At 42.1% G+C, this 288,358-nt stretch overlaps 4 protein-coding genes across 8 annotated transcripts; 3 read left to right on the plus strand and 1 right to left on the minus strand.

The window, feature by feature from the left end:
- Positions 1 to 48,369: 48,369 nt before the first annotated feature.
- abcf3 (ATP-binding cassette, sub-family F (GCN20), member 3) lies at positions 48,370 to 143,420 on the plus strand. 2 transcript variants are annotated; one of them, XM_048542552.2, is made up of 22 exons: positions 48,371 to 48,475; positions 62,907 to 63,177; positions 65,448 to 65,592; positions 69,498 to 69,574; positions 73,033 to 73,088; positions 76,544 to 76,641; positions 83,388 to 83,510; positions 92,620 to 92,886; positions 95,595 to 95,675; positions 100,472 to 100,531; positions 103,300 to 103,356; positions 113,051 to 113,073; positions 113,942 to 113,997; positions 117,793 to 117,993; positions 122,913 to 122,989; positions 124,706 to 124,750; positions 125,860 to 125,992; positions 126,800 to 126,888; positions 130,832 to 130,923; positions 131,905 to 132,037; positions 132,960 to 133,047; positions 140,299 to 143,420. In XM_048542552.2, the coding sequence occupies exons 3-22, from the start codon at positions 65,573 to 65,575 to the stop codon at positions 140,455 to 140,457; spliced, it is 1,935 nt and encodes a 644-aa protein (XP_048398509.1). In that variant the 5' UTR covers positions 48,371 to 48,475; positions 62,907 to 63,177; positions 65,448 to 65,572; the 3' UTR covers positions 140,458 to 143,420. The 2 variants fall into 2 exon arrangements, with proteins under 2 accessions (XP_048398508.1, XP_048398509.1); XM_048542551.2 differs by lacking the exon at positions 62,907 to 63,177 and having other exon boundaries at positions 48,370 to 48,475; positions 140,299 to 143,419.
- A 21,337-nt stretch (positions 143,421 to 164,757) lies between these two features.
- Positions 164,758 to 194,288, plus strand: LOC125458015 (PHD finger protein 23A-like). The gene is made up of 6 exons (XM_048542873.2): positions 164,758 to 164,917; positions 165,261 to 165,292; positions 175,035 to 175,127; positions 183,005 to 183,701; positions 189,749 to 189,799; positions 191,031 to 194,288. The coding sequence occupies exons 1-6, from the start codon at positions 164,824 to 164,826 to the stop codon at positions 191,255 to 191,257; spliced, it is 1,194 nt and encodes a 397-aa protein (XP_048398830.1). The 5' UTR covers positions 164,758 to 164,823; the 3' UTR covers positions 191,258 to 194,288.
- Positions 194,289 to 204,176: 9,888 nt separating this feature from the next.
- On the minus strand, positions 204,177 to 214,796 carry LOC125457416 (uncharacterized). 4 transcript variants are annotated; one of them, XM_048541583.2, is made up of 3 exons: positions 214,677 to 214,784; positions 208,235 to 208,296; positions 204,177 to 205,575 (listed from the first exon to the last, which is right to left on the minus strand). In XM_048541583.2, exon 3 carries the CDS (start codon positions 205,553 to 205,555, stop codon positions 204,422 to 204,424), a length of 1,134 nt encoding a protein of 377 aa, XP_048397540.1. In that variant the 5' UTR covers positions 205,556 to 205,575; positions 208,235 to 208,296; positions 214,677 to 214,784; the 3' UTR covers positions 204,177 to 204,421. The 4 variants fall into 4 exon arrangements, with proteins under 4 accessions (XP_048397540.1, XP_048397541.1, XP_048397537.1 ...); XM_048541584.2 differs by having other exon boundaries at positions 214,696 to 214,749; XM_048541580.2 differs by lacking the exon at positions 208,235 to 208,296 and having other exon boundaries at positions 214,677 to 214,796.
- A 58,906-nt stretch (positions 214,797 to 273,702) lies between these two features.
- On the plus strand, positions 273,703 to 280,359 carry LOC132210492 (extracellular calcium-sensing receptor-like). Its single transcript, XM_059650830.1, has 4 exons — positions 273,703 to 273,981; positions 274,950 to 275,780; positions 277,080 to 277,293; positions 279,470 to 280,359. The coding sequence occupies exons 1-4, from the start codon at positions 273,730 to 273,732 to the stop codon at positions 280,357 to 280,359; spliced, it is 2,187 nt and encodes a 728-aa protein (XP_059506813.1). The 5' UTR covers positions 273,703 to 273,729.
- The last annotated feature ends 7,999 nt before the right edge of the window (positions 280,360 to 288,358 follow it).

Here is a 288,358-nt window from a genome sequence, read left to right on the forward strand (position 1 = left end):
GCTTTGGAAAACCCTGAGGGTGTGTAACATACCGTAAGCATATATGTATTTCTTCTTTGTGCGTATACTCTTCTCGGCCACAGACATGTAGTTGAGACTGAAGAACCCTCATGATTTGCTTATCTGGACCCCTTTCTTTGGTCTGGCCCTTCCAGCTTATATTGTCTTGACAAACTCCATCTTAATGAGGACTGCTTCCAGATGGTGTTGCTCATCTCATCCCAAAGTGAGTACTTTAATCCCACAATAATTCTCATAAGTACTATGAAGGGTTCTGCTTACTCAAATGCGGCAGATAGATTATGAGAAGGCACAGTGTGGGGATGTATTAATTTGCAATAATGTGCTCAGTTCAACTAGCAGGAGGGATTAATCAGTCAATATTTTAACTACCTCATGTTCATTCTTGGTTTCCACTTCTTTAGCATCTTTCAGGGATCTCACTTGTCCTCTGAGGAGCAGTCAGAACCTGCAAGAAAGGAAGAAACGTTCTTGCTTCTCAATTTTCACACAACTTTCACAAGCATACCACAAACCTGTAATGAACCTATCAATTTGTCATTAATTTGATATGAACTCCTCATGAATTTACCATGAATCTAACATGAAACAATGAACCTGACAAGGCTCAAGCTTCAGCCTTTACTTGTTGCATTAGGGAAAGCTGAGCTATGCACAATATATAAATTTTCCAACAGGAAATTATTTCTAACCATTGTGAAATTTATTTTGAGCATAGCTGCAAAAAGACACATTTTGTTGAAGCTTTTCATCATGTACTCAATATGACAATTGACAAATACCAATGCAACTGGTAGCAACATTTATACAGTATGAGAGAAGAGTGTTGATTGGTTGACAAGTGCACAATGATTAACAGAGGTGTTGCCATGGAGAACAGTTAACTGTCAGCATTTTACCCTAAGAAATGAACCTACAAATGGCTTACTTCAGTGAATTGAAACAGGTTCAATGTCCTTTCTGTCTGCAAATGTCTATTCTGTCTACTCATATATGCAGCTTTCAATATAAGCAAGTATACCATACTGCAAGGTCAACTGATAATCCTAAATTGGCTGTTAGCATAAATTTTTGTACTCTCTGGTCGATTCAGCAAATGTTGTTCAATTGCAGAATCATGTTGAATGTTGAACACTATATTGTGAGTTTTACAAGCATGGACTGGTTGGGTACAGTCAGTACCTCGTTTGCTGTGAACAGCCAAAGAGGTATGTTGATTGTTTCAAGCCAAGGGAATTATGGTGCATTTCCAGCATTTTGAAATGTACTAAGATCCTGGCGTTGAGATTGTGGGCTGCCATTTATTTGAAGACTTCACCACATCTGATTAAAAATTACTTACATTTCACAAAAACTGATTGTTTTCATTTTTTGAAAAATTTTCTCTAGTGGCTCACTTTCAGCTTCAAGGGGTTGTATTCCTGTTATCATCAAACTTTTCATTCTCTTCAACCCTCTGTGGCTGCAGAGCAGAATATTCCTCACTGCCCTCTCTCCATAGTGTCTAAATAGAGTCCTCAAATTCTGAAATAAGTATCTTTATTACCAGGTGGCTAAATATTTCAAAGGAATCTCAGTAATAGTCAAAAAAAGTAGGACCTCCTTCCTTATGTCAACTTGACCGAAACTAAGCAAACATCTATCCCTAACCTCAACATCCGTCATATCCCTCTCCTTGGTGAATACCGATGCAAAGTACTCGTTAAGAATGTCACCCATTTTCTCTGACTCAGCGCATAACTTTCCTTCTTTGTCCTTAAGTGGGCCAATCCTTTCTCTAGTTACCCTCTTGCTCTTTATGTATGAATAAAAGGCTTTGGGATTTTCCTTAACCATGTTTGCCAGCAATATCTCATGTCCTCTCTTAGCCCTCTTAATCCCTTTTTTCAGATTTGCTCTACATTCCCGATATTCTTGCAAAGCTTCGTCTGTCTTCAGTCACCTAGACCTCATGTATGCTTCCTTTTTTCTCTTGGCTATCTCACAATTTCACCTGTCATCCATGGCTCCCTAAACTTGCCTTTTCTATTCCTCATTTTCACAGGAACATGTCTCTCCTGCACGCTAATCAACCTCTCCTTAAAAGCCTCCCACATATCAAATGTGGATTTACCTTCAAACAGTTTCTCCCAATCTACATTCCTCAGATCCTGCCAAATCTTGGTATAGTCGGCCTTCCCCCAGGTGACCCCTTATTGATATTACGCTGTCTGGTCCTACACTTGCCCACAAGGGGAAACAATCTCTCTGCATCTATCCTGCCAAGGCCCATAAAAATCTTGTGAATTCTGTGGTCAATAACTGACTCTTCTGCCTTTATTGTGCATTGAACTAATTAGCTGCAGTCATGTCGATGGCCTCACTGGGTATCTGCAGACTGCATGACACCAGGATTCCACTCCGATCCTTTACAACATATCAACGAGTAACCTGCTCTTTCTGAGATTTCTGTGAGAAAGTGATGTGTGTGACAGTGCAGCCCTTTTCTAGGCCATCAGTTTGTATTTACGCTTCCATAGGATGTGGGCTTAAAAGGGAGATTTATTTAGGGGGTTTAAAATCTTGATCATTTTTAGAAGAATGAAGAAAGTGAAACAGTGGCAAAAGGGGTTGGTAACCATAGGATACACACTGAAGGCAAATGGGTTAAGAGTAGATTAGATTCCCTACAGTGTGGAAACAGGCCCTTCGGCCCAACAAGTCCACACAGCCCCTTTAAGCATCCCACCCAGACCCATCCCCCTATAACCCACACAGCCCTGAACACTATGGGCAATTTAGCATGGCCAATCCACCTAACCTGCACATCTTTGGACTGTGGGAGGAAACCGGGGCACCCAGAGGAAACCCACGCAGACGCGGGGAGAATGTGCAAACTCCACACAGACAGTCGCCCGAGGCAGGAATTGAACCCGTGTCCCTGGCGCTGTGAGGCTGCAGTGCTAACCACTGAGCCAGCATGCCACCAGGTTAAGATGAAATGGGACAAAATTTACTAATCTAGATGGTAAAGGCTGAAAGGGTGGCAGAAGCAGATTCACCAATAATCTTCACAAAGTGAACTGTATAAATACTTAAAAATCAAAAAACAAAGGGAGCTGAGGAGCTAACTGGATAGGTCTTTTAGAGACCCTGCATCACTGCACTGGTTTGAGAGATTACATTCAATTTTGCACCACACATTGTATGAGTGTGCCTAGTAAACGTACATGAGTGTCAGTACATGTTTGCATATAAAGGAGTGTACGTGTGTATGCGTCTATGTGTACGTGTGAGTGAGCATATGTGTGTGCGCATGTCCATGTGAAAGTGTACATGTTTAAATGTGAACTTTGTGTCAGTATCTGTCAGGGAGTGCTTGATCACGTGTATGTATTGGGTGAAACTGGTCTGAAGGATCAGAAATACTTATTTCCAAGGCTGATGCATGAGTAGAAGTTAGTTGACAATGTATGAGAATGGAATCAAAACCGAGCTATAGTCAGCAGCTTCGGGAAAGCTGGAGAGAAGAAAACAGCCAACACAAAGAGAGAGATCAGTTGGTGGATTGGCACTGCCCTGAGGGTACTGCAAAGCACAAATAACATAGAAGACTGTTGAACTTGGACACCAGTTTAACAGTTGATGTTATGACTGGATCAAAAAATCAAGCTAATCAGAGGAAATGGCAAGTCACTTGTGTACATTGGAAGTGAACATTAAATGAAAACCACAAAAGGAACCTTCAACTAACTGCACCTTCAAATGCACCTCCCAGCTGCCTCTGGGTGTTGTGTTTTCCTTCCATCCACAGTTAAACAGAGTTTTCTTTACTTCTACTCAGCTCGACAACAGCAACTTAGAGAATGGGGAGGCTGGGGACAATGGAACTGAACACCAAATGACCTTCAGCTATGTATTCTATTTCGTGAGACATGGGCAAACCCAAAATAGTTTCCAACAGTCTTGGATCAAACTGCACAGCACAGTGCAACCCTTTTATGGGACAAAGCTACATTTGTATTGAAAATAATTCAACTACAGCAGGAAGGAAGGGTGGGAAAATTTTCAAAAGCGCTTTGGGCACAGACAGAGTGAGAGGACATTCTATTTTGTCCTGAATGCTGGGCTCATCAAAGTAAGGATGCTGATGGCAACTGGAGTACTCTCCAGTTGAAATGAAGATAAGAACTTGCACTTCTACAGTGCTTTTTCATGACGTCTGGATATCCCAAAACTTTTAGCAGGAAATGAAGTGTTTGTTCGAAATGTAGTCATTGCTATAATGTAGAAAACCTAACAGCAAATTTACACACTCATCAAGCTCTCACAAACAGCAATATTATTACAAGATAGTCTGTTCCATCAGTTCTAATTGCAAAATAAATATTGGCCATGGCATTGTGTCTAACTTCTCAAAGCAACACAGCCTCAATTTAACATCTCAGCTTAAAGATGGCATCTTCAACAATGGAGGACTCCCTCAGTGTTGCACAAGGAACATCAGGATAGAACTTGAACAAATGGCCTTCTGCCTAGTGAGATATGTGCTCACCAGGGAACCATGTGGACCTCCCAGTTAAAGGTCAGGTCAAGTTAAGCAGAAAGTCCTTTTCTTTCTGCCCATTTTTGAGTCCGAGCCCCAACATCGGCTGATTCTGTAATGTACGTTCCACATCTCAAGTTGTTTGTAAAAGCCTACATATGTATATTGCTCTTCATAACTTAAGTGTCGCAAAACACTTCAAAGCAAATGATGCACTTTCGCACTCATTGTTGTTCTGTTTGAAATGTGGCAGCCAATTCGAGAATAACAAGTTGCCATGAAAGAATCTCCTATATTTTAAACATTTTATGGTAAAATGACCAAATGTTCCACATCTTTTGACAGTCAAGGATGACACTTCATCACAGGACTGAAGGCACTCACAAAAAATAATATCACTCAAATCAGTTACAATTTTCTTTGTGTATTATGGGCATCACTGACAACTCAGCATTTATTGCCATTCCTACTTGTTCTGAGGAGATACTTGCAGGCTTCCCTCTTCTTCGCTGCAGCCTGTGTGGTGCTGACACTCTCCCAGTACAGATAGGGAGCAATTTTAAGTTTGTAAACCAGAGACAGTGGGGTGTATGTTCAGTTCAGAATCATAATGATCCTTGGAGGATAACCTGATGACGATGATGCTCCAATGAATTGCTGCCATTATCCTCCCAGGTTGTAGAGATAGCAGATGCAGAAGATGTTGTTTAATGAACTTTGGCGAATTGCTGTAATACAGCTTGCACACACTGCACCCATCGTGGTGAGGAGCATAAATATTTCTGGTGTAGGAGGTGTCAATCCAAAAGAAGATTACATTGCCCTGGAAGGTTGTTGAGATTCCTGTACTGTTGTTGGAGCTGCACATACTCAGTTAACAGTAGTCCAATTAAAGCTTGGTCTGTGCCTTCTAGGTGTTGGACAGGCTTCGGGAACACAGGTGGTGAGTCATTTGCTGCAGAATTCCTAGCTCTTCACATGTTCCAGTAGCCACAGCGCTTAGACTTCCCATCTAGATGAGTCTTTGATAATGTGGTAATGGAAACACATTTACCTGCAACATCCGTACCACTTATGTCCACAAAGCTGCCAGCTTTAAAATCAAAGCTTTAAGCTGTGACCCAATAGATATCTCTTGTGTATCAATGTAAAGGAACTTAGGAATGCATAAAGGAAATAGAAAGAGGAGTATGCTTTTTGGCCCTACTGCACCATTCAATTGGACCATGGCTGATCTTCTACATTTGCGCCATTTTCCTGCACTGTCCCACAACTCTTGATTCATTTCATATCCAGAAATCTAAATTGGACACACTTAACAAGACAGCCTCCACAGCCCTCACAGGTCAGGAATTTCAAAGATTCATCACCCTCTGAGTAAAGAAATCCTTCCCAATCTCAATGCTAAATGAACCGTAATGTGAGATGGTGTCTCTTGGTTCAGGATCCTCTAACCAGAAGAAATATCCTTTCTCCGGTGACCATTCGATACCTGTAATGGGTTTTTAAGTTTCCGTGAGATCACCCCACATTCTTCTATATTTCAGAGAATACAGATTCAGTGTTCTTAAACTCTCCCGACAGAACATTTCCACGTACACAGATATCCCAGGTTCACCAGACTTGTTCATGGGATGGTCAGAACTATCTCATGGAAAGAAAGTGGGCAAACTGGACCTATATTCTCTAGAATAAAATAAAGGTCGGTGGAAACAAAGAAACCAAAAAAAACTGTCGATGTTGGAAACACAGAGTCAGAGAAACAGAGATATATAGTACGTAACAAGCCATTCAGCCCAACTCATCCATGTTGACTTCAATTGAACCAGTGCCGTTTGCCTGCATTGGGATCATTTTCCTCTGAACCTTTCCTATCCATGTACTGGTCCAAACGTCTTTTAAATGTTGTTACTGTACCCGCAATAAAGGGGGTGGCCATGGGTACCCGCATGGGCCCAAGCTATGCCTGCCTCTTTGTAGGTTATGTGGAACAGTCCCTCTTTCACACCTACACTGGCCCTAAGCCCCACCTCTTCCTCTGTTACATTGATGACTGTATCGGCGCTGCCTCATACTCCCAAGAGGAGCTCGAACAGTTCATCCACTTCACCAACACCTTGCACCCCAACCTTAAGTTCACCTAGACCATCTCCAACGCATCCCTCACCTCCTGGACCTCTCTGTCTCCATCTTAGGCAACCATCTAGATGTCTATTACAAGCCAACTGAATACCATAGCTACCTGGAATACACGTCCTTCCACCCATCTTCCTGCAAAAATTCCATCCCCTATTCCCAATTCCTTCACCTCCACTGCATCTGCTCCTAGGATGAGGCATTCCACTCCCATACATCCCAGATGTCCTCGTTCTTCAAAGACCGCAACGTCCCCCCCGCAGTGGTCGAGAACACCCTTGACCATGTCTCCCGCATTTCCCGCACCTCATCCCTCACACCCCGCCCCCGCAATAAGCACCAAAAGAGAATCCCCCTAGTCCTCACATACCACCCTACCAACCTCCAGATACAAAGCATCATCCTCCGACGCTTCCACCATCTACAATCCGACCTCACCACTAAAGACACTTTTCCAACTCCACCCTTGTCTGCCTTCCGGAGAGACCACTCTCTCCGGGACTCCCTTGTCCGCTCCACACTCCCCTCCAACCCCACCACACCCGGCACTTTCCCCTGCAACCGCAGGAAGTGCTACACCTGCCCCCACACCTCCTCCGTCATTCCCATCCCAGGCCCCAAGATGACTTTCCACATCAAGCAGATGTTCACCTGCACATCCACCAATGTGGTATACTGTATCCACTGTACCCGGTGTGGCTTCTTTTACATTGGGGAAACCAAGCGGAGGCTTGGGGACGGCTTTGCAGAACACCTACGCTTGGTTTGCAATAAACAACTGCACCTCCCAGTCGCGAACCATTTCAACTCCCCCCTCCCATTCCTTAGACGACATGTCCATCCTGGGCCTCCTGCAGTACCATAATGATGTCACCCGTAGGTTGCAAGAACAGCAACTCATATTCCGCTTGGGAACCCTGCAGCCCGACGGTATCAATGTGGACTTCACAGGCTTCAAAATCTCCCCTCCCCCCACTGCATCCCAAAACCAGCCCAGCTTGTCCCCGCCTCCCTAACCTGTTCTTCCTCTCACCTATCCCCTCCTCCCACCTCAAGCCGCACCTCTATTTCCTACCTACCAACCTCATCCCGCCCCCCTTGACCTGTCCATCCTCCCGAGACTGACCTATCCCCTCCCTACCTCCCCACCCATACTCTACTCCCCTCTATCATCTTCGGTCCGCCTCCCTCTCTCTCCCTATTTATTTCAGAATCCTCTCCCGATCCCAGTTTTCTGATGAAGGGTCTAGGCCTGAAACGTCAGCTTTTGTGCTCCTAAGATGCTGCTTGGCCTGCTGTGTTCATCCAGCTCCACACTTTGTTATCTCGGATTCTCCAGCATCTGCAGTTCCCATTATCTCTGATCGCAACTATCTTTCTTTGTGCTTGATATGACTCTAACGAGCAGGGATTTTTTCCCTGATTCCCATTGATTCCAGTTTTGCAAGAGGTCCTTGATACCACATTTGGTCAAAGGTGGCCTGATAGCAATTATAGTCATTCTCACCTCACCTCTGGAATTCAGCTCTTTTGTCATGTTTGGACCAAAGCTGTAATGAGGTCAGAAGTTGAGTGGCTCTGGCAGAACCCAAACTGAGTGTCAGTGAGTATGTCATTGTGAAGCAAGTGCTGCTAATGACACAATTGATGATGCCTCCCATCACTTTACTTGATGATTGAGAGTAACCTGATGGGTGATAACTGGCCTGGTGGAATTTGTTCTGCTTTTTGCATACAGCACATAATTGAGTAAATTTCTACATTGTAGGGTATTGCCAGGGTTGCGGCTAAAATAAAACAGCTGGACAAAAGCAAGGCAGGTTCTGGATTACATGTTTTCAGTACTATTGCTGAATGTTGCCAGGGTCCATAGTCTTTGCAGTATCCAATGCCTCCAACTATTTCTTCATAACCCAAGGAGCGAGTCCACTTGCTGAAGACTAGCATCAATGATGCTGGAGACCAGTGGAGAAGGCTGAGATGGAACATCCACTTTATACTTCCAGGTGAAGTCAGTTGTAAATGCTTCAGCCTTATCGTTTGTACTGATTTGCTAGGGTACCCGAATATTGAGGATGAAATGGTTCTGGATCGTCCGCCTCCAGTCACTTGTTTAAACTGCCCATGTCCATTCACGACTAGATGTAGCAGGATTGCAGACCAGACTTAGATAATGATCCACTTGTTATGGAATCATTTAGCTCTATCCCTTGTTGCTTGTGCTGTTGGCATGCTAGTAGTTCTGCTTTGTAGCTTTATCAAGTTAACACCTCATTTTTAGCTACGCTTGGTACTGCCTCTCGCTCGTCTTTGACATGCACAAAGGAAAATGGTTGTGGAGATTGGATGTCAGTCATTTCAGCTCCAAACATCTCTGCAGTAGTTCCTTGGGAGAGTATCTTAAGCCCAACCATTGTCAGCTGCTTCAACAACAATCTACCCTCCATCACTGAACCAGATGGTAATGGTGGGAGGTGGGAAATGCCAGGCAATAAGGTTGCAGATTGTAGTGAAGTATAATTTTGCTGCTGCTGAAGCTCTACATGCCAGTCAACAATGCCCAGTCTTGAGTAGCTAGATTTGTTTGAAATCTAGCATGGTGATAGTACCACATGTGATGGAAGGAATTCTTAATGTGAAGACTGAACTTTGTCTACACAAGTCTGTGTGGGGGGTCACTCTTCCTGATACTGACACGGACAAATGCATCTGAGGCAGGGAGATTATTGAGGATGAAGTCAAGAATGCTTTTTCCTCGTGGGTTCCCTCACCACCTGTGACTAACTGAGTCTAGCAGCTATGTTCTTTGAGACTTGATCATCTGTACCAGGTCAGAGCTAGGGATGGTGATGATGTTATCTAGGACACTGTGTGTAAGGCATGATTCTGTGAGCATGACTGTTGATGTGGACTTGTTGGGCTGAAGGGCCTGTTTCTACACTGTGGGGATTCTGTGACTGTATGATAATGTGAGGCTGTTGATAGGCCAGTCTATAAGACAGGTTTATCACAAATAAGAGGATTTCATAGGGTTGACAGGACTGTGTTTTCTTGGTCATTTCCGGCGCCTTAGTCAATGCAAAGTGGTGTGTACGGTTTCATTTCTTTCTTCCTTTCTTGTGGTTGATACAACTGAGTAGCTTACTGCACCATTTCAGAAGACTGTTAAGACTAAACCGCATTGCTGGAGACATGGAGGCACATGTAGGCAGAATTCCTTCTCTAAAGGACATCAGTGAATGAGATGGATTTTTACAACAATTGATTGTGGTTCTGTCGTCATCATTAGGTTTTAATTTTAGATTTTCTAAAAATTCAAATTCCATCATCATCTGCCATGTTTGCATTTGAACCTGGATCCCGAGAACATTATCCGGGTCTTCGTATTACAAGTTCAGTGACAATACCATTTGGCCATGAGTTCCCCTTTCATCCATTTCCTTGGAGATTGTGTGATTTCTGGTGCTCATTCGGATAACTTTTAAATGAGTTGAAGGTTTCTGTTTTGAGCACCCCTTAAGACAGTGAATTTCAGACTCCAATACCCTCAGGATGAAAACATCTATCCTCATCTCCTCTTTAATCTTTCAACCAATTGCTTTAAATCTGCAGCCCCTAGTTAATGAATTCTCTGCTGAACATATAGTTCCAATCATCTCTTATTCTGGGCCCTTCACATTCCTATATACCTTAATCAAATCTCTCCTCAGCCTCCTCTAGTCCAAGGAAAACATCTCCAGCCTATCCAAATTTTCCACTGAGATGCAGTTTTCCACTCCTGGCAACATCCTCGTAAATTTCCTCAGCCCTCTCTAGTGTAATTACATCCTTTCTGTAATGAGGTGACTAGAACTGCACATAATATTCAACATGTGCCATAACTGTGTACTGTTCCAACATAATAACTCTATGACTGACTTTATAAACTCACTGCTCCTCCATGCCTTGATTAATAAAGAAAAAGATATTACACACTTTCTTAACAACCTTAACTATCTGTACAGCTGTCTCCTATGATCTCTGGCTTGCATTCCAAGGTCCCTTGATCCTTCTCCTTGCAGTTATCTTCCCATTTGTTGTCTTTTCTGACCTTCCCAAATGCATCATCTTATATGTTGCTGGGCTGAACTTTATTTGCCATTTTTTCTGCCCATCTAACCAGTCTACTGATATCTTGCTGCAGTTTACAGCTATTCTCTCGTCAACCAAATGACTAATTTTTGTGTTGTCTGCAAACTTCTTGATCATGCCCTGCACATCTATGTCCAAATTGTTAATATAGAACATATTACAAAAAGGGACCTAGTTTGAAGCACTGCAAAATTCCAATCAAAACAGCCTTCTAATCTCAAATTGCCCTGAAGAAGGTGGTGTTGATTTGCTTCCATGAGCTAATGCAGTTTATGTGGTCTGGGTAAACTCACAGTGCTGTCAGGGAGGGAGTTCTGGGATATTGACCTAATGACACTGAAGGAACAGTGATATTGTTTCAACTCAGGATGGTCAGTGATTTAGAGATAAGATTACAGGTGGTGGTGTTCCCAAGCATTTTCTATAACCTCTTGAAAGGGTACAGCTAAGTTTAGGAGGCACTGCAGTACATCTTGGAGATGCTGCCATTGTACAACAGGGGTGGAGGGAGTGAATGTTTAAAATGGTAGATGGGGTGTTGAAGTGATTGACTTTGTCTTGGCTGGTGTTGAACATTTTGTGTGTTTTCAGAGCTGCAGTTATCCTGGCAAATGGAGAGCACTCCACCCTACTTCTAAATTCTGCCTTGTGTGTGGTGGACAAAAAACTCTGAGTCAGGAGGTGGGTTACTTATTGCAGAATTTGTAGTACCTTACATGCTCTTCTAGTCACAGTATTTGTATGGCTGGACCAGTTCAGGCTTTGGTCAATGAGCAATACCTCAGGGTATTGCTTTTTGATGATTAAAGCAGTAATGGTGTTGTTGAATGTAAAACTGAAATTGTTAGATCCTGTCCTGTTGGAGATGGATGTTGCCCAGCTCATGTAGCAAAATTGTCACTTGCTACTTCTGAGCCCTGATCTGAATTTGTCCAAGTCTTGCTGTATGTAAACAAAGACTGTTTCAGTATCTGAGGAAACGCATATGGCCCTAAATACTATATAATCATCAGCAAACATTTTAATCTGTCTGACATTAATACAGAGGGAATTTCATTCATGAAGCAGCTGAAGACAACAGGGCCAGGACACAATCCTGAGGATCTTGGGATGATTGGACTCCAACAATCACAACAATCTTCCTTTGTGTGAGGTACGATTCCAATCAGTGGACAGTTCTTTCCCCCACCGCCCCCCCCCCCCTCCCCACCGCCACCCCTACCACCAATTCCTATTGACTTCCATTTAGCTGAGGCACCTTGCTTGAATACATTGTCAAACATTGCTTTCTCAAGCAGTCAATAGCACTTAAGACTCGTGCTCCAAAATTAACCATATCTCTGGCCAAGCTGTTTCAGTACAGCAACAGCACTGCCATCTAGCCGACAATGTGGAATATTGTCCAGGTATGTTACAAAAAGCAGGACACGTCCAACTCGAACAATCACCACTCCATCAACCTACTCTCGACAATCAGTAAAGTGATGGAAGGTGTCATCAACTATGTTATCAAGCAACATATGCTTAGCAACAACCTGCTCAGTGACACTCAGTGGAGGTTATACCAGCTCCTGACCTCATTACAACCTTAGTTCAAATGTGGATAGGAGAGCTGAATTCCAGAGATGAGCTGAGGGTGACAGCCCTTGAGATCAAGACTGCATTTGACCAGGTGTGATATCAATTAGGTTGAGCAAAATGGGATCAAGGGGATTTGGCCGAAAACTGTCTGAAAACTATTGTCATATCTAGCACAAGGGAAAATGATTGTGGTCAGTAACCTCAGATCCAGAACATCTCTCTTCAGGGTAGTATCTTAGGCCAATCATCTTCAGCTGTTTCAATCACCTTCCTTCCATTATAAGGTTAGGAATGAAGGTATTTGCTGATGATTACATATGGTCAGCAACACTCAACTCTTCAGATACTGAAGTAGTCCATGCCCAAAAGCAACAAACCTTGGACAATATTCAGGTGGCAAGTAACAAATGCCAGGCAAAGGCTATCGTCAATAAGAAACCACCCCTTGAAATAGTGGGTCATTCACTGATGGCGATGCCACACCATCAACGTCACTGGGATTACTATTGAGCAGAAACTCGACTGGACTCGTCGCTGAAAAACAGTGGCTACAAGAGTAAGTCAGACACTAGATACTGCAGCAAGTAACTCATCTCCTGACTCCACAAAACCTGTCCACCATCTAAAAGACATAAGTTTGCAGTGTAATAGAATATGCCTCACAATCCTGGATGAGTGCACCTCTGACAACAGTGCAGAAGTTTGAAATCCTTCAGGACAAAGCAGCGCACTTGATCAGCACCTTATCCACAAATTTCCACTCCTCCAAAACCGACTTTCAGTGGCAGCAGTGTATGCTATCTACATGAGAAATTCACAAGAGATCCTCAGACCACTACCTCCAAACTCATTACAACTCCCATCAAGAAGGACAAGGGCTGCAGATATATGGGAATACCACCACCTACGAGTTTCCCCACCAAGTCACTCACCAACTCGAGTTGGAAGTAATTGGGCAATAATTGTTGGCCAGCCTGTGACATCCCAAGAATGAATAATAAAGAAAAAAATCACTTTGACCCCATTCTTGGAATTTAGGTAAATTGTCCATGCTGAACCAAATACATGCTTAGTAACTGAGTCGTTCTGGTGGAACCCAAACTGACCAGTGTGTAGATTATTGTTAAGGAAGCACTGATTGATAATCCTGTTGACGACACCTGCAATCATCATAAGTGAAATGTAGACAGCTGGAGTGATGATTGGTCATATTGCCCAATGTCAAGGGCAGGTGGTTAGATTTGTCCTGGTTTTTCCTGTGGCTAGAACTTCATTGACTGTTAAGTGCTTTGAAGTCTTGATGTCAAAAGAGATATCACAGAAACACACATTCTTTCTTTTAATGGAGTATCTTGTACTTAATTTGCCTTCTGCCCAAATGAACAAAGCTAGCAGCTGCAGACTTCATTTCACCTCCTTAGCAAACTAAGTGACTGGATGCAAATTGTATGAGAATTAAATTTCCTGTCAAGAAATTACATCTTGCTCCTTTTTTAAAGTTATGTTTTTTGGAATACTTCAATTTTTATAAAATAGCTTCAAGATTTGGAGGGCCAGAAAAAACATTGACTGTCTCAATGAGAGAGGGTCAAGATTTCCCTGGACTTGAAATGCCCCTCTCGGGTAGAGCAGAGTTCCCAGGTTAATTGTTTTGCTTGGGGAGCCTTCAGAACATTAACAGCACAGTCTAGATTGGCCCCAACTCAAAAGAAATTACTTAGAGATTTCTCTCATGGCAACTATTTTTCCAACCTTGATGTTAATGTGTCCTGAGCAGTGCAGATGGAGGTTTCAGCGCCAAGGCACTTGCTATATTTCAAGTTCTTTGATGCACCTTTCTGGTTAACTGTGCCTTTGGTTGAAGCATCATTATATAACACTTAGATAAGTTTTTCCAACAAGGATATTCCAGAGGCTTCTCTTAGTAGCCTGTATAAGTGTATAATTAAACACCCCAGTGGTGTAGCAGGAAGACGATTGCCTCATTGTCTTGCGGTTGCTGGTTTCAGTCTTAGTTGAAAGGAAAATTTCAACTTTCCAGTCAGACTCAGGTTGACTTTGGTTGGCTCAACTCTGCGTAGTAGAGAAGTGGAAGGTAATGTTCCCTTGGAAACAATGTTTTGAGTCCAGCTCAAAAAGCACATTTGGTCCTTTCTGGGCTTTTTAATGGAGAAAGATGGATTACATTATATTAACACATTGATTGCTGGCAGACATATTCCTATCTCTTAGGGCTGATAAATTGTTCATTTTTGTGCCATTGTTCCCTCCCGACCCCAGCTGAAATGGATGTCTTTTGATCTGCATGCCTTTCCTGTCCAATAGTCTTCCACAAACATCACCCAAAAAGTATTGCATCATATTAAGACCATAAGAAATAAGAACAGGAATAGGACATTCATCCCCTCAATCCTCCTCCACCATTCAGTAGGACTGTGGCTGATCCAACATTCCTCACATCAACTTTCCTGCCATTTCCCCAAAACCCTTGATTCCCTGACTGATCATGAAACTGTCTATCTCAGCCTTAAATCTGCACCAGAACTCTGTCACTACAGCTCTCTAAGGCAAGGCATTCTCAAGACTCACCACCCTCTGAAAGTAGAAATTCCTTCCCATCTCAGTCTTAAATTGATACCCATTTATTCTAAGACTATGCCCTCTGATCCGAGACTCTCCTCTGTGGGGAAATATCCTCTCAGCATTTAACCTACCAAGCCCCTTAAGAATCCTATTTGTTTCAATGAGATCCCCGTCATTCTTCTGAACTCCAATGAGGACAGGTACAACCTTTGCTCACAAGATCCATATCTGGGATCATCCTAGCAAACCTTCTCCGAAGTACCTCCAATAAAATGGTATCTTTTCTTAAATAAGGGAACTAAAGCTGCGCACACTACTCGATGTGATCCTCCAGCATCTTCCTTCTCTTGTACTGCAACTCTCTTGAAATAAGTGCCAACATTCCATTGGAGTTCCTGGCTATCTGCTGCATCTGTGGTGCTGGCTTTCAGTGTTTTGTGCATAAATATCTCAAAGTTCCTTTGTGTTGTAGCTTCCCACAGTTTCTCTCCATTTAAATAAAATTCTGTTCTTTTGTTCTCCATTCCAAATTGAACAACTTCATTTTTTCCATTGCATTCCATTCACCAATTTTTTTCACACTTATTTATACATCAGCTGGATGACAATCGATACCTTTGTTACTTTGGGGTTGGGGGGGTGGAGATGGCCGAGTGGTATCATCACTAGATTGTTAATCCAGAGACCCAGATAACATTCTGGGGACCTGGGTTTGAATCCTGCAATGGCAGACAGTGGAATTTGAATTCAATAAATACCTGGAATTAGGAATCTAATGACGATTGTGAATCCATATTGACTCTTATTCCAACAGTACCTTGATTTAAAATTTGCATCCTTGTTTACAAATCCCTCAACAGCCTAGCGTCTCCCCATTTCTGTAAGGTACTCCAATACCATGGCCCTCATGATGGCCCTCAATTTGTTCTAAGCTAATTGAGGCCTACTGATGAGCACAAATTTTAATTGCTCCACCGCTAGTGACTACACTCAGTTACCAAAACTCTAAGAAGCGGAATTTCCTCCCTAAATGTCTCCCTATCCCTTGAACATCCTCCTTAAAACTTACCTTGTTAACAAAGTTTTTGGCCATTCTGCCTAATCATTCAAGGATTGTATGGTCACAGGGCGGAAAGACGCTATTCAGCCCCTTTTGTGTTCTGCTCAGTCCCTACAAGAGCAGTTCAGGGAGTACCACTTCCCCCATGCTTTCCACCTAGCCTGCAATTGTTTTCCCCTTTCAAATGCTTATTCAATTTCTAATGAAAGCCATAATTGTATCTGTCTCTTTCACACTCTGCAGCAATAAAATTCAGATCCCAACAAAATTTTCCTCGCATTGGGAAAAGAACAAAAAAGAATCACTTTAAATCTGTCCCCTCTGATTCTCAATCTTTCCACCAATGGGAACAGTCTCTTCCTATCTACTGTGGTGTAGATCCCTGATGATTTTGAAGCCCTCCATCAACTCCCATCTTGAATCTATTTTCTATCAGCAAAACAACACCAGCTTCTAAAAATCTATCCATGTAACGAAAATCTCTCATTGTTTGGAACATTCTTGTGAATCTTCTGCAACCTTCTTAAAACCTTCACATTTTTCTGCAAGTCTAGTGCATGGAAACAGACTCACTACACTAGAAGAGGCCGAACCAGTGTTTGACACAGTTTCATCATTAAGTTGTTACGAAGTTGTATAGAGTAGTTGTCAATCGGAAGGCAAGAAACTAGAATTTGTTTGTAAAAGCGATGGGGGAAAGAGTGTGTGTCCCTGTAAGAGGTAAAGTGCTTTTCTAAGCTTATAGATTTTCACAGAAAAATATGTATCTGCAAGTAGCTGTGGATGTACACCCAATTCAGAAATTGAAACATGTATCAAATTAGCTGTGTGATTGGAAACCTTAGGCTTGATTTGATGTTTCGGCAACTAGTTGGAATCAGCCAATTACTTTAAACTAAGCACTTAATGACTGAAAGCCAATTGAATTTAATTATGATTATTTTGACAACCTCGGACCAATGGTGCTGTAAGAAAATTGATATGTTATCCAAAGTATATAAGGAGGCATAATTTTAAGGTGATTGCAGGAAGGGAGCGGGGAGGTGTCAGAGGTAGGTTCTTCACACAGAGAATGGTGGGCATGTGGAATGAACTGCTGGCAGCGGCAGCAGAGTTAGATACTTTAGAGACTTTAAAGTGACTCTTCAATAGGCATGTGGAGGACAATAAAATATAGGGTATGCAAGATAGATTGTTCTTAGTAGGAATATCAGCCCACAATGTTGTGCTGAAGGGCCTGTACTATTCTATGTTCTACGAGATGGTTTTTGAAAATTAAGGTGAGAGCAAACTGCCATCTGAGAAATAAGCATCTAGCTCTCACAAGAAATTGCTAAGCTCTCTAAGAATGCACCATCTATCCATAAAAGGTACCACAGCACTTCTAGCTAAGAGTCCTCACAGAAGGCTTCACAGAGAAATTATCCCTGACAGCCAGAGTAGCAGAAGGCAGGCATGGGGCGGCATGGTGGCTCAGTGGTTAGCACTGTAGCCTCACAGCACCAGGGACCCGGGTTCGATTCCAACCTCAGGCAACTGCCTGTGTGGAGTTTGCACATTCTCCCCGTGCCCGTGTGGGTTTCCTCTGGGTGCTCCGGTTTCGTCCCACAGTCCAAAGATGTGCAGGCTAGGTGGATCGGCCATGCTAGGAGTGTGTGGGTTATAGGGGGATGGGTTGGGGTGGGATGCTTCAAGGGGCGGAGTGGACTTGTTGGGCCGAAGCGCCTGTTTCCACACTGTAGGGAATCTGATCATGTCGACTCTAAGAGAAGAAGTTTTAATTTATTTTCTTATTACTTGGATTCATATGAGTGGTACTTATGTTTATCGGAATAACATACCAGTATAATTTAGTTCAGTTAAGGAATAATTTGTACTAAAGGGGGAAATTGTTTGGTTTTGTAGTAATTCTGTTAATTTGTTCATTGTTAGGGTTAAATAAATGAATTTTACTTGTTAGTTATAAAGCGAATATCAGGGATTTTCTTTCATTTAACCACTCTTTTTAATAGGTTATAAAGGTGAGACGAGTATCTTTGGGTGTTTTTTTTGTTTAATTATTAGAAGCCAACCTCCACTCTCTCCATTTCAGTCTGGGGGCTTGGGTTTCAGCTTTAATTATCAGAGGGGTTTGATCTCCCACTTTATAAAAACGTTTCTTGCTTTTGAATTCTTCCTTTACTTATAAAGCTCAGGATTCCGTATGCCATTTTAACAACTTTCTCAACCTGGCTTGTTTTCTTCAATGATGTGGGCACATATGTCCCAGGTCTTTCAGTTAAGACATCTTCTATAGAAACAGATCCTCCTGCTAACATACTGGATCAAGAAGTGAATGCTACTGACATCATAATTGTGCACGTACTGTGAAATGGCACCAGAAATTGTGCACTTGTTGTACCTGCCTCTTTTCCCCAACTTCCACTCTCTGCTTCCTCCTTGCCATACCCCTGCCATTCTTATTCGCCTCTCCAGGCTCTTCTTCATTTTCTCACTGCCCTGCTCTCCACTTCCACCAGGACCTTTTTCTCTGCTCCTCTCTCGTCAGCTGCTTCATTGCCTGTATCCTTCACCATCCCGTTCCCTTCATTGCTCTTCTCCCTAGCTCTCCACCTCCTCACCACCTCTCGTGGCCCTGGTATGTGAACAGTACGAAATCTACGCCATCTCCAGCAGCTAACATTTCTCATTCCTGTTCAGAGTTCTGGCCAAATCTTAAATCCTGCTTAGGTGACAAGTTGCAACATAAACTTTCAGCAAGTCACACTTAACATACCAAATTAGAATGCTCTGTACTTCTTGTCAAATATTTTGTTAAAAAGCATAGCGCTTAGAGAGCCAATAATGCGCTCCATGATAAATCTGTTTGCACTAAAAATGTAATTGTATAAAATGACCAACAATGTTTTAAACAGCAGAGAATACCAGTTGATTGGTTGACTTGAAGTCTTGAAATGAATGCTGAAAACCTGCAAGTTTTTAAAGGAACAGATAAAGTGTTTACATACCAGTTATTGCAAATAATGCAGTGATGTTACCGGCACAGTGACTGCACGTGCAGTATGTGCGCCCCCTGCAGTTGTGTTGCCAGCAGACGCCATCTTATTTTTGTTTTGTTCTTCTTAGCTAAATTCAATGTTTTGCATCTCTCTGCAGTATATTTCATCAGTCACATATTGACCAGTTCACAAGTCTATCCCTTGACTTCTGTCAATATCCTTCTCACATTCCCAAGTTTCATGCCACCTGCAAAATTTGAAATGTGGTTCTGTACACTCAAGTTAAGCTCATTAATTTATATGAAGAATTACTGTTGTTACAGTGCCGAGTACTGGGGAGCCCCACTATAAACTTTTCCTCCAGTTTAAGAAACAACTGATCTCCACTACTCTCTCAAAACTCTGAAAGAACGACGAGTGCTGGAAATCAGATACAAAAACAGAAACTGCTGAAAAAACTCAGCAGGTCTGGCATCATCTGTGGGGAGAAATCAGAGTTAATGTTTCATATCCAGTGCCTCTTTTTCAGAGTCCTCCTGTGCCCCACTACTCTCTGTTTCCCTGTCACACAGGCAACTTCTCATCCAGTCTCTGATTGTGTGAGCTTATATCAAATGCCTTTTGGAACTCCATGTACACTACATCAAGTACATTACCCCCACAAATCTCAGTTAGCCCGTCAAACAAAAATCTGTTAGTTAAAGACAAGTCATCTTCAACAAATTTGTGCTGGCTTTCTTAACTTGATCAGTTAGTGGTTGCTTATATTTGATTTATTATTTCTGAAGGTTTTCCCTGCACGAAGATTAAATTGACTGATCTATATCAACTGGATCTATTTTACATCATTTTGACAACAAGGGTGTTTTTTTTTAAAACAGTGCCTCATTCTGCTCGTGCCAATCGTCTCTCTAAGGAGTGTTAGAAAATAAACATCAATATCTCTGCATTTTTTTAAAAGTAAGCATTCAATGGATATGGGCAATAATGGCTGGACTAGTATATTGCCTGTCTCTATTTGGGCTTGAAAAGGTCAGTAATGCTCTCCCACAACCTCTTCTGTCAGGAAGAAGATACAGAAGCTTGAACTCACACGACAATAACAGCTCCTTACCCGCCTTTATTAGACTGATGAATGGGCTCTCTAGCTTCAAATTTTGATCTGGTTAATGTTGATCTTGCTTCACGCAACTCCTGTGCAGTGCAACCCTTATGCCTCACTCTGTCCAAACAACCTTTGATCTGTATGTCCTTGTTTTTTCTAATCATTTGTTGGATGTGAGTTGTCGCTGGCTGGACAGCTTTTCTTGCCCATCCCTAGTTGCCTTTGTGATGGTGAGCTGCTTTCTTGAACTGCTGCAATCCACCTGCTATAGGTTGACCCACAAATGCGATTAGGGAGAGAATTCCAGGATTTTGACCCAGTGACAGTAAAGAAACAACAACATATTTCCAAGTCAGGATGGCAAGCGGCTTGAAGGGGAACTTGCATGTGGTTGCATTCCCCTGTATCCACTGCCACTGTATTTCTAGATGGTAGTTCTCAGACATCTGGAAGATGTTGTTCAAGCAGTCCTGATGAACTTCTGCAGTGCATTTTGTAAATAATAGTGCTGTTCCTGTCTGTGAATGGTGAAGAAAGTGATTTCTTTGTGGATGTGGGACCTGTCGAGTTGGCTGCTTTGCCCTGCATGGTGTCAAGCTTGAGTATTGTTAGAGATGCATTCTTCCAGGTAAATATTCATTCACAGTACTGACTTCTTCCTTGTAAATGATGGAGAATCTTGGGAGTCGAGAGGTGAGATACTCACAGCAGGATACTCTTGCAGCCAGTGTTTATTTGGCTGGTCCAGTTTAGTTTTTGGTCAATAGCAACTTTCCGAGATGTTGATAATATAGGATTCAGCGATGGTAACATCACTGAATGCAAAGGGGTGATGGTTAGATTCTGCCTTCCAGGAAATGGTCATTGACTAGCACTTCTGTAACACGAATGTTACTTGCCATTTGTCAGCCTCAATATTGTGCAGGTTTTGCTAAAAACAGACATAGACTGCTTCAGTGTCTAAGGTGTTGTGAACACTGCAGTACATTGTGCAAAGTCCCACTTCTGACTTTATAACAGAAAAGGTGAAGCAGTGGAAAATGTTTGAGCTGCAGATATTCCGCTGAGGATCTCCTACAGACATGTCCAGGAGCTGAGATACTGACCTTCAACGACTACAACCATCTTCCTTTGAGTTAAGAGTGACTCCCATCAACGGAGAGCTTTCCCCAAATTCCCATTGCCTGCAGTTTTGCTCAGGCTCTTTGCTGCCACACTCACGCAATATGGTCTTGATACAGTCAGTCAGTCTCATCTCACTGTTTCCACCCTATTACTCTCAGATCCTTGTTGTGATCAATCCGTTATCCATTCTTTGTCTCAATGACTTCTATGTCACTGGCTTTATTATTAACTTCTCCCAATGATAAGTGCAGATGCAAAGTGTTCATTTATTGGCCCCTGATTTCTCACATTGTCTGCATTTTTTAAAAATCTCTATTTGGGCCGATATTTCCCTTTACTATCTTTTTATAATTTATTTGGAGAAAAACTTGGCTTCCTATTAGATCATTTATTTCCTTTTCCACTTCCTCTCTAAGCTCTCTATATTCAGCCAGAATCTCACTTGCATTATCAAACTGAACCCTGCTATAAACACCATTTTTAACTTATATCCTGCTGTGACGGTCACTCCAGAGGGAACATGACTGACAAGCAGCAGGAACCTTGGGAGCATGAAGAAGAGCCTCAACTTCAGTTCGATCAATTGTAATTGGGGATGGTTGTGGACTCTGATACTTCAACTAATTCCAAAATGTCAGGGACGTCAGTGAGGTGGGCCCAGCTTCGAGTGATGGCGCCATAGTCTGATGACTTCGACATTGGTGGATCCAGTGCAGGCAATGGAAGCGGTGGCAGCTGCAGCATTGGTGGGTCTAGTGCAGGCAGCATTGGTAAGCCCACCTCAAGAGTCATTCTGGTGGCGGAGGCAAGTGTGATCTGGACATTTCCTCTTGCTTTTGTTTCTGTTTCTTTAATTTCAGCTCTTGTTTTTAATTCTAAATATTGTATTCTGAGATGACGCTGGAGAGTGGCGACTCTGTACACTTTTCACTGTACTCCTGCACTCAGGTACATGTCAGAATAAAATCTAATCATATCTACTGCAATATTCCACAGAGGTGCGACACCAGTTTGAGAAACATGATCTCATCGTTCTTTCAGACACTTTACAGCCTTCTAGACGCAATATTTGATTGCACCCAATTCACAGAATCACAGGAGTTTTGAGGTGCTGAAGGAGGCTATTCAGCCCATTGTGCCTGCACTGGTTGTACCATCATTGCCTGGTGCGAACATGTGGAAAGGGCTTTGAAGTGAATAGTAGGGGGGTTGGGTTCAGTTGCATGAAAAATCATGGAAAGAGGTAAGAGGTGGAAGGGCTCAGCAGTGGTTATTCAAGTTTCCAGAACAAATGATAGGGCAGAGTATGGAAATGGTCAGGAATCTAACTTCAGGTATGGCAGATAGGGGGGCAACTATGAGAAGCACAGTCAACGCAGAACTGTGGCTGGTGTACTTAAATGAACCAATATATGAAAGAAGGTAAATGAGCTGGTAGTGCAGATTTAAATTAGCAGGTACAATGTTGTTGGGATCAGAGAGATGTGGCTGCAAAGTATCAAGGCTGGGGAATTAAATATCCAAGGATATGTGTCATATCAAAAGGATAGGTGATGGACAGAGAGGGTAAGACGCCTTGGTAGTAAGAAATGAAATTAAATCAATAGCAAGAAGTGATATACAGTTGTAAGGAACAGAATCTGTGTAAATGCAAAGGAGAAAAGACCCTGATGGGAGTTGTATAATGGCCTTCTAGCAGTAGTCAGGATGTGGGACAGAAAATAAATCAGGAGAGAGAAAAGGCATGTAAGAAACGTACTGCAACAATAATTATGGGGAACCGTAATTCAGGTTGGTTGTAGATCTCAAGAAAAGGAATCCGTGGAATGCCTATGGGATATTTTTTGAAGCAGCTTGTGGAAGAGCCCACTAGGGAACAGGCATTTTTGGATTGGTTTTGTATAATGAGACAGATTTGTTTAGGGAGATTAAGGTGAAAGAACCCTAGGGAGCAGTTACTATAATATGATAGAATTCACACTGAAGTTTGAGATTGAGGAGCTAGATTCTGATGTGATGGTATTACAATTGAGTAAAGGTAACTGCAAAGACATGAGGGAGGAACTGGCCCAAGTTGACTGGAAGGAGAGTCTTGCAGGGAAGATGGTGCATTAGCAAAGGCAGGAGTTTCTGGGGGTAATTCAGAAGGCATTGCAGAAATTCATCTGAAGCGAGAAGAAAAATGCTAAGGGGAGAACAAAGTAACCGTGACTGACAAGGGAAGTCAAGGATAACATAAATGCAAAAGAAAAGGCATACAATGTGATGAAGACAAGTGGGAAGCGAGGGTGTGAGAAGCCCTTAAAAAGAAGAGGATAACTAACAAAGCAATAACAGGGGAGAAGATGAAATGTAAGAGTAAGCTACCTAGTAATAGGAAAGAAGAGGACAAGAATTTTCTTTAGATATCTAAAAGGTACAAGACAAGCAAGAGTGGACATTGGACCACTTGAAAATGAGGCTGGAAAGGTGGTGATGGGGAACAAAGGTATGGTAACAGAATTGAACAGGTATTTTGCAATGTTTTCATAGGGGAAGACACCAGAAACACACTGTAACTTCAAGAGGCAGAGGTAAGGGCAGTGGCCTTCACTAAGGAGAAATTGCTTGGACAACCAAAAGGTTTGAAGGTGGATGAAACACCTGGGTCAGATAGACTACAACCCAGAGTTTTGAAGGAGGTAACTATGGGGATTGTACAGTATTGCTGGTGATCTTTCAGCACTCATTGGAGTCAGATAGGGTCCAAAAAGACTGGAAATAGCTGACTTAATAAGCCTGTTTAAGAAGGGAGGGAGGCAGAAGACAGGAAAAAATAGGCCATTAAGCCTCACCTCGGTCATTTTAGACTCTGTTGGGATGCATAGGTTAGGTGGGTTATGGGGGGATGGGTCAGGGTGGAATGCTCCGAGAGTCGTGTGGACCTGTTGGGCCGAAGGGCTTGTTTCCACACTGTAGGGCTTCTAAGATACTCTAAGTTTGCAGACGACACAATGATAAGTGGAGGGACAGGCAGTGTTGAGAAAGCTGGGAGGCTGTACAAGGATGTGGACAGACTAGGAGTGTGGGCACAGAAATGGCAAATGAAATACAATGTGGGAAAGTGTGACCTTATGTAATTTGGTAGGAAGAATGGAAGCATAGATTATTTTGTAAACAGGGAAAGGCTTCAGAAATGTAAATACAAAGGCACTTGGGAATCCTAGTTCAGGATTTTCTTAAGGTTAACATGTACGTTCATTTGTCAGTTAGGAAGGCAAATACAATGTTAGCATTCAATTCAAGAGGGTTAGAATATAGGAGCAGAGACGCACTGCTGAACCTGTGTAAGGCTCTGGTCAGACTGCATTTGGAATATTATGAGCAGTTTTGGCATCAGATTTAAGGAAGTGTGGGGCTGGTGTTGGAAGGGATCCACAGGAGGTTTACAAGAATGACCCTGGATGAAGGGCTTGTCATGTGAGGGGCAGTTAAGGACTCTGGGTATGTAGCTGATGGAGTTTAGAAGGATGAGGGGAGAATTCATGAAATTTACAGAATACTAAGGGGTCTGGATCGAGTGGATGTAGGGAAGACTAGGACTGAAAGGCATAGCCTCAGAGTGAAGAGACAACTGTTTAGAAGTGAGATGAGAAGGAAATTCTTCAGATAGAAGAGGGTTAATCTGTGGAACTCACTGACATAAAGGACTGTGGAGGCCAAGTCATTCAGTGTATTTAAGACTTAGACAGATAGGTTCTTGACTACTCAGGATATGAAAGGTTATGAGGAGAAGGTCGGAGAATGGGGCTTAGAAATATATCAACCTTGGTCAAATGGCCGAGCAGACTCAATGGACTGAATAGCCTAATTCTGTTCCTATATTTTATGATCCTCTTTTGCACATAATATTTATGAAAATCATCCTCCAGTGCCCTCTTAAATACCTCACTTGAACTTCAGGCCCATTTGGATATTTCTTTCTGTGTGCCATTCTGTATCTTACTTCACATTCCTGTGCTTTTGGACACAGCTATTCGTGATCATTCTGGACCAATGTTTTGTTTCTTTACAACAGATTACACTTCCTTAACCCAACTCTCTCCTAACCACAGAGAGTTGGATTAGGGAAGTGCAATCTGTTGTAAAGAAACAAAACATTCGCCCAGAATGATCACGAATAGCTGTGTCCAAAAGCACAGGAATGTAAAGTAAGATACAGAATGGCACACAGGAAGAAATGCCCAAATGGGCTTCAAGTTCAACTGAGGTATTTAAGAGGGCACTGGATGATGATTTGCATGATTTAAGTTCTATTTTTGATCAACATACAGTTGCTGTTTAAGTCCTGAAATCATAGTTTCGGCATGCACATATTATCATCATGTATAACTTTCTGAACTAATTTATTTCAGTGTGGAATAATTCATATCTTCGTCAGTGGACACTTCAATACTCCATTGATCACAGCTGGATGTGGCAGACATAAAGCTTAAATCTTCAATTTAAAAAGGCCTCTGGTGTAGTTAGTACTTATGCAACTTTATCCTTTTCTAAGTTCTATATTTAAGGAGATTTATCATTTCAAAATATGATTCACAGAATGAAAATTTCATTTAATCTAGTAAAGTGCAAAAGTATCATGAACAGCACGTTGCACAGTTCTTTTTAAATGTGTTTTGAAACTCCTGTGTTGACCCTGACACACTATGTTCCAAATGTGACAAATTCTCTGGTTCGGTAAAAGCCCAGTTGCAAGGCTGCTGGATAACAGAGATTTCCCCAATCCTCAACACAGAGGTTGACAGAGCCTTTAAACGTCCCTGATCCATCACCCACACTTCTGCCCTTATTCATTCTCCTCCTTCGCAGAACAACAATAAGGTTCCCCTTATCCTTACTTTCCACAGCATTAGTTTCTGCATGCAAAAGAACATCCTTCGACATTTCTGCCACCTCCACCCGAATGTCACCACCAGATGCATCTTCCTCTTCCCTCCACTGTCAGTATTCTGCAGGGGCCGTTCCCTCAGTGATTCACTAGTCAGTCCTCCATCACTTCAAATACTTCACTGCTCCCCCATGGCACCTTCCCTTGCAATCGCAGAAGGCATAACGCTTGCCCATTCACCTACTGCCTCTTCACTATCCAAGGCCCCAAACACACTTGCCAAGTGAAGCAGCGTTTTACTTTTATTTCTTACAATCTAGTGGACTGCAATCACCACCCACAATGCAGTCTCCTTTATATAGGCGAGACTAAACACAGACTTGGTGACCTTCACGGAAGGCATCCACTCTGTCCACGAAAATGATCCTGTTCTCCTAGTTGCTTGTTATTTCAATAAACCACCTCAGTCTCGTGCCAACACTTCTTTACTGGGCTTGCTGCAATGTTTCAATTAAGCAAAATGGAAACTTGAGGACCAATATCTCACTGTCTGCTCAGACACTTTACAGCCTCAAGGTCACAATATTGAATTCCATAACTTCAGAAACTGACTGCATGGTGTCTATTCTCCATTTTCTTACATACACCCCAATCTCAACTTTATTTCTTTGTATCTTGTTTGCATTGCTCAGTAGAGAGGACCACTCTGTCCCTATCACATCTTAATTTACACATATTTTACATTTCTTTTCTCTTTCGCCACCATTAACATGACTGCTTCACAAAACACCCGTGTTCTGTCCTTATAAAAAAACTTAGCTTCCCACTGCCTGACATTTCAACACACCACCTTGTTCCCCGTCCAACATCTTTATCTTAGGCTTGCAGCAAAGTGCTCCAGCAAAGTTCGACACATGATGGAAGAACAGAATCTCATTTTCCACCTGAGCACTCTACAGCCCCCTTGAATCGATATTGAGTTCAACAATTTTAGGACTTGAAGACCTTCCCCACACTTTCTCCCATTCCCACACACGGCGTTGTTATCCAGCAATTTCTGTATTTGCTTCAAAAAAATACTGTTGGTGGCAAGTTGTATGGGATGTCCTGATGCCTCAAGAGATGGAAATTCAAATGTAGCTTACTGTATTTCTGATTATCTTTTTTTAAACAAATGACATTCACGATGTGATATCACTTACAAAGTGTAAACAAGCAGATTTCAACCATTTTGTTTGTTTGTTGGTCAAATGATCAGAGGAAAAGCAGAGAATGTGAACAAGTAATATATGAAGAAGTAAAAAGAAAATTCCAGAGAAACTCAGTAGGTCGAGTGCATCTTCGGAGAGAGAAACATAATTAATGTTTTATGTATATTTACTCTTCAAAACAGTTACTTCAGACTTGAAATATCTCCACTTTTCTATCCACAAATGCTCCAGCACTTTCAGATTTTATTTTAATTTCCAGCATCTACAATATTTTGCTTTTATGTACCAAGATATGTTGGGACTGATTCTCAGTTCAAACATTATAGTCAAATATAACTAATCTCAGGAAAGGATGACATTTATTATATTTGAACTCTCCATCCTGAGAATTCAGTTTAGGTTAGATAGACCTTAGGTTTAGGGTAAAGGTTTGGCACAACATCATGGGCCGAAGGGTCTGTACTGTTCTATGCACTATGTTCTAATTTCTTTTTCATGGTCTGACTGCTTCACTTCCTTGTTTGTTGCAATTGTAGGAGTTGTTTATGAAGTAGATATCCTGGTGTGAAATACACACTAAAATTAGAGTCTGGACTGGGGCAACACCTGTGGCGTGTCAGTGACTTTTATTTGATAACTGTTTTTCACAAGTGTGTTAGCCATGTCTTGGGAGCATAAGGTTGTAGATTCAAAACCCACTCCATAGACTTCAGTTCAAAATGTCTTCAGACTCTCCAGTATAATGTTGAGGCAACAAACCATTGTTCGACATGCTTTCTTTCAAAACAGCATTTTTCCAGTAATCTGAACTAATTTTTCTTCCCAAACAGTACCAAAAACCAGATTATCTGGGTCATTATCGCTTGTGTACAAATAAAATGTTACATTTCCTACATTATAAAGTTAATTGAGAATGACTGCACATAGCACACTTGTCAAATATTGTTCCAACGTAATAAAGGAACCTAAGCAAAATTGAAATCCATGGAAAATCACTCTATGGTCAGATTTATACCCAGCACAAAGGAAGATGATTGTCGTTGGAGATTAATCATCCCAATACCAGGGAGTTGCTCAGGGTAGTGTCCTAGATATAATCATCTTTAGCTACTTCATAAAAAACTTAGCTTCCATCATATGAGAAATGGGGATGTTCGCTGATGATTGCACAATGTTCAGTACCATCCACAATTTCTCAGATACTGACACCATTGTGTTCTAATGCGGCAAGATGCGGACAATATTTAGGCAGGATCGGTAAAGTGTCAAACAACATTCTGGCTATCCAGCTGCCAAGCTTTGATGATCACCAACAAAACAAAAGCTAACAATCTCCCCTTGGAATTTCCCACTGAATTTCCTTCCATTAACATCCAGGGAGTTAGCATTGAACAGGAACTGAAATGTATCAACCATACAATACTGTGGCTACAGGGACTAGTCAGTGGCTGGGAAGTGTGCCGAGATGAACTCACCTCCTGTTTCCCCAGTGCCTGTACAACATCTGCAAGGCACAGATCAGGAGGGGGACACTTGCCTTGATAAGTGCAGCTCCAACAACACCACATTCGACACCGACACAATACAGGACAAAACAGAATACTTGTTTGACACCTTCTCTATCACCCTCAAGATTTTTCCATAATTGACAAAAAGCGGCAGAGGTGTGTACAATCTAAAAGATGCACTGTGGAAATTCAATTCAGCTTGAACCACTCCACCTTCCATACAAGAGACATCCACCACCAAGACAGACATGGGAGCAGATGCACAGGAACATCCTCCAAGCCACACACCATGCTCAGTTGGAACAATGTCACTGTTCCTTCAAAGGGTCAAAATCCTGCAACTCTCTCCTTACATGCATGGTGAGTGTCCCTAAACAAATGGACGATGGCAGTTCAAAGCAAAGGCAACTCAACAAGGACAACTGGAGATGAGAAAGAAATGTGGGCTGAGCCAGCGATTGTCACATCCCATTAAAGAATGCTAAACAAAAGTGGCTGCACATAAAAAACACACTTCCTGTTGTAAAGATTGTGAAAGTTGTCATGTCATTATAATAAAATGTGAGGCTGGACGAGCACAGCAGGCCAAGCAGCATCTCAGGAGCACAAAAGCTGACGTTTCGGGCCTAGACCCCTCAACAGAGAGGGGGATGGGGAGAGGGAACTGGAATAAATAGGGAGAGAGGGGGAGGCGGACCGAAGATGGAGAGTAAAGAAGATAGGTGGAGAGAGTATAGGTGGGGAGGTAGGGAGGGGATAGGTCAGTCCAGGCAAGACGGACAGGTCAAGGAGGTGGGATGAGGTTAGTAGGTAGATGGGGGTGCGGCTTGGGGTGGGAGGAAGGGATGGGTGAGAGGAAGAACCGGTTAGGGAGGCAGAGACAGGTTGGACTGGTTTTGGGATGCAGTGGGGGGGGGGGGGGGGGGAAGAGCTGGGCTGGTTGTGTGGTGCAGTGGGGGGAGGGGACGAACTGGGCTGGTTTAGGGATGCAGTAGGGGAAGGGGAGATTTTGAAACTGGTGAAGTCCACATTGATACCATTAGACTGCAGGGTTCCCAGGCGGAGTATGAGTTGCTGTTCCTGCAACCTTCGGGTGGCATCATTGTGGCAGTGCAGGAGGCCCATGATGGACATGTCATCTAGAGAATGGGAGGGGGAGTAGAAATGGTTTGCGACTGGGAGGTGCAGTTGTTTGTTGCGAACTGAGCGGAGGTGTTCTGCAAAGCGGTCTCCAAGCCTCCGCTTGGTTTCCCCAATGTAGAGGAAGCCGCACCGGGTACAGTGGATGCAGTATACCATATTGGCAGATGTGCAGGTGAACCTCTGCTTAATGTGGAATGTCATCTTGGGGCCTGGGATAGGGGTGAGGGAGGAGGTGTGGGGGCAACTGTAGCATTTCCTGCGGTTGCAGGGGAAGGTGCCGGGTGCGGTGGGGTTGGAGGGCAGTGTGGAGCGAACAAGGGAGTCACGGAGAGAGTGGTCTCTCCGGAAAGCAGACAGGGGTGGGGATGGAAAAATGTCTTGGGTGGTGGGGTCGGATTGTAAATGGCGAAAGTGTCAGAGGATGATGCGTTGTATCCGGAGGTTGGTAGGGCGGTGTGTGAGAACGAGGGGGATCCTCTTAGGGCGGTTGTGGCGGGGGCGGGGTGTGAGGGATGTGTTGCGGGAAATACGGGAGACGCGGTCAAGGGCGTTCTCGATCACTGTGGGGGGAAAGTTGCGGTCCTTAAAGAACTTGGACATCTGGGATGTGCGGGAGTGGAATGTCTTATCGTGGGAGCAGATGTGGCGGAGGCGGAGGAATTGGGAATAGGGGATGGAATTTTTGCAGGAGGGTGGGTGGGAGGAGGTGTATTCTAGGTAGCTGTGGGAGTCGGTGGGCTTGAAATGGACATCAGTTACAAGCTGGTTGCCTGAGATGGAGACTGAGAGGTCCAGGAAGGTGAGGGATGTGCTGGAGATGGCCCAGGTGAACTGAAGGTTGGGGTGGAAGGTGTTGGTGAAGTGGATGAACTGTTCGAGCTCCTCTGGGGAGCAAGAGGCGGCGCCGATACAGTCATCAATGTACCGGAGGAAGAGGTGGGGTTTGGGGCCTGTGTAGGTGCGGAACAGGGACTGTTCCACGTAACCTACAAAGAGGCAGGCATAGCTGGGGCCCATGCGGGTGCCCATGGCCACCCCCTTAGTCTGTGGGAAGTGGGAGGAGTCAAAAGAGAAGTTGTTGAGTGTGAGGACGAGTTCAGCTAGGCGGATGAGTGTCGGTGGAGGGGGACTGGTCGGGCCTGCGGGACAGGAAGAAGCGGAGGGCCTTGAGGCCATCTGCATGCGGAATGCAGGTGTATAGGGACTGGACGTCCATGGTGAATATGAGGTGTTGGGGGCCAGGGAATTGGAAGTCCTGGAGGAGGTGGAGGGCGTGGGTGGTGTCACGGATGTAGGTGGGGAGTTCCTGGACCAAAGGGGAGAAAATGGAGTCCAGATAGGTGGAGATGAGTTCGGTGGGGCAGGAGCAGGCTGAGACGATAGGTCGACCAGGGCAGGCAGGTTTGTGGATTTTGGGAAGGAGATAGAAACGGGCCGTGTGGGGTTGGGGAACAATGAGGTTGGAGGCTGTGGGTGGGAGGTCCCCTAAGGTGATGAGGTCATGAATGGTGTTGGAGATGATGGTTTGGTGCTCGGGTGTGGGGTCATGATCGAGGGGGTGGTAGGAGGTGGTGTTGGAGAGTTGGCGTCTGGCCTCGGCGATGTAGAGGTCAGTGCGCCATACTACCACTGCGCCACCCTTGTCTGCGGGTTTGATGGTGAGGTTGGGGTTGGAGCGGAGGGAGCAGAGGGCTGCCCATTCTGCGGGGGAGAGGTTGGAGTGGGTGAGATTGTAACTGATTGTAACTGTAGCCAGCTTGTAACTGATGTCCATTTCAAGCCCACCGACTCCCACAGCTACCTAGAATACACCTCCTCCCACCCACCCTCCTGCAAAAATTCCATCCCCTATTCCCAATTCCTCCGCCTCCGCTGCATCTGCTCCCGCACATCCCAGATGTCCAAGTTCTTTAAGGACCGCAACTTTCCCCCCACAGTGATCGAGAACGCCCTTGACCGCGTCTCCCGTATTTCCCGCAACACATCCCTCACACCCCGTCCCCGCCACAACCGCCCTAAGAGGATCCCCCTCGTTCTCACACACCACCCTACCAACCTCCGGATACAACGCATCATCCTCTGACACTTTCGCCATTTACAATCCGACCCCACCACCCAAGGCATTTTTCCATCCCCACCCCTGTCTGCTTTCCGGAGAGACCACTCTCTCCGTGACTCCCTTGTTCGCTCCACACTGTCCTCCAACCCCACCACACCTGGCACCTTCCCCTGCAACCGCAGGAAATGCTACAGTTGCCCCCACACCTCCTCCTTCACCCCTATCCCAGGCCCCAAGATGACATTCCACATTAAGCAGAAGTTCACCTGCACATCTGCCAATGTGGTATACTGCATCCACTGTACCCGGTGCGGCTTCCTCTACATTGAGGAAACCAAGCGAAGGCTTGGAGACCGCTTTGCAGAACACCTCCGCTCAGTTCGCAACAAACAACTGCACCTCCCAGTCGCAAACCATTTCCACTCCCCCTCCCATTCTCTAGATGACATGTCCATCATGGGCCTCCTGCACTGCCACAATGATGCCACCCGAAGGTTGCAGGAACAGCAACTCATATTCCGCCTGGGAACCCTGCAGTCTAATGGTATCAATGTGGACTTCACCAGTTTCAAAATCTCCCCTTCCCCTACTGCATCCCTAAACCAGCCCAGTTCGTCCCCTTCCCCCACTGCCCCACACAACCAGCCCAGCTTTTCCCCCCCACCCACTGCATCCCAAAACCAGTCCAACCTGTCTCTGCCTCCCTAACCGGTTCTTCCTCTCACCCATTCCTTCCTCCCACCCCAAGCCGCACCCCCATCTACCTACTAACCTCATCCCACCTCCTTGACCTGTCCGTCTTCCCTGGACTGACCTATCCCCTCCCTACCTCCCCACCTCTACTCTCTCCACCTATCTTCTTTACTCTCCATCTTCGGTCCGCCTCCCCCTCTCTCCCTATTTATTCCAGTTCCCTCTCCCCATCCCCCTCTCTGATGAAGGGTCTAGGCCTGAAACATCAGCTTTTGTGCTCCTGAGATGCTGCTTGGCCTGCTGTGTTCATCCAGCCTCACATTTTATTATCTTGGAATTCTCCAGCATCCGCAGTTCCCATTATCTCTGATGTCACTATAATGATTTCTGTAGAAGTAGCTTGTACATTATTTTAACTGTAGGATGTAATCCTTAAACCCACTTAAAATCTGACAGGTGTTCTGCTGTGTGATGTCTCCATGCAGATGAGGAGTTGCCAATCCATAAAACCAGAAACCATAGCATGAGAAGTAGGCTGTTTGGCCTATTCAGAGGGCTTCACAGCAGCCCTATAGTTTGGTAGGACAATGGTGACTTTACATTTTGTTGTGATGCAGCATGTTAGCAATGAATAAAGGCTAGATAAGCTTGGATTATTCACTTTGGAGCAGAGAATGCTGAGAAGGGACCTATTTGACATGTATGAGATTAGGAGAGACAAGGATAGTGTGTACATAAAATAGCAGTTGTTCCCCTTGTCAATAACAAGGGGGTCATAATTTTTAAGATGAAAGGCAGGATGATTGGAGGTGATTTGAGGAAAATTCTTTTCACCCAGAGGGTGGTGGGACTGCCTGGGAAGGTAGTTGAGACAGGAAATCTCACAACCTTTTAAAAAAAAAGTACTTGGATGAGCCATAACATTCAGCATTATGGGCCAAGTCCTGCAAAGTGGGACTAATGTAGATTTAGAATTCTTTTGTCAATGCAGGCTCATGGGCTAAAGGCCTGTTCTGTACCATAAGATTGTATCACTCCTTATTTTGAGATTATTTCCTCTGGTCTAACAAGGGAAAGCATCTATCCTGCCTAGCTCCCTAACAATAAGGCTGCTTCTCATTCTTCTAAACACCAAAGCCTGAACAACTTGACTTCTCCTCATTGGACAACTGCCCCGTACACCTGGGGTCGACAGAGTGAACACTGTCTGGATTGTCTGCATTACCAGTATATCTTTCCTCAGATAAGGAGAACAAAACTGATCACAGTATTCTAGCGATGATCTAATTAGTGCCTTGTGTAGTATTAGCAAGAACTCCTTATTTTATACTGCAATCCTTTGAAATAAAGGCCAAAATTTCACTTGCCTTCCCAATTATTCACTGAAATTGAGTGCTAACATTTTGGAATTCCTGCATTACAACATCCAGATCTCTCTGTGCTGTGGTTTTTAACCCCCTGTTTAGATTAGATTAGCTACAGTGTGGAAACAGGCCCTCCGGCCCAACAAGTCAACACCGCCCCTTGAAGCATCCCACCCAGACCCATCCCTGAACACTATGGGCAATTTAGCATGGCCGATTCACCTAGCCTGCACATCTTTGGACTGTGGGAGGAAACCAGAGCACCCAGAGGAAAACTACACAGACACGTTAATTAATATTCAGCTCCTCTATTCTTCCTGCCAAAGTTTACAACCTCACATTTGTCCACATTATATTCCATCCACATTTTTGTCCAATCTCTTAACCTATCTATATCCCTTGGTAGACTTTTTGTACATTCACTTTCATCATCCAAGTCATTAATATATTTCATAAATAATTGTGGCTTCATCACTGATCCCTGTGGCACTCCACTAGTTAAAGATTATCATCTTCATCATGCCCCCTTCATTCAGCTCTCTATCCTTTATTAGTTAGCTTATCTTTTATCCATGCTAATACATTATCCCCAACACCCAGGCTCTTAAATGAATAATCTTATTCATTTATTTATTAAATTTTTTTGGAATCCAAATATATTATATAAATTAGTTCCCCCTTATCCACCCTGCTTGTTACATCCTCAAAAAACGAACACATTTGACAAACATAATTTTCCTTTCATGATGCCATGCTGACTCTGCCTGATTTTATGTTTCTAAATACTCTGTTAATTACATCTTTTATAATAGAGTCTAACATTTTCCCCACTGACAGATATTATTCAATTGCACAATAATTTCTTGAATTTCTATCTCCCTCCCTTTATGAATAAAAATGTTATATTGGCAGTTTTCCAATCCTCTTGAATTTTTTCTGAACCTAAGTATTCTTTGAACTATTACCTGTGCATTCACGATCTCTGGAGTAACTTCCTTTAAAATTCTATGATGTAGCCCATCATGTCCAGGAGACTTATTCACTTTTAGTCCATTCGCTTGCTCAGTATTATTTAATTAATTGTAGATGCTGTGTTTATTTCTTCCTCTGGTTTAGGCCTTTGATTACTTAATATTTTGCACTGCTGTGAACACTGATGCAAAATATTTGTTTAACTCTTCTGCCATTTCCTGGTTTCCCACGATTAATTCCTAAGTCTTGGTCTCTAAAAGGCCTATATGTATGGCGGCCTCTTTCTTCCTTTTCATATATTTAAAGAAGCTCTTCCTGTCTGTTTTTGTGTTATTTGCTAGTTTGCCCTCAGTTTATTTTAACCCTCTCTATTTCTTTTAGTCAACTTTAAAATAGTCCCAATCTTCTGTAGTTCTACCTTTGAGACATTGTACGTTTTTTATTTCAATTTGATATGGTCTTGTGCACAGTCTAGTCCTGTCCTCTGCATTAATGATGCTCTGCCAGAAAAAAAAATTATTGCACTTAACTTTGGCTGGTTTGAAAATGATATCTGCATATAGCTTTCCATAATAAACACTACTCATAAAAAATAATGGGATCCAACTTAGGAACAAAGAATTCAGCTTTCCTCAAAAGAACATAAATTGCAGTCACTCCGATTTTAAACTAGCTACATGCCAATTGGATGGAGGCCAAGACCTGAGGAAAGCATACTATTTTATGGGGATTACTGTTCCTATCTTCTTTGGTTACATCATGACATGTGCAATCAGATAAAGAAATCTGATAAAGGGTCTAGGCCCAAAACGTCAGTTTTTGTGCTCCTGAGATGCTGCTTGGCCTGCTGTGTTCATCCAGCAAGACACTTTGTTATCTTGAATATTTTATAAGCTGTTCCCATGAGTGCCAGATCCTTACATTTCACAAGGGACCAAAGTACCTAAATTCCCTGTTTACACTCTGAGGGTCCTTCATTCTTCCATGGGATGTGAGTATCACTTGAAAGGCCAGCATTTTTGCCTGGCTTTTATTGCTCTGGAACCTAAGATAGTTGAGAGTCAATCACATGGACAGCTGAGAGTCACACGTTGGCCAGACCAGGTAAGAATGGTAGATTTCCTTCCCCAAAGGACATTGATTAATCAATCACATGAAGTTTTGTAACAATCAAATAGTTTCATGGTCACCATCACCGAAACTAGCTTTATGTTCCAGAGTTATTAAGTTCAAATTTCATCTGCGGCCACGGAAAGAATTTAACCAATATCCACAATGATTTAGCCCTGGGCCCCTATTTAAAGATCCCGTGACGTAACAATTGCACCACTGACTCCCTGGCTTCACTTGCTATTGTATAAATGAAATCAATTGCTAGAATTTTTCGGAATAAACATTTAGGATTCCTACCAATGATTGCTTTGTAGTAAATCCCTTTGTTTTTGTGGGCAAACTGGGCTCAGATCTGATACCCCAGTCATAAAGCTAATCAGACTCATGTGTGATAAGCACTTGATTGAGGCACCTCAAAGGATAATACTTCCACCTTGAAATCAGAAGGCTTTGACTTCAGAGACTTGAGTACATAAATCAAATCAACAGTTCAGTCCACTATTGAGAGACTGCTCCACAGTTGGCGATCCAGACTTTTGGATGCTATGTGAAACCAAAATCATGTCTGTCCTGTCAAGTAGCTTTAAAGTAATCACTTGAATCTAGTTTAAAATGAGGCAAGTTCTCCTGTTGGCTTGGGCCAAAATGTATCTCAATAAAACTATCTGACCACTGTGATATTTTGCTGTCTGCAAGGCTGCTGTACTTGGCTTTAAACTAACAAGTACAGCATTGGCTCTGAAGTGTTTCGACATGCCCTGAGGGTGTCAAACCTGGTTGTAAATACATAATTGGTCTTTGAGCCAGGGTCGGTTGAAGAGTTCTTAGCAAGAGTCAGCACTCTTAGAGAAGGGAGAAAATGGGCAAAGGCAACATTTATATGCAGCAATGTCATGAATGAGAATGCATGAGACGTAAAGTTCAAATGCCATTAATATGCTCCTTTCCAGACATTAGTTAAATTTGACACCAATGTTTGACAATAAATTGCAATTTGTCGCAAACATTTAATTACTTACTATGTTAACAAAAAAATCAAAAAAATGTGTCAGTATTTTACTTTGCCACATTGCAAATGGAGTGCCAGTCATTAAATATTTTACTTTCGGCAACATGTGTTATGGGGGAGGGCGGGTTAGTTGACTCAGTTGGCTCAGCAGCTAATGTGTGGCTCAGCCTAATGCCAATAGCACAAGGCTTGATCCCTTTTTAGGTAAACTTGGGCCTTTTTCCTTGCCCTACCTATGGTTTAAACAAAAAAAAATGAGACAGTGCTATGGTTTGTTGTGGCAGAGATCTCAAGGGTAATGGTTTTGTCATTTGGAAAACAAAAGGGGTTCCACCCAGGATCCCAAAACTAAAAGGATGTGAGCCAAGACACAGTTCAATCAGTGAACTGTGTTATTTTCTCAAGTATTGTTGCAATAAAACCAGAAACAGGTCACTGGAAATCAAGTGAAATTTACAATACATGTAAGCTTTTCAGAGATTCATGCCTGCTAATGTAGACAGATTGTAAATGTGCTAGATTAGTGCAACTGATTTGGTACAGATTAGGGATTGAATCAGATTCTCGCTCTTCAACTTTAATCATCCTACTGATGGCCAAGCCCCTTAAACTTCCACTGAAGCTCTTTTACCCACACCCCCCCAACAACCTCTCTGCCATTCTTTAAAGATGCTCATTAAAATTGACTGCTTCGACAAAGCTTGTTGTCATTTCTCTTAGTGGCTCTCTCTCATCGAAATGTTGTACTCTCAGCCCCAGAAGAAAGAAAAACTCTCAACTATGGAGGCAGGTTACACAACCTAGTTGTAAACTTGGAGTTTAGCACATTACAGGTAAAATAATTGAGGTTCTTAGGATTTACGAGTTTGACAGGGTAGATAGAGAAACTACTTCCTTTGGTGCAGGAGCCCAGAACAAGGAGGCATAAATTTAAGTTTAGAGCTAGGCTATTCAGGGATAATTAAGCATTTTATTACACAAAAAGTAGTAAAAATCTGCCAAACTCTCACCCAAAAGCAAGCAGATACAGGGGATCAAATGAAAATTGCAGGAATAGGGTAAATTGTCCTTTATTTGGTAGAAGAATTATGGCAGCAGGGTGGGTAAATTGAGTTAAGGTACATAACGACTCAAAGGGCTGAATGGCATCTGGCCTTTTCATGTTGCTATGCTTCTTTGAACTCATTGATGTCTGACTTAAATTATTTGCTCACAATCAAATCAAGCATAAGATGCGCTTGGCTGGGGTAATGAAAACAAAATCAGCCAGCATTTTCAGATCTGATCTCTCAGCCAATTTGTACTAATATTTTATTTGTATGGACACTGGACAGAAACAAGTCTCAAATATGTATAATGGTTACAACAATGCTTCATCCACAGAATGCGATCTTAATCAGAATCAACAGCAAAAGCACACGACAGCAGAGCGCTGGAGGTGGAGAAGTTATCAAGTACGCAAATTAGAGAGAGAATTCCAGAAGTTATTTCAGGTGGTAAATTCAGCCAGATTCTTCACATTTATGAATCACGCATGCTTAATATAATAGGCCAATTTGGAAGTGTCAACAGCTGGAAAAAGTCTAAGCATAAACCAGATCCAGCTTTCTGTAAAATGGAAACAGATCAAGCAGCAGATGTTGGAGTCTGTCACACTTTTGTTTAAACTTGTCAAAGTGCAAACAAATACGGAACAAATCTTGAAGCAACTCTAATGATCCTTTATAAAATGGGATTCTGATTCATTGATCCAGATTTACCTTTCCCATCCAAGATTGTGGGGAAGTAGGGCTCCTGAGCCAGAGCTTGTCTGCTCCGACCACTTTTCTTTCTTCTTTACTTGCTTTTTGCTTTTCTTTTAGTTTTTTTTTGGCTTTTTCTTCTGTAATTACATTCTGGAGGACATTCGGTCATGGAGGCATTAGTGGCGACTATGGCTGGGCGCCCAGAGCAGGGACTTTGGTGGGCAGCTGCAAGGTAGTTTGTGTACCTAGGCAGAACTCTGGTAGTTGTTGGCATCGTGGAAGTAGCCAGGGCTTGGAGCAGCACCAGTGCTGGACTGTGGCAGCCTGTGGCAAGGCAGCTGGTAAGCCTGGATGGTGGTCGGCAGCAAGATGGCAATGTGGAGGCACAGAAGTTCAGAGATTGACACAGCATGGCAGACAGATCAAGTCCTCTTCGGGAAAGCCCAGCGTACAGCAACTGCAGGCCCGTGTTTAAAAAAGGACTATAATAATCAACTTTCAACTTTATTTCTTATTTACTACTTTATACTGAGATGAACTATAATGTTGAACTTGTAACTTCTTTTTATTCTTGCTACTTTTTACCTTTGATTTTCTACTATATACATTGTAACTAAGAAGAAGGGTGACATTGTGGACTTTACAGTGTATCCTGTATCCCTGTACTTGAGTACATGTGATAATAAAACCTAATTCTGATCTAGATGTTAAGTCATGTGGCTGTGTTCCAATGGGCTTAATGAACCATTGACTTAGTTTGTTGTGATGGCATCTTTTTGCTTTTCCACTGAAGGACAATGTGAAATAGCAGAAGGATTCCTGGGGTGATGAGCAGCAGGGCAAGGTCGGACTCCATCTATAACCACAATCACCCTCATGCCAACTCATTTCAAGAGCTGGGACTGAATGGGGTGGGACTTTTTTTTAAGGCGTTAAGTGCACCATCAAGCACTCCCAAGATTGGGACAGCATTGAATTTCTAACAATCACAGAAGAAGCCATGTCTGATTGTTTCCCACATCATCCACTGTCTCTTCAGTATCCACTGAACATCATTCTGTGTCCACCGTGGAAAAAGCTATCCCCCAATTCACTTATAACTACAGTTTTTGAGAAACTCCTTTTTTTTCCACCTTTTTGGGATAGTAAACTGAAAAGGAAGTTGGACAGCTATGTAGCAGAAATACAGGGAGAATTTTGAAACTTGGAAAAATCAAATGGTACACCATAACCCCGCTTTTTGAAGCAGTGAAGGGGATACTTTGGGACAGAGTCGTACTGAGGGTCTGAGAGTCAAATAAATTCGGATTGATGACACCCTCTGGTTGAATTACAGTTGGTTACATAATGAAAGGTCAGCCAGAGGCATCCAGTGCCTGCAAACTGAAAACATCTCTCTCTCCTTTCTCTGATTTGTAAGGTTGCAAAACCACTAGCCAATGTTGTCAGATGTGTCTCTCTCTCTCTCTCTCTCGTTTGAATCTGCCATCATGCCACATGAGGAGAAAGGATAACTCCACCATCATTAAACCAGCCCTCTCCTAAGTGCTTTTGTTTTCTTCCTTGAAATGTTGGCAGTATTGAAACGGCCAGCTTTTGTGCTCCTGAGATGCTGCTTCGCCTGCTGTGTTCATCCAGCCTCACATTTTATTATCTTTAAAAAGATGGTGATGGCCACTTTCTTGAACTGCACACCCAAAATGCTGCTCAGAAGGAAGCTACGGGATGTGACTTTTAATCTTGTCTTTCCAAACAGTAGAAGTCATGGGTCTTGAGGGTACCGTCTAAGGAGTCTTGGTAAGTCTCTGCAATGCATCTTGCAGATGGTTATACACTACTGTCACTATGTGTCAGTGGTGTGGAAGGCATGAACATTTTAAAATGATGAATGGAGTCTCAATCAAGAGGCTGCTTTCTTCTAGATGGTGTTAACCTTATTGATTATTGTTAAAGCTGCTTCCATCCAGGCAGATTGGAAAGATTCCACCTCATTCCTGAGTTTGCTGTTTGTAGATGGTGGACAGAACAATTACTTGCCTCAGAACTTGTAGCTCCTCTGGCAGAAAGAACTTATATGGTTTGTGCAGTTCTGGTCAGTAGTAACCTTAAGGATATTGGAAAAGCTGTATTCAGTAATGGTGTTGATGTTGAATGTCAAGGGGAGATAGTTAGACTATTATTGTTGCAAAGGGTAATTGCCTGGCACTTTGCGGCTCATATGCTACTTGTCAATTATCAGCCAAAGATTGGATGTTATCCAGGTCTGCTGCATATGGACATGGGCTGCCTTTGTACCTGAGGAGTTGGGAATAGAACTGGACATTGTGCAATCATCAGTGAGTCTCCCCATTTTTGACCTTATGTTGGAAGGACAATCATTGATAAAGCAGCCGAAGATGATTGGATGGAGGAAACTCCCTTGAACTTGTTTGTGTCCCCTAAATCCACTATTTTGCCAGAACTTGATGTTTAAATATTTCAAATCAGATTTCTGTCCATGCTGCAATTGGAACAGTTCTTCCCAAAATCACAAATTATATCATAAGTTGCAGCATAACTCCTTTCAGACAAATCGACCTGACAATCCTGTTGGACAGAAATAGTAGGAACTGCAGATGCTGGAGAATCTGAGATAACAATGTGTAGAGCTGGGTGAACACAGCAGGCCAAGCAGCATCAGAGGAGCAGGAAGGCTGACGTTTCAGGTCTAGACCCTTCTTCAGAAATGAGGGAGGGGAAGGGGGTTCTGATAATAAATAGGGGGAGAGGGGCAGGTGGATAGAAGATGGATAGAGGAGAATATAGGTGGAGAAGATACAGACGGGTCAAAAAGGCAGGGATGGAGCCAGTAAAGGTGAGCGTAGGCGGGAGGAGATAGGTCAATCCGAGGAGGACGGACAGGTCAAGGGGGCAGCATGAAGTTAGTTCCTTCGGAGATTGGGGTGGGGCTTGAGGTGGGAGGAAGGACATGTTCGGGAGGCGAGGACGAGCTGGGCTGGTTTTGCGATGCGGTAGGGTGGAGGGGAGATTTTGAAGCTTGTGAAATCCACATTGATACGATTGGGCTGCAGGGTTCCTAAGCGGAATATGAGGTGCTGTTCCTGCAACCTTTGGTTAACATTGTTGTGGCACTGCAGGAGGCCCAGGATGGACATGTCGTCTGAGGAATGGAACAGGGAGTCGAAATGGTTCGCGACTGGAACACATGGTTTAGTCTGAATAGTACAGGTTGGATATCTTTATCCAAAAACCTAAGGACCAACTGCTTTTCAGATAAAGAATATTTCCAATTTTTTGATACAAGGCAGGAAATAGATTTAACATGATATAGAGCTGGATGAACACAGCAGACCAAGCAGCATCAGAGGAACAGGAAAGCTGACATTTCGGGTCGAGATAATAAAGTGTGAAGCTGGATGAACACAGCAGGCCAAGCAGCATCTCAGGAGCAGAAAAGCTGATGTTTCGGGCCTAGACCCTTCATCAGAGAGGGGGATGGGGTGAGGGTTCTGGAATAAATAGGGAGAGGGGTAGGTGGACTGAAGATGGAGAGAAAAGAAGATAGGTGGAGAGGAGAGTATAGGTTGGGAGGTAGGGAGGTGATAGGTCAGTCCAGGGAGGATGGACAGGTCAAGGAGGCAGGACGAGGTTGGTGGGTAGGAGATGGGAGTGAGGCTTGAGGTTGGAGGAAAAGTTAGGGAGGTGGGGATCAGCTAGGCTGCTTTTGGGATGCGGTAGGGGGAAGGGAGATTTTGATGTTTGTGAAGTCCACATTGATACCCTTAGACTCACCTTCAGACACTTAGACCTGTCCGTCCTCCGTGGACTGACCTATTTGCTCCCTCCCTCCCCACCTACACCCACTTTTACTGGCTCCAACTCCGCCTCTTCGATCTATCTCCTCTCCACGTTTCTTCTCCTCCATCCATCTTCTATCCGCCTCCCCCTCTCTCCCTATTTATTTCAGAATCCCCTTCCCCTCCCCCATTTCTTAAAAAGGGTCTCAACCTGAAACCAGCCCAGCCCGTCTCTGCTTCCCTACCTGTTCTTCCTCTCACCCATCCCTTCCTCCCACCTCAAGCCGCACCTCCATTTCATACCTACCACCTCATCCCGCCTCCTTGACCTGTCCATCTTCCCTGGACTGACCAATCCCCTCCCTACCTTCTCACCTATACTCTCCTCTCTACCTATCTTGTTTTCTCTCCATCTTCGGTCCACCTCCCCCTCTCTCCCTATTTATTCCAGTGCCCTCTCCCCATCCCCCTCTCTGATGAAGGGTCTAGGCCCAAAATGTCAGCTTTTGTGCTCCCGAGATGCTGCTTGGCCTGCTGTGTTCATCCAGCTCCACACTTTGTTATCTCAACCTGAAACGTCAGCTTTCCTGGTCCTCTGATGCTACTCGGCCTGCTGTGTTCAACCAGCTCTACACTGTGTTATCTCAGATCCTCCAGCATTGGCGGTTCCTACTATCTCAGTAAATAGATTTGTTCAGTTTTTATCACCTATTCTAACTCAGTAAATAGAACTAAAATCAAGCTCACAGTATCTGTTCAAATTCCTGAACTTAAACTGCAGTGAATTTTACAAATTTTACATTAAGGAAATGCAAGATACAGAATGTGTGTCAGATTCATTGAGCGAGGTGCCGAAGATTTCCCAACATTGTTGGCGGAACTTAATGAGTCCCAAACACTCTTACAAGATTCAAAATCTGTTTCTTTGATCAATGAGTCTGTTAAATAATTCAGAATGGTTATTTCCTCCTGCAATGGCTGCACACAACTATTCTCAGTTGTGACGTGTATACAGAATCAGGGACAAAAGAATCACAAAAAGACCTACGTTTACACTTAGAACCACCATAGACCCCTTTAGGCCTTTTGAAAAAAAAAACTTTTAAGTATGTTTAGCTAAAGGATGTTTCTTTCCAAGTGGCCCGAACTCAGCACATCTACGGTTCATTCCGGTCTAGTTTCGAAAAGACCTTCTTAGGGTAGTAGGTCTTGATTCTCAGTACATTTCTCCTGTCACAAATGGAAGAATTCTTGGAAATAAAATATAATTGCAGGGCAATGTGGAAAGAGTAAGGGGAATGGGATTCTTGGCTAGTTCTTTCAAAGAACTAGTGCAGACACAATAAGCCAATTGGCCTCCTGAGCTGTACAAATCTATAGTTAGTGAATGGGAAACTAATAAATGAGGGGGAGTCAGCAGCATGAAGACAGAATGCAACATTGAAACTCTGCATGACCATGTTGCTCAAGACTATTACAGATTCAGGTCCAGAGGAGATAGTAACTGGAAATACTAACAAAGGAATGACATCCTGATAGACGCAGCTGAACTGCCAAATTTAAGAACACTAACGATAATGTTTTAAATGCATATTTAACAAAGAGCAACATGATTTTTATCTCTTGCATTTTAATTACTTCGAGGGAATTTAACTTACAGAAATTAACATCGAGCCAGAGGAAACATTAGGAAGATTGTTCAAACAGTTGACTTTAAAGAGATCTTAAAGGAATCATAGGATCATAGAATCCCTATAGTGTGGAAACAGGTCCTTCGGCCCAACAAGTCCACACCACCCCTCAGAGCATCCCAACCAGACCCATACCCCTATAAGCCACCTAATCTACACATCCCTCAGCACTTTAGCATGGCCAATCCACCTAGTCTACAAATCTTTGGACAATGGAAGGAAAGCAGAGCACCCGGAGGAAACCTCGCAGACACGGGGAGAATGTGCAAACTCCACATAGGTAGTCGCCCAGGGGTGGAATTGAGGCCTGGTTCCTGGTGCTGTGAGGCAGCAGTGCTAACCACGGAGTACTGTGGAAAGAATAAGGAAGATTAAGTTTGGGGAAGGAATTCCAGAAGAAAATCCGACAACATGAAGGTATAGGTGACAAAGTTATATCAAGATCAGTATGGTATGTTGAAGAGGCCAGAGTCCGGAGAAGTGTTTTCAGGGACTTGGAAGACAAAAGTGGGTTAACATAGTCTGAACAGCACATTATTTTCCACAAATTAGAGCAGTCTCCATCCTGCATGATAAAACGATTTGAACTCCTCCATTGCTGGGCAAAATAAGCAAAATAAACATCAGCAACTATTACCAGGTTCCTGAAAGGCCCATGTTCCTCATTGTTATCTAACAACTTCTATGGCAAAGTGTGTGAATGAACATGAGGTATAAACAAAATCAGCCACAACTATAATAAATCTTCACTCCCTGAGTACTTGCTCCCTCTTTGGGGCTCTTGCGGCGCAATAACCCTTCCTCTGAGCAAGGAGACACAGGCTCAAATTCCACTTGCACCAGATGTGTCTGAACATGTTGATTAAAAATTGCTTGGTCCCTCTTCCTCTCACTTTTTGATGTTAACATTGCCCTTAACAGGCTTTGATTGTAAATATTCAATTGGCCAGGTGAGTGTTCTTCCTGGTAGTGGAGAAAGAACATAGACTTGCTCCCCTTGGGAACTGTTGTGGTGCCTTTGAACCAGAAAACCTGGGTTCAGGTTCTACTTGCTCTGGACATGTAATAACATCTGTGGGCAGGCTGTTTTGAAAACAAAACTTGCTCCCTCTGTTAATTGGTATCATCCATAGGCCAGGAGGCCTGGTTTAAGTCCCACCTAATCCAGAGGTGTGTAATAGAATCTATTAACAGGTCAGTTAGAAAGTATCTGCTCCCTCCTTGTGGTCAAATCCCTGTTTGCAAACACTAGAAGCAGGAGTAGCTTTCAGTATCTTGAGCCTGTTCTGCCATCAATAGGATCATGGCTGATCTGATAGCAACCTGAAATCCACATTCCAGCTGATCCTCCACCACTGGCCCCCTTCCTTGCCTTACTTAACAAGAACATACCCATCTGCCTTAAAAAAAATCTCTGCTATCACAACATTTTCAGGAAGAATTCCAAAGATTTGTGACTCTCAGAGGTACTGTGATTTTTGAACAGTGACCCATAGTTATAGATTCTCCCACAAAACATCCTCTCCACATCCACTTTTCAGAAGATCTCTCAGGATTTCAGATGTTTCAAAGATGTAACCTCTTAACTCTGCTACAAGATACAAGACCTAGCTTATCTAACTTTTCCCCTCAAGACAAAGCACCCAATCCAGGTATTAGTCTAGTAAACCTTATCTGAACAGCCTCCAACTCATGTACATTATTCTTTTTGAGGTGATCAAAACTGTACAGTCCTCCAGATGTGGTCTCACCAATGCCCTGCATAACTGAAACGCAATCTTGCAACAAATGATAATATTCTACGAGCTTTTCTCGTTACTGGCTGAACTAGCAAAATCCACATTAATAATTTATTCTAACACTTCTAGTGGATTGAGCAAAACGAACAAGTATACTGAGGCCATTGCACAGACATTTACTTGCACTTAGTATTATAAGAGAAACACAGCTAGATTCACTCATCCAATTTAGAACCCTTTAGAACCAAGATGATGAAGAATTTCTTCAGCCAACAAGATGATTAATCAATGAACTCATTGCCGGAGAAGGCTATGGAGGCCAAGTCCTTGAATGTCTTTAAGAAGGAGATTCAAGTTCCAGATTAATAAGGGGTTCAAGGAGACAAAAGAGGAAAATAGGGTTGACAAACCTATTAGCCATGAACAAATGGTGGAGCAAACTCAATGAGCTGAATGGCCTAATATGGACTTAGATTTTATTGTCACATGTACTTGAGCACTGGAATACAGGAGCATAGTAAAAAGTGTTCAAAGTCACCATTCTCCCACACCATCTTACTATACAAAAGACAGGTTTGAAAAACAGCCAAAAGAAAAGGAAACCTCCAGATCACTCCCCCATATGTCTTCACCACCAGAAAAACAAAGCCACAAAGTCCATTCTCTGTCAGAGTACTGAAATGAGTTCAGGGTTTAAGAACAACAATGACTTTTGGCAATCGTGCAGAGCTCACACCTGGTGTAGTGTGTATAGCTTTGGTCTACATTCTTTAGGAAAGATGTAGCTGCCTTAGAGGGAGTGCAACAAAGGCTCACTAGTTGATTCCTGGGATAAAAGGACAGTCTATGAGGAGAGATTGAATAAACAGATTCATATTCTCAGGACATGAGAACAAAAGGACGTCATCTGAACCGACTTGACAGGGTCAATGCTGAGAGGAGATTTCCCCCTAACTGGAGAGTCTTTACAAACAGGACATAGTTTCATAATGTGTAATCAATCATTTCAGATGGAGAAGTTTGTGAATCCGTGAATAATCTAAACCAGAGAGCAGTGAGTCCTTGGTCACTGAAATATTTTCAAAAGAAAAAAAAGAAATCCGGGGTATTGAGGTATAGAGAAGGAAACTGGAGTTGAAATTGAACATCGACTGTGATTTTATTAAATGGTAAGCAGTCTGAAGAGACTGCATGGCGTACTCTGGCTCCCAATTCTTCAGCTCCTATATCGTATAGTTACTGATAGGACTTGTCAATATCTGATCTTTAGCATAATTCTGCTCATATCAATGGTCTAAACAGGTCTGAGGGAGGCAGAGGGAAACCTGCTGTATTTCTTCCCCAACACCTTGAACACCCCCTCCCCCCGACCTTTCCAACACACACTATGTCACATTACTCTGTGAAATTGAAAATACGAGGCTTCCACAAAAACTGAAGAGGAAAATACAAGAGTCCATGAAGAAATGAGTGGAAAATCTGCCCTTTAGGTCAATCAATTGTACAGTCACAGTGATAATGCAAGAAATCAATGCAGCAGTCAACTGGTGCCCAACAAGATCTCACAATTGACAAAGGTGATAATCCCAAACCCAACTTGCAATGAAACTAACCAAACTGACAACAAAGTACTGCTGATGCAGGAACTGTTGGAGACACTCAGCAGGTCTGGCAACAGCTGTGGAGAGAGAAACAGGGTTAACTTTTTGAGGCTGATATGATTTCTTCACAACTGCCCAGGCCTTTTAACAGGCAGAAACAGCAATCTTACCTCATTGGCACCTTTCAAGATTCAAAGATTCTGCCACTCTAGGCACAGAATTGAATGAGTTCCATGTCCCAGATTTTTTTCCCCTCAAATGAAGGATGAAGAACCGAAAGTAAGCTATTCATCTTGATGGAAAGTGACAGAAATTCACTGTAAACAGAATCAGCTTTTGTCTAATGAGAGCAGTAAACATTTGATCAGTCTGCTGCCACGGGCCTTGCACTGTCCCAGCGGCACAACCAGGTCTGTCAATCACAGCATTCCCACCACCTCAATCACCCACCAGGCTTGGGGTTACGTGCCCCACGCATTGTCTCCTGGGGGCTGAAGTCCACTGGCCTTGACGGCCTCACGTTGACCCTCTGCCCCAGAACTACAAGTTCCGGCAGACATCGCGAGTCAGCACCATTGCGCAGGCGCGGTGATGACGAGCCGGCCGGCTGGCGGAGGGAACATGGCGACTTATGTAGAAATCATCCGGCACGAGTTTCCCGATATCGACTCTGAGCTTTTCCAATACGTGACAGGTGAGGAAAGTCTCGTATACGTTCTGCTTTGGTGACTGCTCACAGCGAATTAGGTTTTCCTTCTAGGTAGTCAGTTGTCCTTACAGTCTCCCTTCTGTATTAGTTGGTGAAACCCGGGCCCGGTCTTAGTGAAATAGATTCGGAGAAACTCAGGGTTATGTGGCATTTGCAGGGACAGCAACAAAATTAACGGTTCGAGTGCGAGATGACTCTTTTTGGGAACCTGGTCTGTCCGAAACGTCAGCTTTTGTGCTCCTGAGATGCTGCTTGGCTTGTTGTGTTCATCCAGCTTCATACTTTATTATCCTGGTCTGTCCGTTCTGGTTTGCCTAATTGCGCTATGGACTATCTTGTTCCAAAGGGGAGCCGTAGCTCAGTGATTAACACTGACCTCCGCTTACCCCTAAGACCGAGTCTGAGACCGTGGACTCGATAGATTGGGCCCCACAGTCCAGGCTGATACGACTGGTAAAGGTCGCCATAGTCCCAGAGGACCATGGGGCTGTTTTATCATAAGAGAGAGAGAGAGACACGACTGGCTTCGAGTTTAACCTGAGGGTCAACCGCGCCTCGGGCAAGGGGACATTGATTAGAAGGTAGGACCTTCACCGTAACCTCAGCCAGGAATTGAATAAAACAAAGACCTGTGGACCTTGAAGACGTGAAACAAAATTGTAATTGTTGCAGAAACAGAAGGTCTGGCAGTGTCTGTGGAGAAAAAAAGCAGAGGTGACATTTGAGTCTAATGACCCATTCTCTGAGTTGATAACAGCCAGGAAGATGTCCAGTTTATGATGATGACAGTGTTGGTGAAGGGGGTAGGGAAAGAGGAAGAAAGAGTAAACGGATGGATTGACGGAGGGCTCAGAGCCTGAGAAACCTAGTCACATTATAAAGGATGGCTAATAGTAAGCCAGGGAAGAAGAAAAGCTGATAATGGAGACAATAAGTAGGTGATAAAGGGTTGGCTGTGCTGAAAGCAGGCAATGTTGAGTCAGGGACCAGAGTGTGGGAGTGGGTAAGTGACATAGAGGCAGGTGTTCAGACCCAACATTATTGATACAAAAACAAAGTTACTGGAACACCTCAGCAGGCCTGGTAGCATCTATGAAAGAAAAAAACAATTAATGTTTTGGGTCCTGTGACCCTTCCTCAGAACTTTGGGTCGGTGTTCTGAGGAAGGGTCATGGGACCTGAAATGTTAACACTTTTTCTTCCTTCACAGCTGCTGCCAGACCTGCTGGGCTGTTCCAGCAACTTTGTTTCTGATCCTGATTTATAGCATCTGCAGTTCTTTAGCCTTTTTACCCAACACTATTGAATTTGATATTAAATCCTAAAGACTACTCAGTTCCCAAATGGAAAATGAGATACTGTCCTTCAAGTCTTGTCAATGTCCTGCAGCAAGCCTAAGACTGAAATGTTGACCAAGGAGGACAATGGTGACAGGCAACTGGAAGCTTGCAGGCATTTTTAAGGACAGATGGTAGGTGTTCTGCGAAGTGGTCATGCAGTCTGAGTTTGGTTTTTCCGATGTAGAGAAGGTTACGTTGTGAGTAGCAGGAGTTGAACCTGTGTCTTTTATGTTATTGTACATTGCAGTCCAGGCATCCAGTCAGCTGAACTCATTTGGGGGAATGCTGAACTGTCAGTGGGCTGGCCTTGAGGGTGTGCTGGGTGGCCAGCTGTCATGAGACATTAATTGAAATTTCGATCTGACTTGTCAGATGGACGTTGAAGTGCCCACTATTATTATACTTGAAAAGCGCAGTGTTCAGTGTCCTGGCCATTATTCATCTCTCAATAAGTATATTAAAAATTCTTAATGTTAATGTATTAATATTCATGCAATTTTGCTGTGAGTAAACTGTAGAATTGTCATGCCTGTGTAAGAGCAACTTGGGCTGTCCTGTGCCCTAGCCTTTTCCTTTATTAGAATGTATTTTGCTTCAGATGTTTGTCCAACTCTATTGAAAGGTCCGGTTGAATCTCCCACCACTACTCGATAAGGCAGTAGAGTCAATCGTAAACCAAATTGTAAACCATTCTTGTCTTTCTGTTAAATTAGCTCACTTCACATTTTTTGATACTGAAATGTTCACGTCTTTGCCAAAACTCTGATGCCAAACGCTAGCCTTACAAGCCTTTTCTGCCCTTCCTCCCATTGGCTTGAATTGGCTGCATAGTTTATTCTGCTTGCTTTGCTGATTGCTCTACAATAAAGGGACATTCGATTTTTGTTAGAACTCTGGCGCACCTGAAAATTTTAACTGTTTCAGCTATTCATGGCATCTTGGCCATTGTGGGCTCCTTCTTTAATATCACAGTTGCCATTATATATGTTATTTCACTGATACTTTGTAAGGTAATATTTAACAACTGCTTTTTGCTTATTTACCAAAGAATATCAGTTGAAAATTTCTAACACATGCTATGATTCTCAAATCTGGAAGTAAGTTGTGGAAATGGGCTTTCATAGAAAATGTCTTGCAAAATTCTGGATTGTAGCATCATGGAAACATAACTGGCAAGGTTGAAAATGTAATTGGGTATCTAAGAACATCAATTCCTGATTTTTCTTTTTCCTTGAACTGTTCAGTGTTCAGACATTTTGATTTGCTAAATATGAATTGTAGTCTTGCATATTCTTGGTTTTGTGTTATATGGAGCCAAGATTAAATTCAAATCAGTTGCTGAAGATGGCTTACAGATACTCATGCACAGTATTTTCTTGGTGTTGCAGCATATGAGATTCACCAGAACATTAGTCTCCTTGGTACTTTTGGTTCTGATATTGAAACCGTTGTGTTCCACCATCATCATGTGCTTTGCAAGTCTGTTCCCTCTTAAGATGAGCCTTGCCAAATCTGCTCCTAATTATGTTTAGCAAATTTTTGTTTAATCACTCTTCGCAGCAATTTTTATTTTTCTATCCAACTGATCCTTTCAATTCTCCTTCAAAAAGGCATTTCAAATAAATTTTACAAGTTCACTTTTTTCCATAAGGCCCAAGTCTTTGAAACCATTGCTCCAGATCGAGCCCTGTGCAAGTTGCATCTTGGCAATTGCTTGTACTCCCCAGCTTAATAATTGTCTTGTTGTGAATTACTATAACAGAAAATACATGGGCTCAGGCGCTTAGGATCAGCAGACCTGAAGATTCAACACAAGATAGTGTTGCATCAGGTTTTTGTGTCCAGTTCACTATCACCTAGGACAGAGAAAAATCCCTTGATCAATCATTAACCTTTGCCATAACCGGAACTTAGATTTATACAATACCTTCAATAAACATGTCAAGGTGACAAAATATTGTACTCCAATACAATGTATAATAAAGGTAGTTAACAAAGACTTGATCAAAGAGGTAGGCTTTAAGGAGTCTTTTGAAGTCAGAAAGAGAAGTTTCCGCCGGACCTTAGCGGCTGATGTTATGCTACCAATGGTTGAGCAATTATAATTGAAATATTCAAACGCCAAAATTGGAACAGCGTGATAGTTAGGGTTGTAGAGCTCGGAAATTCAAAGCTGTAGAGGGTTTTGGAAATATGGATGAGAATTGCTAATCTGAGACCCTAATTAGTTGAGGGGTCATTGTAGCACAGTGAGCATATAGAACATGAACCACAGACTTCTAGATGACATCAAATTTAGAGGGTTGAATGTGGGAGAGCAACTGGAAATGCCTTGAAGTAGTTATTCCTAGTGGTACCAAATGAACAGTTGGGGATTTAAGCAGCAGGAAATCTAAGGCAGGGGTGGAGTTGGAGACCATATTCCATAAGAGCAGAAATAGTTCAGTCAACCCATCTGCCCCCAATGACATTTTCTGATAATCCTCAAATCCATTTTTCTGCCTTTTTCCCTATACCCTGTGAAACCCTAATTGATTAAAGAATTTTCTAGCTTAGTCTTAATATGCTAATGACTCAGTCTCTGCAGCCCTCTGTGATGGAGTTCGACGGATTTACTACCCTCTGAGACAAAAATTCCTCTTTGTCTTAAACTGAAGTGGGTGACTCTTTATGTTGAGATTATGACCTCTTGCTGAAAGGATAACAGCATTTCAGCATCTACCCTGTTAAGCCCTCTAATGCTAAAGAGATGAAAATAGATACCAGTTAGCTTAAATATTTCCTCCCTTTATCAGTTGTGTACTGTATACAAATACTCTCAACATTTCCAAACCAATGACTATCATTGCTTAACAGGCAAGGACAGCACATGCATGGGAAATGCACCAGCTCCATAATTTCTTCTAAGTCACGTGCCATTCTACTTGCATGTATCACTGATTCCTTTATGATTGCTTAGACAAAATAATGGACCTCCTGGCCGAACAGCTTTGTGAACGAGCCATCACCTCTCAGTCCACAGTGGTTGGATAAGAAACACTACCATCAAATTAATCTGCGTTAAATTGAGTTCCAGCTTTGCTAGCTGTATCCAAATTCTGAGAATGAATCAAAAAACTTTGAAGATCATCCTTTTGAGAATTGCTGGAGGATGTCTGATCCTGTGAAACCACAGGGCGAGAGTCACACAGTCATAGCATGGAAACAGACTCTTAGGTCCAACTAGTCCATCCTGAATATAATCCCAAACTGAACTAGTTCTACCTGACTGCTCCTGGTCTGTATCACTCCAAACCTTTCGTATTCATGTACTTATGCAAATGTCTTTTTAAGCGTTCTAATTGTACCTACATCCACCACTTCCATATGCAAACCACTGTCTGTGTAAATAAAATTTTCCCCTTTTTTTTATACCTCTCCTCTCACCTTAATGTTCCTCCTAGCCTTGCAATCCTCCATCCTCAGGAAAAGACAACTATCTATATTATTGTGCTCCTGAGATGTTGCTTGGCCTGCTGTGTTCATGCAGCTTCACACTTTATTATCTATACCCTTTATTATTTTATAAACTTCAATAAGGTCTCCTCTTAACATCGTACTGGGGAAAAAGTCCCAGCCTTTCTTTATAACCCAAGCCTTCCACACCTGGCAACATCCCAGTAAATCCCTTCTCATCATGCGCTGTCTCAAGCTTAATAATGTCTGCTCCAAATCTACTCCAAAACCTTAATGTTCTTCATATAACTAGTCAACCAGAACAGGACACCGTATTCCAGAAGAGGCCTCACCAATGTCCTGTACAACCTCACCATGACTTCTCAACTCTTGTACTTAAAGGAATGAACAATGAAGACAAGCATGCTAATGCCTTTTTAACTACCCTGTCTTTGTGGTGCAAACTTCAAAGAATTTTGTATTTGAGTCCCAGGCCCTTCTGTTCTACAGCACTGCCCAAGGCCTGACCATTAATTGTATAAGCCGAACCTTGTTTGTTGTACCAAAGTGCAATGAATGAACCAGCGGAATTTCTTCCCACTACCCTCAACTGGAGACTACTCCAGTAATTGTCACTGCAGAGTTGTTTCTTGACATCCTTCTTTAACTTGCCATTTACATTTTGTTTTACTCTGTTAGGTCCCTTTTCGGTATCCTTGTTCCAAGCTTAAATATTCAGAAGTTTGAGTGAAGGACAAACAAATGGAGATTTAGTTACTCAAAGCATGAGGGTTGTTCTTGTGAGCCTTTGAAGTGACCCATTTAAATGGTTCAGGAAAGCAGCTGTATGAATTTCTGGTGTAAGTGAATGAAGCAAATAATGTGAAGGTGCGTACCAACTTAATTGGTCAAAAGTACTGGCTCCATTTGGTTTGCTGCTTCAGAAGGTTCTTTAAATTCACACACCTTATCAAATCGAGTTGAGTTAGAAACAGAGTTTGGGGCTCAGCCAATCACAGCTGCACACGTGATAAAATGGGACTTAGTACGTCAGACTCTGGGGTGAGTTTCAGGTGGGACGCATCTGCAGAGGAGTTCCAAGAATGTTGTACAGTCAGATCATTGAATGAAATAAATACTTTGAGGCTCCAGTAAGTTTTACTGATAAATGCAAAAGGCCTTTCGGTGTGTTCCAGCTTGTCCAGCTAAAGTGAACCAATGGCCTCTGACACTACATTGTTCAATGTTTCAAGGTTCCTGACAAGCTACTTTTTGTCCAGCTATTGGTGACATCACTTTCCTATGAACTGCAAATGGATAGCTGTACGCAGTTGTGTAGAACATGACAGATTTGAGTTGAACAATTTTTCAGCCCTCCCTTTTTGTAAGGTATTAGTTCACTCTCCGTATTTAATTTACTGTGAACTTAAAACTGCAGCTATAGTTAGTTAACTTTTGAATGTAATTCTTGTGACTTTCACCTGGAATATTCACTCATACAAAAATACTGATGTGAAACCCTTGTGTAAAATGGAGCAAGTGACTAAAGTCAATACATGACTGTGTACAGTAAAGTAATAACTCGTGCTGTAAAATAGCAGTATTATCTCAATGTAAGCAAGGTTCAGTTAAGCACCTGCATCAGATCAAAAAATGAGATACACAAATTCTTGGGCTGACTCCTTAGTTTGTGGTAGGAGTATTGAAATTCCTTGTTATGTCACTTTCTTTATATCCTTCTGGCTGAATTGTAATTGACCAAAAGCTCAGTGCATGTTTGCTGTTCTAAGGTAGGTTGAATGATACATGTGTTTGTGCTGATGAGGTATATGGAAATGGAGTCAGCCATATTTCAGCCTCCTGGCTACTAGTCAGTCTTCCCTTTCTGGAAAAATGGCTGCTTGTTGCTACACTGAATGCCTGGCATACAATCATGGGCAAATTGCAGTTTTGAAGAAGTCAAGTCTTTGGAGCAGGGTTAGGTCATTTGTTCCCTCCAAACTGCCGGCTTTGCATTCACGATGATTATGACTTTGACTCTATTTTCCTGTCAGCTCTCCATAACTCTTGACTGCCCTAATGATTAAATCTCAGTCTTCACTTAGCTTTTAATATATTCAGTTATCTATCCTCCAAAGTAGAAGTCCAAAGGTTAATGACCTACCGAGAGAAGAAAAGATTTTCCTTGTCAGGTTAAATAGAAGACTCCAAATTTTAAACTCTGCCTCTGGTTCTAAATGCCACCCTCATTTCAGCCACATGCACCAATACAAATGTGCAGAAACATTCTCTCAATATCTGTCCCTCAGGATCTTGTGTTTATTTCTTTATTTCATTCCAATGAATATGCGTCCAAAAAACTCCATCTTCCTTCAAGATCAAAACTTGTTGAATCGTTGTGTTCGCCCAATAATTCCACTCGCTCAGTTCACACTGTAACCAACCATTCAGACCTATGCTCCAATTTTTACCTCAGTTTAAACTACTTCATTTCCAGCCTTGGTGTCTTAATGGTGGACCTTTTTTGTCATTTCCATTGTTGCCTACTCCAATTCTGTCCAGAATTGTCTTAGTTGCTTCACTTATCTAACTTCAAAAATCTATTCTCATCGTGTCCTCACATGCTGCTCATCTCTGCCCTAGTCAGTTAAGCAGCCTAATGCCTGAAGTTTGAAGTTGTTGTATTTGTGTTTAACTTTGTTTCCTCGGTTTTCCCTATTTCTGTAATGAGTTTAATTTCTTGCTGTGGTGGCTGTGCCTTTAGTTGTCTGAACTCTCGTGGAATTTCCATCCTTGGAATCTCATTGTCTTATTATCCATTCTTTCCAATGGCCTGTATTGGGTGATTTTCTAGGGGGATTTTTTTCTGTTCGAAGATGTAGCAGGGTGGGTTTGCGGGGGTGGTGGTTGGAAAAGCACAGCAATAATACTATTAAACTTTTACAAGAGCAAAATACTGTAGAAGCTAAAAGTCAATAAGCAAACAAAATGCTGAAAGCACTGTCTCGCCACAGATGCTATCTGACTAGCTGAATATTTCTAGATTTTACTATTTTGATTTACATTTTCTGGGAGAATTTTAATGGATGAGGTGGTCCTCAAAAATCTGCATCATACTTTATGCTAAATGTTATGGACACAGTACTGAAAGGTCAAGTTTCCAAACTCGATCCAGAGCATCAGCAGATTTGGAAATTCAGTAATCTTGCATTCTAGATACTCAATTTTTCCATGGAAAAGTAAAGCTTTTTGTCTGGAGAAGTAGTATCCAATTCATACAATATACCAGTTAAAATAGTTGACCTCCTAATAAGGAGAGAAAACATGGGATAGAGGCAAGAATTTTTGTTTCTGCGGGAGTTCTGTGGTTCTGGACAGCAATCTTAAGAGCTGCTTTGTTCTGTAAGAAAGAGTCAGCCGACCATAAGATAGTGGCTGCATGTTCAGAAGAGATTTCAAATTGACTTATGATTTACCTAAGAGCAACAGTAGTCACTTTTCAGAAATAATTAATTGAGAGATGTTTTATAATGTCCTGAGAATATGGGAAGTTCTATTTAAATAAAAGCCTTTTAATATATATGTACAGAAATGTCCCAAATACCAAGTATTCTCTCTGAAGTCATATTCTTGCCTGAAATGGGGATCAGAACAATTGGCATTTGGAATTTTATCACCTTGACATCATAATGCCAAAGCCATGAATTCACTCCATTCCCTACAGCCTCAGCCCCAGACCACCCATCATCTCAGGTTGTGAGCTCCAAGGAAGTGGCAGCGACTCTCATTGAGGTATTTTTTTTTACTTTTCCCCAAACCATGCCAATGAGACTGGCCAATCAAGACAGTGAAAAACAATTTCTTCAGTACTCCAATTGGTTAATCAAGTATTTTTCCAGACATGGATGTAATGGTACGGAGATACAACAAGGTTGGATAGGACAGCCCTGGGATTGGTGCCGAGGTTTCCTTTTTTAAATTACACACATGTATGGTTCTTAGCGATAAGGCCCAGTTGTAGTTTCATAAATTATTGTGGATATAACCATTTGCCCCTGTTGAGCAACTCCTAGCTCTAAATTTAGATTTTGAAATAGCTTTGTACTGGGAATAAAGTTGAGAGCACTGCAATATCATCTGTCTTAATGAATGGTGTCACAAGACAGCTGCTGTTATTCAATAGTTGGACAAAATTCAGATTTTACTTTTCATTGGCTTGCTTTCAGAGATGTACTTTGTTTTGCAACTCCTAAAACTGGATAGCAAACCATGTTCGGGAAGGGGCAAACGTACCATGCTTTCACAATGCCAATATACATTGCATGTACTCTTCATTGTGGAGGTGCTGATGTTGAACTGGGGTGGACAAAGTCAGAAGTCTCACAAAGTTGTAATCCAACAAGTTTATTTGAAATTGGCAGGCTTTCAGAGCAGTGCTCCTTTTGTTAGGTGAAGTGGAGGGAAGCGCACAGGCACAGAATATATAGGCAGAAATGGGTTCTGAAACGTTGTGATTTCAACTCAACCTGTTGGACTGTAACCTGTTATGTGATTTCTGACTTTGTGCACTTTAAATCATTGAAATAGAATGTTAAGCAAAACCCCTAAAATAGCATCATTTCTATTATGCTGTGCCTAACTCTCATGGATGTATACAAACTGTCACTGATGGTACATAGGTTCATTCATGCGATTTTCTGGTGTGTTAATCTACCAATTTCAACACAGTTATTCACTTTCTTTGGAGATGCACAAGAAGAGAACCTGAGTAACATTGCCAGCTCTATTTTTAACGTGTGAAAGTCTGGATAATACTCACATTCCATTTCTAACTTTTTAAAAATTCACTCCTGGGCTATGGGCATTGTTTATGCAGTGCAACAGGGGTGGGCAGCACTGAATCCCGCAGATCAAAGAAGTGTCTATGGACTGAAAACATTAACTTGCATTCTCGCTCCACACACCTGCCAGACCTGTTGTTTCTGCAGAAGTTTCTGTCTTTACTTCAGACTTCTATCATCTGTAGTATTTTGCTTTTATTTAACTGAATTCTAAAGTCCTGCCGGGTTTGAATAGAGACCAACTAGCGCCAATTGTCGTAAGTGAAAGTGGCTGAATGTGACCTTGGTGTCATTGAGTGCCAGTGTTAACAGTTCATTAGTTTTCAAACTAACGGGCTGTGCTGGGCAAACCCGAACTCTAAGACTGGAGCATTTTTCAAATTCTATATTCTTTCTGTACCTTTGGACTTAATTGTATAATGTTATGGTTTCTCTATTCTGCTAAAGATGCTTTACAGTGCTAGTTCTAATGTATTCTGAGCAGTCATCGATGTCTTCTCTTATCAGGGATTTTTGAAATTGTTAATCTCCATAGACAAAGCTCAGCCACTTTTTAAGTAAAATTATTCAAATATTTGCCAGCCTTGACTGGCTCTTTTTTCACTATGATCCCGATTAGGTTTCCTTTGGAGTTTTTAAGGTCAGTAGAGCTGGTTGTGCCGATGAGTATTGTCAGCTGCCATGAGTAAGTTTGCAGTATGGCACCAATCTTCAGCTTCCCAACTGGGAAAGGTACTTTTAAACCTTTCATCTGAACCCAGGTTGCTTCGCCCAGTTCTCCTCCCCAGTTTTGTAGAACTAGATGCTCTTGAATTTTGTTATAAAAACAAAATACTTGAGAGGAATAATGCTTGATGCTGTCGACCCACATATCAATTTCTCAGTTTCTGCTGTTGAACCCATCTGTGCAACAGTGATCTTCCCTTGTTACCTGTATTACACCCCTCCTCATTAGGTGAATCATCATACTTTGCCTGGGTTGATATGATCAGCAATAAGATCTAATCCTATAACTTAAGTGCCATTTTTAAACTATATTTTGTGTCCTTCTAAACTGCGTTCAGCCCTGAATAATGCCTAGTATATAGGAGATTGAGTCCTGCGGTTGAGATTTTTGATGTTTTTAAGGGATTCAACAGTTTATGTAGAAAGCTTTTCTACCGTAAAATCTACAGGCTATTTAGTAGAAAGATTAGGAAACACTACTTTGGGAAGAGTGATAAACAATATGGAACTCTTTCCCAAAATTGCAGTAGCTGCAGGGACTCTATTGATTTTACGTCTAAAATCAATAGATAATTTTTGTGAGGCAATCACAAAGATAGAAAGCAAGGCAGGTTGGTGGGGTTAGCACATGAAGCAGTTATAGAATCATCGTTACACCACACGGAAACAAAACCTGCTGACCAAAATCCTGAATTAACCTCATTGCATTTGCCAGCATTTATTCCTCTAAACCCTTCCTATTCACGTACCTATTCAGTTCACTTTTAAATGTTAGTATTTTACCCGCTTGCTCCACCACGTCTGGAGCTCATTCCAAATACGCACCAGCTCTCTGTGAAAATAGTGCCCCTCAGGTCCCTTTTTAAAACTTTCTCCTCTCACCTTCAACCTGTGCTGTCTAGTTTTGGATTCCTCCACCCCAGGGAAAAGTCCTTAGTTATTCACCCTATCCATTCCCCTCATGATTTTAATAAACCTCTATAAGGCCACCCCTCAGCCTCCAACACTCCAGGAAGGGAAAAACCCCAGCCTATTCAGCTTTTCCCTATGGTTCAAACCCTTCAATCCCAGCAGCATCCTTTTAAAATCTTTTCTGAACCTTTTCAAGTTTAACAGGGAGACCAGAATCAAATGCGCCATTCTGAAAACCTCGTAGAATGCGACAGGCTCAGTGACCAGATGTCCTGTTTCAATTCCTAGTACATTCATTCATTTTGACAGTCTTTGATCTTTTGGTTTTGGATGGTGCCTTTGAACTTTGCATTTTAAGGCAATATCTGTCAAACTGGCAAAGCAATAAACCAATAAACTGATCACACATAAATGTCAGGACACGGAATATTCTTCAAAGGATCATAATATGGGAGAAACTTAAATGTTCATGATAAAATAGATGGTAACTTGAAGACAGTCAGCATATTTTTATTGTGGCAAGTTATCTTGGGTGGGGGCTATCTATCGGCCTCCACGGTTTGCAGAAATTTAAGGGAAGTGATTAGACCACAATGTAGAGATGCATGCAGTGAGGGTGCCACTGTAATCATGGTGACTTTATACAGATTGAACAAGCCAAATGAGCAATAATACTGTGGAGGAGGATTTCATGGAATGTATTCATGTTCAATACATTGAGGAATCAACTAGACAGCACACTATACAACACTGGGCATTGTACAATGTGAAAACGTTAATGAATAGTCTTTTTTTTATGCGATTCTGTTGGGGAAGAGTGACCAAAAAGAGAATTGTTCTTTTAAGATGGAAAGTAAAGTTGTTAGGAACTAGGATTTTGAATCCAAAAAAAATTGTGAAGGCATAAGGCATAAGTTGGCAATGACTGAGTGAGGAACTTTACGAAAAGGATTGGCAGAGGATAGGCAATGGTTAATATTTAAACCACATATACATGAATTGTCAGCAGTTATTCATTTCTATCGCAAAAAATAAAACAGGAAAGGTGGCTCAACCATGGCTAATTAGAAGAAATTGGGGATCGTATTAGAAATAAGGACAAGGCTATAAAATTGCCCAAAAAAAGCAAACCGAAGGACTGAAAGCAATTTAGAATTTGACAAGAATAAAGAAGCTGATCAAAGGGAAGAATAGGGTATGAAAATAAATTTGCAGGAACAAAAGTGATTGTAAAAGCTTCTATAAATGTGCAGAGAAAATGATTAGTGAAAACAAATGCAAATGGGATAAATTATAGTGGAGAAAAAGAAATGGCAGAAGGCTGAACGTGTATGTTCAGCCTTCATTAAACAGGACACAAATAATTTCCTAGAAATGTTCAAGAACTAAGGGTCTTGTGGGATGGAGGAATTGAAGAAAATTTATTTTTATTTTAAAATAATATGGTTGCTTTAATAGCATTTATGTTCCGGCACTTGGTTAATCTGAATCTCAGAATACTGAATGAAGTACATTAGTGGCCTTTTTGCAGAATAGATTCTGGAACAATTCCGACAGATTTTAGGGTGGCAGATGTTATCCTACTATTTTAAAGGAGGGAGAGAAGAAACATAAGAGAATTGAATATCATGGTTGTGGGGGGAAATGCCAGTGTCTATTTTAAAAGCTGTGCTAACAGAACACTTGGCAAGTTTTAACTGAATTAGACAAAGTCAGCATTGGTTTATTTAAAAGGAAATCATGCTTAACTAATCTACTGAAACTTTGAGTACGTAACTAGCAGATTCGATAGTGGAGAACCAGTAGATATGATTTGGATTTCAAGAAGGTTTTTAAAAGTTCCCACATAGTATATTAATTGGCAGAATCAAGGCATGCATGATTGTAATATACTGGCATGAATTGAGAATAGATTGATAAGCAATATTGGGAATAAGTGTTTTTTTTCTCCCCAAGGTGGCAGGTATTTGTGAGTGGTGCACTGCAAGAATCAATGTTGGTGCACCAGGTGGATATGAATGACTTGAATGATTTTCAAGTTTACTGACAACAAAAAGTTAGGTAAGATCAAGAGTTGTGAGGAGGATGAACTCAATAAGTGAAGTATGTAGGCCACCATGTTGCAGAAGAGACATGAATGGATTAGCATAAAATCACACCTTTGTGTAAAAAACAGAAAGGCAGAGAATTATTTAAATGGTGATAGATTGGTAAATGTTCATGTGTAAAGGGATCTGGGAATCCTTGTACACCAGTACGTGAAGGTAAACAGCCAAGTGCAGCAAGCAGTTAGGATGGGAGTTGGTATGTTGGCCTGTGTTGCAAGAGGATTTGATCGCTGAAGTAAGAATGTCTTACTGCATTTGCACAGAGCCTTAGTGATGCCACCCCTGGAGTAGTGTGCGCAGTTTTGGTCTCCCTACCTTGCAGATAATCTACATGTCATGGAGGAAGTGCAATGAAGATTCACTATTCTGCTGGTGATTGCAGAATTATGATCAGTTGTGGATGTCAGTGGCCATATACCTGGCAAGAACCCTGTGATTCTGGATGTGAGTTTGCTCGCTGAGCTGGAAGGTTAGTTTTCAGACGTTTCGTCACCGTTCTAGGTAACATCAGTGAGCCTCCGACGAAGCGCTGGTATTATGTCCCGCTTTCTATTTATCTGGTTAGGTTTCCTTGGGTTGGTGATGTCATTTCCTGTTCTTTTTCTCAGGCGATGGCTCCAAGTCAATCTACCAATGCGTTTGATGGAGTTCCGGTTGGAATGCCATGCTTCTAGGAATTCTTGTGCGTGTCTCTGTTTGGCTTGTCCTAGGATGGATGTGTTGTCCCAATCAAAGTGGTGTCCTTCCTTATCTGTATGTAAGGATACTAGTGATAGTGGGTTATGTCGTTTTGTGGCTAGTTGATGTTCATGTATCCTGGTGGCTAGCTTTCTGCCAGTTTGTCCAATGCAGTGTTTGTCACAGTTCTTGCAAGGTATTTTGTAGATGACGTTTGTTTTGTTAGTTGTCTGTATAGGGTCTTTTAAGTTCATCAGCTGCTGTTTTAGTATGTTGGTGGGTTTGTGGGCTACCCTGATGCCAAGAGGTCCGAGTAGTCTGGCAGTCATTTCGGGAAAACTTCTCAAAACTCGTTAACCCTGTGATTTTTTTTTAGGTAGCTGAACAGTTTGCGGGTGTGAATGGTATGGTGAGAAAGTGAAAACCTGAAGAAAAAAGTCACATACCTGAAGGACTGAGGGAAACAAAAGGACCGACCGCTGAATCTTGAAGATCTGTGCTATGGAAACTATCCCTGATAGTTTTTTAACACTCCACGCATAACACAATTCCTTTTTTGTCTGTATTCCAAGGGAGGAGATTCAGAAGGGGTTTCGTGTTTTAACTAGCAGAATTATATGTCTGTTCATAGTAGATTCTAACCCCAGGTAAATATCTGTGATACAGAAATCTAGTCCAGGTTTGCTATTGATTTCTCAATCTATCTGTGGTAGACTCAACTTTGTGTACTTTTGAAGTTTTACAGTTTTTGTGGCAACTCTGGGAATGTTGGCGCTAGAATTCCCATTCACTACCCCTTTGAAGCATAACGTTCCACTAACATTCACACTGATTGCACAGATGGTGTTGTTCTGTCTACAAACATCTTCCCCTGCAGCCTGCAAAAAGCAGCAGCTTAAACATCCCGCACAACAAGTTTCAGCAACTTGTTGCAAGTGGTGCAATTCCTTCCATCGTCTTTGGTTTAAAACTGTTCTTTTCTTCCATTTTAGACCACAATCAAAGATAGAGAAAATAAAATAGTAGTGTTTGCAATAGCGTGCATGGTTTTATATAAAAGTGTGTGCACGTAGCTCAGAGAACGTTGCTCCAGAGTCTGTCACCAGTCTGACTGCTGGAGGAGCCCTCTGAGGACATATGCTCAGTAACCTTGTAATTTAGTATTCTCAGTCCACGTATGATGCAGCTTTAGACATAACAGCTGCAATTTTTGTCATGAACTTGTTGATTTCCACATTGAGAGATTGCAATTGTGGAGCCTAAATGTATGAAGTTATCAATAATAAATTACGGAATGGCCATACACTCAAAGATAACATTGTCTCCCTGATGCTGATAGTACATTGCAGCTGGTGTTAATGTAATGTTGAATCTTGAAGCAATGTGCTGCTGTTTGCTGCCAATTACATTACTGTTAGCTTGGCAATCTTACAATTAGGTCATATCATGTAAATGGTTTTGATGAAAAAGTGAATGTCCCTCCAGTCCTTCTCAAATTGAAGTTCATTTTGTTAGGACTGTTGAGACCAGGGATGGTATGCCTTGAACAATTTTCCAGGACTATCTACGAAGCTTTGACAAAATTCTTTGGCAAGTTATAATTTTTGAAACTTCTGTGACTTTTTTCGGCCAAAATTGACTAAACTCAGGGCTCCTTCTTGTGTATTTGGATTAACATGAAATATATTTCTGACTCTAGAAATTTAATCTCCTCAAAAACGATCAAGGATTATATGAAAAAACCTGATGTAATTGATGGATGCACCCAGATCGTGGAAAGACTCTACAATGTTCCTCAGCAAAAGAAAGTTATGGTAGTTTTAAGATAACGAATCATCTCAAGGTGTTTGGAGGCATTTAAAACAAAGTATGACATTCCGGCATATAGTGCTTTGGCCACAATGGCTAACAGCTTTGTTGAAGAGCTTTTAAAGGGCATCTTAAATGAGAAAAGCAACATAGAGAAACCAGTTACGTTGGGACAGCAATCTGGTGTTTGAGGCAGAGGCAGCTGAAAGAGCAGCCACCAGTGTGATGCCTCTAATTTGGGAATTTTGAAGAGGCCTGGCCTAGAGGAATGCAGATCTAATAGAGAATTGTTGGTTGGAGGAGATGAAAAGAATTAGAGGGGCAAGGCCATGGAGGGATTTGAAAACCGACTTTTTAGGTCAATGAGAAATGATAGAAACTGTGACTCTGCAATTTAAAACATGGGTAGCTCACAGGTGTGAGAATGAGTGGGAGACTACCACTAGGAGTGCGCTGGAATAGTTCAGTCAAGAGTTTAAGTCAATTTTTAGCAACATAAGCTGAGACAAGGATGCAGTGAAAGAAGTGAAACAGGTGGAAATAGGCAGTCTTGTTAATGTCAAATATACCAAGTTTAAAAACTTAGACTAAAATGTGATAGTAAGGTTGTGAGTGGACTAGTTTACAGATTGATTCCAGACTGTTGGCATGGTGAAATGGAGTTGGTAACTAGCAATTGGGAATCTTTACAGTTGAACTGAGCAATGAGTATTCAATGCAACACCAAGTGATGTATCTGATGAAGGGTCTAGGCCCAAAACAACATCTTTTGTGCTCCTCTGCTGCTTGGCCTGCTGTGTTCATCCAGCTCTACAACTTATTATCTCGGATTCTCCATCTGCAGTTCCTACTATCTATCACCAAGTGATGTATGTTGACTGTATCACCAATATTTCTTTCAGTCATTTATCCAATATGCATGTCATTTGTTTTTCATTTTGTTGGTCCTAAATGATTGATTCCTCCTGCTTGTACATGTTTATATTTTAAACAAGGAATATTTTAAACATTGCCTCAAATTACTGATGACACATTTGTGTTTATACTTGTTATGCTTTCTGTTCTAACTTCATTAGAACACTTAAGAATGAGATATTGTTTTCCTCAGGTGTTCTGGATAGCAGTGCTGCCGATTTTGAATCGGTTGATGAAATTTTTGAAGCAATTGGTGATGTTCTGCAAGAAGTGTCAGCCTCAAAAAACAAAGATGATGTACGAGAGATTTGTCAAAAAATGTTTAACACCCTTAAACTGTGAGTAAATGTTTTCTTTCATTCTTTTATGTCATGGATGTTTTGTCCTCTAGGAAAACATAGTAAATAGTGGGAAATGAAACTCCTTTAAAACTCCACTGTCAGAAACCATTCCAACTTGTCAACACACAACCTGGTAGATATAACACTTGTGCCCCATTCAATGGGCGTGCATTACCACAGAATGATGTGATAGCTTTTATCCTTTGCAACTACGCAACATTGAGCTCGTACCTACTATAAGCTAATATTTCTGTTACGGAAAGTGGAAAAATCATTAACGTGCAAATTCTATTTATTTATTAAATCAAATTTTTCCATTGTTGCATGTGAGGATATGCATTTCTCCACAATGAGTAAAGAATGAAGTTGGAGATTCCGTGAAATCCGTAAGAAAGGTAGTCGCAGGTGAGGGAGAGAGATTGGGCAGACTAGTAGGTGGTGTTGCAGGCTGGCTGAACGAAGAAACCACTGTTGAAGGCTTGAGCAGAAGGAAAAAATGAGGTAGGTTGGTGCTGGTAAATTAGAAGACATGAACAGGGATCAGAGGCTTGTGGAGGAAATTAAATTGACAAAGTAAAGGGCATTGAGACAGAGGTGGGAGTGGATGGTGTGGATGAGAGTTTGAGATTCCTCTTGGTGACATGTAGTTGTTGAATGTATGAGCAGGGAGCATATTAATTTCTAGCCACAAGATTCTGATCTGAGGTAGTGTTTGGCTGGCAGAGAGTCAGGGAAATGGGCTGATATTGTACTTAGCCTTTCCGCTGTTGGGGTACGGGCAACAGTATACTAAAGGTTTGCAGTTCCTTGAGCTCCTTACTGGGATATTGGGCTGCACATTTTTTTGTGTTTTTAATTCATTCACAGGTTGTGGGCATCGAAGGCCAAACCAGTGTTTATTGCCCATCCCTAACTCCCCACGAGACAGTCAAGAGTCAGGCTTATTGCTTTGCATCAGGAGGCACTTGAAGGCTGGATGAAATATAGATGGCTGACTTTCCCATGAAAGGGCATTGATGTTAAAACTCTCGTCACCATGGGTACTTAGTCGCCGTTAAGTTGGCTTTCAATTTCCTGATTTTATTGTATTCAAATTTCACCATCTGCTGCAGTGGGATTTAAAACCTATATTCCTAAAGCATTAGTTGAGGTCTCTGGATCTACTTCTGTGAAGTTACCACTGAGCCACTACCTCCTAGAAATTGGAAATGTTTTTTCCATTAAAATGAAGGCCCAAGAGGCAATTTGCTTGAGGCCACTTAGATTATGGGAGGTTCATTGAGGTGGCTGTGGAGAAACTGATTCCACCTCTCAGAATTATTGGTACTTCATATATGCCATGAGGCTGTTCAGTCCATTGTTTCTGTGTTGTTGCTTTTGAAAGGATAGTTGTATTTAGGCCCCCTTCCCAGTTTTTCCTTCTCAACTACCTCTACAAATCCCTCTTGAAATTTTGTTCATAATATTAGGATCTGAAATGAAATTAGTAAAAGCTGACAACTCTGAAAGAATTTCTTCTTTCTTCCATTCTAAACCATTGCCAGCAATTTTAAATTTATGTCCAGTTATTGAACAACCTGCCATATCTCTTATCAAAACCTGTCATCTTGTGATAACAGTGTGGAGCTGGAGGAAGACAGTAGGCCAGGCAGCATCAGCAGAGCAGGAAAGTTGATGTTTCAGGGGCCCTTCTTCAGAAATGGGGAGGGGTGAGGCTGGGAAAGGTAGGTGGGACAGTGATAGTGATAGTGAATGCAGGTAGGAAGTAGTGGGGATTGGTCAGTGAGGTGGGAAGGGCAGGATAGGTGGAAGAGAAGATGGACAGAACAGGCCAAGCAGCATCAGAGGAGCAGGAAGCCTTCCTGCTCCTCAGCTCTTTGGCCTGATGTGATCATCCAGCTCTACGCCTTGATATTTCAGATTCTCCAGCATCTGCAGTTCCTGCTATCTCTGAGAAGATGGACAGGTTGTGTCAAGCCAAGGAGGCGGGGATGAGATGGACAGTTGGTCATGGGATGATAAAATGTGGGGCTGGATGAACACAGCAGGCCAAGCAGCATCTCAGGAGCACAAAAGCTGACGTTTCGGGCCTAGACCCTTCATCAGCTCTCTGATGAAGGGTCTAGGCCCGAAACGTCAGCTTTTGTGCTCCTGAGATGCTGCTTGGCCTGCTGTGTTCATCCAGCCCCACATTTTATTATCTTGGAATCTCCAGCATCTGCAGTTCCCATTATCTCTGGTCATGGGATGAGGTGGTGCGACTTTGAAACTGGTAAAATCCACAGCGAGGCCATTGGGCTGTGGGCTGTGGGCTGCCAAGGCAGAATATGAGGTGCTGCTCCTCCATCTTGTGGGTGGTGCCATTGTGACACTGGAGGAGGCCCAGGTTGGACACATCACCCAGGGAGTTGTTGGGGGTTGGGGGGGGGGGGGGGTGGTGGGAGTAGGTTGCGACTGGAAGGTGTTGTCATTTGTTGCAAACAGAGTGCAGGCGCTCTACAAAGTGGCCTCCGAGCCTCTGCTTGGTGTAACTGATATAAAGGAGGCCGCATTAGGAGCAATGGATGCAATAGACCACGTTGATGGATGTGCAGGTTTCTTTGCCTTGAATGGAGGTGAATGGAGAGGTGTAGGGGCAGGCATTGCACTTGGTGCAGTTGCAGGAATGAGGGAGTCATGGGGAGAGCAGTCGCTATGAAAGATGAGTGGTGTGGAGGGAAATGTATCTTTGGTTGCAGGGTCGGATTGTCAGTGGTGGAAGTGGCGGAGAATGATACGTTGGATAAGGAGTTTGCTGGGGTGACGTGAGGACAAGGTGGGGTATTCTGTCTTTGTTTTTGTTGGGGACAGGGGACGTGAGGGCAGAGGTATGGGAAGTGCAAGAGATGCAGTAGAGAGCCCTTTCAACAGTCAAAGGTGGAAGGGAGTTGCAGTCCTTGAAATAAGAGGACATGTGGAATGTTCAGGAGTAGAATGCCCCATCTTGGAAACAGATATGGCGGAGTAGGGGATCACATCCTTACAGGAAGGTGGGTGAGAGGTGGTGTAGTCTAGGTACTTGTGGAAGTTGGTGGGCTTGAAATAGATATCGGTTTCAAGGCGATCACCAGAGATGGAGACACTGGTCCAGGAAGGAGAGGGAGGTTTTGGAGATGGTCCAGGTGAATTTAAGGTTGGGGTGAAAGGTGTTAGTAAAGTTAATGAAATGTTCAAGTACCTTGTGGGAGCACAAGGCAATGCTGATGCAATCATTGATGTAGCAGACCAAGAGGTGGAGGATAGTGCCAGTGTAGCAGCGGAAGAGGGACTGGTCCACATATCCTACAAAGAGGCAGGTGTAGCTGGGACCCATGCGGGTTCCCATGGCCACCCCCTTAATCTGTAGGAAGTGGGAGGAGTTCAATCAAGTTAAAGATAAGACCGAGTTCTGTTAAGCCGACGAGTGTGTTGGTGGAGGGGGACTGGTTGGGCCTGCGGCAGACGAAGAAACAGAGGGCTTTTAATCAAGAATCATTTCAACACCCCCTTTCCACGCCCTGGGCCACCTCCAGTATCATATTGGCGCCACCTGCAAACTGGATAATGGCAGCATCTGTGAAGAAATAAAACAATTAACATTTTGGGTCTAGTGACCCTTCCTCAGAACCCATTAATCATTGATTCTGTAATGGGTGAAGATGTGATTCATGGAAAATGTGCCTCATTAATAAAAGGAACTTCTATGTACAACATTGCAACTTTGTCAAATTTCTGTGATGACATTTTTATGATTTTGTGTAAATTTATTGTTACCTTTTCAAAATCCAATATCTCCGCATATTAATGGTTCGGACCAATGGCATATTACTGTTGTGTCATCCAGACTCATAGCTAACATAACTCGTTTTGCTTTTACTTGGCAGCAATACATCCAACTCGTCAAAATCAAATGTGCTGTTGAAAGCTCCTATACAGCTCTCTCAAATGACTGGGCACGCTGGTGAGCAATTTGTTTTTGAGTCCTGTAATATCATGTGTATTGTGGAACTTTATGACTCGAGAATTTTATATTACCCATTCCTTTTTATTTTCTACCATTACCCTGAACATTGTCCTTCGCTGGGGTTACTCCTTTCCTGAAATCCTGACTTGGTGTTTGTGTGGTTCAGAGTACTGCTACCAGATTGAAGATCTCTACCACTGTTAAGGCTGCATTTCATTCATTGCATAGAAAGGGGATTGAACTCAGGATTTGTGCAGTCTGTATAGATCGACACCACTTTTGGAACTGTAGTTAAACTCAGAAACTGAGGTTTTCAGGATGTACTTCAGGGAAAAAAGGTTTGTGAACTGATCATACACCCCTCACTCTGCTTTTTTTAAAAACACAAAATTTGATAAATCTCAGTGATTTAGGTTTGACACCATTCAGAACCATTTAGTGATTTGCGGCAGAGAAGGAGATCGAGATGATGTGCAGAGAATAACTGCACTCCGGTCCTCTTAAAGCCTGCCACCATCTGCATGGAACAACACATGAGCTTCTGCTCTTTCTTTTGTATGCAAATCAAACAGTACCCCAGTTCAACACTATACAAGGCAAAGCATCCACTGGATTGGTACCCCACTCCACTGTCTTCCACCTTCACTCCCTTCATCGATGCAGTGGCATGAGGTTGTACCATTTATAAGATGCACTGCAGAAACCTGTAAAGGTTCTTTAACAGCACTTTATAAAATCAGGACCTCCACAACGAGAAGGAGAAGAGCAGCAAATGCATTGAAGTGCCACCACCTGCAAGTTTCCTTTCACGCCCCACACTATCCTGACCTGGAACTTTAAATCTATTACTAGGTCCAAATCCTGAACTCTGTTTCTAAAAGTATTTTGAGTATACCTACACCCCAAGAACTATAGCAGTTTGAAAAGGCAGCATGTTACTACTACTCAAGCATTTGAAGATGGACAATAATAAGACATGATTGAATATTAGTCTTTTAGTCCATCAAATCCATGCCAGTTTCCTGTTGAGCAAATCATCTTTAACTGGTCTGGCCTATGTGTGGCTTCAATCCCACAGCCATGTGGTTGACTTTGAACATATGGGGATGGAGAATAAATATTGCCTAGACAATGACACCCACATCCAGGAATGAATGAATGAGGGGGGAAAAAAGGGCAACAGATTTGTGGGAACAACACGGCAAATTCCCTTTCAAGCCATCCTGACTTTGAAATATGTTGCCATTCCTTCATTGTCACTTGGTCAAAATCGTGGAATTGGATCCCGAACGGCATTTTGGACGTAGGATGGCACATAGACTGCAGCAGTTCCAGAAGGCAGTTCATTTACCACCTTAAGGACAATGACGGGTGGGCTATAAATACTGGCCCAGCCAGCAACACCCACGTCCAAGTGAATAAAAGAAGTCTGTCCTATTATTCACTTGATCCCTGTGGACCTGCAAGCCCGTTTATTGACCTTCCAAAATCATTCATTCCCTCTGCTTCCTTTACCTTTATAGGGCAGCAAGTTCTGAGTCATACCCACTTGCCTCATTTAAAAAAAAAACTTTTCCATGTATTCCTTCTGCATTTCTTATCTAAAGGTCCAAATTTTTGTCCCAACTCTTATGCCATCAGAAGCAAAAACAGTTTTTGTTGATATACCCTATTCAAACAAACATTATCAAACAAAATAGATTCTTTCTTTGGACATTGTTAGTGGACAATCTTTTCATTATTATATATCTTCCACGCTCAGTACTGCCCAGCCCAGCACTCCCTTAAAGACTCGGGTTTCCTGAATGCTTTGCAACCTTTAAGCTCTTATTTTTAAACCACACTTTGATTATTGTGATTTTGTTGTGTTCCCATGTGGCAATTGGATCGCAGCTGACCAAACTTACTCCCTAGATAACAAAGCGTGGAGCTGGATGAACACAGCAGGCCAAGCAGCATCTCAGGAGCACAAAAGCTGACGTTTCGGGCCTAGACCCTTCATCAGAGAGGGGGATGGGGAGAGGATTCTGGAATAAATGGGGAGAGAGGGCGAGGCAGACTGAAGATGGGGAGACAAGAAGATAGGTGGAGAGGAGAGTATAGGTGGGGAGGTAGGGAGGGGATAGGTCAGTCCAGGGAAGACGGACAGGTCAAGGGGGTGGGATGAGGTTAGTAGGTAGGAAATGGAGGTGCGGCTTGAGGTGGGAGGAAGGGATGGCTGAGAGGAAGAACAGGTTATGGAGGCAGAGACCATCTGGGCTGTTTTGGGATGCAGTGGGGGGAGGGGATGAACTGGGCTGGTTTTGGAATGCGGTGGGGGAAGGGGAGATTTTGAAGCTGGTGAAGTCCACATTGATACCATTGGGCTGCAGGGTTCCCAAGCGGAATAGGAGTTGCTGTTCCTGCAACCTTCGGGTGGCATTGTTGTGGCACTGCAGGAGGCCCATCATGGACATGTCATCTGAAGAATGGGAGGGGGAGTTAAAATGGTTTGCGACTGGGAGGTGCAGTTGTTTATTGCGAACGGAGCGGAGGTGTTCTGCAAAGCGGTCCCCAGGCCTCCGCTTGGTTTCCCCAATGTAGAGGAAGCCACACCGGGTACAATGGATACAGTATACCACATTGGCAAATGTGCAGGTGAACCTCTGCTTAATGTGGAATGTCATCTTGGGGCCTGGGATGGGTGTGAGGGAGGAGGTGTGGGGGCAAGTGTAGCATTTCCTGCGGTTGCAGGGGAAGGTGCTGGGTGTGGTGGGGTTGGAGGGCAGTGTGGAGCGAACGAAGGAGTCACGGAGAGAGTGGTCTCTCCGGAAGGCAGACAAGGGTGGGGATGGAAAAATGTCTTGGGTGGTGGGGTTGGATTGTAGATGGCAGAAGTGTCGGAGGATGATGCGTTGTATCTGGAGGCTGGTGGAGTGGTGTGTGAGAACGAGGGGGTTCCTCTTTGGGCGGTTGTGGTGGGGGCGGGGTGTGAGGGATGTGTTGCGGGAGATGCGGTCAAGGGCGTTCTTGACCACTGCGGGGGGAAAGTTGTGGTCCTTGAAGAACTTGGACATCTGGGATGTGCGGGAGTGGAATGCCTCATCCTGGGAGCGGATACAGCGGAGGTGGTGGAATTGGGGATAGGGGATGGAAACTTACCCCCTTTTGTGTTTACATGCACATTCTAAATCTGTGGCGGCTGTTGCTACAGCTGAGTGGAGACTTATCATGCAGAAAGTAGGAAAGGGGTGGTTGATTGAAGGAAGCCAGTTGTGCTATCCCGCCTCCGTCCCCAGAAACCCTGGCTTCAGTAACAGAAATTGTCTGACTGCTTGCCAAACTGTACTTTTACCCAAATTAGTAGATCAGTGTTGGAGTTGCACTATGTTGAGCTTTACAATGTATGTGTTGTGTTTATAGGAAAAGAATGGATTCTCTTTTTTTTCCTTTTTTTAAATGTATGTTGGGTGCAGACCACAAGACTGAAGATGTCAAAGGAATCTGGATGATGAGAAGGGATTTAGGCACGGTGAGTCAAGCTATTTTTCCTGGAGTAGACTACTTTCTCTGAGGCAATAGTTCTTAAGTAGATTTCTACCTTTGAAATTAGTCACAGAAAAGCCAAAGTCTTACGTTCTAAGCTCAAGCCAACAGTCAAAATGTTTGTGAAATTAACCCGTGAATGCAGAGCATGAAATGTACATTGTCAAGAAATCATATTTAAAACCATTCATCGATCTTGTAGCAATGACCTGGAAAGAAATTGCCAGAGAAACGCGGCAGGTTTTGTAGCATCTGTCAAGAGAAGTCAGAGCTAACTTTGAGTCCAGTGACCATTCTTCAGAACATTGACAAGGAGAGTAACAGATTTTATTCACACACTGACTATTTCAACAAAATTAAATTATCAATTGAAGATTAACACCGAGAAATGTTAACTTTTACATTGGAAAAATGAGCATATAGAACATGAATCTTGGGAGTACTGTCCCAGGAACAAAGACCTCTGGAGAAACGTGTGTACTAAGTCTTTGAAGGTGGCAGGATGAGTTGAATTTTACTGCGAACTTGACATTAACAGGTTCATAGATCGCAAAAGTAAGGAAATTGTGCTTTTTATTCTTTCATGAGATGTGAGAACATTGGCATTTGTTGCTCATCCCAAATTGTCCTTGAACTGAACAGCTTACTTAAAATTTCAGAGGACAGTTAAGAGTTAATGACACTGCTGGGGGTCTGGACTCTCATGTACTGCAGACCAGGAGTTCCCCTGAACGTTATTCCTCGTAGAGCAAGGAGAATTTAGCAGGTATTTGAGGACCTGTTCAAAATCATGAATGGCACTGATGTAGAGCTACTACATTTCTAATGGTTGAAGGGCAAAATTCAAGTTACAGGCAAATGTGAACACAAGATATTTGGCAAATAATCAACAAATTGTTGTGATCTGGAGGTTGGTGACTTTCAAAGGGGATTTGGAGATTGACCGGGCTGTGAGAAAATGCGGTGGAGTGAGACCAATTGGAGAGTTCTTTCAGAGTCAGCACAAGCCCAATGAGCAACTACAGTCATTACGATCGTCTTCTATGATTCTATTGAAGAAAAGTAAATTAGAGAGAGAGAAGTGGGTAATGAGAGTCATCCAAACTATGAATTGCACTTCCTAAGTTGACTCAGTCTTTTGGTCTGTGGAGCATACTTCTCCAGCTTATCTTGTAGGCTCTAGACACCACTTGACTCCTTTTACATTTTCAGGACATACCAAAGTGCTTCACAGCTAGTGAATTCACTTTTGAGCACTGTTGGTATTGTTCCATGGCTAATTTTTGCATACAAGGTATCCCAAACAGCACTAATAATTAGCCCAATCTTTATTTTCAGTGGGCTTGATTGACATAGAGAAGCAAGAGGTTCTCGTCCGCTACCCATTCTAATTATATCGTTTTACTTCCTTGGCAGGACTTTGGCTTCAAAGATCATTAAGCAGATGTCATGTCTGATGTTGCAGCGCTCTCTCATCTTAATCAACTTTAACTGAGATTTCTACGTAAACTATGCACTAAAATCTCTACGTAGGCACTTGAAGCATAAGCCAGTGGTACTTTTGGGCCAAGCTGGCACTTGAGGAAATTTATATAACAGTAGCATAACTTTTGCTTCAGACTTCTCTCACAACATGAAGAGCATTTAATTGCTGACACTTAACATTTCTTTGTTTGAGTTTGTTGTGATAATTCCTTGTTCATTGGAAGCACTTCTCTTACACTGTAGACAAACTGCTAAAATAGAAGACATTCGTTAAAATTCCCCAATGGCTTAATGTGTAACTTGACTTACCGAAAATGAAATTCTGTTCTCCACTTCAATACATCTAATCATGGACCAACTACCTAATCTCTCATTTTGCTGTACATCTGTAACAGTTTGAATTTGAGAAAACTAAAGTTTGTCATATTGATGTTGTGGAGGGGACCAGAGTCCTTGCATTTCTTTTAATATCTTTTGTGATCTGAGGACATATATGCTTTTTGCCCAATGAAGCGCTTTAGTCTAGTCAGTGTTAAAGCACAAATACACATCAAGCTCCTATAAACAGCTTTCAGACATTAGATTGGATCGTCTTGTTTTGGTATCGATGAATACTCTGGAAAGTCTCTGGGACCCTGATGCTATTGAAATAGTGCTGTGAAATTTATTTCATTTGCCCAAGCTTTTACAGTAAACCCGAAAGATGGCGCTGGTAACGTTTCCTCAATGTTGTGCTGAAGTGTCAGCTTGACTAATATGCGCAAGTTTTGAGAGTGGGGCTTACCCCCAAAATCTCATTGCCCATAGATGAGATTGCTACCAACTGAGCTAATGTGACAATTTGGAAATATTATCATAAGAAATTGCTTTTGAAAGTTAAGTGATTCAGTTACTCTCTACACACTTCCACCCCAGCTATTCCAAAATTGGCAAAAGAGCGTGTGGAGTGATAGGACAAAACAGAAGTTGCTTGAAAAGCTTAGCAGGTCTAGCAGCATCTGTGAAGAAAATTCAGTGTTGTGCTTCTTCCTCAGATTCCCTGATTTACAGCATCCGCAATGAGTGATAGGGGTCAGTTCTGGTTTGATGTATTCCTGGATGATTACCTCCTGTCTCAAACAGCCCTTCCTGGTAAAACAGGAATCTGGTTGTTTTACAGCAAATAGACTAAAATGTCTTTAAAAAAAAAATGAAACATAACGCATACTGCATTTCTTTAATCATCCCAATGATAACATGTTCCTACGTTGCCAACAGCAATCTAGAGGATGTCTCTTCAACTCCATCCTATTCAGGAATTGTTCCTGGGAAACTTGTAGCCTACTAAGTAGGAAGTTGCAGTCTTCAATCATGTGCTTAATTAAAGCACTAGATGACAGGAAACTCACGTGTTATAAACATCACAAGGACATTGGTCTGTCTTGGCATTTCTGTTCTGTCTGTGCTATGAACTTAATGTAATAATTGCATTATGCTACAGGCTTCAAAATGAGCTTTTTGACCTGCATTTGTTGCAATGAAAAGTTAATCCTTTCCATTGACTGTTACAACTTTGACTGCATCATGTCTTTGGTTGGGGTCTTGGCAGCCCATCACTGCCCCTAATTTTTCTTATTTCATAGCATTAAAAAAAACAGTATCCTGGATCCAATCCTTTGAACAGAATCCTAGTGTTGTCTAGATAACTGCCTGTGCTGAGTTATTGAATCCCAATTAACAGCTTCAGTTCAGTACCCGGATTTAGGGATGAGAGAAAACAGCCAAGATTCTTGCTTGCTCATCCCACTGTTTCATCTGATGAAAAATGCCAATGAAGATATTAGTGTTGAAAATTGAGTTATGCCTTGGACCTGAAGTATTTAGATCACCCCGGTTTCAATGGTAATATCTTTGGATTTAGGTATTCTAAGTAATAAGAATTTTATTTTCTTTTGCTTTAATGTCATGCAATTTCAGACAGTAGATGCTAAGAAACTGGAGAAAGCTGAAGCGCGGCTAAAAGCAAAGCAAGAAAAGAGGACAGAGAAGAACTCGCAGAAGACTGCAAATCCATTGTAAGTACTGGAACTGAGGAGATAAAATGTGTACAGAACTGAGCTTTGCTCTGAGAATTCAGTCTTTGTTGGAGTGTGTGGAGAGTGAAAACAATGTTAATAAGCTCAAGTTGTTCAACCTTGCAAAAGATAGCTCTCTCTCTTACTTATTAAATGCTGTTAATCTATATTACTTTCCAGCCCTAAAGAAGGGCTTGTACCGAAAACACTGCCTGGCTATTGAGTCAAGGACATCGGAATGAGTCGAGGCCAATCAGCCCCTCTAGTTTATTCAGTCACTTGATTAGATCATGGCTTGTTTGTATCTCATTTCCTTCTACCTGTTTTTTTTGTTAGTGTCTGATACCTTTAGCCAACAAAAATAAAATGCTCTGTTTTGAAAGTTTGATTTGATCCACGGTTCTTTGCTTTTTGGGAATGGAGCTCCAGTTTTTCTTGTTCAGTAATATCAGTTGCCTGGTTGGATGCATGAAATTGTAGAGTGACATGAACTGCTTGGTTGAATTCCCATGCTGGCTAAGGTCACTGAAAACCCTGCCTTCTCAGTTTTGGAAGCTGCTTGAGGCATGGAGAGTGTCAGTTAAACTCATCACCATCCATCCATCTTGAGCTGAATATAAAACGCGTCATATTATGGTCACTACCATCTGTTGACACCTTTTGCTCTGCAAGTAATTGGTCCTCAACCCTGGAAGGCTCGCAGTGCACTGAGCACATCCCTAGACTGCTGTCTGAGCTCACCTGCTCTTTTTCCCATACTACAGTCTGTGCATTGTCATCTAGTGCTGCGTATGCTTGCAGAAAATCAAGCTGCAATATTTCTGGAGTCATCACAAATCTAAAGATTTTCTTAGTTGGCAAAATTCCTCAGGTTATCTGCCTTTTTAGACCCGAGTTTACAGAAATCACAGACCAAATTTCTGCAGTTCACAAAATTTGCTATTTATCACAAAAGAACTGTCAATATAACACCCTACCAGTTAACAACTATTCTAATATTTCTGAAGAATGATCTCTGGACCTGAAACATTAATTCTGCTTTCTCTCCACAGATGTTGTCAGACCTGAGCTTTTGCAGCAATTTCTGATATTTGACTCTCAGTTGAAACTCTAAACTTCCCCTACTAATGCATACAAACAGGCAAACACAAAAAATATTTGGTGTTTTGGGTGGAGGGTAAAACTGGGAAGGCAGGTCATTGGTCACAGGTTTGATAAGATTGATCACTTTGGCTTGCTAGGACTGCTGCTTCTCAGTCAGTCTTGTCCAGGTACTACTACTTGCTTTCAACTAGCACTACCAACTTGTTCACAACTTTTAAACAGTCTTTTTGATTAAAAGCCATATCTTACAGTAACTGATGAGGGAAAATAAACTGGCTTTCTTGAGGCTTTAGAATTTTTTTAAAACTACAGAGAAAAGACAGCACCTCCCTTTTCAGATGTCTGAAGTTTTCTGCTTATCGCCATTTAAGCTGTTCAGTTATCTGAATTCAATGCAGGCAATCACGTAGTTGGTAGACAGGAGGCATTTAGCATCAACACTTGGACTCCATTCCACAATCAGAAAACTATATGTTGCTGCCCAGATCTCACTTAATGCGCACCCCAGCTCCAGCTTATCCCAGTAACCTCTCCTTGCTTCAATGAACAATAGTGTAAACAGCACTTCTGATGAGTGTTGATAACCTGTTTGTAATCCCTTTAACAATCAAGAATTGTGGATGGACTACTTTGCATTTAAGTCCATGATTAAAAAAATTACAGAAAATGAAAAATTAGAGCCTTTAACCTACAGGACCTCTGCTGTCCTGTTCTGTGTTCCACTTCACGGTCACCGGGGCGAGGTTTCCTCTACTGGTGTGATGTTCCATCAGTTATGGATTCTGCATTCTGAGGACCAATGATAGAGAGAGAACCTGTAATTGGAGTAGTATTCCAGCGAGCAATTCCTCCTAGATTGTCCCCCCATGCATGAGTATACCTTTTTCTGGCCACTTATGATTGACTTTTCCCAGATATTTTGAGGGCTTTCAGTTTTTTTTAAAGTTGTTGCTTGGAGGGAAGCATGCAAGTGGTGATGCCATACGTTTGCTGCCCTTGCCTTTATGTATCGAAGTCAGGTATTTGAAATGTCTTCTGCCATAGTTTCTAGCTTGGCACTGTTTAGAAACCATCTTGTTCTGTCCTTTCTAGGCTTAAATGACTTAGCTCAAATTTGGAGATAGCAAGAACTGTAGATGCTGGAGTCAGTCAGTAGCGTGGAGCTGGAGAAACACAGCGGATCAGGCAGCAGCAGAATAGTCAACATTTCAGGTTTACACCATTAGCTGAAACATAGACTTCCCTGCTGCTCTGCTGCTGCCTGACCTGCTGTGTTCGTCTAGCTCCACAACATATTACCTCAAATTTACCTGCATTGAAATCAGTTTTTTCCATAGTTTTATACTTGTATTAAATATATTAATATATCCCTGTAGTTTTATTTTTGCAAATAAATTAATAATTTGCTTTTAATGAATTTCAGTTTTATCTAATGGTTTCTCATGAGGAACTTGCTGCAATGAACTCTTGGAATCCATATAGATAAATCCACAGGCCTTTCCTTTGGTAACAGGTTCAAAAGGTTCATTGAAATTTATCAGATGCAACCTATCTTACCAATTGAGTGCGGCTGTCTCTGAGCTGAAGGTTTTTGAGGCTTTCAGTCACTTTAATTGTAGGCTTCACAAATTGTATCACAACAGATGTCAGGTTAACAGGCTTTTAGTCCTGTGGTTCCTGGCTCTGAGGAAATGGCAGAAGGTAGATAGGTTGCTCCTGTGTAGAATCACATGGCCAATACATTTGAATGTTTCTCCCTGCAAGGAGTTATTAATGCACTGTGATTGTAATTAATCCATTTGGTTGAATAGGTCCGAGTGACTGTTACATCCGAACCAATCATGCCTTGCAATGTTCTTCCAATGTGTTATATTTATCTCCATGTACCCCTCTATTGCAACAATGAGCTATTGAAAACGAATTATAAAATGGAGTTAACACTGTATGGAGCTGGAAGAACACAGCAGGCTTCTTCTGAAATGTCCCTACCCAAAATGTCAACTTTCCTGCTCCTCTGCTGCCTGACCTGCTGTATTCTTCCAGTTCCATACCGTGTTAATTGTGACTCCAGCAACTGCAGTTCTTGCTATCTCTATAAAATGGAGCATCATTACAGACCTCATTTGTTTTTGATTCTAGCTCATGAATGTTTGAGAACTGGGACCTTGACAGGTCCTCTAAGTTAAGTGAGTGATTTCAGTCTTGTTGTGGTGGGACACTGGCATTGCTTTTAGGTAATGGCGGAGATGACTTATTTGTGCTTTTCATCTGTCAGAATAATACTGGTGTATTAGTGTGAGGAAGTACACTACACAGTCGAGCCATTTTTCAAATATTTATTTTCTTCTCAAATGTAAATAAACTACTACCTTTTTCAAACCCGCTAAGCACATGTTTTACCCTTTTGAAATCACCCAGTGGACCTTTTTGTCCACTTCCTGTTGGCAAGCAGTCTCCCTCTATTTCCAGAGAGGAGTTGGGCATGGGTAAGGACCTAGAATGCTCTGAGTTGATTAATAGGCTTGGAAGGTATAGTGTTCTCCTTTGCTGACATCTATGGAAGGTCACTTTGCCTAGGTGAAGTTCCATGGCATGCACCCCCCCCCCCCCCCCCCCAAAAAGTTGGCCATCAAAATGGATAGAAATATAGCTGCATTTGCTTTGAACACCTGAATGTTGTGTTGTTGCTTAACACTATCTGAAGATGTTACTTTATTTTGAGGTAATTCAAATGAAATGAAAATTATCTCCTCCAAGATCTGAATGCTAAAAATGTAGTCTGACACACATTGTCTAATTTCTTCTTGCATGAACCTCTCCAACAACTTCCTGCCCTAAAAATCATCAAATTGCGTCAGGTTAATGGATTAACTTCAAAGACTCCTTTTTGAAGTATGGTTTTTTCCTGGAGCTGTGTGCTTTGAAGTGGCTTCTGCACTGACATTTTCAGAACTTTCTTGCAAGAGAAATTAGAAATAAATTCCTGCTGTACAATGTTGATGTTTTCTTTTTATGTTGTGGTCAAGCTCTTTATTTTAGAAGAGCAGATTCAGTTATCCATGGTGCCAAATTTGCAAATTATTTCAACTTGCCCAAGCTGCTGGCTCTTTGAACTGTCCAATGTAGGATATTTATACCATTAATTCGAGCTGGAATCAATCGCAGATCTCTGAGATGAAAAGCCAGTGCGGTAAATGTGTTACTGATCTCTCTTCCTCACTAATAACTGGAAATGAATACTAATACCCACTTTGACGACTGTTTGAATGCATTCTATGATGTGGTACAAACCATGTAATCCAAATCCAACAATCCACACTGTTTGACTTTAGCGTTTTGCCAGGCTTTTTTCTCCAGTCAGCACGAATAGTCATTCCCAGTCCCATAGATCAAATTGTGAGATTTCATATGCACAATAGGTGCTGACATAATGTTACTCAGAAATGGAACAGACAAACTTGACATGATAATAAGCATACACTCAGTCTACTATCAGGTAGGATAAAATAAACATAGGCCACGCCAGCAATTTAAGCGACTACGTACAAGTCAGCTTGAGAGGGAGCATCTCCAGACAAGGTAACCATATAATCTGGAACAAACAGCCTGACAGCACAGGCACAATGGAGGTGGATGTTGATGTTGATTGTTCACGTACCTGTTGCCCTAACTATGGAGGCTTACCCGATGTCACAGTGTGAAACATGGATCTTTGGAGAAAGAACAACTATTGTTTGATATTTATAAGTGTGATATCAAGCAAGGCCATCATGTGGAGCTGGACAAGGGAGGGTGGGAACCAAAGGAGTATGGTGTGACAGCCATATCAATGGTTGTGTCGATGACGAAGGAGGGTAATGCATCGTGGTGACAATGTCACTCATTTCTTTTTGGAACCCTTGGTAGAGTGGGAACTGAATTAGTGAGATTTGAACAGAGTTGAGTGGATGGTGCAGATCAGGCAGGGAACTGAAGTTTAAAGAATGTCAGATTCCGGGTGGGTTGGTGGTAAAAAATGGCCTTTTATGATTTTTATTTTCAAGGTGAGAATTCTAACACTGAAGTGTGTGCAAAGGAGCTTATGGTAGCAATGCGTAGGCTTGTCGTAAAATCATAGCCTCTCAATAAGCATTTGAAGAAAGACAAAGATTAGGAAAAAATTATTCACAGCTACTGAAATGTGCATTGGCCACAAGTTGTGTTTAATGCTAAATTACCCATACCATTTTAGTGATGATTGATAACCATTTAATTACAAAGGTAAAAGAATATGTGTATTATAGGTTTATGATAGTCTAATTGTTAGTACTAAGAAAATGGTGGACATCCTTGCATCTTCTATTGTAAGGACATCCTCTATTGTCTAGAATGATTGACAGGGCCATTCAACCACATCTCTAGTGACAGTAGGAACTGCTGACGCTGGAGTCCGAGATAACCCAGGTGTAGAGCTGGAAGAACACAGCAGGCCAGGCAGCATCAGAGGAGCAGGAAAGCTGACGTTTCGGGTCTGGACCCTTCTTCAGAAATGTTGGAGGGGAAGGGGACTCTGAAATAAACAGAGAGGAGGAGGTGATGACTGAAAGTGGATAGGTGGGAGAAAAGATGCGCAGGTCAAGGAGACGGGGGCGAGCTGGGCTGGTCTTGGGATGTGTTTGGGGTTGGGAGATTTTGAAGCTTGTGAAGCTCACGTTGAGACCATTTGGGCTGCAGTTTTCCCAAGAGAAATATAAGGTGCTGTTCCTCCCTTCGGGTGGCATCGTTGTGGATTCCCGATGTGACCGCCTGTATATTGGGGAAACCAAGCAGAGGCTTGGAGACAGCTTTGTGGAACACATGCACTCGGTTTGCGACAAATGACTGCACCTCCCAGTCGTGAACCACTTTTGACCTCGCCCTCCCACTCCTTGGACAAAATGTCCATCCTGGGCAGCCTCCAGTGCCACAACGATGCAACTCGATGGCTGCAGGAATGGCACATCATATTTTGGTTGGGCACGCTGCAGCACAGTTGTCTCAATGTGGATTTCAAAATCTCCCCATCCATCTTTTCTCCCACCTTACCGACTGACCCCCAACCCACTTCGTACCTACTAGCCCCATCTCTGCCTCCTTGACCTGCCCAACTTCCTTCCACCTACCCACTTCTCCCTCCCAACTGACCAACCCCCATCACAACTCCCTACCTACACTCACCTGTACTGGCCTCACCCTTGCCTCCTTGATCTGTCTGTCTTCTCTCCACCTTCCTGCTCCTCTGTCCACCTTCCATCCTCGCCTCTTTCCACCCCCCCCCCACCCTTTTATTTGAGTCCCTATCTCTTCCCCCCCCCCCCCCCCCCCACCGATTTCTGAAGAAGGGTCCAGACCCGAAACGTCAGCTTTCCTCCTCCTTTTGCTGCCTGACCTGCTGTGTTCATTCAGCTGTACACCTTGACATCTCTTGTGATATAGGTGAGGTCAGAAGTTGGCAGTGCTGAGATATGTGTGCATCAACACAAGACTCTGAAAAGTGTTCTCAGTGAGCTCCTACTTATGTTATGAAGGCAATGGTAAATTATGCAGTGATTAATGCTTATCCAGTACTAACTTTTCTGACTGTTAGCTTTTGGCTAAAACATTGTATTTTCATTTTTTTCTAGGATTCTTGAGGAAGCTTCAGCCAGCCAAGCATCAAACAAGAAGGAAAGCCGTTTGGAAGCATCAGGAAAGAACAAGTCATATGATATCAAGATTGAGAATTTCGATGTCTCGTATGGAGAAAGGTGAGTATTGCCACTGCTACTGACACTGAACATATTTAGTCCTAATTGATAGCGTGGCCATGTTTTTCAACCATTATAATGTTGTGTGACTAGCAGAATGGTGAAGGGTGAGCTCTGGATTTTGCCTTTTACTGAGCAGTTCTTGGATGTTATGTCTAATAATCCTTGTTTAAGATGCTGTGCCATCTTCTCCTTGTGCAAAGGTTTACGGAAGAGTGACTTTTTTTTAGTTTCCTTTTTCTACTGGACATCCATGCTCATACAACAATAGTTCATTATATATATTTAGTTTGGAGCATTCAATATTAGAAGGGATTTCACAGATACCTACCAATGTAGGTATGTTGTCATGGACCAGACCAAATTCCTTCAAAATATATTAAGAAGATAGCCTTGACCCTAACTCCTCTTTTCCTATTTTTAAAGGTAAGTGCAAAGTGTTGCATTCCAGGTGCAATTTGATGTGTCAAACTACCCAAAGTTAAGCAAAACACACTTTATTCATATAGTATTGTTAAAGTTCAACAAAAGAAGTAGAGAAATGAATTGGCATCAGCTGTAACACATTAGAAAACCTAACCGAATAATAGATCATTTTACTACTAATGGTAACTGTTCCAATATAATAGCATCCTATAAACGCAGCTTTAGCAAAAGGAAAACTCAGAAAAACAGATTGTCTGTCTCACATGCAATTCCAGCAGCTGGAAGGGAACCCCCAGCTTTTAAGTGTAACCAAGAGAGGAGAGTGTAGCAATAAGAGATGTACTGCACCTTCCTAACCCTGCTGTGAGCCCAGCAAAAAGTGCTACTGAATTTTTAAAAAAAATCCTGGTTTTGTAGGAATTTGTTCCTATCCATTCAGGCTGCTTGCATTGTTCCAATATTTTTATTTGTTCAAAAAAAATCGCCCTAAAGCGCCTCAAACTGTGATTACTTTGAGCTTTCTTACACCGTTCTGTAGCTCAGCCTTAAAACCCTTCCAAGATACACCAGGACAAAATACAGTTCTTAAAGCCGTAGTATCATGACAGTATTATCAACTTGGAATATGTAAGGCCAGCCGGGAGTGTGATGAGATCGACCAATCAAGAAATAACAAACCCGTGGATCAAGCTTTCAACAGCCGATGAACTGGGAAAGGGAGATAGGCAGTGTCATAGATGGAGAAATGATGGCATGAACAAATAGTTGAATGCTCAGCCTGGGGTCAAACGTGAGATCAGGTTTGTAAATAGCTTGGTTCAGCTTTGAACAATTGCTCGGGAGAAGGATGGAGTTGGCAAGTGGGCCATCAAGTTTGTCCAGGAAGCAAAGACAATGACTATGAATTTTCCCAATTATTAATTCTCAAAGTGTATATGTACTGATACAATGCTTGGTACCTGATGAGGAGCCTGACAGTTTAGCAACAGCAGAATGGTCAACACCAATGCTTCTACTTGTGTCCAAAGATCAGTAGTTGAGCATTTTAATTGAAGGGCACCTCTTCAAATTGATTAGTAATCTCACGTCCTATCTATCAAAATGATCATTCATATCATAGTTTAATTCACAATGCCACAAGCCAGCAATCTTTTAATCATGCTTTAAAGAAAGTAAGTGGAAATCAGAGATGGTATATTTGCTCTACAACGTAGTCTGTCCATCCTTGGCCTTGTGTTTGATATTGTTTCTCCATAAAATCACTCTTAGAACTGCCTTTTCACTATAAGATGCAAGAATAGAAGTTAGCTATTCAAGCCATTGAGTCTACTCTGCCATTCAGCGAAGTCATGGTTATTATGAGAATGCTGAATTCAACCTTTCTGCCTTTTCCCCATAAAGTTGTTTGATTCTCTCTCTCTCTCAATGATTAAAAAATTGTCTATCTCCGCTTTGAATATGACTAACGATCTACCTTTTACAAGCTTCTATGGTAAAGAATTCCATAGATTTACTCCCCTCTGAGACACAATGACTCATGCTCAACTGTGTCTTTAAATAGGTAATCATTTACTGTGAGATTTAGCCATTTGGATGTACTGTCCCTTGAGGCAAAACAACACTGAAGTGCCTTGTGTTATGTGGTGAATATAGATGCCAACTAGCTTAAGTGTTTGCTCTTTCTGTCATTTGTATTCTGTATGCAAATAATCACAGCATTTCCACAAGGGTATGCAACATATCCATATCTGTCAAGGCTTCTAAGAATCTTGTATGTTTTAATAGGGTTGCCTCTCTCAGTAAGTACAGGCCCAAAGTACTCAACCTATCTTCAGAAGACATTCCCTCCACACCCAGGATCAACCTTGTAAAACCATCTCTAGACTGCCTCCAATGCCAGTATACCTTTCTTCACTTAAGCAGACCAAAACTGTTGATAATATTTCAATTGCGGTCCAACTAGTGCATTGCATACTTTTACCAAGACTTCATTTTTATACTCCACTTCCTTGGAAATAAAGGCCATTATCCTGTTTGTTTCCCCTATTATCCATTAACTTCTTGAAATTTATGCACAAGGACTCTGAAATTCCTCCATGCTGTAGCTTTCTGTAGTCCTTTACCATTTAACTAATAATCACTTCTCATTTTCCCATTATTATATTCTATCTGTCAAGGTTTTGCCCATTCAACCTGTCTTTACCCCTGTGCAGACTCTTTGGGCCATCCTTAATGTCCTTCCCACCTATTTTTGTCTTGTGCAGACTTGACCATGGTAAATTCACTTTCCTTTTTGCTGTAAATAATTGTGTTCTCAGCACCGTGATACTCCATTAGTTATCGGTTGCTATCCTGAAGATGCCCCTGTCATCCCAGTTCTCTACCTAATATTAGTTGGTGAATTGTCTATTCATGCTGATATATTTCCTTCAAAATAATGGACTCCAAGTACCACAAGTGAGGCAACTTATCAAATGCCATCTAAGAATTCAAATATGTTACATCCACTGCTTTCAGATTAGCTATCCTGCTCCTTACCTCAAAGAATTCTAATAAATTTCCCATTGGAAAGCCATGCCTGACTGCTTGATAATACTTTATAGTTCTAAACGCAATGTTGTTTGCATCGTTTATTATAGACTGCAACATTAACAAATGTTAAGCTAATTGGCCTTGTAATTACCTGTGTGTTTTTTTGTCTTGCTCCCTTTGGAAATAAAAATGCTACATTGGTGGTTTCTCATCACCTGGGACTTGACCAGAATCTAAGGATTCTTGGAATATTACTACCAGTATCTCCACTATCTTTGCAGCTATTTTTTTTAATTAGGTAGAGTGCATCCCCATTAGTTTCACTAGCACTTTGTCTCTAGAGATTAATTGTTGTATTTCTTTCCTCTCCTTTGCCTTTGATTATTTAGTATTTTTGAAATGCTGTCAGTGTCTCTTACTCTTAAGACTAATGCAAAGTATTTATCTCTTCTGTCATTTCCAGGTTCCCATTGTTATTTCTCCACCCTCATTCTCTAAGTGGCCGTGTTAATTTGAGACTCTCTTAATTTTTACATATTTAAAGAAGTTCTTGTGGTTTATTCTTTAAGGTTTATTGTCTTTTTGATTATTTTTAATCCTCTTTTGACAGGTTTTTTTAAAAACTACTTTATCAATCTGCTGTCTTACATTGTGGCAGAGATTAATAGTATTTTGTTTTCTGCTCTCAATTTGGTACTATCTTTAATTTCTCTCGTTAACCATGGTTGTCTTAACCCTATCCTAGAATCCTGTTTTCTAACTGGAATATCTTGTTGTGAACAATGATCTGTTTTCTGAAATGTAGTTTGTCAACTGGCATTGTTGCTAACTTCCTTTCCCAGTCTACAGCAGCTACTTCTGCCTTCATTCCTTTGTAATTACCTATGCTTGAACGTAGCGCAGTTGTTTATGACCTAAGTTGTTACTACTCAAACTGAATCCTGTCATGTTATGATCACTGTTTCTGTGAGATTTTTCTACTCTGATCGTTACCTAAAATTGCCTTATTGAACATCACCAGATCCAAAATCCCCTAATCCCTGATTGAATCCACAACAAGTTATTCTGGGAATCTATCACAGATGTCCTGTAAAAATGCTTTCTGAGGTCACCTCTGCCAATCTGCCTTTTCTAATCTAGATAGAGACTACGCTCAGCCATGATTTAATGCACCGTCTTTCTGACGTGCCCTTATTATCTCCCGATCTATTTGCTGCCCTACATAAGATGCTGTCACAAGACATATAGACTACTGTTGCCAGTGTTGTCTTCCCCTTGTTATTTCTTAGCTCCACCCATATGGATTCTGCATGTTCTAATCCAAGTTTATTTCTTATTAACACACATCAGCGATCTCCCTGTCCTTTCCTTCAAGGTAATTGGGCATCCACTTGGATGCTAAGCCTACCTCTGGCAACTATTAATTTGCTGGCTCACTACTCTTGATCACAATGCCTACGTGGGCACCCCAGTCATGTGACTTCCCCTGATGGATGAAATGTCTACAGACCTCAATGTCCACAGACTTGAGCTGCCTATAGGGTAGTGCTGTGTGGCAGTTAATCATATATGCAGCATATAACTCCTTTTAGTAGCACCCATGGATTGTGAAATGAATTTTGGTCGGTTTGGACAAGAGGAGGCCTGGGAATTCCCGTTGTTTCTGATTGTGTGTATCCATGTGTTTGCCGTCTTTGTGTTCTGCATCTCTGTGTAATCCATTGTAGCAGGCATTTTGTGAAAGAACACAACTGATGGCAGGGTACAGGGATTGTTGGATTCTTGCTATATCATTTATGTCGGGAACTGCTGTTGGGTAAATCTTTCCTTTTGTCTTACCTCACGTTGCATTAGTGAGCAATATGGAGCCAAAAAACTCTTGTGGAATCTCTTTGTACCTGGACTGATCTACATATTCAATGCATTCCATGTCTGTACAAAGCCTTCGCTGTAACCAGTAGGAGAATTATGTTCAGTGGGAGTACCAACAGGTGCTTAATTAGTTTTTGATCAACCAATTTGATATTGCAGATGTTAAAATGGCCTGAGGAGCATTTTAAACCTTTTCATTAGAAGTGCGCTCTACAGAATGTCCAATTACCTTTGAAATGGTGTATGTGAAATGGAATAAACCAGAAGTGTGAATATTCAGCCAATAAGTTAGAGGCAAGGTGAGAGAAGTTGGAATTACAAGGTCCTGAACTGCAGCAAATACTGCCATGTGTACAGCAGGATTATTTCTCAGCCATTTGCACTGATTGAAAGATGATTACTTAAAACCGATTTTGTGCATGAGTGCAATGTCAGCCACTGAGAGCAGCATAGTCTCCAGGTATGATTAATGAGGAATTATCCAATCTATGCAGCCATTGACTAATCAAGGAATGCCCAACTGTTGTGACTTCATGGCAACTGAGGTGGGTACTATGGAGCTTCATGGAGCCAACTGTAAGTTTGAGTTAATCTTCTAAATCCCTCTATACCTGAAGTTCCTGTACTAATAAGTTATTGTAACAATAGTTGCAGCTACACAAAGAATATCCTTTGTAACTTCCTTGCTCAGAAAATTCAAAGATTGTTGGCTTACCTACATCTAAAAGCTGGATATCAGAGTAGCCACAAATCCATTAGGCTTCAATAAACAGCCCAAGTTGTCATGTCCTCAGTATCAACTTGTGTTTAGGAAGCTCGCAGGATTCTTATGGCTGGACCACCTCTGAAAGAATGCTGTTTCCATGTTAATGTCCTCACCAAATATCCATTATCTCAACCTGGTTCAGGAAAATGATCCTGACTATCTGAGCTATACTTAATTCCAGTCATGCACTATATGTTATCTTATTAATGAGCAATAAGAATTCTGTGTGAACCATTAGCATGCATTGAAGCATGAAATGCAGGTTAGACTCAGAATCATAGATTGATCGCAAACACAAATGGAGGTCATTTGGCCTCTTCCTCAGGAGGCTAAGGAAATTTGGCATGTCCATAAGGAGACACTCGAACTTTTACAGATGCACCATAGAAAGCATTCTAACTGGATGCAGTTCCCATTATCTCTAACTGGATGCATCACAGCTTGCAACAGTTATGCCCAGGATTGTAAGAAAGGATTAAAAGTTGTGAACACAGCATAGGCCATTACACCAGCTAACCTTCCATGCATTGATTCCATCTACACTTCTCAGTGCATTGGAAAGATAGCCAACATAATCGAAGACCCCTCCACCCCAGTTATAATTCCTCATGACTCTTCCATCAGGCACAAGACACAAATGCTTAAACACATGTACCAACAGGTTCTAGAACAGCTTCTTTCCCGCTATTATTAGACTTCTGAATGGACCTCTCAAATTTCAAATCTATTGTTGACCTTGCTTTTTGTGTACCTTCTTTGTAGCTGTAACTTTGTATTCCTCACTCTGTTCAGTCACCCTATGATCTTTGTGTCTTTATATGTTATAATCTGCCTATACGGCACACTATACAAAACTTTCACTGTACTTACGCAAGTACAGTAACAATAATAAATCAAAATCTTTTGTTCTTATGCTGACCATGCAAGTGCAATTCAGCTGGAACCACTTCCGATAGTGATATTAATTCAGTTCCTGCTATGGCAGTTGGAGAATTTGGATTCTGTTTAAATTCTAGACTCCCATGGAGCAGCAACGTCAAAATATTTCACTTGGACTGAATTACCTGTTCCTCTGATATCTGTTCTGTGCAAAGAAAGCCTGACCATGAAATTACTAACACTCAATTTGTAGCCTGGTGTACCTTTTAGGGAAGGTAACTTGCTGTCCTTGCCTGATCCAAGGCTATATTCCTACATGTTCATACTAACATGTTTTACTTTCATTCACCTTAAGTGCCTGTGACATTTTCATATTGAGCCAATACAATGTAATGGGAGAAGAGCACTAAAAGCCCCTCCTGCCTATGAAACTCAGTTCCTGAGAATGAATAATAAAAGAAAGAAGTTGAGAGCTCAGAAGTACTGTTATTGAATAATGACTAAAGTTTGAAAAGTCTCAGTTTCAACATTTATTGCATGTTCTGAGTCATTGTCATACAGCACAGAACTGCCACGCTTATTGATTTCAGTATTTCAGATAAATGGTTCCCTGAGTGTTACTAATCAGGTGACATAATTGAGACCGAAAATTTAAGGAAGAAATTTAGTTTTATTTTTCCCGAAGTGCAGCTGGTTCTTGGGCCATGGAATGTCTAATGAGTTAATTTTGAGGAAAGTCAAGGGTCATTGGTGTGGGAGGTCAGTGGAACAACTTATAAATGTATGAAGAAAACATTGAAAGGATATGCTGAAAGGACTGAAGGGAATACGTTGTTAGATCTTAGAAACATTGAGCCAAATGGAGGAAAAATCATGACAATAAGCTAAATACATAGCTTGTTTAGAAAACAGTCTTGTACAGTTAATAGTTGGACCGTGGATAGTGTTCTCCAACAGGGAGACCTCTGGTTTCAGTTAGATTGTTCTTTGAAAGTAGCATCACAAGTGGACAGGGTGGTTAAGATGACATATAGCGTACTTGCCTTCATTGCTGAGACCATTGAGTAATGGAGTTGGGAGGTCATGTTGAGGTTCTACAAGACCGGTTCTGAGGAAGGGTCACCAGACCCAAAATGTTAACTCTGATTTTTCTCTTCACAGATGTTGCCAGACCTGCTGAGCTTTTCCAGCAGCTTCTGTTTTCGTTGTACTTTTGGAGGACTGTGTACAGTTCTGCTGCCCCATTATGGGAAGGAATGTTATGGGGAGAGGGTTCTGAAAAGATTTATCACAATATTGCTGGGACTGGAAGGTATGAACTTAGTGATAGGCTGGGACATGGAGCATAGGACATTGAGGGGCAACCTTTATAGAGGTTAATGAAATCATGAGTGGCATTGATAAGGTGAACAGCTAACGTCTTTTCACTGGGGTGGGTGAGTTCAAAAGTAGGTAGCATATTTTTAATGTGAGAGTAGAAAGATTTAAAAGGGATCTCGGACAACTTTTATTCAGAGAGCAGCTTGTATTTGGAATGAACTGCCAGTGGAAGTGATAGATACAGGTACAGATATAACATTAAAAAGATATTTGGATAGGCACATGAATAGGAAAGTTCTAGAGGCAAGTGGGACTAGTTTAGTTTTGGGAAACTTGGTTGACATGGATAAGTTGGACCAAAATTGTTTCCCATACATATGCCGCTAACTCCTGTCTGCACTGAGCTGTAAGGCCTCGTGCTTTGAGATTTTGTGCTGCACCTGTGTTCGGTTGTTTTTCCAGCTAGATGTCTCCACTGCAAACTTCAATCTTTCCCAGATGTATTGCTTTCAGATGGAACGTCTTGGGTTTTAACCATAATAAAATTATGCGCCATTTCTATGATTTGTCTCAGAATTGACCAAGTTTAAAAAGTGCATTTCAAAACTAAGATGCTGTGTGCTGTTTGGAGACAATGTTATACTCACTTTGGTAAGAATGTAATATCTTTAAATGAGACGAAACTTAACATCATGTTTGGAGGCATTAAAGTGTCCTTGCATAAGAAACAAAGTTAACATGCCAGTAATGCAGCCAATAAGGAAGACAGTGTCTGTTGACCTTTATTGCAAGGAGGTTAGAATATCAGATTAAGGAAGAATTGCAGCAAGAGCTTTGTTAAGACCAGATTTGGCACAGCGGATTTGACTACTTGTTCATTATATTCAACGTAGTTTTTAAAACAGTGTTCAAAATGAAGGCGCTTTGACAGAACAGAGAGCTTGCATTGACAAGAGGGTTAGCAACCAAAACAATTTACAGCTAATTGGCAAAAGAAGAAAATGAAATAAGAATATTTTCAAACAGCAAATAATTGCAATCTGCATTGCACTGCATGAAAGGATAATTTTTTTAGAAACTGACTCGGTAGTGGTTTCTAGGAGGGAGGTGGAGAAATACTTTAAGAGCACAGACCCTTTAGTCCTTGTGCCGAAGTCATATCAATGACCAGCAGTCCAGTTATCCTGCATTCCTCTTTTGCAAATATTTTCCCTTCAATTTCTCTGATCCAAATCTTATTTTAACGTCTTTCAAAGTTATTTGAACCTACTAAAATACTAAATTTAAAATCTTATCAAACAATCTACATTTCAGGAGCTTACTTACTGGCGCTGATTTGCACCTCGCTTATGGCAGGCGTTATGGTTTGGTTGGTCGGAATGGCTTAGGGAAAACAACGCTACTGAAGATGATGTCAGCGCGGAGCCTACGGATCCCATCACACATCAGCATCTTGCATGTGGAGCAGGAGGTGGTGGGCGATAACACACAGGCACTCCAGAGTGTGCTGGAGTGTGACACAGTGCGTGAAAACCTGCTACAGAAAGAGAAAGAATTGACGGCAAAGCTCAACAGTGGTGTGTAAGTAAAGGCCCGTAGCACAAAATGACAGGGTTCTGCAAACGCTGAACATTTTGATAAGGATTCAATTGAGTTTCTCTGTACAGCCCAACTGGGATTGGGCATTGTTCCAGTCTGGTAGCCTGTGTTTTGACCCCTTGAATTCTTCAAGTTTTTTTCTTAACCGAGTGTTCAAAGTTTCCATGCATGCCTGTAAGCTAGCAGTCAGTCTTTATGGGCCAGCATGTATTTTTAACCTGTCTACTGGCCATGTAATTTAAAACAAGCCCCCTCTTTCTGAAAGGAAATCTGCATACTGCAATATCTTGACTGGACTCAACATGCTTCTGTTGGAACACTTTAGAATTATGAACTCTGTCCTGTTCTGGGAAATACACCAGTCAGTTTTCAGGCAGCAGTAGCTGTTGGTTTATTCTCTCATCCAAAAGATGACACCTGTGATGCCTAAGTCCTTTCTTAGTACAATGCTAGCAGTATCTCTGTAACTTGCATATTTGGGCCTTGCTTCAACTTCTAGGGGGAAAGTTATTGGCTGACGCTCCAACTCTTTTTTTTGTTTTAAGAGTGATGCGTTGTGCTGTTCCTGGTGCTGTCTTTGAGAAGTTATTAAACCAAAGCCTCATTTGCCTCTTTTGACTAGATATGAAAGATCTGATTGGTCTTTCTTTAAATACTATGAAGTTTTACTCTAAATGTGTGAAGTATACAAAAAATTGTGGCAGACGTGTAAAAGACATTTTTGGTCTCAAGTCAAGTATTGCGTCTGGCTCTGTGAAAGGACACTTGTTTGAAGGATGTGAAGATGTTAGGATGCAGAAAAGTTTTTAAAAATGGTTCCAGGAATAAGGGACTTACATTATTTCAATAGATTCTTTTCCTGAGAGAGGAAAAGATTGAGGAGATTCGACTGACATTAAACGTTGCGCAAAAATTGCGGGTCCTAAACACTGCAGATAGGGAGAAACTGTTCACATTAGCAGATGCTTTAAAAGCCAGCTGTTACCAATTTATAGTATTGGCAAGAGAACTTATAGTAACATAAGGAGCATCTTTTTTAACACCAAATCATTAGGATCAAGAATGCACTGTCCAAAAACATGTTTGAGGCTAATTCAGTCGTGGTTTTCAAAGAGATTTGGGTGAGTATCTGAAGAATAATTGTTCACAGGTCCAGAGGAAAGGGATGGGGAGTGGGCTGAGCAGAGAGCAGTTTAGACACTCATGCTCTGACTATATTGTAATGTATGATTCTTATGACCTTATCATTTATTAGGAGGATTTGATGTTGGGGTTAGACTTTACTTGGGAAGTGGAGTGTATCTATTTGTGTAGATTAGTTGAATCTGGTTCTGTGTTGGAGAATATGTAATACTGCATGATCAGGACTCTGTAGTTAAGTTTGTGCCCGCTGTCTTAGGATCCTGGATGAGAATTACTGTGAAGACAAGCTTGTTTAAAAGAGGAAAGGGAATTGTCGTTGTATCTTAGCTTGCAGGTTATACCACTGTTTCTTGACTTTGAGGCAATAGAATAAATACTCCACAAGACCGTGACTTGGTTTGAAGTAGCCAAACAGATTAGTGAAGCAATAAATATGTTAAGCAATGGTCACATCAGTATGCAACATTTATGGTAGTTACTGATGTCGCCTTGAAATATGGTAAGCTGCGTTTGCTGCAGTGGGCTGGGCTTCAGTCAGCGACAAAATTTCATCCAATCATTCCTGTTGTTTTGCATCAGTGAAAAATTAACAATTACTTTTACAAGCATTCTGTTTTAAGAGAATAGAAAGTGCTTTACACATGCAATGTAATCAATAGTCTTTTTTTTAGTTCCTTTACCTTCACACCTGTGTGAGGTATACTCCAGCAATTTAGATACTGCTTTTATTCTGATTTTTGGTCTGTTGACCAATGTGGCCCTCGGAAGCTGTGGTGAGTTTCAGAGCTTGACTCTTTGCCCAGTTTTGCAAATTTCAGATAAACACTTGAGCTGAAGGAAGTTATTACAAATAAATGAATCCCAGTTTCTCAGTTGGACACTGCACAGCTGAAGCATGCAGTGCTGAAGAGCCAAAATTTAATCTCCATTCAGATTGTTACTGAGTACTAAGATTAACCTAAATGGCAATTAGTTGAGGAAAGGGCACACCAGTGTTGGGTTTTTGTTTCAATTATCCTTTTTTTCAAAATATGGGATGTGAGGCTCACTGTCTCGGCCAGTATTTATTTTCCATCCCTCTTTAACCTTAAGAAGGTAATGGTGATCAGCCTTCTTGAGCTGCTGTCTTACATCATTTGTAGATACGCCCATAGCACAGTTGAGAAGAAAGTTCATGGATTTGGACCCTTTAACAGTCAAGGGACCACAATGTAGTTCCACATCAGGATTGTGTGCTTTAAAGAGAAGTTGTAGGTGGTTTTATTCCCATGAGTCTGCTGCCCTTTGTTCTGTGCAGTAGACAGAATGATTTTTGCAGGGTGCTTTCTTGTTGGGAAAGTGAGAGTGTGATGGTTAGATGAGTGCGGGATTGGCTTGTTTTGAACTACCATATCAATGCAATTGGATATGAAACACAGTCACTGAATTGAAGTATTTGTGGTATCTAGCCAATAATGTACAAACAAAAAATGTACATTACCTTTGAGTTTGTAATTTTGCAGTTCAATCACTAGGCTGCAGATGTAACTCATTATTTTCTCTTTCAGGGGCGATGGTTCAGAGAGCAGCAAGTTAACAGAAATTTATTCAAAATTGGAGGAAATTGAGGCAGACAAGGCACCAGCCAGGTGAGCTTAGAATGAATCCTTTCAAAATGAGTAAGTTTCAAGTTTTGGGCAGTCAGAGTATTGGTCAAAGGATTGGAATAATTTACATGATTGTATTCATTAGAGTTTAGAAGGTTGAGGGGAGATCTAATAGAAACTTACGAGATAATGTTTGGCTTAGAAAGGGTGGGTGCTGGGAAGATGGTTCCGTTAGGCAGGGAGACTAGGACCTGTGGGCACAGCCTTAGAATTAGAGGGGGTAAATTTAAAACAGAAATGAGGAGACATTTCTTCAGCCAGAGAGTGGTGGACCTGTGGAATTCGTTGCCGTGGACCGCAGTGGAGGCCAGGACGGTAAATGTCTTCAAGGCGGAGATTGATAAATTCTTGATCTTGCAAGGAATCAAGTGCTACGGGGAGAGTGCCGGGAAGTGGATTTGAAATGCCCATCAGCCATGATTAAATGGCGGACTGGACTCGATGGGCTGAATGGCCTTACTTTCACCCCTTTGTCTTATGGTCTTATTATTTTTGCAAAGGGACGTGTGGTGGGAATCAGTAACTGATTAACCTTAAGAGATGTGAAAATCTACCATAGATCCTAATATCCAGAGAAATGTTGAGGATTGAATGTGTTTGGATCCCAAATGAAAATTGGCCTGGAATTGACTATACTGTCCATTCCTGCCATATTACCTACCCTTCCCTTGCAGTCAGATAACCTCTGGCACTGAATATGTACACTGTTTGAACTAGAGTGCTGCGTTGCATTGGAATGCAACTGGATTTTGGTGAAAGAGGGAGGATGTGATCTATTCCTCCTTACTTCTCATTGAATACTCTCATTGAATTTGGGGCGTAAGAGGAAAGAGGAGCCAGCAGAGGTGAAAACTAAGACAAAGGCCAAGTAGGAAATAAAAATCAAGACCTAAGCTCAAGGCCGAGGAGCCAGTGAGGGAGGAGACCTTTGGATCAGAATTATGTTAAGACCATAAGACATAGCAGTGGAAATAAGGCCATTCAGCCCATCGAGTCCATTCCGCCATTTAATCATGGCTGATGGGCATTTCAAATCCACTTCCCTGCACTCTCCCCGTAGTCCTTGATTCCTTGTGAGATCAAGAATTTATCAATGTTGTCCTTGATGACGTTTAACGGCCCGGCCTCCACTGCGGTCCATGGCAATGAATTCCACAGGTCCACCACTCTCTGGCTGAAGAAATGTCGCCTCATTTCTGTCTTTAACTTACCCCCTCTAACTCTAAGGCAGTGCCCACAGGTCCTAGTCGCCCCGCCTAACGGAAACATCTTCCCAGTGCCCACCCTTTCTAAGCCAAACATTATCTTGTAAGTTTCTGTTAGATTTCCCCTCAACCTTCTAAACTCTAATGAATACAATCCCAGGCTCCTTAGCCGTTCATCGTACGTTAAACCTACCATTCCAGGGATCATCCGTATCAATCTCCACTGGACACGCTCCAGCGTCACTATATCTTTGCTGAGGTGTGGGGCCCAGAATTGGACACAGTATTTTAAATGGGGCTTAACTAGAGCTTTATAAAGTCTCCAAAGCACATCACTGCTTTTATATTCCAACCCTCTTGAGATAAACTACAACATTACATTCGCTTTCTTAATTACGGACTCTATGCGCAAGTTAACTTTTAGAGAATTCTGGACCAACACTCGCAGATCCCTTTTGTACTTCTGCTTTACGAATGTTCTCACCGTTTAGAAAATAGTCCATGCCTGTATTCTTTTTTCCAAAGTGCAAAACCTGGCATTTGCTCACATTAAACTTCATCAGCCATTTCCTGGACCACTCTCCTAAACTGTCTAAATCTTTCTGCAGCTTCCCCACCTCCTCAGTACTACCTGCCTGTCCACCTATCTTCGTATCATCGGCAAACTTCGCCAGAATGCCCCCAGTCCCTTCATCCAGATCATTATTAAACAAGGTGAACAGCTGTGGCCCCAACACAACCCAGCGGGACGACACTTGTCACCGGTTGCCATTCCGAAAAAGAGCCTTTTATCCAAACTCCCTGCCTTCTGTCAGACAGCCAATCCTTAATCCAAGCCAGTAGCTCACCTTGAACACCATGGGCCCACACCTTACTCAGCAATTGGGGGGTAAAAATGTGATATTGCAGGAAATATTGTAAGTTTATTGGTTGTTAAGTAACAGCAAATTTGAATACTTATTCAAAGTTACTTTCAGACTAAAAATAAATTGAAAGAAATTTTTTACAGATTAAAAACTAAAGAACAGTAGGAAATTTAAAAATACAATTTAATAACTAATCGAATAATTTCAAGATGTCGGGCCAGATGACATGATGTATCTGCATGATGTGGGAGCTAGTAGCTGACAATGTTTCATAATGACCATATGTGTAATATGTATTGGTTGTTCAAGGGACTTTGGTTTGAGTTGATGAACTGGAGTCTAAGCTTCAAACACTAACTCATGAGGGAGGGGGAGAGTTATCTGGATGCTGTGTTTCAGATGGCAGTAATACTATGTATGTTTAGTAATTCAGATCTGACCAGTGGCCAAGGAAAGGGAGTGCAAATAAAAGTGAGACAAGTAGAGGGATCCTGAATTTAGTATTCGGGGAACCTCAGATCCTGAACTTGCTTGACAGGTATGAGTAAACTGCCCACTCTACCATTGTACATGCAACCTGCAGTTCCTTCATTAATGACCTTCCCTCCTCATAAGGCTGGAAGTGGGGATGTCTGCCAATGCTGACATAATGTTTAGCACCGTTCACGATGACTCAGATACTGAAGCTGTCCATGTTCAAATGCAGCATGATCTTGATAATATCCAGGCTTGGGCTGACAAGTGGCAAGTAAGAGTTGCACTGTCTCCAATGAGACGATGCAATCACCACCCCATGGCATTAAATGTTGCCTTCGCTGAATCTCCCCATTATCAACATTCTAAGATTTGTCATTGACCAGAAACGGAACTGGATTTGCCACATAAACACTGGCTCAAGCGTAGGTCAAAGAAATACTGTGGCGAGTAACTCACCACCTGACTTCCTAAAGCTAGTCCACCATCTACAAGGCACAAGTCAGGAGTGTGATGGAATATGCTCTATTTCCCTGGATGGGTGCAGCTCAACAACACTGAAGAAGCTTGGCACCATCCCGAAGAAAACTGCCTGTTTGAATGCCACCATATCCACAAGCATTCACCTCTTCCACCTTTGCTCAGTAACAGCATTGTGTGCTATCTACAAGATGTAATGAAGAAATTCACTAAAAGAACCTTCCTACAACCACTTCCATCTAAGAAGGCAAAAGTCGCTATACATGGGAAAGCCCCCACCTGCACGTTCTCGTCCATGCCACTCACCATCTTGATGTGAAAATACATTGCCATTCCTTCACTGTCACTGGGACAAAATCCAGGCATTACCTCCCTAGGGTCATTATGGATCAACCTACAACACACTGACTATAGTGGTTCAAGAAGGCAGCTCACAACCACCACTTTGTCAACGCCAACCAGGGACTGGTGATAATGCTGACCAGCCGGAGATGTGTACATCCCATGAGTGAATAAAATTTATGCAAGGTTGTACATAGTGGGCCTGTATTCTCCAAGATGAAGTGGTGATCCGATCAAAGTCTTGAAGATATTAACAGGAAAAGCCAGGGTGTGTAAATAATTTTCACTAGGGAATCGAACTAGGGCGAGTAGTCTGAAAATTAAGCCCAGACCATTTGGGAAAGATGTTAGGAAGCACTTCTCCATGCAAAGGGTGGTAAATGTTTGGAACTCTCCCAGAAAAGCTAGTGATAATTTTTTTTTAAAACAAAGCTATTAAGAGATATGGGCCAAACGCAGATAGTTGGAGTTAAACCACAGAACAACAATGATCTGTTTGGTGAAACAGGCTCAAGGGGTTGAATGGCCTATTCATAGAATCCAAACAGTGCGACAAGAGGCCATTTGGTCCATCGAATCTGTAATGACTTTGCAAACAGCATCCCACCCCAACCTAGGTCCTCATCTGAGCCTTGGAATTCTGCTTTTAACATGACCAATCCACCTAGCCTGGACACTAAAGGGTAATTTCCCCTGGCCGATCCACCCAACCTGCATGTCTTTGGACAGAGAAAATCAGATCACTGGAAATTCACACAGACATTGGGAGAATGTGCAAACTCCACACAGACAGTCAAAAAGCTGGAATAGAACCTGTGGTGTTATGAGGCAGCAGTGCATCAAGCTTAAATGGGGCTAGTAAAGAAAGGGAATTAAACAGAGTTAAGGTATAGGTCAACCTTGATCTGAAATGAGCGTTGGACCTGGATCCAGGTAGTTGCGGATGGGGGAGCCTGTACCAATTGCAGTCGTCATGTGGCACAGATTGGAACCCCTGGTTAGACCTGGCATTTGGGCTGTGGCAGAGGTGCAGATGTGACTTGAAGTTCTAACTTGAAAGAGATTTATATTCTCAGTAAAGCTTTCTGTGAGAAGCTCATAGTGCTTGAGCAATCCAGTTTCATGGGGCAATGCATTGGCATGTTGTATAATTTAATGTAATTGAAAATGTTGGAAATATTGAGTGTCGTCAGATAATTTGGCTGTTTGGATTGTCAAGTATGTATAATTTTGCAGTGCCAAATTCTATTAGCCCAAACCATGGACTGGGCATTTTATTCCTGTTCTCGTTTCCCAAAAAATTAAGTAGGTATGTGCATCTCTTTTGTGCACTCCTTGTCTCACTCCCAAACATTACAATACAACCATATGTATCAATATACATATTAATAGACTTTTTCTCAATTTTTAGGGCCTCAGTTATTCTGGCTGGTTTGGGGTTCAGTTCCAAGATGCAGCAACAGATGACCAGGTAAGGTGCTGTGTACTAAAAAAACCTGTTTCAGTAAGCCACTAATTTAATATTTGTATTAGTAGAATGTCAGGCAAACAGTATATTAACAGTAACAACAAGTACCACAAGGCTGCCTAACATCAGTCACAGAAACAATACTGGTCTATGTCTAGACTATTATTTTTGCAATCTATGATGTTACCGTTTCTGTTTTAGTCAAAATTCTTCATTTTTTTTAAAAAGTAAAAAGAACAACTTGTAGTTTTGTAACCTCTTTCAATACCTTAGAATTTCAGAAAGTACTATTCAACAAGTGAAGTACCTGACCGTGGTAATCATGTGATGTAGTGTCAAAATTGCAAGATTTGAATTTAGTACCAATTGATCACAGCAAGCCTTTTATTGGCACACAGCAGTGACCAGGTAGTGACTTACAGTTCCAAATTACTCAGATTTCCTTTTAGGCCACTGGAAAGTAACACATTGTTTGCATTTTGTTGAATTATTTTTGAGCTAGGGTAGGTACACAATCAAGATGCTGCCAACTAGTTTTCAAATACTTACCTTCCTTAAATTATTTTGCTTTTTCAGGGCAATTTCCTTGACTATTTGACCTAATGAATGTAATCACTCTGTTCTCCATAAGCTTCTATGATCTGCTCTGTCTTCTGCATGTATAGTTTCTGTGCCCTCTGTTCCAGTCAACATTTTGAAGCATTCTATTTTTCTCCTGTCCCTCCATCTAGTGACTATGTCCAGTTTGGTTACCATATTACTCATCTCAATGCCCAATTTAGCAAACTGTGTTTCTCATTTGGCAATTACAACTTCAACTTGCAATTTTAAACAATTCAAAGCACTTTTTTTTCCTCATTTTGTCCCAACATCTTGAGACACAATTCATCTTGATTTGTGTAATATTGATTTTTGCATCAATCCTTCATGACAAGATTCATCTGTCCTCAGGTCTGCACTTTGCAGGCATTTACAGATGAGCTTACATCCCCACATGTAACTGCTAAATAATCAGTGTTGGAAATAATTTAAAGAGAGCTTGTTCCATCCACTTCTGATTACTCATTCATTGTTACATTTATTAACTCCGGTGATCCCTGATGTACAAATGCCCAACTTAGGAATGCAGTCCTGTGCAGGGATGTATTAATATTTTAAATACCCAAATGTGAGCATTTCTTTGCATTTGCAGGTAGCTGTTTTATATTGACCTGTATTGTTGAAATTACAATCCTTATAGTTGGGCCGAAGGGCCTGTTTCCACACAAGTCCACAGTGAGCCTCAGTGCATCCCACCCAGACCCATTCCCCATATAACCCACCTAAGCTACACATCCCTGAACACTACGGGCAACTTAGCGTGGCCAATCCACCTAACCCGCACATGTTTGGACTGTGGGAGGAAACCGGAGCACCCAGAGGAAACCTACACAGACACGGGGACAATGTGCAAACTCCAAACAGACAGACACCCAAGGCCGGAATCGAACCTGGGTCCCTGGTGCTGAGAGGCAGCAGTGCTAACCACTGTGCCGCCATGCTGCCAAAGTTGTGTTACAACTTGCTTACAAATGAACTCAAGAATGGGACCTGTGCGCAACCTGAGGTCTACTGTCATGGCAATTATCTGTAAAAGGTCAATGTAGCTCTGAAATTGCAGTTACTTATTAAACTTCAATGTCTCTGGAACTGCTGTCCTTTTTGCGCAATAAGACCTGCTCAGAGGTGTAAGTTATATTTTACCCTAGGCCAACTACATTTCTGAAATTACTTGTGTTACTCAATCTTTGAAATCTACTCAATGTCAAATACCGGGTCTATCCTTGCAAACAAGCATTCAAATTTAGTCTGGTAAGTGGCAACTAGCCTTCATCATTCACAAGTGTTAAGCAATGATCATCTCCAACACACAGGACCACATTCCTATGACATTCGGCAGTTTGTTCAATCCCCACTATCAAAAATCCTGAGGACGATGTTGACCAGGCATTGAACTGGACCAGCCATGGCAATACTCTGACTCTAAGATTGGGTCAGAAGTTAGGAATTCTGTGGTGAACAACTCACCTGACTGACCAAAGCCTGTCTACCATCTGCAAGGCACCATTTAGGAACGTAATGGAATACAGGCTACTTGTCTGGATTGGTGCAGCTCCAGCAGAACTCACGAACCTCAAAACCATCCAGTTCAAATGAATTTGTTTGAGTAACCTGTCAACTGCCTTAAACATTCACTCTCTGCCAACAAAGCACAGTGACAACAGAAGGTGTCAAGATGCAGTGCAGCAGCTCTCGAGGTTCACCTTGCCAAGTTTGTGATCTTTCCCACAGAGGACAAGGCCATCAGATGCATAGTCACCACCATGTGTAAGGTTGCTTCAAAGCCACGCTCCTTCCTAGCTTAGAACTGTATTGCTATTGCTTCACTGTTGCTTGCTCAAAACCCTGGAACACGTTTCCTAACAGTGGTATGGATGTCCCGATATCACACGAAATGCAATAGCTCATCTCTGCCGATTTTGAGGATGATTTGGGATGAGCAACAAATGTTGGCCTAACCAATGACTTTTCTCGGGATGAATACATTTTTAAAAAGCATTGCATCAGCAAATGAATCAGTAAAATAGTTATTAGTACATTAATCCATGATCTGCCCACAGGATCCTACAAACATTGTGTGTTTGATTTAACTTGTCTCCTTTTTAATCATGCTGAGGTTAGAAAAAGTTTTATTTTCAAATTTTGGTACTGAATTGGTGTTTGTGTTTCAGGGAGTTCTCTGGAGGCTGGAGGATGCGGTTGGCTTTGGCCAGGGCTCTGTTTGCCAAGTAAGTTGCTGATTCACTGTGGTCCCCAATTTGTGTTTGCTTTGAAGCCAGAAGTTAGCTGGTTGGTATGTGTCAAGCTGACAGGGCTATTAAAGAAAGGCAACTGAACAGAGTTCAGGTACAGGTGAGGCTTGATCTGAATTCAGTGGAGGAACAGGCTCCAGGTTGTCAGGAGTTGGCATTTAAGTGGATTTGTCTGGAAAAATCAATTAGCCTACCCTGAAACATGAGTAATTTAAGAGTACGGGTTGTAAGCAGGAATGTAGCATTGAAATAGAGAATCAGCCATGATCATATTGAATGCCAGAGAATCAGCCATGATCATATTGAATGCCAGACTAGGCTCAAATGGCTTCCGCCTGCACCTGGCTTTTATGTTTTATGAAATGGTAGAGGCCTCCTCCTGCGCACAGTTCCTGTGTTCTACAAAATGCTGCAAAACAGCCTACTTTCGTCTTCCATTCTCCTTGCAATACACACCAATATTCCATTTGTCTTCATGCTTTGTAGTTATCTTTTGTTTAGGTTCCAAATGAGTCATTGGCCCGTACTTCTCCCCTTCATACCAAACATGAACTTCCGTTATATTATCATATACAAGCTCCTGAGCCACAAGATTATAAATCCTATCTCATTGCAGATTACTTCATTTCAAATAGCCTTCTTCCTGTTTGACTTAATGTACTGCCTGAAGAAATTGTAGACTGTTTCTGGACATGTAAATTAAAGTTACCCATTTATTTATTCCTACATTGTTCATCCTGTGTAACTACTGTTAGGGGGCCTATAAACAATTCCCACAAACATTTTTATTTCTTCTACTTGAGCCTACTCTACCTATTGGTCTTTTTGGGTGAAATTCATTTCTCACTACAGTAGAGAAAAACCATGGAAGCTGAGGAAATCTGACATAAATAGTGATGTTTTGAAAAGATAACAAAGGGTGGAGCTGGATGAACACAGCAGGCCAAACAGCATATTAGGAGCACAAAAGCTGACATTTTGGGCCTCGCCCCTTCAGAAAAGGGGGAGAGTGAGAGGGTTCTGAAATAAATAGGGAGAGAGGGGGAGGCGGATCAAAGATGGACAGAGAGAAGACAGATGGAGAGGAGCCAGACAAGTTAAAGGGCTGGGGATGGAGCCGGTAGAGGTGGGGAGGTAGGGAGGGTATAGGTCAGTCCGGGGAGGACGGACAGGTCAAGGAGGCCGGATGAGGTTAGTCAGTAGGAAATGGGGATGTGGCTTGAGCGCAAGGGTGAGAGGAGGAACAGGCTAGGGAGGTGGGGACGTTTTGGGATGGAGTGGGGGGAGGGGAGATTTTGAAGCTTGTGAAAGCCACATTGATAACATTGGGCTGCAGGGTTCCCAAGCAGAATACAAGGTGCAGCTCCTGCAATCTTCAGGTGGCATTGTTGTGGCACTGCAGGAGGCCCAGGATGAGCATGTCATCTACGGAATGGGAGGGGGTGATGAAATGGTTTGTGATTGGGAGGTGCAGTTGTTTATTGTGAATTGAGCGTAGGTGTTCTGCAAAGCCTCTGCTTGGTTTCCCAATGTAGAGGAGGCCACAACAGGTATAGTGGAAGCAGTGTACAACATTGGCAGATGTGCAGGTGACCATCTGCTCAATGTGGAAAGTCTTGGGGCCTGGGATGGTGGTAAGGCAGGAGGTATGGGGGCAAGTGTAGCACTTCCTGCGGGTGCAGGGTGTGGTACGGTTGGAGGGGAGTGAAGAGCAGACAAGGGAGTCACGGAGAGAGTGGTCTCTCTGGATGGCAGATAAGGGTGGGGATGTAAAATTGTCATTGGTATTCGGGTTGGATTGCAGATGGAGGTGGTGTTGGAGGAAGATGCCTCCCATTCCTGAGATGACGTGTCCATCCTGGGCCTCCTCCCACCTTAAGCTGCACCCCCATTTTCTACCTGCTAACTTCATCCCACCCCTTTTTGACCTGTCCATCCTCCCTGCACTGATCTATCCCCTCCATAGCTCCCCACCTACACTCACCTCTACTGGCTCCATCCCTGCCCCTGTAACTTGTCTGGCTCTTCTCCCCTATCCATCTTCGGTCCACTTCCCCCCTCTCCCTGTGATACCGCAACCCTCTTGTAATCTCTTCAGCCTTGAAACTGCTCGACCATGTCCTGAAGCAAACCAGGTACCACAGTCACATCACCTTTCTCAGCACCTACCTATGGAACCGGATCATCCCCAATGAACAACAGTCTACATTCAAGCCTTCCCAATTTGGCCCCAACCGTGACCATCTCTACGCCCAGAACATTCAGACCCTTCAGAAGCGTTTCTCTCTGCGAGTCCTGAAAAACACACTCGCAGCCATGAGCCAGCATCTCCCAGGCACTGCAATCCAACCTGCCCCAGCTCAGAGCTTCCCTCTCCCAGACCTGCAAAGGACCTCTCCTGTTTTTTATCCTCCGCAGAATCCACAGATTGAACACCAGGTTCTACTTAGCTTTACTGGACACCAAAAAGCCTAAGTAGTACAAACTCACTGGCTCCTGCCACCTTTTAAAAAGGATTCCTGCACCTCCCCAATCCCGAGCCTGTGCCTGTCCCTGCCCCTCTCCACCATGCACTTGCTGCCATTGACCATGAGGACATGGCTGGTGACCCCACTGATGACGCCACATCCACCACGGCCGGGCACACCACTTCCGGGACCACGAACGCGGCCATTGCTGCAGTCACCGCCTCCACTTCCAGAATCAACACCACACATCTCCCTCACTGCAGCTGCTGCCCGCTCTGCTCCGGCCACAGCTGACGGAACCCCACCCACGGCTGACGCCGGCGGAACCCTGCCCACGGCCTCCACAGCCAGCAACCCCAGAGAAGATGGCCACACTGAGCCCTGCTGCATCTTTACCATCCCCCAGACCTCCCACTGACTGAGAACGAAGAGTCAGTCCTTAGCAAGGGGCTCACGTTTGTCCCCGTCCACCCACACATCAACGAATACCGGTCACGTTTGCACATTGAACAGTTTTTCTGCCGCCTTCACCTCCACACTTTTATTTCTTTTAACCGGGAGCCTAACCCTCCTTCCCACTGACCCCTTCACCCCCCCCTCCAACACAAGCCCTCTTCCTGGACACCACCCCCAGGCCTCCTACCCTCCCTTGACCCCTTCATCTCCAACTGCCATCGAGATATCAACCGCCTCAACCTCTCCACCCCTCTGTCCCACTCCAATCTCTCCCCCGCAGAGTGGGCAGCCCTCCGCTCCGTCCACTCTAACCCCAACCTCACCATCAAACCCGCAGACAATGGAGGTGCAGTTGTAGTATGGTGCACCGACCTCTGCATCGCTGAGGCCAAATGCCAACTCTCTGACACCTCCTCCCGCCCTCTTGATCATGACCCCACCCCTGAGCACCAAACCATCATCTCCAACACCATCCATGACCTCATCACCTCAGGGGACCTCCCACCCACAGCCTCCAACCTCATTGTTCCCCAACCCCACACAGCCCGTTTCTATCTCCTTCCCAAAATCCCCAAACCTGCCTGCCCTGGTCGACCCATTGTCTCAGCCTGTTCCTGCCCCACTGAACTCATCTCCACCTATCTGGATTCTATTTTCTCCCCTTTGGTCCAGGAACTCCCTACCTATGTCCATGACACCACCCACGTCCTGCTCCACCTCCAGAACTTCCAATTCCTTGGCACCCAACAACTCATTTTCACCGTGGACGTCCAGTCGCCACACACCTGTACTCCTCATGCAGATGGCTTCAAGGCCCTCCGCTTCTTCCTGTCCCGCAGGCCCGACCAATCCCCCTCCACTGACACCCTCATCCGCCTCGCTGAACTTGTCCTCACCCTCAACAACTTCTCTTTCGATTCCTCCCACTTCCTACAACAAAGGGGGTGGCCATAGGTACCCGCATGGGCCCAAGCTATGCCTGCCTGTTTGTAGGTTACGTGGAACAGTCCCTCTTCCGCACCTACGCAGGCCCCAACCCCCACCTCTTCCTCCGGTACATTGATGACTGTATCGGCGCCACCTCTTGCTCCCCAGAGGAGCTCAAACAGTTCATCCACTTCATCAACACCTTACACCCCACCTTCAAGTTCACCTGGGCCATCTCCAACATCCCTCACCTTCCCGGACCTCTGTTTCCATCTCAGGTAATCAGCTAGAAAGTGATGTCCATTTCAAGCCCACTGACTCCCACAGCTACCTAGAATACACCACCTCCCACCCACCCTCCTACAAAAATTCCATCCCCTATTCCCAATTCCTCCTCCTCCGCTGCATCTGCTCCCAGGATGAGGCGTTCCACTCCCGCACATCCCAGATGTCCACGTTCTTCAAGGACCCCAACTTTCCCCCTGCGTGGTTGAGAACACCCTTGACTGCATCTCCCGCATTTCCCACAACACATCCCTCACACCCTGCCCCCGCCACAGCCACCCCAAGAGGACCCCCCTCGTTCTCACATACAACCCCACCAACCTCCGGATACAATGCATATCCTCCGACACATCCGCCATCTACAATCCGACCCCACCACCCAAGCCATTTTTCCATCCCCATCCTTGTCTGCCTTCCGGAGAGACCAATCTTTCCGTGACTCCCTTGTCTGCTCCATACTCCCCTCCAACCCCACCACACCTGGCACCTTCCCTTGCAACCGCAGGAAGTGCTACACTTGCCCCCACACCGCCTCCCTCACCCCCATCCCAGGCCCCAAGATGACCTTCCATATTAAGCAGATGTTCACCTGCACATCTGCCAATGTGGTATACTGTATCCATTGTACCCAGTGTGGCTCCCTCTACATTGGGGAAACCAAGCAGAGGCTTGGGGACCACTTTGCAGAACACCTCTACTCGGTTCGCAATAAACAACTGCACCTCCCAGTCGCAAACCATTTTAACTCCCCCTCCCATTCCTCAGACGACATGTCCATCATGGGCCTCCTGCAGTGCCACAATGATGCCACCCGCAGGTTGCAAGAACAGCAGCTCATATTCTGCTTGGGAACCCTGCAGCCCAATGGTATCAATGTGGACTTCACAAACTTCAAAATCTCCCCCTCTTCCCCCCCACCCCCACCACTGCATCCCAAAACCAGCCCAGCCTGTCTATGCTTCCCTAACCTGTTCTTCCTCTCACCCATCCCTTCCTCCCACCTCAAGCCGCACCTCCATTTCCTACCTACTACCTCATCCCACCTCCTTGACTTGGTCTGTCTTCCCTGGACTGACCTATCCCCTCCCTACCTCCCCACCTATACTCTGCTCTCCACCTACGTTCTTTTCTCTCCATCTTCGGTCCGCCTCCCCCTCTCCCTATTTATTCCAGAACCCTCTCCCCATCCCCCTCTCTGATGAAGGATCTAGGCCCGAAACATCAACTTTTGTGCTCCTAAGATGCTGCATGACCGGCTGTGTTCATCCAGCTCCACACTGTTATCTGGGATTCTCCAGTATCTGCCGTTCCCATTGTCTCTGATAAAGTGTTTTGAAAGAGTTGACATTACAGAAGAGGAGGTTCTGAAGTTCATAAAGATCAATGAATCCCTAGGACGCGAAAGTGTAGCCCAGGGCATTGTGGGAAACTAGGGAAGAAATTGCAGGACCCCCAGCAGAATTATTTGCTTTTTTAATCTAAAGCCATGGATGAGGTGCCAGAAGCCTGGAGGGTGGCTAATGTGGGTAAGTTGTTTGAGGGGATTTGAAATATTAGAGCTAATGCATTTAGAAAGTCAACGACTGACTAGAGATAGTCAGCATGGCTTTATGCGTGTCTCAAATTTAATCGAGTTTTTTGAAGAGGTGACCAAGAAGATGACTGCAGAGTGGTAGACATTACCTACATTGACTTTAGCAATTCCATGGTTGTGGTTCCGCATGGTAGACTTGTCAGTAAGGTTAGATCATGTGGGATCCAGAGAGAGTTAGCCAACTTGATACAAAATTGGCTTGATGGTAGGGGACAGAAGGTGGTGGTAGAGGGTTGTTGTTCAGATTGGAGGCCTGTGACCAGTGGTGTGCCACAAGAATCAGTGTTGGGTCCACTATGGGTGTGATTTATACAAACGATTCACATGAAAATATAGTCGGCATGGTCTGTAAGGTTGCAGATGACCCAAAAATTGGTGGTAAAGTGGACAGTGAAGAAGGTTATCTGAGAATACTAAGAAAATTTTGATCAATTGGGCTGCGGGATGGCAGAATAGAATTTAATTCACCTAAGTGCATGGTGTTGCATTTTGGTAAAAGACAAACCGGCGAGGACTTGCACGGTTAATGGTAGGACCTTGGGGACTGTCTTGAACAGAGACGCCCAGGGGTGCACTTACATGGTTCCTTAAAAGTGGAATCTACCTAACAGTTAGACACGGGTGGTGAACAAGTCATTTGGCGTATTTGTCATCTTTGGTCATAGCTTTGAGTACAAGATTTGGGATATCATGTTACAGCTATGTAAGCCATTGATAAGGTCATCTTTAGAGCACAGCATATATTGCTGGTGGCCCTGCAATAGGAAGGATGTTATTAAACTGGAAAAGGTGCCAAAAAGACTTAGAAGGACGTTTAAAGAGAATGCATGGAAGGTTGGAGTTATAAGGATAGCCTGGGGGGTTTATCCCCTGGAGCTTTGGAGGCTGAGTAGGTGGCCTTGAGGCTTAAAAGATCATGAGGGGCATAGACAATGGGCATGAAGTCCAAAACTACAAGGTCTAGGTTAAGGTGAGAGGAAGGGCCACCGGACCTGAAACGTTATCCCTGATACTTTCTCCTTGGATGCCTTCAGACCTGCTGAGCTTTTCCAGCAACTTCTGTTTTTGTTCCTGATTTACAGCATTCAAAGTTCTTTCAGTTCCTATGGCAGTGAGACTCTACGACACTATGTACTAATGGCTTATATTAATAGAGCTTCCCCACAATTCTTATAGTTTTCTGTTTTTGAAATGTTAGATAACATCAGTTTTCAGATGCCAGCCTAGTCCTCCATGTGTCTCTATATTTATTTCCACCTGTACTAACAACTTGTTCACTTTGCTAAAAGTGCTAAATGCTTTCAGATGCAGAGCTGTTAAAGTTTGCTGCATGTTATTTTTTTGCAACTTGTGGCCATATTTCTATGTGCACTCCTAATTTCTGTTTAACTCACTCATGGGACGTGTTGGTGGTTGAGCCAGCATTAATTGCCCATCCTGAGTTGCCTTTGAGAAGCTGATCGTAAGCTGCTGCCTTAAGCTGTCATACTCCTGACTAACATTTACCATATCTCTATTGTTTCATATGACTTCAATGTTAGCCTTTAATTTTTTGTTCATTTTCTCCCACCTTATGCTTCCTCCCCACTCCCCAGCCCTGTTTATTTAGTGTAAAGCCCTCCCTAGCACCCAAGTTAAATGACCTGTAAGAACTGTTATTCCAGTGATCCAGCTCCCATTTTCCCCAGTACCGGTGTCAGTATCCCATGAATCAAATCCCATTTCTTTCATACCAACCTTCAAGCCATGCATTCATTTCCCCAATTTTATTTACCTTTCACCAAATGTATTATTTGGGAGGCAGATTAAGCCCTGTCAGTCCTACCTGGCATCTTTGCTGCAGTCTTTTTGCTTGCTTAGGAATTCCATTCCTCCATATCCTCAGGCAAAATGTGATTGGTAAAGCTGGGAAATTCACTTCTTGTCTTAATGACCTAATGCACAAGTTTCAGGAGCCATGGGGACAAGTATACTCTCCCTATATTGGGTTGGATAAACTTAGTGAGGGAGAAAATATGAAAGGGTCAAGCATCCCTGAAAGTGAATAAATTCAAGACCTATATGATCAGCCCCAAGACGCTACAACAAAGTAAGGAGACAGTGGAGGCTTTAATCACTTTGCAGATTCTTTCTGGATTTCTTGTGTTGGAGCATAGCTAATGAATGTACTGTCATTGGAACAGGCAGAAACTAAGTATTGCTCGTTAGCATCACCTAGTGGGGTAATCAGTAAGCAAGGAGAGACTGTGTATTCATCATCGTTTATAAGACTAAGTTGTGTTTCACAGTGGAGTTTGTTCGATTATCGTAACACAGAAGGTGAATGTGCTTTTGATGTAATCTTCAAAGATTTTATCAAGGCTTTTGATAATGTCCTGTGTTCCAGACTGGCCTGAAAAATTGCCGCTGATAGGATCAAAGGGAAAATAACAAGTTAGATCGAAAATTTGCTATGTATCAGGGAGCACAAAAAGGTCCTGGTAATGCTCTATAACCTTGGAATCAAGAATAAGCCCGTGGATTGGGAGATAATGGGAACTGCAGATGCTGGAGAATCCAAGATAACCAAGTGTGGAGCTGGATGAACACAGCAGGCCAAGCAGCATCTCAGGAGCACAAAAGCTGACGTTTCAGGTCTAGACCCTTCTTCAGAGGATTGAGTTTGTTGTAGCTCAAGTAGCGATACAGTTCTACTCCTATTTCACCAATATGCAATTCCAGCAGAAAGAACATGTTTGTTTGTTACTTTGAGGAAAGATTGGACTGGCTGGATTTTGTTTTGACATGAACAGACAAGACTGACATAGATTCAGTTGAAATATGTAAAATTGAGGTGAAGGATGTATTTACCTTTGCACAGATAAGTAAGAACATTAGATTTAAAGGAATTGAGAATTCTTTTCTGCAAAGTGTGATGGGGGTCTTGAACTCACTACCTGAAATTGACAAGACACTATTTGTTTCAAAGATCAGAGGATATACAATTGATGCCATAACTCGGAATACAGGTCAGCTACAGGAAGATGAAATTAAACTGGGACGAATGGCTTCTTCTCATGTTGCAAATTTTCTGTTTTCAGTTGTACAAAGTACTAGCTAAACTCCGCCAAGATCCCTCCTGTACAAGGTTCCAGTAGTATAGGTGTTGTGTGATTTGGGCTTAATCTAGAAAAGTCCTGCATGGTGGACTGTGAATTTGAATTGTTCGTAGAAGTAAAAACCTGCATAAAGCTACAATAAAGGGCTGGTATCAATAAAATTGACTCTGAAGTCTTTGGAATGGTCTGATAACCCAGCTGGTTTAATAGTGTGGAGCTGGATGAACACAGCAGGCCAAGCAGCATCTTAAGAGCACATTTGGCCTGCTATGCTCATCCAGCTCCACACTTTGTTATCTCAGATTCTCCAGCACCTGCAGTTCCAATTACCTCTGGTTCAGTAGTGTCCTTTAGGAAATGAATCCTGCCGTCCTTATGATTTGGCTTTGATGTGACGCCGCTTTCCAGTGGACCCAAGACCCACACTTGTGTTGATTACAATTATGCAGGAAAAGGTGTAATAGCAAGGAGAGTCATGCTGAAATAATTATTAAGTAGTGGACCAGCTGTTTAACAGTCTGTTCATTGAAAGACATTTAAGCTTGTTGCTACCATACAGCATCAAGGAATAAACTTTCCTATAATTTAACAGTTCACTTGATACCGCAACTTGTTGTGCCTTTTTGTTTTTGTTGTTTTTAGTTTTTTTTCTGATAACTGTTCTTTTAAAACTGCTGAAGCTTGGAGCTGGTCAGCCAGGCAAGCCTTAGCAACTCTGCTTGTCATCAGGTTGAGATCAGGCTTCAAATTCAGCCCCATTTAGAATTGGAGTGAGCAGTTTAATCTTGATTTAGATAATTGACAAATGATTGTGTGTTTTTTACACTTGTTCTCTTTCTCAGGCCGGACCTGTTGTTACTAGATGGTGAGTTAATTGCACTGATATTCATATTGCACCTTATTGCATCATTTAGTGCTGCAGAACTCTTGACATTTAATGAACTGTGTTGAAGGGCACTTAGTCTAATTAGTACTGCGTGTACTCTCTGACTAGTATTTGGAGTAGAATTGCCTTAAAACCTTAGTTGGTTTTCTGTAAGTACTTTCATACATTTGATGGTACTTTGGCTTGCATTGCTGTCGTGGTAGAATGCTTGCGCCTGTGGTCGTCGTGCACACCCTATACTGTTAAAGGGCCGGCTGTTCCACATTTTACCTCAAATCCATGGGTATTGTGCTTTGAAGAATTTCTCTAGAAAAGGCTAGTGAAGCAGCCTTGTCTGCAGGGGCAAGTCTTGAAAATTTGTTCTGGATGTGAGTTTGCTCGCTGAGCTGGAAGGTTAGTTTTCAGACGTTTCGTCACCATTCTAGGTAACAACAGTGAGCCTCCGACAAAGCGCTGGTGTTATGTCCCGCTTTCTATTTATCTAGTTATCCTAACCAGATAAATAGAAAGTGGGACATAACACCAGCGCTTCGTCGGAGGCTCACTGTTGTTACCTAGAATGGTGACGAAATGTCTGAAAACTAACCGTCCAGCTCAGCGAGCAAACTCACATCCAGAACCTCAACCTGAGCTACAAATCTTCTCAAAACTTGCTTGAAAATTTGTGTTATAACTTTGTACAATCCTGCTTTAAGATACGTGAAGAATGAATGTGAGTTCTGTAATTGATAAAAAGAGCTATTGTTTGACTGCAGCATGCAAGCTTTTTGAAATAGTGTTAAATTTGATTTGTTTGTGAAATCTTTCAATGAAAGCAATGAAGTTCATCTAAATAATTTCCTGTTAGAACCTACGAACATGTTGGATGTGCGAGCCATCCTATGGTTGGAAAACTACCTACAGGTGAGTCCTTGATTGGTCCCAGGATAGAAAGCTATCTGATTCTGCATTATGTTGCCTCCAGTACGCTCTCAAGAGTAAAACATTTAATTATGTCTCACTGAGAATTGGTGCATTCGTGTTGTGCTGTTGAATTTCTTTAGTTTCTAAAATGTATTGTAGCAGCCTCACCCTTATTGCTCTTCCTCACCTCCATGTTAAATTTGCACAGTGTAGTCAGCAGTTGCTAAGAATCAGTTGATGATTTCTGTTGGGTGTGATGAATCTTCAGATGACTAAGGGTTCACAATTTTAGATTCACAAGTTTTACTGCAGTTGTTGCGTGGCAAAAAGGAATTTGCAGTCCTCAGTTTGTCACTTTTTCTTTGCCGTTCATCCTCATGGTCAAGTTGCTGTGGTTGACACTATGATGATTTATGTGGAGCCATGTTCGGCATTCAATGGCTTTCTCCTTCCAGTCACTGGTTTCCATGCTATAGGACAATCTTGAATATATAAATAAACCTTATATTTGGCTGCGCTTTTGAGTGTGGTGAACAGAAATCCAATGACAAACTGCCAACAGATGCACCCAAATGCAATGGCCTGTTCATTTTGAAATTGTTCTTCAGGCTTTGGGCTTTGATGCCATCAGACTCAGCTTTGTGGAGAATGCCACATATGTCAAATGGTCCTCCCAATGGCCTTCAGGTGTTATTGGTACTACTGGAGAAAGCTCTGAAGAATCTTAATATGACATGGACAGATGGTGAAGGTCCCACTGTGGTAAAAGAGGGTGGCCAGTAATACAATCTGCACACACAGAATGTGTAAGGCTAGCCAGGATTAGTGAACAGAGTACAAAGGTAACAAAAGTGGAGTTAGTTTTCAGCAGCAAGCTGAACAGGGGCAATGTTGAGTGAAGTCACTGATACAAGTAGGCAAACTCAGTAACAATGTTAATGTGGTGGTTGGAAATATTGTCACCAAAGTAGTCAATGATTTTGGTCAGCCTGCAATTTGAGGACAGCATGTGTGACGTATGCCAAAGACAATGGTTTTTGCCTTCTCGAAATATTGCTGAAAGAACGATCTCATTTCATACCATATATGTAGTTGGCAGGTGATGGTGAAGATTGATGATCGAGAGGTGGGTGACAGTGAAGTAGAGCCAGATGTCATCAGCATCCAGTTGAAAAGTAAATGTATTTTAAATGATTTTGATAAAGGGCAACATATGAATTAGAAAAAGAAAGGAATCAAGGATTGATACTTGTTGACTGGCAATGAAAGAAGTGTGAAAAGAGAAGCTGTTGGCGATGATTCTTTGGCTTGGAGTCAGGACATAACAGTGGATTCAGATGAGAGCAATCTTAGCCGACTGGATGTTGGTAGATGGCATTGGAAAAGAATATTGTGGTCGTTTATGGTAAAACTGCAGATGAGAACGGTGAGGAGGTATATCCTTTTTGACTTTGATTAGAGCTGATCTAAAACGTTTGAGTGTAAACCCACATGTAGGAATTCAACCAAAGTTACTGGAAACAAGAAACATGGAATTGAAACATTCTGAAGAATTTGAGCGCAAATTAAGGTTGGAAATGTGGCTCTGGATTGCAAAAGATTAAGATGGCTAAAGAAAAAGTTTTGAAGGATGGTAGGCAGTATCTGAGGAAAGGTATCTGTTAACAGTATCAGCTATGGGACCAGAAAGGTCTCATGCCTGCACAAATGTTTTCCCATCTTTAAAGTGCAATATAGAAGATCATTTTAGGGTAAATGTGTACTTGTTCAAAAGTAAAACTAGTATTTATATTGCACTTGATTAACCTGAAGCACTTGAAGAGTTCTATGGGTGCATTCAATTGCTTTGAAGTATATTTGTAGTAAACAAATGAAGCAATAATTTTGCATAAAATGAGCTATGTGAAGAATGGCCATTATTTTTGGTTTTTGTTAAAGGAATATAACTTATTAATAATTGAGTATGTCTGGCCTTAATTCTCTGCTGGAACAGGCAGATGGGGTCTTGCTTTCTTGTCTCATCCAAAGGTCGGTATTCCTAAAATGCAGAACTGCACTTTGTCTCTCAGAAAGGGACTTAAATAGATAGCAAGAGATGCAATTAGTCAATGGGTTATGATGGGAAGAAGAATGTAATGCTATAATCACAAAGTGCAGGAACTTTGTCCTGGTCTCTTATTGTGTTTAGGTCATTTAGATAGAAAACTCATTATCTGACAAACAAAATCTCTTGAGGACAAATATGCCTGTTGCTGGAGAATAATACATGAGGCAATTTGATTGTGGGGGAAGTGAGAGACTTTGAACCCAGTCTACACAATTATGTGCTGAATATGCAAAGCTGACATTAATAGAAGTGGTGAATTTGAATGAAATTGGCTAGGATTGTAATGTTAAGCTTTTGGGGCACATCTCTGATATGCTGCTCGTAGCTGTTATACACATTCAAACAATAGCACTACCTGTATGTAAGTAAAATAAATTGCTGTGTTGAGTTGTTTGCTCATACATTAATGGGATTGCAGGATGCTTTATCTTGGAGCTGAAAGACCTCAATAAAGACTAAATAAATTTGATCATCGCATCATGAATTGTATTGTTCAGTAATAAAATGCAGCAAGTGTGTAAGTGTCTGTCTTAGGAATGACCATCGATAATGAAGGAATTGAAAAAACATAAGGCTTCCATTTATATAGTGCCTTTCATGATTTTGGTATGTCTGTGTTTTCTTGCCAATGAAATACTTTTGAAGTTATGGTTATTGTAATGTAGGGAGATGCCATTTTTTATTGGGTTGGTCACCCTTGCTCAACTCGTTTTCTTTGCAAAGAGAAACCGATTCACATTATTTCCCTGAAATAATATGAAAATCTTGTGTACTGAAAATGAATTTGTTAGGTGATTTTAGAAAGCAGTTCATAATCAAGCATGCAGTAGAGAAAGTGTAGAAGAGATTTCATGAAGGTGTTAAAATAGGAGTGAGTCCAGATGGAGTAAATGGGGAGAAACTTTCCGTTGATGAGAAGGACTAAAAACCATGGGACACTGCCATAAAGTGAATGCACAAGGACTAAGTGTCATAACCAACAGTGACGAGAGGAAAAACTTAAGTGGCTGGGATCTAGAATGTATTGCCCTAAACAACAGTGGGGGCAGATTCCAGGAGAGGGAATGGCATAATGCTATTGCCATTGGGCCAGGTGACTTAGGTAATGTTCTGGAGACTTGGGTTCAAATCTCATCATGGAAAGTGATGAAACTTCTTTTTTTAAAGAAGAACTGGAGTTAAAAGCCTAATCATTGCTATGAAACTATGGTCGATCCATATTTAGCCATGTGACTCCAGATCCAGAGCAATGGATTTCTGAAGAAAGGTCTCGGCCCGAAATGTCAGCCTTCCTGTTCCAGCTTTACACCTTGTTATTCCAAAGTAATGTTGTTGGCTTTCAAGTGTCTGCTGGGCAATTAGGGTGTGGCAACAAATGTTGACCCAGTCACTAATGTCTGTATCCCATGGCAACTTGTTAAGCCCCTTTAGGAGAAAATTTACAGAATTGAGGAATGGAACTAAACTGATCTGCTCTTGCAAAGATCCTGCATGGATACAACTAAACTCCTTCCATGATGTAACTGCTTTGGGAACCTCAAAGCACTTAATTCTAAGAGACCTTATTCATTGAAAGTCTTTGGCTGAACTGGCTCTTGCCTTGCAACAGAGTATCTGTTTAAGGCAGGAGTCACTGGTGTATTGGGTGTAAAATGACTTGTCTGCTGAAACTTGTGTTCTTTGTTTAGACCTGGCAATCCACTATCCTGGTGGTGTCGCACGATCGCAACTTCCTAAATGCTGTGGCGACCGACATTGTTCATTTGCACTCTCAGCGCCTGGAAACCTACCGGGGTGACTATGAAAACTTCGTAAAGACCAAAGAGGAAAGATTGAAAAACCAGCAGCGCGAGTATGAAGCTCAGCAGCAGTACAGAGAGCACATACAGGTACACAGCCACCATAGCTGGCTAAGAATCAGGGCATCTGGCTTTGAGTTTCCTTGATTTATGCTCAGAGACATGCCTAGGCTCTGCATAAACTCGTCAAGACCATAAAGCTTGGTAGCTGAAACAAGCGATTCAGCCCATCAAGTCTGCTGTGCTATTGTATAAGACCATGACTGATCTGAATCCCCTGTCCAGCCTCTTCCCCATTCTCCACGATTCCTTTACTAGGTAACCAAGTGGACAGCAGTGAATGGTGACTTTATGTACTTTTTGATATACTTATGTATTTCTATACTTCGTACACGTGAGAAATAAATTGCTACTACTACTTCCTTCTCATTAAAAATCTATATATCTCAGTATCTCATTCTTAATGATCCAGTCTTGACAATTCTTTGCGGTAAAGAATTCCACAGATTCACTATCCTTTGAGAGGAGAAATCCCTCCTAGATCGTGGATTAGGTAGACTGCTTGCAGGTGAAAGGATGTCTGACAAGTGGGAGGTGTTGAAGGGTGTGATCACGAGTTCAGAGATATTTTGTTCCTGTTGTGGTAAAGGTAAGGCTTGGAGCATTCTTGAGAGAAATCAGGAAGGCAAAGAGGGGATATGAGATAGCATTGGCAGATAAGGATAATCCAAAGAGACTCTACAAATATGTTAAGAGCAAGAGGGTAACTAGAGAGGGGGTTAGGCCTCTTAAAGGCCAAGGAGGTCATCTTTGTGATGACCCCCAGGAGATGGGAGAGATAGTAAATGAATATTGTCCCGTTTTTACTGTGGAGAAAGAAATAGAGTGTAGAAAATGCAGAGAAATAAACTGTTTTTAAAACTGCTCACATTGCAGAAGAGTAAGTTTGGAAGATCTTCAAGAATATTCAGGTGTTTAAATGTCTGGGCCCTAATGTAATGTATCCCAGAATGTTGTGGGAAGTAGGGGAGGAAATTGAGACTCCTTGCAGAAATACTTGCATCAGCTGTAACTCCTGGTCAGGTGCCTGATGACTGGAGGGTGGCTAATGTTGTACCTTTGTTTAAGAAAGGTTGTAAGGAGAAACTGGGGAACTATAGGTCTGAGAGTCCAACTTTGTGGGTAAATTGTTGGAGGTGATTGTAAAAGATGGGATTTGTGGACATTTAGAAAAGCAAAAATTGATTTTTTTTTTTGAGGAAGTTACCAAAAAGGTTAATGGTAGAGCAGTCGACACTTGTTTGGACTTGAGTAAAGCCTTGAGTAAACCCAGGTTTCCGCACAGTGGACAAATCAATAAAGTCAGGTCACATCGGATATGTAATTGGCTAATGGCAAGAGTCAGTAATGGCGGAGGGTTGCTTTTTGAACTGGAGGCCTGTGACCAGCTGTGTTCCAGAGGGATTGGTTTTGGGTCCTCTTTTGTCATTATAAATGATTTGGATGAGAATATAGAAGGTGTGGTTAGTAAGTTTGCAGATGACAAAATTGTAGACAGTAAAAGAAGGCTTTCTAAGATTAGAAAGGGGTCTTGATCAAATGGGTCAAGGGGCTGAAGAGTGGCAGATGGAGTTCAATCTGGATAAATAAGAGGTATTGCATTTTGGTACAGCAAACAAGGGTGGAGCTTATACAATTAATGGTAGGGCCTTGGGTAGTGTTGCAGAACAGATGGACCTAGAGGTACAGATACATAATTCTTTTAAAGTTTGTGTATCATATAGATATGATTTAAAAAGGCAGTTAGTTGCTTAGCTTCATTGCTCAGTACTTTGAGTGTAGGAGTTGTGATGTTATGTTAAGGACATTAGTGAACCCTCTTTTGGAATAATGTGTCCAGTTCTGGTTGCCCAGTTATGGAAAGGACACTATCAAGCTGGAGAAGGTTCAGAATAGATTTACCAGCATGTTGCTGGGAATGGAAGGTTTGAGTTGTAAGGAAAGGCTGGAGCTTTTTTCATTGGACCATAGGTTGAGAGGTGACCTGAGAAGTTCATAAAATGAGACATATAGATAGAATTGATGGTAGTTGCCTTTTCCCTAGGACAGGGAATTTCGAGAGTAGGCAGCACATTCTAAGGTGAGAAAAGGGTTTTTTTTATGTGAGGCAAGTTTTTAACATAGAAGGTGGTTCACGTGTGGAATGAACTTCCTGACCATTTGGTGGATGTGGGTACAATTTGAATGGTTCAAAGACATTTACATGAATAGGAAAGGTTTGGAGGGCTATGGGCTAAGAGCAGGCAGGTGGGACTGGTTTAGTTTGGGATTCTCTTCAGCATAGACTGGTTGGACTGAAGGGTCTGTTTCCATGCTGTACGACTGCATTTCTGTATCTACACCACAGAAAAGGCTCTTCAATCTGTCACGTCTGTGCTGATCAGAAACAACCACCTAACTATCTGGTCCCATTTTCCAACACGTGGCCCATAATCTTGTACACCTTGGCATTGCAAGTGTGTATCTAACTGCTTCTTAAATATTGAAGGTTTCTGCTTCCATCCTTACAAGCAATGAGTTCCAGTTTCCTAACATCCTCTAGGTGAAAAGCTTTTTCTTCACGCCCCTCTAAACTTCCTGCCTCTTCGTCTATGCCCTTTTGGTTATTGATCTATCAAAGGCAGAAGTTTCTTGTGCAACCTGTTCATGCCCCTCATAATTTTATACGTCTCAATCATGTCCCTTCCCAGCCTTCTCTGCTGTAAGGAACAGCACTCCAGTCTATCCAATCTCTCTTAATAATTGTAACTCCTCCTCACCGCCCCACACTCTGCACCCCACGCTTCCCCCTCCCCACCCCCAACTCCAAGACCATTCTGATAGATCTCCTCTGCAAACTGTCCAGTGCTATCACATATGTGTCTTAATTGAATGTGCACTTACTCAGACATTAAGGCCTCTAGTCCAAGATACTCCTAGAAGGAGAAACAACCTCTCCGTGTCAATGCTGTCAGGTCTCCTCAAAATCTTTTTGTTTCAGTAAGTCACATTTTAAGATTGTATCTTGTAAAGCAAATTACTTTTTCAACTGAGGTGGTTCCGTTATCTAAGTTGCGAATGTCTTTGTTACTTTAGTTGAACGCAACTGAAAAGTTGAGATATTTCCTCATTTGCAGGTTCTTAAAACGTGTTGTATCTGAGATGCATATTGGGGTGGTCATCTCAATGGTGGTGTGCATGATTGAAAGTAACTATTGACATGGGAACATGGGTATCAGCTGCACCTGCAGTGGTGCATATGTAAGAAGTTCAAGACCATTGTGTGGAGCGATGTCATCTTAATGTAATTTTTGTTCTTACAAAATAGTTCCCTTAGGTGGGGTAGTATTTGAGTATTCCAATGTGATGCTGGCTTGTACATACTAAAAGGCCCAGGTTAATTCCTCAGTTTCTGTTTGTATTGGCTAATCTTAAACAACTGGGATGTTAAATCAGCCACAGTCTTTTGCCCTGTTCAAGAGGGAATAGAATGGTCACCTCTGATTACTGCCATGGAAACATAGGGAAAAGGTTTGAAGCTTGGATGACAGGATCAGATCTCCCACCTGTAATGCCGATCACCCTTGTTTTTTGCTCTTGCACCTCCCACTTGCGCTCCAATCCTGAATAGCTTGGTGACTGTTGATGGTGAATTCAACAAAACAAAATGCACTTGTTGGATTGTAATCCAGTCAAAACTTTTGTTTGAGATGGTACAAAAAAGGTAACGGGTGATTTGCTGAGCAGTACTTTCACGTTCTGATTTATTTCCATTTCATTGTTAGCCTTGTATGATTCTAATATGTTTTAAACGCTGCCTCAGCAATCTTACAGGCCATTTAATTGCAGCACTGGATGGTGGGATTTGCTGGGAGCAGTACAGTAAATTGTGTCAAGTTGATATAGGACTTTCATTAGTCTTCCTATGCCGTAATGATCTAATATTTACTCCTGGGGCCAATGTAAAAAGTATTACTGATCTTCATAATTTGAAATCTAACTGCTGTGTAAAACCTAAGTGATGCAGTACTGGTGGGTCCAGGTCTGTCACTAGATAAAACCGAGGCTCAGTACTGCTGGGAACAGACTGTCATTGTGTAACTCTGGGGTACGATATTGGTGAGAATGGGTCTGTTGCTATTTAACACTGCGTTGCACAACTATTGAAGACAAGTCTGCCCTTAGTTCTGGGGATACAGTACTGGTGGGTCGAAGTCTGTTATGCCACTTTGCAGTAATAAAATGATTGTGTTTAGATACAGAGAAATGATTCCCTCTGCTGGTGAATCCAAATTAAAAAGAGAGCACAATTTTTAGTCAGTCATTCATGAAGTACCTTTCCAACAAATGATGTTGGGAATCTGGAATCCTCCTTTTTGACACTTGCTGGTTCGGCGGGTGTGCCTCAGTTGAAAGAGTATCAATGGGTATTGGGGGAAAGTTGGATTTGTGGACTGAGGTACAGATCAGCTATAGAATAGAATAGAATCGAATCCTTACAGTGTGGAAATCGGCCATTCGGCCCAACAAGACTGCACCTACCTTCCGAAGAACATCCCACCTAGGCCCCTCTCCCTATTCTTAACCTGTAACCCTGCATTTCCCATGACTAACGACCTAACCTACACATTCCTGAACACTCTCTTGGTTCTTTAGCATGGCCAATCCAACTAACTTGCACATCTTTGGACTGTGGAAGTAAACCCAAGCACCCAGTGGAAACCCGTGCATACACGGGGAGAACGTGCAAACTCCACACAGACAGCTGTCAAAGGGTGGAATTGAACCCAGATCCCTGATGCTGTGAGGAAGCAGTACAACCACTGAGCCACCATGCCACCCTATACGAATGACGGAGTAAACTCTGAGTTCCAAAGCATTCCTGTTACTGTGTTGAGAGCCTGAATATTTGTGAAATCAAGGAGTTCATGTCTTTTGTTTTAATTGTCTAATCTTTTTGAACCTGTTAGGTGTTCATTGACAGATTCCGATACAATGCCAACAGAGCTTCTCAAGTACAGAGCAAGTTGAAACTGCTGGAGAAACTGTAAGTGTTGGATGTTCTGGTAATGAATGTCAGAGACAATTTACGAATATGGCACTGGCTGAGTATTCAGGCTCATTTTTTTTTGCATCTGACTTCATTTCATCTGCTTCAGATGCAAAGTTAGCTGTTGGGGACTTGAAGTTTGTAAGGTTCATGTGTTTTGAAGGTCTAGTTTACAAAACAGTAAGTGCTAGAATAAAAACAAAGTACCGCAGATTTGGGAGATCTAATAAAAACGAACTGCTGTCGAGCTTGACCGGGCTGGCAGCATCTGTAGGGAGAAAAATGGTTACCATTTTGTCCAATATAACTGCACATAATGGGTATTGCTGCTTTGGTCCATTGCTTCCTGCAATGATCTCAGTTCTGTGGTTGAGGCAGAGTTTAAGTAACATGTCCTTATTTAATTAACTGTTAAAGGGCGATTAGCTCATACACTGGCATTGAAACAACTTTTTGTCCGATTTATTAAAAAAATTTTGTAAATTGTTAAATCTCAATCCTATTGTGCAGGGAGACCACAATCTTGAAACCTCAATTCCAATGTTTTATTAATCTTTACTTTGTTTTGCTAGGGTAGGATATGTTGCAGAGCCAGTATAAAGCAGCTATGTTTCTTATAACTTCGGATATCCGCTCTAAATTCAGGTTAGCTGTGTATCAGACCCCAGTAAAACCTGGCTGTATCCGATCAGCAAAAGAGGTAACTTCTGAGGGTATACAATCCATTTCAGTGCCGGTAGGTGGAATGAAGTATTATCTGTGCTGTTGTATTGGAGTGAGTCCTGAACCAAATGATAGCTATCCTGCAGTCAAATGATACAAGGTACAAGCCCTGTTTCAGCTGTGAAGGGGAATTTTGCCTGAAACACTAAGTACTTTATCCAAGAATGTGTGCCATGCTGTGGTGTTTTGTGCTGACAGGATAATAGTGCTGGGCTTATGTTTCCCCCCTCCACGCCTTTACAGGTTGAGTGATCATCAGTACGAATGTAGTTAGGTAAGCTGTGTTGAGAAATTGCAAGTGAGTTTATTCTCTGCTGGTGGATCAACTTGTTGCAATCCCAAGATGGTGAAATTCTCTCCCGAACAGCACAAGTACTTGCACACAACTACGACAGCTCAGAAGCAACTCTCAAATACCGTCTCAATGTCAGTTAGACTTGAACAACAAATACTAGCGCACTCATCCTGAAAATGAATGCAAATGGATTTAAACCTGTGTATTCCTGATATCCTGCTTCAATATTTTTGAAAATATAAGTTGCTGATTTATAACATGGCACAACAGCTGAAACAAGCATCTTAAACGCAAAATATTTTGTAGACTTTTTTCTCCTATAACAACCCATCTCAAGCCAAAAGAGAGGAATCTTAAGCCTCGAAATTCTTTTCAGAAGTTGCAGTGTTTAAAATTTTATTTTTAAAACTCAGGTTTTGCGACTATTAAGAATGTACAGCATATAATTTTTAATTCAGATCGAAGTTCCAAACTACAAAATGCTACAGGTGATTGGATGGTATAAGGAGGGCAGGTTATTGTGTTAGATGGAATCCCTGATGACCTTAAACAAAGGGTCCACCTTAACTTCTAATCTGCTTTTCTTTAGACTTTGATCTGTAGTGAATGTCTGGATTTAATTTTATAATTGGATATTTGAGTTATTTAATTGTTTTTCATGTATCTTGAATTTCTCCATTGTTTCATTCCTTCAGGCCAGAGCTGAAACCTCTTGAAAAGGAACTGGAGGTGACTATAAGGTTAGTTTGGCACAATGAAATCATGGAATGATGCAGCATACAAGTAAGTTTACGCTGGCACATTTGAAAATCTACTCAAAGCCTGTAAAAACTGGTGCATTCAGTGAAAATTAAGACGTAGCTTTCTATGTGGCAGACAAGAAATGGACCACTAATATCTGCAATACAGCTGGTTTCAAACATGAGTCAAGGATTGCAGTTATTCCTCTGCTTCAGTCACAGAAAAATTGAATGCTTGCTTAGACGATATTGGAGTTACTTAGAGTCAGACTTTGGGCTGAAAGACCTCTTTCAGTACTGTAAATGTGTCTGTGCTGGTCATCAAACGTTCATCTATTCTGACCTTGTTTTCCAGCACTTGGCCTGCAACCTTGTATGTATGGCATTTCAAGGGTTGTTCTACATAGTTCTTTAATGTCTTGAGGCTATATCATGGAAAATCTCTTCTACACCTCTCTGTAATCATGTACCTCTCTGTAATCATGTCCTTCCAATAGTATAGATACTAGAACTGCACACAGGGCTTGAAGGATTTGGGTTGACAGCACCAATTGCTCAGGCGTTGTGAGAAACAGATAAAGTTAGATGGTTAGCCGTGATAAGGAAAGTGAGGAATTAGCGGAGAGGGTTTGTTAAGTTCAAGAGAATTAAGTTTCAAGATAAATGAGCAAAGAAGGCCATGTTGTATGAAAAGGGCTGTGATGACTGGGTGTGCTTCAAGTGAATGCGGTAATTAAGAAATATTGTAGGTAGGAATGAAGAATATGATGAGCAGGTGTGTTGGTGGAGTTGAAATCTGTTTTGAAAAGTGCAGTTGGTTGAATTGAACAGCTTTTCTGTTTACCGAAAAAATCTTTTCATTATGTCATAGTACAGTAAAGCATTGATTTGTAATTTGTTCAGTCGCTGTGTGGGACATGGCATGTTATTGCTGAAGCTTTGAAGGAAGATAAAATAGGACATGTTGTTTCAATTTACTAATTTCTTCCCCCCCCCCCCCCCCCCCCCCCCCCCCCGGGTGATGTCAAGTATTACTTACTTTGTTAGTGATTTGACATGCATTGCGTTACCTGTGTGCACTGAGATTCTACAATCATGTTCCTCTGCAGGTTTCCTGACAATTTTGAGAAGTTGTCACCTCCAATATTACAGCTGACTGAAGTCGACTTCAGCTACTCCCCTGAGCATCGTATTTTTGTGAATTTGTCTGTGTCAGCTGACCAGGACTCTCGGATTTGCATTGTATGTATGGTTTTTCTCTTATTTTTGTATCCATCTTAAAATTTGCAATGTTTTTTACTTGACTGAGCATAGCACTTGTCTTTTAGTTTGAATGTGCATTCTTCTCCTGCAGCCAAATGATCATATTTCTGCAAACTGTTCACTGCATATAGACTATTGGGGACACACATCTGCAAACATGCATCCTGTTGGGCTTCCCACCCCTTTTCTTTAAGACAGGCTAGTGCTGCAGCTGCAATGACTGGCATCAGTTCCCTTGGACATAGTTCAAGTACCTGCTTCTGTCTGTCTGCCCTGATTGAAGAGTCAGTGCAGGAAAGGGCAACATAGGGGATGCAGTAGTAAAGACTAAGAATGTGATTCCTCAGAGTAGAAAAGGATCACTACCTAGTAATGGCCATTTAGGCAATGCACCAGTCCATCGCTAATATTTACGGGATTATCATCGGACTGGGTTGATTCTTTCAACATGGCGAAAAGAAGACAATGATGGCCTACAAGGATGAGGTATAAGTAAAGTATTGATGGGATTGCAGCCGTTACTGAAGTAGGGAATGCCCATTAGTTCATTGGTTTTCTCAAAGTACTATGGTCTCACAGGCAGGAGCTGCTTCAGTGGGCATTGGACAGTACGTTGCATATGCAGTTATGCATTAAAAGGTCTACAGAAGTTGCATGTTCGGCACATGCTTCAGCAAACTTGCCATTTAGTGCATTTTGCCCTCCTTTCTGTTAGACTGTTATGGTTGTTACTGTAAAGTCCATGTATACTGTTGGCAACCTCTAATCACAGTCTTCTGCCAACAGGTTGGAGAGAACGGGGCTGGTAAAACAACGCTGTTAAAGATACTTCTTGGAGACCTGACACCGGTTCAGGGTATCAGACACGCTCATAGGTACAGTTTGTGGTAACATGGCAAACAAGAGAGACTCTAACCTTTGCTTTTTGACATTGAATTGCATTACCACTGCAAATCCACACCTCCCACACGGTTGCCACCACCACAAACATCACAGCGAGTCACTGAATGAACAGTCCCTGCGGAAAGCGGACCAGGGTTGGGAGGGACATATATTGGTGGTGGTGGGGTTGTCAGTAGTGGAAATGTCGGAAGATGCTGTTTTGGAACCGGAGGTTGGTGGGCTGGTGTGTGAGGTTTAAAAGGACGTTTATTGTGCGACCTCTTCATCAACTCTACACTCCCCACCAATTCCTCCTCCACATTGGGTACCTTTCCCTGCAAAGCAAGAGGCGTAACACTGCCTCCATTCCTCCCCTCTCGCTTCTGTCTGAGGCTTGAAACAATCCTTCCAGATCTGGCCGAGATTAACCTGCACTTTGACCTTCTGTATTGTATCCGTTGCTCCCGATGAGGTCTCCTCGAAATTGTGGAGACCCAACGCAGACTCGGGGACTGGTTTGCGGAGCATCTGTTTTCTGCACACAACAACCAACCCAACCTTCCATTTGCCATTCATTTTAATTCCAATTCCCATTCCACTTCCTACTTCCCTGATGACATGTCCATCCTTGGTCGCCTCCACTGTCAGAGTGAGGCCAACCATAAACTGGAGGAGCAACACCTGATATTTTTTCGTGGAAGTGTTAAGCCCAATGGTCTTAATATTGACTTCACTGGCTTCAAAATCACTCCACCCCCAGCCATATTCTATGTCTCGGTCTCCCCTGCCTGACCTGACCTAACCTGTTCATAGTCCTGTTCACCTATCTACTCCAACCTTGCCATAGACCAATCATAATAACCCCTTACCTGCATCCATTTATCACCATCTCTCTTACCCTTACTCCACAGCAGCCCCCCCTCCTCAATTTATGTCTGGGCTCCCCCACCCCACTAGCCAGCTGGATAAAGGGTTTTGGCCCAAAATGTTGACTTATCTTGCTCCTTGGATGCTGTCTGCCCTGCTGTGTTTCTCCAACCTCTCACCTTTAGACTCTGGCTTCCAGTCTCTGCAGTCCTTATTGTCTTAAAGGGATAAAATGCTTACTTCTACATCTTATGATATTCAATGTAGTTTGGAAGAATAAGAATGAGGAGGCATTTCATTGAAACATGTAAATTTATGTCGGGACTGAATAGATTCAATGCATGGAAAATGTTTCCTCTGGCCTGGAACAACGAGACAGAGTCTCTGGATACAGAGTAGGCCGTTTAGGATTGAGATGAGGAAAGATTTCTTTACTTGGAAAGTGATAAAAGCTGTGAAATTCTGAGGCAGTAGAGGACAAATCACTGAATATATTTGAGAGAGATTTTAAGACATGAAAACTTAAGGGCTTGAGAGTGTGTAGTAGTATATCATGGTAGTGAATCATCCAAGATCATTTTGATTAGCAGAACAGGCTCAATGGGTCAAATGGCTGATTTCTCCTCTTTATTTTATGTTTTGATGAAACAATCTTCAACTATTGTAGAAACATATCTCGTTCACTAATGCCCTTAAGAATGGCAGATTTTCTTCCTGAATCTGGTCTGGCCTACGTGTGATTCCAAGCAGACAGCAATGCAGTTGACTCTTAATTGTCCTCTTAAAATGACTTAGCAGATTCCTCAGTTCAGTGCCAGCAATGTTCACACCCAGTGGAGGAAATAGAACCATCACCCCATTCTTACGAACCTGCTTCAACTTTCAGTTAGCATGGATCAGTCAAAGATTTTCATCCGTGCTGTCTATTCCTCCATGATCATGTTCTCTCTCATTCTTTGAACCTCCATATCTATAAGCACCACTTCCCAAAATCCCAAACCTCTCCATTTTTTCCTTCCGTAAGCGAATTCCTTGACACCATCCTCCGTGGTTAAGCCTCTGGTCACCTGGCTGATAACCCTTTTGTGTCAAATTTTGTTCAGTAAATTTTTTTCTATGGTGTGCCTTTAATGTTTTGCTTTATTAAAGGCTCTGACTTTAAGGGTCGGTTTTGCTTGCAACATCCACATCTTCTGCAACCAAATATGCTCAAATGTCATACAGGGAGGCAACGTTAAAACGGATGAGCCTCCATAGGCTTAGGTGAAGGGGAAATACAATGAGATCTAGGTGTTCTTGTACATCAGTCAATGAAAGCAAGCATGCAGGTACAGCAGGCAGTGAAGAAAGCTAATGGCATGCTGGCCTTCATAACAAGAGGAATTGAGTATAGGAGCAAAGAGGTCCTTCTGCAGCTGTACAGGGCCCTGGTGAGACTGCACCTGGAGTATTGTGTGCAGTTTTGGTCTCCAAATTTGAGGAAGGACATTCTTGCTATTGAGGGAGTGCAGCGTAGGTTCACGAGGTCAATTCCCAGAATGGCGGGACTATCATATGTTGAAAGATTGGAGCGTCTGGGCTTATATACTCTTGAGTTTAGGAGGATGAGAGGGGATCTGATTGAGACATATAAGATTATTAAGGGATTGGACACTGGAGGCAGGAAGCATCTTTCTGCTGATGGGTGAGTCCAGAACCAGAGGACACAGTTTAAAAATAAGGGGTAGGCCATTTAGAACAGAGCTGAGGAAGAACATTCTTCACCCAGAGAGTGGTGGATATATGGAACGCTGTGCTCTAGAAGGCAGTGGAGGCCAAGTCCCTGGATAGTTTCAAGAAAGAGATAGATAGAGCTCTTAAAGATAGTGGAATGAAGGATTATGGGGATAAGGCAAGAACAGGATACTGATTGTGGATGATCAGCCAGGATCATAATGAATGGTGGTGCTGGCTCGAAGGCCTGAATGGCCTCCTCCAGCACCTGTTGTTTATTACACCTCATGTCTTTGAGTCCAAGTCTCTGAATTTCATTGAGATAGTATCAAACCTCTGCATATGAGTGATTGCATTGATGGGAATGCAGTGTGATCGTACCCTGGGTCTCTGACATGTTGCATTGGGAAACTGCTTGGATAGTGCAGCACATCCAGTCACATGGGTGAAGAATGTTTTGACAATATTGATGCTTAATGGAGATCTTTTGCCCTTAATCAGTCATAGCCCCAAAGGGTGGAAAGCGAGAAGGGAACTTAAGGGACTAAACGTAACATCAAGAAGAAAGGTATGTGTAAATGCAGTACACTGGATCAGTAAGGAAAATCCTTGGCTCTACAAGAGGTTAACGTTTGAATGTTGGCTATTCTCCATGTACTACACCGGCAGCTCTTGTGGCTGGAATGTCAAAGATGCTTGCTAAAAGATGTCCTACAAACTATAACTCTAATATTTTGTAAGTTTTTCACAGGACCTGTTTCTAAACCCCCTCTTCCCTTACCCTTGTATTCTGTCTGTCAGCCAGTGCTGTATTTTCTCTACGTTCCCGATGCTTTGTTCCCCTGTGTTTCTGACTTTCCAGTTGTCGTAACCTAGCCTTTGCTGCAGGCTGCTTTCTGTCAGTTTAAAACATTTGTTTTAATTCATGTTTACTTTTTCATTTTTTTTGAGGGGTTGGTCTTTACGAGATAGGAACCTACCCACACTCGTATAGTGCAACCTTTTGTTATGTTGTATTTCATATGAGCAGACAGGAAGTTTATCAGAAAAATAAATACACTTCAAGTTGGCTCCAGCACTAAATTATATTGTTTGATTTAGCAGCGCTATAATTCATTGTCTCTTCTAGATACCTCTGTTTTTTTAACAAAACGTTATTGCCCATGTTGCTAAAGAAGCTGTGTTTGAACCAAGGCAGAAAGTGTCAGCAAATTGCTCTTTCCTATAATCCTAACAGGAGGGATGGACAAGGCAGTGCACTTGCATCCCAGTTTGAGTCACTATTTCAGGGCAAGGGGAAGATTAATGACAGTTCTGCCTGTTGCTACAATTTTTTTTGTTGTTTTCTCTGGACAGAAATTTGAAAATTGGCTATTTTAGTCAGCACCATGTGGACCAGTTGGAAATGAACGTCAGCTCAGTCGAACTCTTGGCATCGAAGTTTCCAGGTAAGGAGGACCGAGAATCTTATCGTAAGAGTGGAGATATTGAGTGTTGCAAACCATTACATTCGCGTTGAAGATCCCTAAACTGGAGTGGCTAAATGTAGAATTCTGTATTGAGGATATTTTTGCACAAAGCCAGAACACACACTCGGACAATTCTGCCAATAGCTTGCTCTTGATTGAGTGTTGACTTCCAGAAATCCCAAGATTAAATACTTAGAGTAACGGGGAGAAAAGGACAGAAATCAGTCACTCTATGTAACCAGTTCATGGAAACATTTTAGGCTCCATTGACTTTCACCTCTTACCTTAAGTACTTTTTTCACTTGATCTTGCATGCATCAATGCTATTCACTTTCACTACCTGTGGTACCAAGTTCCAATCTGAGTTAGTTTTGTTTCAAGGTTTTTCATGGATTCCTTGGAGACTCTATATTTATGCTCCTTAGATTTTCTCTTCTCCACAAACACACTAATGTCATCAAAACCTCGTATAATTTTAAAGACTGCTTCACAAACTCAACATTCTGTTTTCAAGAACAGAGACTCTGCACAGTCATCTTCTAACAGTTAGTAACCTTGTATTGCTGCTACCATCCCTATAACCTACTTTACACTGTCCCATAGCTCTAGAATCTAGATACAAATAAGGCTTGTGAAATTTGCATGAAAGGGTGTTAGTGCTGCTAATTGGAACTACTTTTAGTTGAGTTTAGTACATGACATTGGGAATGTTGTTATCACCTTCTCCTTCCTCTCCATGGTCCTGCCATTCCTGTAGTTCATGAGCAACACCCCCAAACACGTTTCGTCCAGAAGCCAAGGAGTGATGCAGTATAGTGAAAAAAGTGCATCTAGTGACAGAGTTTGATGTTGGTTTCCAGTTGTATCCAGACATACCAAATGCTCTATAGCATCACCATATCACAGATACTGGACTGACACTGATGCATTTGCTACTTTTTGTTTTTCCTGTGTTTGCAGGGAGGCCAGAGGAGGAATACCGGCACCAGCTTGGTGGCTATGGGATATCAGGTGACCTGGCTGTCCGGCCAGTTGCCAGTTTGTCTGGAGGACAGAAGAGTAGAGTGGCGTTTGCACAGATGACAATGGCCCAGTGAGCAACGTGTCTTTCCTGGTCGATGTTTATTTTCTGTTCATGTATTTCACCTGGTGTCTGCTGCAGAGTAAACACTAACTCCCTGAATTTCAGTCTGGAAACTCAACCATTCTTCTCTTATTTTCCCTCCTCCTGGAGATGCTCGTTCTTTGCTGTTCCCACTATACCAGCTGCTTTCTATTGCAGAACTGACATTTATGTAAGTTCACAAGAGCCAAAGAGCTCTTGTCTCCTACAATTGCTTGTATTGTCATAACTCCTCCCCCATTTAGGTCTTGCTGCTCCAGTTTTCTTCTCCTCCTCTCCCTCCACCCATATCCTGATCTACTCTTCAGCCCCACTCCCCTTGTGGGAAATATTTGTTTTCTCTAGCTTATGCCCAAAGAATTCATGCAACTTCTATTTATCTCTAGTTTTTACTCTCGTTTTAGTAATCTCCTTGAAGATTTTGATTTTTAGCTGGGGGTTAGCTCACTTTCTAGTATTGTTTCCAGTGAATATTATTACTGAGCATCAGTGAGTTATTCCTAAGCCAAGTTGGTGGTTCTGCGTGCTGGTTCCACATGCCAATGCTTACTAGGTAATATGGTTGAACATTCGCACGCTCGAACACGTTGTCTCTTGTAACTTCTATCCTGCAGTCTTGGTAATAAGAAGGGTATACTACAAAAGATGGCAGCTTGGCCTATCACAGCTGCACTGGCTCTTGTGGATTTCTGCACCAACTCCCTGCTTTTCTTCTTACATCTTCTTTTAAGTCCTTGTCTTTTTCAGCTGCTGACTGATATGGGAGAATCTTAAACATGTTATGGTATAAATCTGCAGCCTTTATGTGAAGAATATTGTCTTATTGATCATGTGAGGTTTGTTATTTCATTCACTTAGAGTGAATAATGTAATATTTGTTTTTGAATTCCAGGCCCAACTTTTACATCCTGGATGAACCTACAAATCATCTTGACATGGAGACGATTGAAGCATTGGGAAATGCACTACAAAAATTTAAGGTGAAAATGTTTGCAAGGGATACTTCCAAAAGCAAAATCAGGACTAACTGCTAGCACTCAAACTTAAATCATTTAAGTCCACAAAGACTTGCTTTTCTGCAGAGCCTGTCACAACTGCTACTTTTTTCTTTTATTCTTACTCTTCTCCTTCATATGTGTGGATGTCACTTGAGGGTTAGCATTGTTGTCAATTCCTAAATACCCTTGAATTGAATGGTTTACTGAGCTTTTTCAGAGAATGATGAAAAGTAAGCCATGTTGATGCATGTCTGAAGTTGCATGTCGACCAGATAAGACAGAACCACAAAATTGTTTCCTCTGAGGGTCCTCAGTCTTTGGAATTTTTCTTCAAAAGGCAGTGGAAACCAAATTCATGCATACTTTCAAGGCAGAGATCCTTGATCAGTAAAGGTGTGACAGATTGAGGAACTGGCAGAAGTCTGGAGTAATCAGATCAATTATGATTTAACTGAATGGAAAAGGCTCAAGGTGCCGAGTGGCCTGCTCATCCCAGTACATCTGTTTGTAAGTTGGGTGGCAGATTTCTTGTCCTCAAGGACTTGCGATCCAAATAGTTTTTTGGATAGATCTCTGTTATAATAAGTCACCAATATTCTGTTCTTTTATTCATTTGTGAGTTGTGAGCATTGCTGGTTGACCAGCATTATATTGCCCATCCCTACTTGCCCTTGATCAGATGGTGAGCCATCTTCTTGAACGGTTGTGGTCCAACAGCTTTACGTTCCAGATTTACTCATTAAATTTAAACTTTATCAGTTGCCACGGTGAAAATTTAACCCATGTTCCTGGATCATTAGCCTACCAGTGACATTACCACTGTGTCATGATTTCTTCTTGGAAGTAGTCACTGTTACAGCATAGGAAATGTCACAATAAGTTATCACAAATTAAACTCCCAAAAAGAGCAATACAATGCTGACTTTCTAATTTTGTTAGTGGATAAATATTGACAACGTACTGAGGGTAACTCCCATACATTTCTTAAAAATCTGTCTTGATGCGTCTTCGTTCTTCATGTGAAAGCAGATCAGGTTTTGGTTTAACATAAGAACATAGGAATAGGAGTAGACCATTTAGTCCATTAAGCCTGCCTAGCTATTCTAGGTGAATGCTAATGAACTAATATTCTTGCCAGCCATACAGCAGAAGAAAGGAAGTGTTTTTAAGCTAAATAGTGGGGATAAGGTCAAATTTAGGAAGACATGATAAACTGAAGAGTGAAGACCACAGAGAAATATGGAAAAAGGCAAACAGGCTGTGACAGAAAGGGATGGAAAGTAAGTGCGTACTAATGATAAAACTGGATTTTACAAAAAGAATAACCTGGAAACACTCTCTGAATGCATGCAACGTTTGAACAAAGTAGATGAATTCAGACCACAAATATAAATAAATATGTTCTGATAGCCATTATAGAGAAATGCTGCAAAATGACATGGATTGAGATTGGAATCTTGAGGGTGTAGGACACTGAGCAAAGATGTGAAACTAGGAGAAGGTGGAGTGGAACTGAGGCCATAGCGACTATGCTGCTAAATTAGGCTAAAGGATTGGTCAAAAGAGATGTCGTGGCAGACTTTTAGAGGATATCTCAGAATACATAGGTACATTTGATACAATAATGAAAAAATTAAGGACTAGTGCACAGTCTGATTATCTAGAAAGGTTAAAAATAGTAACAATTTATGAAAAAGCATATAATTGTTCAAAGAAAGGTGACAGGTCAGAAAATTGGACAGATTTTTACAAAGGAAAGAATGACCAAGAAAATGAATTAGGGAAATGTTACAGTACAAGAGAAGGGTGGTAAGAAATATAAAGACAGTTAATGAGAGTTTCAACAAAAAAATGCAAGTCACGTGTTAACAGATTAAGTATTGGTCCTATAGAAAGTTAATCTAGAGAATTAATAATGGAGAAAAAGTTGATGTCAGGTGAATTGAATGGGTAATTTGCATCAGTCTTACTATAGAGGATGCAAGTTACATCCCAGAAGCAGCTCTAAATCAGGAAATGAGCGGTAAGAAGTCAGGATGATTACATTCCTCAGAAGTGATGCTAAATAAATTGTTGGAGCTGCAGGGCTGTTGGATTTTGTCTTACGGTCTTAAAAGAAGTAGCTAATATGAGAATTGATTTTAATTTTCCAAAATTTCCTTGATTCAATGACAAATGTAGCTCCTTTATTCTGAAGGGAAAGAGACAGAAAACAGGAAATTATTAGGGCATTGAGATTGATTCAAGATAATCAGGCAGAGTTAACATGGTTTTGTTAAACATTTTGAACCAAGCTGTTCTTTGGTACACTGTGGATGCATTCACATTTTTACATATTACACTTCATCTGTGTTTTTTTTTGCCCTCACACTTACCCATGTACATCCTTTTTTGATTCCTTTGTCTCTTTTACGATTTACTTTTCTACCTATTTTTGTCATCAGCAAATTAGGCAACCATACATTTTGGTTGCTTTATCCAAATCATTATACTAGGTTATACAAGTCATTGAGGTCTCAGAACTGCTCTGTTGAGTTGTCAATCCTTTGGTTTAATTGTGATTAATTATTAATTAACAAGCATTCAGTTAGAGAATTTTTAGTTTGGTCTTTTTACTTTTTCACAATCTCTGACATAATTCAGTTATGCACCGTTAAATTTATACACTCTGCCTTCCTGAGATGCTCTGATTATCATTTCCTTTCTCACTATCTTGCTGTGTTGATTTTTAAAATTTTCCATCAATTCTTCCTTGTTCATCATTATTTTGTTTAAACCCTTCTCTCCCCTCCTAATTGTATGACAGTTCTGCACGTTCTAACTAAATGCTATCTCAACAGTACAGTTCCAATTTCTCAAACCTCGTGTTGGTGCCCCATGAATTGAAGCCCATTTCTCCCAGACCAGTGTGTGAACAACACATTAATTGTCCAAACTTGTTTACCATATGTCAGTTAGTTCATGCCTCATGTAATAACTGCAGTTATTGCAGTTGAAGTCCTGCTTCTTAATTTATCCACGAGCCATTCATAGACCCTCTACAGAATTTCTTTTCTGATCTTAATTATTTGTGGCTGTGTACATGGACCACAGCAACTGGATCATCCTCCTTCCACTACAAGTCATATCAGTCAGCCTGTGTGCATATGCAGTAATATCTGGAAATTAGGCTTGGATTAGGCAAAGATCATCTCCAACAAGAAAGAAAATCTAACATCTCCTCTTGATATTCAATAACCTTGCCATTGCTGAATCCCCACCATCAACCTCCAGGCAGTTAGCATTCTCCAATAATTGAACTAGACCAGCCACATGCGCTTTTTTATAAATTCATTCACGGAATGAGGGCATTGCTGGCTAGGCAGCATTTATTGCCCATCCCTAATTGTCCATAGGGTAGTTCAGAATCTTTCACATTGTTGTGGATCTGTAGTCACATGTAGGGCAGAAAAAGTAAGGATGGAAGTTTCCTTCCCTAATGGACAGTAGTGAACCAGATGGATTTGTCCGACGATTGACAATGGATTCATGGTTATCATTAGATTCTTGCTTCTAGATATTTTATTGAATTCAAATGTCACCATCTGCCACGGCAGGATTCTAACCCGGGTCCCCAAAATGTTATCCAAGTCTCTGGATTAACAGTCCAGCGATTAATAGCAGTTGGCATCGCCTCCCCTCCTGTGGTTACAAGAGCAAGTAAAGAGACTAGGAATTCTGCAGCAAGTACACTTATTTCTTGAATCCCCTAAACCCGTCCAGCATCTCTAAGACACTGCAAGTCGGGAGAGCGGTGGAATAATTTCCACTTGTCTGGACAGATGCAGCTTTAACAACACTCGAAGCAGTGTGTTTCATCTATAAGAATGCACTGCATCAACCCGCCACGGCTCCTTTGACATCACCTTTGAAATTTACAATCCCTTTAGAAGGACAAAAACAATAGATGCCAAGTAATACCACAGCCTTCAAGTTCCCCTTCCAAGCCCCGCACATTCCTGAATTGGAAATATATTACTATTCCTTCAGTGTCACTGGCCAAAATTATGAAACTCCCTTAACATCACAAGGTACACTTACACCTCCAGGACTGCAGTAGTTCAAGGTGGTGGCTTACCACAACTTGCTCCTGGGCATTTCGAGTTAGACAGTAATTGCCAGCAATACATGCATCCTATGCACAACTAATCTTTCTAAAAATCTGGAACAGATTTCCTGAAGCCTGTCACTGGCAGGAAATACAGCCTCCTGGACTCTTGCCGTTAGCTGATTATACTGACGACTAGTATCACTACATTCATATTACCCCTCCCCACTTGAATGACTTCCTGCACCACAATGAGCAAACTGATCATGGCATCCATCCTTCAACCTCTGCTATCGTCCATGACAGACTTCATAAGCCTATTACCAACTGTTATCTTCGATATTGCCCCTCCACCTCTGGGTCTGATTTCAGATGAAGCCAATGCTTGGAGGTGTCCCTTGTCTGCCCATTAAACAATTGCTTATTATTTAGAGTCAGTAGCAAGCCATTCCAGCCTCAGACATATATTTTTGCAAGCAATAGCTTTCACACATTTGAAGTCAGTACTTCAGACGTTGAACTCTAATGTCTTCCACCTTTCAGTCACTAAGGAAGTAAAACACAAAACTTTCTGCTGTTCCTCTTTGCATTTTGTTCACATACACAACAAGGTTAAAGTTCCTCTGCACTATATGAATGAGTTGAGACCACCAACCAAGGCTAATTATGCATTTTGATTCCTAATCAGTGAATGAGGCAGGGGGGATGAGTTTAGTTTGGGATTATGTTTGGGTTGGACCAAAAGGTCTGTTTCCATACTGTATAACTCTATGCAGCAAACAATCTACACAGTTTTCGGCTAGACAGAGAAAGTAATTTGGCAGATTTTTAGATTTTGTTTCACTTTCTTTTTAACCACAAAATAATTAAAACAAAATCCTGGTGGAAGTATAATTGGCACAATTTGCCAGGGATTGGAGGGAAGTGGGGATGGAACACCTACAGTTTCCATTCTTGGTTGCTATGTGACCCCCACCTCATGGACATTTTGCAGCTGGATATTGATCAATACTTGTTTGCCAAATGGCAACAACTAACAATTTTATAAACAAGCTAGACTCCACCCCTATACCAGGCAAAACTTTTCATATATTCCATGGGTGTGAATCTGGCTCTAAGAACCTGAAACGAAATGACTGCTCCAGTCTATTAATACTGACCTTTGGTAAGAAAGTTTGTGTTGTCTTCTCCTTTGCTTTCTACTGTGCCTTTAACCATGGTTGTCCCAAAGTCTTTTCCAGTCAATTAATTACTTCTGAAGTGTAGATTTTGTTCAGGTGTGGGAAACCAAGCAGCAAATCTAACCACAGCAAGATTAACATATTATCAAGATAATCTGTTTCAGTGATCTTGCAATCATCAAATGATTGCATCATAACCAATAGAAGTGCCCCATTCAGTGTGCACTGTCATTTTGTAAGATGATCCCTGATCTGTTTGTGGCCTTAACTGTAGTTACTGCCTGTTCCAGAACCCTGATTCCTTTGTCAGTATATGTTCTCCTTAATCCAGCCTTGGATATATTCCAAGACCCAGTATGCAGTACTCTCTGGGAAGCAGAACTCTGAAGACTAGCAGATGAGCAGAGAGATCTCGGTGTCCATGTACACAGATCCTTGAAAGTTGCCACCCAGGTTGACAGGGCTGTTAAGAAGGCATACAGTGTTTTAGCTTTTATTAATAAAGGGATCGAGTTCCGGAACCAAGAGGCTATGGTGAAGCTGTACAAAACTCTGGTGCGGCCGCACTTGGAGTATTGCGTACAGTTCTGGTCACCGCATCATAAGAAGGATGTGGAAGCTTTGGAAAGGGTGCAGAGTAGATTTACTAGGATGTTGCCTGGTATGGAGGGAAGGTCTTAGGAGGAAAGGCTGAGGGACTTGAGGCTGTTTTCATTAGAGAGAAGAAGGTTGAGAGGTGACTTAATTGAAACATAAAATAATCAGAGGGTTAGATAGGGTGGATAGGGAGAGCCTTTTTCCTAGGATGGTGACGGCGAGCACGAGGGGGCATAGCTTTAAATTGAGGGGTGAACGATATAGGACAGATGTCAGATGTAGTTTCTTTACTCAGAGTAGTAAGGGAATGGAACGCTTTGCCTGCAACGGTAGTAGATTCGCCAACTTTAGGTACATTTAAGTCGTCATTGGACAAGCATGTGGCCGTACTTGGAATAATGTAGGTTAGATGGGCTTGAGATCGGTATGACAGGTCGGCACAACATCGAGGGCCGAAGGGCCTGGCCTGTGCTGTGCTGTAATGTTCTATGTTCTATGACAATGGGAAAAGAAGTGGCAGCTAGAATACAATGTCGGAAAGTGAGAGGGTTATGGACGTTGGTAGGACGAATAGAGGCATAGCCTATTTTCTAAATGTGGAATGGCTTTGGAAATCTGAAACACAAAGGGAGTTCTAGTTCAGGATTCTCAAGGTTAACATGCAAGTTCATTTGGCAGTTAGGCATTTCGGGAGCAGAAATGTACTGCTGAGGCTGTATAAGGCTCTGGTCAGATTGCATTTGGAATATTCTGAGCAGCTTTGGTCACAATAGGAACGATGCGCTTGTTTTGGAGGGGGTCTAGAGGAGGGAGAAGGCAGGAGAATTGAGTGGCGGAGCAGACTCAATGGGCCAAATGGCCCAATTCTTCTGCTATATCATACAGCTCCCACTTCAAGAATATCCCTCATTTTATTAAGGAGACCAAAATTGCACCAATTCTCCAGGTGCAGTGTCACCAATCCCCTGTACCTTTTGTAGCAAGTTATCCATACATTTTTTTGTGCCAGTTGCCTTGCAATCAAGGCTAGTGTAAGCATGTTCTTAATTGACAGATAAACATATGCCATCCTGCTAAGGGAAGCCACCCTGCTACTTTTTAAGCATTAAAAAGTAGCAGGGTGTGATCTTTTACTTCTACCTGAGGCAGCATTTTCATACCCTTTCTGAAAGAGGCTGCACCCTCAGTAGCGGTACTGGTCGTGCCAATCTGAATTATGGGCTCAGCTCTCTGGAGTGACGCTTGAACTGCAGACTTCCACCTCAGATGAGAAAGTTACCCCCTGAGTCAAGATCCCTTTAAATTGTTCTTTAAAAGCTAATGTTGAATTTGCTGTTGCTGCAATAATGCTGTCTGCTTTGACAACAGGGTGGAGTGATGCTGGTATCTCACGATGAACGGCTGATCCGTATGGTATGCAAGGAGTTGTGGGTGTGCGGCTGTGGTACTGTGAAGCGAGTGGATGGTGGCTTTGACGAGTATAAAGACATTCTGCAGGAACAATTTCGCAAGGAAGGATTTCTATGAGACTGCAATCATCAACCAGCTACTTTCCAAACTGGGCTGAGAGGACAGACTGTCACTGACTTGCTGCTTTCATCAAGCAAGGCTTGAATATGGCCCACTTTTGGCATCTCCCTCCCATTTCCTCACTTGAAGGAATTGATTGCTCTTGGTTCCCCAGATTAGCAACCAGAGAATTGTTTACACTATTCCAGCCTTGGAACTTTTATTACTATTTGTTTATCTATAAATTAGTACACTGATCAATTAAACACACCCCTCAACTACTTCTACACCCTTCCCTGCTGAATACATGTAACTTGTGCTATCAGTTGGAAACCTGCAATGATTGCAGTTCAATGCAATAACCTATTGCTAATACAAAAATTAATAAATATTTTTCCCTCCTCTCATTCAAAAATTCAGTTCCTATCAGTGTTTATGGGCACAAATAAATTTGAAATTCAGTTTTGTTTGGGGAAATGCTTCTGCTTGCAGATGGCTTGAACATCGCATTCAGTGGTGGCCCCAGCCAATATTTGGGTTTTGAGGGAGCCCTGTTAAACCCTTAGATGACTCTCATTTGCTCCTGCTTTCCTATTGTTTGCTGACTGGATCAGTTCTGGTAACATCCCCAGAACCTGCAGTCAAGACAACACCAAGCTAGATTCTAGCCAATAGGTGAAGTCATTTTGGGTGCTGAAGGATGTTCCTTTCTGTGCAGTAACAGTGTCTTTGTGTTCTGCTATCGGATGTGTCTAGAATACTCTACATCACCGGGCTACATTAAGTGGACTTTTTCTCAAACTGAGTAATACTGGCAAATCATTTGACTACTATAAACATTTTAAAACATTGAATTTAATTGATGTATTTTGTTAACAATGATGTGGCAGATTTACCATGCACTCACCCACTTGCAAATAATTTCTTCATCTGTTTTGGAAGTGCTAGCCTACTTCTCGATGGAAAATCATTCATGGGCTGAGTCATTCTGGTCAGTCTATCAAGCCTACAGCTAACAATTCAGATTGTACTTTAAATGCTGTGTCTAGTTTGGGTCATGATTCTTGGAACAATTATAGCTAAGAATTCTAAGGAATTCTCAACATCACGAGGACTGATCCAGATGCAAAATACTGTAAATGATGGATATCCAAAATAAAAGCAAATTACTGGAGAAACTCAGTAGGACAGGCAGCATCTGCGAATTGTGTAGGTGTTAGCATTTTTGATCCGTGACCTTGCATTTTGTTTTATCACAGGGAATGAGCTAGAAGAAAGCTGTTGGAACACTTTTTTAAAAACCCATAATCTTTTAAAAGTTACCGAGAACTGACCTGAGTGAGGCCTGCATCAAAACATGTTTTCCCTATCTGTCCAGATCTCTGGAGAGAGAGATACAGTAACTCTACAGGTCATTGACCTTTCATCCTGAGAAATTAGAAATTTGATAGGTTTTAAACAGGTAAAACGAAGGATTTTGTAAAGAAAGACTTGTGATAGGGTAGAAGACATGCTCAGACATTGAAGAACTACTTTAAATCAATCAATTTTCTCCGAATGAAAGATGCTAAGGGAACCCATATAGGTCCTAGCACTGTTCTTTTGTTTTTAGCTCCTTCATCCCAGGAGTTAGATTCTTGCTTTCTTCCCATGGGCTGTGCCTCTTGTTAGGCATTTCTAGGGTTATAAACTTGAAGAATGTTATTCAAACCTTTGGCTGAGTCTGAGCTGCACTAGTTAGTGGATAAATTGAACATAGAAATAAAAGCAGGGTCTCATAAGGATGTCAAAGATTGTAGGAACTGCAGATGTTGGAGTCGGAGATAATACAATGTGGAGGTGGAGGAACACAGCAGGCCAGGCAGCATCAGAGGAGCAGGAAACTTGATGTTCCAGGTTCTGACCGGAAATGCTAACTTTCGTGCAGATCTGATGCTGCCTGGCCTGCTATGTTCCACCAGCTCCTCATTTATCTCATAAGGATGTGTTGCTGAAATTATTATATAACATTTAATTTGATTTATTATTGTCACATGTACCTAAGCACAGTGAAAGGTTTTACTTTGTGTACAGCACAGGCAGATCATGACTGCCAAAGATCATAGTATGCCTTGCTCTGTTCAGTCATCCTAAGTTTTGGCTGCAAAGAAGGTCCACAAAAAGCAAGTTCAGTATTTAGATTTGAAATTTGAGGGCTATTCAGAACCTTAAAGAAAATGCAAGGAAGAAGCTATTCTTGAACCTTTGTGTGTTTAACCTGTTGTCTTCTGCCTGAGAGAGGAGATTGGAAGAGATGATAATTGGGGTGGGAGGGGTCTTTGGATGCTTTTTTGAGGCATCGAGAAGTGTAGATAGTTCATGGATGGAAGGTTGGCTTGTGTGGTGGTTTGGGCTGCGTTCAAAACTTTTCCCATAGTTTCTTACAGTCCTAGGCAGAGTAGATGCCACACCAAGCCATGATGCATCCACATACAGATTCACCATAAAAAGCATTCTAAAAGTTGATGAGAGTGCTTATGAACATGCTGAATCTCCTTGCCTCCTGAGGAACAACAGACATTGTTGTAATGTGTAGAATTAATGGGAAATATCTGGAAATTGATGTTTCTAATAAAGAAATTATTTAGAAAGCTTCAACTTCAGAGTGTGAAATCATACTACGTGACTTGGCTAGAGAAAAGCTTGAGTCAAAAAAGAGGATCCTTCTGATTTCAATGGGAATTTGATTTAACTAGATATCTGAATTTAGTGCCTAAATTTAGTGTAATGTTGAAAGATATTTCCCATCGTTTGAAGTATCCAAGAGATGCTTGGATCTTAACTGTAACCTACATCTACAGTAAAATTATGAATGTGGATGCCAGTTTGGTAGAACAATTTACAGATCATGAAACTGTTAACAAAGATTCAAATAATGTACTTAACTTTTCTGGAGTTAAAATGTTTAGCAACAGGTGAAGCCGTTTTTAACATTCCAGTCGATGTAATAAACCGCACAAGTCATGTTTTTATGATCTGTTTTAAATGGGTGACTCTTACTCACTCAGATTATGCCATCAAGACCGATTTGGCCACAAGGGGGAGCAACTCAATATATAACTCATCAAGCCCCATTAAAATCTTAAATTTTAATAAGATTCTCTTTTCTAAACTTTAATGCCATACTCAAGCTATCCTCATAAAGGATTATAAAGTAAGAAAAACTATTAAAGACAGAGGACAGACTTTAAGATGGGTGGGGAGAATCTGCAAACAAGCTCACTGATAGGAAATCTCTGTTCCCAGGATAAGTATACATTTATTACTTGCAGTTCCAGAAACTTGGCTTACGGAGAGGTGTGTCTGTTCTCTGATAAACCAGTCATGCTCACAGAGGCAGAGATTAAAATTGTTCCTTTTAAAAAGAAAACTAGGTTAACCTTGCCCAAACCAGGGACTCCCTTAATGTGGAATCAATGAAGTAGTCAAGAAAATTATTCTCAAATCTTATTTTTATATATAATTCTGGGATTACCCAACCCCTTGATTAAAACCTGTTATTGAGGTATAAGCTGTTAGGAATGTTATGATAATCAATTTGATTGAAACTGGCCACATCACATGTACATATCACCTTGAACATTATGCCAATGTGGTGTCCTGGTTAATTTACTTTAGGAACAGAAGATAAGTGTCGGATCATGGCTGATTGTCCAATTCAATAGCCTAATAATGCTTTCTCCGCATAACCTTTGACTCCCATTTGCCCTAAGTACTATATCTAGCCACCTCTTGAAAATCTTTAATGTTTTGGTATCAACTACTTCCTGTGGTAATGAATTCCACAGGTTTGCCACTCATGAGGTGAAGAAGTGTCTCCTCATCTCTGTCCTAAATTGTCTTCCCCAAATCCTCAGACTCTGACCCCTTGTTCTGGGGAGACACCATCAGCAATGTCTTCCCTGCATCTACCCTGTCTAGTCCTGTTAGAATTTTATAAATCTCAATGAGATTTCCCTGCCCCCATTGTTCATCTCAACTCCAGCGAAAACAATCATAACCTAGTCAATCTGTCCTCCTCTGTCAGACCCACCATCCCTGGAATCAGCCTGGTAACCTTTGCTGCACTCCATTGAGAGCAAGAGCATTCTTCATAAAAGGAGACAAAAACTGCACACCATACCCTAGGTGTGGCCTCACCACAGCCCTGTATAATTGCAACAACACATCCCCGCTCCTGTACTCTCAACCTCTTGCAATGAAGGCCCACATACCATTTCCCTTTACTACCTGCTGCATCTGCATGCTTACTTTCAGCAGCTGGTGTGCGCACTCCCCTCCCAATTTACACTCATTCAGGTAGTAATCTGCTGTCTTGTTTTTCCTTCCAATGTGAATAACGTCCCAATTATCCAAATTATACTGCATCTGCCATTGATTTGCCCACCCACCCAACCTGTCCAGATCATGCTGAAGGATCTCTGCATTCTCATCATGGTTCACCCTCCCATCCAACATGGTATCATCTGCAAACTTTGAGATTTTGTATTTTGTTCCCACACCCAAGCCATTAACACATATGAAGAACTGGGTTCACAGCACCAATCCCTGTGGTGTCCCGCTAGTTACTGCCGCAAATTTGAAAAGGACCCACTAATTCCTACTCTGTTTTGTCTCTGCCAATCAGTTTCCTATCCGTCTCAATACACTTGCCCCAGTCCCGTGCACTTTGATCTTGTTATAATCTCTTATGCGGACTTTGTCAAATACTTTCTGGAAGTCCAAATAAACCACATCCATTAGTTCCACACACCACCCACTCCCCATCAACTCTACTAGTTGCATCTTCATAGAATTCCAAGATTTGGCAAACATGATTTCCCCTTCATAAATCTGTGGTGATTCTGCCACCACTTCCTAAATGTTCTGCTGTAAAGTCCTTAATAATGGATTTGAGAATTTTCCCTGTTACTGGTGTTAGGCTCACTGGTTTATAATTCCCTGTTTTCTCTCTACCTCCTTTTTAAATATTGGAGTGACATTAGTTACCCTCTAATCTGCAGGAACTGTTCCAGAGTCCATAAGTATCCTGGAAAATGATTACCAATGCATCCATTATTTCTGGAGCCACTTCCTTATGTACTTTGGGATGTAGATTATCAGGCCCTGGGGATTTAATCCTATCAATTTTCTCAGCACCATTTCTCTACTAATAGTGATCTCCCTCAATTCTTCCCCCTCACTAAATCTTGCATTGTCCAATTTCTAGTATCTGATTTGTGTCCTCTTTTGTGAAGATCGAAACAAAGTACGTATTCAGTTGCTCAGCCGTTTCTTAGTCCCCTATTATGCATTCGCCTGTTTCCATCTGTGTGAGACCTACGTTTGTCTTCACCAAGCTCTCTCACTTCATGTACATATATAAACTCTTAGTGTCAGTCTTTATGTGCCAAGAAAGCTTACTTTCATACTGTGTTTTCCCCTTCTTAAATAATCCCTTGATCCTCTTTGCTATAGTCTAAATTGCTCCCAAACCTCAGACATATGAATTTTCTTGGTTAACCTGTATGCTTCTTCTTTGTATCAAATACTATCTCTAATTTCCTTTATAAGCCATGGATTGGCCCTCTTAACCCATTTTTGCTTTTGTGCATGAGGAATAAACAGTTCTTGTGGTTTCCCCCCATGTGTTCCTTGAATGTTTGCCATTGTCTATCCACTCATCCCCTTAAGTAACTGTCCTTAAAAGGCCAACTCACGCCTCATATCTTCATAGTTTCTTTTATTAAGATTCAGCACCCTAGGCTCCGAATCAACTACCTCACACTCTTTCTCTACTAATCCTCAAGGGCTCTCACGGAGCTAGATTGGCAATGATTCCTTTCTCATTATACAGCATCCAGTATAAGGTGGCCTGCTCTCTAGTTGATTCATCTACATATTGGTGAAGAAAACCAGGAATTCCTCCTCTATGGCATTTTGGCTAATTTGATTTGGCCAATCTACGTTCTTTATCTTAAATGAAACATTAGGTGTACCTATTGTTTTAAAATCCAAGGATGGTGAACTGGAAACTGGAATAAATAAGGAGAGAGGGGGAGGCGGACCGAAGATGGAGAGTAAAGAAGATAGGTGGAGAGAGTATAGGTGGGGAGGTAGGGAGGGGATAGGTCAGTCCAGGGAAGACGGACAGGTCAAGGAGGTGGGATGAGGTTAGTAGGTAGCTGGGGGTGTGGCTTGGGGTGGGAGGAAGGGATGGGTGAGAGGAAGAACCGGTTAGGGAGGCAGAGACAGGGTTGGGCAGTTCCCTCTCCCCATCCCCCTCTCTGATGAAGGGTCTAGGCCCGAAACGTCAGCTTTTGCGCTCCTGAGATGCTGCTTGGCCTGCTGTGTTCATCCAGCCTCACATTTTATTATCTTTGAATGTCAAAAATTGAGTCTGCTTCCAGTCAATAGGGAACACTCTGAAATATTTGAGTTTCGAGTAGTAAAGTCATGGATAAAGGTTATAGCTGAAGCCAGCTGTTTGATAAGGCTACATACAAAATCCAATGGTGGAGATTTGCTTCCCATTCTGTACCGAGTATTGTAGTGATAAATGTTTGAAGTCTTGGGTTTGGAGCGAACATACTCAACCATGATACACATTCGCTATTACCAATTCATAATCTCACTGCAGTCAGCAAATGGGAGAGATTTTGCCTTTATGGTGAAAAGCTCATTTGGCACAGTTATTGTTGAATGTAAAATGGGAAAAGGGACTGATGTCAGTGAAACAGTCCTCCCTGCATTAGGGTTATGGCTAGGAATGCATTCCTGCTGTGCTTTCAGAATAGAATAGAGAGAGCCTGGATAATTAATCACAGTTGCTGCCATAAAGGATTGCAGAGCTAATCTCAGGACAAGTAACTCACCCAAATTGTATTTTTTTTATCCATGTGACATAGTTACCTCACAGAAGGCTCATTCATGAGACTAGTTCCAAGTGTATCATGGGGAAATGTTGAACAAGTCATATCTAAACGTATCAGGATTTTGCTAAATAAACTTACTGAAACATAAGATTCTGATGGAGCTTGATAGGGTGGTGAGGAGATGATGTTTTCCCTCACAGAGGACTTTAGAGCCAGGCACAGTTTAAAGGTGGGGGTCTCCCATTTCTCTGAGTTTCATGTCTTTGGAATTGTCTTCTACAGAAAGCAGTGGAGGCTGGGCCACTAAATATATTCGAGACTGAGGTAGATTTTTGACCTACAAAAATTAGCGGGGCAATGGGAATAGAGGGTGGCTGGAGATGCAAAGAAGGATTTTCCATGCATCTGACGCTCTTGTTTTTCAGGATGGTAACTTCACGGGTTGGGAGGCTGCTATTAAACAAGCCTTAGCAAGTTAGTCAGAACACCTCTTGTAAATGGTGCACACTGGAGAGAGTGAATATTAATGGGCAGGACACTGATCAAATGGTTTGCTAGTTATTCTGAGTAACAGGAGTTTCTTCAATGGTGGAGCTGCATGCACCCATCCAAGCAGGTGGACAGTATTCCATCATACAATTGAACTGTGTCTTCCAAATGACTGACAGACTTTGGGGAGTCTGGTGTGTTACTTACTGCAAAATTCCCAGCCCCTCCCTCTTTCTTATAGCCACAGCATTTATATAGCTGAACCAGTTAAGTGGTTTTTATTGGAAATCCCCACCATATAAAGCGATGTAATGGGAATTTCTGTGATAGCAATGCTATTGATTGTTAAGAGGAGATGGTTAGATTCGCTGTTGTTGAATGTGATAATTCCTTGACAGTGATGTGACATAATTATTCATCAGCCCAGGCCTGACTATTGTCCAAATTTTACTTGGTGCAACCATGGATAGCTTTAGTAACTATAGAACTGTGAATAATATCGAACATTATGCAGGGATCAGCGAATATCCCACTTCCACCTTAGGTTAGGGGATGGTGTCATTAGAGAATTAGAAGATGGTTGCCCTACGCCACTATACTGAGGGACTGCAATAATGAACATGGGGATATGTTTGACCTTCAGCAACCATCTTCCTTCGTGTTACATATGACTTCAAACAGTGGAGATATTTCCTATTTAGTTTTGCTCAGTCTCCTTGATGTCATACTCAATTAAGTGAGTTACTTTCATCTCACCTCATGTTTGGTCATTGTGTCCATGAATGGATCAGACCTGGAACAACGTTAGGTACTGATGACAGAAAACAAATTGAATCTGACAGCAGGTTACAGAGGATTTGATAAAAATGATGCTGACTCCTTCCATCACCTAGCTGATGTTTGAGATTAGACTGACAGGACAGTAATTGGCCAGGTTGAATTTGTCCTGCTTTTTATGGACAGGACATATGGGCACTCTTCCACTTTGTTGGGTAGATGCCAATATTGTAGTTGCACAGGAACAGCTTCAATATGGCATAGCTTATTATGAAGCAGTCTTCTGTATCAGTGCTGGAATGTTACATGGAGTGAATAAAATTGGCTGAAGACAGGTATTTGTGACACTAGGACCTCAGGAAGAGGCTATGAAGGATCAGAAACTTAGCTGAACATGGCTACAATTAGTTCAGCCCGTCTTTTGCCTTAACATACAGGGCTTCCTCATTGTTGAAGATAAGGATGTTTTTAGAGCTGTGTCTTAATTTTGTTTAATGTTCCATGTAATTCATGAGTAGATATGACAGAATTGTGAATTTTTGAAATGATCTGTTGCTAGTGAGTTGGCTTAGCATCTCTTGTAGCATGTTGCTTCCGCTGCTTGGCAGTCCTGTGTTGTAGCTTCAATAGGTTATGTGTCAACTTTATGCTGCTTTCAGGATTTTCTCTTACACTCATCATTGAGATTTGATCCCCTGGCTTGAGGATAATGGAAGAGCGAGAGAGAAACAAAGCCACTAGGCACCAAAGGTGAATGCAATTCTTCAGCTGCAAATGGGCCACAGGCCCTCATTAATGTCCAATTTAAAGCTGTTACATCTTATCTTAGTCAATCCTAGTTAGCCCCTGGTGGTGTCACACAGCACAAATGGATGTTATCCTCAGCATGAAAATCAAACTCGATCTGTAGAAGTACAGCATAGTGAGATTTGAACTCCATATCAATGCAGTAATGTTGCTACCATTAGGAAGCTAGTCAGAAGTTCACAGAGATGGTGATCCACCACCTTCTTAATGGCACCTAGGTATGACCAAATAGTGATTTCCACATCGTGTGTTTTTTTTAAAAAATGTCCAATGCAGGAATTAATCCAACAGACTTTAATCAAGATAGAAGCTTATTTGTCACCACTCTATCAACCACAGTATGATAAGGTTAAATCTGAACGTGAAATACAAGTGATGTCATAGTCATAGAGCATGGAAACACCAAACTCCATCCAACAAGTCCAGGCTGATGTTCCCAAACTACACTAGTCCCACCTTCCTGCACTTGGTCCATATCCCTCCAAACCTCTCTTATTCCTGTACTCATCCATGTCTTTTAAATGTAACTATACCTACATCCACCATTTCCTCTGGAAGTTCATTCCACACATGAACCACTCTGTGCAAGAAAGAAAAAAATGCCACTTGTGTATTTTCTAAATATTTCTTCTCTCACCTTAAAAATATGCTCCCTGGTTTTAAACTCCCAGGCCCTTGCCATACACCTTTATCTATGCCCCTTATTGCTTTTCTAACCTCTAAGGTCACTCTCTACTTCCTATACTCCACTGAAAAAAGTTCCAGGCTTTCCAGTCTTTTTGTGTATCTCAAAACACTCGATTCCCAGCAACATTCTGGTGAATCTTTTCTGAAACTTCCCCAGTTCAATAAAATCCTTCCAGGGTGGCCAGAACTGTATACAGTACTCTTGATGTGTCATATTCAGTGAGCCAATTTTACCAAATTGGTGAAAATGAACATGATTACAGCTTGGTGAGCCATCCCATAAATGACCAGACAAACAAATCTGCTGGTCTGTCAACATCCAATCTTTGATTCTAGTATTTAATTAGAAAAGAAAACAAAATAATTTGTTATATATTCATATGATTTTACTTGTGTCCAATTTAGAATGTTAAACTATCACAAGGGTACCTTGGTATGATCTGACAGAAATGTTCCCATGTACCTGACAAGGGTTTAAATGCACAGTCAAACAGGACTGGCAGATCCAGATTAGTATCCCTGAAGAATGTCTGAACTACTGTGATTCCGACCAAAAAAGTTTTTTAAACAAAAACCGGCATGATCACTTACATTTATTACTGCTATTCATTAGATCTCAGTGGGGCTGTTACACACTGGTGGATTCCAAGTAAGGGTGTAAAGAAGTTGGAGGAAATACTTGTAGTGACTTGATTAAAGTTAACACTATCCAGACAAGAAAAGAACAGCTTTTGCTGTGGGCACTAGGCCCAAATGCAGAAGTTCATACCAGCTGTTGTTGGACAGTCAGCAAAGTCATTCTGAAGAAAAAAAATCTGATCAAGACAATCCGCTAATATTAGTAAAGTGCAGCAAGTCCATTATTTTCTTTATACCGTAAAGTGAAGTTGAATAAAAGTGGTTTTGATTACAGAGATCCCCTCTAGAGGTATAGATGACGTTGGCATATTGAACTTGTTCTGACCTAGTCAGGCTGTCTATCTACTTTTGATCTCACCTTATTGGAAGAAAAAGCAGGCATGAGAAAGGTGCAAACAATCAGATCCAGTCATAAAAATTAAATTGATGCGTTATACTGATAATATATTGACAGGTACTGCTCAGTGAGCAAATTTTAATTTGTTATTTTTTTCATTACAAGAACTTGAGCAACTCAACACTTTTGAAAATTTCACAGAGGAAAATTTTCAACATCAAATAGTAAATTTCAGTCCAAAGCTCATTTTGGGCCAATGCAGCAGAGAAACATTTCACCTTCAAAGAGAAAGCGTTTAAAAATAAACTGTGTCTGTCTGTCCCTCTCTCCTCTGTAGAGGGACCAGAAAATCACCAGAGACAGCTAGGTGACTTCCAATCACCTTTCTCTGTAAATCCCCTACCGAAGAAGGGATAAAATGCTTTCAAAGACAGCAAAACAATGAAAATAAAACAGCATCAATGTACAAACAATCCGGGGTCAAGAACAATAACTAAAAGGAATTAGAAGAAGTCGAGAGAAACTACTCATCAACTCCTATGATTCAGACTGCTGCTCTTGATTGTTTCCTTGATGTTCTTTCCTCTCCCACCACTAACAACCATGTCATTTCTCTTTAAGGTCCCTTTCACATAAAGACCTACTCAAAAGGAGTAAAGTTATAGACAATTGTAAGTCAGCAATGCACAATTCCTAATTTCCATTGGTTGAAGGCAATTTGTTTGCAATTAAGAATTGTTTACTTGTTAAGTACAGAAACCTGCAGAGAGGTTATTTTTAAAAAGTTCTCAGGCAAAGTAAAGACTTTGGACAGTTTGTCTAAATTGTTAAGACATTTCAGAAGTCTTCAAGAATAGTGGTGTTTGATTTTCAGTAGGCTACCCCCACACCCAGGTGAATTGTGACAACAGCCAGACCTTTCCCTGCTTGTACTGTACTTCTTATACAGAAACAGATCTTTACCACAAGTGTTATACTGTGACAGATCTGTCACCGTCAATAACGTATCCATATTATACTGACAGACCTATTCCCATCAGAACTGTTGTATTAAAACCAGATCTGCAGTATTAGCTCCTCATGTTTCTGTGAAATGTCAGCTCTTTAAATTTAAAATTATGATTTATCAAGCTAGATAGCAGTCTGGGCTGTGTCTCATCTGGTAATAACATCAGCTGCCATCATAACATCTGCATGGTAGTGCTATGCAGCAACAGACTTTTTTCCACCAATAGTATACAACAGACTGTACACGCTAGTGAGAGAGATAATGGGAACTGCAGATGCTGGAGAATTCCAAGATAATAAAATGTGAGGCTGGATGAACACAGCAGGCCAAGCAGCATCTCAGGAGCACAAAAGCTGACGTTGAGCCTAGACCCTTCATCAGAGAGGGGGATGGGGAGAGGGAACTGGAATAAATAGGGAGAGAGGGGGAGGCAGACCGAAGATGGAGAGTAAAGAAGATAGGTGGAGAGAGTATAGGTGGGGAGGTAGGGAGGGGATAGGTCAGTCCAGGGAAGACGGACAGGTCAAGGAGGTGGGATGAGGTTAGTAGGTAGCTGGGGGTGCGGCTTGGGGGTGGGAGGAAGGGATGGGTGAGAGGAAGAACCGGTTAGGGAGGCAGAGACAGGTTGGACTGGTTTTGGGATGCAGTGGGTGGGGGGGGGGCGGGGGGAGAAGAGCTGGGCTGGTTGTATGGTGCAGTGGGGGGGGGGGGGGGGGAGAGGAGAAAGAGGGGGACGACGAACTGGGCTGGTTTAGGGATGCAGTAGGGGAAGGGGAGATTTTTGAAACTGGTGAAGTCCACATTGATACCATATGGCTGCAGGGTTCCCAGTCGGAATATATGAGTTGCTGTTCCTGCAACCTTCGGGTGGCATCATTGTGGCAGTGCAGGAGGCCCATGATGGACATGTCATCTAGAGAATGGGAGGGGGAGTGGAAATGGTTTGCGACTGGGAGGTGCAGTTGTTTGTTGCGAACTGAGCGGAGGTGTTCTGCAAAGCGGTCCCCAAGCCTCCGCTTGGTTTCCCCAATGTAGAGGAAGCCGCACCGGTTACAGTGGATGCAGTATACCACATTGGCAGATGTGCAGGTGAACCTCTGCTTAATGTGGAATGTCATCTTGGGGCCTGGGATGGGGGTGAGGGGACAAGTGTAGCATTTCCTGCGGTTGCAGGGGAAGGTGCCGGGTGTGGTGGGGTTGGAGGGCAGTGTGGAGCGAACAAGGGAGTCACGGAGAGAGTGGTCTCTCCAGAAAGCAGACAGGGGAGGGGAACCAGCCCAGCTCTTCCCCCCCACCCACTGCATCCCAAAACCAGTCCAACCTGTCTCTGCCTCCCTAACCGGTTCTTCCTCTCACCCACCCCTTCCTCCCACCCCAAGCCGCACCCCCAGCTACCTACTAACCTCATCCCACCTCCTTGACCTGTCCATCTTCCCTGGACTGACCTATGCCCTCTCCACCTATCTTCTTTACTCTCCATCTTCGGTCCGCCTCCCCCTCTCTCTCTCTATTTATTCCAGTTCCCTCTCCCCATCCCCCTCTCTGATGAAGGGTCTAGGCCCGAAACGTCAGCTTTTGTGCTCCTGAGATGCTGCTTGGCCTGCTGTGTTCATCCAGCCCCACATTTTATTATCTTGTACACACTAGTGACATAGGTTAAGTGTGGGACAGATATACCCAGCATCACTGCACTCAATCTTTTCAGTAAGACCCAGAGCCACCACTATGTATTCCAGTATTACACAGGGACAGGCCTGTTTGTGCAATAGTGGATCCTTGATTTATACAGCAACATTTCACCTGCATTATAGTGACAGGCCCCTTCCCCCGTTCCTCCAGTACTGTATCTCAGTGTTATGTAGTGACAAACAGGTCTCCATAGGTACTGTACCCATCTTATGGTAGCAGATCTTTCCCATAAGTACTGTACTTGTTATAGTGACAATCCTATCTCCACCAGTACTATTCCCCAGTGTTATCCACAGATCTATATGCACCCCTGCTGTACCACAGTATATAGTGACAGATCTAGTACTGTGTCTATGTTACATAGCAACAAAACAGTTTTCACCAGTATTACATCCTAGTGACAGGCAGTAACAGGCTCATCCTTATATTCTAGTGTTATACTGCAACAGATCTGTCCCCACCGGTACTATGACCCAGTATGATACAGTGATAGACCTGTCCCCACTCGCACTCAGTATTACAGTTCAGACCTGTTACCACCAGGACCATGCTGTTAAGCAGTGACAAACCTGCCACAACAGTAATGTGCCTTCTGCCATTAATACTGTGCCAGTGTCATAGCAACAGACCTGCCCCCATCAGTACTGTACTGTGGTGTTATGCAGTGATGGACTTGTCCCCATCAGTACTGTACTAGCGTCATAGTGACAGACCTGCCTCATCAGTACTGTTCCCTCGTGTTATATAGTGACAGATCTGTCTCCACCAATACCGTAAGCAGGGTTATAAAGTTTTAAGTCTTCCCTCCAGCAGGAACCCAAGTAGGACCTGGTATTTAATTGTTCCACTAGGAACTGTTGTAATTTCACACAAGTACTTTACCATAAACTTGGGGCTATACTGGTTAACACTTGTTTTTTTTTAATCTGACAACTGAGCTAATAGGGTGAGGGAGGATTGATCATATGATTATGAAGTAAATGCTCTGTAAACTTGATGGTTAATCTTTCACCTAATGAAAAGTGATTAAAACCTAATCTGGAGAGTGAGAGTTAGCGTTGACATGTTCCTGCAGGATCTCCTATTCAAGGCAGCAAAGAGCAAGAAAACTGTCTAGGACAGTTGTATAAAATAGACAATTTGACACTGGAGATTGGGATGTATTATGCCAAACTTCAGGCTCAGATTTAATACAATGGGTATTGAGAAGGGTTTTTTTAAGTATAGCAAGCTGTTTTGATAGGGAATGTAACACCTGAAGGAAAAGGAAGAAAAAATTGCAGGGTTATGGGGAAAGGGCATAAACAGATTCATTGGAATGTCTTCAAAGAGCCAGCACAAGCACGATCGGGTGAATTATTTCCTCTGTACTGAAAAAGAACACCCAATGCCGTACACAAACTCCTTCTCCCTGAACCCTCCACCCCACCAACCCAATGACCACATTATCCTGATGAGTTCATCATTCCTCCATTATTGCCGGATCAAAATCCTGGAACTCTTCCTAAAACCCCAGCGTATATCCCCACACTACACAAACTGCAATGGTAGTTCAGCAACACTTTCGTGAGAGCAATTAAGGGATAGATAACAGTGACACTCCCATTCAATTAAAAGAATAATAAAAGAGATAACAAGGTGTGGAGCTGGATGAACACAGCAGGCCAGGCAGCAGAGGTGCAGGAAAGCTGAAAGAAGGGTCCAGGCCCAAAACATCAGCTTTCCTGCTCCCCTGAAGCTGCCTGGCCTGCTGTGTTCATCCAGCACCACACCTTGTTATCTCAGACTCCAGCATCGGCAGCTCCTACTATCTAAGAATTAACAAAAAGTTGTTTTATTTAATTGTTCATGAAGAATAGCAGACTTCTTTCTCTGGACAGCATTACTGAACCACTTCAGTTTTGATGACAAATGACAACAGATATAGGATTGCCACTAAGTAGGCAATTTAATTCCAGATTTCATAAAGATTTATCATCTCCCATGGTAGGTAAACTCATGTTGCCAGAGCACTAGCCTGGGGTTCTGGCTTACCAGTTCAGTGACATGACTGCTCGGGCACCACCTCTGAGTTTAACTTGATTCAAAATAAATATTCTGCTTAACCACCAACCAAAGATGGAGTGTGCTGAGCCAGTACCATCCGAGCCATCACATTGTCTTGCGATTATCTGTTTGGCCTTTTGTGCCCCATAATTGTTGCTCAGCCACGGCTGCTATCATTCATGCAATATGTTATGTGACAATGTCACATTTTGTTAAACACTTCTGATGCCAGTACAAAGTAGTTCATATTCCACTTCCATTGTTACTGGCTGCATTTATTATGCTCCTGAACAGAGTATAATTGGTATATTAGTGTAGGTTGCAACAATCCCTAACAAATACTCTTTCCTTATGAGTTACAGAGAAATCTGCTTGAAGTCTGTTTGAACTAACTGATTGCCAGGCAACATGTGCCTTGACTTGATTACATGTAGTATCATTAGATCTATATAGCTCATGTCCAGCTGCTCTCATTTACATTGCCAGGCTGCTTAACTAATGGCCCAATGCTGCACCTTCCGAACTCTCAAATACATTTGAAGTGAATAAATCTCTCCTTGTTTTTCTGATCTTCTAATGGCACATCCTACACTCTCCTTGTTGCCTACATTTCCACCAGGTTTCATTCAAGCCCTATCTTCCTGTTATTCAAGGAAGGAGAGAAAGAAAACAGCAAACATGTGGCCACTCAGCCTGACATCAAAAGAAAATGCATAAATCATGAAGTTGGAACAAGATACCAAGGGAAATTACTGTGATCAGGCAAAGTCATTGGTTTTATGAAAGGTAAACAATATTTGAGAAATCTATTACTATTAAGGACATAACTAAGTAAAGGGGAACTGATAGACACCATGCACTTGAATTTTCAAAAGGCATTTGATAAGATGGCATACAAAGAGTTGCTAAAGGAAATAAAGGCTTAGGGAGATAATGGTATCGTGTTAATGTCATTGGATCGATGTTGCCTGAGCTGGAGAGTTTTAGGTAGTGGTGTGAGTGACCACTGTCAACTTCACTCACTGTGGACATGAAAGTCCACAGTCTTCACTTCAATACCCTTCATTGTGCTAAGTAGGATTCACTCCAAACAGATCCATGAGAATCTGTGGGCCATCAACAGGAGCACTGCATTAAACCACTATCTGTCAGCTCATGGTCTGGCATATGCTCTACTCTACCATTACAGTCAAGCCAGAGGATCAACCCTGATTCAATGAAGAGTGCAAGAGGGTTTGCCAGGAACATCTTCTGGCATATTTAAAGTGAGATGGCAACCTGGCAAAGATTATTAGCATGCCAAACAGCGGACATTTAGCTGCCTCTCCTGTTACTTATTTGTGACAATTAAACAAGTAACAGGAGGAGGCAGCTAAGCAAATAAGCCCATCCTCAATGACAGGAAAGTCCAGCACGTCAATGCAAAAAACAAAACTAAAGTATTACATCCGTCTACAGAAGTGCCAAATTGTCCACCACTATTTGAGACCAGATGTGATAGGATAGCAGAGTTTAGATCTGATCTTTTGGTCTTGGGAACACTTAACCTGGCATTTGCATGCTGTTGTGCTGTTTGGCATGCTAGTAGTGTTTTTCAGGTTGCCATCTCACTTTAAATATGCCAGATGCTGTTCCTGGCAAGCCCTCTTGCACTCTTCATTGAATCAGGGTTGATCGCCTGGCTTGACTGTAATGGCCAAATTGGTGATTCACTGCAGCCTCCAAAACAAGGAATGGCTGAAGGCATTGTATACTGCAAAAGTCACTGGCCCTGACATCATTCTGGCAATAATACTGAATTCTTGTGCTCCAGAACTAGACACACCCCTAGCCAAGCTGTTTCAGTACAGCTATAATACTGTCATGTGTAAAATTACCCGTTTATGTACTGTGCATAAGATCCTCAGGTCAGAAATCCTCAGGTTATAGTCCAGCAGGTTTATTTGAAAAGGCCTCATGCCTTTTCAGGCGTGAGTGAGGTGGTATCAGACACAGAATTTATAAGTAAATGATCAAAGGGTCATACCATTGATGAGGATGTATTAAACAAACCTAAGATGCTGTTAAATCTTTTAATCAGTTAATATGTATATTTAAATGCCCAAATTCCTTTCAAGTCACTGCCCCAAGAGAACTAAAGCTTGTACCAGTGTAAAGAAAAGGTGACATTTTAGTTCAGATAACATATGATAGGTACATTTTGGTTTGGGGTCAGACTGGTTTTATTTCTAAAGTAGGAATTTATAAACACCACATTGGGTGTGTGCTTTTTTGAAAAAAATAGAATATATCTGCAAATACAAGTTTGCCCCATAGATTTACGTGTGTGCGTGTGCACATGCTTGTGTGGGTGGGGGGGGGGGGTGTAGAGAGAGAGCAAACGTTGCTTTACAGGTGATCCTCACACACACACACACACACGTAAATCTATGGGGTGAATTTCTAATTGCAGATACATTATATTTTGTTCAAGAAGCACACAATTTATGGACAGTCAGTCAATGTAGCACTTTATAAATTCCTCCTTCAGAAGGAAAACCAGTCTGACTTCAAATCAAAAAGATTTTAAACAAGGCCTCACACCTAAGATGCACTGTCTGACCTAAAATGTTACTCTTCTTTACACTGATAAAACCTTTGGTTCTCTCAGAGTAGTGAATCGAAAGGAATTCAGGGATTTACATATACGTATTAATCAATTAAAACCTTCTAAACGATTAAAAGATTTAACAGCATCTTAGCTTTGTTAAATATATCCTCATCAGTGGTGTGAACCTTTGATCTTTTACTTATAAATTCTGCATCTGATACTGCCTCACTAACACCAGAAAGAACTATAATGTCATGTTGTGTTATTTCTGACCTTGTCCATCCCAGTCCAGCACCAGCACCTCCACATTGAAATCAGCAACAAAGTGATGGAAGTGGTTTTCAAAGTACAGAAAAGGGAAGTAATAAGTTTTTCATCAATATTCAGTTTGGGTTACACTAGGGCCACTCAGCATCTGACATCTTTATAGCCTTGGTCCAAATATTGGGTAAAAGCCAAAATTTCAGAGGCAAGGTGAGAGTGACACCCTGACACCAAGGCACCACTTGTCTGGGTGTGACATACAGAGCCCTGGCAAAACTAGAGTCAGTGGGAATTGGGGGGAAAACGTTGAAATGGTTAGAGGCATAATTAGCAAAAAGATGATTGTGCTTTTAGAAGTCAGGCATCTCTGCTGCAGGATATTTGTGCCATGCAAGCACCATTTTAAACAGAAAAGAATATATTCATCTCCCCTTGACTTTTAATGGCATCATCGCTGTAGAATCCCTTATTGTCAACATCCTGGGGATTTCTTTGCACTGGAAACTGAACTGGAGAGCTACTGGCTATATAGGAACTATATTTACTAGGACTGGTCTAAGGCTAGTCTTCTACAGCAATTACTCTCCTGCTGACTCACAGCCTGTCTGCCTCTTACAAGGCAGAGGTCGTCATGATAGTGACTCTCCACTTGCCTGAAGGATTGTAACTCCAACAAAAGAAGCCCAACTTCACACTCAGCATCATCTACTTGCTGGATGCCCTATCACTCCCTTGCATATTCATTACCTTCTCCGCTGATGTTGGAAGCACTATAAATCATCAACAGAAACCAACACTGGCATTCACCAAAGAACCCAGAAACATACTCTAAAACCCTCAACATCTATGTTGATCTAAAAAGCACAAGGGCAGCAAACATATGGGAAGTCCACCACCAAGCCAAACAGTCCTGGCTTGGAACTATATCACTGACCTTTCATTATCACTGGGGTAAAATCAAAAACTCTGTCTCTGTTAGCACTGAGTAAATCCACATCCCAAGAACTGAAGTAATTCAAAAGGTACCTTATCACCACTTTCTCCTGGACAATTAGAAATTGGAATAAAAACTGTATTAACTAAAAACACATGTTCCGCGAATAAAAATACAAAAATTTGTCCAACTTAGTAGGAAGAAGTGTGGAATAGCATACTTTATAAATGGAGAAACTGCATTCTGATGGCACAGGAATGAGTGTGTTCTGGTGTATGAACCATAAAGGTTAGTATGCAAATTCTTCAAGTGATTGTGAATGCATATTGAATGTTATCATTTAAAGTAGAATGATGTGTATAAACAAGGAAGTTCTCTTACATCTTACAGAGCATTGCTGCGGGTACATATTGGGAGTACTCCGTACAGTTTTAGTCTGTTTAATTAAGAATAAATATAATTGAACCTAAAGCAGATCAAAAAGGTTCAACTGACTGATTCCTGAAATGAAATAATACCATAAGAGATTGGGGCAGAAATTAGGCCATTCGGCCCATCGAGTCTGCTTCCCCATTCAATCACGGCTGATAAGTTCCTCAACACCATTCTCCCGCTTTCTCCCTGTAACCCTTGATCTCCTTGATAATCAAGAACCTATATATCTCAGTCTCATGTTTATCTTGAGGAAATATTTGATGTTTAGAAGAATGATCTTATTGAAAAACCCAAGAATTGAGGGGAGTTGAAGGGGTAACATAGGAACAGAAGTAGGCTGTTCAGCCCATTAAGCTTACATCACCATTCAATGATATTGTGGGTGATCTGTAGCCTAACTCCATGTACCTTCCTTTGGTTCATATCCCTTGAAAGGACTGCTTAACAAAAAAAAAAATCACAGATTTAAAATTATGACCTGACCAAGCATCAACCACCTTTTGTGGAAAAAAAACCAAGCTGAATTTGTAGGATCTCTCCTCATTACCTCATCCCAAAGTCCATTTCTTGTAAATCTACATTGTAATCCCTCCAAGGCCAACACACCGTTCCTAAGGTATGGTGCCATCATCTGCCCACAGTACTCCAAGCAAGGCTTAACCGTGGTTTTGCTGCATTCTTATGCTCCAGACTTCTAGACATAGAAAAGTCTCTTGGCATTCACCTCTTGAATGCAGGTCAACTCTAACTATTGCACCAATACCATTTTTGAATAGGAGTGCTAGCCCTGCACCTTTACTTAGCTTCCCAACCTTTTTGAATGTCAGATATTTCTCCGTATTCAGGACCCAATCCTCAGACTGCAGCCACTTCTCTATACAGTCTATTAGATCATATTTATTCACTTCACCTCCAATTAATTCATTTACTTTGTTATGAATATTAAGTGCAATTTTTATATGCATTCATAGAATGTGAGCATTACTGGCTGGCCAGCATCTATTGCCCATCAGCAGATGGTAAGTTGCCTTCTTCAACTGCTGTAGGCCATATGCTGTAGGTGGAACCACAATACCTTTAGGGAGGGAAATCCAGGACTTTGACGCAATGATACTGAAGGAACAGCACTACTTTTCCAAGGTGAGTGGCTTGGATGGGAACTTGCAGATGGTGGAATTACCACGTACCTGTTAACTTGCCCTTCTAGACGGAAGTGGTCATTAGTATGGAAGGTGCTGTCTAAGGATCTTTGGCGAGTTGCTGCACTGTATCTCGTAGATAGTACAGACTGCTGCTGAGTGTCATTCATGGAAGGAGTGGATTCTTGTGGAAGTTGTGTCCATCAAGCAGGCTGCTTGTCCTTGTTCGTGTCAACTGAATTGACTCAAATCAAATCATTTATTGTTACATGTATGCAACACAAAAAAGTGGTGTGTACCTTCATTGTACATTAATGGCATCAATCACTTTAACTTAGAATAAGATAAGAAAAAATATTAACAAGAGAGTCCAACTTTCCTTTCCACTACTGCATTCCCATGGCACAAATGTTACCTGTCACATACCAGCCCAAGCCTGGATAATGTCCAAACCTTGTTGCATTTGAAAATGAACTGCTTCCGCATTTAGGGAGTCATGAATGATGACCATTGTTCACCAATGATAGCATATCCTCACTTCTGACCTTATGCTTTGGGGGGCAGGGGTGTGTGGGGGTTCATTGATGAAGCAGCTGAAGGCAGTTGGGCCTAGAACACTACCCTGAGGAACTCCTGTGGAGATGATTGAGCCCCAACAACTACAATCACCTTCACACGTGCCAGGAACACTCCAATCAGTGGAGTGTTTGCTCCGATTCACTGATTGCAGTTTCACTCAGGCTACGCTTTCATAACAAGGGCTGTCACGCTCACATCCGGACTTCAGCGCTTTTCCCCAACATTTGAACCAAGGCCATAATGAGTTCAGAAGCTGACTGGCTCTGGCCTTACTCAAATTGGGCAATGAACAGATTATTGTTACACAGGTACTACTTCATAGCACTGTTGATGACACCTTGCAAAATTTTATTGATGATCAAGAGTAGGCTTTTAAAAAAAAAAATCATTCACAGGATGTAGGCATCACTGGCTAAGGCAACATTTATTACCCATCTCTGATAGGAAAAAGTCAACCACATTACTGTGGACCTGGAGTCACATGTGGACCAGATCAGATAAGAATATCAAATTTCTTTCCCTGAAGGGCATTATTGAACAAGATGGGACTTCTCCAATGAAGAATGATTTCATGGTCACTAACTCCTAATTCCAGATTTCCTTTTAAATGATAATAAAATGTGAGGCTGGATGAACACAGCAGGCCAAGCAGCATCTCAAGATGCTGCTTGGCCTGCTGTGTTCATCCAGCCTCACATTTTATTATCTTGGAATCTCCAGCATCTGCAGTTCCCATTATCTCTTCCTTTTAAATGAATTCAGATTCCATCATCTGCCATTACAGGATTTGAACCCAGATCCCTGGAAAAATTCTGAGTCTCTGGATTAATAGTCTAGCAATAACACCATTATGTCATCATATTCCCAAATGGAGTGGTAATTGGCTAGGTTGAAATTGTCCTAATGTGGGCATACCTGGGCATTTTTCCATTTTATCAAATGCAGCTAGAACAGCTTGGTTAAGGAGCATCAGGTTCTGGATTAAACATGCTCAGTATTTTTGCCAGAATGTTGTCAGGGCTCATAGCCTTTGCAGTATACAGAGCTTCCAGCTGTTTTGTGATAGCGCATTGAATGGAGAAAAGATTAGCAAAAGACTGGCATTGTTATGCTGAAGGCCACCAGGGAAGGCAGACAGGGACCATCCACTCCACACTTCTGATTGAAGACTGTTGTAAGTGTTTCAGACTTATCTTTGGCATTGATGTGCTGGTCTCTTCCATCATTGATGATGGAAAGATTTGTGGAGCATCCTCCTCCAGTGATTTGTTTAATTGTCCCTCACTAGTCACAATTGCAGGACTGCTGAACTTCGAGCTGATCCACTGGTTGTGGGACCATTTCCAGCTTATGCTGTTTGGTCACTTCACCAGGCTGACACCTCCTTTTAGGTATACTGGAGGCTGCTCCTGGCATGCCCTTCTGCAGTCAGACTATTTTTTCATCTTCTGTCATATCTACTTTTGAAGGCTGTTTTGTTTTTTTAAAAACACATCCCTTCATTTTCATATATTGTGCTTTTGCCTCAACCTTTGGTTATTTACTGAAGCTAGATCTGCTCCCTTCCACCACTATCTCTTCTGTACTTTTGGTTATGCAGCTCGAGGGTGGGAGGTTCAAGGTGCTTTCCATTCCAGAGGTATCATCAGCAATACCAGTATACTAAGTCCCACAAACCAGAACCCACTTCTGCCTTTCAGCCACACATTCACTTTTCTAGTCTTATTCATTCTATATAAACTGGGACTATTTAGTTTGGAAACATGGCTGGCATGGACTGATTGGACCAAGGGGTCCATTTCCATGCTGTATAACTGCTGGATTCTTCATCTTCCCACTGAAAGTTCTGTTCCAAGCTGAAGAACTATCAAATTCAGGAAAACACCACCACCATTTGGACACTTCAATGCAAAGAACAGCATCAATATCCTTCACTATTCTGTCTCCTATAAGATTTCTTACTCTCCCTGGTCCCTTTCCACAGCCACACAAACAGGCAGATGGAGTTAAATTCAAAAGACAGGCATTCCAGGAGCACAACATCCTCTGTCATGCACAAGGCAATGCACCTTGATTTAAGGCATCTTAATAGGTGAAAAATACGGGCTGAGTGTAGCTTTCAAGCCTGGACACAAAACGATACAAAGAACCAGAGGGGTGATGAGCATTTCTCCGGAATGTGTACGTTGTAGGCGGACTTAATAACAACGCTCAAAACGGGAACTAGATAAGTCTTTGGGTGAAATCCGGTGCTACGTTTGGCGTAAAGAACAGGAGCCAAAACACACCACTCGACCCCTGAAGCTTGCCCGCCATTCAGTATGACCACGGTTGATCCGCTCCAGAGGGAAGTGTTTAAGGAGATTCTCCGATACCCAACATCATAGAAACCTCTTGACACAGGGCACTCAGCTCGAGGTACCAATCCAACTACACAGACACATTTCCCGCTCTTCTCCAGCCCGAGGCGCTAGGCCGGACCTAGCTCACCTTTCCTCAGCTCGGGTTGGGGGAGGGGGGGAAAGAAGGGGGAAAGATGTTGAAGCACGAGGCAGAAATACTAAGACAAGCAGTAATTACTTATACAGATAAGCAACTAATTCATAACACCATTACACGCTTACTGTGCAACCGCCCAGGTCGAACTGAAACCATGAGCAGCTACAGCCTCTTTATACACAGGGTCGGGAACGAGGCTGAGGGGCGGGAATGGACTGTACCATCCACCAGCCACCCCTCCCCAAAGCCCCTGTGAATGTTGTGGGGGGGAAGAAGGGAACGTTGATAGGGATCACTTTCAGGTTTACACTATTAAAAACCACCTAACATCGCTGTTCGCATTAAAACTTAAGTTTCATTCAGCGCAGAATTACGCTGTACACAAAGTGATTCCGGGTCTTCCCTGATCCTCCTCGTGTTTATACCCCCAGCCCCTCAATCTCCCGGTGAGATGGTCGGGTCTGGGCTCTGGGTGACGTCATTGACAGACAGGAGTTGGATGGGGTTGAGTTTGGGGGGGGAATCGGGGAGATTGCTGATTGCTCCAGAAGTGGTCCTACAGTTGTTGTGTATGTGTTTCACCTTTGTTATTTTAATGTTTGCATCGAAAACGAAGAAGGAAGCCGGAGGGATGACATCGCAGATCAACAATGAAGTTTGTGCAGGTATGAAAAAATAATCATGTGAGAAGGCGAGAAAGAACTTTTAATATTTTAATGGAACTGGTTAGAGAGTGTCTTTGGACTAATGGAGTGAGTGTGTCTGGGACTGGGCGCGCCTCTCCCTCCCTCGTTTTCTTTTTCATTACTTTCAGTCATTGTATAAACAATCTTCTCACGCATGGTCTTTTAAAAAAAACAATAGAGGGGGGAGGTAAGCTTAACTTTTCAGGTCTGGCACTTGGAAGTTGATTTTTTTAAGGCCTGTAAAATGCCACTGGGGTTGGTCAATGTATTTTGCAAACTGATTTTTTGAAAAAAAATAATTTCATACTTTCGTCTCTTTCAGAAGCGGGCTCAGCGGCGGCGATGATTTCTGAGGTGAGCTCCCGGTTTGTAGGGTTTTCTCTTTTCCTTTCTGGGTGGTTTGCAGCTTCACTGGCGTTTTTAGTAGGTGGGGGTGCGTTTAGTTTCCTTTGGAATGCGTTTTCTCTTGTTCGATTGTGTTGAGGAAGCAGTGCAAAGAAGGTGATTGCTCCTTTTGGCTTGGTGTTGCGAAGAAATTCACTGGTTTGTTGTCCACCCTGTCTGCTGGCGCATTGTTGTGGCGAGGGGTACCCCAGTAATTGACAGGTTTCCGAGGCTGTGCCGCATTTTTCCCGCTTCTGTCTGGGCCCCTGGGATTATCCTTCCACCTTGTCCTTGCTGCAGTATACAAGAAGTGGACGATCTGGGCATTTGGGGGGTGGAAGAGCTGTGACTGGTGGCCGCCCGTGGCTGCTCTGTCTGTCTCTGCAGTCGCCATCTTGCTAGTGTATGTCAAAAAAAAGTGTCTGTCTTCAAACAAAAGGTTACAAATATTGGTTAAAGTCTTGTGTGTGCGTGTGTGAGAGAGTGCAAAGGCAATGAACAGGAGAGGAGGCAGGGAAACCATCGGCTCAACTGCTTTCTCGTAATAAATACACTTTACACTCTTCCATCTAACCGTCGCTCGGCTGATGTTCCTTTTTAATTTGATTTTTTTTCCCCTTTTTTCCGACCCTCTTTACTCCTTTTTACTCTCGTGTAGTTTCCCTTATCTTTTTCCTCTAACCCCCAAACAAAAACGTGCTAGATTAAATTTACAGTCCCTCAGTAAGGTATGTTGACTGAAACTACGGTAATTGGGCGTTAGTTTTTTTTGGTGGGGTCCCAGGGTGAAACCCTCCCGGGGTTCGCTTTTCTTGGGCCCAGGGCCAGACTTGAACCGGCTTCATGTTTGGAGCAGCGTCCGGCCGCTGAAGGGGAGAGTTTACAATCCAGGTCCCCCTGTTTATCTTGGCAACCTTGTCCACAGCTTTCACATCTCATTTGAATCGATATTTCTCTTTCACCCGCAACCCACCCCCCCGTTCCTAAACCATAAAACGCTTTTCGGAAAAAAAGTCAGATCCTTTTTGAACTGAAGTGTCAGCAAATTTGCAAAACCTGAAACTTCAAACAAACTTGGGATCTGGAAACTTTGGATACTTTAAGTATCCATTCTAATGAGAATGTTTCCTCGGACGATGTAACACGGGGGAGGAGTGAAACGGTTCAGTCCTAGCCATGATCGGATTCCTCACTTTTCTGGGATCGTGCTCTGTAAACTCTGCCGCTGGTCCAAATTAAACTCGGACCCTTTTAACGGGGCTTATGGGGGAGGTTGTGTGAACCGACGGTACTGGTTAGTCTCCGTGTTGAAGGCGGGTGGAACCGCAGGCCGCGATATCGGAGCCGGCAGTGATTCACTGGGCTCGGTTTCCTGATTGCTGCTTTGTATCTCCTCTCCCTTTAACTCCCAATTACCCTCTGTGCACTCCGCTTACCAATCTCTTTACCTTTGCCACTCCCTGTCCACTCTTCCCGCCCCATCCTTTACATCCAATCCGCCTTGTGCCTGTCTGCTTCTTCCACTGTCTCTTTGCCCTCTTGCTGGGTTTGACTTTTTATTCTTTCTTAATTCACTCGCGCTTAACTCCATTCCCCCTTTTTCTCTCTCATTCCCCTTTGTCTCTGACCGTTTTCTCCATTTCTGAACAGCTGGTTCATGCTAACTGTTGAGACTGATTGGCAGGGAATCCTTGATGAGAAGATTGATTATAAAATATTAGAAACAAAGATTAATCTTTGAGCTCAGGTAGCCATTACGACTCTATTTAGTAACAACAGTTGGATCAAAAGCACGTGGAAATATGTCTGTGGTCTGCTCCTATCCCTACATCACACCAGGTTGCATCACTAAGGGATCTGAGTATGGGTTTATTGTGATAATGTTGAGTTGGGGAGTTACTGTAATTAGCAATGGATAGATGCACGTTGAAATAGCAATTTAAAAATCTACTGTGCTTATTTGAAATGAGATGTGCAATTTTGTTTTAAATCTGTTTATCTTTGTGAATTAACGTTTTGCATTGACTGCTAGTTCCAAAATATCTCAAATTAAAAATTCTCACCTGTTTGTTTAAGGCCCTCTGTATTTCAGACCTCCGTAATCTCCTGGAACCTTGCAACTGTCTACCTGCACTTTTCCAATTGAGCTCTTGAACATCACAGCTTCCTTTGACTGCATGCATTCAGCTGTCTGGGCTCCAACATCTGGCATTCACTCTCCAAACCTCTCCATCCCTTGCCGTCCATCATCAAGCTCCCAGAAACCTATTTCTTTTTCAAGCTCTAATAGCTGCTGCTTTGGCTCCCGAAGGACATAGAAGCAGGCGTAGTCCATTCAGCTTAGTGAACCATTCAATAAGAATCTCGACCTTAAGCATACTGAAAGACTGAGCTTCCGCAGCCTTCTGGGATAGAGAATTCCAAAGGTTCACAACTCTTTTTAATTTTAAAAATAAACTCATCTCAGTCCCGAGTGGTATGTTGTTATTTTTCAACTATGCCCGTTGGTTCTAGACTCCCTACCTGTTGGAAACATTTTCACTGTATCTGCGCTGTTTATCCCTTTACGTATTTTGTAGGTTTCAATTAGATCACCTCTTGTTATTTAAAACTCGAGAATGCAAGCCTAGTTTGCCCAACCTTCCTTCATAGACAGTCCCACCATCCGAGGAACAAGTCTGATGAACCTTTGCACTCCCTCTATGGCAATAATATCTTTCATGAGATAAGGAGACCAAAATTGCAGAAACTACTCCAGCTTCAGCTACCTAAAATCCTACACAAATGAAGCAAGACTTCACTGGTGTACTCTAATCCATTTTGCAATAAAAATTAGCATTGCATTATCCTCACTAATAACTTGCTTCACATACGTGTTATTCATCTTTGTTAATAAGTCACTGAGGGCTAAGTCCCTTTGATGAACTACACTTTTCAATCTCTTACCATTTAAGAAATATCTGCACGTCTGTTTCTCCTACTGTGATCCTGTCAATATTTGTCAATTGACAACCCTGTTGTGCACTTTAGAATGCACGTTGCAACTTTAATGTAGCAATGAATATAAGTTGTTATTCCCAGATATTTGCTGTGTTCTGTCATAACAGAGAGTTGGACTTTCTGCATCATGTTTTCTTATCAGAATATATTTGCAATGGATCACACCTGTCCACCTCTACCACATTGCAAAGATGCAAGTTTAAAATTCTGGCCTAGTCAGTAAAGCAGAGCATGTTACATATAATCTTTCTCGTTTTTCAATATCTCCAGGTATCTCACAGCCAGAAATATGCTTTAAAAATGCAGCTGCCGTTATAATGTAGGAAATGTTACCGTAATTTTCTGCATACAGCAACAGTCCTCTGGCAGAATGAATTAAACACATAGAAGGGATAAATGTTTACCAGAAGATTAAGAAATCCCAGCACTTGGAAAATACTGTTGCATCTGTTTGAGGATAGACAGGCCCTCATCTCATCTGAAAGATGGCCACACAAAAAGTGCAGTACTCCTACTAAACAGACACTGGCAATATCAGTTTGAATTATGTTTGTGGGGTTTGAAACCAGACCCTTTGGGCAGAGGCCATTGTAACATGGGTACAGCACTCATAAAGCCAGACCTGTCCCTCTATAATACTGGGTTACAGTACATGTTGGGACAGATCTGCCACTATAATGTGGGATAGGTGTCTTCCTGCATAATATGGGACAATCCTACATAATAGGGTACAGTACTGGTGGGGACAGGTCTCAGTGTAGGACACTGGTACAATACTAGCAAGGTCAAGTCTGTTATGTATAACATTGCGGTACAGTAATAGTTACCAGATTTAAGGTTTTTTTAAAAGCAGAGAAATTAAAGGTACTGCACCAGTGCAGCCTGAAATAGTGATGTACATTGGCTGAGTTGTGATGTTATGGGTATTGGTGATGACCTTTTTCAGTCTTGTGTCTTCAATGATTTTCATCTTGTTGTTTTGGACTAAAAGATTGGCCTTAATGTGGCTGTGGTAGAATCAACTGGAATCTAATCAGTTGGCCCAGTATATTTTCCACTTGTCTTGGATGACTGGCGTTGCAATTTCCTAATAGTTAAGTAAGGATGTAAGATGCCTTTAAACCATCAATAAATTACAACAGGCTGATGATCTGACCTTTCTCAGTCTGAGAATGATGCAGGGTTTAATCGTGCACTACTTTACTGATGTCCAACAATATTGCTAGAGCAGAACATCTTTGGTAAGACGGTACCCACAGCTTTACCTTCAGCTTTGAAATCTTTCATTTCACTCCAGGTCGCAACCTGACCCTGGTAGTATATTGAAGGTTCCACCCTTTAGGAACTACAGACAAACGTTTATGAATTCTGTTCTCAGTGGACTTACTGAATGGCCCTTTATAATTGAAAACTAATTTATGACATGGAATGTTTTATTCCTACGTCATCCATGCATTTTCTCCTGTTTTTTGCCAATGATTTGAGGTGTAACTTTCATGCCCCCTTCAGACACTTCTCTGTCGTGAGACTTGTGATGAGCTCCCCGAATGAATTTTGTGTTAATTGCCATTCTGCATCTGGCATGAACTCAAATAGTGATGAGTGTTTGAGTATTCTTATGGAAACATGTCTCAGATTCCTTAGAGCTGTTAATCAATTTCTGAGACAATGTTGGAGGTATTACAAGGATTGACTGATATCACCTTTTGAGAAGAGGAATGTGAGGAGAGGAAGGGATTAAAGGAGGGAATTTCAGAGCTGTTTCTACACCATGACTACCAATGATCGATGAAGGAAAGGGAGGAGTCTTGTGACTGATTCCACGTGCTGGTCTAGAAAGATGGCAAAGTTGGATGTGTTGACTGTCTGTCTTCATTGACAACTCTGCTCAGCTCATGGATACAGATGATAGCCACACAAGGCTGAGAGGTGATGCTTTTCCTTGACTGGTGAATACAGTCAAGGGGAGACAATGGCCTAGTGATATTATTGCTGGACTGTTAAACCAGAGACCTGGGTTCGAATCCTGCTGGGGCAGCTGGTGGAATTTGAATTCAATAAATATCTGGAATTAAGAATCTAATGATCCATTGTCAATTGTCGGAAAAACCATCTGGTTCACTAATGCGCTTTAGGGAAAGAGACTTACCTGGTCTGGCCTACATGTGACTCCAGGCCTATAGCAATGTGGTTGACTCTCAATTGCCCTCTGGGCAATTAGGGATGGGCAATAAAAGCTGCCTAGCCAGTGATGCCCTCATGCTGTGAATGGATAAAGAGAAAAAAGGAAATCAATCATGTTACAATCATGTTGGATGCAGGCATAGGTGCATGGGTTAGTAAGTTTGCAGAAGACACTAAAGTTGGTGGAGTGGTGGACAGTGTGGAAGAATGTTGCAGGTTGCAGGGAGACTTGGATAAACTGCAGAATTGGGCTGGAAGGTGGCAAATGGAGTTCAATGCGGATAAATGTGAGGTGATTCACTTTGGGAGGAATAATAGGAAGGCAGAATACTGGGTCAGTGGAAAGATTTTGGGTAGTGTGGATGTGCAGAGGGATCTTCGTGTCCATGTACATAGATCCCTTAAAGTTGCCAGCCACGTTGATAGGGCTGTTAAGAAGGCTTATGGTGTGTTAGGTTTTATTGGTAGGGGGATTGAGTTCCGGAGCCATGATGTCATGCTGCAACTGTACAAAACGCTAGTGCAGCCTCACTTGGAATATTGCGTGCAGTTCTGGTCGCCCCATTACAGGATGGATGTGGAAGCATTGGAAAAGGTGCAGAGCAGATTTACCAGTATGTTGTCTGGTCTGGAGCGCAGGCCCTATGAAGAAAGGCTGAGGGACTTGGGTCTGTTCTCATTGGAGAGAAGGAGGCTAAGATGGGATTTAATAGAGACATAGAAGATGATCAGAGGATTAGATAGGGTGTACAGTGAGAGTCTTTTTCAGAGGATGATGACGTCAACTTGTACAAGGGGGCATAGCTACAAATTGAGGGGTGATAGATTTAAGACAGATGTCAGAGGCAGGTTCTTTACTCAGAGTGGTAAGGGCGTGGAACGCCTTGCCTGCCAGGGTAGTTAACTCAGCCACATTAGGGGCATTTAAGCAGTCCTTGGATAAGCATATGGATGATGATGGGATAGTGTAGGGGGATGGACTTAGATTAGTTCACAGGTCGGCACAACATCGAGGGCCGAAGGGCCTGTTCTGCGTTTTGTTCTATGTTCTATGTTACTTGTGTCAACTGTTGCACAATAGGTAATAGTTTCATCTTTGAGTTGTGAGGTTGTAGATTCGCATCACAGGGAATTAAGCACATAATCCAGGCTGACACACTCCAATGCAGTACTGATGGAAGGCTGCATAGTCAAAGATGCTGTCTTATGAGTGTGGTGTTGAGTTGAATAAGGTCTGTGTGCCCCACTCAGCGGGTATAATTAACCCATAGTCACTATCTTGAAGAGCAGTGGAGTTTTCCAGCATTTTGGTGACAGTTTTTTTAATGTCCAGATGTGCTTACACCCATAACTGAACATTTTTACCCACCATCAAATCCCCTGTGTTACTTTTCACCCATTACACACCACCATTAAGTCAGCCCTGTTTCCACTTAATTAATTTACCTCCAGAGCCTGCTAGGGGTAATTCAGCCACCCCTACAGACAATAGTGTGTCTGAATACCTGAAACCAGTGATTTTAGATGCTTATTTTGCCACACTTGAATGTAATATATAAAATGTTTGTCACATTTCCAACATTATAATGTAACTGCACTTCAAAAGCACTTCATTGGCTGTAACTTGTGTTGGCACAACCTGGGTTTGTAAAATATGCTGTATAAATACATTCTAAGACTGATACGGTCCAGACTGTAAAAACACTACATAAATTGACTGTGGACCCTTTGAAATCGCATCGCATTAGGTCAAACATGAGTAGGGAAGACTCCTGATTGCCACTACTGCCCTCCACCCCTCAGCACATGAATTAGTACTTTTTGACATTGACCACCAGTTGGAGCAAAGGTGGTAAGGACAAAGAATGTAACCTGGTTTGGGTGTTCAAAGTCCATTGTCAAAATGGCTTATTAATGGTATTACTGATTTGAGCTGGCTGAGTCCTAAGGACCTATCTGCTGGACTGGTTCTGCCACGGGCATTAATGGGACCAACAATAGGGTAAAAATTAATTGTCCTCATTTTCATCAATTTTTCTGTCGCAGATGAATTTGTCCCTACAAGGATTGTGCAGTGGCTAATCCTCATGATACTATCAAGGACAAAGTCCCACCTTCCAACTGAGGATACCATCTCTTGTGATAATCCCTAGGATGTTGATACTGCAGGATTCAGCAATATAATGCCATTGAATATCAAAGGGAGGTAGTTAAATTCTCCCTGGCTGAAGATGGTCGTCTTCCTGCAGCATGCATAGCGTGAATGTTTCTTGTCAATTCCTAGCTTAAACCTGGATATTTTCCAGGTCCTGCTGCCTTTGGAAATCAGTATCTGAGGGGTTGTGAATAGTTCTGAATATTGTACAATTGTCAGCAAACACCCTAGATTCCCTGATATAACACTGTGTGTAGCTGGATGAATACAGCAGGCCAAGCAGCATCAGAGGAACAGGAAAGTTTGAAGTTTCGGGTTGAAACCCTTCTTCAGAAATGGGGGAGGAGAAGGGGATTCTAAAATAAATAGGGAGAGAGGGGGAGGCGGATAGAAGATGGATAAAGCAGAAGATAGGTGGAGAGGAGACAAACAGGTCAAAGAGCCAGTGAAGGTGAATGTAGGTGGGGAGTTAGGGAGGGGATAGGTCGGTCCAGGGAGGATGGACAGGTCAAGGAGGCGGGATGAGGTTAGTGGGTGGGAGATCGGGTTGGGGCTTGAGTGGGAGGAATGGTTGAGGGGGGGTGGGGGACTAGCTGGGTTGAATTTTGGATGTGGTCGAGGGAGGGGAGATTTTGAAACTTGTGAAGTCCACATTGATACCCTTGGGTGGCAGGGTTCCCAAGCAAAATATGAGATGCTGTTCCTGCATCTTTCGGGTGGCATCATCACGGCAATGCGGGAGGCCCAGGATGGACATGTTGTCCGAGGAGTGGAGGGGAGAATTGAAATGGTTCATGACTGGGAGGTGTAGTTGTTTGTTGCGAACCGATCATAGGTGTTCTGCACAGCGGTCCCCAAGCCTCCGCTTGGTTTCCCCGATGTAGAGGAGGCCACAGTGGGAACATCGGATATAGTATGTCACGTTAACAGATCGGCAGTTCCTATTATGTCACCCTAGATTCCTTCTTCAGCAGCATTTCATGCCAAATCGAGGCAGATTGATTAAGATGCAGAGCAGCCAGGATGGTAAAGAATGGTAGTACAAGTGACTGAATGGGCATGTTTGGTATGGTTCTTTCACAGGCAGTGGCCTTTGGATCTTTTCTCTGTTGTTCATGCCTTGTTTGAATTCAGCGATGAGCTTTTGCTGGCGATTGAAATTTGAAGTGGTTTATGAGACATTGCATCAATAAATTTCCAATCAGCCCCTTGAGCCAGTGTTTTTCATTCGTTCATGAAATGCAGCTATCAGTGGGTAAGCCAGTAGCTATTGTCTATCCTTAATCTTAGAGTGCACTTAAGTGAACTATGTTGCTGTGGGTCTGGAGTTGCATTTTGGCAAGACTAGGTGATAATGGCCAAATTTCCCCCCAAAACACATCCACGAGCCAGAGATAATTTTTATGACAATTGACATTGGTTGTGTGGTTGCCATTTAGGCTAACATATAATTCCCAGTATTTAGATATTTTCTAAACAATTTGTTCAGCGGTGGTATTACACACCTCCACAGTCTACCTCTACTTGAACCTGGACCTTCTGATTCAGAACTAGGGATACTGTCACTACACCACCATTAACCTCAAATTTCATCAGTAGGATTTGAGCCCATGTCCCTAGAGCATGGGTGTGAGCCTCTGAATTACTAGACCAGTGACATCACTACATACTATGTCACAGTCTCCCCATTATCAGCGCTTGTAAATGAGTTTCCTTATCTCTGGAAACTTTCTCCCGATCTTATCTGTGTGTCTTTCCTTAACATTGTTTGTAAATTTATTTTCAATGAAACTAGACTCAGTACTGCTCTCTTTAGGGATGAACAAGTGCTTGTTTCTTTAAAACAGGTTTAACATAGCCTCCTTGTTCTTGTACTGACCTGTTAAGAAAACCTAGGATATTGTATGCTTTATTTACTGCATTCTAAGCCTCTTAATAAATTACCTACATATATGCATGAGCATAGCTTGCATTTATCACCTCAGCTCTTTATGGGCACAATCAGACAAAATAACACCAAACATAAGGACAGCCTGATTAAAGTTTTAAGAAGCATTATAGCAAAGGATCGAGAGAGAGACGTGGAGAGGTCTTAAGTTATAGGCATGGGTGCTGCTGGTGGAATGATTTTTGAAATTGAGATAAACAATACAGACAAGCATAGGTCTGAGGTTTGTGGGACTGAACAAAGTTTGAGATGAGGCAGAGATGCTATGATTTGTGTACACAAGCTAAAATCCAGGTGTACAGGGAACTGAATTGTCAGCACAGTATGATCACCAAGTTTGACTTTTCATCCTGTCAGATTTGATGCTCTGCTACTTAAATGGCTCTATGTCAAGTTTCTGAAAATTCTTTCTGTTTAATTTTTAGCCACCAAAGAAGAGACAGAGAACAGTGGAGGACTTCAATCAATTCTGCACATTTGTATTAGCATACGCAGGCTACATCCCATACCCAAAGGAGGTATGATTACTCTTCTTCTATTGACACAGCTTTTCTGCGGGTTCTCTGAGGGTCAGTTAGCTAAATTGGTTGGACAACAATAAAGAGTTATGCCAGCAGTGCAAATTCAATTCTGATATTGGCTGAGGTCACCATGAAGGCCCTGCCTTCTCAACGTTGCCTCTCGTTTGAGGCGAAGTGACCCTCAGCTTAAGCTCACCACCAGTCATCTCTCTCTAGAGAGGGGAGCCTATGGGACTATGGTGACTTTTATCCGTTAGTTTTGCTTGTCATCTTTGTCAGTTTGTTGGTTGGGATCTTCTTTTCCTGATGAAGAAATAGAAGTAATTGGAATATTTGAAGCTTAAGGAGGATGGGAGGGCTAAGGGCACATGCTGTTGAATTTGTGACAAATTTTGTGACTGAGGAGACTCTTGTACTGAGCCCTTAGAAAATAATTGGGCCTCAGATGGAGTATTTTGTTTAATTTGTAACCCCACATACTGAGCATTGCACTTTGGGAAGGTGTCAAGGCCATGCTAAGGGCTCAGGGCAGAATTCCTGGAATGGTAACATATGTGCGGAGTTCAGTCATGTGGATCTTAAAGCAGAGAAGGTTAAAGGGAGATTTAATAGAGGTGTTAATATTTTATCTTGAAGGATTTTGGTACAAACATGAAGAGAAATTAGCAAGAGGAGTGGTTGTAAAGGATATTGATTTAAGCTGATTGGCAAAAAAAACCAAACAAAATTAGGCTGATTTTTCGCACAACACAATTTTTGTGAACTGATCTGCACTGCTGGGAAGGGTCCAGTGGAAGTTGACATGGTAGCTTTGCAAAGGAAATAAGATAAATGTTTGAAGAGGTGCATTTTCAGGGCTATGGGATAATCACAGGGGGTGTGATACTTATTGGATAGCTGTTTTGAAGAGCCAGAACAAGCACACTAGGCTGAATTATCTTGCAAGATTCTCCTGTTCTACAGAAAGGTAACAATATATGGAGTAGGCTCCTGGTAGGATGAAACAAGACATTTGTAATAAATAGATATAATGTAGGGACTGTTTGTTTGTTTTGTTCATATCTGAGTGGCAAGTTGCATTTCAGAATTTGCGCTTATGATCTAAATCTGCACCTTATTTCAGGACTGATGGAGTGCCTCACTGCAGGTGCTACCACTTTTTTTGGATGCAATTTTGTCCCGAAGTCCTGTTTGACTTCTTGCGTGGGTCAAAGACCAAGTGGAACACTTTCAAGGAGAAGAGTTTCATGTCCTGGCCAATATTTCTCCCTCAGTCATTCCACCAGAAACAGACAAACTGGTACTTGTTTAATTGCTGTTTTGGCAAACTGAGATGAGAAATTTCTTAAGCCAGAGGGTGGTTAACATGTGGAACTCATTGCCACAGAAGGTTGTGGAGGCCAAGTCATTGAGTGTATTTCAGGTAGAAACAGGTAGGTTCTTAATTGGTATGGCCAATCTGAAATTACAGGGAGAAGCCAGGAGAATGGACTTGAGAAACGTATCAAATTCAAGGGACCCCTGATTTTAAATACCAGGCAGGAAAACAGAACAGCTCTTCTTTGGAGGCTGCACTGATGATGTTACCTAGCAGTGTAATGAAACATCTGCGAACTAACGAACCAGCTTGGCGAGTGAGCCAACCACAGTGTCCATGACCTGAGCTACAAATCTGCTGAAGCACCTTAGAAATATATCAGCCGTGATCAAATGGTAGAGCAGACTTGATGAACTGAATGGCCTAATTCTACTGCTATGACTGATGGGATCTGAGCATGCTCAGTTTAACTGCCACATTTGCCAATAAACCAATAGATAACTTAATTTCTGAGTCTTAAGCTCATGTGCTCAAATCATACACTGTGAACTAGCTTATTATTTTGAGCAAACATGGCTTGTTCTGTGTTGAAATCTACAGATGCCCTAACGTTGCTGGACAGGACAGGAAGTATAGATTTGGGTTTTTGAGCATGTTTAGACTCTAACAAAGTAAATGCATTAACTTGGAGCAGAGTGTTTTGGTTCTGGATGAATCTCAACATGAGTAAATATGTTTGGCAATGGTGTAGGGATGGAAAGTATGGCATATTAAAAGCAGTGTGTGAGTCTGCTATTTGGGTTGGGTGTGGTAAGCATTGTTATTAATTGTATATTTAAATGTATGTAGGTGGTGGGCAATACAGGGCATTCACTTGTGTCCTTATATACAGAAACATACTAAAAATATTTTATTCACCTGTCCAACAAAAGTCCTCAGATTGCTATTTTGCACTGTATCTTCAGCCTGTTGAAGCAGTTGGAATGAGGAGTTCTAGATTTTCACGACGCTATGTGGAAAGGTTGACCCCTGATTTCACTCCTGAAAGACCTAGCTATCAATTTAGTTTAACTTTTAACTTGAGTAGTCCCTTATTCTGGACTTCTCAGAAGGAAATAGTGTAGCTGCTCCATTTAATGTATGAAGTACCTCAATCAGACCATGCTGCTCTCCCAATCTGACCAAGTATGGGAAAAGTTTATTCAACTTAACGCTTGAAAGTTCTTGAATAATTCTGATGCATCTGTATTGCATTCTCCAATTGTTTTTGGGTAACAAAAAAAATGCAGATGCCAAATGTATGAAATAAAGGCTCAAAATGCTGGATATACTCAGCCAGTCATCTGTGGAGAGAAAAGTAGTTCATGTTTCAGGTCAAAAGTCTGTCTTTGGAACTAGAGAGATCCTCACCCTAAACATAGTTATTTTAGATAGGGTCTGACTGCAGCAAATGGAAATGCATGTTAACAGAAGAAATGATCTCCATTCTGAGATTTTGCTGTGTTTTGCATCCGGTTTGTCATGAGGTTGCAATTCTAGCCAGACTGGAACTGTTCATTAATTCAGTGTGCCTTATGACAATAACTAGCTCTCATATTTAGCTCGGACGTTGCTCGGGCAAAGGTTCATAAAGATAGCTTGCATTATTATTTAGGTGGAATATCTGTAATCACAAAGTAATGCCCAGGTATGCAGCATTCATTTGGACTGCCAACACAATGACCTACTGTGTTACTCTTTCTCTTCCCTGTTTTTACCAAGATTGATACAGCAAATCTAGTACAAACTTGTTACCATCATCAACTCCCTCATGTTTTAAGTGTATGTGTGGGGTTGTTCCTAGCACGACCAATATGGTCTGTGTCAGGATTATATTGTAAGTTTCATTCTGCTTGATCGCATTAGATTAATAAAGTCACTGAAACATTGCACTTTGGTTAGATCTTAATGAGTAAATCATTTCATATCATTTCAGTGCAGTGCTACAGAATCAATTCCTTGTCTTGAAGCAGTGTGTAGGAAAAGTTAGAATATGACTAGTATTTGTAAAGTTTCATCTGGGGATAGGATGCAGTGTAACTGTAGCCGCGACTTTGACCCAGGTGCAGATACTACTGTGAGCCAACTTGAGAGTTTGGAAAGGTTTTGAAGATGAAATGGTAGGTGTGACTACATGGCTATTGATGTAGATGTTGACAGTAGGAAAGGTAGTTATTGGCTGCATGTAGCTGCATTTAAACAGAACTGCATGAGCTTTAAATGATTGAACAGAAAACGAATGTCATGGTTTCTGGTTTGGGGTTTAATCATCTGGCAATTAAGGAATCTGTAGTTAGGCCAATCCGACCAAACCAGTCACTCCAAATATTGCAAGCAAGAGGAAACAGCACTAGAAGTAGTATTTGGAGAAATACATTAAAATTACAAATAATGAACATGAGTGGACCACTAGATCCTTCAAGTCCGCTCCTCCAGTCAATAAAGTCATGACTAACCTGATCCACTCTACACTGCTTGCATATCTCTGACAAATCTTCCATCCCCTTAGTAATAAGAATCTATCTACCTCTGCTTTAGAAATATTTTAAGATTCTGCATCCACTGCCTTTTGAAGAAAGAAGTTCCAAAGTCACTCAACCCTCTGCGAGAAGTATTTTATCCTCATCTCTGTCTCAATTAGACAAGCCCTTATTTTTAAATATGCGTCCTAGTCATAGATTCTCCCAGAAGAGGAAGGACCCTTTCTGCATCCAGCCAGTCAAGTCCCCTAAGATTATGTTTCAATGACGTCACCTCTTGCTCTTCAAAACTCTGGAGGACACTAGCCTAGCCTATCTAGCGTAGCCTCTTAAAGCAATCCACTCATTCCAGGTAACTTAATTTACTTAATTGAAACATATAAAATAATCAGAGGGTTAGATAGGGTGGATAGGGAGAGCCTTTTTCCGAGGATGGTGACGGCGAGCACTAGGGGGCATAGCTTTAAATTGAGAGACGCAAGATATAGGACAGATGTCAGAGGTGGTTTCTTTACTCAGAGTAGTAAGGGAATGGAACGCTTTGCCTGCAATGGTAGTAGATTCGCCAACTTTAGATACATTTAAGTCATCATTGAATAAGCATATGGACGTACGTGTAACAGTGTAGGTTAGATGGGCTTCAGATCGGTATGATAGGTCGGCACAACATCGAGGGCCGAAGGGCCTGTACTGTGCTGTAATGTTCTATGTTCTGTGTAACAAGATATAGAGCTGGATGAACACAGCAGGTTAAATAGCATCAGAGGAGCAAGGAGGCTGACATTCCGGGCCTAGACCCTTCTTTCGAAGGTTTTGCTTGGCCTGCTGTGTTCATCCAGCTCTACTCCTTGTTATCTTAGATTCTCCAGCATCTGCAGTTCCTACTATCTCTGAAACAGTCATTCCAGGTATTAGTCTAGAAACATGTCTCTGAACCATTTCCAGTGTATTAATTTTCTTCCATAAGTACAGTGATGAGCACTGTACACAGTACACCAGTGTGATCTTACCAATGCCATGTATATCCAAGAACCACAACCTCGCTACTCTTGTCAGTTCTTTATTTTATTCTTTCTGCCAAAAGGGGTAATTTCATACTTTACCACATTATACTCCACTTGACAGATCTTTGCCGGTTCATCTACATCTGCCTCTACATTCCTTTTGTAGGCTCCTTCTGAGCCTCTGTACATTGTAATTCCCACCTATTTTTGTGTCATCAGTAAATTTGGCTACCATATTTTTGGACCCTTCATCCAAATCCTTCATGTAATTTGAAAAGCATTAAGGCCCCATCACCAACCCTCAGAACATAGAACAGTATAGTACAGTACAGTACAGGCCATTCGGCCCACCATGTGCCGAACCCTTATGGCAAATTATCCATGACATCCTACCAGCCTCAGAAAGACGCACTTATTTGTAATATCTCTGGCTCCTATTAGCCAGCCAAAATTCTACCCATACCAATATGTTACATTATTCTTCAAGACCTCCAATAAATTAGTTAAATAAGACTTCTCTTTGAGCAAACTATGTTACCTGAATGTGATTACCTTCAACGTATTTTAACATCTTATTATCTGCTAACGTTTTTCCATGACAGATGTTCAGCTAACCGGCCTGTAGTTTCCTGCTTTCTGCCTGGTATTTTTTCCCCCAATACAAGTTGCTTTAGCTATTGTCCTATCTAAAGGAACCTCCACCAAATCTAAGGCTTTAAAGCATCAAGTATCTCACTAGATGCTGTTTTTAAGACCCTATAATGAAACCTATCAGGACTTTGGACATATCAACTCTTAGTTCTAGCAATTTATTCCATATGACTTCCTTGGTAATTGTGATTTTCCTGAGTTCATCCCTCGCTCTTAAATCTTGGTTAACAGCTGTTTCCAGGGCATTACTTGTATTCTCAAGTGAAGACGGACTCTATTTGGTCTTCCTCCTAGCCTATTTTAAGACATCCCCATGGCCTCCATGGAAAAGCAATGGCCTTATGGTATTAATCCAGAAACTCAGCTAGTGTTCTGGGCATCCGGGTTCAGATTCTACCATTTGCCATGGTGGAATTTGAATTCAATACAGAATCTGGAATTGAAGGTTCTAATGATGACCATGATACCATTGTTAATTGTTGGAAAAAGCCATCAGGTTCACTAATGTCCTTTAAGGAAGGAAACTGCCATCTTTACCTGGTCTAGCCTACATGTGACTCCAGACCTGCAGCAATGTGGTTGACTCTTAACTACCCTCTGGGCAATTAGGGATGGGCAATCGATACCGGTCTATCCAAAGCCAACATCCTGTGAGTGAATTTGCAAATTGTGTTGGTGCTGTAATATGCTGGTCTATGGATCTGTCTTAAAAGTTCAATGAATTCCTCATCCAGACTATTTCCCATCTAATTTTTCCAGTCTATACCAGTTAAAATCCCCCACAACAATCACTGTACTCCTTTGACCCGTTTAAGCTCACAGTCTTTCTATCTTGATGCCCTGTCCTACCATGTGGTTACTATCGGAGCCTGTACACAGTCCTCGCAAGTGACTCTTACCTTTGTCATTCACGTTTGTACCCAGAGTGCTGTTGTGTTCTAGTTTCCTGAATTACTCCACCTTTTTTTCCTAGCTTCCTGTCCTTCTAAGTGCCACATAACCTCAATTTTCAGGTTTCAAGCTAGGTCACCCTATTGCTAGATCTCATTATTGGCCACTAGATTGCACTTATTTATCTCCATTATAACTGTTTAATTATCTCTTTTGTTTCAAATACTGTGTACATTTGAAAATGGTGCCTTATGCTTTCTCCTTTGATTAATTTTGTAACTGTAAGTCTTATGTATTGATATTTTTGAATTTACAATATAGAAACAGACCGTTTGGCCCAATGGATCTGTGCTGGTGTACATGTTCCACAGAAGCTTCCTCCTGTCCTACTTTATCACATTCCCAAACTATTTAATCATCTTGCTTGTGGGCTTAACTAGATTTTTGTTAAATATATCAAGGCTGTTCACCTGGACAACTTCCCATGGTAGCAAGTTCCACAATCTCACCACTCAATACTTTAGAAAGGCTCTTCTGAGTTTCCAATGGGATTTATTAGTGACTATGTTGTACTTACGACCTCTACTTTTGGTTTCCCCACGTATTCTGTATGTCAGCTTTATCAAATTTTCTATCATTTCAAATATTTCTCTACTACCATCCCTCAGTATTTCCTTTCCTAAAGAAAGCAGTCCCAGCCTTCACAATTGTCCTGTCTCTGTTATGGAAGAGTTTGGTCAGCTAGAATGTGCAAGCAAGGGCATTCTGTTCACAACTTCCCTCTTTACTAATATAAGTGCTAAAGTCCGCTGTCTTTCGTGTCCTGGGGACCAGAAAAAGTCAAGACTCTGGGGACACATCAATCTTTCATCCCTCAAGAAGTGTAACACCCACTTTAGTGGAAGTTGATGATCTGGCTTAAAAAAAGAAATCTCTGAAATAGAGCAGCTCTTACTTTCAGCTATTTTTGTAGGTGACTGTCCAACGGATTATTAAATTTTCCAGACCCCTTATGCCACTTCAAGATGGTGCATAATGTGGAATAATGTACACCCATCAAAGAAGCACCACATCTCTGCAAGGTCTTCTGAGGATTGGCCTTTGGAATTAAGGCTTTCTGACCAAATGGTGAATTGATGTTTTGGAGATTACATCATAGTTTGATGTAGTGTTAGACTGCAACTTATGTACGTGTGTGCATGCATGCAAGTCTATGAAATTGAGATGTTAGATTTGACATTCAGAATTGTAAAACAGAGAAATATCAGACTCAGGAAGTAACTTCCTATTTGAAGTACAGTCACCAGTACTAGCCTGTGTGCCATTCAGTTGACATGTTGCGTGTGGCTGGCATTCATCCTTGCTATAGTATACATTATGCTGGAAACCTCCAGAAAATAACCAGGAGGGAAACCTTGAAATGGATTTTTTCTCCCTTTTGATTTTTCTCCTGTATTTCTAAAAATTCATTATTTCCTTCCTCCTTCACAGCACGACCCCTGGATCCATGCAAGTCTAAGTCCTCGGAACAGCACTGGGAGCACATTGGACAGCGATAGCTGGGAGTCTTCCCGCTCTTCTGATTCCCATGTTCTAAACTATGGCAAAAAATTAAAATGCATGGTAGACAAAGAAGTGATGAAGCGGGGCAAGTCAGACAGCCTGCTGCTGGAGCGGCCAAATTTCACCAGCTCCCTGTTTGAAAGTCCAGAGAAAACAAAGTTGGAGAAGGTGAAGAAGAAGAAGATGTCTTTGAAGAAACTAAGTCTTGATGGGGTGAGGAAGAAGAAGAGTTCTGAAAGTGGGAAGAAAATTAATTTTGAAAATGGTAGGAAAGCAGTGTCCCAGCCACCATCTGAGATCACCAGACCATTAGAGATCCGAGAAGTGATTGAAAAGGTGCCGCAGAGTGAGACTGATTCGGTGGAGGAGACACTTAAAAAATCTCATGAGGCTAAAGAGATCAGCAAGCAGACTTTGCTGCTGGAAGAGTTTGAAAGGGAGGCAGCAGACGCAGAAAGATCTTTGGTGAGTGAGCAGTTCAAAGGACTGCAGGAAGATCAGGAAGAAAAGCATGAAGTAAGTGAAAAGAAGGAAGAACAGAAGGAGATGGAAGATGAGAAGAAAGTGGAGAAGTGTAGCAACGACCTGGAAGCGAATGTAACAGATGAAATCACAGTGGGCTCAGGTAAGGTTGAGGAAGTTCTAATTATAAACCTTCTAGAAATATAGTGAAGTTGAGGGAAACTTCAGCATAAAATGGTGAACTCCTAGCGAAAGAATTGTAAAAGGAGAAGCATTCCAACAGAGTTTTCTGAGTTTAGATATCTTTTCAAAAAAAAAATCAGTGATTTTATTAATATTGTTTTCAAATGATCTGAAAACCAATATGTGGAGATACTGAGGAAACAGGGGTTGTTTTCCTTGAACCTCCCCTTAACCTTCTCTGCTTAAGTAGTTGAAAATGAAGAAGTAGTTTTGATATAGCAAATAAAGGAGAAGTTATTTGTACTGAAAGGAGGATCACTGATCAGAGGGAATATATTTAATGTAAGCGGCAAAAGAAGCAGAGGTAAGATGAAGATTTCTTATTTGGAATGGTCTGAGATGCGTTTCAGTGAGCAGTGCAGAGATCTTGACATTGCACAGGTCCCCTGTTCTGTTTACTGGGGATTGTAAGGCCTCTTCTTTCCCTTTCTTTCATTCCAAGAGTGTTAACGTGCTCAATGATTTTTTTTTGCGTCCTGTTAACACTCTGGTGCAAGTCTCAATGTCTTTTCCTGACACTCACTGAATTTGTATGTACCTCTGTGACTTATTCTTGGATTTGTGAGTACCAATGAATGCTTTTTGCCCTTTGAGAAGCTAAACCCGCTCCTTGAACTGCTGTGGTCCAGGTGGTAAACGTGCACTAACAGTGCTATGTGTGTGGGTACTATTTGGTTACTTTTTGTAGGGGTGGTGGTCAACTGCAAGCAGGTGCTTTCTGTCTTGCAACCAATTTGTCTGCTACTGTAACTCCATCTTGCACAGGGCTCCTCAATGCCTGCTCTCTGCTCACTGCCCTGCTCCATCATTCATGGGGATACTGTACAGTGAGGGGTGCAAGGCACTGAGTGCGATGGAAGAAGTGAGGGGTCTGAAACAGCTAATGATGCAGTGAATAGGGCACAAGGGTGTTGGGGTGGGACAGTGAACATGTCAGAAAATGTCAGCATTCCTTCAGTGTCACTGGAAAAATCAGTCCTTTTGCTTAATACTAGATTTAAAATAGCAAGTAAAAAATAGGCTATTTCTAGAAAATCACCGGGTGCACATTCAAGAGATTCATCTTTTATAGCATTTGAGCTAGCTAGGTTTACCTACGTATGTATATAGATTGAAATCCTCCATGATTGCTGTGTTACTATTTTTCCTGATTTACACTGTGCCCTACGTTTGTTACAGTTGTTTGGTGACAACTCTGTGCAATGCTTGCTGCCCTTTGATGTTTTGTGGCTCCAACTGATTCAATATCTTGATCTCCTGATCTATGATTCTTTCTCATTACAGTACTGATCTCATTCTCTGTTAGTGTTATGCCTGTTTTTTTTCCCTGTTTGCCCATCTTTCCTAAACGTCAAATGTTAGTTCACTCTGCAGGCGTGTCTCCGTGATTGCATAATGCTAATTCATCAACCTTATTGCAGATCTCATGTGCATTCAGATAAGGTACCTTTTAACTTTCTCTAAAATAATTTTTAGCCTGTAGCTTTATCTGACTTTGTTTCCTGTTTCCCTCATTGATACTTTGGTGCAAGTTTGCCTTCAACGGGGCATTTTGAATTGATATTACAATTCTTGTTAGCTCCTGTTACAAAAGTTTATATTTTGTGGAGATATAGATATCACTGGTATTGAAGAATTCAATTGACACTTAATACAATTAATTATTAAGTACAAACATTACACTTAAGCATGAGTAGGTTAATGTTAAACTAATATTTAACAACAGAAGAGCATACTTCAAATGATGTGAGGTAAGATGAATAATCAGATCTTTATATCATCGTGGCAATAGCTATAATATGGTGATGATATGATGAGTGTATCTCTTAAAACTATAGTAATGTAATGACCATTAGATGTAATACTACTGACTTAATATTTTAGTTTACCACATCTTCCCTTACATTATCTCACCCCCTACTACTTAATTTATAGCCTTCTCCATTGCCCGAGCTACATAGCTCACTAGAGTATTAATCCCAGCACGGTCAGGAAAAGACTGCTCCAATCAGTACAGCCCCACTTATCCCCAACACTGCTTCCATTGTGCATGTATCAAAACCCATTTGTCATATTGGATTTAAAACATTAATTCTGTTTTTCTCTCTCCACGAACGCCACCATACCTGCTGAGTTTCTCCAGCACTTTCTCCCTTTATTTTATAACTGTGTTCCCCAGTTCATCCCTTCCACGAAGGGAAATGTCTTTTCAGAATCCACCCTGTCAAGTTTCCTCAAAATTTTGTTTCAAAAGATCACCTGTCATTCTTTGAAACTCCAGTGGATGCAGGCCCAACCTGTCCAACCTTTACTCTTAGATAACTGCCTCATCTCAGAAGTCAGACAAATGAATCGCTGGCTGCTACTAATACGTTTATATCCTTGATGTTATGAACAATTCCAGATGTGGTCTCACCAATAACCTGTAGTACTTTGGCAAAACATCCCTACATTTAAATCTCATTCCCCTTCCAGGAGGTGATAATATCCCATTTGCCTTCTAGTCACTTGCTGCACCTGCAGTCTAACGTTTTGTGATTTAAGAATCAGAACACCCAGATTCCTCTGTTCTGCACTCTGTATCCAAATTTTATGCTTTTAAAAAATTCTTGCTTTGTTTTGTTTTCCAGTCTTCCAGTGTCATCTTATCTTTGTAGCTACACCAGTTGCCCATGCATGAACCCTCAGGGGGATCATTGCTACAGTGCGGTTACTTTGACAACTAACTTTCAACCTATTGTGTTTCTCCTCTCTAACCAAACTGATTCTACACCTTAATCATGAGAGCTAGACTCTTTTGCTCTCTCTACCAATATTTTTGCTTAACAGAACTATCTTTTGAAGCTTCCCATCATTCTAAAATATAGCATTTTCTTGAATAATCAAGTCCTAGTTTTTATTAAAAACCAAAAGAACTGTGGATACTGTTAATCAGGAACAAAAATAAAGTTGTTGGAAAAGCTCAGCAGGTCTGGCAACATCTGTGAAGGTAAAAACAAAGTTGACGTTTTGGGTCAGGTACTGAGGAAGGGTCACCGGACCCAAAACATTTAACTCTGTTCTATCCTTCACAGATGCTGCCAGACCTGCTGAGCTTTTCCAGCAACTTTGTTTGTGGTCCTAGTTTTTATTACGTCTCTAATAGCAATAAGACCATAATATTCATTTCTATTTGCACTGTCAATTTATCTTTATTACAAATGCTAAGTATATTCAGACAGAGGCATTAATTCGATCTCTCTACTGTTTTTGTAACTTCTATCCTTAGTGACTGATGCACTCCTGGGTTTGTCCATTCTCCCTTTTCCTGCCTTGCTCAGGTTGTTGTTTCCCTTATTACTATCATATTATCTTGACTTGTATTCTATATTCTGTTTGTCACATCTTTTCAACCTTGATCCTTCACTATCACTATTTAAAGTTTTCAGTTTCAACCCTTATTGTAATTGCGCTACCCGAAATTTTCTGTGGTTCAGATAGTGATCCAGAGATTCTTATCTTTTTGGACGTAGAATCCTTACAGTGTGGAAAAGGCCAAACAGACCAACAAGTCCACACTGCCCCTCTGTACAGCATCCCACCCAGACCCATTCCCCTACCCTTTTCCCTGTAATCCTGTATTTCCCATGGCTAATCTACCTAACTTACACACCCCTGGAAACTATGGGCAATTTAGTATGGCCACCTAGCCTACACCTCTCTGGACTGTGGGAGGAAACCAGAGCAGCCAGCAGAAACCCACGCAGACACGGGGAGAATGTGCAAACTCCACATAGTCGCCCAAGGATGGAATCGAACCTGGATCACTGGCGCTGTGAGGCAGCAGTACTAATCATTGAGCCACTGTGCTGCCCATGCTGCTTTTTAACTTGGCTCCTATATGCTCATGGTCTACAACCAGAACCACTTTTTTGTGGACCTTAACAAAAACCTCCCCATCTGTCTGCAAGTTCTTCTGTTAACAGGAGCAGACATCTCAAAACCTGTCACTGGGCATGCACTTAATCTTTTTGAACTTTACTGCAGAAAGTAGTGTCTAATCATTGTACCTATAAACTGTGTTACTACCACTGCGGTGTTATTGACCCCCCCAGTTTAAATGGTTTCCTACATGGTGGTGTTAATGTCACTTCACTCATTCACCTCCTGCATCACATTTTTCCACTTTGGCTACATCAACCCTGTACTTGTTGGACAATTGCAAAGCCTAAGGTTCCCCAAATGTTCAGGGAGTTCTCAGCCACTATACCTGCCTCACACATCCTTGAACATGAACCTAATCAGGTGACTCTATCCTCTCTAGAGTAAAAGAAAACTAGGTAAATTTGCCTCTCTCTGTTGCAGTGACTGCAGATTAACCTCTGACTCGGTGACACTGAGCTGATGTTCCTCCAGCCACATACATGTAACGCGAGTACCTTTGCCTCGGATCACGTGTTCCTAAGCTCCCACATTCTGCAGTCACCACACATCACCTGGCTTGCCCTATATAAAGCATTTAATAAGTCAATAACTTTTGCTAATTAAATTTTCATGAATGTCTCTGGTCTGCCTATGCTTACGTTCTTCAATACAAATGCTTAAAATTCACCAGTTAAATAGAGGGAAAACTCGACAATTAATCTTTACTATTACTATTAGTAAGCCCTAATAAGATAGCAATTTCTAAAGTTGCCTGCAATTTGGAAGAAAGATGAATGAGATAAGTACTTGCCAAACAATCAATTACCTAATTTTCTATGATGTCATATTCTGAAATTTCTCAGATCATAGGTGTACCTGGGAGTCATCAATTCCCATCATTCTAAAATATAGCATTTTCTTGAATAATCAAGTCCTAGTTTTTATTAAAAACCAAAAGAACTGCAGATACTGTCAATCAGGAACAAAAATAGTGGGTCAGTCCTTGCTAATACTGTATTTTATTTCCGACCATTTGCAGGAGGCAAATGACTTGGAATTGATCTTAGGCAGTGGAATAGAATGAGAAATAACAAATAGCTCATACCTTTCACACCTCTCTGCAATGGTCCTGGTTCCTCATTCAAGTGCCCGGTTTTTATTTTCACTTCTGTCAACTCATGCAGTGAATGTAATCAAGCTGTACAACCACATGGAGCCTTTTGCATACTGACTGAATCATAAACAAAAGCAAAGGACTTTTTTTTTTAAACTGACCCCACCACAACCAACTCCAAAAAACACATTTTGCACATTTTGATGAAACATAAAACATGTTGGCATAAAAGATCACATGAAACAAACATAGAAAATGCTGGAGAAACTCAGCAAGTCTGTCAGCATCTCTGGAGATAGTAGCAGAGTTAACTTTTCAAGCTCAATAGGACTTGTTCAGAATTTTTCTGCTTCTCTTTCTGCTGTTGCTGCCAGACCTGTTGAGATGCTCCAACATTTACTGTGTTTCAGGTTTCCAGCATCGGTAGTAGTTCTCTTTCATTTGTTAGATTTCATTGTGCTATTTTTCAGATGAGCAGAGAGTTATCCCTATTCTGTTGATCAATAGTTATCTCCAGCTCAACATCTTTTCTTTTAAAAAATCTGAGTGGTCAATATCATATTGCTATTTGTGGGAACATGCAAACTAACTGTACGCAAGTGAGGACCTTGTGGTTGTTCCTCTAGGGCATGTGATTTGAAGAATACAAGCAAGCTATACTCTTTGAAATAAGTGTCTACTCATTATCAATGTGGCCGATGGTGAGCTCAGGGCCTGTGGAACAAGCATTCCTCCTTTTTCAAAACTGAGATTGAAAGCTTTTTGTGGGTAAGGGTAATCAGGGATGTAGGACCAAATCATATGGCTGGAGCTAAGTTGAGATCTGATTGAATAGAAGAGGGGCTGAATAGCCACTTCCTAATCTGCTGCAAAGTTTGGAACTTGTCTTCGTATGAAGCAAACATCCTTCAGGGTGAGATGACAAACTTGGTGTCACATTTATCTTGCAGGTCCTCCTCCTGACTCAGAGACAGTCTCCACAGAAAACCTCAAGATTGAAGGTAAACCTCCAAATGGACTTTCTGATAATGGGACTGGATAGTTGATGTTTCTTTCTCTCTTACCTATACTACAATATTTCATGCTTCTCAATATATGGAGGAACTCTGTATGCCAAGGCCATTCGTCTCTTATCTCCCTATCCCCACGCTGTGGCCATTGACTTACATGGGCTTCAATTCAAATTAGAATTTCAAAATTGAATCTTTGTTTTTTTCATAAAAAATTTGGTGTCTCTACAGCCACACCTCCCTATCGCAGCAAGCGTCTCCAGCAATTCAACCTTCTGATTCATCTCTGTGCTTCTCCAAATTCCCAGATTTGCCAATCCTCAAATCCATCATTGCAACATTATCAGCTATGTCTTCATTTGCTTGAGCCCTAATTCCTGAAGCTTTTCTAAAGAGACGAAATTAATAGATGGAAAATTATGCAAAGCTTGGTCACAGCATTCTAAGAATACAAGATACAGGTCTAGTTGTTTCATACTAAGGATATGGGATCACTAAAAATATTTAAAGTAGGCTTCCATGAAAACACTAGAATTCAGCAATATTTTCTTAATCCAATAAATGCCAACCTTGTTAGTGAAGCTCATATCCAAAGAAAATAAAAGAAAATACTACCTTGATTGCCTTTTCTCAGGATTTATGAACGTACAAAGTACTTAAAGGGCTAGGGTAAGTATAGGTAAGATTTTATCACTTACTTGAAGACATTAGAACCAGATGGCTCAATTTAAAAATGAGGAGGATGCCATTTAGGACTGAGATGAAAAGACATTTTACTTGAAGATATATGTTGATAACCCTTTATGCCATTGATAATTAAAAATGTGTGGGCATAATGTGGTTAAAAAAAACACTGAAATGTTCAATCAGCTATTTTGTATTAACTAGTTCGGCAGACTTTACGAGCTTAACGGCTTACTCTTATTCTTACGTTTCTCAATACTTTTAATGATGTGAATTTATAGTGGCTGGTTCTTTTGCGTCTACTCAATTTGTATTCCTACTTTCTGTGTTATAAATGACATTGCTTTTGATACAAACATGTAATAGCTCACACTTAGATTGAAATTCAGCTGCCAATTTGTTAATGTCATTTTTGTAATTTGCTGCAGTCCTTGTCATTGACTACTTCCCTCACCCGTTTTGGTGTTGTTGTGCAATCTAATGATAATTCTCGTTGAGTGCTGAATATCTGATGTGTTGACCATTTGGCTCCTTTCAGATGACGACTCCTGGGATCTGATTACCTGTTTCTGTATGAAGCCTTTTGCTGGTAGGCCAATGATTGAATGTAATGAGTGTGGGACCTGGATTCATCTCTCTTGTGCTAAGATCAGGAAGTCAAATGTTCCAGAGGTTTTTATCTGTCAGAAGTGTAAGGACTCAAAGCAGGACATTAGGAGGTCCAATCGAGCTCGAACCGGGCCGAAGAAACGCTTCAGCGAATGACTAGTCGAAGACCTGGTGGTTCTGACAAGTCATAGAGACAATCATACACAATGGGAGAAGGAAAAAGTATATTGAGAACTTTGTTGGACCAACTCTGCCTTGTCTGGTCGGGCATTGATCATTTGCCATCTTGAAAAAAATTTAAAGGTGCAGGATTCACCGTACATTGAATGTGTATATAATTCAAGTCCTGGAGCTATAAGCCTCTTCTCGCTCATCCAAGTGCTCTGCATTTTTTTTGGGCAGTAATCTCATTAAAATCACCTAGAGACTGGATCAAGACAGTACCCTATTCTTCACTCTCCTATTTAAAGTAGATCTGTGATTATGAAGCAGGACTTCTAAATGAAGAAATTCCAGGAAATACCATGGATAAACTGTTACTATTAGTGTTGACTCTGCCCATTGTCAATGGGACAAGGGGCAATGTGAACTTTTGGTACTTTGCAGAGGACTGCCAGTTGAATGAGGATGTGTACTTGTGGGGAGGTGCCAGGTTGGAGGACTGAGATATGGCCTCACTGTCATAGCAATGCAATTCAATTTTGTCTATCAAGCATAAACATGGTAGAGGGACCTCTTCTCAAATTTGGTTGAAGAACCTTAATGTGAGATTAAGGTGATCACATGAGTAGGCTGAGTCCTTGAGTTTGAGAAGTCATTATGCAAAAATCTGGGTGTTGGGTCCCACTAATATCTGCTGCCAACCTTTTAGAAAGATGTGTTGTTCAACAGAACAGTTCTTCTTTTCTGCTTCGTATTCAGAAAAGTGCAATTATGATTGGAGATTTCCTTCTCACAAACAAAGGTTAATTTCTATTAGTTAATCAGGAATTGTTACTGATGCCTTTGGTTTCTAGGCAGCTGTTTGTGGATGCTTCCATCTTCAAGATTCCCAACTATCAATGAAAGGGAGCAGTATTGAGCTATGCTAGCAAATTTGATCCTCAGCATCACTAGTTTAGTCGGAGGGGTAGTCAGCCAGGGTACTCAAACCTTCTTTCAAAATAACTCCCCATTGTGGATGGCAGACAATAGCTGGATGTCAGTCCCTCCACAGTGGTAGGTCTGTTACTGCCTGGGGTGGAGATTCTTTCATTACGCAATGCCACTAGTGTGGATTATCTAAGGGTCTAACATTGCAGCCGGGCATGAGTTAGTGTCTGGATCAATGGTCCCAGCCCACACAACATTTGTAGAGCTCTTGGTAATGTGATGTAACACAGACCTTGGAGTTCACACCACAAACCCTTGATTGGTATAGTTCAGTTACAAGCTGCCTTAATAACAAACATGTACAGCAATCTCTCAAATCCATCTCGCTTCAAATATCTAACGGTGTACTAATACAAAATATCCAAGGTCACTTGAACTGCATTAACATCCACTCCAGTTACAGGTTCCGTTTTTCCAAACTTCAGTTGTTGCTGTACAAAGCACGTTAAGCTGCATAACTCAGTGTAGTTGGGTACACGTTCCTTACTGAATCGGTGAATTTTTAAAACTGTTAATGCAGCTCTGTCTCTTCTGAAGGTACTAACTGTTTACACTATAGACTTTCTTTATGCTTAAGTGCTACAGGCATTTTATTCTCGACCAATACCATTCCTCTTAAAAACATGCAATGCTCAACACCTGAGGGACCAATGTTGACCAGCTAGTGAGATCGACAGTACTAAATGCTGACCCTTTTTAATTGTCCAGTGTGCTGAATTTTGGAAGGATTTTCTGTGTGCACATTTTAGTGAGCAGGGAAGTTTTGTCCATGGAAACTGAGCCTTTCAGTGTGACTGTTGGAATTATGTCCTTGTGATATTTTGATTTGAGATGCCTTTGTTTTTGGGTATCAGATTATCTGCAAAGCTCTGTTGAACAAGTTAGAGTTCAAACTTCACCTACTTATGAATCCCATAAAACTAAAAGGATGGTTTAGTTGGAATTATTTTGGTTTTAGTGTAGCCAGAAGACAGTGGGTTAGAGTTTCAGATGTTTCTGGGTAAAAGTCAGGGATGTGGAATCAGTTTGACCTAACAAATTTTTTTTTATGAAGTTTTCTGTTTTTAGAAACTGTTTTTCTTTTAATGGGAATGGTCGTAGTGAAGGGATTTCCCCAAGGTAACTGAGTTCATAGCATTCAGTCCAGTGAGACACTTGGCCTGTGCTGAGATGGTTGATTTTTGATTCTCATTAGGTGATGGTACAGAATTGATTTCTGTTGCCCTGAGTTGAGACTGGCTCCTGCTCCAACACCACCACCTTCCCACAACTATCCAGTAGCCCCTTCCCTGGAGGCTGCATTTGTGCAAATTTTGATCATGAAGGGCAAGTGTAACGAGACAGTTGGGATGGGGAAGAGAGGGAAGAGTGCAGGTAGAAAACTGAACAGCACTGGTGGAGGAGCCAGAATCTGGGATTTGATGCAGTCACTATCCCTTTAATAGGAGCACGGAGGTTTTTTAAACTATAAAAATATTACACCCAGGTCTTGGTATTTGGCCCAGTGTCAAAATTTGACATATATTCTGTTTGTAAATACATTAGAAATTAATCTGTAAATAATCCTGTTTAAGAAGCAATGGATGATAATATGGGATGCTGGCATTGAGGTTACTTGGGATGTGGTTTAAATTGCACTAAACCTTTCACCATGAGAATCAACAGAGGGGGTCAGCCCTCAAGCTTGTGTTACTTTGTACAAATGTAAGATAATCAAAACCTGCATTTGTAAAGTGCAGGCTGTGTTTAAGATGTACCTGCTCATTCCTTAAGACCAGTTTTCTGTGGGAATGATTTGTATTTTCTGTAAGTATCACTTTTTGAATTGTTTTGATGAAAGTGGCAAGGGAGTGAGAGAGCAGAGAATAACTTTAAAATGTCCCTCTCCCTCTGACTCCTTTTCAGTGTAGCCCAGTCTCAAGTGTAGGCATTAACCTGATGCCCTTATAGTTGTTGGGCAACAAGTTACCACTGCATTACCACATTGACTGGTTTTATACTCCTGGCAGGTAAAATAAAATCTACGTTGAATATACATCTTGGAAACTGGGTGTTAAGTATTTAGATGGTGGGAGTGATTTATGATGTCAGACTTGGACAGTAATTGTCACATCTACTATCTATCTTGCAGCCAACTGTTGGATTTATCTCAGTTCTGTCTGTGCGGTGGAGCTGAGAATATGATGCATTTGAACTGCTAAATATATTCTTAAGGTGAAAACAAAGAAATTGTTCCTGGTTGGAGAATCTAAGGAGGCATTATCTAAGCAAGAGTGCAGCGCAGAAGCACTTTGAGGTAAGAACAGTGGAAATCTGGAACTCTCCTTCACAAAGTCGCTGCGGTCAAGATTCTGGTTGGTAGTCAATCATTTGCTGGGTATGTGTATCAAGGCTTTGAAACAAGATTAGATACATTGGAGATGACAATCAACTGTGACCAAATTGAATGGCAGAACAGGTTCTGGGGCTGAATGACCTCCTGTTCTGGTGCACCACACAAGGAAGGCTCTGTTTACTCTCCCTCCTACCATCAGGAAAAAAAGTTTGGGAATAGTGGATTTATTTTAGTCCCAAGTCTACGAATACAGGAACCCAGCACCCTACCAATGCCTCATTGCTTTAAACAGCTCATCTGGGCATGATTGATGGGTAAAATGTCAGATTCTTCTGTTTTTCATTGGTCAGTGCTTTGTCAGTTAGTAAAACTTGCAACGTCTTCCACTTTATTCTGTTAAATTAAAATTACCTGTCTCAATTTCACTTAGTAAGGAGTCTGGGTAAAATATAAAGTGACTGTTTCTAATGGCCTGACTGTCATCCTAAAATTGTGCTTCCTGGTTCTGGATTATCCCACTAGATGGAATGATTTCTCTATATCTACATTTTTTTTAGTCCTTTTTTATTACTTTAAACACCTCAATTTAATTGACACTGAATCTTCTAAATGTGAAAATGCATAAAAACGTAAGAAATCTAAGCAGGAAGAGGTCATTCGTCCCCTAAATTGGGCCTTTCTAATGTAGGGTTTGCTGAAGTCACCAGCTGAGGTTTTTCAGACAGTGAAATCCAGAACTCCACTCTGTAGTGAAAATACTTCCCCTCAACTCCTCTCTAATTCATCTGCCAATTACATTGAAATCATGACTCCTATTTATTGAGCTTTCTGCTAAGGAAAATGGATCCTTTATATTCATTCTACACCACTTGTTTTATACATTTACAATTTAGTTTTTCATTAGCTTCCTTTGAACTGCAGCCTAGCCAATCTTACCTCATAAAATTCTCCATTCCTGGCAACTTCTTTAAACATGGGCTGTTTTTTGTCTGTGCCGGTTGCATCTTGGTAATATAATACTCTGAGGCACGAAGCACTAGGAACTAGATAACTGTCTGTTTTGAGTGTTTACTCTTTCTCCCTCTGTTGCCATCCTGTCAATTAGTAATAGCAATCTAGGAAGGGCAGTGACTTCAAGTGGGTTCAGATTTTGTAAAACATGTATTTTGCCAGATTTGGCCAATAGATGGCTGTCTCTCCCCAGTCAGCAGATTGAGGCTTCATTGACACACTATGGGACCATAAGTATGAAGTCCAAGCAGCTGCACACAGTGCAGGAGTGAGGGGATGGCGTGTAAATGTTAAACCAGGGCTCTGTTTTCCCTCTGGTTGTAAAGGGTCTTGGAATCACTGTCTGAAAGAAGATCAGAAGACCCTGATGTCTTGGTTAATATATATTTGCCAAGTAACTGTAAAGGTGATTATCAGGCTGTTTGTCATTGCTATCTAATACATTGCAATATGTGCTGTTGCATTTCCAAAGTTGCAACAATGACTACGCTTAACAAGTTCTTCATCAGCGGTAAAACACTTTAGAAGGTCCTAGTGTTAGGTACTGTATAACAGCTTTTTTTCTGAGAGGCATGTGATTATTGGTGCATGTCCATCCTTAAACTTTATTACTTTTGTTGGCAAGCAACCAATCGTCTAATTTCTTTGAAACACACAAAGACAGAAATTGCTGGAAAAACTCACCAAGTCTGGCAACATCTGTGGAGAGGGAAGTGGCCTTAACATTTGAGTCTTGTGAATGAACTGAAGGGTCACATCACTCAAAACATTAACTCTTGTCACTCTCTCCACTGATATCAGATCTGAATTTCTCCAGCAGTTTTTTGTTTCAGATTTCCAGCAACCGCAGTGTAATTAATAGGTAATTACTCAGGCTCAACCCATTAAGGTAGATTTGAGACTGGTGCAGTTTTGCAGTTTATGCCTGAAACAAATTATAGATGTCTCCCTGAGGATGATCTGGGTATTAGTCCCAGAAAGTTCGATTTGCTGAGTCCTGGCTTTGTCACCCTTAGACTCTGCTATTTCAACACTCCTTTGCCTCCCATATTCTATCTTCTCTGTACAAGCGTGTGTGACTGACAGGTAATGTCAGCAATATCTTGATCTTAAAATTCTTGGGGTGATTATTTTTGGCAAGGCATCAATTTCATTATGTGATATGGAGTATCTCTCTCTGCAAGCCCCAATGAGCTTTCTGGTGCAGTCTTACCCATGGTGGCCCTCTCATCCATTGCTGATTCGATTCTATCATTCATTGTAACTGAAAGACCTCTCCACTGCCTGGATATACTAGAACAAACCAACATCTGTGTCACCAGAGCTATCTTTAAATGGTGGTTGTGCTCCTAGATTGGCATTCTACTATTGCCTCTAAATGATTCCTGACATTCGCTGCTGAGCATGGTAGAGGATGGCAATTTGGCATTCCACCTTGTGGATGGGTGTCTGGAGATCCTTGTCAATGGGGTGGTACAGATGACAGGTGTCCTGTTCCCCTGGTTCTACCAAAGGAGATCAAAACACCAGATACTGCCAAGGCCTAATATTGCCATCTGGCTCAGTGCAGTCTGAGCGAACTTAAGAATGTAAGAAAAAGGTCAATGAAGTTCTCCACTGTGTCAGGGTAAGTGATGCACTCAAGTGTACAGACCTCCCACCACCTTTGCCATCTCTTCTGAAGAAGAATCATGTTTGAAACATTAACTGTTTCTCTTTTTACGGATGCTACTGGACCTGCTGAGTTTCTCCAGCATTCTCTCTGTGCCTTCATTCATGGATTTTGCAAGGAGCTGCCCCTCCAATCCGAGGCCTTTTCTGCCCCTTGTGTGCTGTTGCAGGCTTGCTGCGTCTATCAGTAGCAAATGCAGCAAGGAACCAGACAGTGATCAGAGGATCAGTGACCAATCCAAGCCCTGGAATCATGTTGGTGAGTCTTTGGGCTTGGTCTGGGAATAGGAGGCTTCCTGCTTTTGTTCTAAAAGTCTAGCAATCACAGTATTTCATAGGAGGAAAGGAGAGGGATCTGTTAGCCAGGAGGGGTCTCTCACCGAGAGACAGGCAGTGGAGTTCTGCAAACTTACTTAGCCGTTTATAGAAGGGGAGGTTCTCGGCCATATCCTGGCTGAGGGTTAGCTTATTGTTGGGGGTGTTCTTGATAACTCCAGCAAGAGTATAGGGTCATGATGGGTTTAAGCAGCTCTTGGCTGGTCAGGGGCATCCAACAATGCTCACAACCACAGAAACCTGAACTGCTGTGGGCTGCCGTAGAAAGACAGTGGGAAAGGGCTTGGTCTCTGACTGTGTGGCTAAACCACCACTGAACTCCTGGTCACAGTCACACTGAGCTGCTGGTATGCATTGGCGTCTCTTGGGTACTCCCACAGTGGTCAGTTGAGGAATTTATTCTGACTGATATGAATTTGTGTAATACTTTACCACAGAAGGTTGTTGAGGCTGAGTCATTAAATGTACTCATGGAGTCCACTAACGAGTTTACTCTACCAAACATCATCTGTGAGATTGTTGAGTTGGGCTAATCAAGGATTTATATTCAGCAAAAATAAAGTTATACAGAAGCAGAAAATAACAAGCAGAAAATTACAGTCAAAAATACTACTGAAAATCTGAATTGAAAACACAGGATTCTAGAAAGGAAATAAACAAGCCATAGTTAATTAAGAAAGTTACGGGTGGTATCAAATTGAAGGAAAAATGTGTGGCAAAGATTTGTGATAAGTCAGAGGACTTGGAAAATTTTTAAAAATAAAACTAAAGGTAACAAAAAAAATAAATTTTGAGGGTAAACTTGTAATAAAAAAAATCAGCCAGGAAAAGCTGCTTCAATATACAAAAACGAAGATAGAGGCCAAAGTGAACATTGGCACCTCAGAGATTGGGGCTGGCGAAAAAATGAGTCAGGAAATGGCACAGAAGTTGAATGAATATTTTTCTCAATCTTCACAGTAGAAGACAAGTCACATTCTAAAAATAATAAATAACCAAGGGGCAAAAATAGGTGAGGAAATAAATTGAATTAACTGTCACTAGAGAAAGAGAAGTAATGGAGAAACTAATGGAGTTAAAGACCAATACATCCACTGGACCTGATGGAATGCAACCTATGGCACTAAAGGAAGTAGCTACAGAGATAGTGGTTGCAATGCTAGTAATCTGTTAGAATTCTTAAATTTAGGACAGTGCAAGAGGATTGGAGAACTATCAACAAAAATCCTTATTCGAAAAAGGGAGAAAAACAAACAGGTAATTGTCAGCCAATTAATTTAACTATCATTGGGAAAATATTAGATTCTCTTATGAAAGATGCAGTAGTAGGTTATTTGGAAATATGTTGTACAATCAAGCAGATTCAGCATGGCCTCAAAATGGGAACATATGCCCAACAAATCTACTGATAACATGCAGGATAGATAATGGGGAATCAGTAGATGTAATGTATTTGATTTTCAAGAGATATTTAAATAAGGCATTGCACATAAAACTACTTCATATGAGCCTGTTGAATTGGTGGTAGTATATTAACACGGAGAGAGGATTGACTGACCAATAGAAAATAGATTGGGATAAGGGGGCATTTCAGGATGGCAAACTAAATATTGGGGTACCACAGGGATCACTACTAAGACCACAACTATTTTTACAATATATATTGATCAATTGGATGAGGAAAGTGAATGTACTGTCTCCAAGTTTGCAATTGACACAAAAATAGGTGGGAAGGCAAGTGATGAGAATGACAGGAGCTTATCAAGTGATACAGTCAGGTTAAGTAAATGGCCAAAAGTTTTGCAGATGTAATGTAATGGGAGAAAATGTGAGATTATGCACTTTGATAGGAAGAATAGAGGTGCTGAGTATTATTTAAATGGAGAACCACTGCAGAAAGCTGCAGCACAGTGGAATTTGAGTCTTTGTGTATGAATCATAAAAAGGTGGTATATAAGTTCAGAAAGTAATTGGGAAGGCAAATGGAATGTTGGTCTTTATTTCAAAGGGAGTGGACCGTAAAAATAAGTAAGTCTAGCTAATACTGTGTAAAGTAGGAGTTGAAGCACACCAAGAACACCCAACAGTTTTGGTCCCCTTATTGAAGGAAAGATATAATGGTATTGGAGGCAGACCAGAGATGGTTCAGTGGGTATGGAGGGATTATTTTATGAGGGGTTTGGGTACATTCATTGGAGTTTAGAAGAATGAGAGATGACTTTTTTTTGAAAAATAAGATATTCTTAGTGGATTTGATAGAGTAGATGCAAAGAGGCCATCCCCCAAACTACTCCGGGAGAGATTAGGACCAGAGTGTATAATATTGGAGTTAGATTTCATCAATTTTAGATGAGAAATTTCTTGAGGGTAATGACTCTGTTGAATTCTTTACTGCAGAGGACTGTATAGGCTGTATTGTTGGGTATATTCAAGTCTAAGTAGGCAGATTTTTAATCATTAAGGGAATCAAGGGTTTGGGGGGAAAAGCTAAGAGATTGCAGTTGAGAATTATTAGATTACTCTGATCTCACAGGCAGATAAGACTTTATGGATTAAATGGCTACTTCTGAAATGAAGTCTTATTGTCTAAAGTGCTGAAAATACTCAACAGCATATGGTGACATCTGTGTGGAGAAGCCCCTGCTCACCCCCTCCCCCAAATTCAGGACTGCTACAAGTGGGTTCTGGGCACTCACTCACTTTGTCAAAAACTTCCACTTGATTGCTGTTTATTGTGATCTGGAAGACTAGCCTCTCTGAGAACAATTATTCTGTCTCCTCCATGCCTGTAGTGGTGAAGAGCAGGGAACTGTGAATGAGACTTCTTCAGTGCATGTTTCTCATTTGTGTTGAACCAGCTCAACTGAATTCATTCTCAGTGGCCAGGCAATTAAGACATAAACCATTCCCTGTATCTCAATGGATTAAGTAGGGAGTAGCAGTCTTTTATCTATTGATCTCTTTCTCAATATCTCAAAACATTATTTATTCCATGAGCTGTGGATCCATTTTAATCCTTTCCGCTCCAAAGCGGACATCAGGTCTGATGTTGAATTCCCAGGGCTGATCAAGTAATTTAAGCTTACACTGCCGGTGCAGTACTGTCACACACATATATTGTAGTAACAAAATTAAACTGAGGCCTCAGCTGTCCCCTCAAGTTAGGTATAAAAGATAATATAGCACTGATGAAGAGAAGAGTATTCTTGCCCTGCTCAAGTCATCTCTAACCAAAAGCACGATTAATAGATAACCTGGTCATAGATTCATAGAGCACGGATACAGACTCTTCGGTCCAACCAGTCTATGCTGGCCATAATCCCAAACTAAACTAGTTCCACCTGCCTTTATTTGGCCCATATCCCTCCAAACATTTCTTAATTGTGTCTTAATGTCTTTTTCCACACATGAACCAGTCTGTATTTTAAAAATGCTTTTTTTAAATCTTTTTTTCCATTCACCATTAAAAGTATGCCCCCTAGTCTTGAAATCCCCTACTCCAGGGAAAAGACACCTGCAATTCACCTCATCTGTACCCCTCACAATTTCATAAACCTCCTACACTCCAATGAAAAAACATTCCAACATATCTGGCTGCTTACAACTCAAACCCTCCATGCCCAGCAACATTCTGATAAATCTCTTCTAAACCCACTCCAGCTTAATAATAATCTTCCTATAACAAGGTGACCAGAATTGGACGATGTGCTCCGCAAGAGATCTCAACAGCTTCTTGTACCAATGCCTATACATGAAGATCTGAGCAATGAAAGCAAGCATGCTAAACGCCTTCCTAACTACCCTAATACGTGTGATGCAAATTTCAAAGAACTACATCTCTAAACCCCCCGAAATGTCTCTGTTCTACAATACCTAAGGCCCTACTTTTAATTGTATAAGTCCTGTCCTGTTTGGTTTACCAAAATGCAACACCTTGCACTTATCCAAATCAAACTCCATCTGCCACTCTTCAGCCCGTTGACCCAATTGATCAAGATCTCTGCATAATCGTAGATAACCTCCGTCACCATCCACTATACCATCAATTCTGGCATCATTCGTAAACTTACTAACCGTGCCCTCTATATTCTCACCTAAATTATTTTCTGAATGACAAGCAAAGGGTGGACCCAGAACTGATCCCTGTGGAACACAGCTGGTCACAGGCCTCCAGTCCAAAAAAAACCTTCCACTATCCCTCTAAATATCCTAACTTTAAGCCCATTCTGTATCAAATTGGCAAGCTCACCCTGAATCTCATGTGATCTAACTATATAATTAGTCAGCCATGCTGAACTTTTGACAAAGGCTTTAGTAAAGTCCAAGTAAATAATGTCTACTGTTCTGCTCTCATCAATTTTCTTGGTTATTCCCTCAAAAAAACTCAAGTTTGTGACACACTCTTTTCCTTGTACAAAACTGTGCTGTCTATCCCTAATCATTCCTTGCTTCTCCAAATGCATATAAATCACTTTCAACAACTTACCTATCGCCAAAGTCAGACTCACAGGTCTGTAGTCCCCAGGTTTCTCTCTACGTCCTTCTTAAACAAAGGTACAACATTAGCCACTTTCCAGTCATCCAGTGCCCTCTAGACGATGTAGATATTTCCACAAGAGGCCCCGCAATTTCCTCCCACAAAGTCCTAGAACACGTCCTGGAAATTTATCTGCCTTTATATTTTCTAAGACTTCCAGCACTTCCTTTTCTGTAAAGTGAACTGTTTTCAAAATATCAGTATTTATTTCCCCAAGTTCCCCAGCCTCCATTTTTGTTCTCCATAACAAAAATTAGCATGAAGTATTAATTTAATTTCTATCCCATCTCCTGAGGTTCAACACAAATATGACCTCTTTGATCTTTATTGGGCCTTGCTCTCTCGCTGTCAATGTACTTGTAGACTCTCTTTGGATTATCCTTATTATTACTTGTATTATTGTTTGTAAGATCTAAACATGCATATTTGTTTAACTCTTTTATGGTATGTGAAAATTCCTGGTGTGATCAGTATTTATTGTCCATCTTTAACTGCTCTTGAAAAAATGGTGGTGAAAATCATAGAATTGTTACAGCACAGTAGGAAGCTATTCAGTCCATTGTGTGTGCACTGGCATCTCACCTTTTAGACTTGATGCCAATCTCCTGCCTTTTTTCTGTAACCTTACATACTGTTTCTGTTTAAATCTCTAATTCTGCCTTTAAAGCTCCATTTGAACCTTCAAGAAAGTATATTCCATATCCTAACTGCTTGCTGTGTTTAAAAATGAAGATCCTGTCATCTTCTATTTGCTTCTTTTGCAAAACATTTTATCCCTGAAACCATTCATTTGCACTCTCTTTAATGCTTTTACATCCTTCCTAGTGTACTGTCCAATAGTGTAAATGATACTCCAGCTGAGGTTTAAACAGTGACTTATTTAACTTTACCATAGCTTCCTTAATCTTGTACTCTGCTTCTATTTTTGAAGCTGAGAATACTGTATGCTTTACTAACAGCTCTTTCTACCTGCCATTTTCAATGACCTGATTGCTTATACATCCAGGACTCTCTGCTGTTGCATACCCTTTAGAGTAAGTATCCTTTATTTCATACTGTCTCTCCGTGTTCTTTGCGTCAAATTGTATCACCTCTCACTTCTCCACATTGAAAATTATCTGTCACATTTTCTCTAATCCACCAATACATCCATGTCTTCTTATGGTTTTAAGTGACCCTTCTCAGAACTGACAATTCTCCCAAGTTTTGCATTGGCTTCAAACTTTGGAGTTGCACCTTGATTACCTAAGTAATTGTAGGTGATACTCTCAGTATTATTAGTGAACAAGTTCCAGGATTTTGGCCCAGTGACACTGAAGAAACAATTTTATATTTCCTACATTTTACAGCAGTGACTACACTTCAAAAAATATTTCATTGGTAGCACTGTGCTTTAGGAAGTCCTGTAGTCATGAAAGGTGCTGAAAATCATACCCGTAAACGTTAGCTGGACAGATTTGTAACTTCCCGTCTGTTATAAAATCAATGTTTCTGACTGAGTATCTTTTATGGAAAGTACCTGATATTCAGTTAAATCAGCACAAAGAGACACACAAACGTGATGTTTTGGATAAATGGAAATAGTTTTGTAAACTTACACAAAGGAGTGAAGTTGGACAGAATCACAAAGATTTTACACAGAAAAAGTGTGGCCCATTTGACTCATCAGTTGTGTTGGATATTTTTACAATGTATTTTGTTCATCCCGTATGTATGTAGCTTTATCTCCAAGTATTTTTAAAGTTCCTTTTTTTGGCCAATTTGGAATTACATTGAGTAATCAATCAGACAGCGCATTCCAAATCTTAGTTACTTATTGTGTAATAGTTTTTTCAATTCTCCTTTTCACCAACACACTTATGTAGCACTTTCCTTTCTTAGAATGTTGCAATGATTGCTGTGTGCAGTCACTATTTTAAGTTTTTATAAAGAGCGGTAGAATTCCTGGGTCACGGAGGAACATGTTGAGATGAAATGAAATGAATCTTTGCATCTATTTTTTGTTGAAACAGTAAAGTCCCACAAACAACAGAACAGTGAAACAGCCATTTTATTAGTTTCTGGATACAATACCGGGAAATTGTGGAATCATGTTTTCCATTGCTGAAGCTTCATAATTACTTCCTGGTATAAAGTTCAGAAAGCCACAGTTTTATCCTAACAATGCCATGAATTTTCCTTTTAATAACTTTTGATTTCAGACATTTTCTTGAAGAGAGCGGGTGCAACATTTTAAGTATAGGTTTATTTAGGGAAACACCATGAATATTTCATATGGTTACTCTTCATTTGCCAACACTTGATTGTTTTTCTGTAATTCTGGTAATTCTGGTAGGACTGCTCTGGTGTAGAAATCTTCGAGTTTATTTTCAGTCTCCTTCCAGAACTTATTATCAGATTTTACTGGGACAATGGCAACATCACGGTCAGTATAGACTACAAGGTCAGCCTGCTCGAGGCCTGCAACTGCCAACTGGCATTGAATCTGGGTGAAATAGGGATGATTCTTTTTCAGTTGAAGTTCACCGTTGTTGCGTTCCAAGCAGAATGTTTTATCTTCGCAAGCTTTGTTGATGGTGTGATTTTTGTGTTTGTAGGGGCACTTGATTTCAACCAGGCCAATGGTATCCCCTGTTGCCTTGTCAACCACTACTCCATCAGGACTTGCTGCCAACCAGTGCTTTTCTGGGTCAACAAACAGCCCACATGACTTGACATGTACCTGGCGCTCGATGTCCTCAGACTTTAGCTTCTCATATTTTTTGATAGCCACGGACTCATTCTGGACACCCCATTTCATTGCAGGCGTCATAACATTTGAGCCCTGGCCCAAAATAGGCTTAAGATAGGACTGAGGAACCTCAGTGCTTTTACCATTCACAAACTTGCTGTGGGAAATCTTATGCGCTACTGAGGCAGTGATTCGGTTTCTACGCTGCTCAAACCAAGCTGGATTTTCCCTTTGACCCCGTGTCTCTTTCTCAATTTCTGCTACCCTCTGCTTACTGATCATCTCTGGTTGGGTAGAAATGCTGGCTTGACTGTTTTTATCAACTTGCTTGTTGGTGTGTCTCTCTTTACCCAATGCCTTGGATCCAGAGTTGGCATTACCAGTAACCAACGTGGTTTGTGTGACACCATTACCATTGCCTTCTGCTCCTTTGGTAGTTGACTTGGTGGATCTCTGTGTTTCAGTGTTTCTGGTGTTAACAGTTGGGTTCCGAGATCTTCCAGTGTTTGACGGCTTGGTTGAGCTGGGACTCCCACCCTTTGATCTACCTCCTTGGCTTCTAGATCCTGAACCCCTTGGACTGGCTGCTTTAGCAGCTGGAAGCAGAGCTCCCTCCTGAGGCATTGGTGGTTTTGCATCAGCTCCCTGATTTCTCCAATGACTAGATGGTCTTCCTGCCATTTGGTGAATGGTTAAAGTTTCTGTCAATGAAAACATCAATTAAAAAAATTTTTAAATAAAATTAACTTTATATTAGTTGAGAAACATATGAAATGGTGCAAGAGGAAGATGAATAGGATATACCAATAATTCACTGATATGATTGAGGGTGGGAAGACCAGAGATGCAGCAACACTGCAGAGAGGTTGGGAGAGTCTTGTTTTTGCCAAATCACAAAATAAGGAGATTAGTTACGGTGCAAGTTATTTCTGCTGCTACATTTCTGGTCCATTAATTCTGAAAAATGAAGTTAAAATCCAAACTAGTTTGAGAATTTGAATTCAGTAAAGTGATCATAAAATTATTCAAGTCTTAAAAATTTTATTTGAAAAGTCATTAATGCCCTTTAGGGAAGGAGATTTGCTGTTCACCCTGGGCCTGTATGTACCAGTATTGTTCTGAAAGGTTGCTATCAAACTGTTACTGATAGTTCAAGAATTCTGCTCACCACCCCCAACCTGGGGCAGGCATTAAATTCTGGCCTTAGTGCTTAAGAAATAGGAACTTCCAGTAGTACGACAGCTGATCTAACATTCCATACATCAACTTTCCTGTCCTTTCCCCATTCCTGTAATGAACAAGAATCCAAGTATATTAATCCTACTCTTAAATATACACAAGGACACCTTCCCAGTGTTCTCTATGGCAAGGAGTACCAAAGACACTAAACCCTTGGAAGAAATTCCTCCTCATTTCAGTCTTAAATGGGTACCCCTTAATTCAGAAATTATGCCCTCTGCTCTTGAGGTCTCCCATGAAGGGAAGTATCCTCCCAGCATTCACCCTGTCAAGCCACACTGTCTTCTAAATTTCAATGAGTCAAGTCCCAACCTGTTTAACCCTTGCTCATCAGCCTGGTGAACCTTCTCTGAACTTCCTCCAATGAATTACTATATTTCCTTTCAATAAGGAGACCAAAGAACACACTACCTCAAATGTGCTCTCATCAGCACCTAGTATGATTGCATTAAGACTTCCCTATTTTTATATTCCAACCTCCTTGAAACAAGGGCCAATATTCCAATAGACTTCCTAATAACTTGCTGCACCTGTGTGCTAGTTTTGCTTTGTGCATAAGTACCCCAATGCCCTTTTATGTTGCAGCTTTTCTGCATTTGAGGAATACTGGTCATTTGTTCTCCCTTCTAAAATGAACAACTTGACACCTTCCCACGTACTCCATTTGCCAACCTTTTGTCCTCTTAACTATCAATGTGTCTGTAAACTATTTGTATCCCTCTCATCCTGCCTTTCCGCCTGCTTTTTGCATTGTTTGCCAATGAATTCCATGCTAGAGAATAAATACAAAAATGAGAGGATTTACTAAGAAAGTTCAGTAAAAGAGATTAATGCATTGGAAACTATAGAACCTACTACATTAAAGGAGAGGAAGAAAAATATATAAGACAGATAAGGTTAAAAAAATTTACCTATTTGTGCACAAAGTGAATACTGAGGCAAAGGAAACAATTGAAAAGGTTGATTTTAAAAAAATGGTCAAAAACATGATGCTAAGTATCCACAACATAGAAAGAGGCCATTATCCCATCAACAGCATATTTTTGTGCTCTTCTCGCCATTTTGTGTTTATCTAGATTCCCTACAAATTTATGTAAAATACTTGTCTTACCACCTCTCTGCAGTAGTCAGTTCCAGATTCTCACCAGATAAAGAAGTTTCTCCTGAACTCATGATTGGATTATTAACTCCGATCCTAGATATGACACCCAGGTCCCTGCAGGTGGAGCCAATTTTTCTTGCGCTTTCCTAAGTGTAAAGCCTTCTGTAAGGACCAACCCTCAGTCCTAGGGAAAAGAGGCCAAACCCATCCAATTGTCCCTGATAATTGTAACATCTCAAATTTTGATATTGTCCTTGTAAATCCTTTTTGTGTGCTAAAATATAGACCATTTATGCCACAGGAAAGAGAACATTTGGTTCCCTGTACTAGTCAAACATAAGGACATTCAGCTCAGTTCCATTTTCCAGCATTTGGTTTGTGGCTCTTCAGATTATGGCATTTGGGGTACATATCCAGACATCTTGGATCTTCTGCTTCAATGATGCTTTGAGGCAAAGAGTTCCAGATTCCAACCACCCATTAGTGAAAACATTTTTCCTCATTTCCCTCTAACCTTTATAACAAACACTTTAAATCTATGCCTCCTAGTTAGTGAAACTTATGTCTTCTCCATTTTGTTTTTTTTGTTATGGAGTCTAGAACTGTACACACTACTGCATGGTATCTAACCAAGTGTCTGCTTTTCAAATCTAGTTCTCAAGAAATGAACCCAAGTATTTTGTTTGCTTTATTAATTAACATTGCCACTTTGTGATTTGTGTCTGTCTCCCTGGTCTGTCTGCCCCTACAACACTGAGACACTGAACTTCCAAATAGATTTGTACTCTCTCCTCAAAAAAAATGCATCTTCTCACTTAACCATATTGAAGTTCATTTGCCAAAAATCATACTGTCTGTAAGATTATTTATGTTTTTCAGTAATGTATTACAGTCCTCCTCCAAATTATGTACAACACTCTCCCTCCCAATTGTTGAAACATTTTAAGGGCAGGAATTAAATCAAAATACTACTGGAAGGGGAAATGCACTCCTATTGTGCCAACTCTCTCTCTACATACCTCAAGATTTTTGGTGGACACCATGTGTTCAGTTGCCAAGGACACTCCAGACACAACTGTCCCTGTGGAAGACAGGCAAGCAGGTGGATAACTAATCTGTCTTATGGCCCACTGCCTGGACCTGTTGATAGCTACTTACACCAGGTCCACAGCATTGATCTCTCTGCCTAGCAGCATGGGCTAATTGCTCTCTGTAAAACCTTGGAGTGGCTCTGCAAGCACACAGTTTAGACGGAATGGTGGCTATGAAGAGGTTTTCTGACCTGCCTGCCACCACCACCACACCCCAAACACACTATAGCCCCAAAACCAGGTGCCCAAAGATCAGGATCATTGGGCTGACGTGCAGCCAGAAGAACACTGTTTTGTTAAACACATAGGGGTGGAATCTCCCACAACCATTAAAACAGCAGAATCAACAGTTTTGCCAGAAGTTGGAGAACTACCTTGATCTACAGTTGTATAGAAGGCTGTGTACAACATCCTTCACCCCTAGGTCCCCAGTGGATAGTCACAATACTCTTGCTTAGTATCCTCCACAGGAACCCAGCTTTTTATTTTTATTTTGAAAAATCTCTCTCTGAAAACCATCTGCTTTTTCCAACTTTTTGTTTGCATTATTTGCGGTGGGCATTGCAGCATTTATTGTCCATCCTGAATTTGTCCAGAGGGCAGTTAAGAGTCAACTACTTGGCCATGGGTCTGGAGTCACATGTAGGACAGATGGTAGTCTTGCTTTCCTGAAGGATGCTGATGAACCAAAGAAAACAACCTTTTTTGAAAAACAGCCAATCACCAAATCACCCAAATGACTAATTATCAAACAACAAATAGCTTTTACTGCCCAGCACCGTAACAGCAATAACAAAAAGGTGAGGAAACAAGGGAAGAATACTGCTCTCCGTTTTATTTTCACAGGGTTCTCACCAAATTACTTGGAAACCTAGCTATTTTTTTGAAAAAAATGAATCCCCATTAAATTTGAGAGAGATCCAATTAACAAGTATTGACCATGCGGAGAGTTAGTAAAGAGAAATTTCCAGGGATTATAGGGCTGAGTATACCACTGTCAATTCAGATGCCTAAGTTGATGCAATGTTTCCATTCCTTTCTTTAGGCTTTGTGTGGTTTGATATAATTCAATTGCTTGCTGGGCCACTTCAGGGGACAATTATGAGTAAACCAAATTTCTGTGGTCTGGAATCACATGTAGGCTTGACCAAATAATGATATTGTTGAACCAACTGGACATTTGCGACAAACTACGGTGGTTACATAATATCTGGTTTGTTAATCTTTTCATTCCAGAATGAAAAATAAATTTCATTGAATTCAAATTTCACCATCTGCAACTCTCGGATTCAAACGTATGTCCTGGGGTTCTGGATAGCTACTCCAATGACACTTTTCCCATGACCATGGACAATCTCATTTGCCCTTAACTCCAGTTTCCTACTCGTTTATTCCTGTATTCTTTTGTATTCTGTGTTTGCTGACACCAACAACTGTTAGACAACTATACTGTATGCTCGATATAACAAAGTGTGGAGCTGGATGAACACAGCAGGCCAAGCAGCATCTTAGGAGCACAAAAGCTGACGTTTCGGGCCCAGACACTTCATCAGAAACGCGGGAGGGGGGGAGGGTTCTGAAATAAATAGGGAGAGAGGGGGAGGCGGATCGAAGATGGGTAGAGGAGAAGCTAGGTGGAGAGGAAACAGACATGTTAAAGGGGCAGGGATGGAGCCTGTAGGGGTGAGTGTAGGTCAGGAGGTAGGGAGGGGATAGATCAATCCGGGGAGGATGGACAGGTCAAGGGGGCAGGATTAGGTTAGTAGATAGGAAATGGAGGTGGGGCTTGAGAAAGGAGGGGAGGAGATAGGCGAGAGAAAGAACAGGTTGGCGGGGGGATGAGCTGGACTGGTTTTGGGATACTGTGGTTGGGGGGAGATTTTGAAGCTGGTGAAATCCACATTGATAGCATTGGGCTGCAGCATTCCCAAGCAGAATATGAGTTGCTATTCCTGAAACCTTCGGGTGACATCGTTGTGGCACTGCAGGAGGCTCAGGATGGACATGTCATCTGAGGAATAGGATGGAGAGTTATTTACTGTGAACCGAGCGTAGGTGTTCGGCAAAGCGGTCCCCAAGCCTCCGCTTGGGTTTCCCCGATGTAGAGGAGGCCACAACGGGTACAGCAGATACACTGTACCACATTGGCAGATGGGCAGGTGAACATCTGCTTGATGTGCCAAGTCTTCTTGGGGCCTCTTGGTGAGGGAGGAGATGTGGGGGCAACTGTAGCACTTCCTGCGGTTGCAGGGGAAAGTAGCGGGTGTGGTGGGGTTGGAGGGGAGTGTGGAGCAGACAAGGGAGTCACGGAGAGAGTGGTCCCTCCGGAAAGCAGACAAGGGTGGGGTTAGAAAAATGTCTTTGGTGGTGCGGTTAGATGGCGGAAGTGTCGGAGGATGATGCGTTGGATCCGGAGGTTGGTCGGGTGGTATGTGAGGACGAGGGAGATTCTCTTTTGCGTTTATTGCGGGGACAGGGTGTGAGGGTTGAGTTGCGGGAGACACGGTCAAGGGCGTTCTTGACCGGGGTGGGGGGGTGGTGGCGAAATACTGCATGCTCATTTGGTAATGTAAAGTTCCAGGTATTGACTGTTATTATGTAGACATTACATCCTCAATAACAGGGGATCTCAACACAGTGGTAGAACAGTTAAGGCTGAAGTTTTTGAAGCCATCTTCACCAGCAGTGACAAGCGGATGATCCTTCTTAGTGGCTTCTGGAGGTTGCCACCATCTTCAGCCAACTCAATTCATTCCCCATGATACAAAGAAACAGCTGGTGGCACTTGAGACTGTAAAGGCTACATGTGATCTTCATAGCATCCCTAGAGTGTGGAAGGAGGCCATTTGGCTCATCAAGTCCACACCAACCTGCCAAAGGCCATCCAATCCAGATCCACAACCGCACCACCCTGTCACCATATCCCTGCATTTCAAATGGCTAATCCACCCACCTTGCACATTCCTGTTCTCGAGGAAACCAGAACACCTGGAGGATATGTAGACAGAAGGAGATGGTGCTAATTCCACACAGATAGTCTCCTGTGAGCGGAATCGAACCCAGAAGCAGCAATGCTAACCACTGAGATCAACAATTGCGAACAGCACTTGCACTGTAATAACCTGCTCATTGATGCTCAATTTAGGTTTTGCCACAGCCACACAACTCTTGACTTCAATACAGTTTTATTTCAAACATTCTGAGTGACCGCCCTTACAGAGTTCATTTGACCGAGTGTGGTATCAAGGAGTCCTTGCGAAACTACAGTCAATGGGAATTGGGGGCTGGGGATTTGGTGGAACTATCTGCCAGATGGAATTGTATCTGTCAAAAAGGAAGATGGTTGGCGTTGTTGGAGGTTAATCATGCCAGCTACAGACCATGTCTGCAGGAGTTCCTTGGCCTAACCATCTTCAGTTGCTTCAGCAAAGACCTCCTTCTGTTGTAAGGTCAGAGATGGGGATGTTCACTGACGATTGCATAATGCTTGGCACCATTTGCAAAACCTCAGATAATAAATCCATGTCCAAATGCAGCACAATGAACAATGTCTAGGTTGGGGTGAGACAAGGCAAGGAATGATTGAATCACACAACCATCAATCACCATCTCCAACACAAGAGATTCTAACCTCTAAATCTTGATATTCAATGATAACACTCTTGTTGAATCCTCTACTATCTAGATCCTTAGGGTTACGATTGATGAAAAACTGAACTGGAGGAGCCACGTTAAATCAATGACGACAAGAGCAGATCAACGGTTAAAAATAGTGCAGCAAATAACTCACCTACCGTTTCAGTAAGGCATGTCAGCCATGTACAAGGCAAAAGTAAGGAATGTGATGGAATACTCCCCACTTGCCAGGATATTTGCAGTTCCAACAGCATTCAAGAAGCTTGAAGCCATTCAAAACAAAAAGGCCGTTTGACTGGCACCACATCCATCAGCATTCACTCCCTGTATTACAGGTGCACAGTAGCAACAGCATAGCCATCCACAAGATGAACTGCAGGAATTCACCAAAGCTCCTTAGACAGAACACAACCACCACCATCGAGAAGGACAAGGGCAGCAGATACATGAGAACACCCAGATGTTTCCCTCCAAAACACTCCAACTCCTGACTTGAAAATGTACGGCCATTCCTTCAATTTTGCTGCGTTAAAATCCTGGAACTCCTTTCCCAATGGCGTTGTAGGGCTACCTGCAGCATGTGACTGCAGCGGCTCACGGATGCTCACCGCCATCTTCTCCAAGGCAACGAGGGATGCGTTGTAAATCCCGGCCCAGCCAAGGGAGCCCACATCCGGTGAATGAAGAAAAAGGATTCTCTTGGATCCCATGGTTAAAACTTGTTTAATGAGCGAGACAGTTAGAAGTAAATGGGTCGTTTTCAGGGTTGGCATTTCTGTCACCAGTGTACCACACGAAGGATCACGCTACTCCCTAGTTCTGTCGTCAACACGTGCGCCGTGGGTGTGACGTCACAGCCAAACGTTGCTGCGCAAGCGCAGCGCAGCTTGGGTTGGCGGGAGCAGCTAAACCAGAAGGCGGCGACCCCCGGTTGGGATAGGGGAAGGTACAATGGGGGCAGAGAGTTTCCCTCCTTCTCGTCCCTGACTGTTCACCGCACTTTTTCCTCCAGTTCTTTTGCCAGATCCCGATCTCTTACCCCCTTTCTCCCCTCCCGGGTCTATCCAACTTCGCCTGTATGCGGCAGTATTTGCTGACACCTACAAATTGTGGCCAACTACGCATGCTATTAATAAAAAAAACATACTAGAAATTGCTGGGAGGACTTCTCTGCACAGTCACCGGACTGGAAACGTTAACACTGCTTTCTTCCTGTAGAAGCTGCCGATTTTCTCCAGCAATTTATAATTTTGTTTCAAATCTTCGGCATCTGTAGTTTTTTTTTGCTTTGTTTTATGCATGCTAATATTTCTGATTTTACAATAAATTTTGAAGTTATTGCCTATATATCCACTTTCGGGTCATTCATAAAGAGGAGTAGGGGAAACAGTCTGATGTGGATGTCCGTTGTCTCACAGAATGGTTTTGATGCATACTATTTCAGCATCAAGTTTGCAAATGGTTTTGCCCCTGTTTGCGAACTTTCCATAAAGCCAATCTTAGAGCGTATGGAACTACAGGAGTCTTATAGTATGGAACTATAGGAATCCCAACATATTTAATGACCAGCGAAAGGAGACAGTAATATCTCAAATAGTCCATCAAGAAAGGGAGTTCATTTGATTTTATTTTCATTTCAAAAGTGAATTTGAGTACAGGGTGGAGTCTAACGACGTAAAGAAATTCTTGCACGCAGTTGCTGATTCAAATATAGCAGATATATCATCTATACATCAAAAATATGCATTGGCGAGGAGGTTAGGCGCTATTCCAGTTGAGACCCAACGTAGAAATTTGCAAGAACTGGGCCTAGAGGAGAGCCCAAGGAACAACATTTATTCATCAATAAATTGTAATGCTCTTACAAAGCGCTGACACAGACTGGCTGGTTGGTTTCAGAGATAATGGGAACTGCAGATGTTGGAGAATTCAAGATAATAAAATGTGAGGCTGGATGAACACAGCAGGCCAAGCAGCATCTCAGGAGCACAAAAGTTGACGTTTCGGGCCTAGACCCTTCATCAGAGAGGGTGGTTGGCTGGTTGGTTTGCCTGTATTATTCTATGGTTCTGTGTACTGGTCTATCATACATTCAATAAAAGAGCAGAAAAACGAGACAAACAAATCCCAGGAGATTAGTGAGGACGGAGAATAAACAAGCACTTTTCAACAGTGACTCACGGGATTTATTTGACGGAGATGCATAACAATCTGTTAATCTGATGTTTTCTGATTTGTTCGCCCTGCATTTTGTTACTTTAAGTCCCCAGTTCTGAGACAAGACACAGGAAATTGTAAGATAAAGCCAACTGTATTTCAAATTGTGAGTTGTAAAGTTCGGGGTTTGGTTATCAAAGTTGCTGTAGCTCCGAAGTTGCATTGCGTAACAAGGCAATACCCCCATAATTGTCCCCCAACAACCCTCCCGCCAAAACCGAAACTCCCACATCCAAAATCCCTGACATTCCCCTCTCCAACCCAACAAATGGGACGGGGTAACTGGTGCTAATAAGTTGCGCTCAGATCTGTGGACTGGGAGTTGAGTTGCTAGTTTGGGGTCTCGGAAACTAGTGGATGGGAGATCAGGAACTGGGCATTTACGGCAAAGTTCTCATTCCCGCAGATATGAGGACCCGTTCTGAATTCTGCCCTGGAAATATTGCAGCAAGTGAAACTGAAAGCAATACAAATCACACTGAAACTTCTAGAGAACGTAACTCTGATCTTTCCCTACCTGGGAATGGACTTCTTACCAGAGATCTCAAAATTCACTGTTTCCGGCAATCAGAAAGCTCCTCTTCCAGCGGTGACTCCTCTCTACCAGTTTCTATTACTTTAACCTTCCACCCCGGGGACATAGGCTCCACCTAACGCCTGATGCAGATACTTGACATTTGAAGCCAGTCTGCAGAATTTAAAAGGGCAATATAGAGTGAGACATGGACCCCATCAGGTACCTTGGTGTGGTGAATGACCAGTACAATTATATTCAGCAATGAGGCAGCATGTAGGAAATATAGACCAGAACGTATTGGTAGAGTTGACCAGTCAGCAGCAGGTTATATAAATGGGAGAATGCCATTCAGCCCTTTGAGTCTATTCTGCCTTTCAGTCAGATCATGTTGATATAGATCGCAACTCTCTTGACTCATGCTTTCTTTACACACTTTCCAAGAAAAATCCCTTATATCACTCTTCAAAGCTTCAATATAACCATTGGGACCTTGGCAACATTCCGATGGATCCACATTGAGTCCTTTCTGAAGCCACATGCACCTTCCGAAGGTTCAGTTTTCAGAACTGAATGCAGTGTATCATTGTGGCCTAAGGAGGCATTTGGATAGCTGCAAAACTCCTTCTCTTCATATTTGTGCCTGCTATTGATATAGATTAATGTTCCATTTGCTTTTTTTGTTTTATTTTTACACCTGATTACACATTTTAGTGATCAGAGATAATGTGAACTGCAGATGCTAGAGAATCCAAGATAATAAAGTGAGGAGCTGGATGAACATAGCAAGCCAAGCAGCATCTTAGGAGCACAAAAGCTGACGTTTCGGGCCTAGACCCTTCATCAGAAAAGGGGGAGGGGAAAGAGGGTGAGGGTTCTGAAATAAATAGGGAGAGAGGGGGATGCGAACCGAAGATGGATAGAGGAATATAGGTGGAGAAGAGGGTATCGTTGGGGAGGTAGGGAGGGGATAGGTCAGTCTGGGGAGGACGTACAGGGGGCAGGATGAGGTTAGAAGTTAGGAAATGGTGCTGTGGCTTGAGGTGGGAGGAGGGGATAGGTGAGAGGAAGAACAGGTTAGGGAGGTGGGGATGAGCTGGGCTGGTTTTGGGATACAGTGGGGAGAGGGGAGATTTTGAAGCTTGTGCAATCCACATTGATACCATTGGGCTGCAGGGTTCCCAAGCGGAATATGAGTTGCTGTTTCTGCAACCTTCGGGTGGCATCATTATGGCACTGCAGGAGGCCCAGGATGGACAAGTCATCGAAGGAATGGGACAGGGAGTTGAAAGGGTTCACGACTGGGAGGTGCAGTTGTTTAGTGCGAACCGAGTGTAGGTGTTCTTGCAAAGCGGTCCCCAAGCCTCCACTTGGTTTCTCCAATGTAGAGGAAGCCACAACAGGTACAGCAGATATAGTATACCACATTAGCAAATGTGCAGGTGAACCTCTGCTTGATGTGGAAAGTCATCTTGGGGCCCGGGATGGGGGTGAGGAAGGAAATGTGGGGGCAAGTATAGTACTTCCTGCAGTTGCAGGGGAAAGTCCCAGTTGGGGTGGAGTGTGGAGCAGACAAGGGAGTCCCAGAGAGAGTGGTCTCTCCGGAAGGCAGACAAGGGTTTGGATGGAAAAATGGCTTGGGTGGTGGGGTCGGATTGTAGATGGTGGAAGTGTCGAGGATGATACGTTGTATCCGGAGGTTGGTGGGGTGGTATGTGAGGATGAGGGGGATTCTCTTTTTGCGGTTATTGCGGGGGCAGTGTGTGAGGGATGAGTTGCAGGAAATGCGGGAGACATGGTCAAGGGCGTTCTCAACCACTGCGGGGGGGAAGTTGTGGCCCTTGAAGAATGAGGACATCTGGGATGTACGGGAGTGGAATGCCTCATCCTGGGAGAAGATGCGGAGGAGGCAAAGGAATTGGGAATAGGGGATGGATTTTTTGTAGGAAAGTGGGTGAGAGGAGGTGTATTCTAGGTAGCTGTGGGAGTCGATGGGCTTGAAATGGACATCGATTTGTAGGTGATTGCCTGAGATGGAGACAGAGACGTCCAGGAAGGTATGGGATGTGTTGGAGATGGTCCAGGTGAACTTGAGGTTGGGGTGGAAGGTGTTGGTGAAGTGGATGAACTGTTCAAGCTCCTCTTGGGAGCACAAGGCGGTGCTGATACAGTCATCAATGTAACGGAGGAAAAGGTGGGATTTAGGGCCAGTGTAGGTGCGGAAGAGGGACTGTTCCACGTAATCTACAAAGAGGCAGGCATAGCTTGGACCCATGCGGATGCCCATGGCCACCCCCTTAGTCTGTAGGAAGTGGGAGGAATTGAAAGATAGTTGTGTCCAAGAATTGATAGTTCTCATTGTAGACCCACTGTTTCTCATTTTATACTCTTTAAAAAGACTTTGGTCTAATCTGTTTTGGCACAAAATTGCTTACCTCACAATTGCAAGGAAATCTATCTAATAAAAGTTTGCACACTCACTTTCAATGTTAATATCTCCGCAATTCTTTCCTTCCATCTACACTAGGTGCTATGAATTTGGGTGATCTGCAAGCTTGTATCTGCAAGCAGGCTTTCTACTCTCCTAACTTCAGTCTGAATTCAGTTTGTTGTTGGTAACCCTTTTATAAAATTCATGCATGGCATAAGACCAGCATATATTGCCCAAACCTGATGGCCAAATGACGAAGCAGTGCCACTGTGCAGTCATTGGAAAGTTTTGCACATGCTGATTAGCGTATCAACACATTGACTTAAATTTTCAAAAGTCGCACCATGTGTGGACATCAGAGGTCTATGCAGCATAAAAATTAGAGGAAACATTACCTGTAGGAACCTGTGGGTCTGGAGTCCAAACAGGCAAGAGTTCCTTCCCTAAAGGACGTTAGTGAACCAGATGTGTTTCAATGATAATTGAGCACAGATATATGGTGATCATTTGGCTAGCATTTTATTTCAGATCTGATTAAGTTCATATTTCACCACAGGCCAATAGTAGGATTCAAGTCACATTTCCCAGAATGTTGAAAACTAAAACATTAATTTCTGGGAAAACTCAGTAAGTCTGACAGCATCTGTGGAGACGAAACAGAGTTATTGTTACAGTGTTCTGAAAAAGAGTTACTGGACCTGAAAGATTAACTTTGCTCTCTATCCACGGATGCAGCTGAGTTTACCAGCAATTTCTCTTTATTTTTATTTTTTCTGATTTTCCAGCATCTGAAGTTAATTATATTTCTGTTCCCCCAGAATATTATTCTGGCCTTCTGGATGACTAGTCCAGTGACATTACCATTATACCACCATCTCCCTGAATATTTCCAAGTCAGGATGTGTGTGGTTTGGAAGGACGCTTATCGATTTACATTTAGCGTACTGGCCGCATTTGGCCACAGTAAAGGCCACATTGAGAGTACTGCGTACAGTTCTGGTTGCCACATTACCAAAAGGATTTGGATGCTTTGGAGACGGTGCAGAGGAGATTCACCGGGATGTTGACTGGTATGGAGGCCGCTAGCTATGAAGAAAGGTTGAGTAGATTAGGATTATATTCATTAGAAAGACAGAGATTGTTGGGGGGGGGGCACCTGACTGAGGTCTACAAAATCATGAGGGGTATTGACAGGGTGGATAGCAAGAAGCTTTTTTCCCCAGAGTGGGGGACTCAATTACTAGGGGTCATGAGTTCAAAGTGAGAGGAGGAAAATTTATGGGAGATATGCGTGGAAAGTTCTTTACGCAGAGGGTGGTGGGTGCCTGGAACGTGTTGCCAGCGGAGGTGGTAGACGCGGACACGATAGTGTCTTTTAAGATGTATCAGGACAGATACATGAATGGGCAGGGAGCAAAGGGATACAGACCCTTAGAAAATAGATGACAGGTTTACACAGTGGGTCTCGATCGGCACAGGCTTGGAGGGCCGAAGGGCCTGTTCCTATGCTGTAATTTTCTTTGTTCTTTGTAGATTGTGGTGTTCCCAAATATCTGCTGCCCTGTCCTTCCAGAAGATAACATTTGTGGGTTGGAAAGTGTCTGCTAAAGGAATCTTGATGAATTTCTGCAGTGTATTCTGTAGAAGATACACATTGCTACTCCTGAGTGTAGTGAATGTTTGTGGTTGTGGTGCCAATCAAATTTGCTGCATTGTTCTGGATCGTGTCAAATTTCTTGAATGTTGTTATATCTGCTGATCATCCAGGCAAGTGTGAAATGTTCAGTCACACTCTTGACTTGTATCTTGTAAATGAGTGAAGAGGCTTTCGGGAGTCAATAAGTGACTTACTTGCTGCAGGACTCCTAGCCTCTGGCCTGCCTTTGTAGCCACAGTCTTTATATGCCTAGTCTAGTTCAATTTCCGGATTCCAATTCCAAGGTTGTTCATAGTGGGGGATTCAGCGAAGGTAATGATATTAAATAAAGGGGGAATATTTAGCTGTTCTCTTGTTGGAGATGGTCATTGTCTGATACTTGTGTGATACAAATTTTACTTGCCACCTGTCAGACAAACTTAAATATTCTCTGTGTCTTGCAGCTTTGGACATAAACTGCTTCAGTATCTGAGGAGTCATGAATCGTGCTGAGTATTGTGCTGAGTCATCAGCAATCACCCCCACTTCTGACCTTATGATAGAGAATGGTCATTGATGGAGCAGGTGAAGATGGTTGGGTTTAGAACAGACCCTGAGGAACTTCTTAAGAGATATCCTGTACCTGAGATGATTGATTTCCCCCAGCTTCCTTTTCTAGGTATGACTCCAACCAGCAGAAGACTTTGCCCTGATTCCCACTGACAATTTCATTATGGTTCCTTGATGTCACACTCAATCAAAAACAGCCTTGATGTCAAGGGCAGTGACTCGCACTTCACTTTGGATATTTAGTTCATTTGCCCATATTTAAATTAAGGCCATAAGTAGGCCAGATGCTGAGTGATCCTGGTGGAACCCAAACTGACAGTCATTGAGCAGGTTATTGACAGCACTCTTATTGATCCCTTTCTTCACTTTACAGATAATGATGTAGTGAATGAGGGGATATTTGGCTCTGTTGTTTTTGCCCAGGCCTTTATGATAAGACATACCTGGGCAATTTTCCACTCTGTCAGGTAGATGCCAGTGATGTAGCTATACAGGAATTGCTTGGCTAGGGTGCAGCAATTTTTGGAACACAAGTTTTCTGTATTATTGCCAGAACATTGTCAAGGCTCATAATGTTTGCAGTGTCTAGTGCTTTCACCTGTTTATTGATATTGTGTAAAGTTAATCAAATCAACAAATGACTGATTTGTTGGTAGTGAGACCTCTGGAGTTGGCACTTCTGGCTGAAATTGTTGCAAATGCTTCTTTTCCTTTGCACTGATGTGTTGGGCTCCTTTATCATAGGGGATGGGGATATTTGTGGAGTCTCTCCCACCTGTAAATTGTTTAATTGTCCTCCGTCATTCATGACTGAATGTGACTAGACTGCAGAACTTAAATCTGATCCATCAATTTCTTGTCCATGTTTGACTTGATGCAATGAGACTCGAGCTCCAGAGTCAATGCTAAGGACAACTAGGGCAACTCCCTGCTGACACTATTCTACTATAATACCACCTCTGCCTGGTCTGTCATGACAATGGCAATGATGGTGTCTGTGACATTGTATGTATGGTATATTCCATGAGTATAACAATGTCAGGCTGTTGTTTGACTAGTAAAACAGTAAAACAGCTGTCTCAGTTTTGGCAATATCAGCAATGGCCCCTGAAATGGTAAAGATAATTTTGCAGAGTCAACAGAGCTGAGATTTCCATTGTTGATGCCAGGTGGTCCATTCAATTTCATTCCTTTTTTGAGATGATTTCACAGTTTTATACAACTGAATGATTTGCTGGGCCATTTCAGAGGACAATTATTAATTGGTACACATCTGGAGATGCATGCAGGCCAGGCAGATTTATTTCAGTAAACTAGATACATTTTCATGGCATTCAACAATGTTTTCATTTTCATCAATTTTTTAAATTTCAGATTTTATTGACTTCAAATTTCAACATCCGCCACGGTGAGATCCAAATCTGGGACCCCAGGACATTACATTAATCTTGTATTACCAGTTCAGTTACTATACCACCAAGTTGAAAGCTGAGTACAGGATTAAGGATAGGATTCTTGACAGCGTGGAGGAACAGAGGGATCTTGGTGTGCAGATACATAGATCCCTTAAAATGGCCACCCAAGTGGACAGGGTTGTTAAGAAAGCATATGGCGTTTTGGCTTTCATTAACAGGGGGATTGAGTTTAAGAGTCGTGAGATCTTGTTGCAGCTCTATAAAACTTTGGTTAGACCGCACTTGGAATACTGCGTCCAGTTCTGGTCGCCGTATTATAGGAAAGATGTGGATGCTTTGGAGAGGGTTCAGAGGAGGTTTACCAGGATGCTGCGTGGACTGGAGGGCTTATCTTATGAAGAGAGGTTGACTGAGCTCGGTCTCTTTTCATTGGAGAAAAGGAGGAGGAGAGGGGACCTAATTGAGGTATACAAGATAATGAGAGGCATAGATAGAGTTGATAGCCAGAGACTATTTCCCAGGGCAGAAATGGCTAGCACGAGGGGTCATCGTTTTAAGCTGGTTGGTGGAAAGTATAGAGGGGATGTCAGAGGCAGGTTCTTTACGCAGAGAGTTGTGAGAGCATGGAATGCATTGCCGGCAGCAGTTGTGGAAGCAAGGTCATTGGGGTCATTTAAGAGACTGCTGGACATGTATATGGTCACAGAAATTTGAGGGTGCATACATGAGGATCAATGGTCGGCACAACATTGTGGGCTGAAGGGCCTGTTCTGTGCTGTACTGCTCTATGTTCTATGTTCTATGTTAACATTACTCCTCTCAGTTCAAAAGTGTACCCTTAACCATTCTCTGATGTTTTCTGACTAAATAATTGCACAGCCTGGTTAATAATTTGCCTTCAATTCCATAGGCTTTAATTGAAACTAACCTTATAATGTAACCTTCTAAGCTCTGGTCTCATTCAAGGACAAAGTATCTTGCCTCAGGTGTGGTGCCCAAAGTTGTTGACAATCTCTCTCTTCTTTTCTTTGGATGTGGGCACTGAGGTAAGGCCAGAATTCTTTAAACATCCCTAATTCCCCTAGGAAAGTTGAATTTGAGCTGTTTCTTGAACTGTTGCTTTCCATGTCATGTAGGTATACATACAGCACTTCCAGGAAGTGAGTTCAGGCTTACTACCCACCAAATAGTTCCTTAAAAGTGAAGTCACAAGTCACCACAGGGTGGTGAAGAAGGCATTGGCATACTTGCCTTCATTGGTCAGAACACTGAATATAGGAGTTGGGACGTCATGTTGTGGTTGTACAGGACATTGGTGAAGACAATTTTGGAAAATTGGGTAACATTCTGGTCACCCTTCTATAGGAAGGATACTGTTAAACTTGAGAGGGTACAGAAAAGATTTACAAGATTGTTGCTGGGACTGGAAGGTTTGAGTTATAAAGAGAAGCTGAATGGGCTGGGGCTTTTTTCCCTGGAACATGAGAGCTGAGACATGATCTTATAGAGGTTTATAAAATCAGAGAGACATGCATAGGGTGAATAGCCAAGGTCTTCTTCCAAAGATGGGAAATTCCAAAAATAGAGGGCATAGGTTTAAGGTGAGAAGGGAAAGATTTAAAAGGGTCCTGAAGGGTAACTTTCTCACAGAGACGGTGGTGCATTTTTGGAATAAGCTGCCAGAGGAAATAATGGAGGTGGGTACAATTATAGCACTTAAAAACATCTGGATGAGTATATGAATAGGAATGGTTCAGACCGATATGGGCCAACTGCTAGCAGTTGGGACTACGTCAGATAAGGATGCCTGGTCACTGCGGATGCGTTTGACTGAAGGGTCTGTTTCCGTGTCATTTGATTCTATAACTCTACGACTGTGTAACAATGAAGGAATTGAGTCAGGGAGGTGTTTATTATGCAGGGGAACTTGCAGATGATGGTGTACCTATATACTGCTGTCCTTCTAGGTGGTAGAGGCTGCAGGTTTGAAGGTGCTGTAGAAAGGGATTTTACAAGTTTCTATACTGCATTGTGTGGTGGAGGAGTCAGAGTTTGAATTTGTGGGTGGGTGTTGGTCAAGCAGGTTGCTTTACCTCGAATGATATTCAGTTTCTTGAATTCTTACAGCTGCTCATTCTTCCAGATGACTTGTTAGTATTTCATTACACTTCTGATTTATGCGATGTAGGTAGTGGACAAGCTTTTGTGAAGACAGGAGGTGAATTACTCACTGCAGAATTCCTCTGCACCTGACTTTCTGTTGTAGGCACAGTTAAGTTTCTGATCAATGGTTACCCTTAGGGTATTGATGTGGGAAACTCAGCAATGGTGATGCTGTTGAGTGTCAAGGGGTGATTGTTAGGTTCTCTTTTATTTGAGATGGTTATTACTTGGCATTTATACATAAATGTCACTCGCCTCTATCAGCAGAAGCCTGAATGTAGTATATGTTTTGTTGTGTTTGTGTACGAACTGTTTCAGTGTCTAAGGAGTTGCAAATACTGCTGGACATTGCAAAATCATCAGTGAATCTATCTACTTCTGACGCTATGATGGAGGGAAAGTTTACCTTGTAGAAGAGATATTAAACCAAGATCCTGTCTACCCCTTTAGGCGGACATAAAAGATTGAAGGCCACAAGTTTGAAGAACAGCCAGGGAGCTATCCCTAGTGTCTCTCATTCAGTTAAACAGACTACCTTGTATTAAGACATGATTGTTAATGGAGACTTGCTGTGTGTAAATTGGCTGTTGCATTTCCTAATGCAAAATTCAGATTTATTTGTTTTTATTTTACAGTGTATGGCTTAAAACAGGACTATCAACTGTGCAATTGCTCGTGGGATAAGTTTTGTTGCCCAGAAATTCATCTGGTTAACAACTGTGAAACTCATGTTCAGTTCTTGCCCAAGCTGGGAATTTTTGGCTCAACCTCAGTAACCAATCATTGACCTTTTTCTGAAAGAAAAGCAGAAATTGCTGCAGAAACTCAGAAGGTCTGGCAGCATCTGTGAAAAAAAAGTAGAGTCAGCTTTTCAAGTACGGTTACTCTTCATCAGATCTGAAATACTACCAGATCTGCTGATCAGTTAAAATTACTGTTGGATCATCAACAGCTTAGTGTTTGTTGCAGAATGGTTTGCTGTACAAATGGAGAGGGTGAAGGGGTTAAAGAATTGTGATTCAGATAATGGAATGTTCTGACTGTTAGCTTTGGTAACAGAGAATCCGCAAACTATTGCATGTCTCGAAAATTCAGCAGTCTGTTGTTTTGTTAACAGAACTGGTAACCTGGGTAACTGGGTGTGGTTGATGACAGAACACAAATCAAATCATCACGGAAAACTATTCTGGGAGTTATACAGTCAATAGAAATTTTAAGACTTCTATCCTCAGATCTACTCCACCAGCAATACATAGTGCTGTTTGCCCTTAGTTCTGACCCTCTGACAGTGTGAGTCTCCCTCAGTACTCTCCCTCTGAGAGTGCAGAACTCACTCAGTTCTGACCTTCTGACAGAGTAGCACTCCCTCGGTATTGACCCTTTATGGATTAGCATTCCCGCAGGACTGAGGCTTTGACAGTGTGGCTTTCAATCAGTACTAAATCTCTGACTCTGTAGCACTCCTTAGCACTGAACCTTTATGGCGCAGCACCCCCTCAACACAGGCATTCTGATGGCACAGCAGTCCCTCAGAACTGACCGCTTGACAATGTAGCTCTCACTTGGTACTGACACTATGATAGTGCAGTTGTCCCTCAGTACTGGCTCTCTGACAGTGTGACTCTTTATTAGAACCGACCCTCTGACAGTGCAATGTTTCCTTAGTACAGATGCTCCAATGGTGTAGTGCTTCCTCAGAACTGATTCTCAGACAATGTTGCACTCCCTCAGTACTGACCATCTGACAGTACAGCTGTTCTTCAATTCTGTAGAAGTCATAACTGTGCTGGAAAAGTACATTTAAGTCACCGCAAGTTCAGATCTAAAATAAATTTTACACTAGCTGAAACTCTTCTTCAAATTTTCCTTTCATATGTTTGCTGTGCCTGAGGTATCATTCCTCACAATCACAGGGATAGAATCTGGCCATCCAGTCCCTCAAGCTTATGCAGCCTCTGAATTGGACATGACATTTTGCACCTCAATTGTACTTACCCTTTTTCATCCACATCCCTTTTTGGGTGAGTGAGCTCAATATATCTGGTCTCCTTTGTTTGATGAAGTGTCTGGTTTGGGCCTAATTTTAGAACTGTGCCCCTTTTCTCATACTTCTCTCCACCCACAACCAGAGGAAAGAATCCATCTCTATCCATCCCATCAAATTTTCTAATATATCAAATAATCAACCAAGTCACTTCTGAGTCTTCTGAACTCAATGAAAAAATGAGTTCAGTTTGTAAACCCACTCTCTGATGTTAATCTTGACATCAGTCAACAGGACTGAGAAAGGACTGAATCAGACAGACAATAGGACCCAGGGTGGGATATTAATTTAGTCTGCACAGCTGCAGTCACGTGAGTCAGTACTTCTATAAAGTGTGTCTGGGATTACAAGATCCAACATTAGTCACATCACTATGGCAGCATCATACACAATGAGAAAACAAAAAGACAGCTGATACTGTATCAATGGTTGCAGGGGCTCTTAGAGGAAGGGAGCCATTTGGCCAATTTACTTGCCTTCCACTCCTCTGGAAACTTTACTCCCTCCCATTTCACCTCTTCATATAGTTTCTGAGTTCATTGTCCTAGTTCTACTCCTGTCATCCAGACACACAACCCCACTGCTAATCAGTCATTCTATATCACTCTGAAATGTTCAGCTAAATTTTACCAAAAACTGGTGAAGTGTCAATTTGGAGAATTTTCATGGAGGGTGTCCTTCTGTGAGCACTTGTGACTTTTCTTATGTAATTGCCTGCAGCTCACCTCATTGTGAATGTACCAAATCTGCATCTCAATGGCACTGTCCTCATGCTATTATGCACTCACCAGTAATGAAAGTGCTGTCTTTGTAGGGACCATACTTAAAGCCCAGCTGTGCACAGGTCAATCACTGACAGTAATGAATAGCCTTTCGTAGTACATATGGTGGGAGGAAAATGGGAAAGAAAATCTTCTGTGGGCAGATCAGATTCACAAATGACACTTCATTGGCAATAGACTCTCACATTTGTAAATGGTTGCTATTTTACATCTGCACCTGTCTGATCAACAGTCCTTGTAGCAGCAGCTGCAGTGAAACTAAGAATGAAGCCACTCAGGCTACCTGTCTTCAGTACCAAGCAATCTTACAAACCTCTCTGAGGGTGTGCTGCCCTTTCCCTAATACCCAGCATAGCATAACATCATTGCTCAGGATTGACCATAGCCCACCCTCCTGTCAACTTGCAAGGACATATCCAGTTGACTAGTCATATGAATGATTCCCAACTGAATAATTCAGTTCCCAGAGTGATTTACTAGTAATCCCTTGTCTGCTTGCTCTGGACATCCAAGACTTACTGTAGCCCATTACCCAGATTGGGAAGACATGGAATCCCTGGCTTGAACAGCCAACTAGTATTGCCCAATTTCTGGACTAATGTTGGAGGCCAACTTTGACTTACAATGCTGGCAATCCTTGACTGACAGTACCCCTTAAATTGTTTAAAGACCTGTCCCCTTGATCAATCATTGCTGGCAACAATGACAAGTTGCTTAGCTTTGTATTTGCGCTAAACAGCAGGGCAAGACGGAAGTATGGTGAGCCTGTAAGTTCTGAATGAGGTGGCATGGTGTAAAAAGACAAGGCGAGAAAGGGCAGATGTTCTGTGAGCATCCGAGTAAAGTGAGTAAGTTAAGAGATCAAGCTGAATGCCCTGAGTAGCATCCTGCTCCAAACCATGAGATGGGTTCTTGTCCCTATAAGTGCCTGTTCCTATACTTTCAGTGACTGGATAGAAGTATTACAGTGCAAGATCTCAGTGTACTTCAAAGTTCAGCACTGAAATGGTGAAGTGCATTCTAAGTGAATCAGAGATGAGCCACAAGGATGTTGTGAGACTGGTGCATTTCTGAGGTGGACCTTAATGGATGCGTGATGCATGATGATTCTATTAAATGATGTGCATCTAAGTAAACTCTATTTATCAGTCTTTGTTCCATATTCCTTGATAGTCTTATCAACAAAAATCTGGCAATCTCAGTTGTCTGGGTGCAAAAGATCTGCAGCATCCGTATCATTCTGTGGAAGAATGCTCCAGATTTTCCATCAGCGTTTGTTTGGTCTAAAAAGCAGCACTTAGCTCAGATCAATAAAAGAATAGAGGGTTTTCAAAATCATGAGCAATCTTACCAGCATAGATAGGCCAAAACTGTTCATATTAATGGAAGAGTCAAGGAGCAGAAGCTCTGGTTTAAGGCAAATGATGAAAGAACCAAAAGTGATATGAAGAAAAGTTATTTCCTCCAATGAGTGGTTTGGATCTGGAATGCACTCAGGGTGTGATGAGGCCGATTTCATAGAATCCCTACAGTGTGGAGAAAGGCAAATTGACCCATTGAGTCTGCATTATCCCTCTGAAGGGCATCGACCCAGGCCCACCCCCACTACCCTCCCAATGTAACCCTTCATTTCCCTTGGCTAATCCACTGAGCCTGCAGATTCCTGGATACTAGGGGGCAACTTAGCATGGCCAAAACATGTAACCAACATATCCTTGTAACACGTGAGGAAACTATAGCACCCAGAGGCAACACACGCAGACACAGGGAGAATGTGCAAACTGCACACAGGCAGTTGCCTGGGGGTAGAATCAAACCCAGGTCCCTACTGCTGTGAGGCGGCAATACTAATCACTGAGCCATCATGCTGCCCTTTAATCATGACTGTCAAAATAGCATTTGATAAACACATCAGGAGAAAAAAGTATGGTTGCAACAAAAGAATGGGGGAGTGTGACTTGCTCAGTTACTCTTCATATAATGCAATTTCAGTCAGTATTTGATTTTAGGCACAAACAAGCTGTTAAGATGGCTGCTATAAATTATGTGACCAGTATCATTTGGCCTGCAGACAACATCGTGTGTCAGTTCCATGGCAAGTACCTAATTAAAAATGGGCATAAGTGGAGATATTTTATAGCTATCTATTGAAGTCACACATCTTATAATTTGTTATCTTATTGATGAAGAACATGAATGTATTATAGTCAAGTTTGCAAATGACATAAAAGTAAATGGGAAGGCACGTGCTGAGGTTGACACAGTCTGCATAGGCTAAGACAGGTTAAGCCAGGAAGCAAACACCTGGCAGATGGAATGGAATATAATGTGGGTAAATATGATGACTTTGGCAGAAGGAATAGAGGAGTTGAATATTATTTAAATGGTGACAGATTGCAGAAAGCTACAACACAAAGGGATTTGTCAATCCTTGACATGCAGACAAGTTAGCATACAAGTTCACTGGGCAGTAAGGAATGTAATTGAAATATCGGCCTTTATTTCAAAAGGAATGGCGTATTAAAATAGGGACATTTTGCTAAAACGATACATATCATTTGTCAAGCCACAACTAGAATACTATAAATGGTTTTGGACATCCTATTTGCAGAAAAATGCTTTTGCATTGGAGGCAATGCAGAGGAGGTTCACTAAGTTGATCCCAGGTTTTGGACAGATGGTCTAATGATGAGAGTTTGAGCAGTTTGGGCCTGTACCTATTGGGATTTAGAATGACCGGTCACCTTATTGAAAGATTCTTAGGGGATTTGACAGGGTAGATACAGAAAAGTGGGAGCGTCTAGGACAGAGGGCATAATTACAGTATAAAGGACCAGTCATTTATGACAGAGAAGGAATTTCTTCTCTCAGAGGGTAATGAATCTGTAGAATTCTTTACTAAAGAGGGCTATTGAGGCTAGTACATCAAGTATGTTCAAGATTAGATAAACAGGATTTTAACCATTAAAGGGATCAACGTTATGGGAAAAGGCATTAAGGCAGAGTTGAGGATTACCAGATCAACCATAATTGCCTTGAATGGTGGATCAGACTTAATAAACTAAGTGGCCTACTTCAGCTCCAATGTCTTATGGTTTTCAAGGATTGGTCAATTTTTAAGGGTAATGGTGTTTCCAGGCCAACAGTATTTATGTTTCATATTGGATAAAACAGAAGCTCAAAACTCAGCTCTTGGTTGATAGAAGTGAATGGGCACTATCAACTTGCTATTGTAGCAGGATACCATCACCATTCAAACCAAGTCAATCCAGCTGTGTTAATCCAAAGTATGCAAAGTGGAATCAGCATGAACAGAATACGTTATTTGAGAAAGACCTTGAACTTGTAAAAAGTTACATGGTGAAACAGGCTTTTTTTTGCTTGTTTAAAAGATTAGATATGAACAGGTTTTCATCAGAGCTGTAAGAGCTATCAGTCATCAGCCAGGTCTGGGAACCAGACTCTAAAACAAGCCACTAGTCATCCAGCAGCCAAATTATTTAAATTGTTAGTTTTTCAATGTTTACTGGAGAACCAACCTCAAAGACATTTGACTACAAGACACCTCATAGCCTGCTGTGAACTTTTTGCTTTATGAGACCCTGAACATTGAAGTATCTAGTTCATTCAAGAAAACATAAATCTTCCACAAGTGAGACTAGAGATCATAAATCAGAAACTAAAATAATTGCAATCTGTAAAAGTCCAACATCTTTGCCTGTATCCAATCTTACTGTATGTGTACATGTGATCAAGAGTATGATGTTGTGCTAATTCTGAATGTGTGTGAGAGTAAATAACCTTTTTAATTTTGAACGTTGAATGGTTAGCTGATGAATTATTTAATTGAAATATACACACCTCTTCCCACACGAAACATACTGATTACTGGCAGAGACAGTGCATAAATTCTGTTTGTTGCAATACAGTAAAGAGGGGCATAATTGCCTGAATATAATCCTTCTGTACTGTAATTATGCTACAATTCAACACGAGTTCAGATTCTAACCATGGAACTTAAGAATTTGAAAGAAATTTAAAATAAATTTAGAGCAAACGTAACCATGAGTTGGTGGATTAGCGTAAACACCCAAATGGTCATTAATATTCCTGGGGCAAGGCAAGTTTCTAATTCTAATGTAGGCTGGGCCTACAGGTGAATCCAGTCGCATACCATGTGCTTAACCTATTAGTGCTCTCTGAAATGGGCCATTTCTATTTTATCAAACCCATACAACCAAGGATGAACAATAAACGTCAGCACTGGCAGTGATGTGTATATCCTGAAAATAATTAAAGGTAAATAAAAATAAGGTAATAAATAAAAAAAGGTAGAGAAATTAATGAGACTTAAGGTGAATAAATCCTTTGGACCAGATAATTTGCATCTCAGAGTTATGAAACTATTACCTTTGCTATCCTGTGTACTTCCCATTCACTCAAAGATTCAAGATGGTGCCAACGCCAGGCAACTCCTTGCAAGCTCCCTGCAGCAAATCTAACTTCAACATTTCTCATAACTTTTAAACTTAAATTCTAAGTCTGTCTTCACACATGTCCTGTGCAGTGTAATCTGTATGACTCACTCAGTACAAGTTTTCGTCTCATCCTATGATCTGCCTGTACTGCTCACAAACAAAGCTTTTCACTGTACTTGGGTCCATGTGACAATAAATCAAATCAATTAATTAGTCAATCACTGGGGACAACTCAACACCTCTCCTGCCTCTGCATCGCCACTAACTATTCTTGCGTTCACTTCAGTCTCTCCCCTTTGTCTCACTGCAGGAAAAGTTGCCCTTCCCTGGACCGCTGTTGCAGCAGCACCCTGGTTGACACTCCTGCAATCCTGTGAAGCTGGACGAACACAGCAGGCCAAGCAGCATCTCAGGAACACAAAAGCGGACGTTTCGGGCCTAGACCCTTCCCCAGAGAGGGGGATGGGGAGAGGGTTCTGAAATAAATAGGGAAAGAGAGGGAGGCGAACTGAAGTTAGATAGAGGAGAAGATAGGTGGAGAGGAGAGTATAGGTGGGGAGGGGATAGGTCAGTCCAGGGAGGACGGACAGGTCAGGTTAGGCATCCCTGGAAGAGGCTTCGCAGTGAGGTTAGAATTGTGATCAGAGATAATGGGAACTGCAGATGCTGGAGAACCTTCTCCTCTATCCATCATTGGTCCGCCTCCCCCTCTCTCCCTGTTTATTTCAGAACCCTCTCCCTCTCTGATGAAGGGTCTAGGCCCGAAACGTCAGCTTTTGTTCTCCTGAGATGCTGCTTGGCCTGCTGTGTTTATTCAACTTCACACTTTGTTATGTTGGATTCTCCAGCATCTGCAGTTCCCATTATCTCTGAGCTCCTGCAATCCAGGACTGCTTGTATTGAATTTGCTGGATCAACCATAATCTAATTCCTGGACAGCAAGGACATGGTTCCTTGGATTCAGCTTAGGTGATGTATCTGATTGACAGCGGTCACCCTTCTGGACCAGAACAGGACAAGCTTCTCGACTGACTATTGCAAAACCCACTAATTGACTGTGGTCTCCTTTCAACCTACTCCAGACTGCTCCCTGTTGACATTCATGTGTAGCCATTTGCTTGAAACACATGCCAGTGTGTTAGCTGCATAAATTGCTGTCACATGCGGCAGTTCTGGCTTTGGTGTAGCACAGTGCCGCTTAGTCAATGTCTAATCCCTTGCCTATTCACCACACTCTAAAGCATCTGCCTCTCCCTACAAGCCAAAAAGAGTTTCAAGCCTCAGAAACTAGCACCCTGTAACTGAACATGAAAGCATTTGTCTGCCAAGAAGGCAATGTGAGTCACACATAGGCTGGCAGCCCATATGTCAGTACTGAAGTGAGTGAGTGTGCACGAAGAAAGCAGTATGAAGCGTAAAGAGGTTGATAGCCTTCAAGTAAGTGCAATGTAAGTGAATACCAAGAAGGCAGACTAACAGTCATAATGTGCATGCTGTGCAGATACATAAGATGTGTGTGTATCACTGCTTGCAATGTGACCAGGCAGAAGAATCTCATCAATACTAAAGCCACAGCAAGCCAGAAGGAAAACCAGTAAAACTGGTGAATGAGATAAAACAATGAATTGTTGATGCTTGAGTATGAAACAATTAAAGTGCTGGAGAACTGTCTGGCAGCATCTGTTCAGAGAAAACAGAGTTAACTTTTCATGTCCAATGGTCCCTCTTCAAAACCATTCTGCTGAGAAGACCAACTAAATTTCTCCATCAGCTTTTGTTTTGGTGAATGAGATATATTGGCCTGACTAGTCTTGTATATTTCAAAGTAGAGGAGCAGGAGACAGCATATTCACTTCCTACTATTAATGCTTCTTTCTTTGCTTTCCCTTTATGAAAAAGGGGAAATTCTGCCTTTGGTTTTCTTCCTCTCTTTATCACTGCAGTTTATCAGAGCGGTTTTTTGTCTTCAGTTTCTTGCTCAGCATGCCTTTGTTACTGAGAGGTTGTGTTTATTAACTCTTTCCATGCCACAACCCAGAGTATGTTTGGTGATGTTACTGTGCTCTGTTTGGTTTAGTGAAGTGAAGGTAGTTTGTAATTGGGCAAGTGGTATGTCCCCCTCATTATATGTTGTTATGTTACTAAATTGTATTACTTTCTGCTGAGATAATTGGGGAACCTTAAGATAGTTTTGATGTTCACTAGGTTGATATAAGAAATGGGATGATGTCAGCAATACGCAATGATTGATCTTTAGGCTCATCATTCTGAGTGAGATTTCTTGCAGATCTCTAATTGAGGCAGACGTTTGTCAATGTGTGTTTTAATAGCAACATTTAGCAGTTGGAATGGAGTTAATTAAAAGTAGCAAAAATAACAAAATTGCATTCAACTTTCAAAATAATACAGAAAATGTGAGGTAATACTTGAAATTTCTACAATGCAAATATAATACAAATGATACACATTCAGAAGTAATAAAAGAGAAAAGAACTACATAGTTTAAAAAACTTTTACTGAACTTAAATCTAATAAGAGGGTGCATGACATAATTTAGCAAAACATGTTTGCTTCTCTTTAAAACATTACAAGTCAAAATTAAACCAATGCAGAGCACAATTTTCCTTTTCTGCAACTGGCCTTTCTGATTTCCCTCTGAGTTGATGACTGTAGACATTGGATCAGCTTTGTTAATAGTGTAGGAGAATATTGCTGATGGAACTTGCTCATTCAACCTTGACAGTCTTTGCAGCGCAGCTCTGTAATTAACCCACGAAGCATAGCTGACAGCCTCACTTGTCAATAAACATGGAGCTGGACAAATACAGCAGGTCAGACAACATCAGAGAAGCAGGAAGGTTATAGTTTTGTGCTGAAGGCCTTAGTAAGGACAGAGGAAGGGAAGGGAAGCCCAGAAATGAATAGAGGGAGGGTGGTGGGGCTGGGGAAATCTAGGTGGGATGGTGACAGGTGGATGCAGATAAGGGGTTATAGTGATTGGTCAGTGGGAAGTGTGGAGCAGATAGGTGAGTAGGAAGATGGACAGGTTGGGAGAGGCCTGGGAGGAGGCAATTACAGAAAATGATCACATGGCACTAGAGTCTTCCATTGATGATAATTAAGCAGAATAACATTATTCTAGATTCATCGATGAACATACTTCGATTACCTGATAATAATTAAACTCAAGCTTTTTATTGAACATGACCTTCCCAAAGCAACTATCAGCGCTTGGATCCCAGATATTCACACTACGCATCAACGTAGACGTGGGGATTAAATATAACATCTTCAAGTTTACAGATGACATAAGACTAGATGGATAGGGGATTGTGAAGCGGATTTAACAATGCTTTAAGGAGATTTGCAAAAGCTAAGTGAGAGGGTAAAAATTGGCAGGTGGAATGCAATGTAGAGAAATGTGAGGTTATTCACTTTGATAGGAAAAGAAAACACAGAAATACAGAGTTAATGGGAACTGCAGTTGTGCTCCTAAGATGCTGCTTGGCCTGCTGTGTTCATCCAGCTCCACACTTTGTTATCTCAGAAGTACAGAGCATTTCTTAAATGCTGAGAGGTTGGGAAGTTTTAAACTTCAAAGGGTCTTGAGTGCCCTTGGTCATGACTTTCTGTAAATTAACATAACGTACAGCAAACAATGAAGAAGGCAAGTGGTGTGCTGGCCTTTATTACAAGAGGATTTGAGTAAAAGAATAAAGGTGTCTTGCTGCATTTATTTTGAGCCTTGGTGGTACCATACTTGGAGTATTGTGTGCTGTTTTGTTCTCCTTACTTGAGGAAAGATATACTTGCCACAGAGAGAGTGCTACAAAGATTCAAGCCAAACCATGGAATGGGGAGATTGTCCTAAGGAGAAAATTTAAATAGACCAGGCATATGTTCTCTGGAGTGTTAAAACACAAGAGGTGTTTTCATTCAAGCATGCAAAATTCTTACAAATGGTAAAGGCAGGAAAGATTCTTACCCCAGCTGTGTGGTCTAGAATCAGAAGACACCATCTCAAAATAAGGGATAAACCATTTAAGATGGAGATGAGGAGGAACTCCTTTAATCAGCTGTTGATAACTCTTTAAAATCTCTAACCTAGAGTCTGTGGAAGCGCAGTCATTGTGTATGTTCAAGTCTGAGACTGATAGATTTTGGAAAATTTAAAACATCAAAGGAGGAGATGGTAGTGCAGGAAAATGATGTTCAAATAGGACATTAGCCGAGATCTCATTAAATGGCAGACAGCAAGCTTGATAGGCTAAATGGCCTACTCCTGCTTCTTTTTCTTTTGTTTGTATGGTGTTTTAAAAGAAAAGTCCATGTTATACAAGCTTTACTATATTTTGTGCAACTGAAGCCATTCGGTTTATGTAGAAATATGCTGGCTGTATTAGATTAAATGTAGCACCTCAAAGATCATAGTCTTTTGATTATTACCTGAGGCACATACAAACTGGTGTAGGGAAATTAGTTGAGGGAAGTGAATGCATGGCTCAAAGATCGCTGGAGGACAAGTGGGTCCTGGTTTTTGGGCCACTGGAACCACTAGCGGGGAAACAGTGATTTGTACTATTGGGACCGGATCTACCTGAACTGTGCTGAAATGAGTATTGTGGAAAACCAGATTACCAGTAAAGTAGAATGGATTTTAGACTAGATGTTGGGGATGAAAGATCAAATTTGGGAAGATGTAGTAAATCAAAGCATTGAGACAAGGCAAGAGATGAAGTTATTAATGTGGGAATCAATAAACAGGAAGGGCTTAACAAAGTGTGGAGCTGGATGAACACAGCAGGCCAAGCAGCATCTTAAGAGCACTAAAGCTGACATTTCGGGCCTAGACTCTTCATCAGAAAGGGGGATGAGGAGAGGGTTCAGAAATAAATAGGGAGAGAGTGGGAGGACAGACCGAAGCTAGATAGAGGAGAAGATAGGTGGAGAGGAAAGTAAAGGTGGCGAGGTAGGGAGGGGATAGGTCAGTCCGGGGAGGACGGTCAGGTCAAGGGGGTGGTTGGCTTGTGAAGTCCACATTGATACCATTGGGCTGCAGGGTTCCCAAGCAGAATGTGAGTTGCCACCTGAAGGTTGCAGGAACAGCAATTCATATTCCGCTTGGGAACCCTGCAGCCCAATGGTACCAATGTGGACTTCACAAGACAACCAGCCCAACTCATCCCTCCCCCCACTGCATCCCAAAACCAGCCCAGCTCGTCCCCTCCCCCCACTGCATCACAAAACCAGCCCAGCTCGTCCCCGTCTCCCTTACCTGTTCTTCCTCTCACCTGTTCCCTCCTCCCACCTCAAGCCGCACCTCGATTTTCTACCTACTACCCTCATCCTGCCTGCTTGACCTGTCTGTCCTCCCCAGACTGACCTATCCCCTCCCTACCTCCTCACCTATACTCTCCTCTCCACCTATCTTCTCCTCTATCCATCTTGGGTCCGCCTCCCCCTCTCTCCCTATTTATTTCTGAACCCTCTCCCCATCCCCCTCTCTGATGAAGGGTCTAGGCCCAAAACGTCAGCTTTTGTGCTCCTAAGATGCTGCTCGGCCTGCTGTGTTCATCCAGCTCCACACTTTGTTATCTCGGATTCTCCAGCACCTGCAGTTCTCATTATCAGTGATAGGAAGGGATAGTGAGTACAATTCTAATAGTAAAACAGCTGATAAAGCTAGACATTACAAAAGGAACATAAGTATAACACCCAGCATTTGATTGCACCAGAGTGGGTCCTGAGGAGATTTTCCAGGAATTTGCCTGGGCTGGAGGGCTTGAGCTCTGAGAAATGCTGAATGGATATGCTGAAGTTCTTTTCCATGAAGGAATAAAATTTGATAGGGGACCTGATAGATTACAAGGGGCACAGAAATGGTAGACAGAAAGCCACCTTTTCCACTAGTTACAGGGGTCAACAATCAAGGGCTATAAATTTAATGTCAGAGGTGTAAGGCTAAGAGGAAAGTTGATGAAAAAATGCATTCGATCAGTGGGTGGTTAGAGTTTGGAACTGATTGCCTGAAGTTGTGGATGAGTCAGAAATTCTCAAAACATTTAAGTAGTACTTAGATATTCACATGCCTTGCCAGGGATCCCATGACTGCGGGCCAAGAGCTAGAAAATTACATTCGTTTAGTCACATTTTTGTTGACTGGGGCAGAAAGAATGGAATGAATGAACTCCTGCTGTTGTATGTATCTATGAGTCTATGAATAAAGGCTTTGTACCCGAATGAAGGCAGCATTCGTAACAAAACAGATGAGCCAATAGAACAAATAAAAGTGGGTAACTAACTGAGTTCCAAAGTCATGGATACAGGGTGGTGGGGATTGGGACATGGCTATCAAATGGTACAGGAAATTTATGACAAACAGAAAGTCAGGAAAAGTTAGAATGATGTTTCCGTTAATTCATGATGTTGTTAGCACCATTGTAAGGCATAAGTCGAAGAAAACATGATGTAGAGGCAATTTGGATAGATGCGAGAAATGATAAAGGCACACAGTCACTTGTGGAAGTGACGTACAGGTCCCCCTAACTGGTGCCAAGAGACCATGAAGGTAAAAGAAATGTCAGAGGGTATGGTGATAATCTTAGGGGATTTTAATATTCATAGGCTGGAAAAATTAGATGGGAGAATGTGGACAGGATGCAAAGTTCATGGAATATTTTCAGGACAGTTTCTTAAGACTGCACATTCCGGATTCAAACAGAGACCAGACTACACTGAACCTTGTACTGTGCAATGAGATGGGCTTAATGAATGATACAGCCCCAGGTAGCAGTGATTCTAATACAATTGAACTTTACATTCAGTTTGAAGAAAAGTATCTCTAATACTGGTACTTTAGGCTTACGTAAAATAAGTTATGAGAGTATGAAAGCAGAGCTGGCTATAATAAATTGATAAATTGTTTTAAGGTATAGGTCGATAAACATATCGTGGCTGATGTTTAAGGGGATGTTTCATCATACACAGACTTCCAATGAGAAAGGAAAAAAGTATCAGACCCATCACCTGTGGTTAACTACAAACCAAATATAGCATCAAACTTAGTGGAAAAAAAACCCTATAATTGTGTACAGAGGAATGGCAGATCAGAGATTGGATAGAATATAAGAAAAGCAAAGGATGACTATATGGTTAATGAAGAAGGAGAACTAGAGTATTAGAGGTATCAAGCCAGAAGTATGAGAACAGATTGTAAGTTTTTATAAATATTTTAAAAAAGAAAAGTGTTAACAAAGAAAATAAGGGGATGAGAGAGGAATTGAACAGGTGTTTTGCATCTATTTTCACTATTGAAGATACAAGTACCATTCCAGAAGCAACTGTAAATCATGAAATGGCATGGTGATACTCAGGAATTCACCATCAAAATCAGGAAACCAGGATGTAGAAGTGGTTTGGATGGAGTTAAGAAATGATTCAAGGCAGGAAGTCACTTGTTGGAGTGGAGTATTGGCCCCCTAAAAGAGATTAGGCTGAGTATAAGTGAAGAAATACTATGACAAAGTTACAGTAATGATCATATTTGATTTTAAAATCATAGACTGGAAAAGATTGTTGGGAGAATGTAGCCTAGATGAGAAGTTCCTGGAATGTTTATAGTATAGTTTCCTAGGACTGCAAATTCTGGATCCAACCAGAACGCAGGCCTTATTAAATCTGGTATTGTTTAGTACCACTTGGTACCATGCAAACTGTTGGAGCTGTAGCATGACATGTGTATGGTCCTGATGGGCTTCTACCTAGGTTCTTGAAAGATATTGCTAGTAAGATAGTTGATTGGTTCCAATTTTCTAAAATTCTCTAAATTTGGAAAGATTTGATTGGAAGATAATCAATGCAACTCCTTTATTCAACAAAGGAGGGAGACAGAAAGTAGATAAATATAGTCCCTTTAGCTTAACATCTGTCACAGGGAAAATTTGAGAAGCTATTTTCAAACATGTTGAAACGAACTTGGAAAATGACCAATGTATCAGACTCAATCAGCATGGTTTTATGGAGGGGAAATCATGTTTAACCAATTTATTGGAGTTATGGCAGTTGCAGGAATGGAGAAAAACTGCAGAAACAGTCAGGTAGATGGGTTATCTCCAAGAAAAGTAGGAGGGTAGGCAGGTATTGCTGCGGCTATCCCCTTCTCAAACAAGTATGCTGTTTCTGAAAACATAGGGGGCGATTCACTCTCAGGGGAATATAGCACTGACAGCCAGGTTTCCAGTACTGAGACCGGCTCTACTGTAGTGAGGGGTATGCCACGTTCCATTTGATCAATTGTGATAGGGCACTCTCTAGTCAGAGGCACAGACATACTTGGCTGAGGAGCTGATGCACGGGAGAAGGATTCACCTTTTTGGATCATTGGAATCTCTTCTGGGGTAGAAGTGACCTGTATAGGAAGGATGGATTGCACCTGAATTGGAAGGGGATTAATATATTGGTGGCGAGATTTGTTAGAGCTGTTCAAGAGAATTTAAACTAGTAAGGACAGACTCAGGCTTCACAGGCAGGAGGGGACTGGATGACCACCAGGCAGAGCAGGAGGGCTAAGAGGCAGTGCAGGAACCCCCTCTGGCTATTCCCCTACATAACAGATGTAAACATTTTGGACACTGTGAGGGGAAAGCCCTTTGAGGGAATAGCAGCAGCAGCCAAATTCATGGCACCAAGATTGGCTCTGCTGCAGAGGGAGGGGCAGATAGGCATAGAAATGCTATAGTTTTAGGGGATTCAATTGAAGCATTTCTGTGGCTGCAAATGAGAGTTCAGGATGGTGTGTTGCCTCCCTGGTGCTAGGGTCCTGGAAGTCTCAGTGCAGTTGCAGGGTATTCTGGAGGGGGAGGGCAAACAGGTATTGGTTATAGCACATGTTGGTATGAACGACATTGATGAAGAAAGGATGAGGTCCTAAAATCAGAACCATAGAAAACTAGGAAGAAAGTTGAAATGTAGGACTTCAGAGGCAGTTATCTCATGATTACTAACAGTGCTATAAGTTACTGAGAGTAGAAACAGCAGCACATCAAGGATGAACATATGGCTGAGGCGGAGGGTTTCAGACTTGTGAGGCATTGGGACTGGTTCAGGGAGAGGTGGGGCCTCTACAAACTGGATGTGTAACACCTAGGCAGGATTGGGACTGCTGTCCTTGGGGGGATACTTGGAAGAATGATTGGGGAGGCTGTAAGTTAGTGTGGAGAGGATGGAAACCAGAGGATTCTTCCTGAATAAACCATGCATTTTAGCTTCAGTGCACTCAGCTGAGGTAACTACTTCTGGTTTGAATTTGGTCTGGAATGAACATTTTCTTTTCAGTCTGAGGACCTAACTTATTATAGCCTTCTTTTATCAGGAGCACTGCTCTATACAAGAATCCAGTTTCAAATTCTTCTCAGATCTAAAAAATACCCAGAAACAAAAGTGAAACTAAATGTCTGCCTCACTCAGCCAAGAATACCTCTCCTACTATTAAACAACTCTAAATCCATACTTTCCTACAGTAGGCCCATAGAGTTGAATGTTGTCACATTCCAAGTGGTCATCCAAGTACTTCTTAAAGGTTGTGAGGTGTCTCATCTCAACAATCCTCCCAGGCACCTGCGTTCTGCTCATCATTCCCCACCACCCCCAGGGTGAAATGTTTTCCCTCTGCAAAGCTCCTGCACTTTAAAATTATGCCACTTTGTTCTTGACCTAAGGAGAATAGCTGCTTTCAATTCACCCTGTCTTTGCCCTCATAAAAGTGTAGACCTCAACCAAGTCCTTCCTCAAATTTGTCTGCTACAAAGAAAACAATCCAAGCTTATCCAGCATGCCTTCCTAGGTGAACATCTCTACCCCTGGCAACATCCTGGTGAATCTTCTGTACATCCCGTCCAGTACAATCACATCCTTCCTGTAATATGGTAAACAGGAACGTACACAATATTCCAGCCGTGGTTAACCAAAATTCTGTACAGCTCCAGCATGACCTCCCTGTTCTTAAAATCTGTTTGTTGACTGATAAAGCTATGCTTTCTTCACTACACTATTAACCTGTCCTGCCACCTGAGGGACCTGTGGACAAGTACTCCGAAATCCCTCTGTTCCTCTTAAACAATTCTCCAGTAGTTTATGTGCCACTTGCAGTTCTCCATTGTTCACACATGATGGCGATCAAGGACCATCTCTCACCTCTAATTCATAGTCACAGAATTGTAACAGGCATGCAGCACAGAAACAGAAGCTTCAGTCCAACCAGTCCATGCTGAATATAATCCCAAATTAAACTGGTCCCACTTGCCTGCTTCTGGCCTATATTCCTCCAAACATTTCCTATTCATGTATTTATCTTAGTGTCTCTTGAATGTTGTATTGTGCCCACATCCACTACCTCCTCAGTAAGTTCATTCCACACGAGAACCACTGTCTGTGTAAAAAACATTGTCCCTCACGTTTTTTTAAATCTCTCCCCACTCAACTTAAAAATGCTCCCCCAGTCTTGAAATTCCCCATTTTAGGGAAAAGACACCTACCATTAACCCTATCTATACCCCTCATTATTTTATCAACTCTATAACATTAGCTCTCAACCTCCTGTGCTTCAGTGGAAAAGATCCCAGCCTATTGATCCTTCCTTCATGCCTCAAACCTTCCATACCCAGCAGCAACCTGGTAAATCAATTTTGATCCCTCTCTAGCTTAATCATTTCCTTGCTATTACTGGCCACCCAGAACCGGACACAGTATTCCAGAAAAGGCCTCACCAATGTCCTGTACAACCTCAACATGATGTCCCAACTCCTATACTTAAAGGACTAAGCAAAGAAGGCAATCATGCTAAATGCCTTGTTAACCATCTTGTCTATCTGTGATTCAAACTTCAAGGAATTAAGCACCTGAACCCCACATCCTTATATTCTACCCTGTTGGATGTGAAGAATTCCATGAGTTTCCTTTCATTTATCTGTACATCGATGAAATAAGAGGGTAAGGGATTTTACAAATGCTTAATGTTTCATCTGCAAGGTAGTGTTGCTGGCAGTACAGCATCAAACACTGCCCTGGAGTTTCAGTCTTCTTTATGGACAACTTTCTAACCCAGAAGTTGGAGTGACAGCATGGTGCACATATTTTGATGGGGAATTTGATCCCAACTTTAACAGATGGGAACACACACTTATTCAGATACCAACTGAGCCATTAGCAATGTACCTGAGAAAGAAAGACAAACTCTCTGAAAGTAAATCTTTAATTTTTGCAGGCCTAATTTAGATTGTAATTTAGAGCTTGTATAAAGAGAAATTGACAGTTTTAATTATATAGTTATAAACTTTGAGAAGGCTTAATTTCAACGGGGGATTGAAAGCACAGCCTAATTGGAGAACAGGCTGAACCTGAATCCTCAAAAAGTGAGTGACTTTAGCCCTTTGAGCTGGCAACATATACAAGTAGCCAGTCCAGTGCAAATTTATTCTTGAGTGTCACTTACAATTGTAGTTATTGAGTTAAACATCTCAAAGAGCTCAGTGATGGAAGGCAAAAGGTGTCTACTATGGCTAGCACGAGGGGTCATAGTTTTTAAGCTGGTTGGTGGAAAGTATAGAGGGGATGTCAGAGGCAGCTTCTTTACACAGAGAGTTGTGAGAGCATGGAATGCGTTGCCAGCAGCAGTTGTGGAAGCAAGGTCATTGGGGTCATTTAAGAGACTGCTGGACATGTATATGGTCACAGAAATTTGAGGGTGCATACATGAGGATCAATGGTCGGCACAACATTGTGGGCTGAAGGGCCTGTTCTGTCCTGTACTGTTCTATGTTCTATGTTCTATGTTCTACTAGGATTCTACAGAGGGAAATAGACAGGTTATGTAAGTCAGCAAAATTTGGTAATTTTGTGTGGGGAAAATTTGAGGTTATGAACTTTGGCAGAAGAATAGAAGAGCTGAACACCATTTAAATGAAGAAAGACTGCAGAAAGCTGCAGAATGGAGGAACTTGGGAGGTCATAATGTACTAAATTAATCCTGGGCATGGAGAAAGAGCAGTTGAGTAGTTTGGGCCTGTACTGAATAAAATTTCGAAGAATGAGAGGTGATCTCATTAATATGTGTACAATTCTTAGTGCGCATGATAGAGTAGACATGGAAAGGTTGTTTCTTCTTGTGACAGTTTAGCAGGAGAGGGCATAATCTCAGAATAAGGGGTACAAAGATGAGAAGAGTTTTTTTCACTCAGAGGATAGTGAATCCCTGGAATTCTTTACCACAGAAGGCTAGAGCATCAAATATATTTAAAGCTGAGGTAGACTGACTTCTAATCACTAATAGAATGAAGGATTACTTGGAAAAGGTAGGAAAGTGAAGTTGAGGATGATCAAATCACCATAATCTCATTGAATTATGGAGTGGATTCAATGGACTGTATAGCTTACTTCTGCTCCTATGGCTTATGGTCTCATGTGAGAGCATCACCAATCAGTAACCAGTGAGGTACCTTCACTTTAATCTTCACTCAGCTCAGACAGTAATGTATTTAATTAAATTTCCCATACTTTACCATAAATGATGTTACAGGCCTGGAGAGTACAAGGTTGTAAGGGTGGGGTTGAGGCAATGACAAATATAAAATAACCCTAGCTATCACAAATTGCAGCTTTTCAGTAAAAAATGTGATTTTATTAATGAACTCCTCTGCAGTAGATTAAAAAAAAGCACAAAGAGCTAAGAATAAAAATGCTGAAGCAAGCAAGGATCAATTAGATGGCTGTAATGTATTTTAGTTACTCAGGGAATCATTGTCTAAATTTTATTTCACAATGTGGGTGTCACTGGCTAGGCCAGCTTTATTCCCTAATAGTCCTGGGGAGATTGCTGTGGCAAGCATATTGTAGTCAATTCAAGTAATCTTAGAGCCTCCAATGTTCTTTCTATCACATGGCTGAGCAGGTTATTGATGTAGTTATTGCTATAATTTAAAGTAATTTACTTGCCGATAATTAACCTGTTTGGCCGTGTCACAAATACAAATTTCTTTCCCGGAAAATCCTGGATGGTAACTTAAAACTGGGGCTTCTGTCTCAGGGGCAGAATACCTTGCACCACAAGACTGTCTAAGTGATGAGGAGGGGTGACCGCAGTTTGGTGAGAAGTAAACTTTAAAGAATGAGAGAGATTGTGAGGATAAAGCGATCAAGGACAGGCACGCGGGGACCAAACTGGCTCAAACATAGAGATCAGTGGTGATCTAAGGGAAGAGATTTCACAAGAGCTGCAATTTGGAGGAAGGTTGAGATTGTGGCTGGCTATAGAATTGGAGGAGACAGGGAAGTATGAGTGAAAACAAAGTTGCTGGAAAAGCTCAGCAGGTCTGGCTGCATCTGTGAAGGAGAAAAGAGTTAACATTTTGGATCCAGCGACCCTTCCTCAGAACTGATGGTGGCTGGGAAAACATCAGTTTATATGCAGAAAATGTGGAGAAGGGTGGGGTAGGGAGTAAATGATAGGATAGAGCCCAAGGAGAGAGAAAGGCAATTGGACAGACAAAAGAGTTGCTAACAATATTTACCTTGTGTTGCACAGTGTGCGCATTTTAGTACAGTACCCAGTGCTGCGTTGACCACCCTCCCTACCTCCCTTAGTTTTGGCCTTATCTTATCAGGGAAGTGTGAAGCCTGGAGGGGCTTGGTTGAACATGTGGATGAGAATTTCAATCTTGAAGTACTGACAAACTAGAAGTCATTGCAGTCAGACAACTTAAGGGAAGATGGGTGAAAGGAGTGCATTGTGAATGAGTACACTGCAATAGAGATCTGGATGAACAGAAGTTGACAAATGATAGGACACATCAGTTCAGTGCTAGGCACAGGATTAACAAGCCTTACAAGTATAATTATGAACACATTGAACGTGGTATTTGGGAACAGAGCTTTTCTGGTGTCTATAAGAGCAGTTGGGGTGTTGGAGTGTTGGGCTGAATGTTTACTGAACATGACACTCCCTGGTGACTGACGTATCCACAAGTAAACACTCACATTATGTACAAATTAACTAGCAAAGGCCAGAAGAGGTTACTAGGCTCAATCTCATGGAGGCTGTCCTCAAAATAAGAGACAAAAGGAGTCATTTAAAGGAGTAAATGTCAGAAAAGGTACCATCCCTTTAAAAAAGGGACAGTTTTTTACCATAGGCAGGAACCTACTGGAATTTGAGAAGAAAGCATGGATGAGGGCACCAGCAACAAATGAACTGAATTATAAACAATTTTATGGAATTGTAAAGAGACAGACTTGGTGTTGAATGTGAGATCATGGATGAAATTGATTCAGTCGGCTGAATTTTGCAGGTCATTGGCATCAGTACTGGGATAGTGCAGAATTGTACCATCAGGACCAGGAACCTCGTGGATAGGCTAAGTAGGGAGGTCACAAGGACTTTAAACAATCTAAAGGGACGAGAGAGCACTCATGGAGCGTTATTCAAGTTTCCAGAACAAGTACTAAGACAGAGAGTATAGAAAGGTCAGGAACCTAACGTCAGACGCAGCAGATAAGGCGATAACTAAGGGAGGTGGGGAGGGGAGAGGGTGGTCAATGAAGCACTGGGTACTGTACTTAAATGTACGCACTGTATAACACAAGGTAAATGAGCTTGTAGCACAGATTGAAATTGGTGAGTACGATGTTGTGGACAACACGCAGATGTGGCTGCAAAGGGACCAGGGCTGCGTTCTAAATGTCCAAGCATGTTTATCCTTTTGGAGGATTGCCAAATGTACAGAGGGTTGAGATTGTCTTTTTAGTAAGAAATAAAATTAAACTGCGAACAAGAAGCAACATAAAGTCAGAAGACCCTATATCGACGTGGGTGGATTTGAGGAAAAACAAAGGGTAAGAAAAGGGAATTATGCACAAACCTCCTAGGAGTAGCCAAGATGTGGAGTAAAAAATAAATCAGAAGATAGAAAAGGCATGTAAGAAAGGTACTATTACAATAGTCATGGGGGACATCAATGTGCAGGTGAACTAGGAAAATGAGAGATAACACAGTGTGTAGCTGGAGGAACACAGCAGGCCAGGCTGCATCTGAGGAGCAGGTAAGTTGACGTTTCAGGTCAGGACCAATTTTTAGAAATGGGGGAGGGGGAAGGGAGCTCTGAACTAAGTAGAGAGAGGAGGGATGGGACTGGAGAAGGTAGGTGGAATAGGTGAGTGCAGGTGGGCAGTGGAGGGGATTGGTCAGTGAAGTGGCAGAGAAGATGATCATGTTGTGTTAGGCCAAGGAGGCAGGAATGAGGAGGTGAGGGGGTCGGGGTTGGTCATAGAATGAGTCCAGGGTTGGGGAGAATTTGAAACTGGTAAAGTCCACATTGAGACCATTGGGCTGTAGGCTCCCAAGGTGGAATACGAGGTGCTGCTTCTCCAGGTTCCAGATGGAGGCATTGTGACACAGGAGGAAGCCCAGGATGGATATGTCACCCAGGGAGTGAGAGGGGGAGTTGAAATGGCTCGTGACCAGAAACTCCCTTGCCCCCTCCCCCAATTCTGAAGAAGAGTCCCGACCCGAAACGCCAACTTTCCTGTTCCTCTGATGCTGCCTGGCCTGCTGTGATCCTCCAGCTCCACACTGTGTTATCTCTGGCACCAGCATCGGCAGTTCTTATTATGTCTGAACTGGGAAAATTAGGTTAGTAGCAGATCCCAAGCAAAGCAATTCAAGGAATGTCTATAGAATTGATTTTTTGAAATAGCTTGTGGTAGAGCACACTAGGGAATAGATATTTCTGTTTTTGGTGATGTTTAATGTGTAAGACTTGGTTAGGGAGCTGAAGGTGAAGGAACTTTTAGGGGACAGCGATCATAATATGATAGAAATCACCCTGCAGTTTGAGAGGGAGAAGCTGGAATCAGATGTGATGCTATCACAACTGAGTAAAGCTAATGGTAAAAACATGCGGCAGTAGTTGGCCAGAGTTGATTGGAAGGGAACATAGTTAGGAAGATGGTAGAGCAGCAATGGCAGGAGTTTCTTAGGGTAATTTGGGAGGTGGAGCAGAAATTCATCCCAAAGAAGAAGAAACATATTAAGGGGAGAATGAAGAAACCATGACTGGCAGGACAACTCAGGGTTCTCATTACAGTGAAAGAAAAATCATACAATATGGTGAAGATTATTGGCAAGCCAAAGGGTTGGGAAGCCTTTAAAATGCAGCAGAAGACAACTAAAAAAGAATAAGGGGCCAGATAATGAAATATGATAGTGTAAATTAACTATTAATATAAAAGAAGATTGTAAGAGTTTTTTTTAGATAAACAAAAGATGAAAGACACAGGTATGGATATCGTTCTGTTGGAAAATGAGGCTGAAGAGGTAATAATGGGAAACAAAGAAATAGCGGAGGAACTGAATAGGCATTTTGCTTCCATCTTCATGGTTGAAAACACCAGTGGCATATCAGAACTTCAGGAGAGTCAGGGGACAGATATGACTGTTGTGGCCATCATTAAGGAAAGGTGTTCGGGAAGCTGAAAGGTCTGAGGTTGGCAAATCAGCAAGGCCAGATGGATTACACTGCAGAGTTCTGAAGGAGATAGCTGAAGGGATACTAGAGGCATTGTTGGTGATCTTTCAGGAATCAGTGGAGTCAGGGAGTGTCCCAGAGGGCCAAAAAATGGTGAATGTGGTACTCCTGTTTAAGAAGGGATGGAGGTAGAAGATGGGAAACTGTAGGCTGCTTAGTCTGACCTCCATCATTGGTAAATCTGAAACACAGGGATTTAGGAGTTCTAGTTCAGGATTCTCTTAAGATTAGCATGCAAGTTCAGTTGGCAGTTAGGAAGGCAAATGCAATGTTGGCATTCATTGTGAGAGTGCTAGAATACCAGAGCAGCGATGTACTGCTGAGCCTGTATAAGACTCTGGTCAGACCGCATTTAGAATATTGTGAAGAGTTTTAAGCCTCGTATCTAAGGAAGGATGTGCTGGCCTTAGAGGGGGTGCAGGAGTGGTCCACAATATTGATTTCAGGAATAAAGGGCTTGTCATATAACGAACTGTTGAGGACTCTAGATCTGTCAGTGGAGTTTAGAAGGATGGAGTAGAATCTTATTGGAACTTGTAGACAATACTGAAAGGCCTAGATACAGTGGATGTGGAGAAGATGTTTCCATTAACAGGAGAGACTAGAACTTGAGGGCACAGCCTCAGAGTGAAGGGACAGCACTTTAGAATTGAGATGAAGAATAATTTCTTTAGCCAGAACATTGTTAATCTGTGGATCTTGTTGCCACAGGAGGCCGTAAATGTCAATTAATTGAATGTATTTAGGACAGACGTTCTTGACTTGTAAGACATCAAATGTTACAGGAAGAAGGTAGGAGAACGGAGTTGAGACACATACCAGCCATGATTAAATGGTGGAGCAGACTTGATTAGCTTAATGGTTTAATTTTACTCCTTTATTTTATGACCTTGTGATATTTGTTTGAAATAAGAGAGTGACTTGACAGAATGGGCTGAAGTTGAAAATGAACCTCTCTTCAAGGGAATGCAACTTTCTTTGTTGAATTGCTAAAACAGTCATGTATCAGTTGTGAAGCTGGTACCTGATTTAAGATGCCGCTTGTGTTCACTGGAATGGCCCACTCTTTCCCGAGTCCCACTCACTGTGCTTCCAGCTCCTTGTTCCCAATTTCCGATTATTCTGTTTTTGCCTGACACCTGGTGGCGTTTTGAGGTATTGCACCTTAAAAATACTTTCAGGACGAAGCACTGTTATCACATTGTCTATCCCTGATGGTGATAAGGGAAGGGGGTCCTTCTTCAACAACAATACTCTGTGAGGTACAGCCCAGTAGCTATACTTGATGGAGTCATGTAACCATAGAGACATGTAAAACAACTGGCTCATGATCGTCTTTCAGAGAAGGAAATCTACCATCCGTACCTGGATTGTCCTACAGGTGACTCCAGACCCAAAGCAATGTGTAGACCTGGATGAACACAGCAGGTCAAGCAGCATCAGAGGAGCAGAAGGCTGACGTTTCAGACCTAGACCCTTCTTCAGAAATCTTTTGAGGAAGGGCCTAGGCCCTGAACGTCAGCCTTCCTGCTCCTCTGATGCTGCTTGGCCTGCTGTGTTCATCCAGCTCTACGCCTTGTTATCTCAGATTCTCCAGCATCTGCAGTTACTACTATCTCCAAAGCAATGTGGGTAGTGTTTAACAATCCTCTGAGCATTTAGGGCTGGACAATAAATGCTGGCCCAGCCAGTGATGTTGTTATCGCATGAATGAATATTTTAAAAAACATTTTGGCTAAAAATGCATTTGAGGTCTGAACAATGAGCCTCCGAATTCCTAACCTAATGACATTACTGTTACATCTCTGAAATCTTTTCTTAATTCCTTCATGGCATGTGGGTATTGCTGGCTAAGCCAACATCTGTTGTCTGCCCTTAATTGTCCTGGCTATGGTGATGGCAAATTTCCTTCTTTTACAGATTTTCTATACCTAACCACAGCAGCAGATCCAGTCTAGCAGCTATTTATTTTAGATCCAACTAGCTCAGTCAGCACTCGTGCTGCCAAGCTAATCTTGTCAATGGACATTGAAGTCCCCCCGCAGAGTACATTCTGTCTCCTTGCCATTCTCAATCCTTCCTCCAAATATGTTAGCATTACTTGCAGATTTTATTGAATACAAATTTTACTGTCTGCCATGATAAATTTGAACACATGCCCCCCTATCATTAGCCTGGAGGATCACTACTTCACCACTTCCTCAAGTGACTTGTTCTACACGACTTATCCAGTTACATAGCACCCACCTCTACCATTAACGTCAATTAACAGGTCAGTGCAAACTAATGTACTTGTAAAGAGGTGAGAACATGATCAAAGCAGACCAATGTTACTGCTGGATGAAACAACACAATATTGAAAGCAATAAAAAAAACCTGAAATGGAACTGTGGCAGCTACATTAGGAAAGAAATGAAAATACACTGAAATTTGAAAGCAAATTTCTAATTGCCTCGGAGAATCAATCAAGATTTTCAGGCACACCATTCCACAATAAGGCTGGCAGCTCCGAGTGGAAACCTTTAATTTCCTTATGGAATTAAAGTAATGATCTTAAGATACTAACAGCTGAGTTATTTGCAGAAGAAGATCAAAAGAGAATTCCCTTGGTTTTTATTGTTCAAATAGATTTAATTGGGCATCAAATTGAGCTCAGATGTATCTGGGAGCAAACCAATTGGGAGGGATGAAAGAACGAGTAATTTTTCTTGATGTATTAAACAACAAATGAACTCAGGAATTTCTTCTCTGTGGAATATTAAGAGGAGACTGTTCAGGAGATTGTTTGTTCAATGCTTTATTGCTTCATTGCTGAATGTGATACATTTCCCAGGTTAAATGAATACGTCTCTCTGAGCACCTGATTGCCTGCTCAAACAACAGAAACATGTTTATCTGGATATTTGTGAATCTACATTCCAAAATTTTGCAGATTTTGTTAAATTAAGCAGTTTCAAAAGAAAGCATTGCATTTTTAAGGTGTCTTTCTTGAATCAGTCATGGCATGGATGGCAACACTGTTACATTGCAATCAGAAAGCTCCTGGATGAAGGTTCACATGAGGATTGAAGCATACAGATCTAGGCTAATATTTCAGTGTGCTGTCAAAGACTTCCTGCACAGTCAAAGGTGCATCTCTCAGAACTATATGTTGCAGACAATGTTCCAGAAAACACTTAATTTAGTTATGGATCTGTCCTGTCCCATCAATCAGACAGACCCAGCGGAGATGGTGGGACAACTGTATGCAGTTGGGAAGGAGTTGGCCTAGAAGTCCTCAACAGTGATTCCAGACTCCATTGAGACCATGGCATTGGGTCAAACATGTACAAGAAAACCTTCTGTTGATTATCACTCACTACACACAACCTAGCTGATGAAACAGTGCTCCTGTGTGTTAAACACTATTGGAAGAAATACTGAGGACTGCAGCGGTGCATATTGTACACTGGATGAGCTTCAACATCCACCACCAAGAGTGGATTGGCAACACCACAGGTAAACAAGCTGGTCTAGGCTTAACGGATATTGTTGATAAACTGTGTGCGCTGTAGGTAGTGAATGGACCAAAAAGAGGGGAATCATACTTTATCCTCATCAGCTTGTCAGCCACAGATGGATCCCTCTATGAAGTATCAGTAAGAATGAGCACCACATAGTCTATGTGGAGACAAAGTCTTGCCTTCATATTGAGAATACCTTCTCTTGTGTTGTGTGGTAATATCATTGTGCTCAATGGGGTACATTTTTGACCAGATCTAACAACTCAAACTTGGATATCAATGAGTTGATATCCAACAGCGAACTGTATTTCAACCTATTCTGCAACATTACAGGCTGGCGTATACTCACTCTGCCATTACTATCAAGCCAGGGGATCAATCCTGATTCAATGAAGAGTGCAGAGGAGGTATGCCAGTAGCAGTACATAAAACCAAGATGTCCACCTGGTGAAGCTATGAAACAGGATTACTTGCATGGCAAACAACATAAACCACAAGTGGGAGGCAGAACTAAGTGATCCTACAGCCAATGGATCAGGTCTAAGCTCTGCAGACCAGCAACATCTAGTCTTAAACGTTGGTGGACAAATAGCTAACTCACTGGAGGATGAGTTTCCACAACAATCACCATCCTCAACAATGGTGGAGCCTTGAGCATAAGTGCAAAAGATAAGGGTGAATTATTTTCAGCAATCTTCAGCCAGCAGTGCCAAGTGGATGATCCATTTGTCTTCCTCCAGAGGTCCCCATGATTACAAATACCATTCTTCAGCCAATTCGATTCTCTCCATGTGATATACAGAAATGGTTGGAGTCACTTGATATAGCAAAGGCTATGGCCCTGACAACATTCTGACAATAGTGCAGAAGACCTGTGCGCAAAACTTGCCACACACCTAGTGATGCTACTCTAGTACAGCTGCAACACTAGCACCTACCCAAAATGTGGAAAATTGTCCAGGTGTGTCTTATGCACAAAAAGCAGGACAAATCCAACCTGGTCAATTCCTGCCTCCTCAGCCTACTCTCAGTTATTGGTTGAGTGATGGAGGGTATAACCACAATGCTTTCAAGCAGCACTTGCTTAGCAACAACTGCTCATTGACACTTAGTTTTGGCTCATTCCACGGCCAATCAATTCCTGACCTCATTACAACCCTTAGTTCAAACTACTCCAGAGATGTGGTGAGGGTGGCTGCTCTTGACATCAAGGCTACATTTGAATTTCTGTGGCATGAAGGACCTCATGAAAGCAGGACCTTGATTATTTTAATCCTTGGATTATTCCCAGTGCCACAGGCTAATGAGTAGAGAAATAGGCATACTGAACAGATGAATGTGTGTCTTAACAGTTGGAGCAGGTGAGGGGGCTTTAAATTCCTGGATGACTGGGTTCATTTTTGATGAAAATGGGACATGTACAAGTCCTAAGGGTAGCACCTGAACTGGAACAGGACTGATATCTTTGTGGGGAGGTAGGATGGTCTGGCTCATAGAGGTTTAAATTAATTTTGCAAGGGGCTGGGATACAGAATGAAGGTAGAGGGTGATGCACAGACAAATGTAGGAGATCCAAGTCAGTCCAGAAGACAATGTGAATATATTCAAGATCCAAGACAGCATGGTAAGGCTGGGTGATGTTTATTTTAATGCAAGGACGTTTGTGAATAAGGCAGACGAGTTGAAGGTTTTGATTTCACATGGCAATGTGAAATCACTGCTTCCATGAAGACATAGTTGAGGGCCACAAAGCTGAAAGCTCAAAATTATGGGATTTAGAATCTTTCGCTGAGGTGTGAAAAAGAGGAGATGGTATTGCAATATTCATCAAGGAATCAATTCCTGCACTAGGAGGGATGGTATCTTAGAATGTGCCTTAAATATGCTCTGGCTCCCATTCCCCATGCCACACCGGTTTACAGCCTCCCCAGCCACTCTACCAAGTATCCCTTCATGGACATCAGCCATGGTCCTGCCCAGGTGTAACCCATCCAGTTTGTATACGCCCCAACTGATCCCAACGTCCCATGAATCTTAAACTCTCTGCCTCACACTACTTTTCAGCCACATAAACATCCTATATATCCTGCTATTTCTACTCTGATGACCTCATGGCACTAGTAGTAATCCTGAGATAACTACCTTTAACTCCTACAATTTAACTTTTTTCATTTTTCTCTATATTCTGCTTTCAGGGCTTCATCCCTTTTGTTACCTGTGTCTTTAGTACCAACGTGGCTTTTCAACCTCTTCCTCCAGAATGTCCTGCAACTCCTCCAAGACAACCAGGACCCTCGAACCATGGGGACAACACACCATCTTGGACTCTCATTTGCTGCCACAGAAACAGCTATCTATTTCCTTTACAATTATACCTCCTACAGCATTTCTATGCCTATCTCTACCTACATCTGCAGCAGAACCAACCTTGGTTCTATGAATTTGGCTGCTGATGTTATCCCCGAGAGGCCATTCTCCTTAACAGTATCCAAAACAATGTATCTGTTTTCCTGGGGAATAGCTGCAGGTGATTCCTGCACTGCTTTCTCAGTTCTCCTCCACTCCCTGGTGGTCACCAACTCCCTTCCTGCCTGTGGAGTCTGAAGCTGTGGTGTGACCACCTCTATATACATGCTAGCCATGACACACTCTGTCTCACAAATGCTCCAGAATGCCTCCAGCCGCTGCAGCAACTCCAAAACTCGGGTGTCCATGAGCAGCAGCTGAAGACAATTTTTGCACGCGTGTAGGCCCCAAGCATTGGAAATGTGCCTGGCTTCCCACATTGAGCAAGAAGAGCAGACTACAATTTGGACCTCTCCTGCCATGTCTTACCCCTTTGAGTTAACTAATTCTTACAATATTAAACACTTTAAATACTATGTTGAAGCTTCTGATGCTGTCTGCTCCAATAACAATTTTTCAGAACTTACCCGTTACTCACCAACAACAGTGTCCAGAAGAAGTTTAGGCATATGCTCCTTTACCCGATGGAAGTCTCTTTGCTGACCTTTGTCTCATGATGTTCTGTCTCCTCTGAGCCTTGCTCCTCTATTTTTTTTGGTTAGGGTAGGAATGAGGGATGGAACCACTACAATCATGTAATGTTTGAGAGTAACTGTTCATTAACAGCAGGTTGTTAAACTTCACAACTGACTGTGAAATCCACTCCCAGAATGCAAATGAATGCAAATAGGAAGACTCAACACCTTTTGCCTCAAAAAATTCCAAGCATGAGATAAATGCTAATCTTCCTTGGTCTTTCATGGCCATAGGACATGCAAAATGCCTTTTACATTTTTGAAAGACAGTTACATTATGTAGGAAGCATGGAAACAAAGTAAGATGTGGAAGTAGTGGTGCAGAGGTAATGAAATTGAACTCCTAGCTCAGAACATCAGGCTAATGATGTGGGGACAAGGGTTTAAATCTCATCTTGGCAAGTGGTGCAATTCAAATTTAGAAAATATGAGGCTGGATGAACACAGCAGGCCAAGCAGCATCTCAGGAGCACAAAAGCTGACGTTTCGGGCCTAGAGCCTTCATCAGAGAGGGGGATGGGGTGAGGGTTCTGGAATAAATAGGGAGAGAGGGGGAGGCGGGTCGAAGATGGAGAGAAAAGAAGATAGGTGGAGAGAGTGTAGGTGGGGAGGTAGGGAGTGGATAGGTCAGTCCAAGGAAGACGGACAGGTCAAGGAGGTGGGATGAGGTTAGTCGGTAGATGGGGGTGCGGCTTGGGGTGGGAGGAAGGGATGGGTGAGAGGAAGAACAGGTTAGGGAGGCAGAGACAGGTTGGACTGGTTTTGGGATGCAGTGGGTGGAGGGGAAGAGCTGGGCTGGTTGTGTGGTGCAGTGGGGGGAGGGGACGAATTGGGCTGGTTTAGGGATGCGATGGGGGAAAGGGAGATTTTGAAACTGGTGAAGTCAACATTGATACCATTGGGCTGCAGGGTTCCCAGGCGGAATATCAGTTGCTGTTCCTGCAACCTTCGGGTGGCATCATTGTGGCACTGCAGGAGGCCCATGATGGACATGTCATCTAAAGAATGGGAGGGGGAGTGGAAGTGGTTTGCGACTAGGAGGTGCAGTTGTTTGTTGCGAACTGAGCGGAGGTGTTCTGCAAAGCGGTCCCCAAGCCTCCGCTTGGTTTCCCCAATGTAGAGGAAGCCACACCGGGTACAGTGGATGCAGTATACCACACACCGGGTACAGTGGATGCAGTATACACCCCTATCCCAGGCCCCAAGATGACATTTCACATTAAGCAGAGGTTCACCTGCACATCTGCCAGTGTGGTATACTGCATCCACTGTACCCGGTGTGGCTTCCTCTACATTGGGGAAACCAAGCGGAGGCTTGGGGACCGCTTTGCAGAACACCTCCGCTCAGTTCGCAACAAACAACTGCACCTCCCAGTCGCAAACCACTTCCCCTCCCCCTCCCATTCTTTAGATGACATGCCCATCATGGGCCTCCTGCAGTGCCACAATGATGCCACCCGAAGGTTGCAGGAACAGCAACTCATATTCCACCTGGGAACCCTGCAGCCTAATGGTATCAATGTTGACTTCACCAGTTTCAAAATCTCCCCTTCCCCTACCGCATCCCTAAACCAGCCCAATTCGTCCCCTCCCCCCACTGCACCACACAACCAGCCCAGCTCTTCCCCTCCACCCACTGCATCCCAAAACCAGTCCAACCTGTCTCTGCCTCCCTAACCTGTTCTTCCTCTCACCCATCCCTTGCTCCCACCCCAAGCCGCACCCCCATCTACCTACTAACCTCATCCCACCTCCTTGACCTGTCCATCTTCCCTGGACTGATCTATCCCCTCCCTACCTCCCCACCTATACTCTCTCCACCTATCTTCTTTTCTCTCCATCTTCGGTCCGCCTCCCCCTCTCTCCCTATTTATTCCAGAACCCTCATCCCATCCCCCTCGCTGATGAAGGGTCTAGGCCCGAAACGTCAGCTTTTGTGCTCCTGAGATGCTGCTTGGCCTGCTGTGTTCATCCAGCCTCACATTTTATTATCTTGGATTCTCCAGCATCTGCAGTTCCCATTATCTCAAATTTAGAAAAGTTGGTTTAAGTGTGCCATTAATTGTAAAATCTTATCTGTTTCACTGATGTCCTTTACAGAAGGGTATCTGCTGTCTTTATCTGATATGGCCTACTTTTGACTCCAATCCTCACAATGCATTGATGCTTAAATGTTTGCTGGGCAATCTGAGATAGGATGAGAGGTGTAAATAATGTTGGACTTGCCAGCAATGCCCGTCATCCCACAATTAAAAAAAAACTTTAGACTGTTCTTGGGAGGTTGATCATTGGTGAAGACACAGGAGAAAACTCGCATGAAGTGGTTTGAAAAATTGCCAACAGTCTTTTACATCCAAAATGCAGATAGTGAAAGTTGCCATTGTCTCATATCCTGCTCCCTCATTACAGAAATGGACAACTGGTGATAAATTTCACCTGAGGGTCAGCATGTCTCAGATGAGGGGAAATGTTGAGAAAATGATGTCTTGTGTCTTCCCAGCACAGTCAGCCAGTTTATGGATTGAACCTATGTTGTTTGCTGCGTATGCTAACTGTCTAGCCAACTGACTAGCTGAACCCCAGCACACAGTTGGTGCTTTAACAACTTATTCAAAGGCACAAAGGAGGGAGTGTCAGCCAAAGTTTCAACTGCAAAGACTGTGAAGCTGACCACTTAGTTCATTTCACCCATCCCTGCATTTTTGAAATCAACCTTGAGTGACAAGTGTCACCTGAGTCAATCGACATCACACTACAGCATAAAGAAGGTTATTTTGTAAGCTTTATTCAGATGATGATCATAGTTGAAAGAAAGCAAGAACTTGCATTTTTCTACAATTTTTTTTATTACCATAGGATGGCCTACAATAGTTTACACTCAATTAGGCACTTTTAAAATGTAGCATAGGCATGCTTTAAATGTGACTTAAAGAAAGAGGATAGAGATATTTATGAAGGGAATGACAGTTTATGGAACTAGCGAGCTGAAGAAACAGATACAAATTGCAGCGCAATTAAAATCACAAAAGTAAAGAAGCTAAGGCTGTAAAAATGCAGAGGCCTTAAAAGATGTAGGTCTGGGTAAGAACACAGTGACCAGGAGAAATTAGACCAAGAAGTGGTTTGAAGAAAAAGATGGGCATTTTAAAATTAAAGCGATGCTGGTTTAGGAGCCAGCGAAAGCCAGTGAGCAGAAAGTCGAGAGTTGAATAGGACTTGGGGCAGAATCATCTGTGCAGGGAGGAGACAAGACAACTTATTCAGGTAGGATTATGTGCGACCAGAACATGGCTCTTTCCTCACATTCACCTGATGTAAATTCTGGATAGGAACACTCAACCCCCTCTGCACCAATAAAAGGGAAGCCTCGTCCCACCTGGAGGCTTTGGGATGTGAAAGAATCACCCTGCCTGATCAGATAGCCAGTGGGGGCAGGCTGTAATTTTGGGGAGTGAGGATGTCACTCAAAATGTACTTACCAGTGCACGATCAAAGGACTGAATCTAGATTGGTGGGGGTGGTGATGGGAGGGGGTTCGCTAAGAGCTAAACCGTTACCTTGCTTTACATTTGTGTTGTGCAAATGATATTTGGTACTTATCAGCCTAAATCTAAATGTCACCAAGATGCCTAATTTAAAGGTAAACATTGGGAAATGCTCTTAGGAAAACACATTGGCAGAAATTTGTATCGTTGACCCTACACCTTCTTTATATCTTGTGTAATATTCTGTGGGTGATGGAGCCTGGGTTTGGAAGGGCCTTCTCAAACAGGTCAAAGTTTTTAGTGAATACTAATTTAATACATAGCTTTTCCATTTTTATTGATGGGTGTGAAGGTTATCAGGTGATGGTAAATACATAGGAGATTAAAAAGCATCTTAAGGTGCTTGTATTTCACTCACTTCTTATAAATAATACTAATTGGCTTTGCAATGGAAAATTGCCCTATCTGAAAGGCCAGGAGGAAGAAGACAGAAGAAGATTGAAGACCGGGAGGACCATCAAATCTGCTGTTTCATTTAGTTGTATCATGGCTTATCCGCACGTTAGATCCATTTACCATGATCAATGTTCCAGAAACCTTAATACTTGTAATCTGCAAAAAATCTGATGGTGATATGAGCAAATTAGAGCAATTTGATTTGTTTATTGTCATGTGTATTTTGTTAATAAATACAGTGAAAAGTGTTTTCCAGTGTTTCCACTCTCTGTTGCCAACTTAAAACACAGAAAAGTAAATCAAAACATGGAATATAAAGTATAAAGAGGTAAAGGAAATGTGTTCAACTTTACAGTCCTTCATGCTAAATGCTCCACCATGGGCCACGGGCTATGAGCCTGGTGGCCAGTCATGTTACCCCTTCGCCGTGCTGCCGCTGCTGGAATGAAATTTGCCATTCTTCAGCTTCATCTTGTCCTCACAACTATGAATCCTTGTTGAACCTTGTCAATGCAGATGCCACCAGTGCCACCAGGCAACATGCTGGTCTAAAATCGATTCACTGTGACTGTGAGTCTTCCACTGCTACCTGGACGAATTTGTGCTGGACACAGATGTCACTGCAATCCATACTTGCCTCCAGCACAGCACAGATTGATGAATCATGAGTTTTATTAGTTTTATTTGTTTACTATGGTGGTCAGTCACTGACCAAATTCATAAGAAGCTGTCAATGTGCTTTTAATGAAAGAATATTGAAGTTCATTCCATACAAAATCACAAAACAAAACTAGCATACAGGGTCAGTGGGTAACAGTGAAGGCAAATAGACTGTTGGTCTTTGTTTCAAAGGAATGAGAATAAAAACAGTAAGACATTGCTGAACCTAAACTAAGCACTAGTCACCACAAAGAAAAACAGAAATTGCTGCAAAAACTCAGTAGGCCTGGAAGCATCTGTGGAGAGAAAGCAGAGACAACATTTTGGGTCAGGGACCCTTCTTCAGAACAGCTCTGAAGAAGTGTCACTGGGTCCAAAACATGAACTTTGCTTCCTCTCCGCAGATGCCGTCAGACCTGCTGAGTTTTTCAATCAATCTCTATTTTTGTTTCTGACTCCCAGCACTTGCAGTTCTCTGCACTTTTTTTTCATTTACTCGTTAGACTACACTTGGAATACACTTGAAATGCAGTCCTTATCATATATAGGATGCAGTCCAGAGAATGTCCAATCGTGTAAATACCATAGTGTTTTATTTTACTGTATTTTTAAAATTGGGAATGCAAAAGAGGAAGTAATGTTCTAAAGAATCAGTGTTCTAATGGTTTCTGCATGTTTTGGAAAGCTAGTCAGCTGGAGTCAATGGCAAGTGTGTGTAAACAGCTGCTTTTACAAATAATAAATAAAACTCAAGTTGGGGCTGAACCTGAAGGGTTGTTTACAGTTTTTTTATTCATTCATGGGGTGAGGGTGTTGCTGGCTATGCTAGCATTTATTGCCCATTTCTTATTGCCCAGAAGGCAGTTAAAAGCCAACCACACTACATTGGGTTTGGAGTCACATGTAGGCTGGACCAGATGAGTATGGCAGTTTCCTTCCCTAATTTACATTAGTGAGCCAGATAGATTTTTCCAACAATTGACAATGGATTCACAATCATCATTAGAAGTTTAATTCCAGTTTTTTTATTAAATTCATATTCCATGATTTGCTGTCGCAAGATTTGCACATATCTCCCCAAAACATTCCTTGGATTTCTGGATGAACCGTCTCAACCAACACCTTTCCCTAAGCACTGGTGGTTAGTTCTTGATAACAAAAGCCTTTGCCTGCCAACAACATTGTGATTATTTCTCAGTAACTGAACAACTTGGATCTGGGAACAGAGTGCAGAGAGAGGTGATTTGATCTCGACCTTCTCAGGAGCTGTGTCTCAGTTTTCTGCAGTCAAAACCCACTATGAATTTGAAGAAGAGATGATGAGAACTGCAGATGCTGGAGAATCTGAGATAACAAAGTGTGGAGTTGAATGAACACAGCAGGCCAAGCAGCATCTTAGGAGCACAAAAGCTGACATTTTGGGCCTCGACCCTTCATCAGAAAAGGAGGATGGGGAGAGGGTTCTGAAATAAATAGGGTGAGAGGGGGAGGCAGACCAAAGATGGATAGAGGAGAAGATGGGTGGAGAAGTGAGTGTAGGTGGGGATGTAGGGAGGGGATAGGTCAGTCCGGGGAGGATGGACAGGTGAAGGGGGTGGGATGAGGTTAGTAGGTAGGAAATGGAGGTGTGGCTTGGGGTGGGAGGAGGGGATAGGTGAGAGGGAAGAACAGATTAGGGAGGCGGGGACAAGCTGGACTGGTTTTGGGACGCAGTGGGGGGAGGGGAGATTATGAAGCTGGTGAAATCCACATTGATGCCATTGGGCTGCTGGGTTCCCAAGCAGAATATAATTTGCTGTTCCTGCAACGTATGGGTGGCATCATTATGGCACTGCAGGAGGCCCAGGATGGACATGTCATCCAAGAAATGGGAGGGGGAGTAATACCAATCACACCTGAACATCGAGCAGTTTTTCCGCCGCCTTCACCTCCATGTTTACTTCTCTAACTGTCAGCCAAACCCTCCCTCCACTGACCCCTTCATCCGCCCCCAACACAAGTCCTCCTCCTGGACACTGCCCTCAGGCCTTCTATCCCCCCACGACCTCTTCATCTCCAACTGCTGTCGAGATATTAACCGCCTCAACCTCTCCACCCCTCTCAACCACTCCAACGTCTCCCCTGCAGAACATGCAGCCCTCTGCTCCCTCTGCTCCAATCCCAACGTCACCATAATCCCCGTGGACAAGGGAGGCGCAGTTGTGGTATGGCGCACTGACCTCTACATTACTGAGGCCAGAAGCAAACTCTCTGACACCTCCTCCGACCGTCCCCTGGATCATGACCCCACCCCCGAGTACCAAACCATTATCTCCCAAACCATCCGCAACCTCATCTCCTCAGGTGACCTCCCACCCACAGCCTCCAACCTCATTGTTCCCCTACCCCTCACCGCCCGCTTCTATCTCTTTCCTAAAATCCACAAACCTGCCTGCCCTGGTTGACCCATTGTTTCCCCCTGCTCCTGCCCCTCCGAACTCATCTCCACCTATCTGGACTCCATTTTCTCCCCTTTGGTCCAGGAACTCCCTACCTACGTCTGTGACACTACCCACGCCATCCATGTCCTCCAGAACCTCCAATTCCCCGGTTCCCAACACCTCATTTTCACCATGTATATCGAGTCCCTATGTAACTGTATTCCCCATGCAGATGCCCTAAAGGCCCTCTGCTTCTTCCCGGCCCGCAGACTCAACCAGTCCGCCTCCACTGACACCCTCATCCTCCTAGCCGAACTCGTCCTCACCCTCAACAACTTCTCTTTCGATTCCTCCCACTTCCTACAGACAAAGGGGGTGGCCATGGGCACCCACATGGGCCCAAGCTATGCCTGCCTCTTTGTAGGTTATGTGGAACAGTCCCTCTTCTGCATCTACACTGGCCCTAAACCCCACCTCTTCCTCCGTTACATTGATGACTGTATCGGCGCTGCCTCGTGCTCCCAAGAGGAGCTCGAACAGTTCATCCACTTCACCAACACCTTCCACCCCAACCTTTAGTTCACCTGGGCCATCTCCAGCACATCCCTCACCTTCCTGGATCTCTCTGTCTCCATCTCAGGCAACTACCTAGATACCGATGTCCTTTTCAAACCCACTGACTCCCACTGCTACCTAGAATACACCTCCTCCCGCCCACATTCCTGCAAAAATTCCATCCCCAATGCCCAATCCCTTTGCCTCCGCCACATCTGCTCTCAGGATGAGGCATTCCACTCCCATACATCGCAGATGTCCTCGTTCTTCAAGGACAACAACTTCACCCCTGCGGTGGTCAAGAATGCCCTCGACTGTGTCTCTCACATTTCACGCAACTCATCCCCCTCACACCCCGCCCCCGCCATAACCGCCAAAAGAGAATCCCCCTAGTCCTCACATACCATCCCACCAACCTCTGGATACAACACATCATCCTCCGACACTTCTACCGTCTACAATCTGACCCCACCACTAAAGACATTTTTCCATCCCCACCCTTGCCTGCTTTCTGGAGAGACCACTCTCTCTGCGATTCCCTTGTTCGCTCCACACTCCCCTCTAACTCCACCACACCCGGCACTTTCCCCTGCAACCGCACGAAGTGCTACACTTGCCCCCACACCTCCTCCCTCACCCAAATCTCAGGCCCCAAGATGACCTTCCACATCAAGCAGATGCTGATCTGCACATCCACGAATGTAGTATACTGCATCCGCTGTACCCGGTATGGCTTCCTCTACATAGGGGAAACCAAATGAAGGCCTGGGGACCGCTTTGCAGAACACCAACGCTCGGTTTGCGATAAAAAACTGCACCTCTCAGTAGCGAACCATTTCAACTCCCCCTCCCATTTCTTAGATGTCATGCCCATCCTGGGCCTCCTGCAGTGCCATAATGATGCCACCTGAAGGTTGCAGGAACAGCAACTCATATTCCGCTTGGGAACCCTGCAGCCCAATGGTTTCAATGTGGACTTCGCCAGCTTCAAAATCTACTCTCCCTACATTGCCTCCCAAAACCAGCCCAGCTCATCCCCGCTTCCCTAACCTGTTCTTCCTCTCACCTATCCCGTCCTCTCACCTCAAGCCGCACCTCTATTTCCTACCTACTAACCTCATCCCACCCCCTTCACCTGTCCGTCCTCCCCAGACTGACCTATCCCCTCCCCACCTCCCCACCTATACTCTCCTCTCCACCTATCTTCCCCTCTATCCATCTTGGGTCCGCCTCCCCCTCTCTTCCTATTTATTTCAGAATCCTCTCCCCATCCCCCTTTTCTGCTGAAGGGTCGAGGCCCAAAATGTCAGCTTTTGTGCTCCTAAGATGATGCTTGGCCTGCTGTGTTCATCGAGCTCCACACTTTGTTATTTGAATTTGAAGAAAATCAGTTCATCTCTTTTTCAGCTGTTGTTGTAAGCTGTGACTCTTAATTCACAATTCAGAGCCCCCTTCTCAGTGAACCAGCTGCCTTGCATTTCTTGCAAACCAATAGAGGCGTCTGGAGGAATGCGATGACAGCATAAGAATCACAAGTTTATCTCAGGGGCCAAATGAATTCCTGAAGTGCCTTCCCAGTTTTCTTCCAACATTAAGTTTTCTTGTCTATTTGTGTGCGTGTGCGTGTGTGTATGTGCATGTGTGTGTGTGTGTGTGTGTGTGTGTGTGTGTGTGTGTGTGTGTGTGTGTGTGAGTGAGAGAGAGAGAGAGGGAGAAAGAGAAAGAGAGAGAGAGAGAGAGAGAGAGTGAGAAAGACAGAATGAGGAGATTGGAGTTTTATTTTATTGTGAAATATGTTAATGGTTTATAACTGACCCCCGTAGACAGAGTGTAACTACTTGGAATGAATAGTAACTCTTGTTCAGTACAGAAACCTGGTTGATGTGTTCTGTCAACCTGGGTTTGAACATTAGGTAAATTTGGGAATTTTATGGACTTATTTTAAAATCTTTAACTTTTGTGATGATTCTTGGAATTTGTCTTTTTGCATTGTTGGTCGATGCTAGTATTTTATTGAAACAGCTTGGCCAGCACCATAAGCCCATAAAATGCAGGAGTGGAAGTGGGGTATTTGGCCCATTGAGCCTACTTTGTCCTTAAATGGATCATTGCTAATCTGATAATCTTCAATTCCACTTCCCTCCCTTATCTGCATGACCCATTAATGATTGAAAAAAAATCTTAGCCTCCAATATACTAAATCACCCAACCTCAACAGTTCACTGTGGTAAAGAATCTCACAGATTCACAACTCTCTGAGGGAAGAAATTCCCGATCACCTTTGTCATAATTGGGTAATACCTAATACCTTCCAGTCCTAAACTTTCCCACAGGGGAAAACAACCTCTCAGCACTTGCTGTGTTAAGCCCCAGTGAGAATCTTTTATGTTTCAACAAGTTCAGCTCTTCATTCTTCTTGACTTTAATGAGTACAAGTCCAACCCACTTAACCTTTCCTCACAAGCAAATCCCTTCATAAATGCTATCATGCTCATGAACCTCCCATAGCCTCCCTTTTGTCCCAATACATACTTCATTAGATAAAGGGACCAAAAATATTCACACCATTTGAGGTGTGATCTAACTTGTGCCTTGTATGGTGTTAGCAAGACTTTTCTATTTTTATACTCCATTCCTTTGAAATAAAGACCAACATTCCATTGAACTTTATTACACAATGACATCGTATGCTGGCCTTTTGTGAGTATGCACATGAAGACCTCCAAATCCCTCTGTGCTGCAGGTTTATGCAGCCTTTTTCAATTTAAATAATATTCTCTTCTGCATTCTCCTTCAAAAGTGCATAACTTCACATTCTCCCAGATTTTATTCCAATTGCCAAGTTATTTTGCCAAGCTACAGCCCTCTGCTAGATTCTTTGCGTCCTCCTCAGTACTTAACTTCCCATCTATTTTGGTGGCATCCGCAAATTCACTTCGCTCACACAAATCATTAATATACAATGAAAATAATTGTGGCCACAGCACTAATTCCTGTGAGATGCCAGAAATTACAATTTGGCAACCTAAAAATACCCTCCTTATATTCTGTCTTGTATTAGTCACTCAATCCTCCATTCATGCTAATATACCACTCATAACACCATGGGCTTTTATCTTGTAAGTAGTCTCATGTATGGTATCTTGCTGAACACCTTTTTAGAAATTCAAATGTATTACATGTACTGGTTCTTCTTTATCTGTACAGCTTGCTATCTCCTCAAAGAATCCTACTGAATTTGTTAGACATGATTTTCCCTTCAGGAAGCCATGCTCACACAGCCTGATTACATTACACAATTCACAATGCGCAACATTGTCCCGGGTGCTAACACTTTCCCAGTAACAGACGTTAAGCTAACTGTCCTATAATTACTTACTGATTGTCTCCCTACTTTCTTGAATACCAATGTAATATTGGATATTTTCCAAACCTTTGGGATATTTCCAGAATCTAACAATTCTTGGAAGGTTACCACCAGTGCATCTACTATCTGTGCAGATATATCCTTTAAAGTTCCAGGATGCAAACAATTATTTCTAGCAATGTATAAGCTTTTAGCCTCATTAATACCACTAGTATTTTTTTTCCAGTGATAATTATTGGATTTATTTCTCCCCCTTTCCTCTGTTCCTTGATTACTTCGAGTTTCTGGAATGCGATTAGCGATTTCTACTTCTGGAAGTGAGTCAGGATCATTACTGGTAGTGGATCATCAGGCCCTATTACCTTTTCAGTAACAAGTACCTTCAGCTATTTCTTGATATCTTGTGGAGAGAATTGAATTGTCTGGAGATTGGCATATTTAATCTGGGGCTTGGGATATTTAATCCTGGAGGAGGCTAAGATGGAAGAAGGTATTGCATATGATTCAGCTTTGTATTTTACTGTGATGTTCTGGGCTTCCCCATCATTGAGATGGAGATATCGGTGGTGTTTCTTCCTCATGAATTGTTCAATAGGTCACCACCAGACATTACAGGATGTGATAAGATTATAAAGTTTAGATTTGATCTGCTTGGCATGCAAGCTCTCCTGTGTTGTAGCTTCACTGGGTTGAAATTTCATTTTTTAGGTGTGCCTGCTGCTCCTGGAATTCCCTCCTGCACTCTTTATTGAATATGATTGATCCTCTGATTTGGTTATCAAGGGAAAATGGGAGAAATGTCAGGCCTGAGGTTATATTTTATGGTTAATATAATTTTACTGCTATTGGTACCCCATTCTGCCATGTAGATGCTCATCGCTAGATGTTAGACCCATTTGCATTCTATTCAGCATCATTGTGGTGCGACTTGATGCAATAGCAACATCCTCAATGTGAAGTTAGGACTTCTCCATAGGACAACATGATGGTTCGGCTGATAGCACTGCTTCCTCACTGCGCCAGGGAGCCTCATTTTGATTTCACCCTCTGGTGACTGTGTATGTGGCATTTGCATATTTGCCCTATGTCTGTGTGGTTTTTCTCTGCGTGCTTTGGTTTCCTCCCACTGTCCAATGACGTGCAGGTTATGTGGACTGGCCATGCTAAATTACTCAGTGTCCACAGATGTGCAACTTAGGTGGGTTAGCCATGGGGAATGTAGGGTTACAGGGATAAGGTTGAGTGGTTGATCTGGGTGGAATGTTGTTTGTAGGGCCTGTGCGGGCTTGATGAGCCAAATGGCTTCCTTCCACAGTGTAGGGATTTTATGATATTGCCTGTGTGTTGGGCCCTTGTACTGCTCACTGCTTCACCTGTTTGTGTTATTAGAAACTTTAGTCCTTTCATTCAAATGATTAATATAAATTGTAAACAATTGAGAAGTCAACATTTCTTCTCATTGGCCTTCCCGGGTTTCAGTTTATTGAACCCAGTCAGAAGTTTTATTGCAGCTGAGCATTCTGCTACATGATCTGACCTCCACATTTTCCAGGAGATGCCATTGAACAGAAATCAGAGGTTGAATGTAGAGTAATTTTCCTCATCTAAATCCAAGCTTACAGGTGCCTGTGCTGGTAATCTAACTACTGCCTCACATGAAATGAACTAACATCTAAATGGAGTCAGATTACTATCTAAATGAAGTCAGATTACTATCTAAATGGAGTCAAGTTTGGTAAAGGGGAAGTACAATGAGATCTAGGTGTTCTTGTACATCAGTCAGTGAAAGCAAGCATGCAGGTACAGCAGGCAGTGAAGAAAGCTAATAGCATGCTGGCCTTCATAACAAGAGGAATTGAGTATAGCAGCAAAGAGGCCCTTCTGCAGCTGTAGAGGGCCCTGGTGAGACCGCACCTGGAGTATTGTGTGCAGTTTTGGTCTCCAAATTTGAGGAAGGACATTCTTGCTATTGAGGGAGTGCAGCGTAGATTCACGAGGTCAATTCCCAGAATGGCAGGACTATCATATGTCGAAAGATTAGAGCGGCTGGGCTCATATACTCTTGAGTTTAGAAGGATGAGAGGGGATCTGATTGAGGCGTATAAGATTATTTAGGGATTGGACACTCTGGAGGCAGGAGGCATGTTTTCGCTGTGGGTGAGTCCAGAACCAGAGGACACAGTTTAAAAATAAGGGGTAGGCCATTTAGCACAGAGCTGAGGAAAAACATTCTTCACCCAGAGAGTGGTGGATATATAGAATGCTGCGCCCTAGAAGGCAGTGGAGGCCAAATTTCAGGATACTTTCAAGAAAGAGATGAATAGAGCTCTTAAAGATAGTGGAATCAAGGATTATGTGGATAAGACAGGAACAGGATACTGTTTGTGGATGATCAGCCATGATCAAAATGAAAGGTGGTGCTGGCTCAAAGGGTCCAATGGCCTTGTCCTGCACCTATTGTCTATTGTCTATATTGTCTACTGTCTGTTAATATGGTTTGGAGCTTTGTGACTTCATTCTTCATTTCCAGCTGATGTAGTTATCCATCAGAGCCACTCTGTGTAAATGTACTATCTAATAAAGTTGAATCTGGTCATGGCCAGAACCGTTTTACACACTATTGAGTTTTGAGAAGATTTGTAGCTCAGGTTGAGGTTCTGGATGTGAGTTTGCTCGCTGAGCTGGAAGGTTAGTTTTCAGACATTTCGTCACCATTCTAGGTAACATCATCAGTGAGCCTCCGACAAAGCGCTGGTGTTATGTCCCACTTTCTGTTTATCTGGTTAGTGATGGTGATGCAATTTCATGCGTTGGTGATGTCATTTCCTGTTCTTTTTCTCAGGGGATGGTAGATTGGCTCCAAATCAATGTGTTTGTTGATGGAGTTCCGGTTGGAATGCCATGCTTCTAGGAATTCTCGTGCGTGTCTCTGTTTGGCTTGGCCTAGGATGGATGTGTTGTCCCAATCAAAGTGGTGTCCTTCCTCATCTGTGTGTAAGGATATGAGTGATAGTGGGTCATGTCGTTTTGTGGCTAGTTGATGTTCATGTATCCTGGTGGCTAGCTTTCTGCCAGTTTGTCCAATGTAGTGTTTGTCACAGTTCTTGCAAGGTATTTTGTAGATGATATTTGTTTTGTTTGTTGTCTGTATAGGGTCTTTTAAGTTCATTAGCTGCTATTTTAGTGTGTTGGTGGGTTTGTGGGCTACCCTGATGCCAAGAGGTCCGAGTAGTCTGGCAGTCATTTCGGAAATGTCTTTGATGTGGGGGAGAGTGGTTATGGTTTCTGAGCCCGTTTTGTCTGTTTGTTTGGGTTTATTGCTGAGGAATCGGCGGACTGTGTTCATAGGGTACCCATTTTTTTGAATACGCTGTATTGGTGATTTTCCTCTGCTCTTCGTAGTTCCTCTGTGCTGCAGTGTGTGGTGGCTCGTTGGAATAATGTTCTAATGCAGCTTCGTTTGTGGGTGTTGGGACGGTTGCTCCTGTAGTTCAGTATTTGGTCCGTATGTGTTGGTTTCCTGTAGACGCTGGTTTGAAGTTCCCCATTGGCTGTTCGCTCTACTGTGACATCTAGGAATGGCAGTTTGTTGTCGTTTTCCTCCTCTTTTGTGAATGTTATGCCAGTAAAGGGTATTATTGATGGTCTTGAAGGTTTCCTCTAATTTGTTTTGTTTAGTGATGACAACGGTGTCATCCACATAGCGGACCCAAAGTTTGGGTTGGATGATTGGCAGAGCTGTTTGTTCGAGAAGAAACCCAAAGAACACAGTCTGCTGATTCCTCAGCAATAAACCCAAACAAACAGACAAAACGGGCTCAGAAACCATAACCACTCTCCCCTACATCAAAGACATTTCCGAAATGACTGCCAGACTACTCGGACCTCTTGGCATCAGGGTAGCCCACAAACCCACCAACACACTAAAACAGCAGCTAATGAACTTAAAAGACCCTATACAGACAACAAACAAAACAAATGTCATCTACAAAATACCTTGCAAGAACTGTGACAAACACTACATTGGACAAACTGGCAGAAAGCTAGCCACCAGGACACATGAACATCAACTAGCCACAAAACGACATGACCCACGATCACTCGTATCCTTACATACAGATGAGGAAGGACACCACTTTGATTGGGACAACACATCCATCCTAGGACAAGCCAAACAGAGACACGCACAAGAATTCCTAGAAGCATGGCATTCCAACCGGAACTCCATCAACAAACACATTGATTTGGAGCCAATCTACCACCCCCTGAGCAAAAGAACAGGAAATGGCATCACGAACACAGGAAATGACATCACCAACCCTAACCAGATAAATAGAAAGCGGGACATAACACCAGCGCTTCGTGGGAGGCTCACTGATGATGCACTGCTAAATAAAAAAAAGCTTGATAGCATGTAAAATGGACACCATCTACCTTGCCTTCCCATTAAAGTGAATTTCATCTCAAAAGATATGAACATTTCTGAAAGATTTGTAGCATCATTGGGTTTACAATCTGAACCATGTCAGTAACGCCTGACTGCACAGCTATAATCAGAATTATTTCTTGGGGACGGCAAGTCAGGGGAGAAATACGCGAGATCTTTTTCCTTGGGGGGGCGGGAGGGGTAGACGGGGGGGGGGGGTAGTGGTGAGGGGGGTGTTTGGAGGGAGGGATTGGGAGGGGGGGTTGGGGAGAGAGGGGATAGGGGAGGGTGGGAGGAGGGGAGAGAGCGGGAGGGTGGGAGGGGGAGACGGGGAGGGAGGGGAGGGGGTGAGAGGGGGGAGGAAGGAGAGTTGGAGGATGGAGGGGGGAGGGAAGGGTGGGGGCGGGAGGGAGGGGAGGGGGTGTGAGGGGGGAGGGAGGACTGTGCACATTGAGATTCGCTGAGACCCTGCAACCCCTACGGATGGCTCTGACTACTTCATGTCAGAACTGCTCACGAAGAACACTTTAACCTGTTCTATCTCTTAGTTTACAGAAGCTGTTTAATTCAGAGGGTGTGAAATCAGGTGGAATCTCTTTCAATATGATTAATGTAAAAATCCCAAAGAATATCCTGTACCCATTGGACTGAAATGTTTATCTGGAATTATTCAGGTATGACTGTTCATTACACAGGAAACACGAACAGCAACAGGGGAAAATGTAATGTTTATTTATGAAGTTCTGGACTCTGCTTTGGGGTTAAACGAAGATTCCCTTTGAAATCCCCAAGGTCTTATCTATCTAATATGTCTATATAAGAGGCAGATAAATGATATTCAGAGCATCTTAGCCTGTTACTTGCCTTTATGTATGTTGCAATGTATTGGAAATTCGCTTTAGTCTTTCTGCATTCCATATTCGTGCCCCAATTCAAAGCAACTGCTGAATGCAAACTACAAGAACACTTACTTTCTCCTGGGATGACACTGGATAGCGACATAATCATTGGGGGACTGTTCCCCTTGAGTTTGTACGTTAATGTACCAGACCTTCACTACAGAACAAAACCTAACGCGTTCAGCTGCACAGGGTGAGTCACAAGGTTGATGGCAATGTTGTTCACGCATTTAATCGTTTATTCCCTGTGATTCCAGTTACTAGCATTGGAACACCAGAATTCGAAAATAAAATGAAGAATGCTTGTAAGTTACAATGAAAGTCAACACCTGCGTGATGAAGAGTAGATGATTTGAGCAAATCAATCAAGGAACTCGGTATTGAGCACAAGATCTCGCTGCGATGCTATTTTGAATTCTGAAAAACAGTCACTGGTTTCGAAACGTTAACTCTGTCTTCTCTGCACAGATGCTGACAGACCTGCTGAGTTTCTCCAGCAATTTGAGTTCTAGCTTGGGTCAAGTTCAACTTTGGATGATCTTTACCGACCGTAACTCGCTAATGTGCGCACCCATTTTTTTTCTGTTTTCATGAATTTACAGGCGAATAAAATTCGGCCAGTTCGCAGTATTCCACTATATGCACACAACCGAAGTTGAATTTTGTACCTGTAGTATTTGGAAGTAAGACAAAGCTGAGGCACGGAATGGGTTCTCGAACATTAGGATCCGTAAAACAATGAGTCTGACTCGCAAACTGCTGCGATGATTTGACTGAACAGCTGAGAATGAAGGGAGGAGCAGAAAGGAAGGAAGAGGTGCATATTGCATACGAGAAATAAAAAAAAGTTCAAGATGTGATGAGCGCAAAACTTCTCGGAAAACATAGGTGGGGCGAATCAGTACGCAATGGCTAAGATATGGGTTTTTCTGACGCAGAAGTAGTGTCCTTATCTCTGGGCTAGGAGATCGAGTTCCGGGGTGTCATAACATGTCTGAACATATTGATTTAAATATCACTAATGCACAAGTAGTTGTGGTCTTGTGGTGCAGTGGAAGTACTTCTACCTTTGGCCTCGAAGGCCTGGCTTCAAATCCCACCTGCTTCAGAGGCCTGCCGTCTTACCTCATAATATGTTGACAAAGCTTAATTGAAATTACTTAATTCTCTGAAGAATTACATTTTCTTTGTCATTCATTATTGTGAATCGTCTTTCCTGACAATTATTGGTTATTGTGTTATGTTACTTTAACTCTTTGTTTTTAAGTCGAGAAAGCAAGGATATGCTGTCTGAATGTTCGGAAGAATTTCGTTTCTAGAAGTTGATATTGCTAAAATGCATGATATTAGTGTTCTATTCCTAACAGTCCTTGTGAAAGTAGTCATGGGCTGTGCTCTTGAATGCAGCTGGCGCCCCTTTAGCATATTAACAGTGAAGCACATTTCTGTAGGTCTGCAGTTCCATAAAGGCCAGACTACATGTGGACATCAAATTTCCCTTCCTCAAGAACATTAATAAGAAAACATTTGAAAAAGTGTGACATCAAAACCTCGTGCAGAAGGGATAATACTTCATAACTGAAATGAGGAGGAATCTCTTCAGCTGGAGGGTGGTTACTTTATGCAACTCTGCCAAAGAAGGATTTGGAGGCCGAGTCATTGCGTGTGCTTAAGACAGGTAGATAGGTTCTTGATTAGTAAGATGATCAAGGGTATGTGGAGAAAACAGGAGAATGGGGTTGACAAACACGTCAGCCCTGATAAAATCGATGAGCTAAATGACCTAATTCCGCTTCTATGTCGCATAGTCTTATAGTCCTTGGAAATGGCTGGTCAAACTGAGGAAGCTATTCAAAAGACACATGGGATCCTTTGTGGAGTGGAATCAATGGGCCGAATGGCCTTACTTCCACTCCTATGTCTTATGGTCTTATCCTTGCAGTGGGAGCAAATACAGACACATCTTGCAAAAGTTAGTAAGTCACAGGTGAGATCCAAAATGGAATGTTGTGTGCAGTTCCGGGCATCCATGACATTTTGCATTAAGTCAAAGTATTCGAGAGGGTGCAGCTGACATTTAGTTAGAAAGGTAACAGGCTTGAGACAATTCAGTTATGCGGACAAACAACAGAAACTGTAAACTTGTGATCAGAGTAAAGGTCAGTTGGGTTTTGGAAGAGTCCAAAAGTCTGCAGGTTTTCCTGGAGTAAAAAAGGAGAAACTGCTTTCTCTGGCTGAAGTAGCAATCAACAGAATATACAGATATTACATAACTGGCTAAAATACGAAATGATGTGAACTTATTTTGCTGTTATGTTCTGGAATGTATTGCAGGAATGCACAGTTGAAGTCAATTCAGTAATAACTTTTAAAATTAATGAAATGAGCACTTTAGCAGGGAACATTTCCTGGGTTTTGGAGAAAGAGCAGGTGAGTGGAATTATTGGAGCATTCTGTCTACCATCCAGGGCAAACATGACGGCTTGAAAGGCCCCATTCTGTGTTGCATAACTCTATGATTCTACAAAAATTTCTAAATGACACATACTGCTCTCCCGATAGTTTGTGCTTTCTATTGAGCAGTACACAAATTCGACAACTCATTTGGTTACAATATTATTATACTCAAAAGTCTAAGGCAGAGCTGTACATGTCAGGAGAAAGCTGTGTAGCAATGGACTATTTCGAGGAGCTGAGATGATGTTTCAAGTTTGAATCTGCATTTTGTCTTTGCCTAAAACATACTTCTGTTTCAATAAGTACAGTAAATGCTGAAAATCCTCAGTAGGTGTGGCAGCAATAGTGAAAAGAGACGCTGAGTTAACATTTCAGTGTTGTGACTGCTTTGGTAATTTCTAATAATTGACTGTTTGAGACTGAGTACAAGTTCACAACCATTTATTCAATCAAAACTCAGGGAGAGCATTTCTCCAGTCTGAGTGGAATAGGATGCTGAGAAATACAGAGAAGATTTTGGTCACATCACAGCTTCATTATCCAAATTCTGATCTTTCTTCATACAATCAGAAAAAAATGCTCATTCTAGTTTACAGGTTAATGTCCTCAATCCTCTTCATTCAGTCAATCCTATCCTGGCCTATTAACCTATTACTTATCAATGTCTCTTACCTCCCTGATCACAATCCCATCTGACTCGAAAGCTTCTCTGGAATATTTTGCTAACACCAACTTCTGTTTCTGCAAGGTTTGCCGACAGATCCCTACTGGCACATCTGTCTAGAGTGCAAAAGTTTCATCAGTAATATAAGGTTCTTATAGCGAAATCTGCTCTTTTCTTTAAAAATTGAATTCCTGATGTAATTCTTACAGTCTAATTCACTCAAACAGTGACTTATCGGATCCATTTGGTCAGATCTTTGTGTGAAGAAGGTCCTTTACTCATACAATTCAATCTGCTGCAGTGAATAATCATTCTTGAGTATAGAAATACTCAATCTCTCTGTCTTTAACTTACATTTTGTACATGTCCAATTACGCTGGAGTGTTAGAGGATGCTGGACTGGTTTGATATGTTCTAATCCAGCGCCCCTGAATAATGGATAATAAAATGTGAGGCAGGATGAACACAGCAGGCCCAGCAGCATCTCAGGAGCACAAAAGCTGACGTTTCGGGCATAGACCCTTCATCATGCTCTGATGAAGGGTCTAGATGAAGGGTCTAGGCCCAAAACGTCAGCTTTTGTGCTCCTGAGATGTTGCTGGGCCTGCTGTGTTCATCCAGACTCACATGTTATTATCTTGGATTCTGCAGCATCTGCAGTTCCCATTACCCTTGAATAATGGCCCGGCTGTGCGACCAAGCAAGGCTGCCACAGCACGTATCACTCACTCACATTGGTCTGTTGTATTTTATATAAAATAGAGAATTAGCTGAATTTTTAGAAATAAACACACGGGGACAACTTAAAACTCTTTACTCTCTAAAACTTTGTTAATTTCTCAAAGACGTTTGAGGATGCGCATTACTTTCTGGCTTTCTAACTTCACATCTGTGCAATGAACCATGGTAATAAAAAAAAGCTTTCGACATATTAGTCGAGCAACCAATTAAGGAATATCTCAGGCCTGTGATTCTGAATTAATATATGCTGGACAGATTTGATTTCAGAGCCTTTCGCTGGTTACAGACGATGATCTTTACCATTGAAGAAATCAACAGGGAACCGAACATTTTGCCCAGTATTACTCTGGGCTATAAGGTGTATGACACTTGTGATATGTATGCTCTGAGAGCAGCTATGTCTTTGCTCAGTGATGTTGGAGATGAAGTGCAAAACAGCACGTGCAACGGAGCAGCGTCTGTTCAAGCAATAATCGGGGAAGCCGGTTCTCTTCAGTCCAGTATTATTGCAAGCTCAACAGGACCGTTCCAGGTTCCGATTGTAAGTTATGATTTGTAATCTTCTCCTTTATCATGTTGGTGCCAGTTTCTCTGTCGTTCCACCAGATGTTTTGACTCTGAACGAGGGCAACGACTTGCACTATCAAAACCCTTTTTATGGTAAATGAGCTCGCAGCGTTTCAGAGGGTCGTGATGATGCATATATTGGCGTCGTGTAACATAAAGCGTCGGAGCATTTTAAAACAAAATGGAGAGACAGAGAGGTTAATGGAGAGAATTCCAAGGCAAGGAGTCTTGGCAGCTGTTGACAAGATCGCTACAGAGGGGTGAATGACAGGACAGATGTGTAAAGGCCAGAATTAGACATTTTGGAACAGCTGGTTATATGCCAACCAAGTTGCTTATCGGGTAGCTTTGGTATTATTGTTTCAACCAACTGCAGCTATTCTGGGTATAACTGTCAAGCTAGTTCGACATTTTTTGATATCAAAACACAAACACAGTCTGAACTCATTGAAAAGGCACTTCTACAAATGATGTTTCGGTGCCTTCGGTGAGAGTTGATTAAATGTTACAGTGGAGAGAGTAATTTAATAAGAACTGAGCTGTCATTGGACAGAGCAGATTTAAATGCAGTATGACAAAAGAATAAATGATTCGGGCAGAATTCGGTGAAATAAACTTCGGTATACTTTAATTTCCTTGCCGAGCGATGCGAACGAATTGGCAATTTATAGAATAATATTCTCTAATAGTCCCTCATTGACCTGCCCTGCAGAGACTCTCAGATCAGCTTTGTGTCCTGACTGGGTTCAGCTGGATTGGCTGCAATGTTGGACTATTGGCCAAGTCTTGTCTGTCTGGGTCTTCGCTGTGAGCCAGCGTGCCCCTAATCGGTCTCAAACTATACATAGTAGATTGTGGGTTAGGCCCTGGATGGTACCTCTTTCTTGATGGGCCTGATTTTGTCTTGAAATAAATCCTATCGCATTCCTTTGCTTCTTACAGGTCAGTTACTTCTCCACATGTACCTGCCTGAGTGAAAGACGCAAATATCCTGCGTTTTTCCGGACAGCGCCCAGCGATTATTTTCAGACCAAGGCTTTGGCGCAGCTGGTGAGGCACTTTGGCTGGACTTGGATTGGGGCTCTTGCTAATGACGACGATTACGGGAGATTTGGGACCCAGCAATTCATCGAACAGGTCACCGAGTTTGGCGTTTGTGTCGCTTTCTCATACATTCTGCCGAAGATTTACAACCCGGATAAGATATCTCAAATCGTGGCTGTGATAAAAAGATCATCAGCCAAGGTTATTGTCGTGTTCAGCCGCGAGAGGGAAATGCTTCAATTAGTTCAGGAGATCACTAGACAAAATGTGACTGGCATCCAGTGGCTTGCTAGTGAAGCCTGGATCACTGGGGCTGTGCTTTATACAGAACAATTCTTGCCGTATCTGGAAGGAGCGATTGGCTTTTCATTTCGTAGAGCAGAAATTCCTGGCCTTCGAGAATTTCTCCTCGGGGTGAAACCTTCCCCACACGAGGGCAGTAGCTATACAAACGTGTTCTGGGAGGAGCTGTTTGCATGTAAATTAAAACTGCCTGAAAATACCACCGAAGGATCATATACCAGGGCCCGTTTATGCACGGGATCGGAGAGTCTTGAAGGTATCGACACCATATACTCTGATACCTCACAGCTCAGAGTATCATACAACGTGTACAAAGGCGTCTATGCCATTGCCCACGCACTGAATCGCTTAAGCTTGTGTGAGAGCGGCAAAGGGCCGTTTATAAACAATAGTTGTGCAAGTATACACAACTTTAAACCGTGGCAGGTGAGCAGTTGTGGAAAAATCATCCGAGACCTGACGTTTTGATTTTTACTTCTTATTTAAAACTAACGTATGAAAAAAATTGTAGACAAGTAAATGTAACAAGGCAAAGATCAAACAACCTAATATATAATGTAATTATTCCAATGGTGTCAGCTCTGCATGCCTCATGTCTGAATGAAGATGGAGAAACTGTCTTTCTCAATCCATCATTACCTAATTATCAAGCAAGGTGAGATCGTGGGAATCTAGTTGGGATTTAAAATCGATTAGATAATGGGATCAAGAGATGACTGAGGGAAGGAGGAGATTGGTTGAACTGCCAACAGAATCAAAAGCACAGGAGATTTTAGCCAACTACATATATTCCAAATATAGGTAGTGGGCAGTTATTATGACACTGTATTAGCCACCGAAACATTTTGGAGAAATAATTCAAAAAAACTGGCGACCATGTCCTACCATAGCTCTAAGATACTCGAAATCCAGTTCATAAAGTATGGAAAGAAAATAAAAGCCAATTTAATACTGAGTTAACCTTGGAACCATCGGATCGTCGTCAACATAAAGCCCAGTTCACGAATGTCATTTTGAGAAGGAAGTGTTCCATCTTTATCTGCTTCGGAGTCTTCATAGATATATATATTAATCAACATGTTCAGAGATGTTACTGTACTGGAGCAGGTGGGACTTGAGTCCAGTCCTACTGGTTCAGAGGTATGGGTACCAGAACTGAACTACAAGAGCCCTAGTCTGACATAGCCTGGAAGTTGCATCAGATTGCTGCCCAATCATTGAAGAAGAACGCACACCAACATTTGACTAGGATTGCTCGACTGGCAAGAAATGATTGCCTCACTAGTGATACTCGCACCTTAAGAGTGCGTTTTAATAATCAACATTTCCTTTGGGTGGAAAGAGATTTTAAAAAAAGAGGTGATCAAAGAGGAGGGGTGGGAATGTAATGTTCTGATTAGCTACATTGTCATATCCCCCTTGATTATTGACAAATTATTCAGTTTTAATCATTTGGAAAAGTTAACATTTTGGAATGAAGAGTGGATTTTTTTTTTCATTCATCGGGATATGGATGTTTGTAATTTTCTATCCTAGATTTGTATGACCAGTCATTGGATATATCTTAGAAAAGGTTGAATAGATTTTTGAGTACAAAATAATTTCCAGATCCCGTGGTAAGTATCGGTTGAGGTGCGATAACAATCATTATCTTACTTAACACTGGTCTAGACTCCTGACCGCTTCCTGCTTCCATTTCTTATTATTGAAAATATTTTTATACAGCTCCTTCATTACTTAAAGGAAGTCAGATTCACCGACCAGTTTGGAGGGGAAATAGGATTTGATGAAAACGGAGATGCAATTGCATCGTACGACATGATTAATTGTCAGAGAAGTACCAGTGGTAAGGTGAAGTATGTCCAGGTTGGTCGTTTTGATTCCTTCGCAATCCCAGGACAGGAACTTTCTCTGGATGAACATTCCATCGTTTGGACTGGTGGCAAAACTCAGGTATGATGAGGAGGGCCGAACTCTTGTGTCAAGATCTAAGCTGACCCCAATGTGCTCAATGGTAGCAGATGTGTGCTCAAAGATCAACAGCTGGCAATGTGTGCAATGGTTATGGAAACCAAAATGAACGAAGGAACGAGTTACTTAATTGGCACTTAGTTGTACCAATTTTGTAGTGTAGAGGTAGTTTCTGGGTCAGAAACTACCTCTGGGTCAGAAAATCCGGTCCAACTCCCACCTTCGTCAGAGGTGTGTCCACAAAAGTTAATCGAAAGTAACAGTCACCTGTAGACTGTTGAGAACATCAGATTCTGTGAGTGAAAACCACCATAATATATCCACCGAATCCCGAAAAAGGAATTTTCTCCTTCCACAGATATTGGCGGACTTTTGAATGCTTGCAGCATTTTTTTTGGTTTTTATTATTAACTGGGAATATGCAACATCCTATTCTTCGCAAGCCCGCCTCCTTCCACACCCCACAACCTCACACCCATTCAGCGCGCTTTACAGATTTTGTGGACCATGCTATTGGTCGAATGTGATGCTATCTGCAGTCCTAGGTTTATATATGACCAATGACGCGTTGGTGAGAGATGAAGAGAAAGCCACGGTCACTGCATTCTAGGTAGGAAATAATACGAATTTGGCGAACTGGATGGGAAGTGAAAATGTCATCAAATAACTTAATGTAAAGAGACGTCTGCAGTTACCTGCACAGCTGACAGGCTTACAAAGACAAATTAGTCCGCTCCTATTTTACAGGATAGGAGGGATTCTGCCTCCGCGCAGCTGGTTCAAACGACTGCTGCCAAACTCCTTCAGTCTCTCCACACCCAACCCAATTGGTCAAAGCACAACATATGGGAAGCAGAATGCTGTCGATCTGAAATTCCTCAAGTGTGAATAGGGTGGGTAATAAATGATGGCACCCAGTGATTCCCACGTCCCAGGAGAGAATAAAAAAAAAGCCTCACTCTTTAGTTGAGACACTTGTAATTCATGAATGTTTGGATATTTTAAGCATGGAGGAAATTCTGAACAAGTTTGGTCTTCCCGCTTAATTGTGCAGGTACAATTGCTTTGTTGCTGCTGTGTCTAGATTGAAACCACGAGCCTTGGCTGATTTTCCGTTCCTTAGCTCGAGCATACAAAATACATTTCCACTCAGTACAATCTAAACTGAATTTAATATTCCCCGACCCATGAAGGTCATTCCTTATTGGGCAACATCTTTTCCAACTGCCTAATTAGAGAAAAAAATTGCCATTTGCTTACTTTTTTTCCCAAAGTTCCGAGTCTGGTATTAAATATCACAGAAAACCAATCACCTACATCGGGGCCATTCCCTCAGTCTAACCTGGAATGGTTCATTGAACAACATCTATCATTAATCCAATAAAAAAAACAAAAGAACTGCGGATGTTGTCAATCAGAAACAAAAACAGAAGTTGCTGGAAAAGCTCGGCAGTTCTGGCAGTATCTCTTTATAGAAATCAGAGTTAGCTTTTCGGGTCCGGTGACCCGTCCTCAGTACAGTTCTAAGGGAGGGTCACCCGACTCGAAGTCTTAACTCTGATTCATCGTCATAGATGTCAGACCTGCTGAACTTTTCCAGCAACTTTTTGTTTCTATTACTAATCCAATCCCTCTGCTCTTCCCCCACGGCTCTACAATTTTTCCTTTGCAAGGATTTATCCAGATCAGTTTCAAAGCTTTTGCTGAGCTTACTGCCACTGCCTTTTTAGGCAACGCATTGGAGATTGCAATAACTGGATACATTCGGTCCCCGCCATATTTGCAAAGCTTAGACGAGAAGACAAGGCACGTGGGATCTAACGATTGTGTTGTCAAACCTGGGCTCTCCTGGCTTCAAATTGGGTTAAAAAGATTGAATCGGAACTGAGAACTTTCCCCGGTCTAATCCCCCAGTTGACCAACTTCAACATCCTCTTGTTTAGGACTTTTTAAAAATGACGACATGAAGTTTGTTCATGGGAGGCATGGAGATTTGGGAAAATAAAGCGTTCTTTAGTTTTGACGTCGTGCACGTCCGACCTGAAACGTTAGTTCAATTTATTTCTGCCACGCCTTCTGAATATTTCCAGAGTTTTCTTTTTGTGCGTCTGACCCGTTTGCCCTTCCATCCGCAGATTCAGCAGAGTGCAAAAAATGCTCTTCGGATGATTGGTCAAATAATGAGAGAACCAAGTGCATTCCTAGAGAAGTCGAATATCTTTCCTTTGAAGATGCAACAGGCATTACATTGAGCGTAATTGCGTTGGTGGGCGCTTGTCTAACGGTCGCAGTTATAGCTATTTTCTTTCGACACAAAAACACTCCTATCGTAAAAGCAAACAATTCTGAGTTGAGTTTTCTTCTCTTGAGCTCCCTTGTTATGTGCTTCTTGTGCTCCATGACATTTATTGGTCGGCCATCTTTCTGGTCCTGTGCATTGAGGCACACGGCGTTTGCAATCATTTTCGTGCTCTGTGTCTCTTGCATACTCGCTAAAACTGTTGTGGTGTTGATGGCATTCAGAGCGACGCTTCCCAACAGCAACGTGATGAAATGGTTTGGTGCCACTCAACAGCGGACTGTCATCTTCTTCTGTACTAGTGTCCAGGCTGGAATCTGTGTCATGTGGCTAGTCAAGTTTCCGCCATTTCCCATGAAAAATACCACTTATCAAAACACTAAAATCATCTTAGAATGTAATGTTGGCTCAGTGCCAGCTTTCTACAGTGTATTAGCTTACATTAGCATCTTGTCTTGTATCTGTTTTGTGTTGGCCTTTCTAGCAAGGAAATTACCCGACAAGTACAACGAGGCCAAATTTATAACTTTCAGTATGTTGATTTTTTTCGCAGTATGGATAACCTTTATACCAGCTTATGTCAGCTCACCAGGCAAATACACAGTCGCAGTGGAGATCTTTGCAATTTTGTCTTCAAGCTTTGGGCTGCTTCTGTGTATTTTTACCCCGAAATGTTTCATAATTCTGCTGAGGCCAGAGAAGAATACTAAAAGAATGCTAATGAATAAATGCTAAAATTGGCAAGATTAAATGACGAAATCGAACTCGACTGGCAAGAAACGAGCAGGTAATCAGATTGACTGCTCCTTTTCCAGGCGTTTGATTTTACTCGGATTCAGGCGGAGCGCAGAAGCAGTTGGCGAGCTGATTAGATTGGTCTGCTACAACAAATTCAAATAACATTGTTACATTACAACGGCACTACCGTCGCCGGATTACCAAGAAGCAAAGTCCTGATGATACTCTACAACGGTTCAAGGAGCTCACCACTTTCGTAGAAGCAATCAGGGATGGGCAAGAAATACATCCTTACTTGAAACATCAAAAAATAACAAGAAAAGTTATAATTGACAGGAAACTTAAGTGGAGCCGTTCACAAAAAGTGTGGCTACCCGAACAGATCTGAGGCTGGTAATGTATAATTCACCTCCTGACTTCCCAAGTTCTGTTCCACACTTGCAAGGTACAGTTTAGGAGCGTGATGCTATGGTCTCCACTTACCTATAAGTGCCACTCCAATAACTTTCAGGAAATGTGTTGCTTATCAGGATTAAATAGACAATTTATACCAGCCTGTATCCCAGTAACAAAACATTCACTTCACACACCATTAGTCCGGCATGGCAGCAAGGCGTGTCATGTGCAACAATCTTTCCACAGCGCTTTCGAAACGACAAATCCTGTGCTCTGCCCAAGGACCGGATAGGTGAGAAGGGCACCTTCTGGAAATTTCCCTCCAAATCACTCACCTTCTCGATTGGCAGACAAAGCAAGGTGAAAAATCTGGAAGCCCTTCTCCCGAGCATTGTGGATGTGCCTATACAAATTGGGTTGCAGCAGTTCCAGAATGGAGCCCACTGAGGCTTTCTCAAGAATAATTAGAGATGAGTAGTAAGTGCTAATTTCACCAGAGACGCGCACATCCCGTAAACGAATTAAAAGTAAAGTTGTGAAAGAAATTAATTCAGCGGTGGATCTTACCTCGCTAAAGTGCTTACAGGAAAGTGAGCAGTGAGTAGTTTGCTATCAGCTGCATATGAGACCTACAGATGTAAAACCGCGTGCTTGGTTAGCCCAAGAAACAATCTCTTGTTGCCAGCATGATTTAAAACGCGCGATGCTGAGTCAAGAGCCCACTTTCTACTTTTCACGATTTTGTAATATGGAGGGAACACAGAATAAACTTCGGACAAGCTGTCAACCCTTTGACCCAATTTCACGGAGCCCTCTGTCTGTGTGTGAGAGTTCGCTACTAACGCCAAGCCTCGACAATTTCACTGTCTGCAGTTCGATATTTACAGTGTAACCCTTCATGAGGATCCTAGTGGACATTTTTAAAAAAATCATGGAATGTGGATGACGCTGTCAATTATTGCCTATCATTAATTATTCCGGAAAAGGATATGGCGAGTCAGCTGTTTGAACAGCTAAGGGAACGATGGGGGTATTTAGTCTCAATACTGCACGCTAGCATATTTCAAACTTTAACGGTTTGGTACTGCTAAGTGATTCTCCAGGCCATCCAGAGGAAATCACACGTAGGTCAGGTGAGGTGTTGTCGACTGATTTTCTTCGTTATATGACTTTAGACAACTTGACGGATGCTTTTATGATATCGTGGCCTGTTTTGCCTTCTGCTGTAGGACCCGATCACTCTGCAAAACCTTTTGTCTCTGCACCTCAAAATTCCTTAATAAAATCTACGTTTCTGACCAGGTGTTTAATCGTGTGTGTCAATATATTTTGATTTAACTCTGTCATATTTGTTTGAATGGTCTCGTTGCTGTTGCTGAATACACATGTAAGACATGCAGGTTTATTGTAATTTCAGCACTCAAGACCAATTATTATTTATTTACTTCGAAAGATTACCTCTGCGAAACATAGAACATTTTTAAAGGGTTCCCGTGGGTATATGTACAAAAAAGACTTCCCTGGATTGCGTGAGTCTTGAGCCAGAGGCCACAGTCTCAGAAAAAGGGGCAGTTCATTTTAGACGTATTTCTTTGATTCAGACTGTAGTTGATCTTTGGAATTCCTGAACATACGAACGTAGGAAATAAAAGCAGGAATAGGGCAACTGGCCCCTCGAGTCTGCTCCGCCATTCGATAAGACATGGCTGATCTATTTGTAGACTCAGTTCCGCTTACCTGCCCTCTCAGCATAACCTTAATTCCCTTACTGTTCAAAAATCCATCTATGTTTGCCTTAAAGCATTCCACGACCTAACCTCAACTGTTTCATTGGGCAAGGAATTCCAATGATTCAGAACCCTTTGGGTGAAGAAGTTCCTCCTCAGCTCAATCTGAAATCTGGTTCCCTCATTTTCAGGCTGTGGCTCCTGTTTCTAGTCTCATCTGTCAGTGCAAACAACCTCACTGCTTCTATCTGACATATTTCATTTGTAATTTTATACGGTTCTACAAATACCCTTTATTCTTCTGAATTCCAATGAGTATCGTCCCAGTCTACTTAGTGTCTCCTCATAAATGCACTCTCTGAATTCCAGAATCAATCTAATGAAGCTCCTCTGCACCCCTCCAGTGCCGTACCAGTGCCCCATGCAGCTGCAGCATAACCTCCATGTTTTTACACTTCATCCCACTGGCATTGAAGGACATTATTCCATCTGCCTTTGAAAGTACCAATCGCACCTGCAAAGCGATATTTTGTGATTCATGCACAAGAACAATCAGGTCCATCTGCACAGCAGCATGTTGGAAATTTTTGACCATTTAAACAATAATCCATTTTGTTGTTATTCCTGTCAAAATGAATTTCTTCTCATTTACCTACATTGTACTCTGTATCCCAGAGCCTTGCCCGCTCACTTAACCTATCTCTATCCCTCAGCAGACTTTCAGAGTCCTCAGCATACTTTGCTCTCCCACTCATCTTAGTGTTAACTGTGGACTTTGACAAACTCCCCACATCCAAATCATCCACGTTTTATCCAGTCAGCTGTGGACGCCCAGTCATTGAGTTTGTTTAAAACAGAGATCACTCTTTTGTCAAAATTACAGATGTCAAGTGATGTGGAGACAATGCAGAAAAATGATATTCAAGCAGGTGATCAACTCGTCCATGCTAACCATGTGTCCTAAACTAATCTAGTTCAATCTGCCTGAATTTCACCCATGTCTCTCTAAACCTTTCCTATCCACTTATCTGTCCAAATGTCTCTTAGGTTTTGTAATGACACTCGCCTCTACCATTCCTATGGCAGTATGTTCCACATACACTCCATCCTCTGTGCGAAAAGTTTCTCCTTCAGGTCCTTTTAAATCTTTCCACTGTCATCTTTTACCTTTGCCGCCTAGTTTCAGACTCGCCTACGCTACAGAAAATACCTTGGTTGTTCATCTTACCTCTGGCCCTTATGATTTTACAAATCTTTAGAAAGTCACCCATTCTGCCTCCTACGCTGTAGGAAAAAATGTTTCCAACCTATCCAACCTCTCCTTATAACTCAAACTTTGCAGTCTTGGTAGTACCTTGGTAAGGCATTTCTACACTGTTTCCAGTTTAATAACATCCTTCCTATGGTAGGGCAGCAAGAATTGTACGCAGTGTTCTAATTGTAGCCTTACCAATGTTTTGTGCATCCAAAACATGACGTACCAACTCCTATACTCATCTGCTCTGATTGACGATGACAAGTCTGTCAAACAGCTTCTTCACCACTCTGTCTATCTGTGATGCCACTTTCAAGGAGCAATATATCTGTGCCCAAAGGCCTCTCTACATAGAACATAGAACATAGAACGTACATCAATACAACACAGTACAGGCCCTTCGGCCCACCATGTTGTGCTGAACTTTTACCCTAAACCCAATGACTGTCTAACGTGCACCCCTACCCCGTTGAACTCTATCATAAACTGCTTAAGTCCTGCTCTGCTTTGTCTTATCAAAATGCAACACCTCACTTTTATCTAAACTAAACTCCATCTTCTATTCCTGGGCTGATTGGCCCAGTTGATCAAGATTTTGCTGTACCCTTTCATAACCTTCTTCACCATCCACGATATCACCAAAGTTGATGTCATCTGCAAACTTACTAAGCAAGCCTCCTATATTCACGTCCAAATAATCTATATCAATGATTAACAGTAGTGAGCCCAGCACCAATTCTTGGAACACACTCACTATTCACAGGCGTCCAGTCTGAACAATGTCCCTCTACCACCATCATCTGACGCCTATTGTCATGAAAATTTTGCATCCAAATGTTTAGCTCTTCTTGGATCTCTTGTGACTTCACCTGACTAACCAATTCACCATTCAGAACCATGTTGAAGGCCTTACTATAGACCATGTTGCCAACGTCTACCACTCTACCTTTGATTATCTTGTTGGTCACTTCTTCAAAAACCTCATTCAAATTTGTGAGACACAATTTCCCACAAACAACGCCATACTGCCTATCCCTAATCAGCCCATGCCTTTCCAAATACATGTACATCCTGTCTCTCAGAATCCCCTCCAACAGCTTACCTACCACTGACCGTTCTGCAGTTCCCTGGCTTTTCTTGCAGACATTCCTAAATAATGGCACACATTAGCTACTTTCCAGGCTTCTGGCATCTCACCTGCGGCTGTCACTTATACAAATATCTCTGCTAGGGGCCCCACAGTTTCTTCTTTAGGTTCCCGCAATACCCAGTATTACACTTCATCAGGCTCCAGAGATTTATCTGCCTTCACAGTTTTAAGACCTGCAACTCCTTTTCTTCTACAATGTGGACTCTTTTCAAAATATTACTATTTATTTCCCTGAGTTCTCTAGCTTCCATGTTTTGTCTTCACGGTGAGTACTGACTCAAAATATTCATTCAGGATCACACATCTGCTATGGTTCCCCACATAGATGACCTCGTTGATCTTTCAGGGGCCCTATTCTCTCCCTAGTTAGTTTTGTTTTGCCCATAATATACTTCTACAATCTCTTTTGATTCTGCTTAATCTCATGTGCCAAACCAACCACCTGTCCCCTTCCCCCCAACTATTCCCTGTTCAGCACACTCCTACACCTCCACATTTCTCAAGGCCTTCACTCGATCCCAGATATCTATACCTGACATTTGTCTTTTTTTTGACCGGAGCTTCAAATACTCCAGTCATTCAGTGTTCCCTACAGCTTTTCCTTTCACACTCACAGGATCATATTGTCCCTCAACTCTTAATACCTTGCTTTTGCAAGCCTCCTACGTGCCAAACGCCCCTTTTGCTGTGAGCAGTCTCTCCCGATGAACCTTTGAATGTCCCTGCCTAATCAAGTTTGGCCTTGTCCCAATTCAGAACTTTAACTTAGGCACCGAGGCTATCCTTTTCCACAAGATTTTAAAGTTTATAGAATTATGAACACTGCTCCCCCCTTAACACCTCAGTCACTTGCCCTGCCTTATTTCCAAAATGTAGAAGGAACGGAACCTTCTAGTCCTGTTCTATTCTGCATGATCTAAAGTGACTCGACAGTGATGTAGTTAAAATTACTTCTCGTTGTTAATATGGTAGAGAGTTTGCGAATGGATTAGTTTAGCCTCAGGGAACGGCTAGGGCGAGGAATGGAGTTGATTGCAAGGCTATTGAGTTTATGACTTCAGACACCTTGTGAACAAGTTGCCGTAGAGATTCTTCCATTCAACCACATATCCACGTGTCAAGAAAATGTTCTACTTTATCTGCAATGTCACTAATCCCTTCGCTACATTTTGTGTCTTTCTGTCTAACTTCCATACTTTGATATACTTCTTAGAACCTACCTCTGTGCAGGTCGTGGGTCATCTACCTCATTGCGCCTTAAGGAGTTGAGTTATCTCAATGGCTAAATGTTTCCTTTGTAACAGGGCATTGCACCTACAGTGCTGCTTCAATTCCTGCACAATACATGAACTGTTTCTCAGTTCCTGCCTTCTAAGAATATGAAGGCTCTCTTTGTCCCTTTTATATTTATTATACTTTGTTGCCTTGCTTGGACCTGATTTGTAGGTTCAAAAACTAAAGTTTCCATGCTTATCATAACTTTTCAAAATCGTAAAAATTATGCTATTTATCGCAAAACGCCTTTCCGTTTTAATCCTCAGAAGGAGCGTCACTTTACACTTCTCATTTCTGAATTCCATGGTTTATGCCTGTGTGATGTTCGTTTCACATTTCTGAAGCCCCTTATCTCGTCTCGTAAATCTTGCTGCAAACTCTTGAGCTTTTGACTAATTTCAAAATTGTGTTACCCAGAAATCGGATCCGTTATTCCACCTGAGGTCTTTACGCAATAAAAATGGGTCATGATATCATCGATTTTGTGGACCATTCCTTTGTTAATGGTGTTTTTGACAACGTTCTCGGTTTGTTTTGTCACCTTCAACTTGTTTGCATTAACCCTCAGGTCTCTGGTTCTGATATCACTTTGGAATTTTATCAAGTATTTACTGTTTCGTTTAACAATTTTATCCTACTCAAATGTATGTTTTCACCCCACCCCCATGCATTGAGTTTAATTTGCTATGTTTCTGATCATTTCAACATTATCAGCTCTTAGGCTGTTTTCTTGTTAATTGTTAATTGCATTTTCAAGTTTAATGTCATCCGTCAATACTAGTACAAATTCAGATTGATGCACGGTGTTGCTTTAAAATGTTTCGTTAAAGACGTGTGGAATCAAAACCTCTTATGGAGAAAGTGAAGGAGTTCTTGGAAAATATTCAATTTCTTAGAGAGCTGACATGGATTTGTGAAACGTGGGGTTTGCCTCACTGAGTGAATTTTCAGAAGCTGTGAACGAAGGAGTAGATGATGGAACGTCTACGGATGTAAGGTATATGAATTTTCAGAATGCACTTAATAGATTTCTATATAAGTGTTATGCCTCACTGATGAAGTATGCCAAAATGAAATCTCACTATATTTGGAGCCATCACAAATGTTAACGTTTTTGCAAAGGAATCAGAATACCTGACTTTCAGAATCACAATGACAGGAAACATACACCAGGTTATTGTATTTAACAAGAATGATTATTGGTTACAAATAAGCAGATAATATGTACAGTCAAATAACACTGTAGAAAAGTCCAATCTTCTTATAAACTACCACTCTACACAAAGGAACGCACAGAAAAAAAAAGAGTTGTGATCAGATGGAAAGACTGGGACAGCAGCTAAATGGCTCCTGTTCACAGGGTTTGCTGAGATTGTCCTTTAGAATTGTCAGGAAGTGTTGCTTCATGATCGTTTGTCTTCAGCTACTTTCACTTCTTTGAGGTAGAAAGGGAGTGGCAGGTTCACACCTGTAATGTCTCTGGCTTATATATTAAGAACCATAGTTTACAGGAATAGTTGAAGGGGTGGTGGGAACTGGCTTTCCTCAGGCTTAATGTGTTTTATTACTACAGAGAGAAAACAGAACTCTTGACACTGCAGAGGACTGATGGCTTCTTTTAAAATGTCAACGTACAATTGATACGTCGGCAGATTTTGGTAAGATCTAAACGAAAGAGGGTTGTTGTCGTGGGTGATTGTAATTTTCCATATATTGACTGGGACTCATATAGTGCTTGGGGTTTGGATGGGGCAGAATTTGCTAAGAGTATCCAGGAGGGCTTATTGAAATGGTATATAGTTAGTCCAACTAGGAAAGGAGCTGTACTGGACCTAATATTGAGGAATGAACGTGGCCAAGTGGTCGTATCTCAGCAGGACAGCAGCTCAGAAACAGTGATCATTATTCAATAAGCTTTAAGTTAACGATGGATAAAGGTAGGCATAGTTGTCAGGTGAAGGTGCTAAATTGGGAAAAGGCTAATGACAACAATATTAGGCAGGAACTGACGACTGTGGAATTGAGGCAGATGTTTGAGGGTAAATCAACATATGGTATGTGTGAAGCTTTCAAGTGTAAGTTGCTGGGAACTCAGGACTGGCACGTTCTTGTGAGGATGAAGGATAAGTACGGCAAGTTGGATAATGAGAAATATTGTGAGTCTAATCAAAGAGCAAAGAAAAAGAATTTATC

This window comes from Stegostoma tigrinum, chromosome 14, assembly GCF_030684315.1.
Source record: "Stegostoma tigrinum isolate sSteTig4 chromosome 14, sSteTig4.hap1, whole genome shotgun sequence".
NCBI lineage: Eukaryota > Metazoa > Chordata > Chondrichthyes > Orectolobiformes > Stegostomatidae > Stegostoma > Stegostoma tigrinum.

Excerpts from the sequence above, each read along its gene's own strand:
- abcf3 (XM_048542551.2), top strand. The coding sequence starts at position 48,373 with ATGACGAGCCGGCCGGCTGGCGGAGGGAACATGGCGACTTATGTAGAA. Across the intron at positions 95,676-100,471 it reads GCAGACAAGGCACCAGCCAG|GGCCTCAGTTATTCTGGCTG; the intron begins GTGAGCTTAGAA and ends CTCAATTTTTAG. Across the intron at positions 133,048-140,298 it reads ATGCACTACAAAAATTTAAG|GGTGGAGTGATGCTGGTATC; the intron begins GTGAAAATGTTT and ends CTTTGACAACAG.
- LOC125458015 (XM_048542873.2), top strand. The coding sequence starts at position 164,824 with ATGTGTTTCACCTTTGTTATTTTAATGTTTGCATCGAAAACGAAGAAG. Across the intron at positions 165,293-175,034 it reads CGGCGGCGATGATTTCTGAG|CCACCAAAGAAGAGACAGAG; the intron begins GTGAGCTCCCGG and ends TTTAATTTTTAG. Across the intron at positions 183,702-189,748 it reads TGAAATCACAGTGGGCTCAG|GTCCTCCTCCTGACTCAGAG; the intron begins GTAAGGTTGAGG and ends TTTATCTTGCAG.
- LOC125457416 (XM_048541580.2), bottom strand. The coding sequence starts at position 205,555 with ATGGCAGGAAGACCATCTAGTCATTGGAGAAATCAGGGAGCTGATGCA.
- LOC132210492 (XM_059650830.1), top strand. The coding sequence starts at position 273,730 with ATGATCTTTACCATTGAAGAAATCAACAGGGAACCGAACATTTTGCCC. Across the intron at positions 273,982-274,949 it reads GACCGTTCCAGGTTCCGATT|GTCAGTTACTTCTCCACATG; the intron begins GTAAGTTATGAT and ends TGCTTCTTACAG. Across the intron at positions 277,294-279,469 it reads ACATTCCATCGTTTGGACTG|AGTGCAAAAAATGCTCTTCG; the intron begins GTGGCAAAACTC and ends CAGATTCAGCAG.